This window comes from Acanthopagrus latus, chromosome 22 (assembly GCF_904848185.1).
Source record: "Acanthopagrus latus isolate v.2019 chromosome 22, fAcaLat1.1, whole genome shotgun sequence".
Classification (NCBI taxonomy): domain Eukaryota; kingdom Metazoa; phylum Chordata; class Actinopteri; order Spariformes; family Sparidae; genus Acanthopagrus; species Acanthopagrus latus.
Genome location: NC_051060.1, coordinates 2,040,609 through 2,328,966, shown reverse-complemented (window position 1 = coordinate 2,328,966; position 288,358 = coordinate 2,040,609). Strand labels below are relative to the sequence as shown.

Here is a 288,358-nt window from a genome sequence, read left to right as displayed (position 1 = left end):
AGATTTAAAACAAAATGACTGAAATCAAATTAACATGTACACATGCAATGAATAAACTAATTATCAGGCAAACATCGAATTTCTCATAATCAGATAACTGCCTTTTTCCAGATGAAAGATATCAGATTATGCTATTCTCTCTGTCTCTGTCTGTGACTATCGCTATCCTCTGTGCTAAATCTTTAAAAGGTCCCATATTATACTGTTTCACACAGCTGTCAGAGGTCCAACAGCTCTGTATTCGAGATGCATTGCCCCAAACCCATCCGTGGTCCTGAACTTCAGCTGTCCAAATGTCGGTCCACATAGCTCTATTCAGAGCAGTCTGTTTCTGTGCCTGTACCTTTAAATAATAATAATACATTCTATTTATACAGCGCTTTTACAGCTCTCAAAGACGCTTTTCACAAAACCAGATACAGAGGAAAAATACATAGTGCTCAGTGAAAAGAGGAAGAAAGAGAAATAAATGAAAAGTACATAGAAGGACAAACAAACAATGTGCAAATAACTATGTGTGTTTGTGATTTCAAAAACTGATGGAGGGCACAGAGGAAGACAGCTATTGTTGCAGGTTCAAAGCCGATTTAAAAAGGTGGGTACTGAGTAATGATTTGAAGGTGGATGGGTTAGAAAAGTCACAGATGTGTTTGGGAGGGCGTTCCAGAGGGAGGGGGCAGCTATGGAGAAGGCTCTGTTGCCCCAGGTGCTGTGCTTGGTCCTGAGCGGGTGTGAGAGGAGGTTTGCATCGGATTATCAGAGGGGGCGGGAGGGAGTGTGGTGGTGGAGCAAGTCTGTGAGGTAGGAAGGGGCCTGGTTATGGAGGGCTTTGTAGGTGAGAAGGAGGAGCTTGAAGTTGTTTTGATGTGGGACAGGGAGCCAGTGCAAGTTTTGCAGAACGGGGCTGATGTGTTCGTTGGAGCAGGTGTGGGTGAGGACACGGGCAGCCGAGTTTTGAATGTACTGAAGTTTGTTGAGAACCTTGGATGATGAGCCATAGACGATACTATTGCAGTAGTCGAGTCGCCAGGTGATGAATACATGGATGAGAGTTTCGGCGACAGTGAAGGGGAGTAATGGACGAAGGCGAGTGATGTTCTTGAGGTGAAAGAAAGCAGTTTGGGTGAGGTGGCTGATGTGATGTTCAAAAGAGAGGTTATTGTTGAAGATGATACCAAGGTTACAGATGAACGGGGAAGGTGACAGGGTGTAGTGAGGGAGTAGTTCTGGGTAGATGTGGTGAGGGATTTTCCTACGATACCAAATCAAACTTGTATTCAAGCTCCACTGTGCTTTAACAATGAAGTAAAAACAGAGTTAAAATGGTAAATATGCCTCAACTCAAACGAAAAGTCATGTAATCATTACTCTTATCTTCCAGTAGTGAAATGATAGAACTGTTGTTCTCATTCATTCACTTTTAGGTTGCTTCCACAGACTGAAGCAAAACTAATCATTGTTTCATTTTTCAGCTCTATTTTGTGTTTACACACATTTTTTCTCTGCTCCAAACCATGGATGCATTTTGGTCTAAACGCGCACCACCGCTGTGGCACGCACCGAGCAGCTGGAGCTGCTCGAGGATCGGCAACGTTCACATAAACGGACTGCAAGCTTGACTGTAGCCGCACCGAGACCCAGAGCGTGCTTTGGCCCACAAGTAACGTCCGCATCGGTCCCAACAGGACTCGACATGTTGTACGCTGAGAACAAAGTTTCACAGTACACGGCACACTGCAGTTGCTTGCAGGTGATGTGCTGACATCCCAGGGCACAGCGCTTGCTGCGCACAGAAAGTAGATGTCTCTGTCTTGGATCAGGTCGGGATCTCGTAACACTATTAGGGGTAATTAGCTACCGAGACGATTTCACAGAAATCACTTCAAACCACAGGGAATTAACATGAAATTAGATTTATTACATTTTTTACTTGTTATCTTTTTTCAAGGCATTATTTTTCACTGGTCCCACCGGGCCAGTGCTTGGAGCATTCTGGTGGCTCCGACAGTTTTACATCCGGGCCACCAGGCCATTTACATTGTCGACCCCTGATGGCTCTGGGCAGTGGCGAGCAATGGCGGGGAGGAGGGCTCCACACTATCCTCGGGGGCCGGGCCGCTAGGGCGGCGAGCCGCAGGGACCACCACGATGATCCTGGACACAGAGCAGCCCGAGCAGGGAGAGGACGTGCCAGCAGCCACAAAGGCACCCGGGACAACAGGGGCATCGGAGCTGGAAGCCGCGGGGTAGTCCCAAGCTTCAGTAGTGGGATCAGCTACCCCAGACGTGGAGCCGCTCGAGCCCGTGGCCGGAGCACCAGTGGTCGCAGGCGGGGAGGGGCCAGCAGCCTCGCCAGGTGTGGAGGTACCAGAGCCAGGAGCCGCATGATCACCAGCTCATAAATGCTAATGAGCTCCATCTGTTAACGCCTACTTGGAGACCCCTTCCTGCTACGTCACTCTCAGGGAGAGGATGCCCCTTGCATTAGCAGTAGCATGCGCTAATCTTTGCGGTGGATATATATTAGGGCTGTCACTTTTTTTCGAAATTCGGATATTCGTTCGAAAGTGGGGGGAAAAGTTTGTATTCAAATGTAATGACCCATTCGAAATCAAAATGTACAGTGTAAGCGCAACAGACTGTTTGAGGTAGTTTGCCTTATGATCCAGCAGAGGGCGCTCTAAATCAGCTTGACCTTTTGCACGCCCTATTGACTCTTGACCTGTCAATTCCGCTAGTAATATTAAGTTGTTTGCTATGAAAATGGGGGACACTAGCGAGCAGAGCCGTCCTGCACAGACAATCGCGACACCAAAGCATCTGAGAAGTAGTATATGGAAATATGTACTGTTCTACACCGTAGATGGAAAAGTAACTAACAAAGCTGTTTGTCGACTTTGTACAAAGCAGCTGTCTTACTCCACAACGACAACAAAGACCCAGAAGGAGAGGCTCCTGAAGAAGTACAGACTCTGTGGTTAACCCGTTTCAGAATGGTTAGTGTGTCTGTATAGTTTGTTTGTATGTGTTGTTACATTTACTACCATTAAGCTAATGGCTAACAGCTAGCGAAAGCTGTGTTTGTCTCCAACACAGTCTCCAAACTCTTGGACACTGTTCACATCATCTCTGTCTCCAGTCTGCACGTTTCCAGACTTTTTACTGTAATATCATTACCCTTGTAATATCACCCTTGTAATATCATTAACATTAAACTCGCTTCAAACGCCATTTCATAGCGGACCGAAGCGGAGCTAACTAGTTAGCTGATTTCCAGCTGAATTCACCATACTCGTAGACAACTATATATACTTTTAAACCGCGTCGACACTTTTCGGTGGCTAGGGTGCAGTTGCTGGGTCCGGTATGGTTGGGACTGATCCTTTTACGAAGGTCAGTGTCGAGGCAAAGCCAGCTTTGTACTGACCCTCATTACTGAAGCAGTCCGATGTGAGGTGATTAGCACACACACACAAGCTAACACGAACCATAGCCGGCATGTTTTGTTCTAAAATATGAAACACAACCACTGTCTCTTCTGTTCTATAGCTGGGAGAGAATATAGGCACTGATGTTGATTTTTAGAACCAACAACAGAGCTATTTGCATGTCTAGCTTTGAGCACTGACATTGTGAAACACTGCTGTCTCACTGCTGGACACACCGAACTTCACCTTAGGGATGGACGCCCCCCTCTCAGATATCTCCTATCTCCATGCAGAGGAGGAGTGTAGGAGTGCCATGTTACCAGTGGGTGGGCTGCAGAGACCATGCAGGAATCGTTTGTTTTCCTCATTCTGGGAGTTGGCAGGCTCAGGGAGGACCAGCTTATATATGTAGAGACCAGAGAAAATGTGTTTTTTTATGATATGGGACCTTTAAATACGTAAATGGCACATTATTGTGTGATTATAATGAGTGCCACTTACATTGTGCTTTCAATAAATGCTACTGCGTTGTTCAAAAGTTATTAATTGTCTCTCAAATTATTCTAGGGGGGACAGCTTTACTGGGGGGGACATGTCCCCCCTGTCCCCCCCGGGATTTCCGCCTATGGATAACATGTTAAGGTTTTGGAAGATGGTTAACAAAACTGCACATTTCTATTAATTAGAGAACAAAGAACACAATGAATACAGGATGACCCAGGACACAGTCTGTATAACTGAATGCTCCATTTGTTGGTCACTGTTCACTTCAATACTAAGTTTGTCATTAATCTGATAATTACCTACAGAGAAATTAGGGGTAGAAATTAATAACAGGCATGACTTGCTTCAGTATTGTGTGCTGTCATGTTTAGTACATCATGTCACCATATCATCATCCACACCAACAGACGCTGTCACTCGCCACTCAGGAGTTATTGGTGTTTAACAATATTAGAGAGAAATATGACTCAGGAAATCGGTAGTGGGTCGACAGAGCATGACAATCAAAATCCACTTCCCTTTACTGTGGCCTTGTATACCAAGCAGCCACACCAATGCCTGGGCCCAGTCATGACCTTGTGAAAAATGACAACAGGAGCCTTGTGTGGTCCATCGCTCTTCCTCTCCAACACTCAAAGTGATGTATACACATCCATTCAAAGAAGCAGTCCAAAAAAGCATCACTGTGATTCATAACGGATGACTCATAGGCTGTCTGACCTCTGAAATTAGTTTAAATGCCAACAACTGATAACAAGGGTAACGTTGTTGGTAGGCACAAAGTTAACTGAAAACTATAACTGTAAGAGTTAAATAAAGAAAAACACAGTGCTTCTCATTGAAGGCATTCAAAAATAGGAACCATTTACATTGTGAAATTATAATGCAAACATATTAAAGTGATGGTTGATTGTCAAATTTAGAATTTCTTTTATCCATAGGAATGATTATTAAATGAGATGACAAGGGGGTTGCCAAGTGTGAAGATTACAGTAAATCACATTATGTAACTTTTGCTGAAATCAAAACTTTACGACTTTGACAATCACATGCTAACTGTAAATGTTAAAACCTACAGGTATATCTCAAAAAATTAGAATATCATGAAAAAGTTCAATATTTTTTGTCACTCATTTCAGAAAGTGAAACCCATATCTCTCTATAAAAGCAAGAAATCTGCGTGTGTGTGTGTGTGTGCCTCAAATATTTCTGCAGACCAGGATCAGACTGACTTGAGATTTCCAACATGGCTGCTGCATGGTTGAAGGGTGGGTAACCTCAGATTTATTTGGACTACAGTGATACTGTTAATGAATTATTTCATAAATGCTTTCCACTAGCAGTGTCAAACATAGCCACCATAGCCACATGTGCACCAGAACTGCACCATCACTGCAGAGTCCACCCCCACGACACACCTTAAGAAACAAGCAGATTTATACCTACGGTGGCACGAGCTGGGTCGGGATTTTGCCAGCGGTTCGGTCCCGTTCTGTGCATCTAAAGTGATTGTTGTGGAGATGACGTAGCAGCAAGATGCAGCCTCTGTGACTCTCAGTCCAGATGTGTTGGTGCGGCCTTCAAACTATGTTGATAGGCCAACTGAAACCGGACTTATGAATAATGTCCCCCACTCTGTCGTGACTATTCTCTGTTGTGGCACCTCAGTGGTGGAAAGAACCCCCGACCAATGTCAGGACAGTGGAATCACTCTCCATCTTCCGCAAAAGACTCAAGACTCATTTGTTCAGACTTCACCTTGACCCTGCTTAGCATCCACCCCCCCCCAAAAAAAATGTTGTATGCGCTTGTACATTTGTATCGTTAGCACTTCTATCATAGCACTTTTGTACTTAAAGAATCTTTGACAAAGAGCAGTTATGATCCTCAGATGAGGGCTTGACAATTGTTTCTATATTTCTTTTACTCCATCGACAGTGATATGTCGTGGTTTCTCTCTTGTGGCAAATGTATTTAAGTTTCAGCTTTACACCAGATTTGAATGGGCTGAGATATAGTCAGGCCAAAGCAAAGCTAACATTGCTTATTGTACATATCAAAGAAAAGAACATCTTGCAGGGAAAATGGTCTTAATATTTTCTTCTAGATTACACCAGGAGAAAGAAGCATGGGGATCACACCACACAAGCAGTGGGCAAAGCACAAATGACCCAAAGTAAAACCCAAAAGGCCACCATCCCTTCCCTCCCTCTGTAAAGTTAACATCTTTTAACGTGAATGTGTCTAGTTCCACCTGAGTTGTGAGATAGCTGAATGGATCTTGTTCCAATAGTCAGCAGAGCAGAGAGGGGGATCATGGAGCTTGGGAAGTTAATCCATGTTAGTACATTTATTTTGACTAAAGAAATACAGGCTGGAGGAGAAATTGGAACACCACTCCATCTGTCCAGTTCTGCCTTGATTTTGTTCCACATACATATACTAAGGGTGTGCATCTCTTCCTTCTAAGATGATCCAATATGTATCTAAACTAAGAACAAAAAGTAGGGAAATTTGTGTTTGATATATTATATCTTTGTTGTAACAGTGCTTCTTGGCAATAAATCTTATACCATCGGAAAGCCTGTTTATTTCCATTTCATATGGTGCAACATTTGTAAGGAACATGCATTTGTGGGATGAGCAGCAGCGCTGAGTATGTGGGTTGTGCCCAAGAAAAAATTTCCAAATCTTCTCTGCCAGTTCCAAACAGCTTATTCTGCTGTTGCTATTGACCCTCGCTTTGAACTTCTGGCACCCTCAGGTAGTAACCGCAACTGTGAGCATGGGCCCTGCTATACTGGTCAGTTGGTGTCTGCTCCTAAAATTGGCATGCCACGTTTGACTGATCAATGAGTGGTAGTCTGCTTTGTGACATGTTTGGTGGCATATTGAATCCGAAACTTAAGTCCAGCAGTGAAGATTGCTGTACTTAGTACCAGTCCTCAGTGCAGGCCAGAAGGGAATGGAACATGGTTGTTAATGGCAGCCTATAAAACACCTGCTAGTGGTCAAGTAATGAAGCAGTGTTCATTTTTATTTGATGACCTAATTGGTAGTGGGAAGTTGTAAATGAACTGGGAGCATCCATCCTTATCCATCAGATAAATGGTAAATGGCACTGTGATAATACTAGGGTTGCCACTATAACACCAAGGAATTCACCACTGCTGAAAACAGTGTATTAGAAATGTCACATCGCACTTCTTTACATATGAGGGTCTGGAAGGGTTGTACCATTTCATAGTGGGAGATCACAACCATTACCCCTTGTTACTCTGTTCTGAGGAGTAAGGAGGCACCCTAATCAAGGGGTGGGGTAAAGATTGACAGTGGGGATAAGTTGTTTGAACTAATATCCTATTTCCTTGAATAATTCCAGTTTCCCAAGCAACTGGCTACATTTATACAGAGTGATACACATGCACACAAAGACACACCTCAGATTTTTCATAAAATGGTTAAACCCGCCCAGTGCTGTAGACACTATTTTGACATTGGCAGAACAGTCACTTTCCAAGTAACACTGCATCTGCTCAGTATTTCTTTCAAGTGTTGTCCAGTTAATCCATTTCCATGATTCATGAGTTTATAAAAATTAGCAAATTTACTGAGATATGACAGGCTTTAGTTGCTAATGGGGCTGAAAGGTCAGTTCAGTCAAGAGCTTATGACAGTGTGTAACAGCCAACGAGCAGACATGGAAAAAAAAAATGTGTGTGAAAATAACTGTGGGTCTGAATGGCCTCACACTGAGCTGCTGTCATCCAGAGGAACATTTACCAGGACTGAGCAGAGAGGTGTGTTATTTGGGTAAAAATTGTCCTCATTTTGCTTGTTTTTGCGTTACGCATACAAAAAAAATAATAGAAATTTCAATGTATTTAAGTTTTTTTTTTCTGTTTAGTGACTATCTAGTATTCATGTAACTGTATCACTGCCAACACAATCAGCAAAATCAAATTACTGAAAACATGAGAAGATTGAAAGCACAATCTTAAAAAGGACAAGAAAGTGGATTTGAATCCACACTATTTTCAATACGAGCGTAAAAAGGTTGAAAAAAATAAAATGTTAAAGCTTGGCTGTGGATAATGACAGCTGTTCATTGTAGAGAAATCTAGAGCAGTTATCCCAGTTTATGTGGCAAATATTGTCTTTTAATGTTTGTTTCATTTCAACATATGCCTTATCTGATTGATTCTGTTTACTTAATCCATACAGCATTGTTACAAGTTTCAAGCAACATAATGGCCAGAGTGAAACAAGAAAAGGACTACTTATTTGCGATAGCCTGCATTGTCACAACAAGAAACCAAACAAAAGTGATCACTTGTCACTTCTTGACCCAAACTTTTCACGATAATGCACTGCATGGCAGTACTGTAGAATGTCCTTCACCCACAGGCTGTAAAGGACTGTGAGGGCTGTCAAGGACACAAATGCAGTCTTTGGCCTTGTTATGTTGCAGTCAGAAAATGGCTGTGATCCCTCCAATGGCTAGATGAGAGCTGGAATATCCACTTAAGGCTAAGCCAATGTCTTCCTTTTGCATATCGCTGAAACATCACTTAACATTTCACCTCAACACTTCAACTTCACAGTGTTATAAAAGTGACACATATTGCCTACTAAAGGAAATGGGTTCATGAATTGGCCCATAAATCCTAACAAGCACCGCTCTCTCCGGAAACATGCTGATGAGTTCTCCAACTTGGGTCTAAATATTATGACTCTGAGGATGTGTGTTAGCTGCCAGCAATCAACCAAAGTGCAGATTGTCAACTATTTTACCAACCAGATAATATCATGTTGGGATCAGGGAACCTCTGATATTTTATCATCTTGAAAAGGGTTCGGATCAGGGCCAGGGTTACGCCTAGTTTCAACAAACGCATGTCTAAGGAGTCGAGTCAGTTGGAAGCCCATTCATTCCAATGGGAATCTCTTTGATATCCGAAGTTCCTGCAAAAGTCCAGCCTTCTGTAATGTTTTGGTCCAGAATTTGCGGTGAGAATGTTCAAAATATTGAACTTTTGCAGTGGATTTCAGAGACAGTTATGACAGTGTGCTAGCTTAGCTAACAGGTTGCTAACTAGCTAACTGGTTATTTCTGTCACACTGCGGTGAGGGATGTCCTGACTTGGGGTTTTGTCTGGTGAATTTCCTGTTTTATGTTGAAAAGTAACTCTCCTCTCGTTTCAGGTTACTCGCTCTTCCTCCTGTGTCACCGGCCTGACGTCTCCCCTGATTCCCTGATTGTTTCCACCTGTGTCACCCTCCCTTGTGTGTATATAGTCCTCGTCTTCCCCTGTCTTGTTGCCAGAGTATTTCGTCGTGTCGAGTACCTCCAGGCTTATTCACAGCCTTTGTCAAGAACCTTGTTACCATTGCCAAGTTTGTATTTTCATGTTTTCATAATTCGTCTGAAGAAGAGTGACCTTATTTTGTTAAGCTTTTTGGTTAGTGTTGAAGAAGTTTTGTTTGCAGTTGTTTTGTTCCTCCTTTTGGAGCATTTTGTGTTCTTGTAATATTTCCTCAGCTCAGTGTAGCACAGTTCTGAGTATCTGAGCATCTGAGTCCTCCATTTCACCCAGGTCTGACAATTTCCTTCAATTCAGTTGCTCGTGTTGATTAAGTGAGTTTGTATGATTAAAAAAAACACATGTTTATAAAAACACATGTTTATAAAGTTCTAACATATTGTGAATGTTATTCTGCTAAAATACAGTCAGACATTATATACAGTATATATACAGTATGTATACAGTCGTTGCCAGTTTGATTTAAAATTGTCAGGTTGATCAGTTTGATATGAAATACAATCAGACAGTCTTGATGGTTCAACGTGAAGTTTCTTTGGGTTACAGTGAGAGTGAAGTGCTAGGGTCAAATGTTTTTTAACCATCATCAACATTTTAGAGAGGACAGAAAGACAGACAGAAGAGTGGCCGAAGACAATCAATCTACTGGTTTAGGAGGCATGAAACAGGACACATTAAACTTGTAGGATACAGCAGAAGAAATTAACCTTGGCAGGTCAAAATGTCACCTATCTAGAATCAGCATTTGAGAATACAATGTTCCACCATAGACTTTTATGATTAGTAATTTCTAAAAGCAAATTATATAAATAGATAAATAGATAGATAAATATATAAATTTTACAAATTAGAATGTTCTATAATGAGTGTTGCATTCTGATAAAAAATCTGTTCTAGATTGTTAAACATAGTAGAACATCAAGCCCTATTTTAAAAATGTTCAACAACAGATTTTTTTTTATTCAGAAAAGAATAATAAGGACTAATCTAGAATGTCTTTTTTTTCAAATAGAATATTCTATTAAAGAACAAGAAATTAACTAGAGCATGTACAGTATGTTGTACAGATCCAAATTAAAATGTGCTAGAATGAGTGTCACTTTCTAATAAATGATTCAGTTTTATATTTTTGAAGTATGATATAATATGTAGATCCTATTCCAAAATACAAAATGAATGATTACAGTGTTCCAACTGAAAGATCTATTTTGTCATGGAGTGTTCTGGAATGACATACATTTTCTCATACAGCATTCTGCTCTAGAACACTGAAATAGTATTTAGTATTTAGATTCAATTCAGAAATATAACATTCTACAATGGAATGTCCTGAAATGCAATGTTGTATTTCAAAATCTAAATTATATATTCTACAGTGACTGTTATTTTCCATTTGAACATTCTATTATAGAATTTTAAAATAGAAAATAATATATTGGTACTATTCCAAAATCATTCTTGAAAACAATGTTCTACAATAGATTTTTATGATTCAGAAATGAATGCTCTGGTCCAGAATGTCTTATTTTTAAATAGAAGATTCTATTCAAGGACAAGAAATCAATGAATTATATAGACGGTAGATCCTATTCCTATGTTGGTGTCTTGGCTGACACATCTCTGCAGCATCGCGTGGCAGTTGGGGACAGTGCCTCTGGACTGGCAGACTGGGGTGGTGGTCCCCCTATTCAAAAAGGGTGTTTTAACTATCGGGGGATCACACTCCTCAGCCTCCCTGGGAAAGTCTATTCCAGGGTACTGGAGAGGAGAATTCGGCCGATAGTCGAACCTCGGATCCTGGAGGAACAATGCAGTTTTCATCCAGGCAGGGTGCTTGAGGGTTCATGAGAGTTTGCCCAACCAGTCCACATGTGTTTTGTGGACTTGGAGAAGGCATTCGACCGTGTCCCTCGTGGCATTCTGTGGGTGGTGCTCCGGGAGTACGGGGTCGGAGGCCCTCTGTTATGGGCCGTACGGTCCCTGTACGAGCGTTCACATTGCAAGCAGTAAGTCAGACCTGTTCCCGGTGCATGTTGGACTCCAGCAGGGCTGCCCTTTGTCACCGGTTCTGTTCATTATTTTTATGGACAGAATTTCTAGGTGCAGCCAGGGGCCGGAGGGGGTCTGGGGAGCCACAGGATTTCATCTCTGCTTTTCACAGATGATGTTGTCTTGTTGGCTCCGTCAAGCCAGGACTTCCAGCATGTCCTGGGGCGGTCTGCAGCTGAGTGTGAAGCGTCTGGGATGACAGTCAGCACATCCAATCCGAGGCCTTGGTTCTCGACCGGAAAAAGGTGGCTTGCTCCCTCCGGGTTGGGGGAGAGTTCTTGCCTCAAGTGAAGCTGTTTAAGTATCTTGGGGTCTTGTTAACAGGTGAGGGAAGGCTGGAGCGTGAGATTGACAGGTGGATCGGTGCAGCGGCTGCAGTAATGTGGTCGTTGTATCGGTCTGTCTTGGTGAAGAGAGCGCTGAGTCAAAAGGTGAACCTCTCGATTTACCGGTCAATCTACGTTCCTACCCTCATCTATGGTCATGAACTTTGGGTCATGACCTAAAGAATAAGATCCCGGATACAAGCGGCTGAAATGACTTTCCTCCTCAGGGTGGCGGGGCGCTCCCTTAAAGATAGGGTGAGGAGCTCTGTCACCCGGGAGGAGCTCGGAGTAGAGCCGCTGCTCCTCCACATTGAGAGGAGCCAGCTGAGGTGGCTCGGGCATCTGTTTTGGATGCCCCCGGGACGCCTCCCTCGGGAGGTGTTCCTGGCATGTCCTCCCGGGAGGAGACCCCGAGGAAGACCCAGGACACGCTGGAGTGACTAAGTGATTTTTTTTTATATATATATAGTTTTGCATTCTTAAAAATATAGCTTTTTTTACATGGCCATAATTGTTGAACAACGCAGAACCATTTATTGAAAGCACAATGTAAGCAGTGCTCATTAGAAGTGCACAATAATGTGTTATTTACATCTTTAAAGATTTAATCCCCCCCTCCCATTCCTAGAAATGGTTGAGTCCACCCCACACTCTTTCCAATGGGCAGCGCTAGCAGCTGCAGCAGCCTGGACAGAGCCTGCTACTCACACCATGCTGCGGGGTAAGAGGTGTGGATACCACACAGACATAGTTACAGAAGTTACAACAACACACATCCCATTTACAAAAAGCACCAGGTCCAGGCTGTCTGCAACATTCATCCTGCATTGTTCAAAAGCCTACTCAATAACAAGTGCTGTTAAGCTAAGATAATACCATTGTTTTGTATTGCTGGGTGAATAAACAAGAACTTATATACAGGTAGGGTAAGGACTAATACAGTATAATGCAATTATTGTAATTATCATTACTTTTGATAACTTTTTCAAACATTTGATTTGAACATGCTGACAGTGCAAGAGTGCAACAGAGAGAGAGACAGAGAGGTCAAGAGACAGAGAGGTCAACACTGGACTTTCCCTCCAGAGACGGGGAGTAATGTGATCAAGAGTCGAGACTGATTTGTTTTTAAGTTATGTTACATTAATTTATACATGTAAAATGATACAACATAGATTACATAAATGATGCTAATGAACATAGTCACTAAAACCCAAGTATTATTTTTTCTTATTGTCCTACCATGCATAAACCATGCCAGTCTGTGATGTTTCCAGTCAGAATGCTTTCTTTTGCTCCTCAGGATGACATAATCTGCCTATGCCACCCAAAACTTTTACAAATCAGTGTTGGAAAACATCATACAATGTGTGTTTACAATGTGACAATACCAAGGTTAAGGTTTATCTCGGTTTACATACAAGCATATTTACAGCGTGTCTAGACACAACATAGTACCCATTTTTCTTCCATTTAACCCATGTTATTACAGTGACTGCATAATGAGCTCTGAGCATACCTGCCAACATACTTTTCATAGGAGTCTACCTATTGAACCCTTTCCCCTACTGGGCTCCAGGTTGGCAATGTATGCTGTTAATCTCCTGGTTTCATAGTGATAATAGGCGTTTCTTAGTTACTGTGGAATATGTTTTTTTTCAATGCTTAATGTTGGTAAGTATGGCTCTGAGTGCTGACAAAACATCTGAGAACTACGCTAAAATACTGTGCCTCAATGCATCCCTTGTAGATGCTGCTCTGTTTCACTACTGCTCAGGCTAATGCTAATGCCTCCTATATGGACACCATTTGGGAAAGATTATGGTTTGGGTTTATATTAGGAGTTAATGTTAATGTTAGTAGATCAGCCATCACTTTGTCATCTCTTGATCATCTCTAATTGCGTGATTCAGACACCTCTAATTTCTAAAGATGCAGTATTAAGGGATGAGCAATACCCACTATTATACAGACACAAGCACATCATTTGTAATAGCAAATCTTTATGTTTCCAACAGCAATAGTTCTTTATTAAGACTATGTAAAATCACTGGCTAAGTCAATATGACTGTAGCTAGCTAAACAGACAAGGAACTCCCCCAACTATCAAATGTCATCAATTGATAAGTCAAAGGAATAAGATGTTCCAGCAAAAGAATACTCTGTTTGACTAATCTTGGGAGGTCGAGTGCAGAAACACCACAGTGGGTGCATCAGAACAAGAAGAATATAAAGATTTCAACTTCTGCTCTTTTCAGATACAGCTAGTGTTTTATCACTATTAGTTAAGTCTGATGTATACATGTAATATTGTGCAGCTTCTTAAAATGTCAGCATTAAACAAAGAGGTGACTCTGATGGCATGATATAAACCTCTGGGGTCAGTGGCTCACCACAGAGACAGCCGCTCTGTCTGCCCTGCTGCTGTGTAAACTCCAGTGGCTGCAAGAAGAGATGTATCCACACGGCTGCGGTCTCTGAGGAAGCCCTCATTGCCATGGAGCTCAGCCTCTCTGAGACACCTGATCTGAATCCAATCACGGCAGCCGTCTGTGTGTGCTCCATACAAACACCAGCTGCCCAGGAGACTGACTGCTGCTGGCTTCTCTGTCCACATGAATGTAATGCGGATCCATCCCAGCCTTCTGCTGCCGCCTCCTCCCAAAGCTGACACAAAGTGACACACAGCCAGTTTGCTATAATATCATGGTAGACCTCATAGTGCTGGTGCATGTGGTTCTTGGCATTACAATGATTTTAATTCTGTTCCTTTTATTTTAAAGAATATTAAATTGTATTTTATAATATCTACCTGTACAGCAGAAGATGCTCAGTCGCTGTTGTTCAAGTATGTGTTCTCTTTGTGGCATGTGAGAACACGTTGTAGTGGGCGCTTTTCAAAAGAGTGCTCTGCAAATTGACCTACCACATGACGGTTAAAGTTAAAGTATCAAAATTATAAATAAAATGAAAAATGTACTTGTTTTAGACCTTACAAAATAAAAATAATGTATTTCCATTCCATTGTTCTTATTCCTTGCATTGCCCACATTAATTTCAATGCAAATTAACTGCAAACTGCATGTTATGCTAGTAGCGGCTAATGTAGCCTCAGGAACAGGTTTAAATTCTGTCAGTTGTAAATATAATAATCCTAAACAATACAGGGATCTCAGCTCACTTATTCTGCTGTCGTGTGTTTATTTGCATGTTATCTCCAGGTGTGTGTATGGCATGGTAACCATTTGTACAAAGCAATATTTGGGCTTTTTACAGTTTTTTTCAGTGACTAACAAGCGTTTGTCCAATCAGTTAACACATTTTCGAAGCTCTAAACACAATTAGCACAGCATCGGACTTCTGTGGCCATACCATTCACACATTTCATGTCGTTTTCACACAATATGCAGTCAGTGAACACATTTCCACAATGCTTACATTTTCTTAAGAGACACGCGATACCTCCCAACAAAATTATGGATTGTTTTTGTATTATTTACAAATGTTAACACACAACATGCCACAATAGCAAAAACAATACTCCAAACCTTAGATACAGTATAAAATCCTCTACTTCTGCACTGATATAAGTTCAAAAACAATATATCTCAGCTGATAATGAACTAGCAATTGAATAATTGACACACAGCTGATTTATGTGGGGTAAATTGGGCCAACTACAGCTGATTCCAATGATTTCAGCTGCATTGATAACTATAAAAGGAGGACTTTGAGGAGTGATTTCTCTTGGAAGCAGTAAAAAGAAAAACATTGTAATGTCTGGACGAGGAAGAGTACGAAGGAGAGGTGCAGGTGTAGTGAGAGGTGTAGTGAGGGGGGCAGGTGCAGTGAGAGGTGTAGTGAGGGGGGCAGGTGTAGGAGCAGGCCCAAGGAGAGGGCAAGGTAGGGGTATAAGAATGCGTGGTGGTGGCATTCCAAGGGCTACAAGAACGGTAGTCAGTGATGAAATTCGTGCCACTATCATTGACCATGTCATCAACCATGGTCTTTCACTAAGAGAGGCTGGTGAAAGAGTGCAGCCCAATGTGAGGCGGTCAACAGTTGCCTCCATTGTACGCATTTTTCGACAAACCAACAGGTATGTATTGCATTTTACATGGATTATTTGTATTCTCACTTGACATGTCAATACAGTAAGGCCATACAGAAACGCTAACATAGAATTTTTTGTCCCTCTAAAGGATGCAACGTCTTCCTCCCTCTGGGGGAAGAGGAAAGCTCCTCAATAATGATCAAGAGCTTGCCATTGTGGAAATGGTAGTTGCAAATAATGCAATAAAACTCCATGAACTGCAAACTCGGATTGTAGAAGACAATGACATGTTTGAAAATGTTGACAGTATCAGCCTCACAACAATTGCACGGACATTATCCAAACACAGAGTGCGGATGAAGCAGCTCTACACTGTTCCCTTTGAGAGGAATAGTGAAAGAGTCAAAGAGCTACGGCAACAATACATCCAGGTATAGTGAATATTCAATTCAATCTTCAATTCTAAAAGCTTTGCACTTTGCAAGCAGGTAACCTAGACAGTACAGCACTGTAATTGGTTACAGCATAGTATGGTGTACAGTAATGACATGATTTGCATTTGAAACTTTGTTTCAGAGAGTTATGGAATTGGAGGCCAACCAGGCACCTCATGAGTTCATCTACCTTGATGAGGTGGGATTCAATCTGGCCAAAAGGCGTCGTCGTGGACGAAATGTTATTGGACAAAGGGCCACAGCTGATGTGCCAGGACAGAGAGGGGCAAACATAACAATGTGTGCGGCGATTTCAAACGCAGGATTGCTGCTTCACAGATGTCAGGTTGGACCCTACAATACAGAGCGCCTCCTTGCCTTTCTTGATGATCTCCACCATCACCTCATCCTACAGCAGAATCAAGAAGGTGAAAACATGAGGACCTTTGTGATCATCTGGGACAATGTGGCATTCCATCATTCCCAAGCAATTACAGCATGGTTTGAAGCCCACCCAAGACTAGTGCGTCTGTTCCTTCCACCCTATTCACCTTTCCTCAACCCCATAGAGGAGTTCTTTTCTGCTTGGAGGTGGAAGGTTTATGACCATCAGCCACATGACCAGATGTCCCTCCTTGAAGCCATGGATGCTGGCTGCAGGGAAATCACAGCTGATAACTGCCAAGGGTGGATCCGTCATACTAAACGCTTTTATCCCAGGTGCATTGCCTTGGATAATATCAGATGCGATGTTGATGAAAACATGTGGCCTAACCCTGAAGACCGCAGAGATTAGATAATTACTTTAGAAATGTTGTGCTTTTATTATTTTGAGCTTTTTGCATTTTTTTTCTTTTTCAGAATGTTCTTTTGTGTTTCATGGATATTTTGTTCACTTTACTGTAAGCAGTACTGTAAAAGTGTTCTGTTCTATCCCACTGTAAACAGTACCTATATCTACTGTACCTCTTGTAGTAAACAGTAAATGAATAAAAAAATGATTTGGTTTTTAGTGGAATGCTTTTACATACAGTTCCCAACCAGGAAATTTAGTGTAGAAATGTTGTATTGCATGTTTTACATGCAAATATCTGTAAAACTGAAACAAACACAAGTCTATGCAGTAATATCAACAATAGCCAGTGTTTTGAAGCCTGGTGTACTTTGACTGACTGCATGTACCTTCTGAAGTGAAAACAAGTGTTATTCTTTGACAACATAATGTCATTGTGGGTCAGATTTCCAGTGTTTTGGTAAAGTTAGTTTGTACAGAGAAAGGTGTGTTCTATTTTGAAATGAAGAGTTAGTATATATTTAACAATATGTGTTTTTGAGAAGAAAATTATCCATTTGGCCAATTGTGCTTTGTAGGTGTGAGTCTGTGTTAAGAGTTTAGAAAAAGTATCAGAAGTATGGGTGAGTGCTTGTTAGCGACTGAAAAAAACTGTAATCTTGCTGAATTCATTGTCACTGTGAATGTGCTGTTATTGCCTCTATTAAGGAGATGAATGGAAAAGGAAAACAGGCCTGAGGGAAACTTATCGGGCCTCAGTTGTTTATGTCTCTGTCGGAGACTAGATGAGATGCACCAAATGAAAACCAAGCCCAATATTTCTCTTTGATCTCTAGACTAATATGTCTGTCATCATTATCATTAACTGTGTTCGATGGAATGGGATTGTTGGCTGAGGAGTGGTTCATCTTTTTCTGCACATTAGGTAGAGTTTTTTTTTTTCTTTCCTCAATACGATGATAAAACGTGTGAGTCTGACTGTGTGCTAACAGCAGGGAGTTCTAAGCAGTGATAGTGACGTTTGCAGAGATGACAATAAATACAATTTGTCTCTGTAGCTGCAGGTAAAAAAAAAAGAACAGCTTAAAGGCAATGGGGCTCATCGGAACACACACAAACACAGACAAAAACCACAAACACAACGACCACAAACATGAACCATTTTTGAATCCAAATGTCATCAAGTAGAGTTATTATAGATGTATTTTATGCTGCAAATATGAAGAAACCTGATCATTGTATAGTACTGTGTCTGTTTCTTTGCACATCACAGGAGAACATTGTTAAGGCGATTAATGCAGCCTGTGACTCCCTCCTGCTTATACTGGAGCAGGGGAATAAAAGCACATTTCTGAATCCAGCTTGTCTTGGGCCAGGGAGACATAGTGATGGATTGCTTTGCTGTTTGAATGCAAGGTGGCACACATTAACATTTGTACTGTTTCTAAAAACATGCAGTGTTATTTCCATAAAGGCAATCACACCACAGGCTGCTGGAGTCAGCAGTCACATGTCATCACATTCTGGTGTCTTTCACACTTGGTCTGGAGGAAAGGCTGCGATATCTGGTGGTGTGCTTGCAAAAGCAAGCACAGTGGTTACCGCTGTTGTTTTAATAGGTATATTCTTCATGCTCTTGGTTAGTGTGTTACAATCACTTTAAAGCTAGGGTTGGTAACTTATTCTTAAATCAATTGTTCTTATATTTGTAGTAACATTTTTAATGTGAAAAGGTATGACAGGCTACCTGTCTGTCTGTCTGCCTACATTCCTGCTTGCCAGCAAACATTCTGCCTGTGCACTCATTGTGCATGACTCGATTGTTCCACAAAGCCAAAGAGCAGAGTTGCTACAGCAGCAAAACATTTGTTCAGCTAAGTTAGCACAAACGCACAATAGCAGTTAAAAGTCACTACCGTGCCGAGTAGCCTTTTCAGACTGAGGTATGTAAGATTAAAATTGTAGCTCAAAATATTAGTATTACAGTTTTTCTCCGCTGGTTTGGCTCATTTCTTGAAATTCTCAAAACGCTAAGATAATTTAGCAAAACAGTCTTACAGTTCAGCACAACACCATAGTTCACTTGCAAAAGCTAATATCTCTCCCAAAATTGTTCACTCATGCTTCAAAAGTAAATTCTTTTCCCATATAAATAGTCAGTGCCACCAAAAGGCAAAAGATCCTTCTCAATTGCTTTGGCTCATTTCTCAAAACAGACTGGACGTTCTCAACGCTCTTGGTGCTTTTGCTGAAATAACCTGGATGGTTCAGCACAACACCATGGTTCACCTGCAAAAGCTCATATCTCTCCCAAAACAGTTTACTAATGTGTCAAAACTAAATTCCTTTCTCATATAAATAGTCAGTGCCCCAAAAATGCATTGTGCCTTTAGCATTGTGTAAGCACTTCAAGTCAAAATGTTTAAATGTTTTGTCACTACGGCAGAGAACTATTGAAATATCCCTCATGTCCTCCTCCCAGTCCTTCATTGACAATGGTGACTGCACTAGTTTTTTTGTTTTTTGTTTTATGTTTTTGTTTTTTGTTTTGTTTTTTTTTTGTCTAGCTAACAGAATACAATTGTGTAGAAAACTAAAAAAAAAAAAAAAAAAAAAGGATTTTGCGGTAAGAGTACCCTCCAATGTTTGACATCATATATATTGCACTCATACTGCCAAGGACATTGTAACCATTTTTATTCACATGCACAAAGTAACTTCCATAAATCAGAGTTAAAATAATGTATAAAAAATGTATACAGCAGAATATACTGTAATATAAACACATAAAAAAACAAGGAAAATTGTATGTAGCCCACAGTTCTGTAAATAAAGCTGGAGATTCAAAACCAACAATTCTTCACTGGTCGCTATGTTCATCCTCCCTCTCCTGGCCACCATCATTAGTGTCATAACATCCCACTGAGGTAAGATATTACTGTAGGCTTGTAAAACACACACACACACACACACACACACACACACACACACACACACACACACACACACACTAAATGAATAGGTAAATGAGTAAATAAATACATAGCTTGCTTTATGCACAGTGTTCTGTCCTATTCAACTTACAATATTCCATCATTGACCGAGTACGTACCTGTTTTCCCTGGTTTGGATGATGGAGGAGACTGTAGAGTGGGGCACATTACACACACTCGGCAACCGCCTCCGCCATTGTGAGGTTTGGTTGATAACATGGTCTATAAGTGTGGCCTGAATTTCATCCGGGACAGCATGGTGTCTTTGTGCTCCTTGGCCTCTTCCCCCTATTCTACCACCACGCATCCTGACTCCTCCTCCTCTTCTTCCTCTTCCTTGAGCAGGCAGTTGCACTTGTTCATTTACTTGGCCAGGTGCCTCCATGTTCAGAAATTGTACTGGTCCTGGTCAAGCTCTATATGTGGCAGCATTCACAATCATGGACAGCACCTGTCAGGTAACCAAACATATTGTTTGACATTCATCTGAGATGTGTGAAACTCCTCCTTTGTTAGTCAAGTTCTATTTTCACCTGACTGTCAATAAATCAATTTATCAAATGTTCCAAGACATTCATATATGGTATTCATGGTATTAGGTTCTTGACTATTTTTGACAGTTGAACAGACTTTTGTGCATGTGATAATTTATACAATGAAATGATGCTGACATGTTTTGGAGAGAACAACCATTAGACTGAGAATCAACAATCAGTTTAGTTCAACAAGATCGATTCACTTGGAAATTGTGCTAAATGTAGGCTAACTGTGCTAACTGTAGGCTACCTGTACTTAATCATTTGCAAACATGTACTAAGACATTTGCAATTTGATGAAATGAATGAGAAATTCACTTCTGTTGTGAACAATTGCCAGGTGGTTTGGAGGTTTGTCCATGTTATTTTGAGAATGTAATTTCTGTTTCAAGAAATGAGCCAAACCAATAGAGAAAAACTGTAATATGCCATGAATAAAGGTTATCATGCAGACGATTGTTAGTCTCTCGACCAGCCAGATTGATTGATTTGAATGTTTTATTTGAAAACAGGCAATTCTAATGACATGTTCGAAAAAGAGCAGTAAGAAGTGTATATAATTCCTCCCTTCATCCTCATTTTGAATAATCCTAATGTTCCATATCCTTTTAACATCATTTTTGTTATGATCTATTATTTTACTGCAGTAGTCGTCCTTACATGTCCTTATGATGAGTTAACATATCATGATTATAATCATAATATATTTGTTGTATTTATTTTCTGCCTCTTTAGTTCTCTGTCTTATGAAATCTTTGTACAGTGTATTTTTCTTGTTGCAGGCATTTTGTAGTCCCCTGGTGATCCATGGACGATCTCTGTATTTCTGTTTACTGGATTATTGTTTTATGGGACAATTTTTAGCATATACTAATCTAAACATCCTTAAGAATGTTTTGCATATAAGGTCAATACAATTTCCAATTTTGTGCCAGTAAATGTGCCAATGTGTTCGTGGTTCCTATGTCTTTATCCGTCTGTGTTCTGGTTGTTGCTTGGACGATATTTTGTGTGTTTAATGTCATAAACTGTAAAAACTGGTAGATTGTCACTGATATCATTGATTAATAGTCCTCTCTCTGTATTGTTTTCTATGTCATTAGTGAATATGTTATCTATTAAAGTAGCACAGTGGGATGTTACTCTACTGGGTCTGGTAATTTCTGGAAATAGGCTCATATTGTACATTATGTTGATTAATTCACAGTCATTTTGGTTTATTTGGATTCAACAGATCAATATTGAAATCCCAACAAATAAAAAATGTCAGCATCACAGGCAGTTTTCTCTGCAGATTGTGTTGAGGAGTAATTGGCGACCTTGATGTCACTATATCTTTCCCTAACATGGAACACATTCAGGTATGGATCAAATACAGAGGACTGATTAGCTCTGTGATGTGCATGTGGAAGGTGCAAGGCTATGAGGTAAGTGGTTTGGAAAGAAAGCTTCAGCTTCAGCTTTGGGATGTGAAGATGCAATGTTGTAAACAATGTTGAGCTTTAAGCTGAGGAGTGTGTGTTTAATGAGGATGCTTCCTTTGCAGTGACACAGTCTAGTGGTGTATTTCTCTTTATATGTTGCTCTGACTGTCATCCACTGACTGCTGGAAGTGATGACATTATTATTTTCTGCCAGCTTGCACTGTGTTATTTTTCCTGCTAGAAAGCTGTGCTTTCACTCTGCTGTCCTAGGTATATGTGCTGTATATAACTTGACAGTCAGATAAACTCATTCCTAACATCGAAGACTCTGATGACTCTTTTGCTTCATCCACAGGTTTATTGATGTTGCATTGAAAGTATATTGACTCCACTGTGAATAAAATTCCCTGATTTTAATAATAATAATAACAATAGATTTTATTCACTCTATGTAATCATGAACTGAATGTAATACATGGCCCCATATTTTACCATGTCTGTTCATCTTTTATATCTTTCTACGAACTCTCAATCGAAGTAACTTAGGTAGGAGATTTTGATCTTCAAACCTCACAGAATGTAATATTGCTCTAAAAATAATGAACCCAGATAAGTGGGAAAACAATCAAGACATAGCCATGATGCTAGGGTCAAGATGATTCAAGATCATTCAGGGGAAATAATGAATTATAATTTCTGTAAAGCATTAGCGAAATTGAAATGTGTTCAGTGACTGATTTGTAAATATAAAGGTACTACAAATGGCAACTTTATAGTCAAACACTTATTTACTACAAGACTATGGCAACAAGACATTACACAAAGAGGTTTGGGGGCTGGACAATGTGTAAATGGACACAGCAACACAACAGAATGTGAACAGAGTAACTTTCAAACAGATGCACTTTTTATAGTAGATATAATAACATTTTGTCAAGAATGCAGATGAATAAAATAACACAACTGTCCATCCTCATCCCATCCAACCATCCATAACTTAAATGCTATATGTCGATCAGAATAAAATAGCTTTACTTGCTAGAATTGTCATATTCAATGGAATACAGTAGCTTGCAAAAGTATTCATCCCCCTTGAACTTTTCCACATTTTGTCATGTTTTAACCACAAATGTAAATGTATTTTATTTGGATTTTATATGATAGACCAACACAAAGTGGTGCATAATTGTGGAGTGGAAGGAAAATGATACATTTTTCCCAAATAAGAAACAGAAAAGTGTGGTGTGAAAGTATTCACCCCCCTTTACTCTGATACCCTTAAATAAAACCCAGTGCAACCAGTTGCCTTCAGAAGTCACCTAGTTAGCGAATGGAGTCCACCTGTGTGTAATCTGATCTCAGTGTAAATGCAGCTGTTCTGTGAAGGCCTCAGAGGTTTGTTAGAGAACATTAGTGAACAAACAGCATCATGAAGCCCAAAGAACACACCAGACAGGTCAGGGATAAAGTTGTGGAGAAGTTTAACGCCTGGTTAGGATATGAAAAAAATATCCCAAACTTTGAACATCTCATGGAGCACTGCATCACCTGAAAACTGAAAGAGTATTGCACCACTGCAAACTTACCAAGACATGGTCTTTCACCTAAACTGACAGGCCGGTCAGGGAGAGCACTGATCAGAGAAACAGCCAAGAGGCCCATGGTAACTCTGGAGGAGCTGCAGAGATCCACAGCTCAGGTGGGAGAATCTGTCCACAGGACAACTGTTAGTCAAGCACTCCACAAATGGGGCCTTGATGGAAGAGTGGCATGAAGAGAGCCATTGTTGAAACAAAGCCATGCAGTTTGTCACACAAACATGTGGAGGAAGGTGCTCTGGTCAGATGAGACCAAAATTGATGTTTTTGGCCTAAATGCAAAACACTATGTGTGGCAGAAAACTAACACTGCACATGACCCTGAACACACCCACCCCACTGTGAAACATGGTGGTGGCAGCATCATGCTGTGGGGATGCTTTTCTTCAGCAGGGACAGGGAAGCTGGTCTGAGTGGATGGGAAGATGGATGGAGCCAAATACAGGACAATCTTGGAAGAAAACCTGTTAGAGTCTGCGAAAGACTTGAGACTGGAGCAGAGGTTCACCTTCCAGCAGGACAACGAGCCTAAACATACAGCCAGAGCTACAATGGAACGGTTTAGATCAAAGCATATTCATTTTACAATGGCCCAGTCAAAGTCCAGACCTAAATCCACTTGAGAATCTCTGGCAAGACTTGAAAATTTCTGTTCACAGACACTCTCCATCCAATCACACTGAGCTTGAGCTTCAGTCTCTATATGTGCATCGCTGGTAGAGACTTACACTGAAAGACTTGCAGCTGTCATTGCAGCAAAAGGTGGTTCTACATAGTATTGACTCAGGGGGGTGAAGACTTTTCTACTTTTTATTTTTGAAAATAGAATTAAAACAACTCACAATTATGTGCCACTTTGTGTTGGTCTATCACATAAAATCCCAATAAAATAAATACGTTTGTGGTTGTAACGTGACAAAATGTGTAAAAGTTCAAGTGGGCTGGATACTTTTGCAAGCCATCGTATTTTCTATTAATAAACATAAGCCAGAAACAAGGATACACATGAAGCCACGATCCACAGACCAGTCCACATCTGCATAACGCCATAACCATTACAGGCATCCAGACATCTGAGGCCACCAGTGGGACACATTATTGAATTTTCTCATGTGACACCTTTTCACGCATCTAAATGAGATTTCTTTAATTCAAAAGTGACCTTCTCTACATGGACCTGTAAATTCATCATCATTGTAATTTAAGGTAAATGTCCTACTGTGATTTATTTAAACCTCAATTACCTGCCTCACTGTAGGCTACAGCAGGCTGAGCAGCCATCTGATGCCTGCCTGGTCTGCTCCCTGAGTTCTGCTGCTAATCTGGACTGAAGCAGCTACAGAGAGGGATTAGTAAACTGGGAAAAGAGAGGAAATAGGAAAGAGGGTAGAGAGCTGCTAATGTTTAGTAGTGTGACTTGCCTGTAATGCAGAGTCTGCTTTCTTAGGCCTACTGACATTATGAAATGGATTGACATTTCAAATATTTGCAGTGCTCAGCGGCTCCGAATGTGGTATAAGTGAACCATGGTTCTCCTCCTCACCACCCAGCAAGCCATGCATGGCCATTTCATCACAAGCACCGAAATGAGATCTAACAACCTCTGCTTCCCAGACCTTTACAGTGCAGACAATGCAATCTGAAGAGCAGGTACTTTCCTCTAAACGGCCCATTGGCGCGCAGTAGCAATAGTTTAGGTGCAAGAGGTGCATTTTGAAGCACAGGCACTGAATGATTCATTTAGGTCAGAGTGTTACAACAGTGTGCACACTATCTCCTTTAAGCTACAGCAGATATTCCTCATGTGCGCCACTACATCTGCACCCTCTTTGAGCTGACAATGGAGCACTAGTCCACATCCCAGAATGAGGCTGCAGTAGTAACAGCAAATCCTGTGGTGTGTTTCCCATATTAAAATTCATACCACAGCTAAAAAAAAAAAAGAAAGAAAGAAATACTGTCAGAACCACCTTAGAAACTGTGAGTGTTGTGAAACTAATCTTGCCAAAACAGATTAAATGCCATGAGTAAATATGCCCAAATTCATCTGCATGAAAAGACATCTTGTTGTGGCATAGATATTAAAAGAAATCTAGCAATTCAGATCAGAGCAAGACATCTGACTTATCTCGCTTGTGTACCACTCAAACAGAACACAAGCGTGCTACTGATTGAGGCATCTAAAATGAAAATGTCTCTGTTCTAAACTTAGCTCAACGCTGCGTCTGCTGTCAGATAATATGAGAATAAAACATCGTTGTGACTGCTGCTGCTGTCACTCTCATGAGTTTTACATGCTGTTTTCATACCGTGACTTCACTTCTTAATTTGTCTCAGAGGCTTTAACAGACCATGTCATTATTGTTCTATATTCTATAGTCTCTCACTTTCCTTACTTCTTACAGGATGAAAAAACTAGGTACCTCTATGACAAAAAGATGTCTTGACAGGACTGATGCATGTTTTTGAGGAGCATGCACTGTATTCACCAAAACATGTCGTCAAATGGTCTTCATTAGGGTTTTAGGGACGGGTTTCACAGTCGGTTGAAATACAACACTCAAACGCCATGTATAAATTGAAAAACATATTGGTAGCTGTATTCATTTCTCCTCTCTGGCTTTGAGGTGTTAGAGAGGTTGGGTGGCCCCAAGTTCCCCTGGTGTGTCAGACATCTGCTGTCATATTAGCTGTGACTGTCCCATCTTAATTGTGGCTTTGAAGCCAATTTGACATGATGGCTTGACGTGATGCACTCATGCCCAAAAATACTTTTTTCTCTTATGCTTACATAGTGAAAGAAGTGGCTGTAAAATAACTTGCTTCACTATCATTATTTGAACCCTTCGGTCTGATAATATTTGGAAAGTCCAGAAGAACTGCTTGATTATATAAGTTTATCCCCATTCAAGTTAGCTGAACTTAAATCCAGCCAAGCAGAAGTCTCTAATGTGCATGCTCGATGGGGCACACAGTGTCGAAGAATCAGTTAATTGTACACCACGATATGAATGTGAACAAGCAAGCAGCTGTTACCTCTTCTTTAGTGGGGTTCCAGCCATTTTAATGCCAGGCATTGACACCTCACCCCAAGAAGTTCCCCAAAATACTAATTTGCAGCGGCACTGTCACTGCTCCCTGGGCTTTGTGCCGCCCAAGACAAATATGACTAGTTTTAAGAAACGCCAACAAATCCAACCATAGCGGAGTGATAATGGGTGCAGCAAGACCTGGTCCAGAGCTGGAAAAAGGTCTTGCTTTGCTAGTACAGTTAGAACTGCTTTAAGCATTAATGTGTACAGTGGGTTTATGCATTTTGCCCTTGTCATCAAATATTGTGGTGTGGACAGACTCAGCTAATAGAGCCACAAAGATCCACAGCTGAGCTACTTGCTAACAGCAGCTACAGCAAACAATATATTGAGGAGTAGTAGGAGACTAGGCTGTCTCCTGTAGTTTTTGTCCTACCTTTAAATTTTGGCCATTTCTTATAAATTATATCTTTCATCTAAAACTGTTGATCAGTGCAGCTTTAAATTATGGTTACAACTGAATTATCTGTTTCATTTATTAGAAGGTTGCTTGTGTTTATACATTTGAACTTGAATGTTATCTCATTTCTGTACAGTTATTAAGACTATGACCACAGACCAGCTTGTCACTGCAAAGAGATCAAACAGATCCCACTGCTGTGTGCCTGATTAATTCATATTCATGTGAGTTAAGAGGAGCCACTTTGCCTGCCACGATTTCATCTTGCCTCCACCTTTTGCTGTTTGGCCTTGTAGTTGATTTAATGCACCTGTAATCCTCACTGGAGTGCAGACTGAAGAAGAGAGAGGAGGACTGAAACAGAGAGAGAAAGTGTGTGTGTGTGCGTGTGTGAATGTAAGTGAAATAGCACTCAAGTCATTGGGAAAGTGACTCACACACATTATTACACTATGTTCCAATGAATAAATCAAGACATAGCCTAGTCCAAAAACAACAGAGTGCAGAGAAATTCCTCTTTATTCGTCCTTCACATCAGCCTTCACTCCTTCAGCTCTGTGAGAACCAGTCTTACACAATTAATGCAATAATGTGAAATTAAACACCTTTACCCTGAGTGCTCATCTTTGACTAATGCATAAATTGGCATTTTGGTGCTGAATGAGACCCGGGGGTGTAATGGGTTGGATAGGGTTGATGATAGAGATTAGTCTTAACAGCAGGCAAGCATGGTCGGATCAGGCCTGGTCAAGGAGAAGCTCATCGTTAAATGCCGCCTCCGGTTTTCAAATGTCCTGCATTGTACATTTAAATGCTCCTAATGAGCATCCTTAAAGAGTGAGACGGCATTATCTCCTCCCTCAGAGGCCCCACTGTCTCATTGTTCACAATGCCTGGCATGAGAGAAATCCATCAAATCTGTAGGCCCCAGACTGTGGTGTACAATTAAAATACTTCAAGACTGTGTGTGATTTATTCAGGAAATAAATGAGCCGTGCCGAGGAACACCTGAAAACAATTACAGCCAAGACTCAGAGCATAGTGATAATGATATCTGTACAGTGGCAAGGTGGGGCTCCCAGTTCAGCCTGGAGCATTCTTTCTTGTATTAATTTTCCCTTTTATTTGGCTGCTTTCGGGTCATATGACACATGATTAAAGTATCACAGAAGCCAACAAACTGGAAGGAAGCCAGGCTGCTGTTTCCGCCTGCATACATCTTTAAACAGAAAAAGAGGAGAGTACAAGGAGAATGTTTGAATGTCGTAGACAGATTTCCTCACTGTAATGGAGATGTATAATAATATAGTTAAGAGGGTCATTAGAGACATCAAGGAGAAAAGGCCAGAGGTCAGCACACACTTGAAGGAGCAAATAAGTTTCCAAGTTTTGTTAAAATGATCATATCAACCACTAATACTGTGCTTCATTTTGTATTGAGAAGACATCAAGTCTAGAAGATGGAGGCTTTTGATCCTTCTAGTGAAGTGAAACGCAGCAATGAGCTACAAGAGGCAAAAGCAATTATAATGCTGTCCTTGGAAATTTAACCGGTTAAAGGGATAGTTTGTGTTTTTTTGAAGTGGGGTCATATAAAGTACATATCTATAGTGGATCAGACCGGCCTTTCTTTTGGCACTACATTTTCTCAACCGTAGAACCTCCGTATTCCTACGCATTAGCAAACTGGGCAACCGCTGATCTGCGAGCGGTGGAATACAGTGTGAGGCCCAGCTGCTGGACGAGAGGTTTACTTTTGATAAAATTGAAACTGTATTCTCTGTATCACTACACATTAGCCCAACTGTGTAGGGATACAGAGGTTCTACGGTTGAGAAAATGTAGTGCCAAAGCTGAGCGTCTGGGCTGGAGCGGCTCTCTACTTCTCCGAACGGAGGCTGTGCTGATCGTGATTACAGTGGGAACAGATCGACTATAGATATGTACTTTATATGACCCCACTTCAAAAAACACAAACTATCCCTTTAAGTTGCCAGGGGCACAGACAACATGGATGAAGAGGCTTGGAACCACAGGTATATTTCGGGCTTATGAGAAGAGTTTCTTTGGCAGTGGTTTGTTTAACAATAAAGACAACAACTCGCTACTTTTCAGTCATTAAACACCATCTTTTGATTGGTGGCAGAAAGTGCATACTTGCAAAACTTTTCTTAAAATTTGGGGAAAGAAAAAAAGAATTCTAGGTAATGTCTCCTATACAGTGCCTATAAAACGTATTCACCCACTTTGATTTTTTCTCCTTGTATTGTTTTTATAAATCATATCATGGTTAATATAAAATAAATGTACAAAACAAAAAATGTACAATTAAACAAAAAATATATAGTAAAATGAGGGGTTTAACGGAACTCTCCAGGATGTTCAGTGACTTGGACATATTTTGTATCCATCCCCTACTGATTCTTGTCAACAAACGTATGACAGAGTAGCTTGGAGTGTTCCTTTGTCTTCAGGGTGTAATTGTAGCCAGGACTCAGGATCAACCAGTGACTGCACCTTCCACACACAGGTGACTTTATACTACAATCACTTGACACACATTAGCTGTGTGTGAGACTAGCAGCACCAGTTGGCTGGACCTCTGTTGAATAAATCAAAGCATGTGAATACTTATCCAATCACATATTAAGAAATGGAAGGAATATGGTACATGTGTCTATCTGCCTAGAGCAGACTGCCCCCACAAACTGAGTGACCATGCAAGAAAAAGCCTAGTGAGGGAGACCACCAAGACACCTATGGCTACGCTGAAGACTCGCTGAGTGGACGAGAGAAAACCACTGTGCATGTGACAATAAACACTATGTTTGGTGAATCACCACAAACACACCATCCCCAACATGAATCATGGGGGTGGCAGCATCACGCTGTGTGGATGCTTCTCGCCGCAGGCAGGTGGAGGGTAAATGAGTGCAGCAGAATAAAACTCTGGAGAAAATTTATTTTCGAGCAAGACAATGACCCGTAGCAAATAGCAAAAGCTACACAGAAATGGTCTAAAGACAACAAGGTAAATGTTCCGGAGTGGCGCAGTCAAAGCCAGACCTCAATCCAAGAGAGAATTTGTGGCTGGATTTGAATAGGTCTATTCATGCTTGATCCACGTGCAACCTGACATTAAGTACATTTTTTTTGGTAAATTAGTTTTGTATATTTTTGGTATATTGACCATGATTCCATTTATGAAAGCAATAAAAGGGGAAACATCTGAGGGGGTGTTTCCATTTTATAGGCATGTTATATATCCAATGATGATGATGCTGGCAATGTTCATGTTTCTGCAACCCACAGAGTTGTTGAAACTCCTTTTCTTCTGTTTTTAAGGTTAGGTTTTCAATTTTCTTTGGAAAGTTTAAAGAATTATAGAGAACGTGCTTACCTGCTTTGGTAGCCTCAGCTGTTTCAACGCTCCCCCAACACGACAGGAGCAGAATCTGAACAGCCTGTAGGAGCGTCGTGTTACCAGTGGGTGGGCTGCAGAGACCATGCAGGAATCGCTTGTTTTCCTCATTCTGGGAGTTGGCAGGCTCAGGAAGGACCAGCTTATATATGTAGAGACCAGAGAAAATGTGTTTTTAATAACATGGGATCTTTAAAGTGAATCTTTGAATGATTATATAAACAGTTTTTTATTAACTGTCCATTCACTTTAAACAACTAGAAGCCACAAAGATGACTTATTTAGCCCCATGAACCTCTCACTGATCTCTGTCACCCATTTCTACTGTAAATTTGTGTGCAGCAGCAGGCCCGGCAGTGGCACTTGTGTAATCACAGAGGGTCCAGCAGGCAACTCTTCAGACACCCATTTGTTAGCTGACTCAGCTGCAGCTAGGACAGGAAGCTGGCAGATTGGCTGGTTGATCTGGGGGTAAGCGATGAGGTGGCTGAAAGAAAAGTAGGAGAGTGTCTCCTCTGTGATTAAAGGCTGGAGCCCCTGGGATGCATGATAGCCCTATGACTCTGTGACCCCGGCCCAGGAGAGATAAAGTGATGGCTCTCCTTCTTCTCTGCCACGTTCTCGGCTGCGGTCGTAATTCAACAAGCTCTGGTGAAAGCTTCTAACAACTCTCCTACAGCCTCTGCACCCCATCCCAACTGCATCAGTCACAGGCTGGAGAGGTGTGCAGGATGCAACATGGACAGAAAAAAGAGAGAAACAAAAGACACACAGATTTTTCTATGGACTGCAGTAGATACTGTAGACTTGCAGCAAAGATAATATAAATACAAAGTTCTGCTGATGAAAATGGATACTTATAGTGGTGATACACTAAAGGAATAAAAAAAATGACCCATGATCAGATGATGATTTAGTATCATTTGCCAGACTACAGGATGCGTGACAGGTTTATACCCTCAAATCTGTTGCACAAGAGGATTTACTATGCATGGAGTAATACTGCATGGATATCTGTCAGTTTTTGTCATTAATTCAGAAGCTCTGGAAATAAACTGTACTGTAAATGTTGACCAACACAGGGATTAAAAGTGTACTTACTGTAGTCTGCTACAGTATATATGATGTCATGCAGCATGATATGTAAGAAAGATATAACCATGTAAGATACCTACTGTTAAATTAGGTTTGATATGACTCAGCTGTGTGGAGCCATTATTACATCCCCATTTACTTCAGTTGTTTAGGATAATGCTGAAACACTTTTTTACTGTGAAGCTCAAGAAAAATATTGTGAACGACAGAATGTGTCTTCATCTGACTTTCCGTGTGGGTTGAGCAGATAACTGCATTTTCATTTTTGGTTGAATTGCCTTTAACATGGTAAATATATTAGCAAACAATAACTTTAAACCTAATATATACTCTCCTTCTGTCAGGCTCGGCAAAAAGAGAGGACTCAGATGCAGATTTGCAACAGTAATGACAGGTTTTATTTTCAGATATTGTATCCCTTCAAACAGAATGATAAATGAATGGGCTAAGGAAATCTCTGGGTCCAGAGGACAAGACTAAACAACAAGAACACAGAATGAACAAAAAACGCTCCTGAAGGAGGAAAGAAGAAAACTACACTGTACTCAGGACTAGTGCTATGAAAAATTAAATAAATCAAAATCACTCCAAATGAGGAAAACAACGCTATCAAAATACTATCTGCAAACAAAAGGTCTAACCAAAAAATTACAACTCAAAATCACTCTTCTTCAGAAGTATACAACACAGAAAATAAAGCGTGATAATACTTAACTTGGATCAAGGATATGAACAAGGCTGGAGGTATCTGACAGGACAAACGAAATACTCTGGCAACACAGAAGCAGACAGGGGAAGACAAAGACTTTATTCACATGAAGGAGGGGAGCACAGGTGGAAACAATCAAGGATTAGGGATGATGTCAGACCGGTGACACAAGAGGAAGGGCAAGTGACCTGAAACGAGAGGAGAGTTACCTTTCAAAATAAAACATGAAATTCATAAGACAAAAAACCCAAGACAGGACGTCCCTCACCACGGTGTGACACCTTCTAGCTCTCTTTTGTTCTCCACCAACTCCAGAAATATCTGTCTCTTTAGCAGATAAATGCTCCAGACTGTTCATCAGCTAGTCTCCAACTGGTTGCTGGGCAGGTTGTGTACAGTGTGTTTATGTAGCACGTACGCTACCCTGTTAAAGCACAGTTTAGGTACCACAGATAGCTACAACGTTATTATCTGGGCGAGGTTCAAAAGACTAGGTTTGACTCTAGGAGTGGAGAGTGAGACACTGAACACAGTTTAAGTTTTAGGTGCTGGGAAGTGAGTGTGTGTAGTGTGTGTATGGGCCGTGAGTTGCGAGGGCCAAAAATTAGGAAAAGGAGCAGCTGCACAAAAGAGCCTCCTACCAGCCCGACCAGAGCAGTGGAGGTTCAGTTTGGTTTGTTCCCAGCAGTCTTCAGGCTTTGTACCCAGGCTAGACTCTTAGCTCGCCATCAACCTGGCCTGTATGGACAACAGGTCCAATTAAATATCTAGTGTGCGCACAAACATTCAAAAATACTACAGCCAAATAACTGCATTAAATAAATAGCAGTATATCAATTTCAACAATTCCAATGTTGTACAATATAATCAAAGGATAATATATAAATCAATGAGAATAAATAAAATATTTGTTATATTAAAACCTTTATCACAGTAACTTCAGTATCACCAAGATAAGCATGCAGGACCAAAGTGCATAGCAGTACCAGCAACTACCTGGCCTGCATGTAAGAGCATTGGATGCAAAGCACCATCAACAAGAAGACTAGCTTTAAAGTGCTTCAGTTACATTACATTTTTGCCAAAAAGGTGATACACACAATCATAAAATCACGTCACAATCCTAATGTTTCATGTGGCAGGACACATTCAGAGAAGCTAGGCATATGAGATACTATTGACCACACCAACAACCAACAGGTAGCGGCTAGGCTAAGCCAGCGTCATTCAAATGAATGGCGTTAACGCGACTCACCAATTCTGTGATTCAATCGGCATACGGCTCTGATTCAGACACTAAGCAGCTCCGATGTTTCGACAGTTGTTGCATTTAGTTTTGAAATGTCTGATGTTAAATTAAGCGAGCGATGATACAAAGCACCTGCAGCAAACATTTCCCCAGCATGCCTCTGTCGCTACTGCTGGCAGCAAGCCACAGCTGGGTTATGTTACCGTGATTGGTCGTGCTTTGTCACATGACAGCATAACAGCCCGATGTGATGATGTACGGCGCAATCAGGTAATATTTTACATCATGAGGGAAAGGATGATAAATTAATAAGGGTTTTTCCACACAGGTTACATTTATCAATATAGGGAAACCAAAGGCATGCTAATGTCTGTTGCAAGACAAATGTGCAGTTTGCTAAAACAAACAAAAAAAAAAAAAAACATCTTCAGGGACAGAGGGGGCTGCTCAGTTGAATATGTTAGTCTAGTCTGCCTGACTCATTGATCATTTATCTGACTGAGGTTTGTGCAAGCTACACAGAATATAAATAAATGTTGTAACCTGATAGCCCATTTTTTATCATGATCCCAGCACTCACCCAAGGAAGGTACAGGTGGCACCACGACAAGGTGCTCATGTCACTTGCTAACACCTTAGAGCAGGAAAGAAAAAAGAGACGCCAACCACTTCGCAAAACAACATCAACCCAGTTTGTAAGGGAGGGGAAAAGCCACCAACCACAGCACCAACAAGAACCAGTCTGCTACAAGAGGCCCAATCGTGGCAAATGAAGGTCAACGTGGGAGGAAGGCTGAAGCTCCCCCAGATTGTCCAGACAACCCTGAGGCAAAAATGATCATCCTCGTAGAACTTACAGTCCCATGGGAAGAGGGGTGTGAACAGGCCTTTGAAAGGAGGAGTGCCAAGACCAAGACCTTCTGCATGACTGCAGGGAGAAAGGATGGCAGGCATGGCTGTTCCCGGTCGAGGTCGGCTGAAAAGGATTCCCTGCTCAGTCAGTGTGGAGAATGCTCACAGCCACTGGAATGACAGGGAAGGAGAGAAAGACAGCAGCTCGCAGGATGGGGGAGGCAGCAGGAAGAGCCTCTTGCTGGTTATGGAGCAGGAGAGAGGAGTAAAGGTTGAAGTCAGGAGGAGTAGATGGGCAGTGACTTGGCCACCACTGCCAACCCACCATCGGGAGGGTGTCATGGATGAGGGTCGAGACACCCAATGAACAATGGGTACCGATGACATGAAGTCCTCCTGGCCAAGCCTATATTCACTTAAGGTGAATGAAGGCGAGAAGCATCGTAGGATGTATTTGTAACCGTAAGGATGAAGAGTTGCTCAGGTCAGACATCCAAAATGAATTCCTCCTCCATTATGTTCCTGTGCTAACTATGCTCTCTTGTCAGTGCCACAATGTCAGGTCAGTTATTCTGGCCATCTGAGATGGATTTTGATTCATTTGAAAAATCAGGGCAGTGCATGCAGCTCTGGCACTATCAGCTGCTCTGGAGAGCTCAGCCCCACCTTCCATTGAAAATAATGGCCTTGATTTATTTGCAGTGTATGGTTGAGTTTTTTTTTTGTTGTTGTTTGTTTTTTTCCCTTCCCTTGGCTAGTAAGTCATAAAAAAAACACCCCTGCACAAAGTAATCATTCCTGTACTTGTAGCAAGAGGCCAGTACATGTGTGTTTATGACATTGCCCCTGTCAGGAAGACAGACTTTAGTTCACTGGAGAACAGTAGTATACAGACATTTAAATGCATGAAAAATAAGTTAAATCTTGCAAAATAAATAAAGACAGAGGGCAGATGAAGGCTTCCTGCTGCACTGTATCAGTGCTGAAACTTGATGGAATACTTATGGCTGTAATATTGCAGTTCACTTCTTGCTGATGGAATAATGCTTTATATTTTGGACAGAGGAGTGGACAGGTCTGCATACACGGACAAGTAGAATGTATGAAGAGGTACATTAGAGGGAAGTGAGAGTGGAATACAGAGGAGGCTGAAGCTTTAGTTTCAGTTCACTCTCCCCAGGGTCCTACCAAGGCCCATAATTCCCCTGGAAATCAAGGCTGGGGCTTGTGGAAATGGACCACATCACTGCTGTTTGCTCATTACACCGAGAGGAATTCAGCCCAATGTTAACAACCAAATCACCTTGCTCCTGTGGGGGTTTTTTTGTTGTTTTTTTTAATTTGTTTACGCAGCAGACATTTATTTTGGGGGCATAGTGAAGGGAGGATGATCCATCACAGGCTGCAGTTAATAAAATTACAGCTCACACTGGTCTGTACATCCCCTTGATTCATCACCTGCTGCCAGCAGCCACACCCTATCAGTCTTGACTACTGAAAACATCCAGCCCGGGAGACTTTGGGGAAATCAAAGGCAAAAAACTGTAATGGGATTTTGATCAGCAAACGCTTTGCAGTGGTGATGCTTCCCCATGATGTGTGACTGTTGTAAATGAGCATGCGTCTCCTGCCCGAGGCAAGGGGTGAATGTGGGAGCAACTGACCGGGAGGGCCGAGCTGGTTTGGCTAGCGTTCAGTGACACTATCGTGGGCTGACAGGGGAAGGTGGGTGAGGTGCAGATGGAGGCAGCTGCTGCAGCCTAGGGGTGACCTACAGGAGAGGGCAGCACATCTGTAACAGCTGACAGGCCAATAAGGTGCCGACATCCCATTATCATCAGCAGCAGGATGCATCGCGGCAGGACCTCTGCACAGAATCACACTCAGGCTGAACTGAGTTTCATCTGCCAGAAGCAGCAGAGCAACTGCCATGCAGCTGGTAATTATTTCACCCACTGATTCTCTCAAAACTTCCTTTAACTGTGCACATAAATATAACATGAACATTATCATATCTGGCCAGTTTTATTTGTCAGTGTAATCAGGAGCAAAGAGCAGCAATTAGAACAAAATACAGCAGAATAAAATTGCTATTAGTTTCTCACTGAATGATGATGTATCATTAACAGTTTGAACATAATGGGCAGGAATGGGGAGGTTAAAAGCATTATAATGACAACGGCAGCATTTTTTATGAGCCATAATGGCAACAAATGTCTCATCCAAAAACTAAGTGTAAACAACAAAATGACTGAAAGGAAGAAAACAATGCAGCTCCACTGAACATAATGATCAGCACTTCTCTGATCGTATCTGTACACATTTCAGAACCTCCCTTCTGTGTTTAGTTTAAGAACTGAATCTGGTAATCTGTTTCTACCACACCTGTTGCAAAAAGGTTGGGATGCTCCATGAAACATTTATAGGACAGAATGTGATAACTTGCTTATCCTTTTGGAGCCAATATATGTATTGTTCGACCTCGTCAACTACATCAATTTTTGTAAATATATGCTTATTTTGAATTTGATGACACCAACATGTTTCAGACAAGTCAGGACAGGGGTGACAAGAGACTGGGAGGAAGTTGTGGAATGCTGGTGAACAGGTCTATTGGTAACAGATGCTAGTATCATGACTGGGTGTGAGAGGGGCATCCTTGAAAGGCTCCGTCAGTCATAAGCAAGAATCCAGCCAGGTTCACCACCTTTTACACACGATTTTATCATTACTACATGGGCTCAGGAATTCTTTATGAAATGTTGTCAATAAACTGTTCATTTGTAAATGGTTGCATTTGCATTTTTTTGGAGTTAGGACTATACACTATGTAACTTAGATCAGGGGGTACAATCTCCCTCAGGAAGTGCATAATGCTTCATAGCTCTATGTAACATGAATGACACGAGGTTAGACACCACCAGCTATGTTTTATTATGGATCCAACTGCTTTTTATTGCAAGACCTACTCTACTCTGCCTCTGACTGACTTTTGTCTTTCATTTTTATATGCCGTGGTCTGTACTAATACATACATCAAGATGGAAGAAGGTGAATAAAGTAGTGAAGTTCAGCTGATCAAATCTTTTTTTCAAAAATCTGAGAGAGATTTTCGTAGCTCTGGTAGCCTACTGGACAAGAGGGTGGGAGGCTGGTCGGGTTCGTGCCCATGACCGGGTTCCTGTTCTTGGCTGTCCTCTTGTGTCCACACACCCCTGGGTACCCTTGAATTCTGATGGATAACCAGAGAAAGGGAGGAAGGTCTGTGGGCTCCAATGAATTGACTGTTAAATCTCACCACAAATGAGACACGTATGTAAGGTAGTGTGCTATTTCCTTAGTGGTTGTCTGGTGTGAATGGATTGTGTCTCTGTTTTCCTTGCAGTTGGTTTGTAAAACAAGCAGCCAGTGGAGGAGCTGATACAGCAGAATGTGAGCTGTAGTTCCCCCGTTAACCACATCAACATCTTCAGCAGCCCGTAAGGCTGCTTTCTGCTTTTTGTGATTGAGCCTCCAGCAAAAAAATGTACTATCTACATTTGTTTCTGACCTGTAGTCTACAACTTACTGAGGATTTTGTATGATGAAGGGGTTAAGCCCTCTAACTCTAACTCTGCAGTTCCACTGGATGCATGTCTGCTGTGTTTCAGCTCCAGTCGGGTTTTGCTCGGCCATCTGCTGTCCAGCAAACCCCCACTGGTTGCATTTTTAGTTGGGCATGGTGCAGCACTGCCAGACAGCTGGAGTTACAAGACCGAAGAGTTCCCACAATAATTACATAATCACACATGACTACAGTTATAGGTAGGTAAATATATGACACAAAGTGTTCCCAACTGAAGGATTAGAAGAAGAGGTTGTGTTTGCCCCTCTTGAGGAGATTTTTGTGCTGGCGCCAATACAGAGTGTTTTATTCTGAAAGTTAACCAAATGTCATGTTGTTGTTTCGTGAATTCCTGTATGAATTGGAGATGAATTGCTGTAGTGGCTCTGGTATTCGCCTAAATAGAAGTCATGTGTATCTGCTCCACAGGGCTCTGGACTGTCAGATCTGGGATGGAGCACATATGGAGGTGGAAGTTAACACATAGACTAGAGTGAATCCTATCAGCTCTGCTGCCTTGGCTAAGCCCTGATGGAGTGGACCCAGGACAGACACATGTTTGGTGGAATTGAGGTGTACGGTTTATAAGAGAAATAATAACCAATATTGTTGGGGGAGATAATGTCATGCGATGCCACCTTACCTATCAGTAAACACATCAGTTGAAAAAGCAAAGTGTTTTCACTGCATCAGCCCCTGATAGAGACTTTAATACTGTACAGCTGGTCGATAGCAGAGTGCTACTGTTATCATCCCTTGATGTTACAGAAAGAACTGTGTTTAAGAGGAGGTGAATGAAGTGGGGAAGAGAGGCAAGGCAGCCCCATTTATAGTCTCATTACTGAGAGTGATTCTCAGTTACGCTCCCAGAGATGGCTGAAAATGGCTCCCAGTCTCTCTACACTCTGTGCATTGAAGCGTGGTGGAGCAGCCGACTGCCAGCATCAAGATGGGTTGACTCAGACAAATGACATCGCTTTCTTCTCTCCCTGTGTGAAGTTTCGTCGCCACACGAGTGGAGAAATGCAGGCATTTTATGAGAGTTAAAGGGGCTTACAGAGCACTGCTGAGGCATGCCAGGTTACATCCTGTACTCTTACTGATCAGTAACAGAATTCTACTGCTGAAAGAGAAGACGAGATGACAGCCACTACAGATCAATATGAGAAAAGCAGATGAATAGATTTCCAATGCAAACAGTCCTGCACTAGCCCTGCTAATTACCCAGAGGGCTGTAATCCAAGGTGTTGGACAAGGGAATGCACTCACAGTGATCAGATCATAGCCCAGATGTCCTCCTCTCTCACTCCACTCACATCCTTCAGAAACAGCCATTTATTTTCATTTCCACGACTGACTTACCATGTCTTCTTTACTCTCACTGTGGGAGGTGATAGCAGACTGCAATACCTGCCCTTGTTTTACCAAAAAACAACATGGGTTTATTCTTTATATAAGATCCATTAAAAGAACACTTCTTTTTGTTTTGAGAAAGCTCCAGCCTGGCTTTAACATCCAGCAGATAGAGGGAAGTATTTAGTTTGGATTTGTGTTTAAAGTTTCCATGAAACAAATGGCAGAATGGCAGGGGGGGTGCGCGCCTGAGGGGAGCCTTGAATTCGATAAAAACAACTTTTCCAAAATCTCTACAACTCATTTCAACACTCAGATGTGTTCAGGAAGATCAGTGAGCATGTTGCATTCTCTGTCAGAAAGACAACAAGTTTGTCTTCAAAATAAGAGTTTTATATTGCTATATATTAGAACTGGGTTCTTAGCAGGGGCTTTTAATTTGAAAGTAGTGAAGTTCGTAGCTTGCTGCTACAACAACAAGCAGACAACAAAGTCAGCTATGGAGACAGAGGAGCATCTCCTGGATCTCTGCAGCTGTCCAGTTGCTCATCTTGACGTCCACAGATGAGGTGACTGACTGCTGTGATCAGCTGTTTCCTGGTTTTAAAACTGCTCGGCTGTGAGTCGCACAACAGTGCAGGTCATTGACACCTCCGGCCATCTCACACAGTGGCCGGCACATTGACAGCTCAGATTTAGATGACGTTAGCAGTGGAGGTGGAAAAAAGCGTACCCTCCAAGACGGCAAACTGGCGATCCAAAACGGACCCCCAAATACACCGTCCACTGTCTAAATCCGCGGACCTAGTTACAAAAAGGACGGCCAAATTGGCAGCTTGTTGCCCAGTTTAAAAACTGCTATTAACTATGCAAACAAGGGCAGCCATGCACTGCAGGCACACTGTCAAACAGAAGTGCACAAGAAGAAGGTGCAGGTCATAGCATCAACACACTGTGGCCAGCACCTTTCTTCCACGCAGAGAGACAGCAACTTCTTCAAAACCCATATTCATCTTGTCAACACACTCTTTAAGGGTTTGCTTTTTTCATTCTGCGGCAGATTGCACTGTTAAAGTTGTGCATTTCATGAGAGAAGCAGTCAGTCTCATTTCTCATATAACATAAGCATTTCTCTCTCAACATGCATCAGATTGATGCTTTTTAAATATGAAATATTCAAAATTTTCTTCCAGGGGAGCATGCCCCCGGACCAACCCAGAGGGGTCGTATCATTCTCACCCGTTTTCATGCCTGGGTACGTCTGGTAGGGATAGATAAGTCACTTAACAAGGATTTTGAGTGGTGTTTATAGTAGCCAATATCATTAGTTTATAATGAGAGTTAGACCCCTTGCAATGCAGCTAGATGTCAAAGTAGCTGACTCTGCTTAACCATTAGCTCAGAGTATATGTGATTAAGCAGTAAGAGAGGTCTATAAACAAAGCCTGAGCGGGCCTATACACAGCAGCTGAGGCCGATGGATGCCACTGACAACAGGGAACAGTATCAAGGTGGTTTGAGCTACAGCAGCTAAACTCTGTTAACCACCTCAAAATGGACTCTCCATTGTCAGACTGACTGCAGAGGGTGTGTTCTGTCTCTGCACCATTCACCGAGGCCGTACAGTTAGCTGCCATTAGCATAAGATGACCAGATTTCTGAAATAGAAAAACAGGGGACATCTCCAGTTCAGCAGTTGAAATATTTTATGTAATGATAAATGAAAGAAAAACAGGTGCTGTGTTCCGATATTCAGACTTCCATGAGTACACTTGAACGTAGTACACTATCCACACTTACTAAGAACGCAGATTTCAGCCTGAGTGTTGTTCCAAATCTAATCCTCCGTGGTGCTCTTACCGGAAATTACGAAAATAAACTTCACGAAACTCTACGAAATTAAAGTGTACATCGTTGCACACTCAACGTTTTTGCCGTCACGAGGGCACCATCCGGGTCCTTCAGGCACACTTCTTTTCTCCACGATCGATATCGGAACACCCCAAGTACTCAAACTATAGTAAGTACGGGAAGGATGGATATCGGAACACGGCAAGGGACAATTCATGATAACTGCTGTGCTAAAACTATGGTGCAGGTCATCATATCTGACTTCTTTTGTTACTATTACTGCTGCATTAATGTGTCTGTGTATTTTTACTGCTGTAGATGTTTAAGGTAATTTTAAATACTTTATATACTGTTGGCTAGCTTAATCTACAGCTATGCATAACATTCCATAAGCCCATCATATGTTTGTAGCATCGCTGTCCGGTGAGAGCCGCGTATCTCTAAAAAGAGAGAAACACAGCCTGTTGTCAGCTTTGTGACAGTGCATTTTCCTGCTAACCCAAGAGGGTTTTTTAAAATAGTTTATTTATCTTAAGAAAGAGAACTCAACACATAACATGAATACTTCATCTTTTAGTTTATCACAAACATTCATCATCAGCACATCTGTAGATGTATGGTTTTCAATGGACAGGAAGGGAAGGAAAAACAAAGACAGTTAAGTAGAGCAATACAAAAGTACAGTTTTGCATCTGAGACGCCCCTCACAAGTGGCCCCTAAAAACTGACACCATTCCCACTTACTGCAGAAAAAGCTGCCCCCCTCTGACTGATGTCATGTTTCATGTCAAGAATGCAATTGAAACAGTTGTAACAGAAGAGAAAGAAGCGTACACTGTAAAACTTTTCACTATAAATTTACAGTCATTTATTGGCAGCAGCCTCACTGTACTGTGCTTTGTTTGACAAAGAAATACATGTACAGTTAATTACTGTATTCTTATAAATGTACAGCACAATGCTGTTTCCAGCTTTGTCAATAAAGTTTGTCAGTTTAAGCTGTATTTTAATCTACAGTGTATATTTTGTATTTATGTTACTGTAATACTACAAAGACTACTGCTACTACTAATAACAAAAATAATGATAAAATAATAGCCTAATAGTAATAATGATAATAATAATGATATTAGATAGTAATAATATAAATAATGAAACAAATGACAAAGGTACAATAGTAAATATACAGTTAATTTTCAGGTATTTCTTACCGAAAATAAAAATAAAAACATTTTACCGGTGCAACAAATGACCATAACTCTCTGCCTGTTTTTTTCTTCATTCTCATTCAGAATACTGATATTTTTTTAATTTCAGTGAAAGGCAGACCATATTTAGTTACTCAATGTGACAATGTGCTTTTTGTTTTCTCACAAAAAGTGCTGTTTGCAGCAGTCTAGTTTGCTTGAGTGAACTCAAATCAAGTGTACAAGTATGCCATTTTCTGAACAACATAAAACAGTTTGAGTGCGTGTGTGTGTGTGTGTGTGTGTGTGTGTGTGTGTGTGTGTGTGTGTGTGTGTGTGTGTGTGTGTGTGATCTGACAAAGTCCCACTTGAGGTCACTGAGCTTCTTGATCAATGTGCAGACATGGAGATTAATTGATGTTGCCACTCCTCTCGCTGTGCACCTTCTCATGGCTTGCTTTTGTGCAATTCTCGGGATTAATGTCAATGCAGGCTCTGAAAAACAATGCAAAACGACAAATATCTCTCTTATAGACATAATTATATGAAAGAGACCTATCAAGAGCCTGTTCAGTGTAATTCACACCAACAATCAAGTTTAAAAGATGAATTTGATGGAAAGAAAAGTTGTTTTTCTTAGGTTGATACTGAAGGTTGAAGTTGCAGTAGGAGGCAAAGAATACTGCAAGCCCAAGCACAAAGGACGGCCCTTCACACAACATCTCTTCATATGCACAGCATCCAGTGTTGGTTTGTGGTGTCATTGGACGTGAAAATAGATTACAAATTAGAAATTAGTTAAAAGCAAGGGGGAAAAATGATATAATCAGTCTCTTCTGATTTTGTTTGTATGTCGTAAGTCAGTTACTTCAAATTTAAGTCTTACAATATGAAAAAGAACATGATCGTTTGATCATAATATTGCCTCAATAAGACAATACAATAGTTACTTTAAAACTTTACTATATACTCACTTGCTTTATACTGTATATAAGAGTCAAAGACATCAGATTGCTCTCCCTCTACATCAACATCATCCAGAACATTCCTTTGTATGGTACTCAAGTTCTCTGCCTGTCCTCCAAAATACTCTGCCTGTGAACCTGCTCCATTATCTGCAGTCAAAGAGCTAGAAATATCTCTCACAGAACATTTTAAGTTCTTGATACATGGGATGAAAATGTAGCCACCACAAGGAATGCCTTGTCACAGTTTCCAAAAGGACAAGAAACTGTCCTGCCCTCCCTAATGTGTTTTTTTGTGTCGTTTTGAAAACATTACATTTTCTAAATATGCAGTTACAATCAGGTAAAGCACAACTGAAGATCAAGTTTTGGACTTTCTTATGAATTTTCGTTTGCCTCATGAATGCAGATTTTGTTTGAATGTTATGACAACATATTGCGCAATGGAGGATGAAAATCCAGCATTTAAGTGAGAGACAATTTGACAAAAATAAAATGCTAAATAAATTGTAATTTAATTAAATTTTTCTTCTTTTAAACGTAAGATATTATTTGGTCAAGAAGCCTGACTTGGTGACAACTATAACATAATTAAGTACAAAATTTACATTAGATAACTATACAACAGTTTGGCACAATCAACTGAAAAAACTGTGAATTTAGACCAAGATTATAGAAGGTTCTCAGGGGAAAAAACTGTACACTGTGGCTCTGTTTGCCCATGTAGAAAACACAAAGCACTAGTTTTTATGTACTACCCCACTACATGTGTCAGTATAATTTGTCAGTGTGAGACAAAATGCTAACATGTACATATTTTAGCTAACTACAATTACTAGCTAACATAGGGAAAATTCCCATAGCCTTGTTATAACACTGTGGGCAGAAATGGCAGAAAATTCAAATGTACTAAGCCTCACAATTATGTATTTTTTAATTTACTTGATAGGGATAACGTTTCGCCATAACATAACATTATTATAGTTTAAGGCAGAATAAAAATGGTGACTTACCTGATGGAGGTGGCTTATAAATGCAGGTTCAACTGTGGCCATGTCTTTGTGGTGACAGACTTGCTGGCAGATGTGCTTCAAAGCTGAAAAATAAAATGCAAGCTGCAAAAACAACTTTTGTCAGAAATAAAAAGCTCCTGTCATGTCAGTTGATTTCCCGCACTTTTTTCACCTTCCTAAGATGCTCAGTTGTTTACAGTAAAATTACAGTAAATTCCTGTAAATAATGGTACATTATTGTGTAAAGTTCTGTAATCAAGATTTTTTTTTTTTTTTTTTTTGTCACAGATTGGCATGCAGTTTACTGTATGATACTGTTAGGCATTAATACAGCATAATACTGTAAATTTTACTGTACTGATTACTGATCTTACTGTAAATTTACATCAAAGTCTTAGGTGCATGTAAAACGGTGGATACATTCTTTAGAGCGTCACTCCCATGAAATGACTCGTTTCACTGTCCTTATTTGAGCCATTCAGTCCAATAACATTTGTAAAGTCTTGAAGACAATTAAATTATTTGATCCCCATTTAAGTTAGCAGGGCACTAAAGCGGAAGTTAGTCAGCTCAGTCGGTGATCCAGGTATTTTCACAGCCGGGATGTTAAATTATTTCAGTATGTTCAGGCCTCCAAACCTGTGATCAATGTGCAGAATTAAAAGAAAAATCCCTACAGATTCAATAGGTCCTCACACTGGTCAGTGCTGAGATCCTAACAATAATAATAATCCTAAAGATTACAAAAGGTCTTCACACTGGTCAGTGCTCAGGCCCTAATAAAAATGTACTGAAAATGAACCAATGAAAAACAGACACTGCTTTTGAATTGAGGTTCAACAGAATCATTAAAAAAAAAATAAAATAAAATAAAATAAAATGAAACTGGCCTGGCCAACATAATGGTACCCTTAACTTAATATTTAGTTGCACAACCTCTTGAGGCAATTACTGCAGTCAAGCCATTTCTGTAACTCTCAATGAGACTTCTGCACCCACCTGTTGACAGGTATTTTGGCCCACTCCTCGTGAGCAGACTGCATGTGTCAGCTCCTTCCACAGATGTTCAATAAGATTTAGATCAGGACTCATAGAAGGCCACTTCAGAGTAGTCCAGCGTTTTGTTCTTAGCCATTCTTGGGTGTTCTTAGCTGTGTGTTTTGGGTCATTATCCCGTTGGAGGACCCATGACCTGCGACTGAGACCAAGCTTTCTGACACTGGGCAGCACATTTTGTTCCAAAATGCCTTCATAGTTTTGAGATTTCATTGTACCATGCACAGATTCAAGACACCCTGTGCCAGATGCAGCAAAGCAGCCCTAGAGCATAACTGAGCCTCCTCCATGTTTCACAGTAGGTAAAGTTTTCTTTTCTTTGTATGCTTCAATTTGGAGTCTATAAACACAGAGCTGATGTGACTTGCCAAAAAGCTCAAGTTCTGGCTCATCTGTTCAAAGTAAATTCTCCCAGAAGCTTTGTGACTTGTCTATATACGTTTTGGCAAATTCCAGTCTTGCTTTTTCATGATTTGCTTTCAACAGTGGAGTCTTCCTTGGTCATCTTCCATGAAGTCCTTGGTTCAAACAGTGACATATGGTGCGATCTGACACTGATGTACCTTGATCTTGGAGTTCACCTCTAATATATTTGTAAGTTGTTCTGGGCTCCTTTCTTACCATTTGTAATAACTATCTCTTCAATTTGTCATTAATTTTCCTCTTGCAGCCACATCCAGGGAGGTCGGCTACAGTCCTGCGGTCCTTAAACTTCTGATTAACATGTGCAACTGTAGTCACAGGAACATCTAGCTGCTTGGAGATGGTCTGATAGCCTTTACCTTTAACATGCTTGTCAATAATTTTCTGTCTAATCTCCTGAGACAACTCTGTCCTTAGCTTTCTGTGGTCCATGTTCAATGTCATACACACCATGACACCAACCAGCACAGGGACTACTTTTCACCTTTTAAATAGGCAGACTGACTGATTACAAGTTTGAAGACACCTGTGATACCAATTACAGGACACACCTTAATTAGACATGTCCCTATGGTCAAATTTTGTTCAAACATTTCTATGGGTGCCATCATTTTTGTCCAGGCCATTTTTGTATTTATTGTCATTTTTGTCAGTTCCAGGTTATTTCAGTGAACATTGTGGGTTTTTTTTTTTTCTTTTTTTAATGGTACCAACAAATTTGTCCACATGTGCATCTACTCAATTTCATATGTTGTGATTTGTTTTACTCTTAATTAATTCATCCATTTTTTATATAATTTTTCCATCATTGTTATGAGTAACATTAACATTGCACTCACCACGTTAATTGCTGAAGTCAGTCAAATGTATTTGGTAGAATGGAAAATTATAACCTAGAATGTCCACTGTAAACATGCACCACACTTGCATCAAAGTCCTATTACATGCTTGACTTCATGATATAACGTATATAAATGATGGCCTGATTTATGAAAATAGGACCCAAAATTTTTATAAACTGGAATTATCATTTTTGTTTCACAGCCTCCTAAAGCTGCCATCATCACTGCAGGTTGCTAGTCTAGTTTCTACAGTCTATAGTTACACTGTGGGGAGTGGTGTTGTGTGTAGTGTATACCTTACCATCAGCTTAAATATTGTCAAGATTGCCTGTGTTGATACGGATTCTAGGTGACTGTAACAGAGTGAACTCCGGTTTCTTTTTTATGTGAAACAACCATTGTTTGCAATTCCACTGTGGGTGGAGATGGCTCTCTGTTCAGAATGAGAGCCACTTGAATTTCCTCTCTGCTGAGACGCCTTTTCAGAGAAAAGATGCTGAGGAGAAGAAAGCTATGGCAGACACTTTCTCTGTCTCACAACATGATACCATCAAGCTAAGATTTCTTCTTTCCTTTTCTCTTCCTCTTCTTCCTTCCCTCATCATATCCTCTCTCCTCTGACTTTACACTATTTGTCTGCTTCACTCCTGGCCAGGCTACACTTGACACTTCTACCTGTTTATTTCTGCTCTCCATACCATTAGGTTTTGCAAAAACAAGCAGGGAGAAAGAAGCTCCAGATGTGTGTGCTGTGACAGGTTGATCTACAGTCTGTCGCCTCTGCATGCATATAGTTTATTAATGAAGATGAAACACACAAAGATGAGATTTTGTTGACATTGAAATAGCGTCTCTTTCTGAGCAGTTGTTTTCACATGGTTTACTGTAAATGTTCGGCCTTAATTAGTTTGACTTTTAAAATATATCATATTCTCAGTTGCTGCATGTACTCTTCATCATCGAAAAAGTCCATCGACTTCATCGAATGCTAAATGGTTAAAAAAGTTAATCTCTCAAAAATAGCTAGAATTCAAAGGTTGCTCCAAAAAGATAGAAGCTGCATAACCTCTGACTACGGGCCACTATACTCTTTGCTGTAGCTAACTTTGGCTGCAGTGACTTGCTGCAGATAACACATTTAGTTCAGCAATCAGTGGAGTGAAGTGGGCCATAGATTTAGAATGTAATCAAATGATGGTGAATAATAACAATAAATTAAATCACAGATTTATAAAGTAGCATTGTCAGTTGCCACGGTCCATGACCTCGGATCATGGGGTGACTCACTGTGAGCAATGGGGCTCAGCTCAACCAGGCTCATATATTGTGAACAAGGCCTCTGAAAGACTGTATTTGTCTATCCTTTATAGCAAGTGGTAAAAGTCAGTTAATGTTTCACATTGCATAAATATTGGGGTGGAGTTAGTGACAAGGCTGCCTAGCCAGTGATCTCATCACAAGATTGCATTTCAACATTTGTTGAATGTGTTTGGCAACAAAACAATATATCTTTGAGGAGAGGCAAGAAATCTTCCCTGTTCATGCCAATAAAACCTGGTGTTTTTAATGTGACCACGGGACATATCCTGCCATTTTTGCGATGACCAAAACAGGTATTTTAAGCTGAAGCATGATGTTTTCCTAACCCTAACTAAGTGTTTGAGCCTGAACCTAACCAGACCATAAACACAGTGTTGTCACAACACAAACTTGTAAACTTATAATAAGGAAATGTATATTTGCAACAAAAAAATTAAAGTTTAAAGATTCTTGTTTGCACAAATGTATGAGTTCATAGGGATTTTAATGTTATACTGTGATGGAACAAAAAATAAAAAATAAAGGACATGACACATGTTTATTTTAATTTAGCCTAATTAGAACTTCATAGTAGTGAGAAGGTTTATTGATATGTGCTATGACAAAGTTTGGCAGTTGGAAAAACATTTAAGGACCTAAATTTGACAGATTTCATTCAGATTTAAGAATGATATATAGTCCAAGCTTGATGATGCACAGGAAATGCTAATCATGGAGCTACAGCTTTCAATCACGATGGGTTAATGTGTCCTATTCCTGGCAAGCAAAGGTTTGCTGTTGATTTAGCACACCTGTATATAGTTTGACATTTACTATTTATGCAGAACACAATCACTCCTTGCCAAGTCAAGTCCCTTGAATAATATTAAATAGGACCTGGGTAGCGTGGCATATTTATTCCCTTGCATACTGTGAGGGCTGTCACAGGAAGGGTTATTTAGGTTATGATTTAGCGGCATTCCAGGCATCTTTGACAGCACCGAATGTGTGAGGTCCCACCACTGAAGGAAAAACATGAGGGAAACAAAGCAGCAGAAAGGTGAGCGTCCTGCTTCATTTCAGTGAGGATGAACACCAGAGCAAAAGCAACCTTGACCTTTCAGTCGATATCCTCTAATTTGGCCTGAGAGGTAAATAGGTGGATAATGGATGTCTTGCTCTTTTATTATGTTGATTCACCCACCAGATCTCAAACTGTCTGTCAACATTTCTTTTTATAATGCTCCATCACAGACAGTTTGATAACTAATGATTATTATCCACAGGTTCTCCTACTTTGGTATGGGGGAAAAGCAGTAAACATACACCTGTATTTATTTATGATAGAATGACACGATAACCTACCATATACAGACCAGGACAATGTTCCTAGGCTGTGTCTCTTAAGTACGGAAACTGAGAACAGCCATGGATTTTTCTTTTTTTTATGCACTGTTATCTCGTGATAACGACTTATTATCTGGTTAGCTCGATATAACAAAGGTTGTTTTCTCGTGATAAATTAATTAATGATGTGTTCCATAATATCAGATTAATTAATAAATGTTGTGAGGTTTCACATTACATTGCTAAGTTAACATTGGCCTACATTTATGTTACCTCACCTGTAGCAGCAGATAGATGGGAGTTTGTCAGCCTCTCATCTGCCAACTGGTAGCCCCTAAACAAACCCAGTCAGGTAAACAAACTAACATGAAGTGTAACTTACCGGTAGATTACAGTCAGTGGCTATGGAAGTGGCAGTGCTTGTAGGTTGAAATTAAGACAAACACATTATTAATTAATTCGTTGTCACCAGAAAACAATCTTTGTTATATGGAGATAACAAAATAAATTAAGTCGTTACCACGAGAAAACAGCCTTTGTTATATCAAGATAACAACATAATAAGTCGTTATCACGACATAAGAGTGTATAAAAAAAAAAGAAAAATCCATGGCCGTTCTCGGCTTCCGTACTTAAGTGTGATCACAAAATGTAATGAAGTATTTTTTTGAATTACATTATTTGCTTGTTGTCCCTTAGGTGATAGGAGATATCTGAGAGGGGGGCGTCCATCCCTGAGGTGAAGTTCGGTGTGTCCAGCAGTGAGACAGCAGTGTTTCACAATGTCGTAGCTCAAAGCTAGACACGCAAACAGCTCTGTTGTTGGTTGTAAAAATCAACATCAGTGCCTATATTCTGTCCCAGCTACAAAACAACAGAAGAGACAGTAGTTGCGGTTCATTTTTTAATGACAACCTGCCAGCTGCAGTTTGTGTTAGCTTGTATGCGTGTGCTAATCGCTTCACATCGGACTGCTTCAGTAACGAGGGTCAGTACAAAGCTGGCTTTGCCTCAACACTGACCCTCCTAAAAGTATCAGTCCCAACCATACCGGACCCAGCAACTGCACCCGAGCCAACGAAAAGTGTCGACGCGGTTTGATAGTATTTACAGTTGCCTATGAGTCTGGTGAAGTCAGCTGGAAATTGGCTAACTAGTTAGCGGTCTGCTATGCAATGGAGTTTGAAGTGAGTTTAATGTTAATGATATTACGATGGAGCTTGGTTGTTACAGTGAAAAGTCTGGAAACATGCAGACTGGAGACAGAGACAATGTGAACAGTGTCCAAGAGTTTGGAGACTGAGTTGGAGACAAACACAGCTTTCGCTAGCTGTTAGCCATTAGCTACGTGGTAGTAAGTGTAACAATATGAACAAACTAAGTAACATATTCAGCAAATTTGCGTCTGGACTTGAAGAGACTGTTTTCCCACAAGCCACATTCAACCTGAAAGTAGCAGTTCTGCACAGAAGAATGGGGTATACGGTAATTGAAGGAACTGTCTATCTGAGGTCCAGCACCCTACTGCATTTAAAGGAAGACAGTGATTAGTAACCTGGTGTCCCTCTCTCCTGCAGCCACACCTCAACCAGGCTCACCTCCACACAATTACTTTGTATTTCTAATTAATGTCGATCGCATTATAGAGATGCATATGCTATAAACATGAACATTTCCAAGGGGCTGGAATCAGTAGTTGTATATGAACTGTAGACCTATCTTCCCCTCCAACAACACTGGGAATAGAAACGGATAGATGAGGGCTTTCATTTGCTAACAGCCCATCCTCAGGTGTGACTCACTGGACCATCACAGATCACTGTAATCCTGTTCATAACAGAAAGCACTGCATTCAATTTCCCATACAGAGATTGGCTCTGCAGCCCAGAAACTCAATAACAGATGACAGTGTCCACTTTCCAGTAGTGTGGAAAATGAAGGCTGCCTGTGGAAGTGAGAAAAATACTCTGGCTGTCCCCTGAGCGCACTGAGCAGGGCAGGGCGGGAAGTGTCACTGTGGCGCCTGATCGCTGCATTAGCATAGCGACAGGTTCCTCTGTGGGTCTGCCTCTCTGTCTGTCTCCACTCTGTCTGTCAGTCTGTGTCTGCCCTCTGGAACAGCAGGTCGAAGCCTCCCCCAAGGTTGGACAAGAAAAAGATGGAACTGACAGACCTGACCCCGTAGCTCTGGGACGGGATTTTTTTTTTTTTTTTTTTTCACAGATTTCTGAAGTGTCGCTGAGATGCAAGGTCCTGCCAGCTGCTATGATTGAGAGTAAAACCTATCTATGCCTTTCTGTGTAAATGAGCTGAATTTATTTTGTTTCCGGCCTGACTTATTTCAAAGCATGAATTGAATAAACTCAGAAAAGGAGAGCGAACGGTTTCCCTGAGGGGATGGCTGGAGCAGTCAAATGCTCTCCTCCATCTTGTCTGGCAGAGTTCATAGTTCGTCTGCATTATGTCCTTTTTGCACAGTGGGCTCAAAAACTCTCATGTGAGCATGCGGAGGACTAACAGGTGACTGTTTGTTGTAAGTACAGTGACATAACTTGCCATACAATTCTCCTCCTTCCTGACATTTAACTCATCAGGACATACAGACCGATGGTTGGCAGATAGAAACAATGATGGATGGATTACTGAAAAGGCCCTCTGGCCACAGGCCCAGGGAACCAGAGGGTCAAGGGATTCCTGGGCCAGAGCTTCTGTTTGAAGTGACTAAACATTTATTTTCAAGTCAGTGAGCTAAGTTAAACGTAAAGATTTCCTGATTGACCACAAAAAGAAGAAAAACAACCAAATACTTACAATGACCACAAAGAGACAATATTACAACAAAGAGGGGAAAAGATACAGAGATACAAAGAGAAAAAATCTACATAAAGACAAAACAGACTCAAAATGCGATGCAGAATGACTACAAAGACAAGATTCAACCACTGTCATAACGGCCACGAGCAGTGCCGCTGCTAGCCATTTTGGTGCCCTAAGCATAATTCCTTCATGATGCCCCACCCCGTTTAACTTGTTTATTACCAAACAATACTCTCTACATTGTCACCTGCTGATGGACTCTCAATGACAGGACCGGTGCTTTCAGAGGTGGTGGTTCTCTGTTGTGTATCTGTCCCTGAACTGCTGGTTGAGGGTGGTTGATCAGGGCTTGGTACTGTTGTGGAGTCTACAGACCTGCTGGCCAGCTGGGGCTGATGTGTGCCTGAACTGCCTGTAGATGGTTGCTCAACATCTGTATCTTCCTTTTGGCCCCGTGCTTCTTCTTGTACGTATCTCAGCATTAACCCTGCATTGATTTAGAAATACAAAGAACAAGGATCAGCATAGAAAGAGACAAAATATGTCTTCTCAAATGACACTATGCTAGGTAAACTTTACTAAATGCCTGACTAAAGACTATTAACTGCACGCCACACCGTGATAAATAGTCTGAAGCAAGATTAATTAAAGACCTTGTGCACTGACTGCTAACTGTTAGTGAGAAAGTATTGACCACCGTCACGTCAAAATAAACCATAAACTACTGCTCAATATCTCAAAGTAACTGCTAGCTGGCGTCACTTGTAAAATGCATAGATAATGTTTAACAGTAAAATCTCAAGTTAGCTTGCACCTAAAGTATAACATATTTGAGTTTGCTAACATTAGCAATAACATCAGCTAGTTCAAGGTGTATGCTGGGCTAACCATTACATTAGCAGTACATTTCCCATATTTAAGGATTAAACATGGACTTACCTACAAGTGATGAGCGGGCATCATCTCTCACTTTCTTTTTCTTTCTTTACTCTGCTTGGCCATTTCCAAAAAAGTTGACAGCCTGCTGTCAAACTTTGTTAGGCACAATCCAACAGACCACTGAGACAGGGAGTGCACCCACCTGGAGCTTGGGAAGTTGAGCGTGTGTCTGTTTTGTGATATATGTGGCCAGGTCTTAAATGAGGAGACCAGACACAGTATAATAAATATTTGTGGGTCTTTTATTCCCCAACTGCAACTTATAAAGGAAACAGCATTAACACCGCAATTTTGAGGATTTGAGATAATCAGCATAAAACAAACAAAACACTTTCCCTCACTGTATGTCACACTGACAGTAAACCTCTGTTAGCTTATGAACTTCAAACACTTATCTCTGTTTCCTGGACGTCTGTCCTAGTTACAGGTCACTCCAGACTCAACTAAACAACTTTTTAAACAAACTAGTCGATCTGGACACTCTAGACAACAGTAGTGGCTCTTTCTGTACAAAAGAAAATAAAAACAGAAACACAAATAAATACATTTTCCCAGCCACATTACTCGTAGTCACATTACAGCTTATTCTTTAGTTCACATAAAACATACTGTAAATTACTCTCATGAACAAAATACATTGTTAAGTAAACATTCTTGCATGAGCTTAAAATGCATTTTGTGAAAAGTCTTAAACTCACTCTCACTCCAGTGTGCAGCTTGCGCGGCCCGTCACACACCTTGACCGCGATGCGCTCTATCTCCCCTCTAAATTCATCAGACACATAAGAATAGGAGCAGTTTGTCAAAACTGTCATGTAAACAACATACAGTGATGATATTGGTTATAAATGTGTTTAATTGCCACTCGCGCTCACCCCGCCATAGACATATAAAGAGTAGACGCCGCACCGGCTGCCGGGCAGGGAGAAATGCGGCGGCCATCTTGGGGCGGTCATTCTACTCCGAGTTACTAAGAAGTTCTAAGAAGAACAAAGAAAGAAAAGAGAATAATAAATGAGTCTGAGTTGAGAAGCAGGGAGAAAAGATGCCGCAGCATTGCGCAGCTTATTCCTGCTCTAATCGCCGGACTTTATTGAACAGGAGTCGGGGGATTACTTTTCACAAGTAAGAGTTAACATTACTATTTGTTGTCTTTTGTAACGATTTTCCGCCATACGTATCAATTTTTACAAATCAGTTTTCTACCACCCCAGTTAGTTTAGAAACTTTTTTTTAAGGTCGAAATGCTACGTTGCGTTACTTTAATAATACATACAACAGATCATCTGATTGTAGAATAGTTTGCAAACATGCTTATTCACAATTTAAGCAGCTTTGGTTCATTATCAACAGAAATGCATCAAAATTGATGTTTTGTTGAAGACATGTTGTAAAAAGTAAGCTTGACCTCCTTTGTAAAAAAAAGTGTTGACCAGATCTCCTTCTTTCATTTTGAAGGTTTCCCAAAGACAAAGTGTGAGGAATGTGTGAGGAAGAAGTGGGAAGTGGCACTGAGGAGGGAAGGATTCACTGCAAGTGATAAATCCGTGCTTTGCTCTGAACATTTTAAGCAGGGGGATTTTGATAGGACAGGTCAGATTGTCCAACTCAGAAATGGTGTTATTCCATCCATCTTCAACTTTCCTGTTCACCTCCAAATAGTAGGTGTATCATCATAAGGCTATTAGCATTCATAAAAGTAAATATTCTATAATCAATCACAGGGCAGGGTGAGATACTTATCCCTGTATATTCTTTTCAAGTATTATGCTTCTTCATTTTAGCCGGAAAAGTTTGCTGCTACTCATATTAAACACACTCACAAATAAACCCATACACACACAATTGAAGAATGTTGAACATGCATTCCTGACGCACACACACACACAGTCCTGGCAGTGGTTTTGACATGTGATGACTATATGAAAGGCCATACACTAGTGGTGTCAAAGTGATGTGATGTGTCATGTTCATCCCCTCTCTCTACTAGGATCATGGCTATGCCTTGCCTGCCTCTCCTACCTCTCTTAAGGCTCTTGTGTTCATGGTGGTTGGCCTACAAGGACATTGGAAGGCTTCCATTGCATACTACCTGACTAAGTCTCTGTCTCCAGAAACACAAAGGGTCCTTCTCAGTCATGCTTTGGAGGAGCTGCATGCACGGGGCATTCGGGTGGTATGTGTAACAATGGATGGGCATGCCTCCAATGTCACCATGTGCAACCAACTTGGGTGTGAGCTGAAGGGAGACCCTCAAGTGCCACTTCAAACCAGTTTCCCGCATCCGGGGACTGGTGAGAAAGTATTTATAATGATGGACGCTTGCCACATGCTCAAGTTGGCACGTAATATGTTGCAGGTAAATGATGATTGTTGTAGCTCTTTAGATTATGCCTCTGCTAATAATGGTTATATTTATCCATCTATTGTTGTAATTAATCTGCACAGTAATGGCTGGACGTGATGATCAATGTTTTGCTGTTTGTACTTGTTTGAGCAGTGACTGATTCTTACTCTGCAGGCATACAGTCCAATTGCAACAACCACCGGACAGATCAATTGGAGGTACATCCGTCATCTCAATGATGTGCAAATCAAAGATGGACTGCATGCTGCCAATAAAATTACAGACAAACATGTCTATTTTGAGAACCAAAAGATGAGGGTGAGCTTGGCTGCGCAGACACTGAGTCGCTCTGTGGCAGTGGCCCTCCACCTTGGGTACTCTCAGTTTAAAGACTGTGAGGCAACGGCAGAATTCATTGAGGTAATATTGGTAATTATAAAACCAAGTGTTTTTTTTTTTTTTTTTCATAATTCATCAAAAATTGATTTGAGCATCAGGATAGTTAATTCTAGATAATTCTGACTGACTCTAAATTCAACATGCAAATATTGTCATAAAGTGATAATGCATATTCTTTATAAATACAAAGGTTTGTACATATCCTTATACATACCTTCAAAAATTTTAGAGCTATAAAGCTCTGAAATTCATTGCAGTACAAAGTGCTCTGTTCTCTGTATAATATGTCTTCATAGATGATTGACAGGCTGTTTGATATGATAAATGGACGCAATCCTCGTGCCAAAGGATCCAAAGCTCCCTTGGGTGCTTTGAATTGGACGGAGAGGAAAGAATTTTTGTCACGAGCCAGGGAGTACTTGCTCACGTTGGTGACAAAAGACGGAACACCCCTTCACCGATCTAAGAGGTCTATTAAAATAGTGCTTGTTATTCATGCATGGAAAGTTCATGTTAAGAGTTCAACGATACTGGGTTCTGTTATGCATCAAGTTCCTATGATGCTCTGTTGTTCTGTAATGCATCAAGTTCCTAAGATGCTCTGTTCTCTACATCAGGTTGATATGAAGCTCACAATGTTACAATGTATTTTCTTTAGTTTTGTCTCTGTTCAAATTGTTTTGTACTTAGTACCACAGTCTCATAATAGTATGTATGCTAACATGATTGTATTCATGACGTGTTCAGTGTGTTCCAGGTCGTAGATTCTTCTAAATGTTATGTATTACACAAGAGGTCTTCAACAGAGGGTCCGTCTGCAGCAGAGGTGCCGCAGAGGAGCCATGAAACCTTTGGTTGAATATACTTTTTTTGTGTGTGTGTCTCCACGTTTATGCTTAGAATAAAAACTTCAATTTGAATAGCTTGTATGCACAATTATCATTCAATTAAAAGACTTTGTTGATATTGGTATTGGCATCACATAACAAGGTATGTTTAGAAATGGCAGTGGCATGGCCATGAATATATACAAACCTGTGTAATAATTGAATAGCTGAGTTGAAAACCTGTGTATTACACAACATCGAGTACATGTAAGTGTCAAAATGGTAGGTATTGCATGTGTTCTTGTTCTCAAGTTCTCCCAGTTCTGCAATTACATTGTTCCAAGTGTCCTAAAAGTATATTGTGTAAGTTAAACACTGCCCTGGTAACTGTTAACATTTTCATTCTCTGTGAGTTTGCACCCCTGTGATAGGCACTCAAGAATCGGTTATTACACATTATGGATGGATCTGATGGAAAATTCACTTTACTGCTTTGAAAACTTTTTTTATTTTTTAGGTACTTGTCTGTCATTGGGCTGGTCATCAACATCGACACCCTGATGCTGATGATCCCTGAGCTGCTCCAAGTTCAGCAGTATGTGCTGACATACCGGTTCAGCCAGGATCACTTGGAGCTCCTCTTTAACTCAATAAGAGCATCAGGTAGGGTTGATGATCCTTTAATTCCAATACATTCTGAGAAAATATATTTAATGAATATCTGTTATGTCTTGTATTGAATGTATGTAATGTGTGCCTGTTTTCCATACAAGGTGGCTGGAATAACAACCCAACAGCTTGCCAGTTCCAGGCCATCTTCCGCCGTCTGATGGTCCGGTGTGGTGTCTCACCGAGTAAGAATGGCAATGTGGCAGCCCAAGACAGCACTGTGTCGCTGTCAGCTGTGGAGATGTCTTCAGTCGCAACTGCCGAAGAACACCCATCTCCATTCGCCAACATTTTGGCCGTGTTGAGTGACCACAGCTATCTGCCAACTCGGTTTGGTGGTCTGGTAGAAAATGCGCTGGTGTACATAGCAGGATTTGTTGTCCGGCAGATTCTTAAGAGGCTATCCTGCAATGTGTGCCGTGGAAGCTTGGTTAGGAAGGCAGTACCAGCATCCTTTGACATGACCTACCACCTTCTAGCCCTAAAAAACAACGGTGGCCTAGTAATTCCATCACTAGGCACAGTGAAGGTTTGATATTATTATCTTGTTTTATTACCTTTGTATATTAAAGTTGCTTTGTTCTTTGTTCTGTAAAGTGTCTTTGAGCACTGTGCAAAGTGCTATATATATATATATATATATATATATATATATATATATATATATATATATATATATATATATAATTATAATAATAACAATAATAATTATTATTATTATAAGGTGCTGAGAGCTGCAGAGAGGGTGATCCGCCAATCCACAACGTACCAACGTACCAATGTTCAAAAAGTCACCCACATCGTCCAGGAAGAGTTGGGAACACAAGACGTTTTTCAGCTGGGGGATCACATTGAGGAGACACAGTATGGCATCAACAACCACTATTCGGACATGTTGTCGATGGTAGTGTCTGTGTTCCTTAAAATCAGGTTCCACCACATCTCAAAACTAGCCACTATTGAACTGCAGAAAGGGAGTACAAGGAAAAAGCTCAACAAGACAGTTCTCTTTCAGGGTTTTTAACTTGTATGAAACTCTGGTGAGTTTTGTAAATGTGTAAATATGGTTTGGGGTGGGGATGTGTTATGTTCTGTTAAATTGAGAATGTATCTTTACATCACGTTTTCATTACATGTTATTCTCTCTATATAAACGTATCTATAATATATGTGTGTGTGTGTGTGTGTGTGTGTGTGTAAATATATATATAGAGAGAAAGAGAGAGAGAGCCTATATGATTTCTGTTGTGTTTATAGTGTTTGCAAAATACCTATCATACATAACATATATCATACATCAGAATATTCTATTACTGTTAATCCATTTATAATGAATACGCCGGCCCATGTGTCCTGTGTCATAGCTATAATGTATGACGTTTACAGCAAAAAAAACCCGCGTGAAAATCAGTTTCTATATCAGAGTTACGATTGATTAAATGCGCTGACACCTAATCGCGCCTGCTGAACAGATTACACTGAGTGGAACGGGTGACCGCCCCAAGATGGCCGCCCCAATTCTCATCAGCGCCAACAGGCAGCAGCGTTCGACGCGGCGTCTACTCTTTATATGTCTATGGACCCCGCTGTTCAGTTTTGTCCACAGCGTGTCAGAGCTATAGCACACATTACTCGTGTTATTGATCTACAGGACTCGGCAAAAATACATAAGCACTCTTTATGAACCTTAGTCAGTTAGCTTGATCATCATCATGTCATTTACTGGTACTAGCAACCATTCTTGTGCTTTATCAATATTGATATGGATATTTATCACACACGACACCAAAAGACACACCTCAGTAGTCCGGCTCTCGCTCCCACTACTGCTACTTCCGTGTCGCTAACTCTGCCCGGGAACTCCTTGACCTCCCATGATCCCCCGCGATCTCACGCAACTTACTGCTGCGCAGCTCTTAAAGTGACAGTGGCACCTCAACAAAAAGAAACTGCTATCGGCATTATAGTGGTTATGACTATGATGATTTTTCATTAGGCACAGCGTGTGATGCGCGTGGTGGGAGCGGCGGCACTGACCACAAGGAAATGTTAACTTGATGCACAGAGTTGATTGCCTGCAGTTTTGCCAGCATCCTGTCCTCCCTGACAAGTTTAGAGCTAACAACAGACCCTGCCTTCTTTTTGAGTTTGTTCAGTCTGTTGGTGTCCTTCGCTTTGATTCCTGCACCCTAGGACCACTGATGGGCAGTAACGCGTTAGAAGTAACGCGGTTACTGTAATCTGATCACATTTTTTCAAGTAACGAGTGAAGTAAGGGATTACAATTGCAAAAACAGTTATTAGATTACTGTTACTTTCCACAAGCAGGCTGCGTTACTGCGTTACTTAACCATGATTTTGTTTTGTGAGACTGTCTTACGAATGACAATGACGTATGAGCGGTGTGACGTCAGTGGTAAGCACTGACCTGTGTAGTGATCAACAAGAGACATCATGGAGCGTGGGAGAGAGCAGGACCATGCAGCGTTTAATGCTTGGAAGTACCGAAGTACCACATCCAATTCCACCAGGCGAACCTTCCAGGGCCCCTCTCCTGCTTTATAGAGTATTCAGGTTGCGCATCATGTTTTTGAAAAATAACTTAGTAAAGTAACTAGTAAAGTAACTAATTACTTTTGAAACAAAGTAGTAAAGTAACTGGATTACTTTCTTGGAGAAGTAATCAGTAACTAATTACTATTTCCGAGTAACTTGACCAACACTGCCTAGGACACCACAGCGAAGAGGATGGTGCTCACAACAACAGACTGATAAAACATCAGTTTAAACATTGAAGGACCTGAGCCTCCTCAAGAAGTAAAGATCAGGTCTTTCCTGTAGATTCCCTCTGTGTTTGTACACCAGTCCAGTTTGTTGTCCAGCACCAAACCCAGGTATTTGTATGATTCCACAATGTCAACATCTGTCGCACCGATGCAGACTGGAAAGAGAAAACTAATTCAAATTGCTGCAAATTACTACAGAGTGACCAAACAAACACAAAGACATGCTACTCTAACGGCCTTATATGTCTGTGTCCAGCAGTCCATTGTCTCACAGTAAGACCATGGGATTAATTAGTTCAGCAAGAATCCTCATCATGGTCTAAGCATGGCCGATGGAGTCCCCTTTCCTAGCATGGGGTACATGGGAAAACAAAAAAATATGATTAGGCTTTGTCGTCATGTCTGGACTGTTATATAATCAGGTGCAATGAACCGAACAGGAACATTCCAGTGGATACACGCTCTACCCATCTGCTACTTCCACTTACCCAGCTCAGCAGTAGTCTCTAATGGTTCCAGTGTGTCAATCAAACCAAACTTTTAAGGCAGGGAACCTTACTTTCAGTACACTGACAATGCCACCCTGCCCCCCAGTGGCCTAATTACAGCAGTTATCATTAACATATGGCGGTGTCAGGATGGATTTTCCACACATCTGCTCTCCACAGGTAGTAGATTACAGTGTTTCCCTAGCAGAAAGGAAATCCACATTGCAACAACGTGACCAAAAATGAAGAGAAGAAACATCTTTATTGGTTGGAAGCTCCGCACTGTAAGGTAAAAAGCTCAGTCAGATGTGTCACTTACTCAGTCGCCGGCATGTACAAGAAGTTGTCAACAAGTTCGTGGCTCTGATCCTCAGTAAGTCCTGAAGTAGGTTCTAGAGACCAAAGTGCCAGTGTTCTTCCCTGACATGATACAGATAACAGTGTGAACATAACATGGCACAATCTGAGGCTACAGTGTGATAATATTTAGCGTTCTTCTTCTTTGTCTTCCAACCCGGTCTTTTCCCGCAGCCATGTGAAATGTGAAGGCCGGGTTTGAAAGTTCTGGGCTAATTTAGAAACATGGTGGTGCAAACTGACGACCTCCGTGGATGGGGACCTGCTTCCTATGTTATTTTGAAGACAAATTTGACCTGCTTCCTGTTAGCTGTCTTTTGCTTGAGGCAGCTAATGCGAGGTGCTCCGCTGCACGCTTCCTTGAATAGCGGGGGTTTAACATCAGCATGTGTTTTACTGAGGAGGTGAGAATATGGGCCACAGGTCTATTATTAAGTAAATATATTAAGTGTTGCCACGTTACTTCCAATACATATGTAGTATGTCACTGTTCACGCCCAACTTCTTGCGTCACATCATGTCACATGTCTACGCCGACCTCAGTGGCGCTTTTTGGAAAGAAGGAATGGAAAGAGAAAGATTACACCTCCCTTATACCTTTACCTTGCAGCAAATGTGCCGCCTTATCTATCTAAAAGGGGCTAGTAATTCCTCTCTCAGCCAGTAGAAAATGCTGTGAACACCTGATTATGCATGGAAAAGAAATACTGTCATATACCATGAAACTGTAGGAATTTTGAAAAATACCGTGATATACATTTTTGGTCATATTGCCCAGCATTATATGAATGCATGGCCCTTTAGGGCTTCCATAGAATGTGCACCCTGGACCAGAACTACATGACATATCACTAACTTCAGATGTCTGAAGTATGTAGTATTTAACTTGCTTATATAGATAAAATATATATCACATCATTTCTTAGTCTTATTCAGTGTCATTCTTCCTGTACTGGCCAGCTGCCATGGCCATAACATGCATCTAAGTTTATCATGTTAAGAGCACTGATTTTGAAATTGAAAAGCAGATACTGAAAGTGCAAACAGACTATTGTATTGACTTGGGATTCTTTGTCTGAGCACAATATACATCCAACAGTTCTTCAAACATTTTGCCTAAAACCAGTAATAGTATTCACATGATGGCACTCATGAAAAGTCAGGGGATAACCAAATTCAGTAGACTCTTCTGAACATGAGTGTCTGTTCAAAATTTCATGGCAATTCATCCATCTGATCCATTGACCACATGTTGGCAACATACGTTTCTGCAAACCATGGATGTGTTGATGAAAATATACGTTGATTCTTGTTGCAACTTTAACATTCTTTAGGCTAAGTCTGCAGTTATATCAGGGGTTTGCAATAACCAATGCTGACTTGAACCACAAAATGTACTTAAAATCCTGCTGTCCCACTCCCACACATCAACCAAGTGTGCAGTCAGTTTTCATAGCAGACATTTTGACATGTTAAAGCATTAAAACGCATAACACTAAGGATGGCTTTATTCCCTTTGGGTGAGTAACTTGCTGAGCTCTGTTTTTTAGCATTCTCTCTCACTGACATGTCTCAGCTTGTCCAGTAGTAGGCTTGTCCACTTCCGTGTAGAATTCAATGAAGGAGACATTCTAATTGTATCTAATCGTCCATCCATCCATCTTCTTCCGCTTATCCAGTACCGGATCGCGGGGGCAGCTGTCTGAGCAGGGACACCCAGACTTCCCTCACCCCGGACACTTCCTCCAGCTCTTCTGGGAGGATCCCAAGGCGTTCCCAGACCAGCTGGGCGACATAGACACTCCAGCGTGTCCTGGGTCTTCCCCGGGGTCTCCTCCCAGCAGGACATGCCAGGAACACCTCCCGAGGAAGGCGTCCCTGTATCTAATCGATCTTACCTAATTACATCAAAAAAAAATTTGTGCTTTGCACATACATTTTTGAGTGGAAAATACATCACCACACCACCTACAGTACTAATCAGGGACAGAGACAGGGTTTGAATTACACAGTGGCTTTCCAGGGAGCCCTATTTACCGATCCTCCCGCCTGACGCTTTTATCTCTGTGTCATAGCGCTTTTGGTGTGTGTTCGGCCATTTAAAACAATAGGTTTACTTCAAAACGCAAGCGTCAAAACAGCAGTAAACAACACTGTCCGTGGTTCTGAATCAACCGCTCATACATCATGCAAATCATGATGAAAACAGAAATTGAGTTGAATCAGTTGCATTGTGGTTAGGTAAGAGACTCACATAACAATCATAAAAAAATACATCAATAGTAAATAGGATTAGGGCCAGTCCTCACAAAACACAGGTCAAGTACTTCCATGATTCTTACCTTAAATCAGAAGCGACCACAGAGGCCTGGGGTCTTCTGTCTGTGCTTTCCGCCCTGTAACCAAGGATGTTGAGGGTCGGTGACGGCTTTAATCCAAGATGATACAAAAGGCAGAGGGTCAAATTGATCCAAAGGGGGTCCATTCAGATCCACGAAGAGAAGCGAGGAGAGGCTTTATTCACGCAACTTGTCGCAATACTTGCTGTCAGTTGAATTCACGGCAGAAAATCCCCTCTCACACTCAGCTGAGGTGCCAGCAAAGATTTGCTGAGTGTGGGACAGGAGGTTGTCTGATATTTGATATTTGGTTATGTGTTACAGTTTGTTTGTTTATTTTCAAAGACTATGAGCTTCCAAAAAGAGTTGCTAAGAATGTGCTGTATTCAGCAGTTTTCTCACATTTAAATGTCCACTTTGTTCCACTCAAATTATTCTTGCTAAGCATTGTTGTTATATTTATAGAAAATCTCTTGACATCCTAATGTCACATCGCGGTGAGGTTGTCTTGTCTTGGGATCTGTCTCGTGAATTTCATGTTTTATTTTGAAAGTAACTCTCCTCTCGTTTCAGGTCACTTGCCCTTCCTCTTGTGTCCCCGGTCTGACGTCATCCCTGATTCCTGATTGTTTTCACCTGTGTTCTCCTCCCCCATGTATAAAGTCTTTGTCTTCCCCTGTCTGTGTCGCCAAAGTATTTCGTCTTCCATGTCGGGTACCGAAGCCCTGATCGACAGTCTTGTTCCTAGTCCTGATAAGTATTGTTCTTGTTTTATCTATCTGAATTTTGTCCTCTTGAGAAGAGTGATTTTGAGTTTGTATTTTTCTGGTTAGGTTTTGTGTTTTACATTTTGAGATTTCATAGCTTTTCTTTTCTCCTCCTTGTGAGCGATTTTTGTGTTAAGTTTGATAAGAAAGAGTAGATATTTTTCATAGCCTTACGCTTCCTCTTCAGAGTGATTTTGTTTTGTAATTTTGATACTTTACTACATTTTGAGAATAGAGTAGGTTTTCCTCCTGCGGGAGCGTTTTGAGTTATTCTGTGTTTCATGTTGTTTGTCTTGTACGTCTTCCAGATTTGTCATAGCCATTCTGTTATTCATTTCGAAGAGTTGCAAAAACAGATTAATAAAACTTGACATTACTTCTGCCAATACTGCATCTGAGTTCTCTTTCCTGTCCAAGTCTGACACCTAACAGCAGTCAGTAACTTAAATGCTCTGACAAATCAAAGAAAACAAACAGTATCTGTGACCAGATGAACTGGCAAACTGAACTTAACTGTCTGCAACTAATGAACAGGAACTTAAGCTTTTTTTTTTACTCCAGCACCAGTTATCTACAAGTTTGACTAGGCATTTTAAAAATGGAGGATAGTACTGTTTCATATTGAAAAGCAATAAAGCTCAAGCTCACTGCAGTTTATTTCAAATGCAGCAGTAGGCTCTCAGGAGACCCATCTCTGACTGGTCACCAATGCATCATGGGACTGTCAGTGGACAGCAAATCTTACTAACACCACAACAACTGTTATGAACAGTAACAGTAAAATTGTAAATAATCACAGAAGAAAGAATCACATTCAGTGTGGGATTCCTCATTATATATTTTAAAAAGACACCAAAAAAAAACACTGCAGTTCAAGTCTGGATTACAAAGCTAGTGCCAATGCTTAAACTTCAGTTCTAGGCTGTAAGCTAGGCATACAGTCACACCGAAGGCCTCATTAGCACACAGATGTGGGAAAAAGTAAGTCACTAACATGGAGCCTTCCAGAGATGTCGTATATGACATTGTCAACATGGAGACTGGTAGCCACATGTTTCTATAAAAGCAAATGAAGTAATTTCTCTAAAGTCCTCTCAGTAATGCCTAAATATTGAGCTACTTTTCCTCACTGCTTAAAGTGATACATTGCTGTTATGTGTAACTGTGACAGTGCAGATTGGTAGGAGGTTTAATTCTATCTAAAAAGAATAGCTAGGAGCAACTCATTTACAAGGTGAGCATAACAGAAGAAATACATGTGAACTAATTAATTTTAATCTGTGTTAACTGAACTTCGAACTTGTCCTTGTGAAGTGTGGACAGTCAGGTGGTGTAGTCAGACGATGCACATTTGTGTGTTTTTGAAACATGTCAGCAAACATTACCTATAGAATTTAAATCAGTTCTGTGCTCATATGTAGGTGACATTCATCTGGTTAAAATAGAAAATGTATAGCAAATTTAAGAAGGTCTGTTTAATTTAAATTGAACCCAGCTCCATACAAAGAGTCATCTGACCATGTCTAAATTCCAGTGTTCCCTACACCTGGCTAATTTCTTTGCAAAGTGGGCGAAGTTTTGTGCTTGTCAGTTTCAGAAATGCATAAAACATGAAAGCTGTGGGGAGAGGAGCTTTCAGACACTTTTTGATGACCGTACAAGTATTTTATTTGAAGCATACAGATGCTACAAAATTGCTGCTGCTATCTGCACAACGCAAATCCAAGTTGTGCAATAACCTTATTTCTCCATATACATTTTATTGTCTCTCTCAGGTGAAGGCTTGACAAGGCATGAGGACTGCAAAAAAGATTATAAAGGACTGCAATCTTAATATTTGGATCCCTTTCTCTATGCCTCTCCTTAAACATGGTATCAGTGTCTGCAAAGCCTCCCTCTTCCTCTCCCATGCACTAGTGGCATTAACTAAAGGGTGTCCGCTGCCATTTGGACAGCTTTATTCCTCAGACAATCAACACTTGACCAAATGGACGTGAGGAGCTCCATCACTACGGATTCGATGCACAATGGACCACGAAAAACAGTTGAATTTCAAGGAGGACATTGTCACCCTATGTTGGTATTCGTATTCAGACATGGTAGCTGCTTTTTATACCATCTCTGTGATTTAGCTTCTATGACACATACAGATCGGAGACATCTTGTGCAGCTTGGGATCATTACTCTTACTGATGTATAAAGAAGGACAAGGTGGAAAGAATCCAGCTTGCAAGTACTTACTTTTCACTTCACTGTATAAGTAAATAAGAGTGCCTCGCAGACAATCTGCATTCCGCTCTTCTAGTAATAAATCATACCCTGAAAGACTCTATTTTTTTATCGTCAGCAGCCGATGAGATATGACTATGGGGTATGAGACTGTTATTTATTCCTGTGGCATTGTCAGTGTCTTTCCCCTCTACCAATCTCCAGCTGAAAAAGCTTTTCTTACAAGCCCTATTCAGACAGAACAAAGCGGGGCACTAATCATTCAGAAATTGCTCACGCTGTCCTCAGGGACCCGGTGAGGTTCAATGCAAAATCTGTTCAAATAAATAGTTTTGGAGACTCTGCCAAAGGTCAAGTAGATGGATTAAGTGATAAAAGTCTGATGAGATAGAAGTCAACTGCACAGAGCATTATACCTGGGATGGAGGCCTTGTCACCTTGTAACCTTTTTGGAATCTCTTGAGAGAACAGACAGGCGCACAAATAAGCGCAATATAGTGTGACCTTATATTCTGCTACTCTGAGTTTATTAGTGGCCAACCATATAATCTCATAGGTCAGCTCATAAGACCTTTAATTTTACGAGTGGCGTCGGAGTGCCAATTAGAGTATGTATTTACATGATGGTTTGCTGCACCTAAATGCAGCACAAACTGTTCAGCATATCATGCAAAGATCATCCTAGTTGGGTCAGAAACATTCACTTTGCTCCAAACAGCTTACCAACTACAAGGTCTGACTGCAGGTCAGGTAAGATGAATGTCCAGCTTTACCCAATAATCAAACAGAGTGAAATAAATCCATTCTAAAGGAGGCAAAGTTTTATGAAGTACATTTTTATGACTTGTTGCCAAACTGTCACAAGGAATAAAGTGATAAAAGGGACGAATATCACTTATTACGGTGCCTATAAAGTATTCACCCCACTGGATCTTTTTCCCTGTTATTGCTTTTATAAATGTAATCATAGTCAATATACAAAAAATATACAAAGCATTTTTTGAAGTTAAGTGAAGTGAAAACAGGTTTCTATAAAGTAATGTCAGTATTTCAGAAATATATAACTGAAAATAAAAGGAGGTCCAGCCAGCTGGTGCTAGTAGTCTCACATTTAGAGAGACGGAGGTTATCTGACTGCAGTGAATGTTTGTTAAGAGACTGTAGTATAAAGTCACCTGTGTGTGGAAGGTGCAGTCACTGGTTGATCCTGAGTCCTGGCTACAATTACACCCTGAAGACAAAGGAACACTCCAAGCTACTCTGTCATACGTTTGTTGACAAGAATCAGTAGGGGATGGATACAAAATATGTCCAAGTCACTGAACATCCTGGAGAGTTCAGTTAAATCCATCATTAAGAAATGGAAGGAATATTGCACATGTGTATGTCTGCCTAGAGCAGACTATCCTCACAAACTGAGTGACCACAGATGAGGGAGTCCAGTGAGAGAGGCCACCAGGACTTATGACTACTCTGAGTTAAAAGCTTCAGAAGCTTCAGAAGAAGATGGGAGGGACTCTGCATACAACAGTTGTGAGACAGAACACCACTGCTGAAGAAAGCTCATTAGATAAGATAATGAAGATGTTCCTTTATTGATCCCCCTTGGGAAATGCACAGGTAACACAGCAGTACAGAGGGAAATAAGTAGCAAATAATAAGATAACAATTTGAATAAAAATGTATTAAAAACTATTAGAATAGTAAAATGAACATACCATATACAAAAAAACTGTCCTTGTGTGTACATGATGTGTGCAATATATAATAAATGTAAAATAAAATGTGCAGGGTTCCTGAGATAATGAATAAGACTTCACGTGACAGTGAAGTGCACGGTTGTGTCATGTCTCCTGTTTGTATCTGGTTTTTGGTTTTGGGTTTTGATTTCATGTCCTTTTTTTCTATGTCTTGTTGTGTTATGTGTTTTGTTTTTTCCTTGTCTTGTGTCTCATGTTTTGATTTTCCATGCCCTCATGTGTCCTTTAAGTTCTCCTGTGTTCTCCCCTCTGGCTCCCTCTGTCTGTTGTCTTGTTCCCTCCTGGTCTGTTCCTCTGTGCTCCTCCCCCTCATTATCACACCTGGCTTCCTTCCTCCTCTCTCCTCACCTGTTCCTCGTCATGTCACTAGTGTCTGTGTATTTAGTCTCTGTGTTCCCCTCACTCCTTGTTCGGTCATTGTTTTCTGTTCTCTGTTCTCTGTTCTCTGTTCTCTGTTCTCTGTTCTCTGTTCTCTGTTTTCTGTTTTCTGTATGCTCCTGGTCCACGCTCCTGTCCAGGCTCCTGTCCCGTTTGGTATGTTTTTGGTTTTGAGTTTTCCATGTTTTGAGTTGAACTTTGATTTTTGATTTGTACTTTGTCTCGTTCTTGTTTTCTACTTTGTCTTTTGCCCTGTTTTGTCTGCTTTTGGTTTTTGTATCAGCTTTCATTAAAGCTCGCCTTTTGTTCCTCCTTATTTTGCCTCCTGTGTGTAACTGCATTTGGGTCCACCTTCCCCTTCCATAGTTTTCCCCTTTAAACCCCAACCTGACAGGTTGAGTCCTTAATCAGTGGGGAAAGGAGGTGCTGGGAGCTGTGGTGGTATTGCTGTGTAGTCTGATCACAGTTGGTATGAAAAATTCTTAATTACTTCCCTGTATTTCTCATCTTTATTGTCTGTGATACATCCAACAATGGAGGAGTTGTAAGAGAACTTCTGCAAGTGGCATGTCCTCAACTAGAATTCACCAGAATCCATCTATATGGGATGATTATTGGATTGAGCAAGAATACATGTTGCACATTGAGCACATGTCACTTTTCTTGATTTAAAAATCATGTTCTGCTTCTGGTGGCACCATTTCACCATTGACCTAGCAGATCTAATTCACAACTGAATGCAACAAGTTGGGGCACGTTATCTGAGAAAAAATACAGTAGCACGTGAACCAACCAGTTACCTGAACAGTATGTTTCCCTGCCTGTCAGCCATTATAGCCACCAGGAATCCTTTCTTCTGTCTCCATCTCTGATTATTATAGCAGAACACCGATTTGAACTCCACACTATGCTCCCGGACAGTTTGGAGGGTGCATGTGTGCCTCCCCTGTTTCCCACTCTTGTCTGTTAATGAATACTGCTGGAATGAGAAGCTCTAATGGAATTACACTTTAATGATGTTTGCTGTTTTTACGATGGTAATTAATTAGATCAGTGTAATCTCCTTCTCCCAAAAATGTTTCCACACGACAACTGTAAGCAGTGAACAGTGTGGCCCCCCGGCCCCCCAGCACATCATAAACAGCAGTAATGGCGTACTCCCTGGATGAAGCTCTCTCCCTAAATGAAGGCAGAGCAGACACAGAGTATTCTCAACTGCTGTAGATGAGCACAGACCAATTATCTGATGTCTCCATATGCATTTTAATTTAAATTCTCTACTCAGACTGCCAGACTCAGTCTGTTTACTGCATCCCAAAGCACCCTCTTGAGTTTGAGTACTGCACACAAATCCATGTACAAATGAGATCTCAGCAAGCTTTAATGTAGCTTCATGTTGTACATTATTAACTACCAAAACATTGTATGAAAAACAGGTATTGATAGCAATGAGAAAAGAACCGATAGTTGTTTTTGTTGAGATTTGCAGTTAAAAAGAAAGAGATGACAGGCAAAAAGGATTTGTGAGGCTGGGCCCATGTTTATCCAGTGTCTCAGGATAGAAATCAGTCCTAAGTTGACAAAAATTCTCAGTGACGCATACTTTTACCAACAGGCCATGTCCTATAAGCCTTTTTGACAGAAAATGCAGCTTTCTTAAAATCATAATTACAGATTTTAAGAATTTTGTTAGTAAAAAAAATAAATATCTTATCTGTTACAGTACCTGAGATAATTGGCTGATTAATCTTTTTTTTTTTTTTTTTCATTTGTCCTCTCCTCAGTGTGAAGTTATCAAAAACAAAAAGCTGCTAAAACACAGATCATTATTTTAGCCTTGCCAGTGGCTTGGCTCAAGGGATGGCAATATTTGTATTTGCTCTTACATCCAATTTGGTCCAGACTGAAATATATCTGGTGGGTGGATTGCCATTAAATTTGGTATGGACTGGCTCCCAAGGGGATAAACCCTGAGGATTTGAATAATTCCTGGCTTTCTCCAAATAATGACATTCCTATACTCAGATTTACTTTGTGTTTGGTGCTAGTACATATTTTACCTGCTTTCGTCATATTAGCATAGTCTCTCTGAGCATGTTAGCATGCAGACAGTATTTAGCTTCAAGTACTACAGTGCTCTAGTGCAGTCACACAGAGCAGCTAGCATGGGTGTAGTCTGTGTTTGCCAATGTGAGAGAATAATATTGGAAAGTACAGTATGTTTATATTGCATAATACATGATCAACATATTCCAGGGTCATGACCGTCACTGGTGTCAAGTTTATTGGATTTTGCGATACCGTCACTGTCATCATAAATGTTTGAAAGGTCCCATATTATGCTGTTTTTCATCAATTTCACACAGCTGTCAGAGGTCCAGCAGCACTGTATTCGATATGCATTGCCCCAAACCCATTTGTGGTCCTGAATTCAGCTGTCTAAAAGTCGCTCTACAGAGCTCTATTCAGAGCAGTCTGTTTCTGTGCCTGCACCTTTAAATACTAATGAGCTCCGTCTGTCATCACCTACTTGGAGATCCCTGCCTGCTACATCACTCTCAGGGAGGGGAAGCCCCTTACGTTAGCAGTAGCATGCGCTAATGTTTGGATATATACATGTATCACTATGGCTCGCAGAGATTTTTTCATTCAACCGAACCAGTTTGACCCAGAATGGGACCCAGAAGGAGAGGCTGCTGAAGAAGTACAGACTCTGTGGCTGCAGCAGGACCTTTCACAATGGTTAGTGTGTCTGAATAATATTAGTTTGTTCGTATGTGTTGTTATATTTACCACCATGTAGCTAATGGCTAACAGCTAGCGAAAGCTGTGTTTTTCTCCAACACAGTCTCCAAACTCTTGGACACTGTTCGCATCGTCTCTGTCTCCAGTCTGCATGTTTCCAGACTTTTTACTGTAACAACCAAGCTCCATCGTAATATCATTAACATTAAAGTCACTTCAAACTCCATTGCATAGTGGACTGAAGCGGAGCTAACTAGTTAGCCGATTTCCAGCTGACTTCACCAGACTCATAGGCAACTGTAAATACTATCAAACCGTGGCAACACTTTTCGGTGGCTCGGGTGCAGTTGCTGGGTCCGGTATGGTTGGGACTGATCCTTTTACGAGGGTCAGTGTCGAGGCAAAGCCAGCTTTGTACTGACCCTTGTTACTGAAGCAGTCCCATGTGAGGTGATTAGCACACACACAAGCTAACACAAACCATAGCCGGCACGTTGTCCTAAAATATTAAACGCAGCCACTGTCTCTTCTGTTGTTCTGTAGCTTTGAACGACAACATTGTGAAACACTGCTGTCTTACTGCTGGACACACCGAACTTCACCTCTGGGATGAACACCCCCCTCTAGGATATCTCCTATCACCGCTCAGAGGAAGTCGGTCTATGATAATGACTCCTTTAGATACGTAACAAAAGGAGTTAAATCTGAACAGCCTCTAGGAGCTCCGTGTTACCAGTGGGTGGGCTGCAGAGACCATGCAGGAATCGCTTGTTTTCCTCATTCTAGGTGTTGGCAGGCTCAGGGAGGACCAGCTTATATATGTAGAGACCAGAGAAAATGTGTTTTTAATAATATGGGACCTTTAACATATTCAAATATTATGCTTCACTGTGGCTGTGATAGCAAACAGTGTAAGGGCTAAACACATACTCATATAATTAAAGTTACAATACCAAAGTACTCTTTTCCTCGTGACTGCAGACTTTGGTGACATTTTTTTAATTAAAGGGATGGTTTGTGTTTTTTTAAGTGGGGTCATATAAAGTAGATATCTATAGTCGATCTACCGTAATCACTGATCACCCTCATACTGTATTTCGCCACTTACAGATCACCTGCGCTAATGTGTAGGGATACGGAGGTTCTACGGTTGAGAAAATGTAGTGCCAAAAGAAAGGCCGGTCTGACGGCGATGTAAAGCGGTGTGAATTTTCCCTATACAACGTCCACTTGAACTGTTATAGATTTTTTAAGGTGAGCCTTGTTTTAGGTGGTTTATTTCTCTTTTTCTCTGGACTCTGTTCACTGCAGTACAAAGCTGAGCGTCTGGGCTGGAGCGGCTCTCTACTTCTCCAAACTGAGGCTGTGCTGATCGGTGATTACTGTAGGGAACAGATCAACTATAGATATGTACTTTATATGACCCCACTTCAAAAAACACGAACTATCCCTTTAAATTTAGCTATCAATAATTATCAGTGATTACCAGGGATTAATTATTGATTATCATAGATAATAACATTCAATTGAAATTAGACTGCTCTGTAGCACCGATCTTGAAATAGGGAAATCATAGCCAATTCAATACTTCAGTCTCATAAAAGGTACTAAGCTGTCAATTTGTAACTGTGACGAATAATTAACTTGATAAATACAAACAAAATTACTGTAACTGCCAATAAGTTTTTTTTCAACGCAACATGAAAACACAATCTAACTAACATGTACTAAACAAGTGGCTCTCCCCTCCACCTCCTGATGTTAAAGTCAAGTCATCAACATGTAATGTGAACATGACACTAAACGAATTGGTGAAACATCAATATGGTACATATGACACGTACAAATGCAAATCAAAGTTGTGTGTTCTAAGCTACAACCTTTCGTAACAAGCGCAAGTTCTGATCCTATTTTTAGGTCTATGACTACTGATTTGCTCACTGGCCAATTTCATTAGAGGAAGCATTCTGCTATTGAGATTTTCATCCCAAGTTTTTTGAGAGGAGACCACATCCACTTCTGTATGAAAGCCTCAACAGAATATAACATCTCCAGAAGCTTGGAAGATATCTAAATTGGTCTTAGTACTAATATAAGTAACTGTATGGATAAAAATGACAAGGTATATGGCTTCATTGTCAGAGACAACTGCTAGGATGTCTTATCAACAAAAGTAAGAACAAATAATGCAAGTGGATAAAAATACATTTGACTTGTTTGAATGGTTTGGTCATCAGATAGCACAGAATAAATGTGATAAAAGGATTGACATGGCAGCTTTCTTGGCACTGACACGGATAGTGACTGCAGCCATCCATGCAGCATGAATATATATGCATAATGATTCATGCTCTCCTGTTTTCAATTTGCATTTACAATGCAGCCTTCACATAGATGGTCACACAGGAAAGTGAAATATCTGGCCCTCTTTCATGCAATTGACATTGTGAGCACCGCGCCAAGGCAAGTGGAAACAAACACTGCAAATGAGTCAGTCACATGGTAGGAACGACCTTGCTTTATGACTTAAGTGCTTCCCGCCTCTCCTGTCTGATCTGCCACTTCCATCTATCAATCTAATGATGTGGCAAAAGGCCAGGTTAATCAGGCTCAATTACTTTTGCTCTCATTTGAGACTGACAGTGATGCACTATTGTCCCTATTGCAGCTGGTGTAGGACTGGACAGCCTTCAGTGTCAGGATACTGGGCAACTGAAATTCATTTAATATTATTATATGGTTTCATCATATCTACAAAGAACTTCTTTTGCCCCAGCAAAACAAACAACTAATGTACTGTTAGAACCCTCACATGGTTCTAACAATACAACGGCCTGCATGTAGCCCAAAGCTGAAATGCAGCCTCCTTGGACTAACAAAGCCTAATAAGCAAGTAAGAAAAGTGCCCAACCCTAATGTCCGGTAGGTGGTGCCTGACTGTCTGCCTGAAAACTCTCATCTCCCATTGTCTGAGAGCGCACCTGAACACATTTGAGCTAAAACTGCCAGAAAGGAGCAACCAGCCTCTCCCATGTAGGCAGAAGTAGGATTTCCCCTCAGAAAACACTGCTTTGCCCATTTTCTATGCCAACATCGACTCAGCTGTTTGGACAGCCACTGCAGGAAGCTGCAGCACCTTTAATAGTGATGAAGCGAGCTGGATCAAAGAGGACACACACTAGTTTTCTGTGATTATTTTGTGCATATGCTTTGTGGTAACTACTGGCTGCGACGGTCAGTGCTCAGGTTTATTTCCTTCACTGTTCCTTTAATTTTAAATATGTTACAAATATTTGCATTTAAAATGAACCCTTTTGATACTGTTTTTGGTCTGGTTTTTGGGCCCAGGTTCCAGCGTGCTGGTCCGTATTAATTATATTTTAATTTAATAATTACCATCAGTAATGAATACGTTCTAATAACCACACACATGCCCTACCATCCCAACAGTACCTACAAATATTTGAAAAGATTGTGTCCTGTTTTTGGAAGTATTAAGAAAAAATGTGACTAGCAAACACCACAAAGCATTTCTTTTTTTAAGGGAGCAGCTTTTCATTATGCTTATAATTTATTTCTCAGCCATGTGAAAAGTGAAAATGCTGATCAGAATTTCCCAAAGACCAGAGAAAACCCAATTTGACTTTTTTGTCTGACCAAATGATGTTGAATGTATAGTGATATCACAGAGAAAACAGCAAATCCTTGCATACAACAAGCTGGAGCAGGACTGTTCTGCGTTTTTAATTTACTAGTACAGTGCCCATAGGAAGCATGTATTCCTATAGAAAAGTGGGAGGTTGAGTAGCTTTTTCATGGAGGCCAAATGAGGCTGTGTTTGAAGGTGGGACATCAGGGATATTTAGGTTTGTTGTGAAATTCGATATTCCAGGGTATAATTAGATATATAATCTCTCAACTCTCAATATCGCTGGCTGTCTCTACACCAACCGTTGTTGCCTGTCATTCATCTGCCTCCGTCCCTCCCACAACTTCCTGTTCCTGCTTGGACACTTTCGTGACAAAAGCTAACGTGACAGCAATGTTCATGAAAAAGCATGGCGGTGCAGGTGCTTGTTTCTTATGGTGGGGGGTGGCAGTGAGCTCTGCAGTGATTGGTTCTGGTGCACATGTGAATGTGGTGGCTATGGTTAGCAATGCCAGTGGAATTGGTAAAGTATTTATCAAATAATTCATTAACAGTATCATTGTAGTCCAAACCAAGCAGCAGCCATGTTGAAACTGTCAGTTCAGCCTGATCCTGATCTGCAGAGATATTTGAGGAACACACACACACACACACACACACACACACACACACACATATGTGTCTATTTGTGTTTGTGTGTTTGTGTGTATATATATCTGTATATATATATATATATATATATATATATATATATATATATATATATATATATATTCTGCAGTAGAAACAAATCATTTTAACACAAACAAATCAGTTACATTTTGTCATGTTTCCTGTGTCTGATGTACAGCGTTAAAGCGCAATGCAATATTTATTGAATCTTATGCTTCCCTTGTCTCGCCTTCCTCAAGGACAGAGGCGGAGATGTTTTGATGTGCACGGGCAGGAAGGCAGGAGCTTCTCACTAATGATCTGGCCAGCTGCAAGGGGCCTCAGGGTGCTCTTTGCTTGCAGACTGTAGCAGCAAAACACAAATTAGGAGGGTCACTAGTTAACTAATGAGGCCATATTGTCCAGGGACAATGGAAGGAGAACAAAAGAGAGACTTCGGATGAGGAGGTGAAGGTAGAAGATTTTTGAGTGTTGGGTGGTTTAGAAAATTAGAAGAGTAGAAAAACCGAGGCAACCAATCAATCATACTATCCCTTCTGTATTAAAATTCATCTGAAACTCAGCTTCCTCCTCTCTGTCAGTTTGTTGCTGTGTGACCACCCTGTGTTTCTCACCTGTTAGTTCCAGTGTCTTCTAGTGTCTCCCTGTCGTATGTTTTCTGCTTTTTGTTCCTGGCTTTATGTTTCTGCTTAGCTCTTAATATTAAGGGTTTGAATTTTGCTTTTGATTTGTACTTTGTTCTTGGTTTATTGTTTTGCACCTTTTGGTTTTCTTGTTTTGTTTTGTTTTGTTTCACCTTTGGTTAATAAGCTCACCTTTTGTTTCTTAATCCTGCCTCCCACATGTTTCTGCATTTCACAAAGTGTAACAGAACAAACTGGCCAACAATGGACCCAGCAGACGAAGTACTAGAGTTTGATCAGAATTGTGTATGGTTTAAGGGTTTGGGTTGGGGTGAGTGTGGGTGAGTCCCACTTATACAGGTATTAAAGAGTCTGTCGGCCTGAAGCCTCAGCCATCAGCTCCAGTGTTTGCTAGCGGTCAGCTGGTTAGATTCCTGTCAGCTCCAGATGGGCTGGACAACAGCTATGCATGTTACTCAAAGCATTACTTGATGTCATTAATCAATCAGCACACCTTGAATGTCAACATGACATATTTGACCACTCTATTGATGCTTTTTTTTGCTCTCTTGCATGATAGATACTTTATTGATGGATTTTTTCAAAAACCTAACATGCACAATGATTTTCAACCAGATTATGCAAAATGTGAACATTTAATTGTCATGTCATTGGCCATAATCACTTGTCCCTTTCCATGGGGTTGCGGGGTGTTGCTGCTGGAGCCAATCCCAGCCTTGTCTCAGGGCGAGGGCAGGGTTCTCCCTGGACGAGTCACCAGCTCATCACAGGGCCCTCACTGAGTGGGGACAATGTGCGGTTCAGTATCTCGTTCAAGGACACTTCGACACGCAGCTCAGCCTTGCCCGGATTTGAACCAGCGACCTTCCGATCATAAATTGACCTGCTCTACCCGCTGAGCTACAGTGGGTGTACTCATCATTTGCTCCAGCTAAGTGATATGGGCCAGAGAAAAACAGGTGTGCTTGTCATCAGATTATGAAGCAGGATAAAAGGCATGAAGAGGCCAAGAAAGAAGCTACAATATTCCAAAAGTCAAATAATTCATCCAATCCAGCTAGAGCCATTTGTCTGTGTCAGAGTTTATGCAGTGCTCCCAAACACTTTGCCTAGCCCCCAAACTTTCCTGTCACCCATCCTTGAAAGCCAAATCAATCAAGCTTTCCCATGCAGGAAAGTGGTGAAATAAAGAGACAATGAAGTGGAATGAGTAAAAGCAGGATTGATAGCATTAAGAAGATTTGGGACAGCTTGAGAAGAATTTTCTGGGCTGCAGTTTTCTCAGGGTGGAGTAGCACACTCCAGTCCACACTGCTGAATAGTAGGTATGCAGATAAAATAAATCAAAGCAATGTAATCATATATTCAGGCCCTGGGAAGCAGTCACTGGCACTGGGCTGATGGACGATTGCTGATCTTCATTCTTAGGAGCTAGAAAGACAAAGGTCCACTGCATAAGGTAATCCATCATTTTTCTCTCTGCACTTTTTTTTCTCACATTTGGGGCGATGATTACTTCAACTGACTTGTTCAGTCTTTTCATATGCAGACAGACAAATATAAAATGGTTTATTGTCATAAACAAGCTTTCATTTTGGAAATACTGTGTTATATCTCACTCAAAATCCAAACAAGTAATAAAGCTGCAATATTTGATTTGATTTTATCCTTGATCGGGTGTGCTTTTGTCCCCACGGCGCATGCTGATGCAAAAATCTCCACTCCTTCTGATAAACAGACTGCCACTGGTTTATTAATTTTACATCAAAGCACAACCAGATGATATGAAATAGTAGCAAGTCTGTTAACAGCATCCACCCCTGCTTCTGACAATGTCATGTTCTAAAGGAAAAGAAGAAGAGAACATACAAGTTGAAGGGCAAGCTCTATAAATTCAAAGTCACAAAGACCCATGGCAGATGAGAAAATCCGAGTGCTTTCTTGGCCAGCTTTGCCAGTGGTCGTGGCAGTCCTCGAACACCATTTGATAGACTTGGACATCTGGACCAATGTCAAAGAGTACTTGGCAAGGCAGATTCTTTACTGTCCAGAGGTGAGAAGGGACATTTCTGGCTGTTGTTCAGGCATTTCAAAACACAAGCATCTGTTGTCAAGCTCATTTTTCAAATCAGTCGAATGAGCTTCGACCGATTAGCACTTTATAGAGAGCTGGAGCCGTCGAAGCTTCATGGGGATGCAGGGATGCTCTGTCAAGATTTTGGCCAAGATTTTTTTCAGTAATGTTAATCATTACTTTGATGTTAATCAGACAGAAGAGAGAGAACACTGACTTTGAAGTAGAAGGTGGGTAGGAAATAGAATTGTTTCACATAATTTTCTCCACTTTGTGCACAATCTGGGTTTCTGACAAATCAAAGCACAGCCATCATCTGTCTCTTTCTCTTCACTAATCGACTTTTATCTGCAGGACGTTTGCCTTTGATCTCGCACAGTTAGACTTCTCAAAATGAGCCTCTGACAAACTGGGTGAAGCATATGGTAACACTGTTGAATTCTGGGTAATTTAGCTCCTTCCACAGCGATCGCTTTCCCTGAGAATGAATCAAAAGCAGAATTCCTTTATTTGTCCTACAAATGAAGACATTTCTTTGCCACAGCAGCCAAAGGACAGTAATACTGCAATAAACAATAATAACAGTCAAAAATAAACAAACTAATAAAAAGGTAAGACATAGAAATAGACTCATTGTATATCCATAATATTTAATAGTGTGAACAGTGTAATTGTAAGCAGTGTGGCAGTCTGTTGTTAATAAATAATAAATATGGGTATGAAAATTGAAAATAATGCAAAAAAAGAGAAATGGGTTATGTGTTGAATTGTTATGGTATAGTACATATGGTAGGTCTATTGGGAGCAGTGCTGGTTGTACAGTCTGACAGCAGCAGGAAGGAAGGACCTGGGATACCTCTCCTTCACACACTTAGGGTGTATCAGTCTGTTGCTGAAGGAGCTGCCCAGTGCTGTGATAGTGTCCTGCAGGGGGCGGGACTCCTGCACCAGCAGCGATGACAGCTTGTCCATCATCCTGCTCTCTCCCACCACCTGCACTGAGTCAAGAGGGCATCCCAGGATGCAGCTGGCCTTCTTGATAAGTTTATCAAGTCTCCTCCTGTCTGCTGCTGCAATGCTTCAGCTCCAGCAGGCTTCTCCACAGAAAATAGCTGATGCCACCACAGAGTCATAGAAAGAGGTCAGGAGTGCCCCCTGCACCCCAAAGGACCTGAGCTTCCTCAGCAGATACAGTCTGTTCTGTCCTTTCTTGTATGTCGCTGCAGTGTGATCAGTCCAGTCCATTTTATTGTAGAGGTGAACTCCCAGGTACTTGTAAGATGTCACCATCTCAATGTCTGTTCCCAGGATGTTCCCAGGATGTAAACTGGAGTCAGTCCATAAAAGGACCCAACAGAGGGTGGAGGTGGACAAGGACCAGCGCTCCAGGGTCTTCATCAGGTGTGAAGTGAGAGCAACTGGTCTGTAGCTGTTCAAGTCTTCAGGGTGAGGGATCTTTGGTACAGGTACCACGCAGGAGGTTTTCCACAGCAGTGGCACTTTTTCCAGTTGGAGGCTCTTGTTGAAGATATATTCCACAATCCTGCACAGCTGGACTGCACAGGACTTGGAGAAGCCTGGAGCTGATCCCATCTGGACCTGTAGCCTTCTTCACATTCATCTTCCTCAACACATTTCTCACCTGGATAGCAGAGAAGGACAGATTAGTGCAGGGGGGCTGAGTGTCGGGTGGGGGTGGTGGGTGACTGCAACCTGAAAGCCGTGGAAAGAGAAGTAGAGGTGAGAATGGGGCAGTAAACGGGGGACCAAAGGGGTGGGGGGCAGCAGAGATGACTGGGTCGGGCAAGGAGTGGGTGTCTGGTCAAACCTACTGAAGAACAGGTTCATGTTGTTCACCCACGTCTGATCCTCCGCAGCCTAAGTGTCTGGTTCACTCTGCCCTGAGATGGTTTTAAGGTCTTTTCCAGACTCAACTGACATTACTCCGCTGCAGCTGGTCCTCCATCGTATTCCTGTAGCTGTTCTTCCCCTCTCTGATCTTCCTCATCAGCTCCTTCTGCACAGCCTTCAGCTCCTCCTCGTTGCTTTTCCTCCTTAAGAAGTGCCTTTATGTCTGTATTAATCCAGGGTTTGTTGTTTGCAAAACACCGTACAGTCCAGGTGGGTATGGTGTTATCCACGTAGAAGTTTATGCAGTCCATTATGCAGCCTGTTAAACTGTCAATGTTCTCCCTATGAGAAACACACAGTTCTTCCCACACAGTTGAGTCAAAGGCAGAGGGCCTGTGGGTGCTGTGTCTGCAGTGAGCTTGTGACCGAGTGGAGAACATCACAAGCTGCATCAGCATTAGAGAAGGGGGGAATATGCACAGTGAATACAATCACATGTGTAAATTCCCTCAGGAGGTAGTAAGGTCTCATGCTGACCAGTAAAAATTCATTGTCCATACTGCAGACTTGTTCTTTAACAGTGATGTGCCCAGAGTTACACCATCTGTCATTAACAAACACAGCCAGCGTTTGTTCCACTTACCACTCTCTGCCGTCCTGTCTGCATGCCACAGTTGAAAACCATCAAGATTAGCTTCTGTGTCTGGTCTCAGCACCATTATCCACCTTCCGTGAGCACCGTGTTGCTGCACTCACGGTAGTTCCTCTGATGCCGGGTCAGCACCTTTAGCTCGTCCATCTTGTTGGGGAGAGATTCCCTGTGATGTCAGACGGGGGGACAGGTCTGTAGCATCTCCTCCTGCCATGGCAAGCATCTCTGGAACAGCACCCGCACCTCCCCCTCTTCAGCTCGGCCATTCGTTCAAGTAAGTTCACTAAGTTTGTTGTATAATAATAATAATTATTATTATTATTATTATTATTTCTCTTATTTGAACAGGGACAGTGCACAGTAAAACATTAACCCTGTCTATAACTATTTTCCACCCGTAGTCCCTGGGCAGGTAGATGGAACATACAAAAAATCAAAAACATTTTGTGTGACTTTTTAATGGAACTGTGTTCATAGGTGCTCAAATGGATTTAGGTCAGGGGGGCGCAAGGGCCAGTCAGTGGCATCAATGCCTTCGTTATCCAGGGACTGCTTACCTACTTTGACCACAAGAGGCCAGACATTGTCCTGCAGCAGGAAGAACGCAGGGCCTCCCTGAAACAATCACTGACCCACCACCAAACCGTTCATGCTGGGTGTTACAGGCACCATAAAGTTCACCACAGCATCTCTAGACTCTTTCATGTCCGTCACACGTGCTCAGTGTGAACCTGCTCATCTGTGAAGAGAACGGGGATGCCATTCGAGCTGCACAGTGCTGGGCTGTGAGCACAGGTCCCATTGGAGGATGTCGGGCTCTGGTGACACCCTCGTTGAGTCTGTTTCTGACAGTTTGGTCAGAAACATTCACACCAATAGCCTGCTGGGGGTCATTTTGTAGGGCTTCGGCAGTACTCCTCTTGTTACTCCTCACACAGGAAAATAGATCCCTTTCTTGACATTTCTTGGCTAGCTGGTTAGCATGCTAACTTCAGTAGATATCTTTGCAACACAATACATAGACTTCAACACCATTTCATCATGTAGATTTCTTCGATCATACAACATTTACATCACATGGGCCAGCAACAATAATAGCAACTAATTAGCCCACAGTGTGCAGTTCAATAGTATATCTGAACACATAATCATCTGCCATTATAGTTCCATGATTGAGTTTATTCAATCACAGACACACACACAGATAGAAACAATTAAAGAGAGAGCTCTACAGCTACTGCTATTGCTCGTTAATTTAAACGATTTTATTTTATGAAAATAATGTTTTGTGTCTAAGTGACTAGAGTAATGTCTCTCCTCGAGTGAGGGAGTCAGACAGCTTACTGATGTTGATTATATAATTATGTAATTTAGAGCAGGACTTAACTTTGACACTTTCCAGGATGCGTGGTGGATTAGTATCTTAATCACAACCCATTATAACAGCATTCATATGATTATAAACCGTACATGTTTAGATTGACAGGAGGACACCAGTGAAACACCTTGAAAATAAAACACACAGACATCATCATCTCGACGTGTCGCGTCACACCTCTTTAGGATTGGCAGCATCGGCTTTCTGTGTAAATTACATAGTGGTTCATCTTAACGGCGGAGCTGCTTAGCTCTGTCTGAGCAAACAGCGGCAGAGAATCGGTTTACCGCCGCTGCTGTGATAATGCAGCATATTTGTTTGAAAAGGGCTACTGGTAGCTACAGCCCTGCATCTGTATCTACATTCATGGAGCATGAATCTTTAAAGCTGTGCTTAAATTACAAAGCATGGCAGAGGGAGAAAGTGTCATAGTGTTCAGAAGTGGAAAGTACATGAGTACATTTACTTCAGTTCTATATGTATGTACACTTTTCACATAAGAAATCAGAGGCCAGCAACAGGTGAGCAGAAAGCAGCTAGGCAGAGAAATCAAAAAGAATGGCAGGAAAAACCCAGAATAAAAACAGACAGACAAACAACAGCTGCTGCTGCACTGCTATGGCTGTGACAGGCAGATGATGTGAGAATGGAGGTGACTTTTCTTTTTAATTATTTATTTGAATTTGTACACATAGCACTTCCATGCATGAATTATTAAATAATAAAATATTACTTTAATGTCTGGATTTACTTTTAAACAGGGGAAAATATCATGCCAATAACTTTCATTCAGTATGTTACTTTGAAGGAGTAAGTGTCTACAGCAGTGGACACAGTATCGAAAATAATTCAGGAATAACAGTTCAATCTTTTCATAATTAGTGAACCAGAATGGGAAATATGCCTTTTGGTGCTATACAAGGATTTAGCTGTTATTCCTGACATATGTGATGCATCTCCTCATCCCTCCACCATTTTTAATTTATAATGACATTTCTGAAAATACACACAAAAAAAAACACTATATTAATAATCTACTGTAGTTGTGGCTAATAACAAATGTTGTTATTGGTGATTAAATGAATCAATAATAATAATAATAATAATAATAACACAATATTTGCATACATATATGCAATAGTAGGCCATACCATTCTGCATAATGGTAGAGCTCAAGTTTAGTTCTTCCTCCACCACTGACTTCATGTGTCATTTACTACAAGTGTTCAGTCCAGGACATCAGACCACAGACCAGCAGCATTCTTCATTTATGCCGTTTGATCATACGGGCTCTGGCTGGTCCTGTGTTTCTGGTTTTACAATAACAAAATGCAGCACATAATTTAGCTAATTCTGCACCCCAACAAAGCAGAGATAATTAACTAGAGAGAAACGTATGTCGGGTCAGAGCAGGTCCCTGCTAGAGAGGAGCCTGTTCTGTTTCAGCCAGCCGCCGCATCATGCCATTTATTGCCACTGTCAATAATACATGATGAAGATGGGATAGTCCAGGCCTGGAAAGAGAGGGCTCAGGACTCCAGCTGCAGGTCATTCATCTCTGAGAAGATGCTCCTATACTGACACCACAAATATAATTACTGTCTGTTTCAGCCTCCTTACACTAAACTGACCATAAGGACATCCTCATCTCCCAGGCAGCAGGGCTCAGAGCATGTTCACAGGTTCAAGACACAAGGACAAAAGAAGGAGAACTGAAGGCTTGAAAAGAGTTCTGCATACAGTTGACTGTACTCAATGGTCATCTTCAATCTGTAAAAAGTTATTTCAGATCTGTGGTTCCTCAGCTTCTCAGTCTGATATAGAAGCTGGATGGTTCAATCATGCATCCACTGCTTTAAGCTATCAGTTCAACACATGCACACATCTAAACAACTGGATAGATGGATTGCCAGTGACTCCCAAAACAACAGATATCACTGTTTCCAGAACAATATAACTGTAACCAGACCTTCATCATACACTCACAGTTTGGGTGGGTTTAGGCATGACAACTGTATGTTACCTATCATAGGTAACATATGTAGGTAACCTATGTAATTTCAGTTGCAAACACACCTAGGTATCAAACATAACTTCAATTACATTATGCACATGACATCGTTCTACTTAGTTAGTAAGTTCAAATAACTCACTGTAGACTTTAAACGAGACACAAACAGCAGTCTCCTGGCTGAAAGGCCTGTCAACCGTCCAACATGTCCTCCTACTTATGCAGAGTTGGTCTCTATTTTTACTACTTAGCCTGACTTCCTCCTTTGCAGTTGTTTCTTGTCTCTTGGAATTATTACAAGAAACAAGAAATGTAAATATGTGTTATAATAAGCTGGTTTCACTATTGACCTTTATGATTGTTTTTCTGATGAGGACAGACTGATCTAAATCAATTTTTCATCTGATAAGTTCCTTTTTGCTCTCTATATGAATCATTTACCTGCTAGTTTCTGTTTGTTTGTTTAATATTTTTATTAAAGAATACGGCACAAGAAAGACAACACATTGTTCATTCAGCACTGAGAACACCAACTAAATTAGAGAATAATACTGTTATCGGAGCACTGTGGGTCTCAATGGCTCAATAAAAAATGGCCATACTTTTTTGGTTGAAGGGAATAACATTTAAATGAATTGAAGAACAAGAAGAAGAAGAAGAAGAACCAAGGAGTTGGTTTTGGTGGATTGAAGACAAAGAAGGATAAAAAGGACTGCCACTCGTAGAATTTATTAGTTAGTGTTCAATCTTTTCCAGCCTCAACAAGAAATGATGTCACTGAACCATTGCGTGCCTGATGGAGCTTTAGTTGACATTAAGTCGAGAAGAAGATGGGGACTTGAAAGTAAGGAAGTAAAAGCTAGAATTTCTAATTGCATGGAGGTATATATTTTATAGTTTTCTGGACACCAAAAAATGGCATTATGGGGGAGAGATATTTACATTTATTGAGAGCATTTCTGACATAGTGTCAAGGTAGGTTTACCAAAAGTATGACAGTGATGGACAAGAATATAACAGATGTGTTAGGTGGCAAATTGAAGCCTTACATTTATCACAGCTATCAGTGATTGAGGGCTAAAGCTGTGACAAGTGTGCCATGGAGAAAATCACCCTAAACAATACTTTGAACTGTGTAAGTATCAGATGAGCACTAGCACAAGTTGTGAATTTTATTGAGGCCAACATCCCACCAGTTATCCCCCAAGCTCAACCCAGGCTCACTCTCCCAGGCAGCCTTGACTTTGATGGTTGGCGAACTATCATAGGTCAGGAGCTTGTTATAAACTTTTGAGATGAGAGACTTTTGAAAGTAGTGTGAACTGGGAATCTCATCCCACAAATGATTTGGAGGTGAAGAGAGAAAAGTTGGGAACAAGGATTTAATTCAGTGTCTAGCTAGAAATGACCAAAAAAGGATGAGCAGGTGAGAGCTGAACTTTTTTTGAAAGATCAGCAAAACTACAGAAAAGTTTGTAGGCCTTTGTCATGCCATTGAGAAAACACTGAATCTGATAAGGCAGGTTAAAATAAGGGATTTCTCAATAAAGACGCCAAGATAGCTCCTGAAATAAATTTAGAATGCCTTCTGAATTGTTACCAGATTGGTTTAGGAGAGTTAAGTAGAGCTGATCATGAAGATGAGACACTTGAATGCAGCTCCAGCTTACACAGGATTTACCTGTTACTTTTAACTTGTTACTTTTAACTAACTCTTTCAGCTAGTTATTACTTTTAGTTATTCTATGAGTTTAGCCACTACTATTGTTTTATCCTTTACCAACATTCAACTTCCAACAAGCTACTTTCCACTTATCAATATTAACCATTTACCTATTACTTTCAAACCTTTAATGTACTACCTTTCATAGGGGCCATCTATCACTACTAATATCTAATATCATATAGGCTACATTATGACAGATGACGGAACTTTATTGCATTGAACAACTAGCCCTATGTGTGACTGGCCGAACCTTCTCCCTGTGACACTTGGGTAACTTGTGCAGAGACGCCTAGCACATTGATTGTGGAAAGTGATGGAGCGAGTGTTTGTGAGAGAAGTGAAAGCACATTGCCGCAGCCACAGAAAAGTTCTGTTATGGGTAGTTAGGTAATGTTTCTCTTTGAAATGTCTGGATAAACTCAGGTTGCAGCATCACTGAAAGGCTGTGTTTGTGTGTTTGTGGTCAGAAGAGACATAAAAAGTCCATGTTCATGAAATGTTTAATATGCGATGTCTTCCTGCATTCTTCACAGGGTTTGTTTTTCCAGAATGTGAAAATCTAGTTACTAGCTACAAGCCAGGCTAAAGTGAATTAAAATAGCCTAAAATCATTTCTACCTATTACGCTGTGGAGCCACAGGGCAACGATGTGCCAAAAGTTGTTTGGATGCAGAGAGTGTTTTTTACAGCACTTCATCTTACATTACCTACATTTCTTTGCCCCCTTTCAGTGTTTAACCCAAGTTGATGCAAATGTAACATTTACCAATATATTAGCAATAGATATTTCAACTAATATTCCATGAGTTCTAGCTAGCTATTTCAATCAATGTAACTTTTACTTAATAACTTTGTGTTTTTTTGGTTTTTTGGGTTTTTTTTCCCCACGCTAGTCCAGAGACCAGAGTATGTCATGTAATGTGCCAGATTTAGCCATACAGGCTAATGTTCAACTGCAGTCCCTGGCAGATTGATGGCATCAAAACATTTTTTTTTTTTTTAAAACACACAAGCCCAAATGAGTAAAATAACACAAGACTACTCCAAAACATGACAGCTGTCTCTGGCAGGTTCATGGCATATGAAAATATGACACATACAAGAGCAATTTTTCACAAGGCATTGATAAAATCCATAAGCACATAAACACAAACTAAGCACATCAGCATATAAGCACATTAAAATACATAATTTGAACACAGACAAAACAGCAGAAGGTGTAGAAATAAGCATGTGGACACAGGACATTAGTAACAGTGTCTGGACTGATCGTAATGTGGTACTGACTGTCTGTCTCCAGCTGGTCAGACAATAGTTCATGTGTGAGAGAACTGATGTATAACTTTGACGCTTCTGTTGTTGAGTTATTCCTGACGTGTCTGAAATTTTCCTACTGGAATTTTTTTTCTACTGAACTTGTGTTTTGAATGTCAATCTGTTATTATTCCCAAATATTTAAACCCGTGCACCACTGAGTCTTGTCCCTTCAACCTAACATCTGGGTTTGGATCTCTATTTGCAGACTTTGAGAGAGAGAGTATGTCAGCGCCACCTGTGATTTCCAACAGAATGCTAGGAATGATGGAATGATAAGAGAACACGAGACACATACAAACACATGTCCTTCCTGTGTGTCAGTAGGCTGTCACATCACTCAGAGCACATCAGAGCAATAGTGAACGACGTCATAGGGAGACTGTTAAATTGCTTGTCACATCAGTTCCTTTTGACATGCAACAGTTGCTTTCAGGTGTGCATTGTTGACAAAGAGCATGAAGAAACAGCCTCTCAGTCACAGAATCATTGTTTCTCTTCCTGTGACTGATTAATTGAGTGTGATTTGAAAGATTAAGTTGGCTTCAGGTTGGTTTCGTCCTTCTGTCTGACAGTCCCATTTGACTGCACAGGTGTCCGTCTATAGTTTATGAGCACTGCCAACTATAGACAATTTGATCATTCTAAGCAATAATGCTGGAGTTTAAAGACCCTGTATATGTGAGGGAGGCCCACAGTGATACTAGAATGAGAAGCCACAGATGCAGGGAGCGGCCCATAGAGAAAGCCTGTGTGCAGGGTTCAGAATTTGCGCTATCTAGTAATATATGGAGAGGTAATCAAAGAATCTGTCTATAAATAGTATACAATATGTGCCATTAAAGGGAATCTTTTCTTCAGCGCAGTTATATTGTCTCTGAAATAGCTTGTGTGATATAAAAGTGTCATAACGCTCACCCACAACATGTAAATCACAGCGTTTGAATTAAACAGTGTTTTCAAGAGGGATCCAAACACACTCTACATTCTCCATAAACACTGGAATTTATCACAGTCAATCACACATAGATGCCTGCAGACATGAGAGAGGAAGAGAAGCACATCCAGAGTTTTTAACATGTCTCTGTGAATAAGGGAATTAACTCTGTGCTCATAAATATGTTAGCTGCAGAAAGAATTACCCATCTTATTCTAGACAGACCATCTTTTCACAATCCCCCTTTCTCTATGCAAACAAGACCAATTCATTTGAATAATTCGCACTAAACCTGTCTCATCCACTTGTTTCCCTTTGAGAGGCAATCACCCGTTGTCTGCTTGTAATTTAAGGCCACGTCAAATCTGCTGGGGTTTTACAGGGGAGCATTAGAGCACATTCTTGTTATTGTGAATCATTACGGTAAATAGGAAAAAATATGCTTTTTAATGGAAAAGGACAGGTGTATTCCAATGTAGATCTTTGTTCTTATGTGTTCCTGGGACACTTAGCAGATGATGAATTATTTTTGCACTTCTACTTAGTCATTATCCAAATTATGCAAATAGTTTATCACTGTGAAATGTTTTTAAAAAGCTCTTGAACATTCCAGCAGAGCCTGTCCAATGAATTAAGCATGAAGGATCAGGTTTGTTGTACCATGGCTCCCTGAACAACTTAATTATCAAGTTAGTGAGCTGATAGTGCTACCTGTGCTTAGCCTTGCAAAATAAAAAAGGCCTATAACAATCACTTTTAACATGCTTGAGTGAGAGCTTGTCCTTTATTTTAGTTGTAGTTATCTGCTCTCTCAGCCAGTGACTGGAGACACTTGTAAGTGCTCAATAATAATAAAGTCCATTTTATCTCAGGGGAACATTTTCTTGCAGCTTTGTTTGTTTGTGTGTTTTTCTTTAACAGGTGCCCATTGAAAGCTTTCAGAAATGAATTTTCAGACATCTAGGTGAAGAACTCACCATTTATTTTCATTACTGAAAGAACTAGTTCACCCTTAAAGAACAGATGCATGAGCCTTAGATCTTAGCCAAGTTGACAATATCCAAGCCGTAGTGTTTGGGTGGTGGAGGGAGTTGGCATAAACATATCAGTAGAGATTTCATTGCTGAAATGTAGAATTCATTGTCATACCTCTTATGATGTTTTAAAAGCACATAATGTAATTTCTCTGGTTTAATTGAGATAATGTAAGTACCAGTTCAATATAATATAACAAAGGTCTGATCATTTCTTACACATTATATCTTAAATTCATAAGGTCTTGCTGTCTTGTTTACAGACAGTTCTTCATACCACCTACGAAGTGGGCAAAAATGATTTCCATATGATGATGACAAAGATATGGTATTTGAAATGCTGTGCGCCTCAGATTTCTTGGAAAATGCAAGTATAGTATTACAATAAGTAAGGCAAATCATCCCTCCATCCATTATCAAGGGCTGTGTCTTGGTTGCAGCAGGCCGAGCAAGATAGGGTAGTCCAGACGTTCTCTCTTAGCAACGTGCTCCAGTTCCTTCTGGGGGATCCCAAAGCACCCCCCAGGAGGGATGAGATATAGCATGTTGTGTGCCTACTACAGGGTTTCATGCCAAATCAAATCTTCTGGCTCCTTTGACACAAACTAGCTGCCTCTGGATGTCCGGGCTTCTTTCTCTATCTTTAAGGCTGCTTCCGAGTAACCTACAGAGGAAGCTCATTTCAGCTGCTAGTATGCACATTCTCATTCAAGGGTCTGGTGAATCCCTGCAATACTGCTGAGGCCTGTCAATTCACATTCCGTTGGACCCTCTTGAATGACACCCCAAGGTACTATGATATACTTGACCTAACACAACTCCTTCACTTGGTGCAGCAACTCAATCCCAGAGAGAGTCCAACATTTTCTGTCAGGCAACCATGGCCTCGGACTTGCTGGTGCCAAACGGAAACTCTACCTCCAGCTCCGCCTAGAGATCCTGTCCATGAATATCAGGATCTGTTACAACTCTGATACCCAATCAAAAGGACTAAAAGTTGTGCATGTAGATAATCATAATAATACATGGGAATATTTTAATTGGTGTGTAAGTGCAGTGACTGCTTTGGGTGACTGATTGTGTTGTTTGGATGTAGATGCATTTTTCTCACATCTTTCTTGTAAAGTGAGATCTTGATCTAAGTGAGTTATTTTGGTTAAATTAAACTTAGCTAACTTACTGAAGTCTTAAACCAAGTTTTGTTTGGTTGACAAAGACAAGGCCCCTATCAAATGAACAGGGAGAGAGCCAGAACTTCTCTTTCAGTGGTCACCGGGACATAACATCTGCGTCTATAGAGTCAAATCAAATAAAAAGAAAAGAAAAAAAAAAAAAAAAAAAAAAAGGAAAAATAGCTTTAACAGCTTGGTGCCTTTGCCTGAAAATAAGGTTTAGAACATGTTATACTACTACTGTGCATGCTTGATCCAGACTGCTGTGACGTGAACTTTGTGAACTTTGTGATATTTACTTCTCTTGTAAAAATATAATATCAATGTTAAATCTAAATATTAATGTTAAATATTAAATGTAAATGTTAAGTGTTAAATCTAAATGTTAAATCTAAACCAAATGTTAAATCTAGATGCTAAATGTTATATTCAAATGTTAAATCTAAATGCTAAATGTTATATCTAAATGTTAAATCTAAATCTAAATGTTAAATCTAAAAGCTCAATGTAATATTTAAATGATAAATCTAAATGCTAAATGTTATATCAAAGTGTTAAATCTAAATCTAAATCTTGAATCTAAATGCTAAATGTTAAAGCCACATGTCATTGGTGAAACTAAATATTTAGCTAATATGCAAATGCAAATTTACACTGCCTTTTCACTACCAAAATAAAAGCTTAGCGAGTGCTGTGGTGACTCTACTGTGGTGGCAAGGGTGTAGGTTTGATTTTGACATTTGACACAATACCTGGAACTACCTCACATTAAGCTTGGACAACACCTGAAACTACCTCACACTAAGCTCACCCCAGTTGCTCAACTGGTAAAGAGGTCTATCGTCACTGCAATGGACCAGGGTTCTAATCTGACCTGTGGCCCTGTACTGCATATCATACCCCTCTCAATCCAAGAAGAAAAAAGAATAGTGATGCCCTTTTTTTAAATTTGCATACATTTTTTGTTTTTGACGTTTTGATGTGTAGGCTTTTAGGTGTTCGATTACTTTGTGTGAACCAACTCTATTTTTATCGCATAAAAATTCTGAGAAAAGGGGTTCTTTTTTTTATTTCCATGTTTTAGGCCAGATATTAATAGTGCAAAATCCTGGGAATACAATGCCGTTCTGTGCTTGATGAGCGGCTTTTGCTCCTTCACTCAACTGCTTAAATTTCAGACACGTTTCAGCATATGTCCATCAGCCCAGTCACCAGAAAATAATGTTATTTTCTATTACTGAAAACCCCATACATGATTTTATTTATATGACACATACAAATATAAACATATATGTAGTTTTCAGTGTGTTCACTGTACGTTTTATATCAACATTTCTATAAAACGTCTCATATCATGTTCCATAACACATTCATGTGTAGGACCTGACTTTCATCTTCTGAGGTAAAGAGATCGCAGCAGTGTTACAGCCAGATGAACAGCTGCCAAGCCAGAGACTAGTGTTGGAGACGACTTTTCAACACTTGTAAGCATGTAACCACTGGATATTATATGTGATGTTGGAACATTTTCTAGTCACGTTTCTGGTGGCACACCAGGTGTTTTAAGCCAAAACATGAATCTAACCATAACCAAATGGTTGCCAAAACCTAACCAGACCATAACCACAGCATTGTCACAACACAGAGGTGAAAATGAAACCTAAAGAAATGTTAAGTTACAACAAAAAGAAATGTAATGTTCCAAAATATCTGTGGTTTGCACTAACATACATTGCTAACATTTATTCTGCTGATTTGGTTGAATTTAGACATGCCATACTTGAGTGCTACACAAACACTTGGCATTTCAGTTTTGCACCTCAAAGGTCCAATTTGTAAGAGAGTTGGTTAATGAGTCTAACTCCAATAACCAGCTCTCTTACAAATTGGATCTTTGAATGAATTAAAAATATGCTCTCACTGTTTCTATATAAATAAAATATCATGTCTGTTACGGCCCAGTGCTGTGGGTGTGTTTTTATGTTGAGTTTTCTTTCACCCATTCAGGTGACACCCTCCTCCCCGTGAGTGTATGGATCACACACCTGAGTCTACTTGCCACTTAGGCTGTGTGGTACAAAGGTGCTGTGGATGCCAGTGGACTGGCAGCTGTGATATGCAGGAGCCTGAGTTACAGTGTTCAGTGTTTTTCCTCATGACTATAACCGTGTTAGCTAATGAGTGTTTTTCATAGGCAATAAAGCCGTTTTGAGTTACTGTTAGCTACAGTTTCCTTTTGCCTCCTTTACACCCGGTTTATTATTTAACTAAGTCACTCCCTTCATCCCCTAGCCATTTGGGGACATAACAATGTCTTAACTCTCAATGTAATCAAGACCCAAATATTTCAAATGAACAAAAGATGTCTACAGATGGGCTGGGCTCCCACTGAAAGTTATCAACCGAAATATTCATATGAAATATTCCTAAGGTCACAAGAGTCACAACCTTCTGTGATTTGTGTACTCACACAGTCCTCTCTGACAGACATGGGGAGACGGAAACATATCTTTAGTGCAGACACTAAAAAAAAAATGCAAGAGTGAGGCTGTCACGGAAGACAGGAGGTTAAAGTGTCTCACGGGACTGGTGTTTCTTAAAGGAGAGCTGACTGAATGTGCTGGCTGCAGTGAGATTTTAGAGGACATCAAGCATGAGTGTGAGCAGGAGGGTGTCAGCACCACTGTGTGGCCATATCAGGAAATTACATAAAAACTATTTTACAGACTACAACTTTTTTAAGAAAGCCAGCATACATGTTAATAAAACTAATGGTATCTTATCAAATATCAAAATGTTTGAAGTCAAACTTAGAAATGCAAACAAATTCAAACTTTGCATCATATTATAAAACATCTCTAAGCTGCTCTGGAATGTATCTGAAATGGGGGTTGAAATAATAAAATAAATTAAAATGATGATGAGTATGATGTTTGAATGACTCATCAGATGGATATCAGCAGTGACACAGTGCATTTAAAAGGAACACAATTTGAGAAAGCTCTGCAGCCTGCTGGCTTATTCAACATATTAGAATGAATTTACGTGCATTTATGTTTGAATACAATTTGTATCATCTCTTCTAATGTATTAACCCTGTACACTCGCTTTCTCTGTTTCCTGATTGACCTTGATGTCGACCTGTTGATCTTAATTCAAGCTGTTTTAAAATTGCAGTTAACCTCCAGATCAGAAGCAATAACCCAACCAACATCTGAGTAAATATAAGTCCTTTAATTAGGTTATTCATAAAATGAATTTATATTAAAATACAGAATGATTACATATATAAACACTGCCATGGCTATAATGTACATTATTAAGGATTTGTTCATGACAATAAAAACAGCTACAAAAATCATAAGCGCATGAGATGATCCAATGGGGTTAACCACTTATTCATTTGTGTCAAGCATGCGACTAGGCGTGTCATGTCTTTAATATTGTGGCCACTCATGATTACAAAGAATGTGGCCACTGATCTGAGAGCAGCTCTGCATTAAAAAGGAGGAAGTGAGTTCAGTGTCACATTTTTCAGTCATTGAACCATTATACTCCAAGTCCCACATGACAGCTTTCAATCTATATTTTGCATTACGTTACCACTGGCTACAAAGTGATGTGGGTGCAACTTAATGCTAAAATGACACACAATAAAATATTGAGAGCACGAGGAGACACGATTAATATGAAGGAATTCATTTGTTTTTTGTAGGCACCTTATAGCAAAACACACCTGCCAACATGTTGGTACCCCTGCTGCCTGTGCTGCTCCCTACCCAACTGGAGAAGACGTCTGTCTGATATTGCCGTGTTGGTGTTATATCTAAAATATCATAATTAATGTTTCGCCAGGACAATAACTCTGAGGTTTACCTTTTTCCATTCTTATTAGTTTTCTGTGTCTGTTAGATTAGGTTTGGGAACGAAAACATAAAATATCCATTTAGGTTTAGGAGAACAAAAACATTTGGTCAGGTTTAGGCATAGAAAGTACTTGGTGAGGTTAAGGGAAAAAAATTGGTGTGAGTGTGGTGGTGAGTGTAGGGAACAAGAATACTTTGTTAGGTTTGGGGAACAAAAATCCTTGTTCAATTAGACTCATTCACAATATTATGCACCCGGTTGAAATAAAAATTCTACCGTGTGCATATTTTCTAACATTTTTTACAGAAGGCATAAATCTATGGCATTACAAAAAAAAACATGATTGGTCAGTTGCTATGATGGCAACACTAATAATGTTCCAGGAGCAACGTCATCGGTGGATATCAGATTGTGTGGAGAAGACACAGCCAGGAGACACAAAAGAATATTTTAAAAAAGAAAAATATTTTCTAACATGTCAGTGTTATGCTCAGATCACTTGTGTGAACAAATTCTTCATTTTCAACAACAGATTTTAGTTTTAAAATCTGTGTGCATGATTTTTTTCCCCTTCATGGCACCTATAGGATGCTGGTCAAATCTGACCACGCTCCTGTCTTTTAAGCTTCCTTGTAGCAGTTTTGCATCAATGGCAGAAGAGAATGTACTTCAGTGGAGGGCGTGGACTTCACCTTAAAATGAAATTAATTTAATTTTGATGCAGATAAAGCAGTTGTAGCTTGTATAATAAGGAGGCAATTGTATTGTGCTTTCATTTAGTATGCTCCTCTAGATGTGGGGGCAAAAGACAGTCACCTACCTTTAAATAATATTAAGTCACTTCTGGTCACTACATATGCCATCAATAGTAAGCTTAGATGGTTCAATCTCTCAGTCGACACAAAGCCAAACAGACTGAGCTTGCACGTAAACATGACTCATAAATAGCTTGGTAGCAAGTGGAAAAAATCTGTGCTATGCTAAGTTCAAGAAGAACTGGTTAATCAAGATGCACAGATAGCAGCTTTCTGTCTTTCTCCGAGTCAAGTACGCTCAAAGAGTTTAGTTAGACAAGTACACAACCTGTCTAAAAGTGCAGTCCGTTGTCAAACAAAGCGCGCCCCGATGTGTTGCAACCAACTGTCGCTATAGTAAAAGCTTCCTCACTGCATGTCAGTTCAAACATTTCAGTTCCTTCATTGGGCTGCATTGTACGGTACTTGAAATTACAATTTAATCTTACTTCATAAAAAACATCAATGTGTGTTCATGGTTGGATTCAGCTAATTCTGATTTTGTGTCACTGCCGGGAGAAAATATTTATTTGTTCCTGTCTTCCATGTGTCACAGCCTGGACAGTGTGTTAATAACGGCCTGCGTCGTCGTAGGAGGTCACATCCAGATCAAAGTAGTCCTCCAGCTTCCACTGCAGGGTCTCGAATGTGGGCCGATCCTGTTCGCTCTCCTTCCAGCAGTCCATCATGATGTCATACATGACTTTGGGGCAGCTTGGGGGGCGTGGCATCCTGTAGCCCTGGGGAACCCTCTGAACCACTTGGTAGTTGGTCATGGCTGGAAGAATCATTCAAAAGACATTACACAAAAACTGAGTTTGCAACAGACAGTAATTTTGCATTAAATGTTTACCCGGAAGGTGTTGAGACTTTCAATTACCAAAAAAGAATGGCACTTTGACTTTTCATAAAACTCTTAATACATCACATCCATTTTGGGAAATTTCTCTGTCTGAGAAACATTAATTCATGATTTATAACAAAGTTGATGAAAGGCTTACCTTGGTATGGCATCTGTCCAAATGTCATGATCTCATACAACAAAATTCCAAAGGACCAAACATCAGATTTGATACTGAACTTGTTGTCGTGTATGGCCTCTGGAGCAGTCCACTTCACTGGGAACTTAGTTCCTTCTTTAGCCTCATACACATTTTCACTCTCTTTCTAGAAACAAAATGACATACACAAGACAGACTTTAGTTTAAGAATTCAGACTTTTGCAACATGGCCAGACAAAACTGGCAAAGACTCAGCCAGTGTCTGTGTTTGTGAATTCAGTTGAGCCTCTCACTGAACTCAGCAGTCAACAGAGACTCTCGTTCTCTCTCTTCTTTTTCCTCTCTCTGCTGTACATTCATAACATACAGTGCATTTCCCTTCAAGCTACAGCCAGCAGACACTGAAGGAAATAAATATACGACAGTGGAGCTCAACTCTGTAGATTGCTGCTGCAGTTTGGTTGATAATTGACAGTGAAGATAATCCACTTTTAATTTCCAAAAATTACAAAGTCATCTATTTTCCCATTTATGGACAGCTATGAATCAGAAGTGAATATGATTGACTCTGGGTGTTTATTCCTCTAGGTGTAGCTTTGCACCTGACTCTCTCCACCCTTCCACACAACAATTAGCAAAGCTGCACAACACATACATTTCAAGCAGAATTGATTATTTTTACCTTTCACAGAGTTGGCAAACCCATTGATTCATGACTATTGAATTTGTATGTATATTCAAAACATTTGCTTTGCTTTCTGTGAGAACTAAACATGAGGCTCTATAATGTATCACAACCTAGCTCTTCAAGTCATAATCAGATAAGAGACAACATTTAAGATGAAACCATGGAACAGGAATAACTAAGTTATGCACAAACAGAACAACAAATGACAAAATATGTGTACATCAGTGGTGTCAGTAGTATAGGGTCTGTGTTGGGGGTGAGAAGGGTGTGAACACTGTCAAGTGCATAAAATGAAGAAAAGAGAACAGAGGAGGAACTAACACTGCCATCTAACCAGATGAGTGCCTGCAGGAATGGAAAGAGTTTTTAGAGTAGTTTACATTTATTACAATACTACTTTAAATGTCAAACCCACCATGAAGACCCTGGCAAGGCCAAAGTCAGCCACCTTGCAGATGTTGTTCTCACCCACCAGGACATTCCTGGCTGCCAGGTCTCTGTGGATATAGTTCTGTAGCTCCAGGAAAGCCATTCCTGATGCCACCTGGGCAGCCATCTCAATCTGGTCGGAAATCTGTAGCGTGCTACCCTTATCCTCTGTCAACAAGGTAGAAAGGCATAGCATTAGTCGCAGTCACACCATGTTTGAGGTATTATCAGTGGCAGAGAATGAAAGCCTATCAATTTAATTTGAAAAATTTGTAATTGTTTTGTTTGTGCTTCTAACTCTACAGATTTATTAACACTCCTAATGTGATGGCTCAGCGCTCTGTAGAAGAAAGTGTTTGTGTTATTACACCACCACACTATTGGCATACATACTTCATTTAAAAAAAAAAAATGCAGATCCATGAGCACAAAGATCATTTTCTCAACATTGTCTTATAAACATATACATTTTTTTTTTAAATGAAAAACTTCTCTGTATCCATTGAGATAGTGAGATTGAATGGTTACAGTAATCATAGTAAGTCATCTTATACCAGAACGAATAATCTGTCATTTTCCAAAATCTTTAGTAGTGGTAGTAGTTTTCACTTTCTTGGAACCAAATGTTGGTTCTGTGTAGTACTACAGCAGTTCTAACATGTCCAGAAGTTATCTGGACCTGAACAAAAAAATGAGCACAATATGACTAGGACTATGAAACCAGTGACCCTATTCTCTTCCTCAACATGGTCTTTACCTGTCATGTCAGGCTTGGTGCCAACAGATAAACTGGGTAAACATTAGCAAGTGTCCTTGTCTTTTGACAACAGAACAGAATGAGCAAATTCTGGACTCTTTCAACCAGTAAATTAGCCAGGAAGCCAAACTGAATGTCTGAAAAATAAAACATTACTCGGGCCTCTCCTTTCTCAGCATTCTATCTTTTCACTCAACGTATCCTTTATAAAGTATTCCATCCAATCTGAAAAAATACAAAAACTTTCAGTGGAACTCAAAGGGGAAGTGAACAGACCCTGGAAACTGTGAGGAAATGTATGTATAAGAAATTGATTTATAAGCCTGTTCTGGAAAGTTGCAACCATCAGGAAGAAGCATTGGACTCTGACCCTGTCATAAAGTAGCAGTAGATCCTAACATGTTCAGGTGAGGCTGTCTTACTCTGGAGATATTCCAGCAGGCTGCCGTTTGTCATCAGCTCTGTGATAATGTAGATGGGCTCCTCCATGGTGCACACAGCGTACAGCTGGATCAGCTTGGCATGCCGGAGCCTCTTCATGATCTGAGCCTCTCTCAGGAAGTCCTCAGCGTCCATGGAACCTGCCAGAGGTGTTCAATGATGGTATATTGACTCTTGACATGGCATTGTTTTGATGTGTGATGTCTTTAGTGATTCGCTATCGTCGGACGGGGGGGTGGGGAAGATGACACTCCTCGCCGTCAGGCGGGGGACGGACAGACACTCGCTCGTCACCCTCACCCGCTACAAAGCAGCTAACATTGAAAATGAGTATAGTGGCGCAGTGCCACCGTTTGGGGGGAACCCTGAATAGGGATGCATGATATGGATTTTATTCCAGCCAATACGATAACCGATAATTACTCGACTCTCATGACAGAGACTGATAAAATAACCAATAATAGAAACAAACATTTTCGTATTTTTAAAATAAATTGCTATCCTTTAGTATATGCACACCTGAGTGTGAGGCTTAACACAGGTGAAGCAGTTCAGCATTATGAGCACAACAGCAACATGTTTGGTTGTTCTTCTTCTCTGTTTTAATTGGCTGCTCACAAAACACCTTTAAAAGATGCATACCACCACCTATTGTGTGTAGATGCTGCACAAAAGCAATTAAGCTTTGCATTAGTGGCTGCATTCATCAGATATAATTTCTTATCTGCCAATAACCAATAATTTAGGTTTTCTATTATTGTACATCAACATTGGGACAAATGACGGCATAAAACAACATCAGAGTCACCTGATGATTGAGAAATATTTTCAGACTGACACAGAAGTTACCTGCTTTCTGCTGGACAGGTGAGACTTAAAGAATGCAACCAACCTTAATAAATATTTATCCCCAGTGCTAATGGTACAAAGCCTGAAGTATATGAATGTGTACAGTGTTTATCAGCAATACATTAGTTTGACTGAAAGCAAATGCTTCCACATAAAACGTTAAATATTAACACACTACCTTCTCAGTTTATGCCTCCCAGAGAGCTGCTGGTAAAGTAGTGTTAGCAATATATTCCAATTACTTCCTCTCTGTCTGTTGCAGTAAGACGACACATGGAGCAATAACTAACTTAGATATCTAGGGCTAGGAGTGTGCCAAAGACAGTCAAGGTATATGCTGCTAAATACTCCTAAATAATAATAATAATAATAATAATAATAATAAATAATAAATATATCTATCTATCTATCTATCTATATAATAGATACATATAGATATTGATAGATTGTGATTAGATTACACTGAAAATTGTCTAGAGGGATGACAACAACTATCCTTGTTTTTTATTTTTCTACATTGTTTCTGGTTTAACAACTTCAGTGAGAAAAGAAGGTGGCATTAGTGTACCAGGTTTTAGGGTCTTCACTGCGACTGCTGTGGTATCATTCCACAGGCCCTCGAACACCTCTCCAAACTGACCAGCTCCCAGCTTCCTCAGCAGCTTGATGGATTTGCGGTCAATCTCCCATTGGTCCACAGTGTTGTATGACAGTCCATGAGTCTGTGGAGCCTCCATCTACACAAACAGGGAGAGTCACTATTTATAATGATATGTTTGTCACTGATAGGACAATGGAACTTTATGTTTTATAGAAGGGTGAACCTACTTTCTGAAAACAAGACAACAATGGGGTGTTGAAAACAAACAGGATGTGTTGAGTTGCTAAATCCAACTGTTTTACCTTTTTGCATGGTTCAATCAGACGCACACAGAGCCCATCAGACTGTTTGGAGTAATGTTCCACCAACTCATTCAGTGTTTGAAAGGCTCTTGTCCTTGACACGAAGTAGTGACCATTCTCTTGTTTTCTCAGCTTGTAATGCTTCACCCTCCCATTGTCCAGCACTGAAAGACAAGTCAGTAATCAGTGACTGACTCAGTCAAGAACTGTATAAGTGTGGTTTCTCCATCATCTTCTATGCCCAGCATTATTTATTTGAAATGTATCCATTTCCATAGTTAAAAAAATAAAATGTGTATTTGTATTATTCCTTTGACTTCTTGATTTCATGATAGAAATATGCTTTTATTGAGAGTATTAACTGTGGTTTAAAGCAGCACTGATTGATTTTTTGGTCATTTTGGCACAATGCAACACAAGGTAAACAAAACACTGTTCCACTATGTTCACAAGCTAGTTGCTAACTTTGGCTCAGTCTCACTTCTAATGTTATCCCTTCTCTTTGAGTGCTCACTTGTCCCTCTAGGATGGTGGTTGAAAACCCCCTTATTAAATGGGGAAACCCTTTAAGACCCTCACGCGTCATCAGTAGCCATTCATTTCGTTACTGGTATTATCACAATGACATCTGACATTTATTTGATGGTTTAAGTGCATGGATGCTTGTAATTCATTCACAACTTCACGCTATCTATCAAGTCATCAAATAAAAAATAACACTGCTTCATAACTGGGCCCCTACCAGTGCTACATAGATTAATATTAGCAACACATGGGAGTGGGCCCTTGTCTGCTGCATGGCTCTAGGCAGGTAGTCTCAAAGTCCGTTGGTTAATTGAATGGGTATTCAGTTACATCGAAATAAGGTCTGTGGTTAACACAAGCTAACAAGCTGAACACTGAATTAAAAAAGTGTTTACACATCTTAAAAAAGTAATTTGCTAACAAGTGGCTAAATGATATTACAGAGGTCCTAACTTAGAGTTAACTTTTAGACTTATCAGTTCATAGTAAAGTGTGTATGGTATAGATAGTAGGAAACTTAGCGGTGTATGTTTTTTTTGCCACTGTTTCAGGCAGAATTATTTTAAGGTCATAAAATTGCCAAATTTGGGGGGCATCATGCCTGTACCCCAAATGTTTCAACAACAGCTTAGAATTTACTTTGACCTGAGGTTAGAGGCAAATGGTGAAATGAATATGTCATCAACAAGGTTTAAAGACTGACAATGGAAAGAATTTAGTTATAATGGAAAGAGCTAAGCCAGAGTGGAAAGACTAGATTAGAGGAGAGAGAGGGATAAAGTTATCTCACCAGCTTTATAGTAGTAGAGTCCTTTATCTATCTAACTTGATGACCTTGAATCCATTCATCAGTAGAGTCAATTGAGGGAATGAGTGACTCACTGAACAATGCAGGGGTGTTATTGGAAATGTGTGTTTTGTGGCAGTGAACTACACAGGTAACAGAATGCTATCCAGCTGCCTAGCTTGACTTCATATGACAAAATAATACCGATCAAGTGAAATAATACACTAGAAAAAGTTAAATATAATGTTAGTCTCACCACTTTTGTAACATTATCAAGGCATTATAGCACCAAACAGGTTCTTTAATCATTTTTGGTTTTCTAATTATTCTGTAAAAACGAGCTGGTTAGCAAACATGGGGTTAATTACTATATTTAAATCGCATTAATGTTTAATCAAGTTTATGCAGCTGACCTTTGATAAACAGTGGCCAAAAGCCAAGCCACAGTTCTGCAATTCTGTGCTAATTTATAGTCAAACAGTATCGCAGGTAGAGAAGAGTCAAAGTCAGGGAACTGACTCATTCAAAATATAAAAAGAACGTCATTTGCTCTACAAAAGTTACATAGCTGTAGTTTAATGATAAAAGCATGGATGTCTGTCTGGATGTAAGGAATGTTACCTCAAACACATAATTTCCATTACTTTGTGATGTACCATTTCAAGCCTCAACTGGCACTGTGGCCTGGGGAGGATATCAGAGCAATCGACATTACCCAAATGTTTCTAAAGAGGCAGTGCAAAGTAGGTGGTGCTGACCATAGTCATCTTGGCAATGCCTGACTCTGCCTGAATCCTGGCTAATCAAATGATCATATGAAACCTAGTTACCGGTATTTAAAAAGGCCCAGCTAGCTGGGAGCTACCAAGCTAGCTATGGCAAACAAGCTAGTTTTGGTCATATGTAAAGAGAAGCAATTTCCTCCTGAGTTTGATTGCATCGTGATTTGTGTATATAGCAGTTTATAGCAGTTTATCCATTAGAGACAGACAAGACCTTACTCTACATTAGCTACAAGATAGTACAGACGCTTGTATTCCGCCTCAAGTGGACATTTGAGGAACTGCACTTTTTGGCACTTCTGCATGCCAAACGCAGAACTGCCTTTGGCACACATTGCTGCGGCTATAGTAATGCTGTGGTAGCAACTTTTCAGTCACAAGCTAGCCATGGCCTAAGGTACATCTTCGTCATTGTCTGTTTTCCTTTACATTAGCCAACAATTTGCAAAAAACAAAATCAAACAGAAAAAACATCATACTGTATTGAATGAGACTTGGAAACTAGTGATTGAGACCATAAAACAACATGAATTTGTTATTAATATGTTATTTTCCCGTCAGCTTACATACAGTCAGATCTTTTGGGAACCGAGGAAGTCAATCACTGCTAGCCATTAGAAAGGATGCAGGTTTAAAGCAGTTATGTCCATATTTTTATAGTCAGTGGTCGAAACCTGAACCCATTTTGAGATATCTCTAATGATACACATTTATTTTAAATGTATAGTTTTATGGGAGGCATACCCCATTCCAACACACCTCCAGTAAGTAAACTGAATCAGTTATACCACTTATGGTCAATCCTGACCATCAAAACCCTAAGATTAGCAGCTGAATTTAACAAGCATATATTTTATGGCTTCAGAATTCAACTACTTGGAAAAATATTTTCTTTTGTTTCCAACCATACATAATTCCACTTGCCAATATTAATGTGTACTTCTCTTTCTAAGTAAATAAACAAGCAAAAAATACAAAATTCACATGAATGAGTGTTTGGTTTCAGAGGACAGCTTATTCATTTCATATTAAGTTGCCACTGTAAATTCTTAGCTTAGCTTACCTGAAAGGGAGAGCTCCCCTTTCTGACTTTCACAGTTTCTGATGAGGAAGGAGCCATGCTGGTTCCCTCCTGCCATCAGCATCTTCTCTGCATCCAGCCTCTTGGTGTCAGGAAAATACCATCTGCAGATCAGAATTAAAGCAAAGGAAGACGAGCTGGTCAAACATTACAAAAATATCTGGATATAAACAGCAATCTAAAAAACAGCAATTGCAAAAGAGGTCCACTGTGTTAACTGCTAATGTGATTGAACACAGAATGTTTTACTCCATCAAACATTTTTATCAACACCTAATTTTAAAGACAGAAACTGGTGATAGCTAACAAGTATTTTAGCTGTTGTTCTCATCCTCCTGTTTCAAGAAGATTTTTGTTAAAACTACAAAACACAGCTGCACAAATTAAATCCATGACCCTTTTAAAAGATACGTCTGTTAGGAACCAGTGGGCCTGGGGCTGTAAGAAAGAAACTAGGCAGGTGGGAAAGTGAAAGGTGGATGAAATATTGTTGGTTTGGTCTTTTCATGACATTTACTTGACATTAACAAAGATACAGAACTACATCTGTATTATAGGTCTTTACTATTTCAGCTCATATTGATCATATTAATCAATATGAGCTGAAATAGTAAAATTACCATAAACTTACAATTAATTAACAGAGACATTAGGAGGTGCTTAATAGTGTTGGGCAGTATCACATTAGTCAATAATATGTTAGTGACATTATTACTTTACCTAGTAAAGAGCAGTGTAAGGCATTACAACTACACAATCAGCAATCATATAACAGTTACTATATTAAGTTACACAGCATTACTGTGTTCCAAGAATGTGTTTTGTTTTTTGTCCTAGGTAGACTGTCCTACAGTTGTGTGTCTGCGCAACACACTTTGTAACATGTGACACGGCAACATGAAAGTTTTGTAAGAAACATAAAACAAAAAAAAAACACTGCTGGAAATGACTTCACAACACAAGCTGGATTTCAGAGGCGAACACAGTCGTGGAGAGACAGTAAGTGGACGAGATCTAAGGTCGTTGATAGGTAAATTTTATTGTGGAAACATAACTTATGTAAAAATAGTATATCATAAATAATGTGCAACTTTATTAGTGGGTTAGGCTGTATTAGCATAGCTTTTGTCCACAAAATATCTCTGGAGCTTCACAGCATAGCAGATTTGCAGCATTCTCCCAAACAAGTAGATGAAGACATAAAATGGGTCCCTACAGCTTACAGCATTATCCTTGAAAGCCCCTCAATCCCAAATTCATTTGAAAAGACATTATTTACAACCCTTTTTGAAATTAAATATTCATTGTTGCTGCTAATCTAAAAGCATTCGCACACACCTCGTCTGCAGTAGGTAATCAAGCTCAGCCTCCTGTCAAGGGTGTACAGAGCATCTTTTAAAAATCGATTTGTGATCCTGGGAGTTTCTGGAGATTTAGATTAAGCCAGACAGAAGTCCCCATCTACTTCAGTCATTTAGGAGGATGCTGTTTCTTCTGAAATGTTCTGTGGACTATAAAATTCTGCCTGACTTCTCATTGATATAATGCACCAATGCTTAAGGAATTGGTCAGTGTTACACTTATAAGAACAGGTAAATATAGAAAGGTAAAAAAAAAAAAAAAAACCTTTAACCTGACCTTTAAACAATTAGAGTCCCATGCTCTACTTTAGAGTGGCAACATTTGGTGCAACAAACTAGTCTGACATCATGTCTAGCAGGTTTGTCATTTACTGAAACTATGTCATAAGGGAATCAAGCTATTGTCATGTCCGGAGACTAAACAGGAAAAACCAGAGAACAGCTGTTTGGAAACTGGTTGCACTGTGATATCACGTCTAGTAGGTTATTTTTTCTTTTTCGTTATATTTTTAGTGAAAACAAAATCTGCATGGGTTACACATAGTCTAGTGTGTGAACAAGTCAAGACCTTTCCTGGTGTATTGAAGTGGCTATCTGAAACAAAACGACTTTCTAGCCATCCAGGATGACGTCAAGTTAAACAGTAGCCTACATGCGACTGTCCATGAAATACCAGCAAAGGCATTTTAATGCACTGTTGATGTTCTTTTTGTTTTCGAGCCTTTCCTTCGTGGAAATCATTAACCTGTAAGTTTATATTTCCTGGTCACAGACAATCATTAACTAGTTTAACTCAAGACTTGACTCTGCGGATATTCTTAAACACCAGTGTGAAACCTGCTGGCACACGTTTCTCCACACCAATATCAGATCGGTGGTCTTTACAGGATCGTATAAGCTTTGTCATTAGACATTCTAGAAGAGTTAAAGAGTTAGAGACCTCAGACAATATCATCAGAAACAACGTCACAGACGGATATTTGAAAAGGGAATTGTTACTCGCTTCATAAAAATGAGCAGGGATGATGGTCAAAGTTTACTTACGGTTCTGCATCAATACTCTCCACTGGTGCCACATAGTTGGCGGGGATGTATCCCTTTTTGGAGGCCGAGACCCCGGTGAGGGCTTTCGCGAGCCACCAATCACCAGCACTCTTATCTAGAGCCTCTAAAGTATCCCCGGCGTTAAAGCTCAGGTCCTCCCCAGTGCGCGCCGAGTAATCATACTGGGCGATGTAGAGCCCGGCTTTCGCCCCCTGCTGCGTCGGTCCAGCTCGTTTGGAAGGAAAGTCTGGCTCTGCGCTTTTAGCTCCGGGATTTTCAAGAACAGTGGCAGCTTTCTCCTCACGCCTCGTCGCATCCCCGCGTTCGTTCGGCTTTTTAAAAAATGCCAGAAAAGTCTGCCAACACGATGACAACCTCTCTTGGATCTCCATGATACAGTTGTCAATCACAGCAACATGTTGTGCCACGAATACAGACGGAAATGTGATTTGAGGAAATCCCCTCTCCTCGCTCAGTATCCGCGCTCAATTAAGTCAGGAGTCATAATAACAATCCGGACTCACACACGCAGCAGTGGTCCTTGAACTCAGCACACACCTAGCTAACACAGCACACCGAGGGAAGCGACTGACTGCAACGTCAACGTGAAGTGTCCTCGGAGACATTTGGTCGGGAGTCCACGGTCCATGTCCCCGCGTGCCAACCTCCTCCACCTGCTGAGGAATGGGGAGCGGCCCGGCCCGTGACGTCATGTGCCCTCAGGCGGCCATATTGAAGGAAAGCACCTGTGTGCAGCTGAGCGAGGTCTGGAAGAACGAGTCATGATTTTCCCCTGACATACATTTGTCAGTGATTTACTATAGATGCCGGTTTCTGCAAGACATATTAAAAGTATCGTAGGACTGACCATAAAAAAATGAATAAATAAATAAATAAATAAAACGAGCTGGTGTGTAAAATACGTGTGCCAACTAAGTAAAAGTTATGGGATAGTAAGAGGGAACACAACTCTCAAAGCTATTATTATTATTATTATTATTATTATTATTATTATTATTAAAAAATGAAATAATAATAATGATCAGAATCAGAATAAGTAAATCAAATAGAGAATGAAAGAAGCAGGTCTCATCAAATTAATTTGTGCAGAATGAACAAATAGAATGCTTTGACATATATATTTTATCATTCACAATCAACAGAAATTTAATTTGCAGGGTTAAGCTTTGAAGTATCTGAATTTGTGTATAAAGAATGTACTTAATGACAGTTAAATATTGATTGAAAAAAATCAAATTTCTGAATTTTTGCAGAAATTCTAAATAATCCTCTTGGACTGTGGCCAGTCCTGCATGTCAGTCCAGTTGCACTGATTCACAATGAAACAACATATGTTCCAGACTTTCAATTGCACTTTCAAAAAACAGTTATTCACATCAAAGTTAAACCTCAGTCTCAATGATCGTTTGTTGGATAAATCTCATTTAAGATTTTGACGCTGACCTATTTCACCTTAGGAGGGAAAGGGAATAAAATGTATCTCCATATAATCTTAACCTCATCAGCTTCGAATTTCTTGAGAACATAATGTATTTCGATTGGGTTAGGGAAACATTCTTGTACCAGAATATTTCTAATTACTTGTTAGTGCATTTACTGTCACACAAATTGATTCCCTCTTAAAGGGATATTCCGGTGTAAGTTTAATCCATGGTCTAACACACCTTGACACCGAGTACGACCCCCCCCTCGAGAGATAAAGTTTGCAGACCGCACAACAACAATACACTGCTGTAAATGGATCCAAGTATAAATCACCATCAAAAAGCCACAAATAATGCTCAGAACAGCACCAAACTTCAGCAACATTAGAAACAGGGTCTCAGCACATATTTCGAGGCATCAAACATTTGATATCATTGCTGGCTTTGTCGTATATACTTTCAATTTTAAAGAACGTTCAGCAGTACATTCTAAAATATTCTGTGTAGTGAAAAACAAACACAGCTTTTATAGCATGATTTACTTTTACCAGAAGCAGAAGGAGCATGCAAATCATTTAAGACAGAAATATTTCATTTATTATCATGTAGCCTATGTATTGTCTAAAAGAACTGTACAATACAAATTGAGCACTGCACTAACAAAGTTCAGGGTCACTTAAGAGGATCATGGATGGCCTGTGGTAAGTTACACTAATAAAGCTGGATGAATGTCACCTTTTTTCACAACAAGATGGTAATGATGACTTTCTGCTGACATCTGCCTCAACTGTAGCAAAGGAATTGGGACACAGGCATAGTGTTCACAGACTAGTCACTTGGTGACAGCAAAATCATCTTTACCTTCAGTATTCTTTTAACAAATGGTTGAGTCCTCGCAGAGAGAACATAAGGAATAATTCCATTTTTCATTCTGATCTGTTGATTTTCAGACCAGATACTATACGTACACCCTGAAAATGACAAGATATATTACTTCATTATTCAATTACTGTATATCCAGTATGGTGATACATTACTTCCTTTCTACATACATTTTGTTTTGCTACCCTGACCTCTTTGCTGAAATAATCATAAGCGCCTGTTCCTCTGGTGTCTCTTGTCTCTAACAGCAGGCATTATTCATGGGGTGATGGAATCGTTGGCTAGCTTACAGGCGAGTTGTACCCTTCTCTCTTCAGACGAAAAGGAGAAACTTAGTCACAAACTAATATTGTTTTCCATTCGTTTTCAGTGTTGTTTTGTCTGCTTCATATGAGAGAAATACATGCCACACATGTATCATGACCAGTGGCGGTCCTTCCCATTGACATGGTCCTTCCTACAGGCGACATAGGCGCTTGCCTAGGGCGCCACCTAGTGAGGGGCGCCAAATATGCAACGAGAAAAAAATATTATTAAAATTATGTTTTGTGGTGGCATTTTTACGTCACCTGCAAGGACTCGTTTATGGCACTGGTCGTTCGAGAGTTAATAGAGGCAAAGCAGCATGGCGGAGACGAAGGAGAGCGCAATGGAAGATGAAAATAATGTAACTAGTAAGGTTACATCAGATGCGGGTACAGAAGCAGAACCCTAAGAAGTTTTGGTGCCGAAAAGGGGGCAACAGAATTCCATCATTTTGCCCTCTAGATGCAGCAAACACTGGCAATTCACCTTCAGCTGATCCTGCTGACTGGCCTCTTCATGTAACAGACCTAATGAGAACAGAGTTGGTTTGGAGATTGCTGTATCATCTACCAGCTGATTTCATTTTTCTTTTTTGTGTATTTATTATTGAACAGGTTTATTCATTTGCACATGTTGATATATTGATTGGATTATCACTGTTTAAATAAATCAGCATTTCTTTGGACATGGTCTTTGGTCTTTTCTCGTGGGGTTGGGGCACTATCATTATTATTTATTATTTTTTGGGGCTCACCTAGGGCACCAAATAGTCTAGGGCCGCCCCTGGTCATGACCTGTGCATCTCCTCCAGGCTTCCACTAATTGTTAGTAACTGTACATGCATTTTAAAACTTGTGCATTGTATTACATTCAAATTCTACACTTTGAATGTTCTGTTGTTTTGGTGCAATATTTGAAGTGGCCGTGGGTTGTAACCAGCGGTTTCTCTCACAGGTTTTGTGATCTCCCAGCCTTGCATATTTGAATGCACTTTCCTAATTCACTTGACGCACATACAAGAGGTATTACGGTTTCGTTTCACACCCGGAAGCACTGCACGCTCCCGCACTCGCCTCTCTGCTGCCTTCCTCTGGCACACGGGAGTTTAACTTCTCCCTCCACATGGGTAACTTACTGTTAACCGTTCGGTAATAATTGATTTGGGTGGACGCCAGGCTCGGTGAATTCTTTTTACGGTGCCGTTAGTGAAGACTGAGCAGCGCGTGTGCAGACAGCAGTCCCATCCTCGCCGTCACACAGTGACATTGACATATCTGTAGTGTTGTGCTGCCGTACACAAGTTAATGTGTGGACAGTAAAACGGTCTGCTCCGGCGCGCTTCTCTTGCTGTTCCCCCTGGCTTCAGTCACAATGAGCGAATACTTCAGCCTGTCCGACAGTGATGTTATCGGCTTCGACCTGGACCACACGCTCTGCCGCTACCATCTGAAGGAGACCTCCAGGGTGAGTATGTGTAGCGCGTGCAGCTAGCTCCAATACATAATCATACGGTGGCCGCGACGCTTCGATCCGCAACACATCTGGATTAAAAATAGCACCGAGCCGTCGATAACGCTCCACGATCCCTCGTCAGCCGGGTCTCGTTTGTGTCATTAAATGCTGGTGAAAAAGCCTAACAGAGTGGGTATTGCTGACATGAGAGATGTGTGTGAGATGATGCGATGCTCCTGATGCTGCAGTCACTTTGCGTGACTCACAGGTTGAACGTCGGCGGCGATCGTCATACATGTCTGTAAATGCTCTTCGAGGCCAATTGGCAACAGCATGTTCTCACATCAGGATGCATTTGTTTTATTAGGAGCAAGATTCACCGCAGACTCTGGGTGTCTAGCTGGATTATGTGACACTGGCTCAGAGCCGGCCCTGACCAATTTGATGCCCTAGGCAAGATTTTTTTTTTAGCTGGCTCCCCATCATGTTGAACCAATTACGTTCATACACTTAAAGACACCGCATTGCTTTATTTCACTTTTCTGTATTTTAGAAATAACACAGTACTAAAGAAACGCTTGCTTGTAGTGCAATGTACACTATAAATGAGGTATTAAACAACAATATAAAATCAAAGGACTCGGTAGAATAATTCACAAAAAACTGTATTACAGAATCCTCACAGCAACATGCATAATGTAGACATCTGTTGTGAGACCACCGGATTTACTGTAAGGATGGAAAGCCCACTGAGATGTTCTTACCCTATAGAAGAAGGTAGGTAGGTTTTAATGAGCCCTGCTGTGCTGACAGGGAAGGGACAGGAGCACTCGGTGTCAAGCAGGTGCCCGAGGATGTGCATGCGTGGGAACAAAACATTTCCTAAAGTGCATCTGAAGAGAATAAAGGAGTATATGTGACCACTGTGTGTTACATTATATTAATAAATAAAGTTGCTGATGGGGAAACCCAGCCAGTTATAGCACCTAAGCCACATTATAGCCCAGGGGGGAAGAGATATTCAGATCCTTTTGATTAAGTAAAAGCACCTACATATCAGAAGCAACATTTAGTTAAAGTATGTACTTTACCTCTGACTGGCATATGATTATAAATGACATTATAAAATTATAAATACTGAAGTATCAGTGTATAAACAGCATTACACTGCTGTTGTTTTTGGAATAAGTACCTGTAAATTATGCTTTCTTCCACCACTGATTATAACTTTTATTTTCACCTCCATCTTGAACAAACTTGTATTCAATGAACAATTGTAAGACTTTGAAGCTATTAACTATAAAACAGGATGGAAGATGGAGAGCATTTTAATTGACTAACGCATTACAAGCAGGCTAACATTGGCTAACGTAACTGAGATGTCAGTTAAAATGTACGCCTGATTTCTTGAGGCAGACAGTGAATGGTTAGTGCACGTCAAAGTGTGTTTCTCAAATGTATTTTGTGGGTTATTCCCCAAATACCTCAAGAGTCTTTTCACAGTGTTTCACAGCTAGAAACTCTGTCCACAAACAGTAACTACATGCAGTTCATCCTATCATATATCATTTATCATCATATATATTTTTCCTCCTCTTCTCTTCTTCTTTTTCTTCCCTCGCACCAGGGGGATCTGGTCTGTTGTCACGTTTCAGTCACAGGTAACTCCAGTGTGTTGACGGCACGGGACAAGTCTAATTAAGAGGAGGTTGATGCGCTGTTTGATTCTTCGGGAAAGTTAGAAAATAGGGTGTATTTAAGGGGTTACGTAGTTATGTTGTTGTGGACTTTTTTGGCAAGTTTTTTTTATAAATAATTGTATTACTGTAGTGTTAGTAAAAAAATAGTAAAACTTGATCATTGGATGTTTCTCTTTCTTCCTTAATTTGTGCTGCCCCTATGGATGGATAGCATTTGCCTATACTGCCTATGCCAGGGGCTGTCGCTGCACTGAGTGATAAAAAAAGATTGACTTTGAATCCCAGCAAATCATTATGGCACTGTCAGGCCTGGAGTTTATTTATTCTCTCTCGTCCCATGCATGTCACATGTATGTCTACTAATCTAGTCAGTACTTAGCCTTGAACGGGGAACCACAAAACAGTTGCCCTGTAAACCTGTTAAAACCTTCCCCAATGTTGATGTGTACATGCAAATGATTTCTTTTACAAGCCAGTTTGTGTTTAAGATCTAGATAGAAGATTTGATTACCTTAATTGCTCTGTATTTAATCTCAGCTCTATGGAACTCCTAACTTTTAGCTAAGTGTTCATACATTCTCAAAATGTTAAAGGAAAGTTCACTCAAAAATGAAAATTCAGTCAGTATCAACTCACCCCTATTCTGATGGGAAATCAAGATCACTTAACCACAAAATATTTTGGGAGATTCAGCAAAACAGCATTGCAGCATTCTCCTAAACAACTGAAGTAGATGTGGACCAGTTTTTCACAGACAAAAACAATTGGGGAAACAAATGTCTCCATACAACTCATCTGGCGTAATCAAAGTCTCCGGAAGTCCCGAGATCCCAAATTGATTTGAAAAGACATTAATTACAACCCTCGTGATGGTCGAGCTCACGCACCCTCTCATGTACTTGGTCTGTGACGTTAACTATTTCAGCTGATTTTATCTTAAAATAGGGTGTTAACAATGTCTTTTCAAATCAATTTGGCATCTGGGGGCTTCGAGAGGCTTGCATTATGCCGGCTGACCTATAAGGAGACATTCCCAGCTACTTCAGTTGTTTAGGAGAATGCAACACTGCTATGCTGTGAAGATCTTTTCATTGCCATGGCGGCGAGTAGATCATGACTGAATTTTCATTTTGTGTAAACTGTTGTCAATACTTGTTCTGCTGCCTCCAAATATCAAAATGTCACTGATCATCACACATCAAGAAAAACCTGTATTCTTGGCTTTCTATGCCACATGGTGTTTGCCCTTTGCATCATGATTTTGCTGTTCATTGTAGTAAGTGATGTTATGTCTATTGTTTTGCAGCTGATCTATGAGAGCTTTGCAAGGTACCTGGTGGAGCATAAAGGCTATGACAAGGACCTACTGAACCTAACCCCTGCTACTTGGGATTTCTGGTGAGTCAGCAGCAGGAGTTGCCCCAGGCTAGAGGTCAAATAAATACCTAATTATCCTTCAGTGATATTAACACTATGTTCCTCCAGTACTTACGGTTTAAAACACAGCCTTGGAATCACAGTGTACAAACCTGCACTGTCACGATAAAAATGCCTACTTTCCTGTGTTGACTATTGCAATTGGACATTTTTACCCGACCTGAATACAAATGCTTGACAGCTGTAATAGTCAAAAAGAGTTGCTGAAAAGACAATGAACACAATAAAAAAACATAGACATTACACTGCAACCTCACTCTATCAGGGTCTGAAAGAAAGCAAGCATTAATTAACTCTGTCTTAGTCAGTTTACTATCCCTTTATATTATATATTTAAGCCAATCCTAATTTAACTGAAACATAAGACTTACGTTTTCAGACCCCGTGAAGTGCTGCATGTATCCAAGTGTGGATGTATTCATGTCTGCACACAGCTTAAATCACCCGGCAAAGGAAAAGAAAAATGTTTTCATATAGCTCTGGAGTTGTTTGAAAGGCTTATTTATTTACTTCTATTGGAGCTAGGGTAGGTTACTAGTTTTTCTTCTCCTTACAGTCTTTGTGTGAGTGAAAACAAAATAAAACATATCCCTGACCCATTTTATAGTATATCTCAACCGAACACACTGTCATACAATTGAAATACTCTAATTTAACTGGATTTTGGTTCGGTGGCAAGTTAATGCATTGCCAAAAATGTGTTTTTCTGAATTTAACATTTTATGTTAGCTAAAATATGTGTGTTTGTAATATTCTGTGTCCAGCTTTAAAGGGCTAGTGGTGGATCTGGAAGATGGAAACCTTGTGAAGCTGGCTGAAGATGGAACTGTGTTGCGGTATGCTCTTGCTGCATGAAATGTATTTGAACTGTGTCCCAAACATGTCTTCAGTTCCATGTCATCGTTTACACAGAACTTCCTTACTGGTATTATCAAGATTTTTTTCTTGCTTGATTAGAGCGACCCATGGAACCAATGACCTCAGCACAGAGGAAATCATCAAACATTATGGTCCAAAAAGGGAGTGGAAACATTTCAACAGCCTCAATACCTCCTTCACAAGATCTGGTATATATATGTATATGTGTGTGTGTGTGTGTGTGTGTGTGTGTGTGTGTGTGTGTGTGTGTATAAATGTGTGTGTATATATATATATATATATATATATATATGTGTGTGTGTATATATAATATATACACACATACACACACGCACACACACACATCTTTGTCACCTATGCTATTTTCTCTCATGTAGACTAATGATGTGTATTATCTTGGATTCTTCTGGTCTTTGCAGCAAAATACTATTTCTATGACAACTACTTTGACCTCCCTGGGGCTCTCCTCTGTGGAAGAGTTGTGGACATGTTGCATAAGGTAATATTTGAAAAGGTATGGTATCATATTAGTGGTTGAGATTCTAAAAATCACATAGTAAAATGTAACTTTTATGTTTTTGTGAATAGCGAGGAAATGAGGTGAATTCCGATTTTTGGAAAGACATGGTTGCTGCCATCGACCACAATTACAACACATCTGCATTCAAAGGTAGGCCTTTTAATCCAAAGCAGAACGCACTCTAGCTTATATCTTATTTTCAGTCTTTTGTCAAGGGTCCATACTTTTAAAAAGAACAAAATGCACACACAGTACACATACGATATTTTCCTTTTCAAACTCGAACTTTTATTCTGTGTTTTGGTCAGAAAGTGGTACATAACTTAACATAATCAATGGGACATTGTTGTTTTAAAAAAATGCAGTTTGAATTTCTCATTCTGTGTTTTACTGATCACAGTGCTTGTGAGAACGTGCAGATTCCTAATAACAGTACAACAGTTTTGTGTGTCTTTTGTATGTATATTACAGGAAAATGTTAAACAACAGACATTAATAAAAACAAACACAAATAAAAGACATGCTGTAAATGTTACAGGCAGTTGTAAAGCACCACTTTAAATATCTTCCAATATAGTTTCATGTTTCTTAATATTGCAAAGGCACACACATGGTGAACTGGGGGAGGGGACAGGTTTGAACCATCAATTTTAAAATTGTGCGACATATTAAGTCACATAATTTGTTGGTAAATTGAAAGCTTTCTTGTTGTAAAGATTAGAATGAGGCAGTTAAACTTACAAAAAATACAACCATTCTTTATTTCATCTACAATCTCAATTTGGAGTTTTCATTAATTGATCTATTTCTCTGAGTAGTTCAATGTTTTGTAAGGTTTTGAGGTTAATTTGGATTTGTGAAATCACGTTGAGGCAATCAAGAACCCAGAGAAAGAGCAGTGAACATTATCTGCTGCAAATATACCATTACTCTCCTCATCAGGGACCTGGACATAGACTCTGTCACCAGCGTGCAGCATAAGAACAGTGCTGCCTGACATTTGATCCAGGAAGCCCTTGTTGTACTCATCATAGGTGAAAATAACTGGTTCCTCGTTTCTGTAGAGGGCGACCAGTGCATTGGCTCCATTGACATGCATATGATAGCTGAAATAGTAGAGGCCTGGAATCTGGCAGGTAAACACACCAGTGTGTTCATCGTAATGGTGCTCTCCATTGTACAGAACCTGGTTGAACTGAATAGGGGTTGCAGCTGGAGGGTAGGCCGTGGTCAGCACAGCACTGAAGGCGGACATGGGAGCCTTCATCATCTCATGAGACATCACAACCTCGTGGGACTTGATTGGCATACTCTTCTCATGGTGGTAAATCACCTCTCCTGGTGGGCCAGGTGGACCAGGAGGACCTGCTGCACCTGGAAGACCATCATGACCTCTGGCACCTGGAATTCCAGGAGGACCCTGAGGACCAGAAATTCCCTTAGCTGTCATGCCAGCAGGGCCAGGTGGGCCTGGAAGCCCTGGATGGCCCTTAAATCCTTGGGGACCTGCTGGACCAGGGGGACCACTTGGTCCCATGGGTCCTGGCCTTCCACTCTCACCAGATTTTCCAGGTGCTCCTGGGGGGCCGGTGTGACCTTTTAATCCTGGGGCGCCGTTTGAACCTGGGATTCCTGGGGGACCAGCATGGCCCTGTGCACCCTTTGGACCCTGAGCACCATTATGACCAGGTATTCCTGATGGACCTACTGCGCCAGGGGTACCTGGTTTTCCAGTGAAACCCTGAGCTCCCTGCTCACCTTTGGATCCCCTTGGGCCTGGTGCACCTACCATACCAATGTCACCTTTGGGTCCTTGTGGTCCTGCTTCACCCTGGAATCCTCTTGCTCCCTGTGGACCAGCTGGTCCAATAGGACCAGGAGCACCTGGCTGACCAGTAAAACCAGTTGGTCCTGGCTCTCCTTTCTGACCAGTGGTTCCAGGAGTACCAGGGGATCCTCTACTCCCTGGAATTCCAGGCTCACCTGTTTTGCCAACACCTGGCATGCCAGGGGACCCTGGCTGACCTGCAGGGCCCTGTGGACCTTTAGCCCCCATGGGTCCAGGCATACCTGGGGTACCATTCTGGCCTGGTTTCCCTGGTGCTCCTGTGCCTGGAGCCCCTGTATGACCCTTTGGCCCTGGCAAACCCGTTGGCCCGGGACTACCATCTCTTCCTGGCATGCCAGACTTGCCTGGTTCTCCAGGATAGCCAGTGGCACCTGGTTTACCAACTCCAGGTTTGCCAGGCATACCAGATGGGCCCATTGGTCCAACTTGGCCTGGTGGTCCTTGAACCCCAGGAACTCCAATACCTCTCTCTCCTTTGGCACCTGGAATACCAGGAACACCAGGATGGCCCTTCAAACCAGGTTCTCCTCTTGGTCCCATTGCCCCAGGTATGCCAGCTGGTCCAGATTTTCCAACAGAAGAAATTCCAGCAGGTCCAGGTGATCCGTTTAGACCAGGTGCACCTCTGGGACCCATAGGTCCAGTTGCACCAGGTGCACCTCTCTCACCTGGGAGACCAGGGCTACCTGGTTTCCCAGGGCCACCTGGGGAACCAGGTTTACCTGCTTGAGAGTAGCCGGGGGAGCCGGGAGGTCCTGGTGGGCCCTTTGGTCCAGGATGTCCTGTACCACTCTTTCCAGGAGGTCCAGGAGGTCCCATTGGTCCTGCCTGACCTGGCTCACCTGGAGGACCTGGAGGACCGTCTTGGCCTCTAACAGCTAGGAAATACATACATGAAAACACAGGCGTTGAGGTCTTTTTTAGGTAATCTGAAGCACATATCACAATGTCACAGGTGTTTTTCCTCAAATCAGATTAATTCAGTTAAATGTTTATAGTTGCTCTAAGTTAACTTTCTGATGTACTGAGGTGTTTAATCTAAAGGGTACTGCACAGTATTCCACATGATATTGTACCTGGATGCAGAAAATATCCATACAAGTATAAAATTGATACAGATACAGAGTATTGTTAGTTCTCCCTTAGGAAATGACAAACAGAAATGTGTAACCAAGAAATTCCATCAATTTGAAAAATGTTGTTCCATATTCTTGAACTCCTTGTGCCTTCTCATTTGTCCTTGAGTAACCCACGTTTTGGTATTCTCTATAAGACCACAACCTAACTTAAAGTTACTCCCTATGATTGTAGAGTGGGTTGCGGGGACAGCACTCCTTTTTCCTCAGGATAGTCTTCACAGCACAACTGGTCTGAGGTGATGTTCTCACCAAGCTTATGTCTGTTGGCATTAGACCAACACACCAGTTCTGGTGCATTTCAATGTCATTTGCCCACACTATAGTGCACCCTTCAATTTCCTGCATTGGACATGGCCCTAGATGTATAGTTGGTGGTTTGCATGTTGTCAACATCCCCTCATTGCTTTTCCTGCCACATATCATAGAGTTCTATGGGTTATATTATTGCATACAAATGCACTAAACTGGTGTATAAAGTCATATTATTTTAGAGGAGATAATTCTACCCTATAAAGCCAACATATGCCAATGAATACAATGTTTTTTTCTCTAGATTTATATTTTCATTTTTTTTAAATGCCTTTATTGATATTTTGCATTAGATAGGTGACAGGATATGAGGGTAATAAAAAACAACATTTATGCCAGCATCCAAGGATCTCAGTGCTTAGCCTTGGCCAGAAGTTAAATCTGATTTGCATAGTGCAAATGTGACATTAATTGTGTCTATTTCTGTGTAGAGATGGATATGTTGGATATTATATTTTCAAATCGACCTATATATGATAAATCAGTAATGGTCTAAGAATAAAGGAATAGTGAAAAATAATATATAAAAACTAAAAGAATAAATGGTAACAAAAAGAAAAGATCTTCCAGGGCTTCAACATTAAAAAGCAGTAAGTTCAGAAATTATAGTAGTCTTTGAACTGTTAGGGCTATGTGATGGCAATCTTTGATAAGATTGCTATCACATTGCTTTCCTTTGCACTCTATAATTCTGGATGCATCATTGCCAAAAGAGAAGTATGACCTGTCAAAGAATCAAATCCGATAGTGTTGGCCTCTCTTTTCAAATACTTGTATTTTGAGGACAAAATGTTTTGACAGGGCTGTCATTTTCAAGCCACATGAAGCCATGCCTGAAACCCCACAAGGGATGTTTGTGCCAGAACTGGAGTCTTTGGCTGCCAGAAACACCACAAAGTGGAGGTGATGATACTGGCCACAGTAGCTGACCCAGGATCAGAACCACATGTGACGTGTTAACATTGCAAAGTAGTATTCTGCGTATATTCTGTGCAGTACCTTTATTCATTTTATTTCTCTAGTCTCAACTCGCCTTCAATAAACTTACTCTCAGCTACAGTCTTTATACGTAATTCTTCTCTTAATCATGGTCCTCTATCATGACAAATACAGACTTCATTATCTTAGCTACAGAGTTAAAATCCAATAAATTGAGTTGTTTGATAAATTTACTGTTTGAACTCCTGAGATTGTTTCTGTGTCATCCTTGTTTTGTTTTCTGTTTAATTCTAATCGTATGGTAGACTTTTAATCCCACAATGCAGTTTGCGTGCCTGCTATGTGGTAACATCTGTTTTGGAGATTTGTCAAATTTGTAGACTTTCTCTTATATTTTTATGTGGCGGCACACAGTCAGACCACATTAGAACCACTTCAAAAACAATTGTCAAACAAAAAATTTATTTGAATCATTATTTTGTTAGTATATAAATAAAGTGTTTACATCACTGCAGTGACATGATGACTGCTGTGAAGGGTTATTCTATGACACATGGAAAAGTGATTTTTGATTTAGTTTGATTCTCTCTCTAACCTATAAATATCCAGAGCAAAAGTGCTGTTTTACAGCTAAACCCCACTTCATAGTTATATACAGCTATACACATTCACAGCAGTTCTGCCGGTTTGACTGCACCTTCTTCACTAAGCCAATGGATTGTGAGATTGTGCACCTTGATGGCAGTTGATACCAGAGGACTGTGTTTTGGCAGCCTTATTTATGGTTGTGGTTGATTCTGCCACTTTGCGATTATGATTGGAGGATTATCACTCATATCTGCAGGTGATTACCAAATGTGAATTTTTGTCAGGGGCTTTAAATGATGCTGTCATATTTTGCAAGATTCACAGGAGATCATGATTTCTAGATTGGTATATAAAAGTTAAGATCTTAATATTATTTGACATTCCAGGAGCATTGTGTCATATGACTCAGTTATATGACATTTTAGGCTGTGAGTCTAGTTCGTTGATGGCTTAATGTTGATGCATCTTTGGTGTGTGCTTGCTCCTTTCCATGTGTTCTAATTAAAAATCTGGAAGCATATGACCAGTAAATTTCACCAGAAGTGCAACGTGGTGCGTCATCTGGTGCTGTTTTTCAGTTTAATTTCTCAAAATTTGTTTCAATTGTTCAACTAAAGTAGATGGTTTATGGCACTGATATAGTATGAGAGCATTTTGCTGGCTGCAGTGATTTAAACTGAACAATGGGCTTGGTTGTAGTTGAATTATTATACCAAACAAATTGATGCAGGAATCTTTGCCATTCCTAGTTATTTGCTCCAAATGATTTAGAACCATCTGTATTTGAGTTAATCGCTGCTTATGCCCTTATCACTAGAATTGTCATGATTGTTTTTTGTGACTCACCATGACTCTTGACAGGGTAGGGTGTCTTGCTCACTTTTGGCACATGGTAGTACCTCTCAGGGGTGGCCTCAGCCAAAGCGAGGAGGACAAGGAGCACACTTGTTACCCTCAGGTCCATCTTGTGAAGCTAAACCTGCAGAGACAGAATCAGTTCATTAGTATTTTTCTCCAGTGACAATCAGCAACCACAAGACCAAGTAAGATAATCTCATGGCACCTGTGCTGTTGCACTTCACTTAGGAATGAAAGTGAAGTCAGCAAGGTAATACTAAAAATTAGATTAAAAAAAATCAGTCAGTTTTGGTCTCTTGAAGTGAGCAATGCTGTGAGAAAATGATTCACCTGTAACACATCTGACTGAGGATTGTTATTACTATGAAATTTAAAAACTTGTTGCATTTCCCCCCACCACAATTTATACAAGCCTCTTCTCTCTCTACATCTTAAAAACTTAAAAACAGTCAAAGGCACAAAGTCCCTCCTAGTGTAAACCTAGTCAAAGTAGACATGGCTCATTACACATGTAATGCCAGCAGCCATCAGTGCTCCACCAGCAGTCCTCCCATCAGTGATTCCTGCAGCAGGGAATCCTCTGTGCACTATCCTGAAATCTGAAAACATGACATCTTACCGGGAAGGTTTACGCTCCAAGAAACAGTGGGTGGGGGGGTTGGGAGGCTGCTGTCCTGGCGCTGTACTGTAATATCCTTAGTCGTGGAGTCTGCCTGTCTGAGTGGCAGCTGCTGCTTCCCAGGGCACTGGGCTCAAGGTATTTATACCCAGAATGGCTCCAGCATCGTGGAGGATCTACCTCACGTGGAAGGCCCTCCCTGCTCTGATGTCATCTTTAATGATGGGTGCCATGTCCTCAGGAGGGCTGTCACTTCAGGGTGACTGTCCTCCCTGTCTCCTCTCTCTTCATCTGGTTCTCTCTGTCTGTGTGGAGCAGCAGTGAGAAGATTCCTGTCAATTCCCACTTTGTGACTTTTTTATTAGATACTTTCTTGAATGATTTTGTTTTGGCTACATTTTTAGCACGTGGTACAGCAAGTTAACATCCTCATGGAGTGTGTTTGCATTTTCTGACAGATGACTCAGGATTGTAACAGTCTGCCCTGGTGCCCATTTTTAGCCTGGATTTGCATTAGTAACTGCACAAACACAGCTAAAAACATGAAGTTATTGACTAAGTGGCCAGTGACAGGATGTTTTTTTCTGGAAAATTAAAGACTGTGTAAGCCTGACAATATTTACTACTGTCTGAAGACTCTGTACTGGTGAGACTGTGATACAGTACATGTACCAGAGAGCTATTTTATGACAGCTTCCATTCAAAATGAAATACTACAAAGTTTGTAATGGATGCTGGAAGGTCATAGGTGGAAAGAGAGCAGATAGTGGTCATTAATTTAGGTCTAAACTTGATAACTACCACCTTGATTCATGTTCAGATTGAAATTTCACACAATAAAGCCTCTCATGGCGTTGGCAGGTTTATGTCCCTGTATTGTCTCTGTGATTTTTACAAACTGGTGTGTAGTGTGCCACAGTGATCCACAGTGCAGTTTTAAGACACCAGGAGGCAGGAGTGAGGTTTGGTTCGAAGTTTCTACCTGATCATTCTCTGAGTCTGCAGCTGAGAATCACTCACTGAGATGCAGTAGTAGAGGAACTTGGAATAAAGCTATAGTTGGACTGAAGGGCTTACAGTTGTAAATGTGTGCATACATGTCATCCTCTCATCTAGGGGTTTTATACACTCGAATAATGAAAGTAGCTCTAATGTAAAAGGCAATCTATTACTGTGTTAAAATTTGACATAAACATTACTCTGTGGCATTCGGAGGAGTTTTCACTAAAACATGTCATACTAAAATAATGATTTTGATTGATTGTTATTATTGATTTGTATTAATATCACAATTAAGTTGCTCTTGTATTGCTGCACATGCACTGTGCATCTTTCATCTGAAATGGTAAAATAAGTACAAATAAATAAAATATGGGCAGTGTTGGGGCAGTCACTCAAAAGAGATTAGACATTAGTCGTTACTTTTATAAAAAGAAATGCATTTCTTATGTACTTTCTATCAAATGTATCTTGTTACACTACTCGTTAATTTACTTGCCACATACTTGCGTTACTCTACATCAGTAAGAATATAATGTTAAACCTTACATATGCATACATATCAGCCCTATCCAGATAAGGACATACACATGATCTTTAATGCTCTTTAATAACTGATAAAAATGTTGTGCACAGTAACGGCCTCAAAACAAAACTATATCAATATATAAAACATCCTGACAGAGGGTGGCTTCCTAACAGCCCTGGACAAATTGGCTTACTCGAATAGCTCACTCACCAAACCATGACTTTAGAGTTGATCAGTCCATCTTATTTGACATGTTTATCACTAGAATAGTGGTTATCTCATGAAGAGTCTCTTAAATCATCTGATCCTTCTGGAGTCAGCACTGGCCAGGCTGAAGAGCGTCTCTATGGGTGCACTGTCAGCATTACTGTTGCTGGAAATCAGGAAAGGTCAGGCATTCATTGCACGTTTAATGATTTTTATTTTTTTTTGGCATCTGCCCGATATGCTGAGATACATGATACTTACTATGCAAATGTGTCTCCAGACACTGGAGATATTTTTATGTATAATGGGTCATAAGAAATCTATTTTTATGATGAGACTACTGCTTTTAATGTGGATAAACGTCTCAAATTGGATGACACCGTAGTGATCTACAGAAGAGACATCCACATTACAGCAACAAAAGAAACAGGCTAGGGGCAAGAGGCATAAAACAACTGTTTAACAAGAATGATATCAACAAAACAGAATAATATATGAAAGCAACGAAGTTTGAAAGTATTCTTGAGCCTAAGTCTTGACGTCTGAATGTGGGGATCACATGTTTACATCAAAACATTGTGATTGTCACCAACCTCACATCACCAGTATCAGTTCTGATTGGCCAAGCCACTGTATAATATATCTCTGGTTTTGCAAAAGCTTTTCCTTCCTTCTCCCATATCATTTAAACTGTCAGCGTCACAGTGGCCACAGCTGAGTGTTCAGAGCGCCATGGGCATCTTTGGTAAACTCTTTGAATGAAATGACAGAGTAGTGTGTGGGTGGAGTTGGTATTTAACAACTTTGTAAGCTGCAGAGATGCCACTGCATCTCACCATGAAAGTGGCTGTGACCACAGAGAGGCTGAATGCTTTTCAATTCATTTGGATTTTTTTTTTTAGTTTTGTCTTGGCGTGTCAGAATTAATGCCTTCCATCTAAATCAGTCCACTGTGAGGTTTAATGTAAAGGGCTACTTAGATTCTGGGTAAGCTCTGTGTGGAAAGAAGTACTCACAGAGCATAACATGTTATTGGGATGCGAGATGTACAGGATGGAATGCAGTACAGATAGAGCTTGATATTGAGCTCTGCTCAGAATTTGGCGAGGTGGGTGGTATTTCTGGGAAGGGTCTGCTGTAACCATTGTTTTGCCCCTCCAAACATCTTAACTTGCTGCTGCTGCACTCCAGACGTGACTTAATGCTCCTGCAGTGGCTTTAATTAACTCTGTAATTGAGAGGGATTGTCCCCCTATACACACACCCTCTGTTTTCCTCATTATCTTGAAACAAAGTGCTTACGTCACATTTGTGTGTATTTTGTACGCTGGAGATGAAATCAAACATGATCTTTATTTTTCTGAACTGAGCTCTATTTTGAACTTGATTAATGTTGTTAATTTTGTTTTTCTTTTACTTAGGTTAGTAGTTTGATAGTTTACATGTGCATTTAGGGCATTTAGCAGATGCTTTTGTCCAAAGCGACTGACAGACCTTCCGAAAGGAATGATTTAATACCAGTGATTGTTTCTAACATTTTGGAACAAATGCCAAAACAATAGTTTTACATAACCTCCATTTACTACTTTTATACAAGAAAAAAGAATACACTAAAGGTCCTGATGTACCAGTATAACATCAGAGAACTAGCTGCAATGAAGGTCAACCGCTGCATTGCCTCACTTCTCCTGTTCCACATTCAAAAAGCTGCACTTGAACACCAAACGTGTATGTTTTGCACCTGTGTGAAAGGAAATACCCCTGTGCGGACATACAAACCATTGTATGATTTACCAGCATTTCTTGACACCATTCTCGCTAAGCTGCATCTCATTAAGAATATGTCAGTTTTAAAGTTGCAGTTGGTGCTGGTGAAGAGGCAGGGAAGAAATGTAAAGAGAAACCACATTAAATTTGGTGAAATCACGACTACTACAGTGACAGGCTTAAGGGGCTTTCTTCCTTTTTTCCGTCACTCTTTTCATGCACTGATCCTCTTACCTGAACACACAATCAGAATGATATCACTCACTGACAAACCACAGTTGATTTTACATGCTGAAATGGCCCAAAAGCCTCTGACAAGGACTTTGTAGTCCCATGATGGCACCAACTAGAGCCACAGACGCTCACTGATGGCCCTGAAAGATGCTCAACAGCTGACAGTTTTCCTTGTGTGTTGGCGCCTTTACCAATTACATCTGAATTCTTTCTTTAATGTAAATGTGTACAATCGGCATTCACTCCCACACCAAATGGTCCTGCAGAATTCATGGGCTGATGATGGGTGATGGAAACACAACACCCAGGTGGCTACCCTAAGGACATTGTTTACATAGTTTTCCACTTGGTTAGGATCCCTTAAACCTGCAGTAATTTATTTTGGGCCACTTGGAAGCAACGTAGCAAGCTGTAAATACAAAACTGTAATACTGTTAGCATAATATAACGTTGCTATTGTTAGTGTTTTAGCAAACAAGTGCTCAGTTTTGCTCTAGCCAATAAGGAGAAACATTAGTATTAATTTGGAGTTGCATTTGTGTTTGTCTGATGAATATACACCCCATAATCTAGCAAACAAAATGCACTTGGGATAATGACCATTTTACTCCTGTCCTGTAAGGTCATTCAGAGATTACACAAAAACACAGGGGATCAGTCTCAACTGAACAGGTTTGTCAATAATAATAACATGCACATCGGTAAAAATGTCTTGTCCATTCCATAGCCGTGTCTGTGATCTTGTTCTGATTTTACCAATCTTTAATCTGACCCGCCTGAATGTACCTCCTGCTGTTTGGCAGTAACGTCAGGTACAGGAATCCATGTGTGAATTGTTTCTGTGTGTGTCTTGATGACCACATAATGCCAATGCTTGTTTCTGGTTTGGATTTACAATACAGATTTTATTCTCTGTATTCGTTACACCTTGCTCTCTGTTTTTCTGTTGTTTGACTGTCTTGTCTCCATTTGGTCCCTGATATTTAAGGGCTGTGGTGCTTGAGAGAAAAGAGGAAATAACTGCAGTCTGATGTGCCTCCGCCAGCATGCAAGAGTGGAAAGCAGGAGTTAAAGATAGAGTGTTTAAGCTGGGAAGTGACGGTGGCTCAGATTTAAAGTTTTAATAAACCAAATGTGCCACTAAGAGGCACCTAGAGCTTTATGAATGGAAGGACTGAAGCTGGACCTCCTGGCTGAGTGTTAGCTGCAATTACAGAGACCTAAAGACAAAAATCATGGTTGGAGGCTAGCTGTAATTCAGAATAACAACCAAAAGACTTCACTACTTCCCTCTGGATTTTCTTTTCTTTTTTAATCTTAACAAAATCTTGCCAACATCATTATGGAATTATGGAAAGGTAGATCTCATGTCAAAGAGGAATTAAAGCCAGAGACGGTATATTTCTTGGTTACCAAATCAGATTGTACTCTCATTTTAGGATTTATTTTAGGAGCAGGTAATGGGTTACTGTAAAACCAACTATTTTAATCCAAGCTGAGTAAGTGCTATAATGACCTGTACTTTCTTTTTCTACTGTACCTTGCAGACCAGCTCCTAATCAGCAGCTTTTACAGGGATGATGTTGCAATCTGTCTATCCCAGCACCTGAGGAAGGAAGATTTTTAACACTATTACACAATTGCATATTTTAGTCTTTGAAACATTATGATATATTGCATATATGTTCTACGTCAACTGTGGGGGATAGAAAGGCCATGGCAAAAAAAAGTGGTTAAGTATATATCCTAAATCTTACTGTAGATTTTATTATTCATTTATTTCCTAGAAAAAATTAATTACTGTACTAAGACACAACTTGATGACTTAATTCACTGATTTGGATGAAACTGGATCATATATTATGTAGAAATGTTTTCTGGTTATTCCTCATCTGGCTGCTCCAGCTGCTCTGCATCAAATCTGGACAAATAGCTTTACTTTGCAAAAGTAACTGCTAACTACAACACAGGAAACAGGGCAATATGTATCCTCAAAGAACAACAGAGGCCATATATGGCCAAGGAACTTAATGAATCACCTACTGTAGGTGATTCAATAAGTTTCCTGGTCAATAAATACTAGTAGCTTTGTTACTAAAGTAACCACTAACTAACTACTGCTACATGTAAAGTTGGGGTGTTAGCTTGTTCAGCCATGTTGCCAAGTTCATCCTACTGACTCAGCCTCAAGGTGCTCCTTAACTGCCTGTTATAACAGGAAACATGAAACTATGCTGAATTAAATGGCACTCCATAAGTTTTTTTTTGTGGGAACTTTAAAAAACAAAATATTTCAAATGTCAGAACTGTACTACCAAGAAAACTGTTGAGTTTACATTATACTGCATATAGAGTAGTGAATGTGAACAAAGAAGGGATTGCTGACAGTCATGGTGTCAGTGAAGTTTTAATTAGGGTTGGATCGCTAACATTGCATTTGTTAGCCTGCTGGCTAAAATGTATATCAGTGATTACAAATACCTTCTCATTGTCATGTAGTTTTATTAATGATGAGCAAATTCAATAAATGAATGTGATGAGGAAAATGAAATGCAAAAGAGAACAGAAAAAGGATGAAGTGTGTGCTGTAAGACCAACAAATACACCTGTTTCTACATTTGGCAATTTCGGAGCTCCGCAATGTTGTACATTTGCTAGTGTATTCCAAGATGTTTTGCACATGTTTCATATAATATTCTTGCAGTATTACCATGAGACATGACATGCTTGTAAACAGAAGTGTGGCTGACTGCTGCATCCTGTTGTCCTGCTCCCGGATTGTTAACAAATCTGTGTGACATTGCATTCTAGATGTATTATATTCTAGATTCTAGATCCCACTCCTTTCATAAACATTTGACATACACCCTTTACCATCTACTTCTTTGGTTTTCACACAAAACTTTACACTCAACAACTCCTGTTGTGTCTGTTGCATCAGACATTGTTGTTGACAGTGTGTCCCCCCCTGCGATCCTTCATGTAGTCATCCAGTGTCTCACAGAGGACTCAGTCCTGCCTATTGACTGAGACTGTGGAGATGGTGTTAGTGGTGAAAAAAAAGGTGCTAAAGGCCAAACCCAATGTCTTAAAACAGCTCCGATGCCATTATGTTTATGTTTTTCTGAAAGTCTCACCAGTGTTTACCAAATTGCGGAGAGTTCAAAATAATGATGGTGCTAAAATCCAAAAATGGAGAGAACCGCTCCTGCAGACACCATAGGAAAACAGAATCAAAAGCCATTTTCTTTTTTTTTTCAAATCACCTCCACCAAGAAGTTAAAGTTTTCAGTTTGGTTTGTCTTTCTTTTTGTCAACAGGATTACAGAATATATACTGGCCCAATTTTCACCCGAATCAGAGTCAATCCGAATAACGGGGGCAGATACACATGTAATTTTAAACTCATTAATATTGTGTATAGGATATTTGGCCTTGGGAGCTGCTCGGTGACAGACTTGTTCAGCTACTTCACTAAGTAGCACAGTACACACCCAGTGAGCTGAGGAGCAAGAGAAAGTGCTGGCAGCAATGGCTGAGAGGCAGCTGGGAATAACAGGATGTAGAGCCAGAACATTCGCACATCTTACTGTTGAAATGTTTATTTTGACCATACCAGAGTTGTTGATTATTGGAACAGTGGAAAGACTTAAGTTTTGGTAGGATTTATATTGTTCAGCACACTCACACGGGTGAATACATCCTATGGGGTATCCAACATATGCAGTTGTTTGAACTTGATATAGAAAACAATTGTTATGGAACACTCAGGGACAGCATTTTCATTAGATAACTGGTGCAGTTATAACATCACAAGGTATGGCTGTGAAAACATAAATACACATGTATCATGTAACTTATTAACCCTCCCAAAGTCCCGCCCATTTTCACTCTGTGATCCAATAACAGTTAAGCAAGCTTGGTACCCAGATGAACCTCAACTTTCCTGTTTCCTGGTAAACTTACATACACTATGTGCCAAGTTTGTCTAAGAAAAACAAAACAAGTTAACATAGTTAAAAGATGTTGCTGTAACCATGCAGAAGGCACTGTTTATCTGGTTCCCAATACTAAAGACAACCTGGTTTAATAAACCTAACATTGTAAATATACAGCATCTCACAAAAGTGAGTACACCCCTCACATTTCTGCAAATATATCATATCTTTTCGTGGGACAACACTGAAGAAATGACACTTTAGTGAGTGTACAGCTTGTATAACAGTGTAAATTTACTGTCCCCTCAAAATAACTCAACACACAGCCATTAATGTCTGAACCGCTGGCAACAAGAGTACACCCTTAAGTGTCAATATTTTGTGTGGCCACCATTATTTTCCAGCACTGCCTTAACCCTCTTTGGCATAGAGTTCACCAGAGCTTCACAGGTTTCCACTGGAATCCTCTTCCACTCCTCCATGACAACATCACGGAGCTGGTGGATGTTAGAGAACTTGCACTCCTCCACCCTCCGTTTGAGGATTCTTTTTTATAGATCCTCAGAGAGTTCTTTTCCATGAGGTGCCATGTTGAACTTCCAGTGACCAGTGTGAGAGTGATACCACCAAATTTAACACACCTGCTCCCCATTCACACCTGAGACCTTGTAACACTACCGAGTCACATGACACCGGGGAGGGAAAATGGCTAATTGGGCACCATTTGGACATTTTCACTTAGGGGTGTACTCACTTTTTTGCCTGATGCCCAGAAACTGTCTAATAAACGCTGTGCCACCCTGCTCAGTGGGACCAGTGTTGCCATGTTACTGTCAATCTCATCTGACATGGCAACAGTAACTAAGCAGGACAGGACAATTATACTTATACATTCAGATATTAAGGAGAAATGTTCGAACTTTGATTAAATGATGAGGAACACATTCTTATTTTGCCAATGCTTTACTTGAATTACGATTAACTGAAACTATGAGGTCATATTGGTGGCCGAGCGATGTACAGTACAGTACAGTCTGTATGATAACTTTTATTAACACCATGTCAAAACTCATGGTTTTGAGATATAATTATAATCTTACATTTAGACTCCTTGATTCTGTCAAATAAATCTGAGATGAGACACATTCACGGTATTCTGAGTTTATGGGAGAGCAGATGGATCTGTTAAAACTAAATGTAAACTGACATCTACAGTTCAGAAAGCTCATGGCAAAGTTGTATTAATTAAAGCAATATTTAACAGATTAGGAAGAATTAAGTTCAAAATTGACTTGAATTACCGCTAGCTTTTTTTTTTTTAAATTCATCATCAACTGAAATCGAAACTGACAGCGAAAGTTCTGACAGTTTTTTGTGTGGCAGTTGACCTGAATATTTCCCTACAACTTATCTGTGCATCTAGTGTGTTCAGGCACAGAATACATTGTGATTGCGTGGCCAAAGACTAAAACAAGCAATCACAAGCCACTGCTGTGTGTGTCCTGTAATGGTACTATCATAAACCTCTTCAAAAAGAATTGCCAGTAAATGTTTGTTGATTTTGTAGCGGAAGCATTTATCATGATGGAAAGATTAGGAACTGATCATTTAAGGCACAAACATTTTAATGAAAGCAGAATAAACAGACAGGGATATCTTGTTCTTTATCGGTTTCCAACAGTATCACTCGCCAAATTCATGGTTAAGATATAAACTTTAAAACTTCTTATCCTTTTGTTGTTTAATGGCAGTTGGAAAACCATTTTTAGATGCATTCCTGCCTCTTACTTACATACTCACATACTTTGTGTTACATTCAGAGGTATGGTGCCTATAAAAGATATTCACTCCCTTGGATGTTTTCCCCTTTAATTCTTTTGTAAATGGTAAAAAAAAATTTAAAAAAAGGCTTTTTTGACAAGAATTTACATAAACAAAATTCCTTAATGTCAAAGTGAAAACAGATTTCTACAAAGTCATGTCAATTCATGATTGCATAAATATTCACCTCCCTTTAAAGTGACTGACATAATTCAACAGATGTCCAGCCAATTTGTGCTATTAGTCTCACAATTAGTGAAATGGTGATCACCCAAGTACAGTGAATTTATATCAGATGATTCTAGTAGAAAGACACCTATGTATGGAAGGTCCAGTCTGGTTGGCTGGTTGATCATTACTCCTGGCTACAATTAACCCCATGAAGACAAGGCAACTCTGTGAAAAGGTTGTTAAAAAAAGTATAAGTCAGGGGATGGATACAAAAACATTTCCATTTGTCACTGATCATCCCCAAGAGTTCAGTTAAATCCCTCATCAAAAAATGGGAGGAATATTGCATGTGTGTAAATCTACCTAGAGCAGGCTGAGCAAACTGAGTGACCATGCAAGAAAAAGACTAGTGAGGGAGACTACAAGGAAACCTACGACTACTGAAGGGGTTAAAAGCTTAAGCAGCTGAGATGGGAGAGACTCTGCATACGATAACTTTTGCCTTGGTTCTTCACCAGTCAAAGCTTTATGGGAGAGTGAACAAGAGAAAGCAACTGTTCAAGAAAGCTCATTAAATCTCCACTCGAGTTCACCAAGAGACTTGTGGGAAACTACAAGATCAAGTGGAAGAAGATTCTTTGGTCTGATGAGATCAAAATGGAGCGGAAGGGGGTGAATACTTATGCAGTCAGTTCTTTTATATTACATATTTTTTATTGATTACTTTCTTTTTTGTAAATTCTTGTCAAAAAAGCTAAATTATATTGACTTTGATTCCATTTATAAAATCAATAAAAGAGGAAAACATTCAAGGGGACGTATACTTTTTATGGGCACTGTATCCTTTACATGACTGCATGCTCCAAACCGTGACATCCATACCATGATGTTGACAGTGTTCATTGTGAAACAACCTGATGGACGATGATAATCTTGTTACTTGCTGTTGCCATGCTGTCAAAATTGCTCCAAAATGACGTTTGAATATTCACTTTAAAAAAACACATAGGTTCAAACTATTCGAATATCCATATTTGTGCATTATGTCAGTAACAGGAGGACAAACTAATACAAGACATAACAGGTATTTTACAGGTGTTTTAAGGATACGGTAGCTCGGTTCCAATTCTTGACAAAACTCTCTGAAGCTCTCTGAAACTCTCTGATATGAACGAAGCAAGTTTCCCTGCACGCCTCTTGTTGTGCTGCAGACAAAGTAGTGTCCGACTGATAGGGATTTTTTGGCCCGATAACGATAGCCGATATTAGAGGGGGTGCAATCACCGATAGCTGATATGCAACTGATATAGTGAGTTTTTGAGCTGGAATAAAAACAGGCCTTGGATTGACAGTAGTACAGACAGATGCTTTCTTAAACCAATGTCTTTTTTCAAGACTTTTAACATTTAACAGACTTTTTTTAAATGACATTTAACATTTGAACTTGTTCAAATCAAGGTGAGAAAAAGTGCAGATTGGCACACAAACAAAAATAAAATAAATAATGTAGCAGAACCCTAACCCTTTCAATAAATAAATAAAAATAAATAAACAAATCTAAATGAACAACATGCTGTCAGTCAGTGTCTACTAATACGTCCAGTCAGTGAGTGGCAGGTTGTAATACAGGAAGCATAGCTTCTCTGCATTTGCACCCAACAGGTTGCTTCTGTGAGCCGAGCCAAAGTCTCTGGCTGAGCTCAGCGTGCCCCACTGGACAAAATAAATCAGTACACCAGCACATGCTTTTGTCATTGTCACACCTTTTTTCTATTGGCGCAACATTTCACCATATGATAGAACCCCCTGATAGTAATTGGGCCATTCTATCGGGCCCAATGTATCGGTGGCCAATAATCGGTCGGTCACTAAGACAAAGAGCTTGTGGCGAGTGGTGAAAAATATGAGTTGAGACGTGGCTGTTCAGTTGCAGTTCCAGACATCACGGCATGCTCATTTGGGTGCACAGTTTCAAGATGTGTCCTCATGTTGCTAGTGGTGGAATGGTAAGCTAACTGTAGCTTACACAGCGTGCATACAACTTTATCTGGAGGCTCCGCATTTTTGCCGTCCACTGACCAAAATCGAACAGGTCTTATTAGGTTGCTTAGAGTCCAAACCACTCTCTCTGCTGCCGTGCTGGGCCCTGAACTTTGTGTCATTTTATTTTTCTCTCTGCCATCAGCATCTGCCACAGTTTTTGTCACATCTCACTTTAAGCAGTGAGTGACGCTGTGCAAGTGTGGCTCCTGTGACATTTCCCTGACCCATCATGCAGTGCGCCCACTCGCAAAGCAGCCGCACATGTGTTTTTTTCCACAGTCGAATATACATTTTCACAATCAAATCTATGTTGTTTTTTTTTCTAAATATTGGAAAATATATTCAAATGTTCAATATTCATTGACAGCCCTAATACACTATGTCAAATTGTGTCACCGAGCTGAGAAAACTGCCTCCCATCACCACCAACATACAGTACATCCCTGTGTCAGGTTAAAAGGCTCTCCACCACATGTCTGTAACTTTGCTTGATTCAGCCTTAGACACTTAAATCAAAGATGATCCAATACCTACGCTGTGGAAAAGAGCAGATAAAGCACATATAACAATGACACAATTGAGAGAAACAACGGCCTCAGTGGCCCAAAGAAAAGACAAAAACAATGTAACCAAGCATCTTGGGCTCTCTTAACTGGCAGTTCTAATAAGAAAAAAAATAGGACACATGGGAGTCATAATATGCATTATACAACAACAAACTAGTTTTCATTTTCTCTCTCCCACATGTCACAAACAACAACAACAACAACAACAGCCTTATGGCATCTCTGAGGGGACACACTACTTTATTCTGCTCTCTGTTGGGACACCTTATAAATCACCACATCACGATCATACAGGGCTCAAAAGTCAGTGATTGTCAAACATCATCAACCAAGGGCTTAACCCTAGTTCAGCTGAGACCAGACAATGGCTTATGTTCATACCTGCCAGTCTCTTTTTTATCAACTTTTATGCATAGAACCACAGCTGCTGCAGTTGGGTTCCTAATGTGCTGACTGTTTTGCAAAGGGGTATGAAGAAGCATCATCAGATAAAATCTGGGCTTGACAGGATTACTGTGTGAAAGTCCCTCCTGACCTGAATCAAGGTTCCAAGGGTCAATAGGACATTTATTTGACAGTTTATAATGCCCACTGATTTGACACATTTATGATTTTTGGCAATATAAAATCGATCTGACATTGCAGCAAAGATTTCTTTTTTAAAATATAGGACTGAACCTTTTCATAGCCATAAATAGTCTTGCTCGAGCCCTTAACTTGTTGTCTGTCTGTTTTTGGCCTGCGTCCTAACTACACTGGAATCTCTGTGGATTTTCTTCACCAGGCTTCTCCTCTTGCTCAGGTCTGTTGTTGTTTTTGTCGGTCTAGATTTTATTTTAGGTGTTGGGCTGGGAAGGATCCCCAAGAACCATTCTTAGTATGGTGGGAAGAATGTGTAAGAAAGCTCAGTAGCCCTTTGCTCTTTTTTCCCCTCCAATCCAAAGAAAACCCAGCATCCCTCAGTGGAAATGAATAAGGAGCAAGTCACGAACAGCATTTATGTCCCAAGCAGTATAAATATCTCTCGTTTGATTTTTACCACAGCTGATGAATAGATACTACAAATGGACATGCATTTGGATGTAGTAAAAGCTATTAAATCCATTAAGGTGGCTGAAATTAACCTTAATATGTACTCAGAGGGTAAATATGCAACATTTGCTGAGTAGTGTTTGTCTTGTTATTTAAGACCTGCATCACAAAAAAGGCAACATCTAAATCTTTTTATCAGAGCTGTTGTGAACTGTTTAAAATCCTTCCACACTCCCTATGTAGCCTTTGGCATCAGTCAGTTAAACTATAAAAAAAAAAGTGAGGCTGTGAAAGAATGATAGAAAGCTCAGGCACTGCAGTCTTTTAGCTGGGCTGTGACATGTAAACACAGTCTGAAGGTTCCTGTGCTTCCCAAAATGGGGGCTTCCAAAAGTTACTGCTGGACAGCTTTATGGCCTTGAGAATTGATGCTGTTGACACCAACACTTAATTTGCATGGAACTGTGCCTAAATTCTCCTCTGTGTGCTGCACTTTTGTGGAAAACAGTGGAAATGGAACAAAGATCAAACAGGCAAGACTTGGTTGATTAAGAAAAAAGGCAAAAAAAAAAAAGTTTGCACTCACTTTTCAAGCTCTCGAGCTAAGACAAAATCTAAAGACTAAGGCTTAGAATGTTTGAGATGAATTAGCTTGTATGAGGTGATGTCTGACCACGTCTAAGGGTAAGGGTATACCAATCCTGAATTGCCACATTTATAGGCAGGGTGAAAAGCTTGTCATTATAGCTTTCTCCTGATTCTGATCTTTTTTCCAAGAAAACTCTGTGTTTCACATCTGGGTAGGCTCAATGAAATTACGTTTATAGATATAGATATAGGCGCACACTTGTCAAACAGTTACTCTTCAAAGGCATTCACAGTTTTGTACAAGGTTTTTGTTGACTTGAAAAGTGACTGAAATAGTGACTAAAAGTAAAAAGTTCAAATCCTGGCTTAGATTCTAACCTCCATACACCCTGTGGGCATGTATAGACACACTCCATTTTAAAGATGGGGTTGTTAAGATTGTAGAAAATAGCAAGAGCTACACCTCCCCTCTTCAGGCCTCCCTCCAGAGCCACCCCTCACCCCTAAATGCACACAACCTGACTACACTCACACTGACTGCCGTGCAGCTCTCACTGGCCAGCTGACATGTGGTAGTGGCTATTGTCTACACTCTTGTTGCTTTTTTAATTTAATGAATATATAGATCAACATCTCTGTACCACAGTCATGTTAATTCTCAGGGGTTGTGTACTATGAGTGCAACAGGATTGGCTCGTTAGAGACCTGCAACAGTGCAAATACTGTATTTTTTCATCATCTTTCTTGTTGTTGTCAGAGCATTTCACTACACAAATACAAATATATACATACACTATATTACCAAAAGTATTCGCTCACCTGCCTTTACTCATTCTATGAACTGAAGTGCCATCCCATTCCTAACTCATAGAATTCAATATGATGTCGGTCCACCTTTTGCAGCTATTACAGCTTCAACTCTTCTGGGAAGACTGTCCACAAGGTTGAGGAGAGTGTTTATAGGAATTTTTGACCATTCTTCCAAAAGCGCATTGGTGAGGTCACACACTGATGTTGGTCGAGAAGGCCTGGCTCTCAGTCTCCGCTCTAATTCATCCCAAAGGTGTTCTATCGGGTTCAGGTCAGGACTCTGTGCAGGCCAGTCAAGTTCATCCACACCAGACTCTGTCATCCACGTCTTTATGGACCTTGCTTTGTGCACTGGTGCACAGTCATGTTGGAAGAGGAAGGGGCCCGCTCCAAACTGTTCCCACAAGGTTGGGAGCATGGAATTGTCCAAAATGTTTTGGTATCCTGAAGCATTCAATGTTCCTTTCACTGGAACTAAGGGGCCAAGCCCAGCTCCTGAAAAACAACCCCATACCATAATTCCTCCTCCACCAAATTTCACAGTTGGCACAATGCAATCTGAAATGTACCGTTCTCCTGGCAACCTCCAAACCCAGACTCGTCCATCAGATTGCCAGATGGAAAAGCGTGATTCATCACTCCAGAGAACGCGTCTCCACTGCTCTAGAGGCCAGTGACGGCGTGCTTTACACCATTGCATCCGACGCCTTGCATTGCACTTGGTGATGTGTGGCTTGGCTGCAGCTGCTCGGCCATGGAAACCCATTCCATGAAGCTCTCTGCGTACTGTACTTGGGCTAATCTGAAGGTCACATGAAGTTTGTAGCTCTCTAGCAATTGACTGTGCAGAAAGTCGGCGACCTCTTTGCACTATGCGCTTCAGCATCCGCTGACCCCTCTCCGTCACTTTACGTGGCCTACCACTTCGTGGCTGAGTTGCTGTTGTTCCCAAACGCTTCCATTTTGTTATAATAGAGCTGACAGTTGACTGTGGAATATTTAGGAGCGAGGAAATTTCACGACTGGATTTGTTGCACAAGTGGCATCCTATGACAGTTCCACGCTGGAATTCACTGAGCTCCTGAGAGCGGCCCATTCTTTCACAAATGTCTTGTTTCACAGTCTGCATGCCTGAGTGCTTGAATTTATACACCTGGGGCCAGGCCAAGTGATTAGAACACCTGATTCTGATCATTTGAATGGGTGAGCGAATACTTTTGGTAATATAGTGTATATGAAAACGTTTTTCTGGCATAACTTACTAATTAACCAACACTAGCCAGTTACACAAGCATTTATAAAAACTAAATATCACTGTGGTCTGTGGATTCATCCGCTAAGGTGAAATAAATCAGCCCAAATCCTTCAGGTAGAGTCACATTTTGGTGAAATTTACATAGCTTAAAAATGGCAAGCCATCTTAAAAGTGCTGACCTTTGAGAAGAAGTGCAAAATGGAGGAAGCCATTATTTTGGCTCATTAGCTGTGTTGCAGCAATTTGGTTTTGTACTGAAACTGGCTAACATCTATTTAGTATAGCATCTTTTAGGTTTTTCAGTTATCTGAGTTAATGCTCGTTGCATTATTTCAATTAAAGTCATTTGTTTTATTTGGACCTGCATACATTGTAATCAACTGTAGCAACACTTCTTACTTTGTATATATGTATATGTTCTAGCAGAATGAACATTTCTTGTATGTATGTTTTGTTGTACTTGCTTATGTATAGTTTGTGTTATCATTATTATTATTATTATTATTATTATTATTATTATTATTGTTGTTGTTATTTTTCTGCCCTCTGGGATAATAAAGTATTTCTGATTCTGATTAATTCTATTCTATTAATGTTTTTTTAATGAGGTACCTATACACTGCATATAAAGGTGTATGAGTTGCCAGTACCACTAGCAGTATGTGGGTGTTACATATTCTGGGCATTCCAACGCCGCCAATGATCATTAAAGTCATAGCGTTCCACTGGTGTGCCCTGTGATGAGGAGGGTGGAGTCACTCCCTGATATTGTAACATTGGACTATAATGTTAGCACATTGAATGTTAGTCCAAACGATTGTCTTTCAAATGATTAATCTAGCGATTATTTTTTTGATTAGTCAACTAATCTAACAAATAATTTAGCGTTACATGACCAAACAAAAGTAACTTAGTAACTGTAACTGTCGTTGGTAACATATGAGGAAAAAAATAGCACAGTTGTAGGTGGAGCAGCATCCTACTGACCCTTCGTCACATTTCTGCCCAAAAACAGCGTCTATCATTAGCAAAAACCTTTAACTCACTCAAGTGGTTGTGTGGATAGAAATCACTGCGATGGTCAGCCCTCCTGACTGACACTTCAGTGAACTTTCTCCCAGAAAACAGCCGACGTCCCCGCAAGTGACGCAGTCACTCAGCAGTGTCACGCACAGACTTACTGTTTACTGATGGTGATTATGTAATAATGTAATTTAGCACGAAAAACGTAACTCTTCCACTTTCCAGGATGTTCAGGGGGCCGGGTTCTCAATCACTACACATAATAAACGGTCCGCGGGCTTAGATTTACAGGGGGGACACCTGGGAAACACACTGACATCATCATCATGACGTGTGACATCGCGCCTCTTTAGGAGCCACTGCGCAGCTTTCTGTGTAAATTACACGGCGGTGTCTCTTTACTCCCGCGGTGCTTCGCTCAGTGTGAATGACCAATGGCGGAAAATTGATGCATTGATTAATGCAGCGTCTCTGTGTGAGGGGGCTATTCTCAGCCTCTGCAGGTACTACCACTTGCTGTTTGGGATGACGCGTCAACACAAATTATTCATGTTGACAAATTTATGTCGTCAATTACGTCGATGCCTCATCCCAGCCCTAGACAAAAGCATCTCATTTTGTATGTGTTTGGACCAGAGACATCATACCAGAGACAGAAAAGTCCATTCATTGGAGCAGATTGGCTGGACACTGAATGTTGCTCGTTGTCTTTATCACCTTACAAGTACACCTTGTAAGTTACTGCAGTAAGCTGAAAAGTCAAAAATGTGTTAAGATAGCATTACTTTAGCCACCTAACTAATGTTAACTAAAACTAATTTCAAGCTTTCTGTTTCAGGTTTTTTGTTTTTTGTTTTTTTTTACATTTTTTTGTCTTGCTGCACAAGACTAAAAAAAGTTCCCTAGCTCACTACCTTTTCTTTTCAAATAAAACACTATGGATATGAGCCCAAAGCAGAGCACGGTTCACCCATGTTAGCCCTCACATTTATAAGAAAAATACATATTAGAAAAGTAATTTTCCAAATTGAATATTGTGAGTATGATATTACACTTCAAGCTAAACCTGTTTAGCTTGAACCATGTTGGTTTGTGACGAGGACATGATACATTTGTTGTCAGTCTTAAGTTGATGTGAAGATCGTTCAACTGACACCTATACAAGAATCAGGGGGAGTATCAGAACTCCATTACTACCACCATTAGTGCATTGGTGTTTTCACACGATATCTGCACATTCAAATGCAAGCTGTCATTAGAAGGGAACAATTTCCAACTTTACCCTTGCCTTCTTTGTAACCTTATTGCTGATACTGATATCAAGAATATGAGGAAGAACTTGTGCAATTCTCAGCTGGTCCAGAATTCAACTCTAGAAAAACTGAGCATAAAATACCCCAAGGTTTTACTTCATGAAGAGCGCCCCTGTCTGAGACCATACACTCCTGCACTATTTCTCAAATAGCCAGTCAGTCCCATGAAAGATTTGACTCAGTTCCCTGTATCATACAGGTGGCTGCCTACTGAAATGCCATGGCCATTGGTAAGGTGACCTGAACCAGCTCTACTCTAATCTGTTATTATTACTATTACTCAGAGGACATTAAGGTCACATTCACTGAAAGACTAAGTAGCTTCTACTTAATGGGAGTAGTGAAATTAATTTTGAACAACTGGATTTGGTGTTGCATGACTTCAAAAGTATATGAGGGTTGCATTTGCAATATGCACGTGTGATTCAGATGTTAGGTCGAAGCCAGTGAATGTCTCCAAGCATAGGTGGAGCAACTAAGGAAAAATAACGGCTAATTTTCTCAGTAAACTAGGGGAGAGCCTTGCTGAAGGGATATGTGCACTGGTTTTTATGGTAATCCAGCAAATCCAAAATAAGATGGCTTTAAAGTCAGCACTTTCATTTCAAACATGGTATTAAGCTGCAAAAATACCAAGATGCTCTCATCAAATCCACCACGTCTCCGACCACTCATTCACCTCAGCGTCCACTGCTAAACTGACTGCCGAATTTGTGTAGCTCCACATGTACTGAACTGTCTGATAGCTTACTGCTTTCTGAATGCAGCAAGGCTCCTTTAACCATAAAGTTGTGGTCTGACGTTTGATTCTCCTCCTACTCAACAAAATCCCTTTGCAGTTTTGTATCAACTTCCCCAAATCCCTGTCTTAAAGGCAGCACACTTTTCTCAAGACACCTTATCAACCAGCAGTCTGCATTTTATCGTGACTCAAGGTTGTTACTTTACATGTGGCACTAGTGTGTTGACATAGCAACTGTTTCCATGTTTTTACAGCTTCATAAAGAGTTAAGTAAGACGATGAAGTCACTCATGCCACAAGCCCTTCAGCTTAAATTAGCGTGGAAAGTTGCAAGTTGAGTTAATTTGATTTCTTTGTTTGCATTTAAATGTGCCCACACCAGTGGCTTTGAAATAAGAAAAACATTCTCTTCATGAGGTATGAATGATTGCCATGTGTTATATGCTATATATACTATATGTGCAGTGTTTAGAATGTACTTGTGGTGGTGGGCAGCGGGCTGTTTGACATCACGCGGTTTGACATAGTGGTGTGTGATATGGAACTTATGATGGAGGAGTTCATAGTGAACTAGTCAAACAAAGGTTTGTGAATAACTCTTTTTGGCCTATGAGGTGCTGGCCTTGTTCAGTTTGTTTTTTCTTTCTTTTTTTTTATATTATTTCAGTATTAAACAGTCCAGAAGCTTAAGCACTTGACTGTACAAGTCAAGTTTTTCTGTTCATTTCAGTTGAGTGGTCGAAGGGCTTTACTTAAACCTAGCTCTAATCAACAGTTGGCTGAGTGCACTGTTAATCACACAATAGCTTTAGAGTAGCACCTGGTGTTGCATCATTTATATATTTATTTTCACCACGACTTAACAAATCAGGAGTTCGGCTAAGTAGAGGCTATTTACAGTCTGGTTTGACAATGTTTATATCATGTTTTCAGTGTTTCTTCTGCGTTACATTTTTACCGTTAGCAGCAGCAGGTCCTCCCACCACAGAGTTACCCAGCATTTGACAAAACACACATAATTTCCATGTATATAGATAGCTGTGAACTGCAACAGTCGGTTCCATTCATACCACAATTAGCTCACCCAGAGAGTATGTCAAGGAAACACTGCGTTAGTTAATGTGAGTGAGTAGAAATGATCATTGGCTCTTTTTATCTAAAACAGTTAACAAAAGAAATTTACTCAAATTCCAAAAATGACGTGGGTACAGATATCTGTCCTTGCAGATTTTTTTATTTTAATTGTTCAGGTTTTGAGATGCAGTGTCAGTCTCTGAGGTTTCTCCAATGATGCTCACAGCATTTTATCAACAAGTCAGTAAAATAATGTCATCTCAAGGCTGATTCAGAAGCTGTTCTGGAGTTGTCAGATTGAACAGTTGTCATGGAATCTTAGATGTTTAAATACTGTTTTGTTATGAACCTTCCAAGGACTTTTGGCTGTAGGGCTGAAACTAATGATTATTACCACCAATGAGTTTATGTTCTAACTGGCGTCCATTGGTTGGTGGGTTGGTTTGTTGTAAGGATAACACAAAATCTACAGAACATGAAAGTTATAGAGGGTGGGTCTTAGCCTGGATTAGACCCAATTAAGTTTTGGTGCATAGCCGGACAAAGGGATGGATCCAGAAAGTTTTTCTCTTTTTCGTCTATATTACTATACATTTGAGGATACGCTTGCCATTTATTGTAGCCAATAGCCTTAGTGCTGAAGGAATTATGACCATTATTTATTTTTTTTTTCCGATTAAAATACGAGGAGATCAATGTAGAAAAAATGTGTTGTCACATATTGATCAGTAGATTGACAGCGTAATATGTGGCTATTGAAATTTGACTAGGCTTAATTGAATTAACAGGGACTGGTGGGCATTGTTGGAGGTACGTGCTCTGTTGAGTATCATTCTAGTTTTCATTATAGATAATTTTGATGATTGTTTGCTTAATTAACTAATCAATTTTGCTCTAGAAAATTGGGGAAAAATGTCCATCCAAAATGTTTTGAAGATCAAGGTTATGCTGCAAATATACTAGCATATTTGTGAAGATTTGCTGACTTCTTTTTGTGTTTTCTTGACAAATAAATGGCGCCTGTTTTAAAAAAAAAACCATTCCTCATCAAAATAGTTGCCAATGATATCTGTCAGTCAACTAAATGACTAAAGGCAGGAACACACCGGCCCAACCGTTGGACTTTGCAGCGTTGGGGGAGACTCGGACAAGGTCGGGAACAAATATGTTTGGTGTCTTCAGCTCCGATTCAACAAGTGAAGTCTGCGGAGGTTGGCTTTTGGCCGTCTGAGACACTGGATTCTCTGATTGGCAGTGTGCTAGCGAATCAGTGCGGTGTGTGGGAGGGGCAAATACTGTGTGCGCTTTGTTTTTCTATGCACTCCATTCCATCATTCCCTGTTTTGACGTTTTGCAGTCCTTGCACGAGACTAGCTGTTATGTCCATTCAGGACGAATTAATCTGTGTTTGTTTGGTAATGCCTCACTGCATGTTTAGTATGCAGCTGTTTTTGTCTTAAATAGTTAAGTTTCGTTTTGATCGAAAGTAAAGAGAGTTGCATGCACTTCTAGTCCAGCGTGTGTTCAATGCCAGTTCTCTGCCCAGCGGGTCAGACAAGAGGCAACAGAGTGGTCGGAGAAAGGCAGTTGGCGGTTGGTTTCAGTCTGGGCGGTGTGTGGGGGCCTTAATGGACTATTTGTGTCAGCCCTCGTTGGCTTATAAACCAATGTTCAAAGTTTATTGTTGACTTGTAAAATCTCTTGCCGGGGCCCTTTTACCCCTGTCTCTCTTGTTTCCTCTCACTCTTCAGCTGTACTATCTAATAGACACAAAAGCCCAAATAGGTAAGTCAGAGCTGGCTGCATGGGATAAGAAGCTGTCCTGCCATTGATATCTAAGGCATAGATTTTGACTGTTAGGTTAGCAACAGATTTCACCCACTGTGAGCACCACAGCAACACAAGACAAACAGATAGCAGATTTAAGAATATACCCTACAGTTTATGTGCTTTTATTCCTTTAGTTACATTTCAAAGCACTTTGTGTGACTGCTAAACAACATTGCTCTGTCTTTTTTTCTAATTCATTGCGACAGTGTCTTCACAATAGCTAAAAAAAGGAGGTTACAGAACATCTGCAAAAACTGGAAAATGACATAGCCACTGACAGACCACTATTACAGACTGTACCCTGGGGAAGCCACCCCATGTATCTAAGTACTCCCCAAGACACAGAAGAAAGGAGCACCACTCAGACCCATCATCATCAGCATTAACTCAAGACATTTTTAGTCAGGGCACCAAGCCGCCAATTTGCCCGTCCTTTTGGCGGCTCGGTCCGCAGTTTTAGACAGAGGGCGGCAAATTGGGGGTCTGTTTTGGTCCGCCGATTTTCCACCTCAGAGGGAACACTTATTTCTGCCTCACCTGCTATCTAAAAATGAGGTGGAAATGTGCCGGCCTCTGTGTGAGGTGGGCGGAGATGTCAGTGACCTGCACTGTTGTACGACCCACAGCCGGGGAGTTTTAAAACTAAGAAACAGCTGATCACAGCAGTCAGTCCATCACTTCATCTGTGGACATTAATATGAGCAGCTGGACAGCTGCAGAGATCCAGGAGATGCAGCGTCTCCTCGGTCTCTGTAGCTGTTTGGTTGTGTTAGCTTGTTGTTGTGTCGGCAAGCTAAGAACAGTTGGTATTTTCAAATTAAAAGCCCCCCGCTAAGAACCCAGTTCTAAACTCCAATGGGCTGCAATGTAAAGCTCTCATTTTGAAGACAAATTCCCTGTCACCGTTTACTGCCCAACTTCAAGCTTCATGTCACGTCACATGTTTACGCCCACCTGAGAGGTGGCTTTTAGAAAAGGAGGAATATTACGCCTTCACTTTAGAAAGACAGGCCGGCACGTTGCCTCCCATACCTTGGAGCAAATGTGCCGCTTTTTCTATCTAAAAAGGGCTTCAGTTACATATATCCACGTAGTGCTCCTCAGTCTCTGTAGTTCTGAGGCACTCCGCTGCACGCTTCCTTTAATAGCGGGGGTTTAACATCAGTGTGTGTTTGACTGAGGAGGTGAGAATATGGGCCACAGGTCTGTAATTAAGTAAATCTATCAAGTGTCGCCACGTTACTTCCGATACATATGTTGTACGTCACTGTTCACACCCAACTTCATGCTTCATGTCACATCACATGTATATGCCTACAGCGGAGGAGGCTTTTTGGGAAAGAAGGAATATTAAACCTCCCTTTTAGATAGACAGAGCGGCAGAGTGCAGCCTTTACCTTGCAGCAAATGTGCCGCCTTTTCTATCTAAAAAGGGCTAGTAACTCCTCTCTCCGCCAGTAGAAAATGCTGTGAACACCTGATTATGCATGAAATAAAAATACCGTCATATACCGTGAAACCGTAGGAATTTTGAAAAATACCGTCATATACATTTTTGGTCATACCGCCCAACACTATATCCAAGCACTTAGCCAGTAGCCTAGCTCCTGTAGTCAATAACACACAACACCACATCAAAAACTCACAGCATTTTGCTAGTAAGGTGAGAGAGGTAATACTGGACCCAGATGAAACAATGGTTTCTTATGATGTCACATAACTGTTTACATGCATTCCCACTCAAGAAGTGGTTAGGATGGTGAAGAAATGCCAGCTACAAGACAGCACTCTGTTCAGCGGAACAAACTTTTCCCCAGACTACATTTATGCCTTACTTGACCTCTGTCTGATGACCACCTACTTCCAATAGTGACAGTTTCTACAGACAGAATCACAGCTGTGCCATGGGCTCACCGGTCTCCCCAAAAGTGGCCAACCTCTACATGGAAGAAGTTGAGAGCAGATAACCTTAACAGGAACTGCTCCAGGCCACTGGTTCAGGTGTTTGGATGAAACCTGGGTCAAAATCAGAGCAAGGGAACAGAGAGCCTTCACATAACACATGAATGCTCTGGACAATAAAAAGAGACAGTCTGCCCTTCTTGGACTGCACAGTACACACTGAAGAGGAAAGAAGCCTCAACAATGAGGTGAACAGAAAACCTATACACACAGACAAGTACTGTTCTGACTCTCATCACCCATGGGAGCACAAGCGGGGGAACCTCAAACCATCACCTGCCCACTAAGTCAGAGGGGAAGGAGAAGGAACAGAAACACATCAGGGGAACACTTAAAACCTGTGGCTACCCAAATTGGACCTTTGTCAAAACTGCTAAAAGATCCAGAGCAGACAGAGATGAGGAGATGACAAAACACAACATTGTCATTCCTTATGGTCCAGGAACAATTGAGAAACTTAGGAGGATTTCAGTAAACAAGAATCATACACCGATCAGGCATAACATTATGACCACCTGCCTAATATTGTGATGGTCCCCCATGCTGCCAAAACAGAGCTGACCCGTCGAGGCATGGACTCCACTAGACCCCTGAAGGTGTGCTGTTGTATCTGGAACCAAGATGTTCGCAGCAGATCCTTTAAGTCCTGTAAGTTGCAAGGTGGGGCCTCCATGGATCAGACTTGTTTGTCCAGCACATTTCAGAGATGCTCGGTTGGATTGAGATCTGAGGAATTTGGAGGCCAAGTCATCACCTGAAACTTGTTTTTGTGTTCCTCAAACCATTCCTGAACCATTTTTTGCTTTATGACACAATGCATTATCCTGCTGAAAGAGGTCACAGTAATCAGGGAATACCGTTTCCATGAAAGTGTGCACACGGTCTGCAACAATGCTTAGGTAGGTGGTACGAGTCAGAGTAACATCCACATGGATGGCAGGACCCAAGGTTTCCCAGCAGAACATTGCTCAAAGCATCACACGGCCTCCACCAGACTGCTTTCTTCCCATAGTGCATCCTGGTACCATGTGTTCCCCAGGTGATGTAAAAGAAAATATGATTCAATTATACCAGGCTAACTTCTTCAATTGCCCAGTGGTCCAGTTCTGATGCTCATGTGCCCATTGTTGGCACTTTCAGCAGTGGACAGGGGTCAGCATGGGCACCCTGACCTGGTCTGCAGCTATGCAGCCCCATACTCAACAAACTGATGCACTGTGTATTCTGACACCTTTCTATAAGAACCAGCATTAATTCTAGCAGTTTGAGCAACAGTAGCTTGTCTGTTGGATTGGACCACACGGGCCAGCCTTCATTACCCACATGCATCAATGAGCCTAGGCTGCTCATGACCCTATCGCTGGTTCACCACTGTGAAGTTCAGGGAAAAAAATATTTACCTCAGTCATTCCTCCCTCTGCCTTCTGTCTCTGAGAACAGGGCAACATGTAAACACCACAAATCCACAAGTGAGATTTAAATGGCAGTAGTCTTCTGTTAGGATCAGTGGCAACCTATTTTCATGTATCAAATTTGAGTCCTTCTGTGACAGTTGTCTACATATGTTCCATGATGTCACAGTTCAGGGTGGGGATGTATACACTGTTCTGTCTGACTTGCTAAATGATATCTTAGCAATGCCTTTGCTTTGATCTGGCCCATGTTTGCTTCCAGATAAGAGCAATTTCTGTTTTGCATGCAACAATAACAGTTGGAGCACATTCTGACAAACATCAAGTATCCAATAAACAATACATCTTATGAACTGGTCTGCCAGGTTTTATCATGTTAATCCTCTGGAGGATCGATGGTGTGGGGCAAAAAAATTATTCTGCCTGGTTACTCTGTCTCCTTACAGCAGAAGGTCATACATATCTTGTACATATTAATGTCTGTTTAAGGATAGTGATGATTGCTCTGTGAGCAATCTTCTCATGGTCTCTGGGTACCTAGGTACTCAACGCCACTGTAGATGTGTCTACACAACAGATGTCTGACAAACCAAGCCAAGGCAAATCTTTTTGCATAACCTCGTATGGCTTTTGATTTGTCTATGTTTACAGAATGAGTGTCTCTGACCTATTTTACCTCTTAGTCCTCTGGTTAGTGGGGAGAGACTCTGCATTACCCCCTTGCTATGTTGTTATACAGATAACCATGGAACTACTGCTGCAGCTTAAAGCTAAAATAAGCTGTAAAATATAATTTGGGCATTTTGGAAGACTTGTTAGGATTATCATGGCAGCACTCTGTGCAGACAGACATGATGTTATGTTGCTTCTCCAAATTCTTGTTTCCCTTAAGGTGAGCCATTGGTGTCTCTTAGTCCTCTTGATCTCTCCTGAATAGTTAAGCGAGCCAAATTCCACAACAGATGGTAGTGGTGTATTGCTTAATGATATGTAAGCATAATTAATTGTGTAGTTGGATGTTAGTGATTGATTGTAGAATTCAGTCCTCAGGAGTCAATGACATTAAAATTTACAGTATTTGAAATACTGTAACGTGCCTGTTTTTTGTTGCCAAATCAGACCTTGCCGCTATGATTTTCATTTGCATTATTACACCCACTATATTTGACTGTCAAATTGTGTTTTCATTTTGTGAGTCGTGTTTAAGTTACTGCTAATGAAAAGTCGACAATTCCTGATTTTATTGCTTAATATTAAAAGCTATCAAATAACGTAGGACTTATATTAGGAAGAATTTACAGGAAATCACATGTGTTTATAGTCCAATTAGCAAATCTTTGTTAGCAGTATACTTATAATGTGGTGAGAAAGAGTATTAACAGCCGCTACTCTGACTGCTATTCAAACACACAAACTCAAGCAGGTAACCAGGCTGGGCTGATGTGCCAATTCAATTTGAGTCGAACCATGTATGGAGAGCCCTACTGATGGGAAAACTAACCTAATCCTTTACACTTTATAATGTTGTCTTGGGGAAACAACAGCGTGAATCCCTGTAAGGGAGTCATGAAAACAGCCATTGACACAACTACAGCTAAACTCTGCAGAAACTTTTTGAGTCTGTTGAAAGCTGGTTGCAACAAAGACCTTATTTAATGTGCTTATTTCTGAGTAGACAATAGTTGCAGTCAGTTTGATTAGCCTTTAATAGACTGCCTCACTGTTTTTGTGGTTTTGAACAACACAATAAATTTGTGGAGTAGCTGCCATGTTGAACTAGGTCATGGCAACATAAAAAAAAACTGTCACTGTAAGGATGCACATGAATTCAATCTAACAAGTCAAGTAAATAAGTGAACATTCTCAAGCAATTCAAAGCATTGGCTTGTGGCCCCTGATCCAGATTGTTCCTGTCTTTTTTTTCCTTTCTCCACTTTTGAATGGACCAACTAATGGCTATCACACCAGCATTTATACAGTCAAGAAATATCAAGACAAAATAAATTCATTACTTCTGCCAAGGAGGTTATGTTTTTGTCCAAACCCATTTTTTGTGGGTTTGTCAGCAGGATTACACTAACATAACTGAGCAGATTTCCACTAAACTTGGATGGCGGATAAGTGATGGCCAAGATTAGACCTCATTAACTTGTGCGTCAGATTCAGATAAGGGGACTGATCCATCCAAGATGATGTTTTTTTTAAAATTGCACTAGTGCATTGCCAGTAGGAAGCATGTATTCCTTTACAAAAGTGGGAGGTTAAGCAGCTTTTTCATGGATGGCCAAATGAGGCTGTGTTTGAAGGTGGGACATCAGGGATATAATTGGCTGTTTTTGACTACTTTTGATTTTATCATTATATTTCACCTTAAAAACTATTTACCTTGCCTTGTTTGGTGTCAGTATTTTCAGCACAACCTCACATGTGTGACTTTACAGTTATTTTTTTCATTTTGACATACTGTATTAACACTATGGACTTAAAATCAGAAAATAACATAAAATCAGAGTAGGAAAAAGTTTGATTTTTTACTGTGAAAACCACAAATATGTTTAATGAACCAATTGCATTAGTTATAATGCAAATATAAATTGTTGTTTGCTAAATCTGTACATAAGTTTTTGAAATGTACAAAGTTATATGTAACTATTTACATTTAAATGCAGGCAGTGCCTCAGGCTCAGGGCTCCTCAGCTCATTCCTGCCTGTTCCACATTCAGCAGTCTCCTCCTTGTTTTGACTCACAACACAAAATACGACTTCACTACACACTAAACACACTACACTTAACACTATATAACACACTAACTATACACTCCAAACACGCTACATGTCACAAATCTTTCAGCTCTCAAAACTCGCCATCACTGTCACTGTCTGTATCACCGCCGGTGTCCCTCACACAACAAAAGCCAGTTTTTACCGTTTCTTCCTGCACCAGACACTAAGTCCGGTTTTGGACGTGCCGGTGCATCCAGTTTGTCGACTCGGGAGGTGGGCCGTGTGGGTTAGCGGCTAGCAGCTAGCTACACACGAACATCCACAGATTCCGATTCCACTTAGTTGTCCTTGCGTATCTGGATCTCCTCAGACCAGAACAGACTCGGTCCGGACTCGTTTAGTCTCATTAATCCACAACAGTCAGTTTAGATGCACAGAACAGAACAGGACCAAACCGCCGGCAAAATCCTGGTCCAGCTCGCTGCTGCAGGTATAAATCTGCTTGTTTCTTAAGGTATGTGGTGGAAGTGAGCTTATGATACTGAATCCAGCTTGAGTGAGTTAAAGGGGTCTGTTGGGCCCTGGTGGAGGTATGTGCTCTACTGAGTATCATCAGTGAGATCAATTAATTGCTTGCAAAGAGTTCAACTTTGACTTCAACATACTATCTTGTGTGGTTGATCAATTCTAATTTGTCATCAGAGGGAACTTCAGTGGGAACAGACAGTTAAATATTAGTATTGCATCAACTCTGTATAGACTAGTGGTGTCCTGAATTTGATTCTAGATCCAAAACTAAAGAAAATGAGATTTCAGTTTCAATCATAAAACTCAAAAGCAGGATTAATGATTTTCCCTTTTTTTCTCTCACCTACTTGCATGCAACGAAATAACAAACAAAACAGCACTTCAAAGATGACACAGCTTGCTCACTATATTTTCTATCTTTTTCTTCTGTTTAGAAAACATAAATAACTGTTGTTGATGCTTAAAACCAATTACCACAATTGTGATCTTAAAAATCTTTTAGAAATCTGATTCAATATTAAAGGATTCAGAATTGGGACAATAATATTGTTTCTTATTTATGTTTGGTTTAGACATATGAGCTGAAAGATCACCAATACCATTCGATAGCATCACTGAGGCTCTCCAGGGTAATTATAAGTCACTCCATGAGTGAGAGCGCTCCCTCCACCCTCATCCTAGTCTGCAGGAGCAGACTATGTCACACAAAGACACGTGGTCACGGTGACCATAAGAGGTCTAAAAACTGTACATCTGGACTTGATATGGTGCATTTGTTGGGATATTTTGAAGTGGGTATCCGAAAGCCATTTCTCCCTTAATTATTTTGACCTACACAACTTAGAGACTCAGAGTTTAGTATTTTTTTAAATAACACATCTAAATGATGAAAATTATAACAGTTAACAAGATCATATTGTGAAATGTATTGGATAAAATTAGATTATTTGATTGGTATGGAGGTGAGATTACATATTAATGAGGCCACATACATGGCTTCACTAAAATAACAGCACTGTCAGGACGTAGAAATATGAAATTCCTTGCTTCCTGCATTGTCTCCCAAGAGTCCTCAATGAAGATGACTCCCAGCATGCTTTTTGTGGCCCCATCGTAAGCTATTGTTTATGGAGATTGCACCCTGAGATGGGAGGATCATTCATCACTGAAATGCCATAAAGCCCCTATGATTAAAAGGAACCTGGCCTGACTTGCTCAGAATTTTTACACAGTTTGCTCTCTCTGCTTTCTTCATAGTTTTTCATTGAATCAGCAATATTCCGTCAAGGTGGATACTCATAAATACATTTAAGCTGACAGTTAGTTTAACTTCTGTACCAAACTCTTGTTTAAATTTGCAGTGAAACTTTTGAATCAGTGCTTGTTTTGTGTGTTTTGGATGTTTTTCCAACTTTTTAAGGTGCAGAAGTGAATATTCAATGTTATGTAAGGCTTTATACACAAAGATATGATCTTCCTGAGATCAAACCTTGATGTATGAATCCTCACAGATTTCTTAAGATAGCTCCAGCTAAATATAGCTCTGGTTTGGTATAATGACAGATTGCAGTATCCCTCACGTTTGAGTAACTGTGCAACTGGCGTCACTGTCCCCCACAGTGATCTGCACACGGGTGTCTAAAAACCACCATCCCCTTCTTTTCTCAGCTGCCATTGTTCTTTGTGTCGCCTCTTTTCTCTGCTTCAGTAGCATTTCTTCACGTGGTGGGAAACCTTTGGAATAAAAAAATTATTTTTTGAAAACCATGCTTAAAGTCACTTATCAAGAGTCCCAATCATATATCATGATAGGACACCAAACACTTTACAACAGCACACCCACACTGATTGAGTTGCTTTGGTGAACAATGGCTCAATCCCATTTCCAATTTTTACTTTCAGCCCTTGTTTTCGAATGCCCCCTTTCCCCTGAAGAAGAGTTACAAGGTGCAGTGGTTTAAATTGCCCCCTATGAAGTGGGACAACCCTTCATATCATATCAAAATGATTAAACGTCATCACATCTCAATGCAAAAACGCTATCTAATCTTCGAGTCCCAAGTAGTAAATGGGCAGAGTGTATGTGGGCAGGCAGGTAAATATACAAACAGGTGGCCTGTCCCACGTTTTCTTATTAGCTGAATAAAATGATTGGATGGGCTTGTTAGAGGCTTGTGAGAACATTTGATTTATAGAATGCTGTCAGGATGTTAAGAGAATTTGTACACATATAACTTATAATGCCTCTTGAATAACTTACTAGCTTTAAAGAGAGAAATAAAGTGACATTTTTTACACATTTAGAACATAAATGTAATAGATTGTACATATTCTGATATCATAGGGTGACATTTTATATGAATTTGGAACTGTCCAGTTGCCTGTGGCCAAGGGTTTATTTTTATTTTTATTGCATTTTTTGTTATCATTTCCAGATTCTTCTCCTCTGTCACAGACCAAAGGCGTAAAAAGAAAAAAAAAAAAATGTGTGCACCATGAAGGACATGATGCAGCAATTTGCGGTCACTCTGCTAAAAATGGAAAGTCCACAGACAAAATGACCCGGCCAGTGTTTTCCACGTGGTTCCAACAGGTGCCGGAAAAGACTGTTTGTCTGGAAGCTTTTTGAAGAGAAAATACTTGAGATTATAGCTTCTCTTTAGAGGTCCTCTCCATGTGTCTTTCATATACACTGAGCTTGATGCTCAATACGTATAGTGAGAAAATAGGTACATGTATCTTTCATGGGTGTTTTGATAGCCTGTGTCTTCCCTGCTCATTAACTGGGTGATAAAAACAAATACACTTATAGATTTTGTCCACTCATCAGAGTTGGTATGGTTGTTTGTGAAACACTCCTGTGCTTGGCTCTAATTTACACTGCAACAGTTGATTTGTGTATCCTGTCAGGTCTCTTTGATGTGTGTGAGAGACTAAGCTGCTGCCGGTCACGGTTCTTCCTCTGGCACTGGGCAGCTCGCCAGCTGTCCAGGCCCGGCGCCCGGCCTGCATGGCACGGTGCCTAGCCACTGGCCTGCAGGCCCTCAGGGCTCTTCAGTCCTACATTCACAGCCAAAGCAAAAGCGGAAGCAAATTTTACTTGACCGCACACACACTGTATTAAACTGGCCCTGGTGGTGGCCCGCGCAGAGTTTAAATAGATGTCATCCTGAGGCTATGTCAAAGCTGGAGTTACCCAAACTATAAGAAATGATAATTTCAACAAGAGTAAAACATGGTTCACACCAGGTTTATGATCACAAGCAAGAAAATCCTAGTGGATGCATCTTTCATAGATGATGGACAATTATGCAGGAAGGAATTTATTATACAGAGCAGGCCAGACCCTAGTATCAACAGACTAGAGTTTCCTCACTAAGGACTCACTGGATCCAGAAAATCTGAATTGAAGCCATCGAGAGCAAAAGTCCTGACTTCCTGTCTGTTGCTGTTGCACTAGTTTCTATACCTCAGTACAAGCAGTCATTGGGGGTTTCATACATTAATCTTATTCCCACAGCTTTCTACCTGAACTAGTATGTGTGGTAACATGACGTACTGAAAACTTTTTTAACAAAGGTCAACTGATGCATGGGAGGCAAAATAGCTGCTCGCAGCCAATGTGGTTTGTTAGCTCCGCACCGGTTTCACATATTACCTTTTAGTTCCATTCTTGCAACTTTTGTCTAGCTTGGTTTGTGTGTTGGTGAGTGTCTCTTATGTCGACTCAAGGGAAAACTTAAATCATCCATTCAACTATCATGGAAAAAGCCTCAGGCAGAGGGCAAAAGGGCCATGTCTGCTTATGGCTGCTTTGTTTTTTGCTCTTGTTTACTACACCAGGAAGAACACCAAATACCTCTGCTAAAATGCCACTCTTGGTGGATAGAGTACAATTGAACTTTTTTGGCCACAGAGACCTTGCACTTTACCCCACATATTGGCACAGAAAAGCAGCAAGGGACATGGTGTGGAGGCAGCATAACAGATGAGATTAATATTTTTACTTCTACTTCAGTTGTTCTCTGACCAATCACAATGTTCGACTGTGGAGGTGGAAAACTCTGTTTTCTGTGGATGTCCTCTGAACATCAGCCTTTGAGCACCCTGTAGAGATGCAAGGCAGATATTGATTTTTCTGCACGCAAACATAAGGAACTTAGGTATTTCCAAACTGTAAACCATGCAAAGATGGTTTGTAACTTAAAGTCTAAATTGAAAAGAAAATTTTGGCTCAACATAGTCACTCCAGCATGTCCTGGGTCTTCCAGGGGACATCCAGTACAGATGCCTGAGCCACGTCAGCTTGGTTAGGGTTGCCCTGAGCTGGTATAAGTCATACCTGAAATCTCATGAGCAATGCATTGAAATTAATACTTCAGTGTCATCCCTTCAAAATAGTAATTTGCATGCACCACAGGGCTTCATCAATGGACTGCTGCTATTTTGCCTATACAATAACGACCTACCAGACAGCTATAAAGACAGTTTTTGCCAGATGTATGCTGATGGTGCAATCTTCTACGCATCGTCAAAACCCCGCAACAGGCTGCAGGGTTAATGAATCGGCAGGTGGTCAGTGTGTCTCACAGTGGCTACAAGATAACCTCATAACTCATAACTCTGCAAAACCTTTTGTAAAGTAAAAGTAAATCAGTTCAGATATCCAGGCGTTGTCATGGACTACCAGTTAAAATTCACAACAAATCTCAGGAAAGTGTCCAAGACAATGTTGATTGCTAATGCTAATTCATGCTAATTCTAAGTGCTATATCGTAGGCAACTGGACTTCTTCAGTTCAAACCAATTGGAGGGGAGTTGCAGGCTATTAAACTCTGTGGGAGAGTCCCTACAGAGTTGCCAAGGACAGGTGTGAGCTCTGAGGTTAGGTGAGCCCAGGTATGAATGGTTATCACACTGTCTGGGGAGGAAACCCCTGTTCAAAGATGATTGTTCAAGTTTGGCATAGATGGATTCCTTTACTCCTTTTTCAAACCGTCAGTCTTCCTTGACCAATATGTTAACATTGTTCTCCTCAAAGGAAGGATTTTTCTCCCTCAGATGTAAGTGGGCTGCAGAGTCTTGGTCTGAGGAGTTGGCCATCCTGTGTTGTGTCATTTGTTTATGGAGAGGTTGTTTTGTCTCCCCAAAAGACCATCAAGAGTAATCTGAATTGATTTTTACTTATAAAATTGTGTTTACCAATTAAGGCTGTCATACAATTTATGCACACCATGATTTAATCACACTTTGTGGAGCCAGGGCACCTGATCAACAACGAAAATTATAGGTGTCATTACACAAACAGGTCCTGGAAATTTTGAATCAGAAGCCAATGAAATGGCACCATGGCAAAATTCAACAGAAGTGCAATATATAATGCTTTAACATACAATAAATCTCACATTTGTAAAACTGATTTTTGTGTGTGAGTGACCTTGCCCCAGAACTAGTCAGTCAAATAATCTCTAAAATACTCACAAGGGGTGCAGTGAGTAGAGACTGTAAACCAGCAAAGCTCAAGACAGCCTTTGACCAGTACTCTTTAAAGTTAAAGGCTCACGTATTTGGAATACCCTACAATCAGAAATAAAAACATTAACTAATAGTAAAGCTTTCAAACATACAGCAAAAATATGGCTTAAACAAGGCAAATCTGTTGACACTAAATTGCATGTTTTATATGGCGTAGCATTTCACCCTTTTTCTCTTTGTTTTCGTTTGTTCTTTGTTGTTTCTTTCAGTAATTATTCTTAGTTGTTCCTACACATTACAATCTGCTCTGTCTTTTTTATTGTTAGCTTTTAAATATCTGTGTGGGTGCTTGTCTATGGCTGCTTAATTGTTTGTTTTTATGTCTATTTTAGAGTGTTGTATCACGTGCTTAATACTGCAAAAGTCTATCTAGGGGCAAAGGACAGCAAATTAGCCATGGCTAAAAGTCCAGCCGTTGCTTTTTAATTAGATGGAACAATGCCTGCATGTATTGTCCCTCTCAAATGAACAAATAAATGCATTATGTGTTAGGGCTGGATGATATTGCCATGTAATAGTACTGCAATACCTTTAAGCTGTATCCGATTCACACTGTATGTCAATTTTTTGGAATCTCTTCAAAAGCGCTTCATAAATGCTAGGACTGTTTGACAAAATCAAATGTCACAGTATTTTTTGAGAGAATAGTGTTGCAGAAACGATTATTGGTGCCTTAACAATGAGATTGCTGTACGTTTCCTGGTCCATGTTTCAGCTGTGTTCTTGGGTGGCATATTTTAGCATCTGATCTCTTCAGCATCAAACATAACAAAAAGGATGGAAGTGAGGTCAGTTGTTGTTTATGCTTTCACACACATAAGCACGACATGGGATTTTGCTAAACCCCCCCTCACTGACCTCCCTGGCTGTGAGTAATGAGGCAAGGCAGGCACTCTGCTGCAGGCTCCCAGAGGAGGACCTGGCACACAAACTGAGGGTCATATGTTGATGTGCCAAACTGCTGCTTTTGTTTGACTGAAAGTGAAATGGTCTGTGGGTACAATTAAAACTTCTGAAGAGTATTTTGAAAGTCAGAACCAGATGTTTACATCTGGGACATTTTCAAAGGTGTGAATTTTGGGTTCTCCATATTGGGATCTTAGCTTTTGCTTGTTTGTGTTTGCCGTCATCTTCTGGTTAGGGTTAGGGTTACCTTCTCCTGCCTTTTCAGAACTGAAAATCTTTTTCCTTTTACAAGCTAGTCCTGTGTTTCACCACAGGAGGGCAGCATGGCCAAATGTTTCTAACTCACGGTGCAGGAATTTCAGGAAGTGTTTGAATCGATCATCCACATTTTAAGTCCAAGCACATGAACCAAAATGTCTTTTTTTGTTTCAAATTCTAAAATGAAATAGGGCATGCCCTAAGTTTCAAGTTCTCCTGTGGATTTGAAGGCATTGTGCTTAGCTCTAGAAAGTAGAAAACACAGTGTGTGCAATGATTAATTGATTTAAATTAACTGCCAACTATCTCTTGATTTCAACCAATTCCCTGATTCCAGCTAGTTAAATATGAATATGAATATACTCTATAACAGTAAACTGAATTTCTTTGGGTTGTGGACAAACCAAGACTTCTGAGGACATCATCTTGTGCTTCGAGAAACCCTGATTGACATTTTTCACCACTTCTTACATTTTATAAACCAAACAACAAATCTCAATTAATCAAGAAAACAAAGACAGATTAATTGTCTATGAAAACAGTTTCTAGTTGCAGCCCCTCCAATGCTTTGTTAACACCTCAGGCCTTTTTATTTACTTCAGGATCAATAAGCCACAACAACAACAACTGAGACTTAAAGTACAGTAGAGGTGACATAAGTTACAATCCCACGAATGGACAAACACCAAAAAACCAAATACCGCTAAATCTGAAGTGTTGACCAAATGTGGTGCATCAAAAATCATGTTCAGTGAGTTTTGTCCTTCACTATGTTGTTCTCAGATCTGTATTCTCGCTTTGCCACAAAAATGCAACTCAGTAGAGCTTTTTGCTGTTCACACTCATAGGCAACCATCAGAACCGTGTTTTGTGCCAGGCAAAAAAATCCACTAAAACATTAAGTAGAAACAGAGTCTTTGAAGGTGTTGTCACCCCGATAACACAGCCTGTTTGAGGCAGGACTGTTGCACTATTATCTGCCTCTCTGTTCCCTATATAAGGTACAACTGTAGAATAGGGGTTGATACTGTTTTACCTCTGAGCCAGCAGCAGAAATATGAGTATCACCAAATCAATGTCTGTGTCCAAAGAGTGCGCTGTTGTGCTGGCAGGGCAGGACAGGGGCCTCAGGAGCTCCTCAACTGAATGCTGGCATGCTACCCAAATCACTCAGTGCGTTTACATGACACTCGAGAAAACCTAATTACTGTGTTAGTCCGACTATGATCGGATTTGTAAGATGCACATATACACCTTAGTCTGACTAAAATCGGACTGGATCGGATTTCTCGTTGCCAGATTAAAACACCTAGATTATTCCATTGATAGTAGCATTACTCCTGCATGTATACATTCTGTCAGATTGGATTCGGATTTTACGTTCTGTGCAGGCTCAAGATTTTCTTTCCCAGGGCCATGAGCTAGAAGTAGAAGGACAGCGGCGGCGGCGGCTTTCCTCCGAAATAACCGCCAGCAAGAGTAGTTCATGTAATTATCATTTACACCATATATGAAATGTACAAGATGTAGCTTTGTCTTGCTCTTCATACGCCATCCCTCTTTCATCGTTGTGTCGTAGCCAGAGGTGGCTCTATTACCACCAGTTGAAATGGGAACAGCGCCACCCATCGTACCAGAGTATGACATGCTTCGGCCAATAATTAGATTTTCTCACTGGCATGTATACTCGGACAATTGCTATGGCTGTAATCTGACTAAGCTGTGCATGTAAACATACTGACTGGGGTGGCATTATGTCACCACTGTTTTGTACATGTTGCCAATCAGAATCAAGTGCTTCCATTCGTAATACATAATGTTTTATTCATGTTTTCTTTATTACTATTCATGAGGCTTTTCTGAGAATCAGAGGTCTAGAGTTATATTCTGTGATGAGCTGGGATCGTGTAACACAGATCATAGGACTGCCATATTTAGCTCTGTACAGTATGCTGACAGGATGTACTGAGGGGCAGCTGGTGGGTTTCAAAGTGAGGAAAGCCTGATGATGGTGCCTCAGAAGTTAAGAACATGAAACTGAGCTCTTCTTTTTCCTCTGTGAATACAAATGTAGAAGATTAACACTACAGATTAGCTGTACAAAATAAGAAAAAAAGTAAGCATTCGCTATACTCTTTATCCTAGCTTGTAGAGACACAAGACTAGGAACTGGTTCAGCACATGAACACCCCCCCCCCAAAAAAAAAAAAAAAAGCCTTTAGACATTTGCCTCAGTCTACAAATGTTTAGTTTTTTGTTGAAAGAAAAATATACATACTTTGATGACTGACCGCTAAAAAGAAAAGTTGAGTCATTGTTTAGTCTGTTGAGATTTGTGGGGTTCTCTGTAGAAGAAAATCCATTGTTATGGGGTTTATCTTGCGCCTGTCTTAAAACTCATCTCAAGTTCCGAAATATGCATTTGTTAAAGATATCAGAATGTTTGTTGTTTTTAACCATGTATCACTGTGTTGATTTTGTGGTCTGATGTGTTTCCTGTTACAGACACAAAGGTTGTCTTTATTTGACAAATATATGTTATTTTAAATGTAACTTATTACTGTGTGAAGCAACCTTGTCTCAGTAATTATTTTAAAATGTACTCATTTGGTGTTTTGATGATAGAGGTGTAGAGTGCTGTAACATATGTACAGAATATTCTGTAGTACATCAGGGTTGAGATCCCATGACTGACATACATGTTACAGAGCATGATAGTCCCATATTGTGACTTTGAGATCCATGTCTAACTGCGTTTGTGTCTTTGTACAGAGGATGCAGGGACGTACTTCCCCAGTGTGAAGAGGGACCCAACCCGCTACCTGCAGCCCTGCTCTGACTCCGTCAAGACCTGGCTGCGCAGCATGAAGAGTGCTGGGAAGGTCCTCCTCCTCATCACCAGCTCCCACAGTGACTACTGCAGGCTTATCTGTGAACACATCCTGGGGTAAGACTGCCCACACAGCACTGCACCGCTCCTTAACAAGACCAGGACCTGGTCTACAGCGCTTACCATAATATCCCCCAAAGGATTTATAACCTGAACGTCTCCGCTCAGTCCAAGCTCGCAGTTTATGGTTTTCCCTCAACTCACAACATTCCTTACTGCTCTCACATGCCATTAGTCATTCCTTAAACCAATACTGGCTCACATGTTTGCCTTGGGTTAACAGCGTCATCACATACTGTACATATGCTGCACTTATATACAACTGACTTGCCATCGGCATGGGGTGAATATATACTTGATGTGAATTTTCACTTGTGAAATGTTTTCCTTTAATACTATGCCTGTGTTCATTGAACTTAAATGTAGAACCCACTTTGTCCTGATGTCACCCCTAACCTTGCTAATGAGGTTAACAAGGCCCTGATTAAAGATATGTCTCTTGTCCTTCTCTGTTATTCTTTTTCACTTAAAATGCCTTTCTAAAGTCTTTCTAAATTGGAGTCCCACATTAAAATGCTAACACATATACTTACTGTATGTACACACATAGTTATTCAGTGTTCACATACATACTAAAAACCATATTGCAATCAAGTAATCATGTAACATTAGTACTCAATGTTTTATTTATAGTGCAGAGAAAGAGCTTATTGTCTTTGCACGCTTGCTGAAGCCTAACACTGGCTTTGTGCATTACTGACCATCCTCTGTTTGCACTGTGCTTATTTTTGCAGTCTAAGCCCTGTTTTACACTCGATCAAGCAGCAAGAGAGCTTTGAAAAAGCACAATGTTCTTGTTGCTGCTGTGTTTTTTCTCACATAAGCCTGTCTTGTTCTTTGCAAGGTGTTGTTATCTTACACAGCTCTTGCTGGTTAGGAGGTCTTTTTTTATTTTCATACTCAGAGATGATTGTTGTCTGTGGTCCAGCAGAGGCAAAAAGCAGGTCAGGGTAAAACTGTTTTGCTGTGGATGCCAGCATGGGGCCTCTGTGGCCCAGCGCTCGCCCCACCCCACCCCAACCCCTCTCACCATTTCCTGTGAAGTAGCACGCAGCCCGGTCATTCCTGTTGTTCCTCACCCCTTTCCACTGCTTCCCTGCTGTAACACTGGCTCCCCCCCTCCCCCTCCCCGTGTCTTTGACCTCCAGAACCACAGCTTGTGTCACCTCCCAAGGAGAGCAGCTAGAGCCCCAGCTGCGTGTCAATGTGTGCGTTCAAAATTGGGTTCAGGTCAATGCTTTACAAGGTCAGGAGCTGCTGATTTACGTTGTGATAGCTATTAAAGGAAGTTAGGCCAGCTTCATCTTACCAGAGGTTTTATTAGGAGAACTTTGCTTTTGACTGTTTCTGCTTTTCAGCTGCTCTGTTTGAGTACCTCCCCGTTTCTTTATGGAGACACTTTGATTTAAGTCAGCACAGGACCAACGAGATCGTGTCAGCACTTCAGTGTTGAGAAAGCACTTTGTTGTGAAAGACAGCTCTGGTGCGTCACTCCACAGTAGTCTTTTTTTCCAGAGAAGACTGTCACTTGCCTCCAGGTGCTTCAGTGGAATTGCACCGGCTTGAGGCCAGTGACAGTCAGCTGTCAGAAGTAGCACAACAAGGCCAGAGTTGTCCAACGGGAAGTACTGGCCGAAACCCAACAAGCTGTCCAGAGAAGCTGCTGTTACTTTTTGGCACAGCTAACTACATAGTTTATTGATTTGTTAGTTGGTGTTAGATCTTCTGATCTGTTGAACTTCTATTCTGGCCTAAATGAAGTGATAACAGTCCAGACAGAGCCATGGATCTCCTCTGATGGTGTACAGTTATCGTCAATGTCAGTTCCAATTGGCTCAGTAAGACTGATGATTCAAGATATGGATTAACACATTTTTACTAGTCAAAATACCTTTTAATCTATAGTATAATTATGTTACAAATGTTGTCTTGGATCTATTTATATCCAAAGATCTAACTAGTAAGGTCCTTTCAACCAGTCCTTTTAAGACATGAATTGTTTAAATTGACTTTTGACTTTGACTAACAACTCAGTTTCAGCATATGTGAGCTTTAGTTGTGACTCATCATCCCTCCACTTCAAGATATCTTGTGTATGTGTAATATCTTCATAATTTCATTGCAACAAGGATCTCCATCTCGATGTGAATCAGGGGTCATAATTGGTTCTTTAACACTGAAGCACCTGGAGCCGTTTGGGCTCCTAGCATAACGTTAGCTTAGCAAGGTTCCAGCATCCACAGGAGAGCGGCAGAGATTTAGAATAACAGAAAATGGCATTCGGATAAGCAACTGGGATTTTTGCCCCAAGCACTGAAACACCAGGGATTTAAAGCACTGACCATGTAACAATAATGTTTCTGGTTTGAGTTCAGTTTCTGGTAGTCTGACTTTATTAAATGGGCAAAATGTGAACTATGGCAAGAGTTTTGGTTTAAAGGTCCCATATTATGAAAAACACAGTTTCTCTGGTTTCTACATGTATAAACCGGTCCTCCCTGATCCTGCCAATTCCCAGAATGAGGAGAACAAACATTTCCTGCACATGGTCTTCGCCTTTTTCACAATTTCACCTTTTTTTTCCCAGAAATTGCTGTTGAATAGGTAATTCTGTGGACAACATATAAGTTATTCTAAAATATTCTAGTCATACAAGTTCTAACATAATAACTGAGCACACATGAATCAACTGTAAGATCAGTCTCTTTTAGGTAGACTGAGTAAGTATGGAAGGCTGTTCTGTATATACAATGTGGATGCACAGACACACTTTTATGTATCATGTTTTGTTACTTATGAGTTCCATGTGAGAGCTCCTTCTTGTAGCTATGTGGGAGGGTATACTGCCCTCTCAAAGTGTTTACTTTAACAGTCTAAGTATTCCCCCACAAGCACTGTAGGTGTACACTGTTTATTGCTCTGTGTTTTCCATCATCTGTACAGACTGTTTAGCTTCACTGAGCTACGGTGTTTGTGTTTGTTTAACCCACTGTATTGGATGCTGTCCATGCATTGTGCTTGACATACTTGCCAGAGGCCTATCTCAGAGGCTTATGTTGTTTCTCTGGCTGCTAAAGGAAGGATTTTGAAGAGCTGTTTGATGTCATCATCACGAATGCCCTGAAGCCTGGTTTCTTTTCCTTGGTGCCCCAGCAGAGGCCCTTTAGGACCCTTGGTGAGTACTGGCCCACTGCTCTCATGCTCCGTAGTACTTCATCTGCCATGTGCTAAATCATTCAGTCTTTCAATTGTCAATACAGGTTTAGAGCTTTTAGCAGCTTAGAGCTTTCAATATATATTTTGACTGTTTATTTCCAAGAATGATCATTTGAATTTCCTTGAAAACTTTCTTTGTATGATGTGTGTTAATATTCATTGCATATATATATGTGTTTTTTTACTTTATCATTTAATGTTTTTCAAAATACATAATTGTACATTTACTGGTTTTATTTTGTAGGTACATATTTGTTCCATGTAGACTTCAAAGTTTTATATCTTTGTGTGATACCTATTAAGTACGTGGAGGCCAGCTATAGGATTTTGCAATGGCCCATACATTTAATAGTAGACCCATTTGCAGTAACTACATACATACACATCTTGTTTCGAATATGAGTATATCATAGGGAACAATAGAACAGTCCAGCTGTAAACTCCTTCAACTCACAATTTGAAATTAAGATTTCAAACATCTGTTAGTTATGTCAGTAAGATTTATATTAGCTGCCAGCATTCCATTGGCTCAGATTCTTGTGATCACCAGTTCACAGGACAGTTCACAAGTCCAGTTCCCCTCCTGGGCTGTCTTCCATCTCATATTATCCCAGGAATCTGATCCTGGTTGCTCATGTTGAAGGTGTGCGCTGGCAGGGGCAGCTTGCTGGAATGCTTCCCTCATCTGGATTGTCTTCCTGCCAGCAATAACACTGGGGATGCATTATGTGTGAAGACGGCATGATCCACTCTCTGAAATATTCTTTTCTCCCTCCCCCTCACTCTTCCTGAATTTTGCCACGTTGGCAGAAAAAAGCATCAGAACTTGCTCTTCCTCTGGCCTCCACACATACTGACCATTTCTGTTTAAGTTGGAAACATCATGTGTTAGATTGTATTTAAACATTTTCTTTTTAATTTATTAGCTAATAAAGTTTAGTTGTAAGAATTTGACAATGAGAGTCACAATAAGAAAACAATTAAGTAAGTAAGCAGTATACAGTCAATTATTAGCTAATACATTAGTAAGGAGTCCTATAGTCCAAAGACATGATGAGTCACATGACACATGTGTTAGCTCAGTGATACACTGGGAACCTGTCTGAGTGTAGCCTGCCTCATGGTTAGTGCATGCTGGGATAGACCTGCAGACTTACTTGTAGAAAAGTTTAAAAAAAAATGCATGGATGCAAATGGCACTTGTAATGTCACCCAGGTGTTGAGGCTGTCATTGCCAGATTTAGTTTGGGCTTCAGAAGCCCACCAAGAATGGTGAACATAGGCTTTTCACAAAACATTTAACACAGGACTCTGTGTTTCCCTGGAACATTCTTTACAGCTCCATAAGGTTCTTATACAAAGGACATGTTGTTCACTGCTCTACTAAGTAGGATACAACTTAGCAAACCTGTCCAATCTGTTAATTGAACCCTTTGACTCAGCTGTTAGCCAGACAGGCTAACATTATGCAGGCACGATTCAAAGTCAATAACTTAGCATTTGGTTGACAAAGGAAATATAATGTGATGTTATGCTACCTCTCACAGCTTGCAGGACAGGATGATACACTGAAGAACTACATTCTGTGTTAAGACACTATATTCTTTTTAATGAATGTATCCCTAACATTGAGGTGTCTCCAGTTAGCTGATGCCAATGCCACTCATGTTAGTTATGTAGAGACAAGCCCTTGTCCACAATATCACAGCAATGAAGGCTCTCCTTTCTGCCGCTTTCTTTGTTCACACTGAATTGTAAAGCTGGTCCAGTGCGTCATTTCATACAGCATGCCAACCTTGTGAAACCAGAAGGTGTGACAGTACACATCACAACATAGAGACATGCATCTTTTTAAATGTGTTACTACCGATTTAATATAATGTCCTTGGTGTTCACCCGGTTTCCACCTGTATGTTGTTTATATGTATAATCACATGGATGCAGTTCTAATGTGTTGTGATTGAGATCCTGACCTGCTATGCATTGTGGAACGTGACAAAGACACGTTTTTTCTCTGTTACATGGCATAATCGCCATCAGTAAACAGCAGACGCTGTCCGACTCTCTCACTCAGGAGGGGGGTTGTTTTCTGGGGGAAAGTTCACTGAAGTCTCGGTCAGGAGGGCTGACCATTGCAGTGATTTTTTTCGAGACAGTAACTACGTCAACAGTTGGTGAGAAAATGTTTTTTTTTTGCCAGGGACAGACGCTGGTTTTCAGGCAGAAATGTGACAAATAGTCTGTAGGACAGACAGGATGACAGATGCTTCTCCACGTATAACTGCAGTATTTTTTTTTTTCTCATATAAGTTGCCAAAGACACTACCAGCTATTGTGTTACTGTTGTTTGGTCCTTTAACATTGGTGTAAGTGTTAATTAATGCAAATGTGAAACAAGGTTAAACTACCCTTGGGCATTTCTTTTTTGGTAAGCCTAAGGCTAAAAGTATAGCTGTGCACACCCTTGAAGACTGTGTCTGTAATCCGCAAATAATAAGTCAGAGACAGGTGTTACAAAAATCACTCCATAAACTCAGGCTCTATGAGATATCGCACATCATCATCTATTTATTTCAGGAAAAATGCCACAGACTGTCATCAAAGCTGCTGCTCATCTGGGCTGCATATTTGGCACTTTGACCTCCAGACCACATACCACTCATTCTTCTGTTTCTCAAGTCCAGTGTTCTCACAGCTGTTACCATAAGTGTGTGTGTGCATGTGTGTGTACACATCAACATGTGCAGGTGCTCATCCCTGCTCTTTCTCTCTCCCCTGTCATAATATTTATAGCATATTTGACCTCAGTTTGAACCTGTGGTGACCTGTACTCTATAGCACCATGGTTTTGTCAGTGAGAGTGACTTCCTTTAACCTGGTGCTGTTAAATACCAGTCAGTCAAAATAAATACCACCATCTGTCCAGAAGATCACTTGGGTGCTCTAATGACCCTGATCATAGATTACTGCATAAATACATTTTAAACACTAATCATAGGTCAGTTAACTATGCTTCACAACTCGTGAACTTGGTGATGACCAAGATTGAACTACACATTTTTGCAAGTCATACTTCAGCACTCACATCCAAAATTCTGCTTACACTTTGCCTGGTAATTGCAGTAATTACATGTGTAATTGCATTACATATGTTACTGTATCTGTGTCACATTTTTGTCTTATCTTAGGTTCTTTGACTTGCCCTTTGAAGTAAGTTATAGTTAAAGCTTGTAAGGCTATGGGTGGTGGAGTTGGTTCTGCTCCCCAGGAGAAAATCTTGCACAATTTAAAAGTTAAATGCGTCAATTTTGGGCACTTTGAGTGAATATTAAGACGCTATATCATAAATAACATGAATGTAAATCAGAAATTGTAGAAAATATAAGATCATCAAAAAAATTGGTGATTAGTCCAATCATCAAGATTCACTGTACTATACAACTGGCTATATAATGTTAACACACGCCTATAGGCTATAGTCAACCTCATAGACCCCTATAGACAACATCACTCCACTGCTTTCAGTCTTGTATTAGTCCAGAGTCGTAACTAAGCCTTGACTCGATCATCATTGCTTTGTATTGAAAAGATGTATGTCTACACCTGTGAGCTCTCTATCTTATTGCTATATTGTTTGGTCCGTCTGGTTGAGGTTGCTGCTGGAAAATGTGAGTTTCGTTTCATGAACAAGCGTGTACATGAACAACGCGGTTATCGTGCTGCAAGTCTTGAAAAGTCACACTTCCACTCGAAAAACAGCATCTGTCCCGGCAGCAGAGCCAGGTGGCTCCTGCACTTGAATGGAGGTAATTATGTGACGTGATTTAGAGCAAAAAACTTGGACTCACCATGTCTTTGGCACTTTCCAGGATGCATCGTGGGTCAAGAGTCCACTTGTACCATGACAATCTGATGAGATTATTAGCGAAAAATGTGCCTATATAGATTTTGATATTTTGTCATCATTTGACAGAATATTAGAGTATTGAAACAGCCTGATAGTTTTCTGTGCTAACAAATAATGCATTACTAGTTGTGTTCTATAGAGATCATGAGAATCCACAGCTCAGATCTCTGTATAGAGTTTTGAGAATTTAAGAAGGCCATATAGAGTCATGGTTCTGCACAGCCTGACTGTATAACTCCAGTCTGGAGCTGTAATAGGTCCTGTTAAGTGTCCTGCCATGGAATGGTAAACATTTTTTAATGTTACTGCAAGTCACCCGGCAAAAAAAGCAGCTTCTCTGTTTGCTCATGGTGAGGGATAGAATCAGCACAACACTAACTGCTGTCATTCAACAATGAACTTGATAATTTACACTAAACAGTTGTTCATGTAATCCATCCTTAGAATGTATGCAGCACTATGACTTCTGTGCTTTCTAGTATTGCTACTTTAAGTCATGAGTATAATTATCCAAAATGATAAACAGAAATCATTTAGTTTAAAGCTGCACTCCTTGCTTCTACAGCAACAGTAATTCAAATGATATGCAATATAAATATGGTCAGTTGTAGTGACAAACCAAACCCCCAGCTCTACAGAGCTTATTTCTAGCAACTTTCACATCATTGTTCAACCTCCCACAACTGCACTGCTTTGTTCAAACTCACAACCTGCATCAGCCTCTTTTCAATTCACAGCACACAGCTGTTTTCAGCTGTGAGTGCATCCTAACTTAGCTGTTGGAATTTGTATAGACAGCCCTCTGTTCAGGCTCCAACTTAGTTTTCATTCCCACAAAAGAGAGCTCTTCTAAAAGAGCCTCCTGGGAGTACACTTGAAAATGCCTTCTTGGTGACTTGGTCTGTATGACAAAACCAAGGTCTTCCAAAAGAACTGAAACCATTGTAGTAAGGGTTTGGTCACAGTGAAATTAGAAAGACAGCAAGTCCCACTAACTTTTTCTCTGCTTGTTCACTTTACATATCAGTATAGACCTATACAGCAGAGCTAATTTTTTGTTAATTTTGTCACACAATGTTGTGATTAGAAATAACGATTTTTATCAGCTTCACAATGTAGGAATGTGTTTATATAAGTTGTTTCTTCCTGGTTTTGGTATTGTGCAGAATCAATCTGAAAAAAACATTTTAACGTGGAACAACTGTATCATGAATTCAGCTGAACTTAACCCAGTTTAAGTGACCACAGAGCGCAAGAAGAGACTAAACCAAGCGGTTAGGAGAGTCACCTTCTGTATAACTTTATGTTGTCACTTTATTGTGTTCAGTCAATGCTAGATAGTAGCCGTTGATTTTCAAATCTCTTTGTGAATGCATTGTTTCTTAATTGTACATGTTGTACAAAAACAATGTCTTATAACGGGATTGTTCCATTGTTAGGATCTGGTTAGGATTAGGCATATAAACAAGTGGTTAGGATAAGGAAAAGATCAATGTATGGGTTACACATATCACTCTTTGTGACCCCTCGTGCAAGTCTTGCAGTTTTGATTTTTACCAAGCAAAGGTAAACATTTTCCATCCACAGGCAGGCTTAATGGATCATTGGTTTGAAATTTGGTCCAGATATTTAAGGTCTGCAAAAGAAGACCTTAGGGTCCATGTACGCTTCGTATTTTTTTCTGACTGCCAGTATCTTCTTTTTAATAGTTCCCGTTGTCTGAGGCAGCAGGTGGCCACCCAGAGAAAAGGCACAGCACCACATGTCTCTGTTCCAACTCACCTTTTTGTGCGTCCACTCCTAGTGCTTCAAGTTTAAAATCTCAACTTTTCTGAAAGGCGCTGGTGACGTCACCATCACTCTTTTTCTTTTTCCTGGTGTAGGCAGTAGTATTCAACGTGTTGTTTTCTCCTCCACATCATGTCAAGCAACCACATCCTCCTTGCTCTGATGTCCCAATCTCAAATAAAAAACAGACAGCAAACTGCAAAGAGGCAGTGTCATGTTGTCAAGATATTGTTGTCATGGAGACAAGATGCATGTGCAGCATTTTTTTATCTTGGCACACAAGTGCTTGACTTCAGTGCTCCTGCCCCCCCCAAAAAACGGCCTGTGAACACAGGCCCTTAATGATGTTGGTAATCAACTGACTTTTCATCTTTCGCCACCAGCAACTCACATTTTCACTTTGGCCAATATTTTGTTTATGTTGAAATACCTGTAAAACTAATGACATTGTTATCAGCCTCGGCTGCACTTACTGTACTTGTACTTGTACAGTACTTGCTGTTTAGTGCCAATTAGCAAAGCTGGCAACAGCTTTCAGATCTGCGACAAAAACAGGTGGGGTTAGGGAGCCATGCAATGAGCTACAGCCAGTAAGAGCAGACACAAGCAAAACTACTTTACTGATAGTGTTGAGAATGAGTCACAACCTCTCTATAGTCTGATGGTCCAGAAGCTTATACTTCTGTTTTTTTGTTGTTGTTTTTTTTTTGCTAGATGATACCTTTGTGTGTGTGTGTGTGTGTGTGTGTGTGTGTGTGTGTGTGTGTGTGTGTGTGTGTGTGTGTCTTCCACTAGAACAGCTTGTTGTTTGTTAATTCCATAAACATAACAAAACAAAACAAAAAAACAGAGGAAACTTTAATCCTATCATTAGTTGGACTTTAGTTGGAGAAACATGTAACTTGCAGCCAACAAGGTAAAATCCTCAGTAATCATTCATGAGTTTAGGAAGGCAGTGTTTTTCATGGCTGAAAGCATGGCTATGACATTTTTGGAAGGTAAAATTAGGCTTTGGAAGTGTTCCTTGCTTACATGTGATTCATGATGGAGTTGTACTGAGACAAGACCAGTCACAAGCACTCACACCTGCTTTCACTCACAACCTGGTTCCCCCCAACTGCTTAGCTGAGGTGGTAGCTGCTGGAATAGAGAATGCATCAAGAACAGTCTAGTGGCCTGTTTTCATATATATGAATTTTGCTTGAAATGAGCAGTTTAAAACCCAGTTCATACATTTTCATGTATCCTTGGGTTTCTTGGATATTAAGTACAAACTTTAATCAAGTCCACTGAAAATAGGCAAAAAAAGACATTACTTTGTGTTGCTAATCATGACAACCTTTGGACAGTTCTCTTTGGAGCCCCAGGTAGGAACCTCTGAATTAGTGGGTTCGTTGGAAGCAGTCTTTGTCCACATAATTTACATTCTGCCTTTGCTTTTGTGTTTCCTTATTGCCTTCTGGTGTGTGCTGTGGTGAGGTTGAGCTGACGAGGTTTGGCGCTGGATGACTCGAGGCTTTGTGGTCATGTAACAGGTTGCTGTTTGGTCAAACTGTGGTGTCTGATTCTCTCTCCTCTCATTCAGTCAGTGACGTGGAGGAGAGCGAGGGGCTGCCATCGCTGGACAAACCTGGCTGGTACTCACAGGGAAACTGGCCTCACCTCCATGAGCTGCTCAAGACCATGACAGGAAAACCAGAGCCCAAGGTCAGCCAGCCACCTTGTACTGTGTGTTCTTGGTGCAAGCAGTCAGACCTCTGGCTGAAAGACGTCTCAGGCTCACTTTGATGTTGACTCCAACTTTTTTGGCAGAGGCTGACAGAGATGAGGGTTTCATGATAAATCAGCTCAGAGAGATTCACAGTGGTGTGATGAGAGAGGGAACGTGGCCCTTGGCATGACGTTTGGACAGGGCTGCCGTGTGCCAGCATGCTGGGCAGCCGCAGATAAAATGTGCTGCCAGATCCCCTCATACTTCATGCTGTGCATACAATGCAGCCTATTCTTAAGGACGCTTTCTGCTCAAATCAAAGACCTCTTTTTACCTCTCAGGCATGGTAGAGTACCTTGCTTGATAAAAGCAAGATTTACCTTCTCCGTTCTACAGACCCTTGTTTACATGCCACAGTGCTTCTGGACTGAAAATAAATGAAATGAAACACTGGTGTCCTGATTAGGGTTTTTAGAGCCAACCACCAACTGTCACCAATCAAAATCTTGTTTCTTTACTTTATTATCATATATTGGCCAGAAAATCCAAGAATATATATATGTTTTGCAAGCCATTGATAGTTACTATGGTGAGAGCAATTTTGCAAAAATTGATTGACCTAATTTCATTTTAGTATGCTACATTTAAACACCAAACCTACAGTAGCCTCTGGCTACCTGCAGAACATTGTGTAACATTATGTTATATATATATATATATATATATATATATATATATATATATATATATATATATATATATATATTAGAGGTAGAAAATTAAGGGTAATGCAATGAATTTAGCTAAGAAGTTGCTAGTGAATGTAACTTCACTGTCAACCATTTAAAGGTTTGTAGCAGGGCCCGGTCACAGTGACATTTCAAAGCATTGTAGAGCTTGTAGGTATTATAGTCCACAGTGCTAACCAAAGACAGAAACATAACACTTATAACCCCCGATTGTTCAGGTCAGGCTCAGGCACAGCTGAGGCAGCCCAGCCTCAGGGTCCACCCAGCAGTACCCGTTATCACACATCCCTCGCTCCTTCACCCCTCCTCCCAACCCTCTGCTCAATGCCTCCTCTGTTTCCAAGCCACGTGGAGAAAGCGCTACTGGAATTCAATGTCAACCTGCACTTATTGCTGCTTTAAACACTTCTCTGGGGTGACCTGAGGCACTAAGTGTTTTCACTTCTCTCCACTCTCACCTGACAGGACTTAATACAGGTGAGCTGAATAGAGGCATTCAGGGAAGATTTCAATTCCCTCTTGGCACAGAGCTAAACAGGATGTGGTCAGGTGGAGCTGATGAGTTATGATCATAGACGTTCAGGCCCGGGTACAGGGTACATTCTATTCTGTGAACAGAGTTAGGATTCAGGGCTGTGACAGTTGATGACTGAATTGTGATATTCCTTTTGCAAGCCAGCATATATGGCTTTGTTCAACAGGTTGATGATTTAGTACTACCTTGGGAGCCCAGGATCACACTGAGTCATACCCTTTATTAAAAAAAAAAAACTGTAATGATCCAATTCTGTTTCCAGAATGTTTTACGACTTATAGAAGTATAATATTTGGTCCTAAATGAGACTAAATGACAACAGGGGTTTTGCCCTGCTGTCTTGCTGACCTGCTATGCTTGTGCTCCAGGCCCCACACAGTGTGCAGCACAAATAATGGACTTGTTAAGGCAGCGTTCAGCCCAAATCTGTCGTAGTGTTGAAACACTGTAGGGTGGTGCAGCGATGCGGGAGTGTCAGTCCAGTATGTGGGAAGTGTTCGGAACCCCTGCTGATCAGTTTGCTGAAAGGCAAAGCTGCCATGTTGTTATGCTTTTGTCCACACTGATGGATAAAAAATAAGATTGAACAATCGAGATAGGAGGCATATCATTGCGGTATGTTTTAAACCGGGGCAGAAGACCAAACCGAGTGATCGTAAGTGAAACTTATCGCTCCACAGTGAAATGTCAGATGAGTTCCCTCTGTAGCATTCAGCCATGCTAAGAAGCATGCCTGCTACTGACCAGTTCTACTCTGCCTCTGCAGGTCCTACAGTGATTGTCGACTTCCACAGATAACAAAAAAGGTGTTTTTAAACCAGTGCACTGAGTGAATTACACATTACCTTTACACTCCACTGTGGTTTGATCGCCAGCAATGTGACTGGCCACAGCAACGTGACGTTGGGCTGCGTTTCGCCAACTTGTGTGTCCAAGTTACATGCCTGGTCAATATACTGTGCAAACACAAATGGTTAAAAGTTGTGTTTATTAGAAAAAAAGCACAAGTAATGTTCTACTTTAGAAACCTGCTTGTGTGCAATCCTTTGAGCTTGAAGATCTCCTACTCGACAGATGAACATCTGCTCCCTGACCTGTCGCTCTCCCATGTTCACGGCCTCTGCCTCCACTTCCTCCCTGACCTGATGATGTGCTTCACTCTGGTGTGTACATGTCATCAGAGTCAGCGATGCTCTCATCAGTGAAGCTCTACCATGCAATACATCGTATTATGAGTCAAATACGATATTCACTTTTGACTGTGAGTCACTGAGGGTAACAGAATAAACATGCAGCAGGCCCACCACTAATCTTGTTGTTTTATCTTTGTCCTATCTAATGTTTCCATAGCCAGCTGCTTCTAGCTAACCAACAGTTACAGCATCAGTATCATTTTTCAAAACGTGTTTTGAATGCTAACAAAGCTAGCTAGACAGCTATCAATACTAGTAATGGCTATGTTTGTTGTTAGCATACAATATGGTAATATTAGGTGTTAACTTACATGTGAATGAGACATGATGAAAATGATGCACCAATACACACACTGTATGGCAGTCATCGGACAGTGCGTCTTCATGGGGTGCTGGGAGTGGCTTTGGCGAGGGGCCCCGGTGCAGGGGGTGTTGTAGTAAATGTTTACAAAATGTAATCATGCAGCCAAAACTCTGAGAAGAATCGACACAGAGACCGGGCTGCAAAAAGTGACCGAGCATTTCTACCTTAGCTGTTTACACAGTTTCTTAGTGATGATCTGGACCACCAACACAATGTCACCATGTTCTTTGCCTCATTGTTCCCTCTTTCCTCAATGTCATGGAACTTCCAATAATTGTTTCAATGTTTGTGTGTGTGAGCGTGTGTGCGTGTCTTACACCTGCATGTATATGTGTGTGCTGTTCTGTCTGCTGGGTGATCTGGTGTGTAGGTTTCCTGTTTTCTCATTGTTCTAAGAAAGTTCTGGCAACTCCATGTGGTCATATGCGTGTGTGTTCATTGAGCATGATGTTATCGGTATTTTCCAATCCCTGTTTGTCTCAGACTCCAGTACAGGATAACACATGATTATTTATAGGTCAACACCAGTCACATAGTCCGGTCAGATTTGTCAGTAGGGGTGGGATTTACTGGCTGGATACTTTAAAATCTAGTCTGGACTTGAGGGTTTTTCCATTTTGCCAATGCTTTAAATCCAAAGTACATCACATTTAGACATCTAAAGAAGGATAATGACTCTAATACAGGAGACATAATATCAACTTCAGATCAAATCAGCTTTGTTTATAGAGCACTTTTCATACACGGACGTGCAGCACAAAGTGCTTTACACAAGAAAAACAGAAACATAATAAAGAATAAAGAAAGCCCCTCCCTCCCACCCCCCATACTACATACATGCACATACACACACACACACACACACACACACACACACACACACACACACCTGCACACTCTTATTAATGGCAATAGGGAGACATGGCAAGGCACTGAGGATTGAGGAAGCGCCACCTTTGGGGCCATCCACACTGGGAGGAGTCACAGGCTGTGCCACAGGGGGCACCAGTGCCCGGGCCCCCCGACCCTGACAGACAACAGCTGGCCGGGCCAAAGGGACCCAAGGACAGCACCCCCAGCAGCAGCAGCCCAGACACAGCTCCCAGTGTGGAGGGCCACCCTGGGGAAACACTGGAGTTAAACCTTAAAAACTAAAAACACAAGATAGGATAAAAACCCTGACCAAAGATAAGTACATGGAGTGAACAGTTCAAAGGCTAAAAAGATAAAAGATAATAAATAAACTAAAATAGTACCGAGTACAGAGAAAATTATTTAAGATTAAAATCATTTTAAAAAAACAAGATAGAAGCAACAACATAAAATACCACATAAGAACGGAATAAGAATTTAAAATATTAGTTAAAAGCCTGATTAAAAAGGTGCGTCTTTAACCTTCCCTTAAAGATATCAACAGTCTCTGCAGACCTGAGGCTCTCCGGCAGGCTGTTCCACAAGTGGGGTCCATAGTGGCTAAATGCCGTCTCACCATGGGTTTTAGTTTTTGGTTTTGGTATGAATAAAAGGCCAGTGCCGGAGGACCTCAGGGTCCGCGAGGGTTGATATGGTAAAAGCAGGTCAGATAAGTAGGAGGGCGCAAGGCCATTAAGACATTTAAAAACCAGTAAAAGAACCTTAAAATCGATCCTGAAGCGGACGTGGAGCCAATGCAGTGACTCTAAAACTGGTGTAATGTGCACCCGCCCTCTGGTCCTGGTCAGCACGCGTGCAACTGAGTTTTGTAATAATTGGAGATTTAGAATACTCTTTTTGGGAAGACCAGAGAGCAGGGCATTACAATAATGTAAGTGACAGGAAATAAAAGCATGCATTAGCACTGCCGTTCTGGCCTGGGAGAGAAACGGGCGGACTCTGGCTATGTTCTTAAGATGATAAAAAGCTATTCTCGTCATATTTCTCATATGTGGAATAAAATTCAGCTCAGAATCAAAAATCACGCTGAGATTTTTTACTGATATTGTTGGTTTAAGATCTTGTAGTTTTGGTAAAAGTTTCTCTCTCTGGCCTTCAGGACCCATAAAGACCTTGGTTTTGTCCTGGTTGAGCTGTAGGAGATTCACTGCCATCCATGACTTGATGTCTATGATGCAATTAAAAAGGGCATCAATAGGCCCTGTGTCATCAGGAGACACGGCAATGTACAGTTGGGTATCATCAGCATAACTATGGAAGCTGATGCTGCATCTCCTGATGACATCCCCAAGAGGAAGCATGTAAAGATTAAAAAGAAGTGGACCTAAAACTGACCCTTGGGGAACCCCACATCCAATTTCACGGTTCCTGAGGAACATGTATCCATACTTACATAAAAACGTCGGTCTGTGAGGTAGGAACAAAACCAGGTGAGGACAGTACTAGAGAGGCCAACCAGATGGCTGAGTCTGTTTAATAATATGTGATGGTCTACTGTATCAAAAGCTGCGCTTAGATCCAGTAGAACCAACACTGTGAGCTTTTTGTTATCTAAATTCCATCTGATGTCGTTTAAAATCTTTAAAAGTGCTGTCTCAGTACTGTGGTTTCTCCTAAAACCAGACTGATGTTTTTCTAAGATGTTTTTTCTGTTTAAAAAATCATTTACTTGGTTAAAAAACAGCTTTTCTAAAATTTTACTTAAAAACGGTAACTTGGACACGGATCGGTAGTTATTAAAAACAGTGGGGTCTAAGTTGCTCTTCTTGTCAAAGGCAGTGGGAAAGACACCCGTCTGAAGAGAGCAGTTCATGATGTTTAAAAACTGATGTCCTTGATTTTGGTTCTGAAGTGGTCTGCAAAGTTCTCGAAAAGATCATCTGTGGGTGTCTTAAAAACTTTATTAGAGTTAGAACCTGGTAAAATATCAAAGGTAGAGAGGAGGAACCGGGGGTTGTTTTTATGGTTGGTGATGAGTTGTGAGAAATGGGAAATTCGTGCCTTTTTGATTGCATTACTGTAGTTTTTGAGTTGTTGACGTAAAATCTCATAGTGAACTGTCAATTTACTTTTTCTCCATCTTCTCTCGGCACTCCTGCATTTTCTTTTCAGATCATTGATTTCATCGTTTTTTTTCTCCATGGGGGTGTAGGTTTTCTTTTTATTCTTTTTGTTAAAAGTGGAGCTACTGAGTCCAGAGTTGACTTCAGTCTACTGTTAAAATTATCTTATGATAACATTACAAGGTGCAGGTAAAATTCAGCAGGAGTGCTCTGTAAAATCCTCATGAAATTTGCAGCCACTTCAGAAGTTAGACAGCGCCTCCTCACTGTTCTCACCGGGGCCTCCTTTTGGTTAAAACTGGTGATGTTAAAAAATACACAGTAGTGGTCAGACACAGCCAGGTCAGCAACAGAGGACGCACCGATGGACAGGCCATGGGTTCTGACCAGGTCCAGAGTGTGTCCTCTGTTGTGAGTCGGCTGCATGACGTGCTGCTTAAAATCAAGACAGTTCAAAAGATTTAAAAACTCTCTGGATATCAGATCCGAGGTAACATCAACGTGTAGATTAAAATCACCAGTTATTAAAATCCTGCTATAAGAGGTGTGGATAATTGATAACAGTTCAGAAAATTCATTGATAAATGAAGCAGAGTGATGGGGTGGTCTGTATACATTAATGCAGAGAATCGGAGGGCTGCTAAAAGTACAGGCATGATGCTCAAATGACATGTAACTGTTAAAAAACACTCCATTTGAGGTTAGGGAGTTATGGGTAATGGCTGCCGTCCGCCCCCTCGTCTACCCTCTCTAGTAGAAAATGAAAAATTAAAATTTGGTGGGGAAGCATCGGTGAGAGCAGCGGGTGCGTCAGCGCCAAGCCATGTCTCAGTTAGAGGAAGACAGTCTAACTTACTGTCTAAAATCACATCATTCATTAATAAAGTTCTATTTAAAAGAGAGCGAACATTAAAAAGTGCCATGTTGATGGTGACAGGTGGCCTGTTGACTGGAGAGGTCGATTGTTCTGTGAGCGGTCTGAGGTTAACAAAGTTCACAGAGTGGGTATGGCAGTGTCTGATATGCTGATGGAGTGTAATGATTATGGGGATGGGTGTAGTGTTGTTTAGACTATGAGGTCCAGGTCCAGTGTTGTGGATATGGTGGTCAGAGGTGGAACTGAATGAATAGGAGCAAGGACCTGGGGGACATCAATCAGTTGGGTACACAGCAGCTGGTGCTGATAATAGTATCAATAAAAATCTATAGAACGGCAAATTGATATTGAGCAGAAATAGAATTGACTAACTCCCACTCCCCACTCTGTAAATGTCAATGCATACCACGCTTTGTGTTGGTTAGTCCTACCATGAGGCTGTTCAGCAAAGGTTATATAACTTGACACCACACCAAAATAAGTTGGACGGTAGAAATCAAGTCATGTTCAGGGTTAGGCATAAAAGATAACTAAAGTCTGCTTTTACAAATAGTGAAGAGTGTCATCAGCATCTGTCCAGCTAATTTAACTGAAGCCTGCAGTCTGATTCCATTAATGGGGCTTTCCCTCGTGCAGAGCTCAGTCTTGTTCAGGCTAGTGTGACTGTATTCATCCACAATGAATCTCTTCTATGATATGTTGCCTCCATGCTGGAATCCTTGACCTCTGTAAATATTTATCATGGTGATCCCATGACTCTGGCTGCAGCACCGCTGAGAATTAAGAGGTGCAGGGTATGAACACCAGCTGTGGGCACTTCTGGGAAAGTCTGGTGGAAATGGGATTCCTGCAGCCCCCCCCTCACAGGCCTGGCCCGCAGCACCCTGATTAGCCCATCTGTTTGTTTACATGTGGAGGGCTGGCCTGAGACACAGCACAATTCTGTGAGGGGGAGGGATGAGACACAGCTACTGAAATGCTTTACATCCTCTTTATAGCTGTCTTACTCCTGTAGAGAGCTCAATTTATTAAGCCATTCACACACATAAACAGGCATGTGTGTCATCCCTGTTTGTGATGTCCACAGTTTACATTTTCCCCTGTTATCATGTTCACTTGTAAAGATTTCCGATGATGATAAAGAACTCGATTTTTACTAGACAGCTCTTCCACATAGATACATTTTACTCAGATTACTGTGGCTAAATGAAAAGTTCAGGTCTTCAGATTTCATTGAGGTTGGATATTGGCTTGGGTTGGGGAAAAACAGACAAAAATATTTAAAAAAAAAAAATAGCCAAGACTATATCATGAACAAATTGATTATATAGTCTGCCATTGTGTTATTAATGGATTGAATTACAGTGAAAACAATTATTCCACTCTTTGCTGGGGACTTCCCTGGAACCCCCCGAGGATCCCTGAATCCTGAATCTTATTCACATCAAGATTGGTATAAAGATCTATAACCAAAAAAATTCTTCTTTGCTATGAAGTTTTACTATAAAGCCCTTTCCCTGTGTTCAGAGTGTCAGCAGACTTCTGTTTCTTGTCATTTTAATCTTCCGCATTCTCCACTCCTCACTCCATTTCCTCTGCCTCTGGGAAGGGAATAGAAATAAGAAGTCATGGAAATGGGTTTCAAAGCTTTGAGCAATGTGCACCTGCACTTCAGTTTTGGAATGTGCTTCAGTAAATCCTGCCCCAGCCTGCTATTTTTCCAGACGTAGAGGACAAAAGAGATGTGATGGTCAAAGAAGTTGTAATGACTTTTGCAGACTTGTCATGTCTGGTCTTGTTCACCCGGGGGGCCATAACACATGCCATTTTACCTTGACTCTTGCTTAAAGAAGAATTCAAGTTAAGCGTTTGAAGTTTGTCACCTCGTTTGCTAACCCTGCAGGTAGTGTACTTTGGAGATAGCATGAGGTCGGACATGTTCCCTGCAAGTACCTTTGGGAAGTGGGAGACAGTGATGATCGTGGAGGAAATGGAGGGGGAGGGTGTTCCGAAGAGCGACGCCGCAATGTCCAATGAGGCCCAAGTAGAGCCGTCGGAGAAAAAGGGAAAGTTTGAGGTAAGTTCACTGAAGCAGCTGTTTCCATTTAGCAGCAGTTCCTGCACGCTAACCTCTAGCCTTCAATCCACAGCCCCCACCCCCAACTCTGTGAGCTTCTTCCTCTTCCTCTGGCCACCATGGAGAGCCACCATATTCAATTTGTGTCAGCTGATGCGTCCCTATTGGGTTCTTTGAATCATTGTTTTTATGTGTATTGGCTCCGTTAAAGGTGTGATTTGTAAAACTGGACAGAATAAGAAGATCACAAGTGTAGGGGGCAACATTATTGCTGCCTGCTGCTCCTGCTATAGCCACCTTTAGCTGAAATGACTAGTTGCCTTTAGCAAGTAGCTCAGTTAGCCATGCAGCATATTGGCCCTGTTAGTTGGCACAGTCTGCCTGGATCACAACCTTGGATGACAGGCAGACTGACCTTGGAATGCCTTGATGTTGCTGGAGATGGAGCATCTTGCTTGTCCTGCTGGCCATGCCCTGGACAGATAGTGTAAAATGGACAGATTGATGATCAAACACAAATACTGTAGTTCATACTGTATTTCAATGGTGCAGATTCCATATCAAATTCACAAATAAACAAATGATCAAAATCAAATGATATGCAGTTAACATGGGGCTTCTAGCTCGGCCATTAAACAGATCTTCTTTGCCCATATTACCTAGTTGGTAATCCACACTTGAATATGATATTTCTACAGTCATGTCAGGTGGGGCAAATCAGATTGGATTGTCCTGTCTTTATCTGCTATATTGGAAATAAGATAAATAAAAGCAAAAGGAAATTCTCCTCGCTGAATCACATTCTTGGTTTTTGGGCAAAGTACATCTGCCAGATGGCTGTACTGAACTTATCAGGAATTCAAGAACAACAGCTCATGTTTAAACAAAGCTCCGTGGATGGAACAGAGGTGCCGGGGTCAGAGGAAGAGGCCTTGAGTTGACAATGAAAGTAAAGTCTGATAGCACAATTTAACAAAGCTGGCATAAGAGGATATAAGCCCATGTAAGCTGACAGGGAAGAACTCACGTGAGTCTGTGGGTGGTGCACTGTGTATTTTCGGAGATAATAAATGAACACATTTCCAAATATACCACCCCAACTATGAACTCTTTTCTGTCTCTATCTGCTTTCTCATTTCCTGAGTGACTTGGCCAGATTTTTCAGGCTAATCTGTTATTCCTGGGACAGATAATAATCAGTAACAAAACAAGTCAACAGACATTTATATTAATGTACTCATTACCAACTAACAGTCATTCTTGGGCAATCATACCAATTACTTCTAGTGACAATGTGAATGAACTGATGGATGTCATCACATATGGCATAATACATTGTGAACCTAACTATGATCAAAATATTTTTTTTTATAATAACTCATTCTTTTGGCAAATGTAACACATCTCGAACAAGATTGTCTGGAGTTGCTAGAAAGTATAAACTTCAGCAAAGAACAAAGTTAATGATGTGCTTCTTGGCCTTGGAAATAAGTTAGTACTGTAGGCAGTTGTGCAGTGCTGCTAATGCTGCAGCTTTCATTAGAGCAGATAAACAGAGTGATTCATCCATTCCTTAGCCCTTTGCTCTTGTGTTAAGGTTATTGAACTTGCGGGTTGGGTGGTTTGGTCAGCTTACAAGAAAATAATCAGGGGTTTGGGCGGGTGGACAATAGATGGCAAAGCAGCGTTACCTGCAGTCCCTGTCGATGAGTGCCAGGAGGATGTCCTTGTCTTTTGGAGAGATGGCTGTTAAACAGATCCTCTCCTCTCTATGCTGCCTCAAGCAGTGCTGTGCACAAGACACCTTTGATGATAGGAATTACGCATTTTTCTTCTTTTGTTTTGGAAAAAGACAGGCAAAGTTTGTGTTCAAAATTCTTCTTTCACTGCCATTCAACAATAAATACTGCCATTTGGAACAATTCATGTGTTTGTTTGATTCACCCGATTTATTTAGCCAAGATTTTCCCACTCCTTTGAGTGGGGGGAGAAAGGAAAAAGAGAAAAGAGAGAGAGTGTCTATTCTGGATTCTTCTGCCCCCGGTTGTGGGATAAGCTCCTCAGTAAGCACAACAGCATGGAGTGTTGCTCTTGGTCTTATCCTCAGTCTTAATAATTGTGCTTATATGATGCTTGGAGATTTTTGCAGGTCAGACTAGGTATGGGTGGGTAATTAATGCAGGTTGGGTGGCTCAGATATGCTGTCATACCCTGACCAGCGTACCACTAGTGAGAATCTTTCTAAGTAGCAAGTACAACCCTGGCACTGCGACAACACGTTGAGATACCCAAATGTTTAAATGCCTACTCACAGCCAGACAGCGGACAGAGAGTTGGGTGCAAAGCAAAACTTCTGGAAGAATAAACACAACGGATTCTGCTCAACATAACAAAATACATAGTTATACTAGTTATTTTTAAACATTTCGGTGTCGAAATCTTACATATTATATCGTTAACGATGATTAGATTATCAGTGTTTGGGGAAGAGGTTAATTTGGTGAGTGGAGTGCCTGTATTAAAGAGGAGTTATCTTAAAAGTAGGTTTGTTGATTTAGTTTTATTTAGATAAGCACAGAGGATCATTTCCACCAGGTGGCTGAGCATTAAAATTTCTAAAAATTCTGTTTAATAATATTTCTGTTTGAGTTTAACACAGACGTTGTTGATCGAAAAATTGAAAGAAGGTAGAAATATGCTTGTATCTGCTCCTGATAGCCATCTTACAGATCAGCTCCTTTCAATCGAGCCGGATGAGAACATTACTGACACTGTTGCAGTCATGATGTTTATGAGAAAGATGACTTCCTTTTCCCTTGGCTTGGCGTATTTTCATTTATCAGCATTATCTAGAACACCCAATCTGATGGCAGTGACAAGGCAGTGGTCTAATTCGCATGCGTGCACTTAATAGTGCAGGCGAGAGATTGTAGGTTGTAGGCAGACAAATAAGCAGTATACTGTGATGAGTTCCAGCCCTGTCATCTGTGTTGAATTAGGTGAGAGTTCTGCATCAGCATGCTGAAGTGTATTAATAGCCCATCTTTATAGATACCTCAGGCAATCCTGTTTTTTTGGTTCCTTCAGACTGTTATTTTTAAAAATGTATTGGGTACAATTCACCATAAAAACTTGATGATCACAGATATTTGTATCCTCTCTCTGAGTAGTTCAAGCTCACATTACTAACATGAAACATTAGCAAAGCACACATGTATCAGTTTGGTTTGGGAGGTTTCTGTCTTGCTAGACCACATCCTGTTGTCACAACAACCGCTGCTCATCACATCTCTATATTGATATTGATGTTCTAAGAGTGATTATGAGTAACACGGTGGGGAATTTCTTGGAAATAATGATTCAAGCTGTAGTCACACTAACCCTCAAAGCAGCTTGGGTTAAAGCCAGTTTAAAGTCTTGCTCTACTCCCCGTGCTCAGGGTAGAATTTCCTTCTCCTCTTATCAGGTCTGTACATGTTTGAAATGAAACTTAACACAGTTACATAGTTGTGTTTCTACTGTCTCAACAGGATCAGGGCATGAAGGCCCCCTCTGACGTGTCCAATCAGTGGGGCTCCTACTTTGTGGACGTACATAAAAGCGGAGGAGGGGACGAGGAGAGCCAGAAACTGACCTGGTGCTGCCATTGCATTCATAAATACAGCACCATGGCCATCCCTAGTGTGGAGCACATAGCAGGTATGTGGAGGGAGACAAAACAGTGTTGCACACAGTGTTAGAGCACAGTGTTAAAACAGTACTTCAATAATAAATGTGAGTGTGGCTGACACAAACAAATAAGTCAACAGAGTCAAGTCCTATTCACCAGTCCTGTTCTAGCTTTTCAACAGCTGTACAATCACTTCAACTTAAAAGCAAGGTTCACCCCATTTGTGCCAGGGACGTAGCCATGATGCAGAAATACATAATTCCTTAAGCACAGCCCACCAAATAATTATACAATTTGAAAATTATAAATGTATACATTAAATAAGCCATATAAAGGAACAGTCATCCAAATCTTTGGAGGCTCCATGATCCTAAACTCATTTGAAAAGATTTTATTTGCAGTCTTTCTTTGAGCCAGAATCCTCACTGTAGCTGACTGAGATAATGATTACTATTGTATTCTGGGTTGAACTGATATTTTAAACTACCATTTGATATACTATACCATTTTTAATTTGATCTTTTGGTGAAAACAAACACTTATTACAAATATTACAAATCAAAAGTATGTATGGAATATGGAGGTTTGAAATGTAAGCTGCTGTAAAGTTTCAGTGTGAAACATCAATGCAGGAAGGTTTTGCTTTATTTCTTTGTCAAGTTACAGGCAATGAAAGTCAAAGCAACCTGAGTGACAGCTGAAATAGAATTGTTACTTGACTGTACTGATGGAAAGAAATACTATACAAATACACAAGTACATATATATTATCAATTTTGAGGAAAGGTTGAATTTGCATTATCAGAAAACTGCATTAAAAGCAGGGTAAACCAGGAGCAACTCATAAAAGATGATGGCGTCTTACTAAGAGACTAAAACTGGAAATAGGAAATAAAGGTTTTACTCTCACATTGGCACTATATTTCTTAAGCTTATAAACACGGTGACAAAAGCAGAACAGTTTCTAAAACCAAGCAATGTGAATGTTTTCCAGTGTATCTGACTAAATGCATCCATATGTTTCCCAAAACACGACCAAGAGTCACAATTATGATGGAGAAACAGGAACAAACAATCTGGTGTTAAAATTTTAGTGGTTAAAAAAAAAATCATTTCCACATCAAAAACCTTCTCACCATCATTTCGACACAGAAACATTCACAAGAATCAAGTCAGAAACTGAACCAGATGCAGATGTGCAGCCAAATTTAGAATAATCTCCAACCACCACTGCTGCTGCAGAGCAGTGGTGCCAGTCTCCTGTAGAACGATGAGCTTAAGTCTATTTATTTCACACGGATCACTTGTTTGACAGCTTTAGCACAGTACAGAGCAGTCAAACAAACTGGACTTTGGGGGTCAAATGTCATTGGGCGTGATACGGATTGCCGAGCGTGAGTGCAACTCGGTCTGAGTGTAAATAAAGTGTTCACACCTGTTCTGAATAGCACACTCACAGGTGGGCAACAAACACTGCTATTATAACCTCCTTCTGGCTGCGTATCACTGCCCCCAGATTTCTTTTCAAGAGCACTTTTCCATGTCTGTATAGTACTGACATGATCAACTGTGTGCAACTTTCCTTGAAGAAATTCATGGTGTTGAGCTCAATCAGATAAAAGTTGATTGTATGAGGAATGAGAAAATACAACTTGAGAAGGAATTGCAAATCCAGGCTGGTTGCTGCTTAAAGTGAGTTCTGATCAAAGTTTTATTGCTGAGCTACGTCCCGTTTTGGGACTGCAATCCTAGTGTGAACGCAGTCAAAGTGATGAGATACTTCTAGACCCCTCTTTCCTTTTCCTTTATCATCACGGTATCGAGGACGAAACATTTCAGGCTCGATTTCCTCATTTTTGGAAGGTTAGGGTTTAACACACCTGTTGTAACTTTAAGGATAAAAGAATGTGAGTAATCAGCTACTCAGACATTTCAGACTCCACTTTGTCAATTGCATGTAATAGTTCACATGGTTGCATAGCAGGTTTCTATTCAAAATATAGAAATACTATCAAATCACTGAGAGAATTTCATGGAGTGATGCTTTGCAACTTCAAGCGTACAGGAAGTCCATGATCATCAATCAGGTTTTGTCAGGATGGAGACCCTCTACACGTTGTAGTCAGGACATTGTAGCGAGCTGCGTTTGATCTACTTCAAGACAGTCACACATTTCAAACCCACACATCTGTAGCTTCTTGACATTGTGAGCTCTCCATAAAAAAGTACAACCTTTGCTTCCTGGATCCGCCCATCCTGAAACTGCATCTAGCCATTTTTCTCTGTCTCTATGAAACTAACTGGTAGTCACTTTGTCATCCCACTTGTGTCAGCAGGGCTGTCATTTGTTGTTTTTCTCTTTGGAGGCAAATGGAGGCAAATGCATGAACAAAAGCAAGTCCAACATTTTCTGGCCTGAGAGATTACTACCTGCCGTTTAGAACAGAGTGTGCCTTTCCACTGAATAATGAATTATTATTCTAGAACATCTGTGTTACTTTTTCAGCAGCAGCGGTGAATTAAACATACACGTGGCCTGCACGTGCAGTGGATAACTTGCAATTGACATTTCTGTTTGATTTGACTCTTTGTAGATCTCCCTCTGGATTACAAGTTCCTCAGGTTTTCTCCTGACAAGCCCTGCACCACCGGCTACTACCCAAGGCCTCCAGATTCTTTGCTAAAGAGGTGCGAGAGTTTGTTGTAAAAAAAAAAAAAAAAAAATCTTCAAAAAAAAAGGAAAAAGTAGAAAAAAAAATCCTCCCTTACCCCTCTGCCTCAGGAGAGGAATGTGCCTCCATTTTTGCCTGTAGTTTCCCACCTGACCCCGCCACCATCTGTGGAGCACAGGAAGCATACACTCCTCACCCATCCAGAGAAACCATGTGAATGTAAACCACAGTATCTCTCTGTAATAATGCCTACATTTGAATGTTGTTTTGTGGTTTATTGTACTGTACATGTGGAAATATGACATAATAAGTGCGTGTGTGCGTGCGTGTGTGTGTCTGCACACAGTAATAATAGGAAATATAGTGTTTTTTTATTGTTTCATGTGTCATTTCCATGGTAACTCTGACTTCTTCTAACTTTTTCATTCTACCGTCCCCTTACCCCAGAAGTGATTAGCCACAAGAACGTATCCACGGTAAGCATTACCCAGATGGTTCCAGCAGGGTTTCTGTCAGATCAGTTTGGTGTGGTTCCATGAGTTTTGAAAGTTCATTGTCATGCACAAATGGGAGATGTTCTGGTGAAATATTATTTCCATTTACTGGGCATTGAAACTATTCATGGAAACAACTGATACCTAGAGCATTGATATGTGATGACCTGGGAATGAGACTCACGTGCTTTCTCTAGAATTGCTTCCACCACCTTCAACACCAGTTCAGATTGTGCTTTGAGAGTATGACTGGAGAGATTTAAATATGTCGTACTTGTGGTGATTTTATTGGTAAAAGCACAGTATTTACTGGATAGCAGAAACCATGGGTCTGTTTGTCCCCAAAACTCTTCTGAATCATTGTGTCAGTTTTGCTGTATAACACAGCTATTGTGATTTCTTTTTAAAAATAGTTTTATTGTATGCCTTTTAGTAACGTTAACATGAGGTTAAAGGTCTAATGTTTCTTCTGTGTGATTTTCGTAGAGGCTGTTAATCTTCAGGTCATTGTTGCTAATGAACTGGCACAATGCTGTCCTTTGTGTTGGCTGTTCAAAAAACACAACTTTGGGAAACAGTAATAATAATAATAATAATAATAATGATAATAATAATAATAATAATTAATGATGAAGACTATGCTAGATGTTCTCTGTATAATTTTTGGTGCAACAGTGACCTGTGCTTTTTGAGTGATTGTGTAAAAATGTGGACTACTTGTGCTTCATTCATATGCAGTACCAGATTGAGATCTGCTTTAGCCGACTTCTGAATGGTTATTTTGTCGGTGTGCATAGACAAATTGTGTATTTGTTTGTTGCTGTCAAGTCGCAGAAGATTGATTTCTCGTTCATCTCTGGTGTTTAGCCTTGTGTCGAATTAAGACCAGGCCACAGTCAAACTGTTTTATCTTGATAGCCAGCAAATGTGTCACAAAGCAAAACCTCCAAAAAGTAACTGTACAAACTAGAGGTCCTCCATCCTCACCTTGGTCTACAGGAACTGAGAACCAAGCTTGGAGCCCAGCCATGCCAGTTCCAAATTATTATCAGTCTAATTGGGTCCAGCTTAGTCGCCATCCCACTCATAAGTTATGGATCTGCATGTCAGTACATCTAATGTCTAACTAGAGCCAAGCATAATATGTATGGATGGGGCCTCATCTTTTGGTGAAGATTCTGATGTACAAATTTAAGATTGTGACTCAACACAGCAACAGGACATTTGAGATGCTACATGGTCACCTCATTCATGTCAGACTCAAGCAAAGGTTAGCTAACAAGCATTTAGTCTGAACTAATATAAAGAAAGACAGCTAACTCCTTTACCCTTGTTCCATATCTGATTAGCACAGTTAGCTGATTTAAGGGCAGGGCAGCAGTGGCCTAGTTTGTTAAGGGGCAGGCACAGGATACAAATATAAATGCCTTTCATTGGAGTACGCGGTAGGTAGCTTGTACTTACACACCTTGAATTCCAGTTTGATAGAAATCATGACATACATACATGTTGATTTTATTTTAAAGTTTTACATTAACAAGATACAACATGTAAATTAAACTAGTTTCAAGTTTTTGGGAAGTTTTGATTGAGTGGGACTAGTTTCTTGGCTAGCTGCTAGCTAGTTTGCTAGCAAGTATATGTTAGGCCTTGTGTTAAGCGGCGCGAAACAAGCCGGATCTGTCTCAATGCTATCCACACAAAGATGATACTGGTTTCAATCTTCTGAACTGACTCTGAGGAAGTCATCAACTAAATTTCCCAAGTGTTAAAGTGTTCCTTTAAGATGACCACCATCTCACAAATGAAGTGAGAATATTAAAACAATAAGCAGCATATACAACTTGCTGCTATTAGCATGTATGTGAGATTGGTCATCATAAGTGAATTATTTCTTGTACTGTGTGTGCAAGTGTTTTATGCATACGGCTGTTGTGATTGTACTCTTCTTTTTTCATCTGACCTGGAAAATTTGACATGCACATTTGCCTTATGTTGGATTCATTTGTGGTCTTAAGTTCTTAAAAAACACAGGGACAGATTAATTCTGTGTTACAGTGTTCAAGTAATGTCAATTAAATAAAATGTTGTACAATTTTCTTATATATGGCTTTCTCTTTTTTTCATTTTGTGTGTTTCGTGTGTGTGTGAAGGAATTACATACAAAAAAATTACACACACACACACACACACACACATTGCTTGGAATTGTGAAGCACATGGACAGTGACATGGACAAGACATGGACAGTGCAGGTGAGTGGGTGAGTCAGTGTTAGGCAGCAGACTCTGGACAGTAGACCCGGTGTGTCCCTCGGTCCCGGGCGGCTCGCGGGGCTCGCGGGGCGGCTCGCGGGGCGGGAGGAGGGAGGAGGGCACACATTAGTTCATTAGTTCTCCTTTAAGCCTCTCTCCTCTCCCCGCCGCCCCTCCTCGTCCGCCAGCATGACGCTCCCTCCTCTCGCACACATTCTTTCCCTCCGCTCTCTGACTCCGTTCCGTCCCTAGAACAAACTTTTCAACCCTATTGATAATCTTTCTAAATCCTTCTGCTGTGTTGGGAAGAAATGACGGTGTGGACGACGGCAGCACGGCTTTGTGAGCGTCGCTTCTGACAGGTAACGTAACGGCTTTTTCCTTCACTGCTCCCGAGAGTTGTAGTGGTGGTCAGGAACAAGGCGCCTTCTGTGCGCACATTCGGTTCATCAATAACAGCGATGACCGACCATACTGTCAGAATCCGCCTCAGTGTTTGGCTGAGAGGAATGTCTACCTCTGAAACAGACGCTGTCTTATAATATGACAGTCTGACACCGCTGAAAGACTCAACACACCAAAAGTTAGCAAAGAATTAGAAGAAAGTTAATGTTCCAAATTCCGAGTGAGCAGAAGAGACATCAGTGTCTGAGGAGGGAGGAAACCATTCTATTAACCTCTGCTGTTAGGACATAATGTGGGCTGACAGACGTGAGTCAGTCTGTTAACTCTTAACAGGAATTAAATAGCGCATACGTGTGTATTAGTATTTTTACAGTGACAGCATAATTCATTTAGTTGTGTGTTTGACAGAATAGTATTCCCTGCAGAAATGTGACAAGCAGCCAGAGGCCTGCTGCCTCTACTGACTCAACTAACACAACTGGAGTGTCAGTGAGTAACACAGACTCACTTTAGTAGCTTCTCTACAGCCAGCATGAAGGAGCCTGAGCTCATGTCCTGTATTTCTGAAGAGAGTTTGGGGCTTTTAACAAGTGACACGTTTTCACTTACAAACACACCTCAGGTATTCCCCTGCCTGACTCAGGTGGGCAGAGAATAGGATTAACATTGAATCCTTTACAACACCTAACAAAGTAAACACGATTCTGACAAGCTACTGGATACAGACAAGCCTGTGGTAGCTTTCAGGTTGTGACGCTCTACACATACAGACCGTGCTCTGGTTTGGTACTCTGCCCTAACTTGCCGTTTCATTTCTGCTGTAGTGGAGACACCTTTAAACTCACATTTACACCTTCGTCACTTATAGGCTGGGATTAACAGTGAATTTCATTTTCCATTAATGTATTAGTTGTTCTTTTAAGCGATCACAGAAACGGGGCGGGGGTTGGGGGAGTTGGTATTTCTAACTCCTGCTACCACCTGGTTCTAAGTCACCCATAAAAAAAAAACGTCACAGTGATACTATTGCAGATTTTAAAAGGTGCCATGAGGTTTCTTCAAAATCAAAATGAGTAGCTCATCGTCCATTGAATGCCCTGACTTTTATATAAATATATGTTTGATATCTGCTAATATGACAACTTTTATTCTCTAATATCATTATTGCCAGTCAACCCTAAAAATCCAGTATTGGTCCGGCTCTAGTTGAATATAGTGAGGAGGAGTGTGAAGAGTGTGATACATTAGTCCTGAGCTGTCTTGATGTCTTGGCCAACAGTTTCATGTCCACCACAGAGAAATGTAACCCCTCAACAGGGCAGATGTCAGTCTTCTTCTCATTCTGTCAGCTTACTTCACTAAGTAAAGTGCTATATGAATACAGTTCATTGTTAAGATGAACGTCAGGACAGGCAGTACTTGTATGTCCCAACCTGAGCTTTTTTTGTTTGTCGTACACAAGACGAAAACACATGAGCACCCAGAGGACAGCTCACTGCGTTAGAGCGGACTCCAGTCTAGACGCTGTTTAAATCACTACCGAAGGCTTTTCCACCGGGCCTGTGCCAAGAGCTCCACTAAGGTCATGGAATTTACTCTCATGTTCAGAGCAGAGCCGGACGGCCAACTCCTGCTGTTCTGTGGAGTAAAGCAGTTTGGTTTAGAGGTTGTTTGGCTTGACCAGAGTAATGTTACTGCAGTAATGGGCCATAAATGACCTGCAGGCCTGCTCGTCTGGCCATCTGGGTGTGCGTGGCTAGACTCGCCTGACAACAGCAACTCAGAAATAAATCTTGAGTAGTGAATGTTAGTTAACACAGCGTGCAGAGGTGTAGTACAGCCTTCTCGTGTGGCTGTTAGTGTCGCTTATCGGACGTAACTGTGCCGTTCAACAGTGCCCTACAACAGTATGGAAAGCCTGCATCATCAGGACTGCAGCTGTATCTAATTATTCAAGGAATGCAGGGCTTTTGTAAGAAAAGGCTGTGCAGAATATGGGCTGGCTTTCTCAAATCCTTTTCTTCCCTCCATTTCCCCCTCTCAGCTGAGCTCCTTCGGCTATGTCACAGTCCCCTCTTTGATGAGACCATGAGAACCCACACCCGCGGGGCCCCCACAGTCTTCTTCTTAAGTCTGCTGTGGCCCCTGCTCTCTTTGGTGGTGGTGGTGGCAGCAGCAGCGGTGGAAGTGGACCCCAGCAGAGGAATCCCCTTCATGGGAGGCAACTACAATGGTCATCCCATGCTGTACTTCAGTCCGGGGGATGTGGAGGAGATGCAGTACGCAGCCACGGGGACTCACCGGGACATGGCGAGGAGGATCCGTGAGGCTGGTGAAACCATGCTGGAGCACCCTGAGGAGTACCTGCCCCCCTGGAGCCCCGCAGAGTTCAGCGCCCGCTGGAACGAGGTGTATGGAAACAACCTGGGTGTGCTGTCCATGTTCTGCCTGCTGTACCCACACAGGGCCGGGGCTGTCGACCTCGCCAAGGATTATATGGAGAGAATGGCAGCTCAGCCTAGTTGGTACATTTTCTGTCTTTTTATTACTGCATCTATTTTGACACAATGAGATTTAAAGGTCAGTAAAATTAAGTAATTTTCTACAAAAGGTCAACCGATTAATTGGTTTGGCCTCTTAATTTCCTTCTCCCTCCTAACTTAAAGTAAACAACTTGACACAGACAGGTAACTGCTGCACATTGATATTAGATATGCAGCAGCCATACATGAGCAACATGCTTTAACTAATGTCACATTTTTCAGTGTAGACTAAGAGACTAAAGTTTCATCAGAAGTATTTTTCTTTTTGTACAGAAATTCTCCACTCCATGACATTCCTTCCATGCTTTACTCGGGCGATAGTGTTAGAAAATATGAAAACTTTAGAAAATAATGTCAAATCTTTGTGGTCCCAGGGTAACATTACACAGCACCATCACCTTGTCCATGATGGGGACAGTGCACTGAAGAAACATTCTGTTAACGTTACCTTACTTAATACTGTACTTACCAATCCAGCCAAGTAACTGTCCATCCATTCATGAAATTAAATCACACACTTACCTTGGGATTTTTTTGGAAGTGTGGCATTTAACAAAGTAACGGGACGCACAACAAAAGTAATCCTGGCCAGTTCAGCCACAGAACAGCTCAGCGTCCATTGTAAATAGAAAAGATTCCAACAACGTAATCCACTAAATCACATGCTTCCAGATCTTGTTGGCTGAAATCAAACAGACAACTGCTGCTAGCTTTTCAACTCAAATGAAATACTGTGTTCTGCACATCTCTAAAGTTACTCAACTATTTTACTAACCTTTCACAGTAACTTTTCATCGAGAGGATGGGAAGGACTACAGGGACAGAGAGAGAGGGCCCTAATGTTCAGTTCAACAGTTCTGATAAAGTTAATACCAAAGATTGTTCAATTTCGAGATCCCAGATTGATTTGAAAAGACCATATTTTCCCGTCTGTGACTTGGATTAGATTAGACAAACTGTATGGAGCCGTTTTATGTTTAGTTACATTTTATTTTTTCCAGTTGTTTTTGTACAAGTCCCCATTCTCCTCAGTTGTTTAAGCAAATGCTGAAACTCTGGTTTGTTGTGAAGCTCCAGAAATTTTGTGGACTACAAATTTTCACCCGACTTCCCATCAGCATGGGGGTGAGTAGATACTTTTTTTGTGAACTGTTCCTTTAAGGCAATAGTCTGCTTATAGTGCAATTATCTACACAAGAAAGGTTTAGGATTGGATATTTGATTAAGAAAAATAACCTAAATAGAAATAATTTCAGTTTAAAGACGTTGTGCATCACCAAGGCATTAATGTTAAATCCTGAAATCTTCAGGCTCAGGAGTGTTCTGATTGTTCTCTGTGGGCGGAACTCTGGTAAAAATGCATCAAAGTCTGATAAGTCAGTGGTCCAGGAAATATGTTTAGCAGCTGTTTGCTGCCCTTCCCCCCGATGAAAGGAAATGAAATGTTCACATGTGAGCTGAACAGCCTCCTACAGTGGCCTGGACTGAGACTGAGGCTCAGGGTCTTGGTGATCACACAGGAACTGACTCCGCTCGGCCCTCATTTTCAAATGTGTCTGGATTTTACAGGTATACATGACACAGATGTTTTTCAGCTGATCCAGATAACCGTGGCTGACACCGATAGGACAAAAGATAGATTTCGCATTTTTGCGTTTTAAAATGAAGTTCATAAGTTAATCTGAATTTTAGAAAGGCTTGGATATAGTGAGCAGAGATGGTTGAGTCAGTGTTCTGTAGGTCTAATCAGATATGTATATATATATATATATATATATATATATATATATATATATATTCCCTCCTCTCTGAGCTCAGCGGTGACATGATGAAACAGGGTTATCATCAAGTACCAAAACATAACTGTCAGAAACTGAAGTGATGAGAAAGCTTGAGAATGAATCAGGAAAGTGATGAAATGTGTTTGATTTGAAAAACAGTAATAAACTGAATTGATTTGATAAAACTTGATGACATTCTATTTAAGAGAGTTGCTCTGATAATCATCTGGGCTGTGTTAATGTTTACCATTCATCATTCTCAACACCCAACTGACATTTATCGTTTACAGCGTGCAATTTGTGGTACTTCAGCCCAAAAACCAGATCCCGGCCACTCGGTAAACCGCTCGAGGCTCATCTTTTCTGTCTACGCTGTGCCATGTGATGGACTTGTAGTGCAGTTTCTGTGTTTGTGGGATCAATTCTTTCACTTTCACCTCTTGACTTGCTGCTGGTATTTCAAGAAAGCTCACAAACAGTCCAGACCTGCAGGATATGAGCCAAAAAATTGGAAATACTGACAGAAATTGCAATAATAAATACCAAGTGGGAGGGATTTATCACATCAGTTGACAGTTTATCACCTCGTTTTTTGTACATCTAATCACTTTGTCTACATTTTCATCACTTTCATTTTTGCCAGTAATGCTTTGTTACTTCCAGCCTTGAGGCCATTTTCCTTAACTGATAAACAACATGTTTGTGTTTTGAATGGTGAATGAAAAATGAAAGATGGAGGAAATTAGGCTCATTCTGTTTTTGCCCTGTACTTTATGTGTCAGTACTCAATAATGCTTTTTCATTGCCTTCATTTACTTACTTACTCAATACTGTAGGATTAAATGCAGCTATCTGCTGACTACATACATCCTTTGTAGTGCAATTTTGCGTCCTTAGTTCTTTTCCAGTATGGCCAGCCTTTTTCTTCTTTGGTGATGGCAACAGGTTTCAACAGATTTTGTAAGATTTGATCATTTCGGCGTCACATAGAAATTCTGCAAGTGTATTCTCCTATCTGAAAATAGTATGAGAGAAATTGAATATAAAGAATGAATTGGTCCACTTCTACTCAAGTGTTACTTTGCATATAGTATGAACAACTAACTAGTCATCAAACAGATTCTTCATAGTTATAGTGCGGATAAGTGTGTTAATCTATAGAATCAAAAATGTACACTTTTCTTTGACTGAACTCTGGGGACTTATCCCTCTGTCTTACAGGTAGCCCACCCCCCCTTCTCCATCTTCCATGTGGAGGGAGTACAGGGGGGGTCAAGCAGCTTAATCCCTCTCATTTTGTTGCATGGCTGCTGTGTTGCCTCCAGCCATTGAACAGGAGGAAGGGGATTTTCCAGCAGCTAATTTCAAGGGGGTTTAGTCTGTGTGGTATTAGTGTAATTTCAGGACATTTTTCACAATATCAGTATGTGAGCCACAGTGCAGAAATGTGAAGCCACTGAGCATGTGTTTTCACATCTAAAGAACACACGGCAAGTTTTCTCCTTGGCCACACTTTTATTGTGGTCACTGAACCTCAGAGGGTTTGTGCATAGTGGCTCCAGGAACCAGTCAGCTGCAGTATTCATGACCTTCAATTATGTCTCCGACAATTCCAGGAACCTTGTTCCGATGGAGCACTGCTGCTGTTCTGCTGTGCACACTGGTGCCTGAGTCTTCTTTTTACACACTGGGTGAAAACATACAGTAGTGAGATGTAGTGTGCTTTGCCATCGTTCAATGTTCAGCCAACAGTGACTCAGAATTACTTTCATTACAGTCTTCCTTTTTGCAGTATGACAAACTACAACATAAAGAAGTGTCTTAATCCAGCTGGTGCTCATTTGCAGGACCAGACAGGAAGTGATTTTAAAATAAACCTCAACTGCCACTTTACATGTGGAAACCATGTATTACCAGCATCAAGTAGATGAATCTGTCCAAATGTTTTAGTTTGATTTCATTTTTAGTCAGTCGGCTTGGAATCTGTTCTGTATTATTACAAGATGCCCCTCCTTCCCTCCCCACCCATCCATGTGTCGTTGATTGACCGACTGGATGAAGCAGCTCAGGAGCTAAGATCTATAGAGCTGAAGTGAAACCAAACCACGTGTCAGAAAGTAACCTCCTTTTAATATCACAATGGCATTTAGAAGATTACACAAATTACAAGATTTGGCCATGTAACACAACCATCCTCTATAGTTGTTTTTGTTTATACTATTCATCAAGTGTCATGGAGAAAAGAAAAAAATAATTATCAATTTTGAAATGTTAACTTGTGCTGTTGAACTGATAGAACATGAAGTGAAATGGCACTGATTAAGTGTTTGAAGGATGTCAAAGAAAAACACAGCATTATCCATCAGTCCCATTCAAAAAACTAAAACGCCATTAATGAACTTCATGATACATTCAGGTGCGTCACGTAAAAGCTTAAATCTGCATCACTTGGCACAGCAAAGCATGTGAGCACCGACAGAGACTTAATGGTGAAGTTAAATGTAATTTGTGAAGAGAAGTATATTGAATGGCCACAAAGGTTTTTAACACAGGACATTTTCTATTTTTTATTATTTTGCTTTGTACGCAGGCCTACATCTGTCATTGCTGTCTTCTTCTGTTCATTCTCCACAGAATTTTTAGTAATTAGATTTCCCATTTATTTCTCCATAGGCAGATTTTTACCACAAATCTCTGAAACTACTTAGTTCATATCCCAATAGAAACTTTTGAGAAATCAGTCACTATTTCATGGACAATTTCAGTAAACAATGTAATACATTTGATCATTTAATATTTCTGTTTTTAGCAGCTTTTAATGACACCATTCCCCATGAGCCTCAGACTGTTGCAAGTTAAAAGTAACCAGATACACAAACTGTCATGTAGTGAGCTAGATGCATTGACAGGGTTGTCTGAATGGTGATTCTTTTAGCAGAGCTTACAGCCAAGAAGTTATGAAGAGCAGGGTGGATATTGTAGTTCTGGGCTGCATAAATGCACCTGTGTGTAAATGTCAGCAGTGAGGGAACCAGTAGTTTCATTGCCACATCTGCAGCTTGTTTCTCTTTCATTAAAGTGAGCAGAATATTTACAGAACACCTTTCACTTTCCTACAACACAAACACTTCGTCCTCCTTAACAAAGACATCAGCATCCTTAGTGCCTGTAAATCAGCAAAGAATTTGCACACACAACACTTTTAATGTCTCCCTGCAAGTTGAAGTTTATTGGTAAGCAATGCTGTGGTTGTAATTGTGGTGTAAAAGGCTGCTTAATGTATTTATTTTGCTTTCAAAGTGAACAAATGTTTTATAGCTGTGTTAATGATGATTAAAAGGCAAGGCAAAAGGCTTCTTGTTATGACAAACCATTTGCCAGGACTTGAATCAAAGAGTGAGAATGTCACACCTGCTTACCATTGAATGTTAGTTTCCATGTACCCCACATATGTTCGATTCCTTGCCTTAAACTTTGTGTTGTTGTTTGAATTGCAGGTTGGTCAAAGATGCACCCTGGGATGAAGTCCCTTTGGCACACTCTTTAGTTGGGTTTGCCACCGCATATGACTTCCTGTATGAGTACTTGAACAAGGGCCAGCAGGAGCGTTTCATCCAGGTGATCGGCAATGCGTCACGGCTCATGTATGAGAAGTCCTACGTCCGAGGCTGGGGGTTCCAGTACCTGCACAACCACCAGCCCACCAACTGTGTCGCTCTGCTCACAGGAAGCCTTGTTTACATGACCCAAGGTTAGTGAACAAGGACTCAAGTCTTTGTAATGTGTTCGTGTTTTTGGCCTTGAGGTGATGAAGAGAATGTTGCTCAATATTTATGTCCAGCCCACTACAGCCTGTGATTGTCATGTAAGTTGATAAGATATTGGTGGTGCCCAGAGGGTGTTTTACTCTTAATGCAAAGTAATTTACACGATGCATCACTCGCATCAGTTTATTGCTGCACTGAATTCTTTGTGATTGTTCTCCAGATGAAGTCCTTAAGCTGCAATATCCTGTGCTAAATAATGTATGTAGCAGCAGGAGAAAGGCCATCAGAAGTTGAAAAACCTGCAATACAGCTTGTTCCTTTTTGGATTGGGATTTGATTTTTAGTACAAAAGATCCAGTCCTGATGTGAATTAAATGGCAGCTGGCTGACAGACACCAAAGTAGTCACAGTGGTTTTATTTGAGGTTTTTTTTTTTTTTTTTGGTAGTAGGCAACAACAGACACGAACTCTGAACATTCTGCAGAGTTATAGCCTGACCTATTTTTGCTTTGTTTCATTTTGCTTTGATCCAAGGGAAAAGTGAGTTTCTTCCAGCTGTGTGGTGCCTTGGTACCACTTCTTGGTTGCTTTGTTTATGACAGATTGTGTTTGTTGAAAGTGTGCTTTACAGCCAACCTCATGCAAGATAATAGTCCATACCTTGCTGGGGTGAGAAAATGGCCTCTTGAAAGACTGCCAACACATGATGTATTTGCAATGATAAACAAAAAAAAACACTCTCATTTTAGCTGCAGCCTCTCTCAGGTGTCACGTGTTACACTGTGCAGAAGCCTGACTGCATTCCATTTTCATATATGCATCATTCATTCCCTGTGCAAAGGGATAACATTGATACATTATTCTGTCAAGGTGGCTGTGACCAATGGAACGTTTCCAATAAGCACAGCCAGAAATGAAGTAGAAACACTGTCTTCTTCATTTAACATCTGACACAAACATGAAGCCCAGTGATTACATTTTCAATAAAGTAGTAGTTTGTCTTTCATTACTTTGTGCCCAATAATAACATGATCTGAAAGGGAACAATTCATGTGACACTCGCAGGAATAATAAGTATGCATACTATCTATATGTTTGGCTCTTGGGACATTCTGACAGACATGGTGTAGATGGCCAGATAAGAAGGCAGCAGCAGCTTAGAGAAGTGAATTCCAGATACGTGTGTTTGCTTGTCAGTGCCTTGGGGCTACAAGTTTGATTGGACAGAACTGTGCACAGTTTATCTTTAGTGAACATCTGTCATTTCCCCTGTCTGTCACATATCCCTCCCACTGGCCACACACACTATGATGTCTGCCAGAGTGATGCACGACATAATGTGAATGTCAGTGTCAATGCTGTGGGCTCAGGTGCTTGTCATGAAACAGCTCGCCATCCTGTTTAGAAAATTGGAAAGTCAAGTAATGATGCTGTAAGTCCCACCGTTTTTTTTTTTTTTTTTTTTCAATTCTGTTTGTATTGTGATTTTCATGGTTCACATGTTCATTCACATATTAATTCACCAATCTCATCCATTCATCTGTAAATTGCCACTGAAATGCACAGTGAAAAATACATCCACGATTCCACTGACAGTACAGATAGGGATGATTGGTCCTCCCTCAATCAAAAAAAAATTGAATTAATAAAACACAAAAAATGAGAACTTAACTCCTTAGGCTTAGAACAAGAATGCTGGGGTGCACATCTGTTATACTAGAGAATTAAAATACTGATGCATAAGGGTTGAAAAGGAAAAACATAGATGAAAAAAGGAAATGGATATAAGACCTGGTACTAGACAAACGATGGACAAACCGGAGTGACATCTAATCCATCTTTCCCATCTTTTCAAAAACCAACCCTGTTTTAGTCTTATAGCTAAAAAATGTTATAAATGATGTCAAACCACTTGTCCACTGTAGATTTTTCTAGTTTTAGCCACTTCCTTGTTATAGCTTTTCTAGAAGCGGCACTTAGAATCTGAAATAAGTATATGTCACTAGAGGAGACATTTTCTGATGGTACAACTCCTAAATACAGTGATTCAAACTTTTTGCAAAATGTTGTAGACCTCCTGCCAGAAAGGCAACAATGTTGAACAAGACCAAAATATGTGAGAATGATTTGCCTCGAGGCATCCACATTGTCTCCAACATATAGATGAACTGGAATAGCGTCTTTTTTGAGCTGGAGTGATAAAAAATCTACCCCCTACTTGATTCTTGGTCGATGCCCCTGTCAAATGTACCTGGAGATGAGTTTATCCCACTCCTGGAACTGTTGATTAGATATTTCTAGTGGAAGGGATTGAAAGAGATTGTGTGTTTTTGAAACATTTAACTTATATCCAGAGAAAGATCCATAATGATCCAAAAGTGAAAACAAATGTGTTAGAGATTGTTCTGGACTGGATAACTGTATCAGTATGTCATCCGCAAACAAGGAAATCTTTTGTTCTCCTCCTTTCACATGTATATGTGTATATGTGTTTCTATAAGTATATGTGTTTCTGCTCTCTCTAATACTGCGTCTAAATCCTGTTCTATTATATGACTTATTACATGTAGAGTCCATCTGATATTATCTTGGGGTTGTCTTGTCGTAGTAAATGTTTTCAAAATGTAATCATGCAGCCAAAACTCTGAGAAGAATCGACACAGAGACCGGGCTGCAAAAAGTGACCAAGCATTTCTACCTTAGCTGTTTACACAGTTTCTTAGTGATGATCTGGACCACCAACAAAATGTCACCATGTTCTTTGCTTCATTGTTCCCTCTTTCCTCAATGTCATGTAACTTCCAATAATTGTTTCAATGTTTGTGTGTGTGAGCGTCTGTCTGCTGGGTGATCTGGTGTGTAGGTTTCCTGTTTTCTCATTGTTCTAAGAAAGTTCTGGCAACTCCATGTGGTCATATGCGTGTGTGTTCATTGAGCATGATGTTATCGGTATTTTCCAATCCCTGTTTGTCTCAGACTCCAGTACAGGATAACACATTATTATTTATAGGTCACCAGTCACCAGTCACATAGTCCGGTCAGATTTGTCAATATATTCCCCCCTCTGTGGGTTTACAAGTCCCACGCAAAACTTTAACAATGTGCATGAGGGGGAAAAAACCTTAAAAACTCTTAAAAAATTCCCCTACGGCCCCCAGATTTGCTTTTACTTTAAATGATCTGGACAACCACCTCACACTGTTTACAGGAGGTAATCATACATTGCATATATACATTTCTTTGTTATAAATGTTATGTAAGCATGGCCAAACATTACTGTTAGCTTTTGCCTGCGGTGTGCAGTAATATGTAACTTAGATGATTATAAAATGGAATGATACAATTCAAAATGTAATATTAAACCTTAAATGACAAATATAGTATAAACTTGACAATTATTTAGTCACCTTGGCACAGTTGACTAAATATATGGCTTAAGCACATCACAGCCTGGCTTATAGCAGATTGTCAGCAGAATATGGTCCATTACATTGTCCCACAAAAATAAGAACAAATTTCAATTATAATTTGTTGATCAAACTTCAGAATATACATAATACATTTTGTTTATATTACTGTCGTCCTTTTATACTTTCTGCTTAGTCCATTCGATGGCAACTACTACAATGTCTTCGTCCTAGGTGTCCAGAGGCACAGGCACACGTTGAAATCTATTAATTCTTGACAGTCTTCAAAGTTCAGTCCTTGCTCACGTTTGTAGAACAATTATACCTTTGATTCACCGTCTGAGTCCTTGTAGTAATCAGGTATTGGGAACAAATCTAGATGTTCGATCACCATTTGTGTCAGCTGAGTCTCTGCCACCTTCATAGTTGCCATCATGGACATCTGTCGGGCAAAAGCTTTTGTAAGTACATTTCTCAGAATGGGTATGATGCAACAAACCACCAAAATGATTATAACCACAACTATCAGGACTGTTGTTCCTATTTTAGCAAACACTGCACCCCACTGCCCAAATGTTGAAGCGAACCAATCCCATGATTTTCCACTTCTTCCTGCATTTTCTGTTACTTCCTGTCTTGGCTTTTTAAGTTTAGACATTGCAGTGGTGAATGATGGTGGTAGGTGCAACATTGTTTTCCAAATATGTGACAGACTCCACCTTTCTCGGCCAGAATCCAGTCTAATGCTTGTCGGTTCTGCCAAGCAAGCCTACTGGTTTCATGCAACTGGTCTCCAAGAGCTTTGAAAGCTTCATTAGTGTAGTTTATGATCCGCTGTTGATTGTAATAGACATAGTTAATCCCTTCAGCATTTTTGTTTGGTGTGATCCAAAGAAATATGGATTCTAAGCCTGTTCGAATTTCATGTCTTGCCTTGAATTCCTCTGGGAATCCTCTGGGTTGACCGATTGCATCTAAATAAATGTATGGATCAGCTAAATAATCTCTTTTGACCCTACTTAACTCGTCATCATCCTTGGTGTTAAGTAGCTCTTTTACACCTTTAAACACAACTTGTACAGGCATTTTCATTCTTACCAGTGAACAGAGGCCAATCCAGCGATCTGGGAGAGTGTTTAGCAATGTGTCATTGCCACACATCCAGTAACAATCTGCCACGGCAGTTAATTGTACATCTACACATTGATTGTTGGGCGCAGTCATGGTTATATTGTTACAAGTTTGATCTATTGGACTGGGATTTTCAAACCATGTGGAAACCAGGACAATACCCAAGTCACGTTACAATTAACAGTGGTATTACCCACGTGAACTCCATGCCAATCTCTACTGGTCTCTGAAAATCCTCCACTCATAAAACATTCATACTTAGCCATTCGATCAATTTTATAATCGGTGGGAGGTTCTTTTTGAGCTGTTGCGAGTTGGAATTCAGTGCACACATTATTGGCCCTGGCAGGTAATACCAAATTATGTCTATAAACCATAAATTAGCCTACATTGTATACTGTATATTGGTAATGAGAGAGGACAGACAATCCCTTGTGGTGGCACAAGTCTTCCTTCCCTACATTCTTTATGTTGCGTTCTGGCACATCCTTCAAAAGTATATTTTTCAGGGATAACTGTTGGAAGTGTTGTTGGAGCTTTGGCACAAACCAAACATTCATTTGGAGTCATGACTTTCACTGTATACCAAACCCACTTAGACCACCCGTTATGTACCACCTGTTCCCGTTTTCTATTCGCTATTGGTTTGAAACCCCTCTGGATTGCCTTCAGTTGGTGTTTCTGGTCGACATCGTCATCACTGTCACGGTCATAATTGTCATACTCACCGTTTTGGTCTAGTCATCAGCATCAATTCAGCAGTCAAAGTCGGCTTTGTAGTTATAGTTGGTTTTGTGGCCACAACTGATTTAATTATTACAACTGTTTTAGTAATTACAACTGGTTTCGTATTCACAGCTGATGTAGTGTTTACAACTGGTTTAATAGTTGTAGTCAGTTTTTATCATCAATTAAATGATGAGTTGTATTTAGTGCAAGGTCAAAGTCACTGTCACTTTCGTTGTCTAAGGAGTTCCAATTCATCACAACCTTTCCACTTTCACCTAGTCTGCTCGTGTGGATAATCTCTAAAGTATATTCCCTGTTCGGGGCTATAACCACTTTATTTACCTCAAAGATCCTTTTTTCTGCTCTGTTGTACACTTTTACATCACAGATATCATCTATCTAAGTAATGTTACCTCCAGTTTTGGGCAGGTATGTACTTTCTCACCTTCCCAGCCTGCTCATCCACATTGATATTTGGCATTCTTGGCATTAGCATCATATCAACAAATTCTGGAACTGTCACGTCTTTGGATGTGGCAGTTGGAATAACTGTAGGATTATGTAATTATTCCTACATGATTATGACATTTATTAGCCCTTCGATGGTTTTGCTTATGCCCTGTTCTGCTTCAGGTTTCAGTGGATATTGAGCATGCTGCGGTAGCTTCACGTTTGGTTTTAACTCTTAATTTAATTGGGTTAACTGATTTTACTAGCCCAACGTCAGTTTTGTGTTTTGACCACAGTTGGTCTAACATTTTGTATACATTTACTACGACAGTCTCTGACGAGTAAAACCCATCTGGTCAAGGCTAATGATTTGTGGTAACAGTCCTTCTATTTGTTTGGCCAGTATATGTGTGTAAGTCCCACATTCCACATCTATAATTGAATTTAAGTGAATAAGTGATAAAAAAGTGAAGCTCCCATTTGCTCATGCAGTGCTACGTATAGCACCAGTAGTTTAGCTATCCTTCCATTAGCATTGAAGCATTGCCACTTCAAAAATTATGTAATTATGTTTCCAGTAGCAAGCTGTATTTACTTTGTTGATGCATAGCATGAGTAAACGTTTTACATTTTTGTCAGACTCACACATCTTTCAATTAAATCCTTGATTTGATAAGCCATTTAAAGGAGCTACAGTGGAACCCCGACTTACGAAGTGAATTTGTTCCAGAGGGTCTTTCGTAAGTCAAAATTTTCGTAAGTCGAAGCACCTTTTTCCCTATAAATAGCCTAATTCGTTCCAGGCCCCCTACCAGTCGTGTATTTCTTCGACAAATATGACTTAATATTTGAAAAAAACACTAAGAATATTCCAAAATACAATCTGAAATGAAGAAAATAATTTATAAATGATAAATGTATTAATAAATATCAATAAAATAAATTATGTATGTACCTTTTGAGTGAGGCGATGCTGGCTGAAGACGAAGTTCTTGGTGGAGGAGGAGGTGGCGGAGGCTGAAGAAAGCATACGTATGCATGCATACATACGTACGTGTACATGTACATAACATTATGGAAGTTAATTCTAAACATTAAAACTAAAACTTACATTTACGTTAATAAATGTACGTACGTACACTGTGCAATGATATTTTTTTAAACATTTTTTAAAACGTATAATTTTTTTTAAAATTTTCTATTTTATAATTTTTTTTTATTTCGGTCGCAGCAAATTTCAAATTAACGTGAATGTTCCTGTATTTGTGGGAATTCGTTACACGGGCATTTTGCCGTACCACGGGCAGAAATATTGCCGTTAAGTGCCTTCGTAACTTGAATTTTTCGTTAAATGGGGTAAGCCGGGGTTCCACTGTACTTGTAATTCCACCGGCTTCAAACAAATAGGGGGCAGTATTTCTTCCTATTCTCAGTGTTTAGGTGATTTTTTGTATGTATATATATTTTGATATTCATTATTGCAAGTGTTTAAAATGATACAGACTGAAATAATTACTATGATGTATGTATATATTTACCTACATATTCACCAATCCTCAGTTGCATTGTTGCTTTTTGTTTTGCTACACGGTAAATGCTAAATAAAACATTTAGGGGTAAACATTGATACTACATTCTGAGGACCGCTCATGCTATTAGTGTAACAAACACAGGTCTGTGCAAGCAGGCACACTCAGCAACCCTTGTAACCCACATTTGAGTAAAGCTGGCACAAAAGCCTTCCCAGCAGGATGGAATGTTTCATTTAGTTATTGTCAACACAAAAAAAATAGTTTGATTCATTGTTATGTTGTTTGGTGCATAAATTACTGAAACAGTCATGAACATGAATACAGAATATAACATTTACAATAAAAACATTAGGGAATAGTATAACAAATATTATAGCAATTATGTATATAATAGACTCACAAAGTTTTGTGCAAACTCTTCATCATGGGATGTGCAAAAGTTCACAGTGTAAAGAATATATGTCGTGGGATGATGGTCAAAGATGTCAGCTGATGTAATGTATGGTGACAGATGCCCACTGGGGAGTTTGGGGGGCTTGTTGCTGAGACCAGGTGCAGATGGGTATAAAGGGCAGGGTGGTAATTCATTGCTGGGGGTGGCTGGACTAGAATATGAGTCCTAAAAAGAAAAAGATGTGGCAGGACAGTTTAGTTCTGATAATTTGTTTTGATTATAACATGTTAGAACTGTGTTTATTATATAGCATTAGCAGTGATATGATCATTTACAGTTCCACTTTACAGTTTGGAATATTTTCACCACAGTGACCTGGAAACTCAAACTGGCCAGACAAACAATAATTAAACATGGAGACTGTAAAAAGGTTCATAAGAATGTAGTGATGGTAATTTCATTATTTAAATGTAATAGTATGTATGACAGCAGTTTGGTGATCCTCTTATAATTAGATAAATTAGAAAAATAATTAGCAGCTGCACGGTCAGTTATGTTTAAGATCCATTCAATTGAATTTTGCCAACTATGTGTGATGGGTGAGTCAAATAGCGTAACTGGACAAAAACTCAGTCCTCTGAGCTGCAGGGTGATTGTGCTGTAATGATTATGACAGGCTTACTTCCCAACTCTTTAAGTGTTGATGGAAGAATCTGGATGTTCAGACCCAAAACCCTGGCTGGGGAAAAGATGAGCCTAAGGCCTCAGCCTGCAAGCCATTATGCAAACGCAAACTAGCCACATTATCAGACTCAGCTGAAACGAGAGAGTTACTGTACATTTCATGCATGTGATGTAGCTGGTCTGGTATATGTTCCTTTTGACATGGCTCAACGTGATGATTCTCTCTTGAGTTTTGGTGACATCGGTCTTTTTTTTGTTTGTTCAGTGACAGAACGGTTCTTTTTTGTTGATAACTAGCAGCAGAATAAATTGATTTAGTTATGAGTACTAATGAGTGCAATTATTCTTAGTGTGAATTATATTGCTGTGTTAAGCCACTTTTTCTATGTGTATTATAGTGTAGCTTCATCATTAGAATGAAGGCATATCTTAAAATTAATAGAGCAGTTTGTAGCTTCACTAGCTAGCGTTATTAGCTTCCTACAAACTGCTTTCTTCTAGTGTTACCCAGAAACAAAGAGAGAATAAAATGCCATATGTTGTCATTTAGATCTGTTTGTATGTGGCCAACAACTTATATATTTAAATATGTTTATGATTTATATATTTATATAAATAAATGCAGCTGTAAATCAATGGTTTAACTTACTTGGCCAACTTGTTGAGCATCTCTTAGGCTTTGGTAGTCAAAGCTTTACTTCTTTCATATAAAAGTTAATAAAAATGTTTCTTAATAAAAATGTTTTTTTGAGGAAAATGACTGAAGAGTCTCAAGGCCTGTACTGCTCCGAAGTGTACTGGACTGAGTGAGAGCTGGTGAAGCTCTGTTTGTGTAAATATGGTCTTTGTGTATGCTGAGAGTTCCTGTTTGATGGTAAATACCTGCTCTGTATAAGCCAGTGGTCCCCCGAGCCCAAACCAAACACTGCTGGGGACCGCTCCAGTGGGTGGACTCCGTAAGCTGGGTGGGTGCTGGCCAGTTACCACTGATGGTCCCGGGATTCCTCAAAGAACTGTGGCTGCAGTGTTTATGTGGTCACATGTTCACATAGTAAACTCTATGTGTGTGATCCAGTGTGTGTGTGTTAGAGTGAGTGTATGGTGCAGTGTGCCACAGCGGTGTCATGCGTTTCGTGGTTATAGCTAAATGTTGCGTGCAAGGTGTCTTAAGGTAACAGGCTCAGAGGACTTTGCTTGCTGTGATGTTATTTTTCATTCATTCCATTAGTGACATTACAAATGCACAAAAAGGAGTCAGGATATATTTCTGTTATCTGGCTTCACTAATCCTCACAATTGCAATCGCACCAAGTGGTCACACAAAGCTGGATATTCTCTCGATAATTCAACACAGGTTTTCCGTATATAGCTAAGAGCATGTTCACATGAAAGGGGAGGTGTTTGCAGCATATTACCAATCGCAAACATGGACAAGTCTACTGCCAGCAGAGTGAAATATGTCATAAAACAGGGGCAAACTAATAATTACACAAAAAGAGGATGACATTCAAAGAGATAATCCAAGCTAAATTCTAACGGTATGTATGACATGTTTAGCGTTATTTTCTAGCTGCAACACAAATGACCTGCTTCTTAGCACAGACCTACTGCTCCCCCATGTTGTGCAAAACAGAAACAAGAAAAACAGTATGTTGTATACAACTTTATGTCTGCAAGTTTCCTGATTTTCACATTGTCGCTGGCATAAATGGCAAAAATGTTTTTCTCCTCTCTTGCATGGGCTTTTTCTGCAGCTTGAACAGAGTAAATAACTATTAAATGTCAGGCATAACATACCGAGAGTTTGTCCACCTTGTTACGTAGTTACGCTGCTATAATTGGGGCTATGGCAGGGTCATCATCTTATATGAATATATGCCTAAGTCTGATGTAGTGCTGGGTGGTATACCGGTTCACACCGAATACCGGTGTATATTTTTGCTATGATATTAATTTTTAATGTACCGCCATACCAGTGAATTTGATTAGACAACATTGGGAACACTGCGCCACACGACACTGTTTCAGACCGGACCCTTTTCAATGTTGCGCTTCTAAACAGGCACAGGCAATGTGATGCTCTTATTTTGAAGACAAATTTGACCTGCTTCCTGTTAGCTGTCTGTTGCTTGAGGCAGCTAACGTGAGGCGCTCCGCTGTACGCTTCCTTTAATAGCGGGGGTTTAACATCAGTGTGTGTTCGACTGAGGAGGTGAGAATATGGGCCACGGGTCTGTAATTAAGTAAATCTATCAAGTGTCGCCACATTTCTTCTGATGCATATGTTGTACGTCACTATTCACGCACAACTTCATGTTTCACATCACATCACATGTATATGCGTACAGCGGAGGAGGCTTTTTGGGAAAGAAGCTCCTCTGTAGTCTGGTGGTACGGCAGCAGATGTCTCTGTATGTGTTGCCGTGGCATCCTTGGGCTGTGTGCAGTCATCTCACCGATATCACTGATGCTCTGTAGATAGTACCACTGATGTTCTGGGCCGTGTTAATCGTGTACTATAGAGCCTTCCAGACCTGGAACTAACCATGCCAGTTTGCAATGTTAACAGTCAGAATGCTTTCTATTGCTCCACTGTAAAAGTTGACAAGAACTTGGCATCTGATATTCTCAGACTGTATTCAATCTGAAACCATTTCAACTTCATGTGTTGCAGGTTATCTCCAGGAGGCCTACCTGTGGACCAAGCAGGTCTTGTCCATCATGGAGAAGTCCATGGTCCTTCTGCAGGATGTGACTGATGGCTCGCTGTATGAAGGAGTGGCCTACGGGACTTACACCACCCGCTCTCTGTTTCAGTATATGTTCCTGGTGCAGCGCCACTTCGCTATCAGCCACTTTGACCATCCCTGGCTCCTTAAACACTTTGCTTTCCTTTACCGGACCATCCTGCCTGGTAACTATCATGTCACCTGCTGTGGCCTACTCACATGTTCACGCTGATGTTTATGTGATCAGTTTCTCTCTGCATGGATATACAGTATTTAGGCAGCCAAATATAGAGGTCAATTGTCTGTACATAAATGTTTACTTTGTTATGAATGGCTGACTCATTCAGTTAGTCCCAGAAGTTGGATACATTAGATTAGATGTGAAAATAACCTTAGGCGGCCACATTGGCACTGATATGGGGTATGCATGCGTGTAGTCATTACCTTCCTGGATGCCTTTCAAAGCTGAGCTGAGACCTGCATGGGGTGGAGATCAGGGGGAGAGCAGCAGTGGAGGAAGGGCCCTAGGTCAGGCTTGGACATTTCACAGCCCCCTGCCAGCAGTTCTGAATTGTGGCTGGGCAGCACTGCTGCACTCAGAAAACACCTCTAATTACATCATGCAGGAGAGCCATGATTCTGCAGACAGTTGACAGAAAGCAAATGGTGATCATAGAGTAAGCCACACTGGAAAAAGATTACAATTTCTTTAGAAAAATAATGTGTGCTAAAACATTGCAGTTAAAACACTTGAAACAACTTTGAAGGTTTAAATGTGTCTGTGAGTAACAAGTGTTATGTTAAAGTGTTAAGAGGGTCGGAAGTGTGAATGCTGAAAGAAGTTGCTGTTAGAGCCAATGTCAGTTCACTGTCGTTAAGATTAAAACAATGAAAATGCTTTGGCTCTGATGATGCATGCAATCTGCAAAGTTACAGTAATTACAACTAACTTATACCTTGATGGTCAAAAGTTTTCATCAACTTGTAAAGAATGTGTATATCCTGGCAGTCTTGACTTCCAATGATTTCTGTAACTCTCATTTTTCTGTGATGGATTGAGTGGAACACACACTACTTTGGCTGAACAATGAAAATGTGACCAAATCTGCACAGTCAAAACTGTACATACAATAATTCTGATATTTAGTTAAATGTCCCCTGGCAGTTTTCACCTCAGGTGCTTTTGATAGCCGTCCACAAGCTTCTGGTTGTCATCTGGATGAATTTTTAACTGCTCCTCTTGGCAGAATTGTTGAAGTTCAACTAAATCTGTTGGCTTCCAGGCATAGACTTGTTTCTTCAGCACAGTCCACATGGTCTTGATGGGGTTCAAGTCAGGACTTTGGAAAGCTCATTCCGAAAGCTCAATTGTAGCCTGACTGATCCGTTCCTTTACCATTTCTGATGTGTGCAGTTAACCTTTGCTGAACCTGCTATAGCATTACCTTATTTTCTGTAATACATTTATCAGAGAGTTTGTTCATTGTTTAGCCAGTGTGTCTGTTGTCAGTGTGAATGTTGACCAGTGTGTGAATGTGATTGCATACTGTAGTATCTAAGAACTCTCACACCACCTGAGCGTAATGTTTTCCTACATAATTACAGACGAGAGTGAATAGTGTGAACAATTTGCGAATGGTTTGGGACTCAGAATGGTCACAGCAGGGGGGACTGAGGTTTATGTAGCTGGGGGCCAAGTTTTTTGGCATGCGATATTGTGTGGAACCTAACAAAGAATTCACATATTTGTTAAATACAAGAGCACATGAGCCTTTTGTTTGTGTGACCATTAGTTACGATATTCAGATATTTCTGGATGACAGTTGATCACTACTGAAGTTGTGCTCTGTCTTTCCACTGTCTCACCAGGATTTCAGCGCACTGTGGCCATTGCAGATTCCAACTACAACTGGTTCTATGGGCCAGAGAGCCAGCTGGTCTTTTTGGACCGTTATGTGTTGCGTAATGGCAGTGGAAACTGGCTAGCAGACCAGATTCATCAAAACAGGGTGATGGAAGGGCCAGGGCAGGCTGGAAAAGGCCAGCGATGGTGTACTCTCCACACAGAGTTCATCTGGTGAGCTTCTCAATTTGGTTTCATAATGTTTCATAAAAAAATGGCAGACAACTGTTTTTTTCTTCTGTTTAGAGCTGTTATTAAAATGGAAATCAATCAAAAGCTTTTCTGTCTCACAAATATTGTATGGATGATTTTTGGTACTTTCAGAAAATATTAACACAATGATATTTTTGATCAGTAATCATCAGTAATGTGGCTATAATGACTAAGTGGGTAAAGGCAAGTATTAGAACAACTAGAGCAGTTCAATAAGTTCAAAAATAACACCACTTAACTGTGATGCAGCCTTTAAAACCAGGAAAAGACAACACTTCAAGATAGATAGATTTATATCAAGATATCACTCAGCTCTATCCTCTCACATACGTAGCCACTTCTAATCAAGAAGATGTCTGATAAAAACTTGCAAATGGCTCTGGTGAAGAGGTTAAGGTGGAAAAACACCAAACTCATTACTTATACACAATCATGGACACTACAGTGACAGGTTCAAGTGGCTTTCCTTCGTTTGTTCCTATTTTTGTGCACTGATTTTATTAGCTGAACAGCTAATCAGAGGGACTCACTGATGGCCCCTACATTGGGCACCAGCCAGGAGTCTCAGGTTCTCTAGGTTCAGTTACACCAATTTACCTTGTACTGCAGACATAAGAGAAATATTGATCTTAACCTGTACTACTGAAACTTCTAATCTATCTGATGCCTGTTCTCTGATGGTATTCTGCAGGTATGACCCAAGCCTGTTTCCCAAGCCTCCATCAGATTTTGGGACATCCCAACTCCACTACTTTGAGGACTGGGGTGTGGTGACATATGGCAGTGCATTACCTACAGGCACCAATCACAGCTTTCTCTCCTTCAAGTCCGGGAAGCTGGGGGGTCGCGCCATCTTCAACATCGTTCACAGGAACAAGTACAAAGAGTGGATCAAAGGATGGAGGAACTTCAATGCTGGGCATGAGCACCCTGATCAGAACACTTTCACTTTTGCACCCAATGGTGTCCCATTTATTACTGAGGCATTGTACGGACCCAAGTACACTTTGTTGAATAATGCAGTTTTGTTTAGCCCGGCCATGTCAGGGAGTTGCTTTAAACCATGGGCTGGACAAGTTACTGAAGCTTGTGATTCCAAGTGGCTGAAATACAAGGTGGGGCTGGCTGCTGATACCCAGGGCAGAGTAGAAGCTGCTATGGAGAGACAGGGAATGGTCTTCATACGTGGTGAGGGACATTCGGCTTATAATCCAGAGCTGAAGATCAGGAACTTTCAAAGAAACTTACTCCTTCTTCATCCACAGCTCCTGCTCCTCGTGGATCACATCCACCTGGATCCAGACAGCCCAACAAGGGCAATGAGTGCCTTCTTTCACAACACAGAACTTCCATTTCAGGGTACAAAGATAGATGGTGTTCATGGAGCATTTGTATCACACAGGGAGGATAAGTATAAAATGTTCTGGATGGATGACACAGGCTACAGTAACAAGGGATTGGTAGGTTACTGGAATTACCCTCGAGGGTACCCGTACAATGGCTCAAACTATGTGAACGTCACAATGCCATTGAGGTACCCTCACACAAGGGTGGCCTACATCTTTTTTGGACCAGGTGTGGATATACAGAGCTTCAGCTTGCGTGGCGATGACACGAGAGTGGATATTTATCTGGCCACCAAGGATCACACCTACACCATCTACCTGCTGACCGGGGAGGCCACCAGCAAGCCTCTGTTTGCCATGGTGCTGCTGGACAACAAGAAGATTGTGTTTGAGAAGGCGTCGGCTGTGATGGACAGCTCGCCTGAGGAGGTAGAGGAATACGTCAATGTGATGGAGGATAACCTCCAACACGTCAAGCCTGTCTTCCAGCAGATGGAGAGACACATCCTCGGGCGAGTTCTCAACAATGCCAGCTTCCGTAAGACTGCAGAGCGCCTCCTTCAGTTCTCTGACAAAAAGAAGACGGAGGAGGTCATTGAGAAGATGTTTGCTATGTCCAAGAAACAGGGCAAGAGTAAAGGGGGGAGGAAAGTAAACCTTGGAGAGAAGCTTTCTGAGAGTCTACCTGACATTTTTGCACAGATTGAGTTGAATGAGAAAAAGGAGAGACAGAGGACTTCAAAGCGTACTTATGAGGACAGTCCAGAGGAGGGAGATGCAGAGTCAAGGGCCTTCATGGATTACACAGATGGCCGCAAAAACAGAAAGGGGGCATTTGTGAAGGGCCGCAAATTCAAAGAGGTTCACATGGTGGCAACAGCGGGGAGCGAGGGTCTCTCTAGCACAGCCTCCTACATTAGGCTGTTTCTCCTCCTCAACACTGCCACTTTCTTTCTGCTGCTGGCTGTGATACTGACTCGCTTTCAGAGGGGTCGCAGCCTGCATACACAGAGGTGCTTCTACACCATCCTTCTGATCGACTGCTTCATCTTACTGTACCTCTACTCCTCCTGCTCTCACACACAGTGTTAACATCATGAGCTGTCCTTCTAAAGATCAAATGAGCTGTTGTTAATGTTGTAAATGCACCCCACACCTCAGTCTGAGCCAGATCTTATGACCGTATATTTGGGTTGCTTTTAGGAAAAAGAAAATCTGAGATTTTGAAAAAGGTGTCACAAGGAATTTAAAAAATAAATTGTACATTTTCCAGAAAGAAGTTTAAATGCTTAAATGATTAAGTCATAATCGTACAAGAAAAAACTCACAATAATTGTGATAGTCTTGATGTTAGAGATGCTTCTTCAAATGTTTAATTCTTTGCTGCCTGTGCACTCTTCTTTTAAAATTGTTATCTCTTAAAATATTTATATTGTTAAAACTTTATCCTGTAACATTGTGACTTTTCCCTGAAATTATTACCTTTTACTGATAATAGTTAATGATTGTATTTCAGAATATGAATTTGTCTTTACATTCTCAATTTTTAAGTTTTGAGTTTTTATTGTAAAATTCTGACTTTTTCTTGAAAGTACAGTATGACTAAATACTCACAATAGTGTGTCTTTCATCAAGGCGAAGTCTTTTGCCCTTTGGTGGATTGCCATGGGACCTTACTTCAGAAAAAATGTGTATAATTGAATTGTTCAAGGAATTACAGATGTGTTTTTCTATGTAAAAGATTGTTTTTCAACTTCAGAAAGTCGCAGTTTGTCTTAAAACTAAACAAGTTTAAGACTGAAAATACCGAATTATAAAGACTACACAATGAACAGTCATGTATGAGACATAATCTCATTTGACACTCACAAAACAAAAGATCATAACTAAACATTGTAGATTCAGTCCTGTACATTAGCTAGCTCACAGAACTGACTGCCTCTCCTTTTGAACAACTGTAAAGCCAGACTTTTTCAGATTTTCACCTTTTTCAATACTTTTTCTGTTCTGAGATGATGGCCATGTTCTTGTTCTTATTACTGTATATTACAGATTTTTATAGAGCACGACAGTGTGGTTCACTGACAGGTTTTACACTAAACTAAATTGTATTTTACTGACTCAATGACAGCGACTTTCATGACTTGCAACGTTATCTTTAAATTGGCAATTCACACAGTTTACAGTAGTCAGTGTCTCCATCCATTGACTACTGTACTTTTTTTTCCATAATAAGGTCCCATTGGGCACAGTAGAAGGGGATGGACGTGCCTCTCTAATTTCATATTATGACTTTTTCCACAAAAAATGATGACTTCATCTTTAGATATCAGATTATTTTTCTAACAGTGACCCTAATACTCATAATATCTATTAAGATCCTAATGGGTGTTCAGGAAAAACAACTGATTCCAAATAGGAATTGATGACTTGCAGAGATGAAACCAGACCTCCTCTGATGTAAGAAGCTTCTGTGGAGCTTGAGAACCGAGTCTGTGTGAAGTTCGTTCTTTGTAGTTTTCAGATGTCATGCCTTGTATCAAAGATCTCAAGGTTAGCCACTATTATACAGTCGCCTCATCTGTACTTGAGATTTGTCCTTTCTACATAGTTCTTAGAAATACATTTAAATGTATATATGTGAAAGCAAGATATATTTTTATGGTCATTTTTTTTACCATTTGCAAATAAATTTACTACATGCATAGATATGTATCCGCTGTGTGATGTGTCAAGTGAATGTGAGAACTGAAAAAATAAAGGAAAATATATGTATAATGCAATGGCCAAGACAAATCTACACACTGCAACTTAAACTAAAACAAACACATTAAGAGGACATCATCACCACTTTGACAAGTAGGGCTGGACCGGTTCACAAAATCCACGGTTCGGTTCATATCACGGTTTTGTGATCATGGTTTTTGGTTTGGTATACGCTGACTGTAGGAAAATCAACTATGTCTTGTATAGTCAGGTTAAAACTGAAAGAATGAGGCAGTCTGACATTTGCTACATCATTGTGACAGTCTTAAGTTAAAAGTAGGTAGACTGGTACTGCAAGAGATGTGATATTGCTAGTTCCAACATGCTTTTAATGTATTTGGCATAGAAAGTTATCTTTAACAAATGCTAAGAACAAATAGTTATTCACTGTCACTAATGTAATGTAATGGGCAGTCACAGTCAGGAAACTTTCAGTAGCCCTGGAGTAGAGCTGGTAAATACAGTTCCTTTAAAGGATTTGATTCATACCGAACGGGACAGATTTTTTTGATGAACCGCTCCACCCCTACTGACAAGACATACACTTCATTTGGTATTTAGGTTATACACAAGGCTTACAATTTTGGGGGGGTTTCTGACAAATACTGTGAATTTATGGACCTTTTTCACACAAGACCTTTTCAAGCCGGTCAGGACCAAAAGCTAGGTGTTAATATTCGGATTGATGGCCGTATTCCATTTACCTGCTTCTGTCCCAGGGTCCTGATGTTGTTTGTACTGGCTCACTGTCACAGCTTGAATGGGAAAGAGCCTCCCTGTCACACCAGTGCTTTCCTATTAATAGTCAAAATGCCTGCTGTAAAAAAGCATCTAGCACTAACCTTTACTATTGATACTAGCAAGCTCATCTGTCCCCCTTCATGTGGCAATAACTTTAGCTCCAACATTTAAAAAAATGTACTTACACTAGCAACAGAGTGTGAGGAAAACACCAATGTCAATGTTATATAAAAACCGTCCATCTGCTGTGTTGCAGTCATGTCGACAGAAGTTTGCATGCTAACCAGTAAACCCTGGCCTGTTATGTCCCATAATATTACTTTGTACCTCAGAGTTTCTCTCTTACTACCAAACTGAGCAGATTGCTGCATTAACTCATCGTAAAACACACAATTCAAACGTAAATGAGGTCAAATTTTTACTTAAAACAGTCCCAGTTTGTCTTTTCACAATCCCCTCTGGTGTGGTTGAAAAAACGCTGCTGATGCCAGACTCACACTCACACTTCATGCCCCTCTTTTCTCCACCAGGTGTGTCTTCTCATCTCTGGAGTCACAGTCGTGATCAGAGCTGCTATAAATCACCTCTCTACTGTATTCCCCGTCTTCAAACTGGCATCTGTTAGTCTCAGAGGCTGTGTCCTGCCATGTCTATTGGAAGGTAGTTGAGCCCAGTTGACACTGACCCTGTTGCCCGTGTGAGTCCCTCTCCCATTCATCTGAGGTTGCTGTATGACAGACTCCCCTCAGCTTGTAGAGACACTTGGCACCACAGCTAACTGAGCTAGATGCTAACAGCAGCCACAGCAAAAAAAAAATAGCAACAGCGAAGACTACAGTGAACAAAATGTAAATGGTGCTTGTCAGTTTGGGGATCCTGCCACTTCAGAATTACTGAGCAGGTCAGAGGACCTCAAGGAAAAGCCTTTCATATCTCATGGAATCTGAACAACAGTTAAAATGTGCATGCTTTTCAGCCATTGAGGCCGTCATCAGGGCAGGTTGCAAAATGGTTGCCTTTGGCCTGTTGTTCTGAACTCAAATGTTTACAGATGTTGTCAAGAGGATGGTGTATGTGGGGTTAGGTCAAAATAAGCTGCAGTATGCGCGTGTTAATGGGAAAGAAAGAAAATGTCACCTAGTGCAATGGTGTGTCTCATTAATGTGTTTTAATGGTTTTGGACAACAATGGAGGTCTGTGGCACAGATGAAGAAGAATATCTGTTAGTAGGTGCATTCATTGTTGGTTGTTGAAAATGATAGACTATCGCTGTCTTTTGCAGTGTGTGGAGCTCTTGTAGCTACCACACTTTTTAACGTAGCCATGAGCTAATATGTTTTTGAAAGACAGCTAAGAGGTCCCGTCAAGTCATACAAGTACACATACAAGGCTTTCAAGCATTGTTGCATCCTCTATGAACACACCCCTAATTTTGTGTGTCAACACTTACACAACTTACTGGTGGAACCAGTGCTGCATTAAACAGATTTTCTTGGGAAATTCATGAGGCCTGTCTGAACAGTGATGGATTCCTGAACAGAACTCTTTTTTTATTTTATTTTATTTTTTTTTTTAATTTAATGACAATGTTGATACACATCTGTTGTAACTCTGCAAGTCAACACAGTCTAGACAGTGGACTCGCCCTTCAAGCCTCACATGCAGAAGAGTGTGTTGGAGCAGTCTTATTTAAGTGTTTCGCCAGGCAGTAAATAACATTGGATTGAAATCATAAACAGTAATCAAAAACACTCCCATGCAAACAACCAATCAGGGATCTGTATTTTATCACCAGTAGAATAAACTCATTTTCACAGCAATTTGGTGTTTTCTGTTTCTTCACTTTTTCTTTTGATTTGAAAGTAACATAATTCATGTCTACCACTGTTTGGTCTTGTTGGGATTTTGTTTTTTTCTTTTTCACTGAGGGAGCCCTACTGGGTCCAAAGTTCTGGTGTAACTGAGAGGCATCATTGGCTGAGAATCTTTGGCCTTTTGTTGACTCTGTGACTTTCATCAGCTCCTCACTCCAGAGTCAGTGCACCAAGGAGTGAGTGAAATAAGCAGAATATCTTTCCATTCCTTTCCTCACAAAAATGCTGTGGCTTGTTTCGTTATGATTGAGCAGATAATCACTTCCAGATGTGCTCCATATGGCTTCCCTTATATTAGAAGTGACCTGCTGTCTGGCCTGGTCAGAACACTTGAGGATGGATGGAAGTGTTATCAAATTCATGGAGGTTGTCTCATAAAGAATCCTTACTGTGACAGACAGATGTTCAGTTTGCGCTTGTGTTTGAGACCAACACTGATAAAGCATGAACCTCAGAAAGAGGCCAACTTTTTTAATGAGGCTTTTTTGAATTTGATATAAAATGCTGCCCTCTGCTGGCTGGCCACGAGACTGTTCATAAGGTGAACATTGTAACAATGTATGTGTTTCACTTGTCATCTATCACTATAGAAAAGTACAAATATTACCATGTGAACCTGTGAGATTTTAGTTTATTAGATCATTGTTCTTCTTTTGTTATTTTTGATAAGCACAAAGGGCCTTTCTCACTGTCAAATCCTGGCTAGACACACGGCTTTGGTGTTACGGTTTGTGTATGCTGTTAAGGAAATATAGCCAAATTGTTAAACTGATAAATCATTTGTAATGACAATATTATCATTATTATAACATTAATAATACATGCAAAATAAAACAGAAAATACAGCAACTCAAAAAGACACTCAGTGTTTTTTTGGCCTATTCAGTTAGCAGCCCACAGGCCACATGCGACCCAGAACCAACAACCCCCGGGTGGCCCTGTCTGTGGTCCAGCCCGCCTGAATTGAAGAAATGGAGACTGCAACTCATTTCGCAAGACGTTTCAAGTGTTTCAGGCCGTGAATGCAGCACTCAGGGTAGCCCAGAAACAGCCTACCCACAATGCAGCGCGTTGTTTTGAAGCGTGGCTAGCGGTGCTGTCAGAAGTAGCGCCAAGATACCCGGTCTAACACGCGTCCTTTTCAACTGTCAAACATAACATCGACAGTGAAAACTTAACCCTGTCTGGACTGATTAATAATTGCTCATTTTACCATCAAGTTCGAACGCCAAACCCATGTGTTTAATTTGCCATGCTCAAAGATTACAATGTCCGAGGGCAGCGCATCGAGAAACACCCGACTCTCCGGACAAACTTCCCAGAGGATCTCAGGAGAGAGCTGCAGCTGCTGCGTGGATTTTGACGAGGAAGAAAAGGCCATCCAAGACTCTGGAGCTGTGAAAGGTTGTATGCTGGCCACCGTGGATGAAGTGATAAATGACGACAAAATGAAACTGAGTGTGACATCTGCTAATAAAAATGTGTCCCTGTCAGACACGTCAAACATTCGCAGGGTTGAACTTCAGGCTACAGATGTATTTGAAATGCTGGTGGATGAAGTGAAGAAAGTCGACGTCATGTCTATAGCAGTAGATTTTATTTTTATGTAATTTGTATGCCTGGGTAAGATGTGACTTAGATATTAAGATACTAAAAAAATATTTCTACTACCACCTCTGTTAGATTCCAGCTCTGTTATTGTGTTTTATTGACTTTTTCATGTGCCTTTTAGTCAGTTTACCAAATTTAAAAGGAAGACTGTGAATAAAAAGTGCATATTTTTCATCACATTGATCTGTATCGGGTTGAAATGTGTCATTACCAGCTGCTTACTGGGCACCTAACATGTCTGGCCCAGTTACATTTCTTGATTTTAAAATTTGGCCCAACTAAATGTGTAATTGAATAACCCTGACCTACTGTGTAAAGTAGGCCCCACTGTGAGATAAGTGAAACAAGTTATTCATTTAGTTTTATGGTATACAATATAATGCCCATAAAAGGTGTGACACTTCTCATACAAGACCTAATTCATAGTAACTAGTTTCCGCATGATTTGTTTCCATAAATGAAATGTGTTTCCATCAGAGACAAACAAAAATTGATTGTTCTCTAATCTTGTAAAGCAAAGAACTGACGAATGTTCTTTCATTCTTCCAACCACATGGTGTCGCTGCTCATTTTATATTCGCCTTTTTATTATGGAATGGACCTGCTCGCTCACCGTCGACACTTTGAACAAACTTTATTGTCAGTGTCTGTGTTTGGCATCGTTTCGAACATGGGGGCACGCGTAGCTCGTCTGTTCAGAAATTTCAACCTAGAAAACAGAGTACACCGAGAAATCTCCAAGGAAAAGCCGCGAGCAGCACCCCGACACGAGCACCCCGGCCTGCCCTCCGCCGGCAGCTCTGAAGGTGAGTGACTGTAAACCCCGACAACTTGTGTAACTGTCTCCTCGAGGGTCATGGCAGGCCGATTCATTTTCCTCAGGGGTACGAATGAAGTTTTGGGTGGAACGCTGGACACAGTTTCCCTGTTAACGAGCCCGTTGTGTGTTTCAGAAGTGGACCCAGTGAACCAGAAGAGCGACCCTCTGCTGGCAAACCTCCAGTCTGTGTTCGTGCAGTCTACAGACCCAGCAGCAGCAGCAGCAGCAGAGGTCAGACTGGGACACGGACCGTGTCCATCTGCATGAATGCGTCTGATGATGGATGCAACTTTTTTGACTCCCATTAGAGATTAATCGCGTTATGTGGTTGCTTATTAGGCTGTAGTCCCACTGTGACGCCTGTTAGTCGATAATCGTTCACTTTTTCATAAAAGCATGAACTGCGGACAGCTGTACAGTTACAGGGCCTGGACATCTTCAGAGATGGAGCCATCGCCATATCATACATCATATATCATACATCATATATCACATCACATATTATATCTCTTGAACCAAACATAACACAGACAAGGTGATGTCTTCATCTGTGTTCTGATGGTCAAGGATAACAGTGATGACCTACATCATAAACTGTTCAGGTGAAGAGTTAAAGCCCAACTCTAGCAATAGGAACAACCAGCCACGATGCCCATTAACGTTACTACGTATTTATCATCATGGAATCATGATTACATGAGAACACACACACACACACACACACACACACACACTTCCAAGGTGAAAACATAACCAGCCATGCTGTCATGTAATCACAGTATCAGAGAAACTCGGCCAGACTTTTTAATAACACTGGGAATGAACCCTGATGATACACTGACTTAAAATATATACATTTCAATATTCAATATGAACTTGACGATGCAACTGATAGCAGCTACAAAGAACTTTTAGTTTCTGTTGATTCTGGCCCCTGTGGACAAATGGCTTTGAGCACGCCCTCCTTGTGTCCTATAGATCTTGGTCTGATCCTGGTCTTGACATCTTTCGGAGGCTCAACAGTAGAACCAGCACCCTGGTTCTACCCCCACTGTCCTCCACTCAGTGATGGTGTTGATGTGATGCTAGTAATACAAATATCAAACTGTGTCCAGGGTGGCTGCTCAGTCACATCATCCAGAGATTCAGTCTTGTCTATTACTACCACAACACGCGCAGAATCGACCTGGAAACGACCTGTAGACTGTCATATCTACATCATACCAGCGTTTTACTACACTGTTGATGTCTGTATATTGGGATATGTCACAGACATGAACAGGTGAGGAAGACTTTGTCTCACTCCCTCTCGTTCCCCCTCTGTCTGAACCCTGACTGCTCCAGAGGTCAAATCCAAACACCTGTACTCACAACTCCTCTGCTAGCCAATACTACAGCAGAGCTAAACAGGGCTAAACTGCTCTCGCTCTATGGGCACAATACAAAGCCACGTGGAAGATCTTGGTCATTATATACCCGGGAGGTCAAACTTTTTTGTCCTTCATGCACCACTGAGCAGCAGTAAATGGGGCTTTTCCTCTGATGCTGTGTCCCGATTTTCCCTAAAAAGTTTCATGCATTTGACATTTTATGGCCTTATTAAATTGGTATAGCTTGCATGCTAACAGTTGCCTATTCAGATGTACAGCAGACAGGAAGGAATGGTAGCAGTCACTTGAAGTCCCATTTCTGTCCACCAGATGAATGAAAGTTCAGTATTCTTTTAGCTCTTTTGGGGCTCCACCAACCCCATGGAAAATATGTGTCTCCTCAGCTAATAAATGCTCCTCTGTTCACCAGTCACTTACTGTAGCCAGCTGCTATTTGGTGCTGAGTAGGGTGTGTGCAGAGCTTTCTTTGCTGGAAGTAGTCTACTCCAGATAGAAACCAGGTTTATTAGTGCAGTTAGAATGAACAAAACCAGTGAAGTTGTGGGCCAGAACACCAAAAGAAAGTGCTGCAACAGGGCTGCACATCACTTGAAATTAGGATTGGACAACACATCACTATTATATCATTATTGTGATAGGAGACTACATGTGGTCCTTTTTGAATATTGTTATTTTTGATATAAGTTTGTTCTAATACACTTATAATACTCCTTTGAAGCTCTACTTGCAACCTGGTTACGATCCATCACCATGAAATGCAAATACTTGTAATTTTCCTCTGTCTTAAGATTTTGTTCAAGAGTACTTCCCTTTATCCATTTAATAAAGACACATAGTCAAGTGTGAATATTACAAAACAGTAGGGTTTTCTCAGCCTTTATTCCTTCTGCTTAATCTTCCAACAGGCATCAAAAACAGAGGCGGTGAGCAAAGAAATGGTGCGACGGCCATTGAAATATAGTTTACCAGTGCACGGGTATGGCCTGGTGGAGCTCACAGACGTTCCTAAAGGCAAACTGACCATCACTGAGGCTCTGAAGGCCCTGGGCAGTCACCAGCAGCAGCCTCAGACATGGACGCCAGAAAAGATTGCTCAGGATTATTCTCTGGACTTGAAAGACACAAAAGCTCTTCTGGAGTTCTTCATCCCGTTCCAGATTCAGGTCATACCACCCAAGACGGACAGTGCCAAGCAGATCAAGGCTTCTTAAGACTGAACTGTTGGAAAGTGATAGATGATAGACAAAATTTGACCTGATATATTTATGTATGTCAATAAAATGCATTTGGAGTGTGACCAGATGGAACTAAGAAGGCAAAGTTTTCAAGCCTGGGGTTTGAACCTTATGTGGGGCTGTTTTATGTAGATGGAGTCAGGGGATATCATTAAGCTTAATGTATTGATACTCATTAGGAAAAATGAATATAACAAAATGAATAAATCAGTTGAAATATTAATCTTAACATGTGTGCTGTTATTTAAAGCTAAAAGTTGAATTAAGTTGCTTCAAATTAAGAGTTGAACTTTTGGGAAAGCTAGTAGCTGTGAGACTGAGATGGAAAGATGGATATCGATTTTGTGTACTCATGTATGTTACATCAAGGATATGGTTAGCCTAGCTTAGCATAAAGACTTAAAGGAAGAAATAGTCCAGCACTTAACTTCCTCTAAAACAACAAATGATTTACCCTACAGTCCTGTTCTGTATACAGATTAAATGAATGAGTGCTGTTAGTTAGTGAGCTTCAGTGTTGGCTGGTGTACTCATTAACTTTGGACAGAACCAGGCCTTGGTTTCAGTCAACTGAGCAGACTTTTTATGTGTGGTAGAGGTTTGTCATATTCCGACTCCATTTAATATAGTTGTTTGACATCTGTGTGTGTATGGCTGTTAGCTTAAAAACCGAGCATGTCTCGCTCACAAGGCAAATATTAGCATTCAGCAGAGAGAGATATTTCACTAAGGTAGCTGTTTGTCCTTCACACAGCAGTCTAGCAGTGACATATTTTGGAGGCTAACAAGATGTTGTTGCCACACTCAGGGTTCCAGTGGCAGATTTCTGATTGATATCCTATGCTGGGTTTTGGATAAAGAAAGAGTGAAAAGTCTGTAGCTAACAAAGACTTGATTGCTTTTCTGTTATCGATGGCACTGTGCTGAGGGAATGGCAAATAGTGGTCTTTGAGTAAAATCGAGACTGCCAGGAAAGTGATTGGGCTACTTGACTTAGATCATTAGTCATAAAACTACCAAAGCTAACAGTGAAGCAGAAAGCAAGCTCACAACAAACATTTTGACTTGGAAAATCACAGGTGTTGCTTAAAACATTAACAATGACTCAGTTCTATTTACTCCAAGGCAGGACATGTTTAGTTATATAGCACCATTCAGACGTGAGGCAAATCAAAATGCTTTACTGGGGCATAGAATCAAGTGACCCAGTAAACCGGACAGTGAGCCTGCATGAACAATTTCAGGAGCCTGAAACTGAAGCAGCTAACAGAATTCTGCCATCTTTATTTATTTATACCTTAGCTTTTCATAATGTGATGTATCAAAATGTTATCTGGGGAAAAGTCTGTTGCATAGTTTTTCTCACAGAGAGCACCAGCAAGTAGAGCTGGGTATTTTTCAAGAAAATATAGATATTGATACCTTCCTTAACAATCCTTTTTTTCAATACCAATTCTGTTTGAGCAAAAGATTACGTGACAGATTCACATGGTGAACCCTGTCTCAATATTTTACCTTCATGCTTTGAGACAGCCAGTCACCAGCACCTTTAGTTCTTGGCAAGCTTATTGGCTCATTGCTGTGATGAGATTTACTCCTTTCAGGTGCTGACATTTGGTATCAAATGACAAGACATTTTTTTGATACTTGGTAGTATCAATGCAAGCTGGTTGTGTGCCATAAAAGTACCAAAGTTTGATACCAAGCCCTACAGACAACTGTACAATGTCCTACCCAGCACATCTTGGTCACGACAAATTTAAAGGGTCCTCATCAACTGGACATACATATGGAAAAGCATGAGGGCCACTGTAAAAAAGAATTTCTGAACTTTCTCTGGAGATTTTAAGAATTATTCATAGTGGCTCAGAATCTTACTTTTTCAATACGTATTTCTTTAAATCAATTTTTTAAAAACTCCAATATTAATATCTATATCAGCCTCAAGGCTGTAATGCACAGTCATTGTAATTTATATTGAACAAATGTGAAACACATTATTTTCTGCATGAATTGACAAGCCTGGCGAAAAAGCCTTATGAATCATGGTGCATACAGTTTACAAAGGAGGAATACAGTAACCTTTAGTCTCTTCAGTTTAAGATCAACCCATGATCAGTCTGTCTTCATTCTTTCTTAAAAGCTAAATATAATTTTCTTTTTGTAGCATTACATTTGTACATTTTGTAGTCTCTGAAGTAGCCTGTATGAGTGGAGCTCTGTCTGGATTTCATGTATTTATTCATGTGCTTTCAAAAAGCTGGAATAGCTGGAGCTTGAAGAAAACTTGAATTAAACATGAAGATATACTTGTGGGTGATAATTATGATCTTCAAGGAACATATGCACACAAATGAAATACTTTTGTTATTTTGGGCGTAACGTTCCTTAATTTAAAGTACTTTGCTTAGGTAATTTTCTTGAGTCAACCAGGAGTCCCGCATCAAAGTATTTCAGTATTGTAACCAGTCAACATCAACATTGTCTTGAAATTTGATTGATTCAATTTTCGTTCATTTCTGTAGCCAAAGCAGTACACACAGTAATTAATGTTGTGATAACTTCTGCATTAACATCATCATAATAATAATCATTTCCCCACACGTCCACACGTGCCCATAAGCAGCACTTCCTCCAGTTAAACCACGCCCATTTACCTAGCGTTGTCGTTTCTACTGGACGGTGGTGAAAATGGGGCGTACCAAACGAAAACTCCACTTTTTCTCATACAACTGGCTTCTGTAGGTGTCAGTTATCACTGAGGACAAAGCTGCGTCAAGGTAACTTCAGAGAGCACGCATGCTGTCTGAAGCTGTGCTGCTTTGCCTTCAAATTAAGACAGCCATTTTATAGAGGGAGGTTCAGATATCTAAAGTAATATTAATGAAAAAAAATGTTAAAATGAAATATGTTTTCATTACTTAGCCCTATCTGACACATGAATTCTGCAGTATTCAATCGTCTTAACTTACACGATTAACAGTCAAAAGTAGCATCTTGCTCCTTTCACCGCCAAGTAGAGCTTTTTGCGCAGCATTACGGCCCCTGCCTCAGTAGCTATGGCCCTGTTTCACCCTTATGTTTTTTTAAATATCCATTTAGCTTAACGTAGTGTAGAACGTTTTTTGAAAGAGAAATTTCACACATAAATGCACTTCTTCTTCCGCCCGCTCAATATATTTTATTTTGAAAGGCAGGATAGGAAGTGGTATTTGTTCAGTATCGGTGCCTTGCGGCAGCCAGCCCACACTGAGTGTAGTTTGTAATAGTGCAGTGTTAATTTGGGCCACATACATACAGTCCGTGTGTAGGTAGACAGGGTGCTGGATGACGGGCCGCTCACAGCTCACATCTGTGTGAAGGACGGGGATGAAGACAAGCCTCGCGCTCACACGAGCCGCTCGCTGCCCGGCCTCGCTCGGCTCCTCTGGGAACACAACGAGACGTACAAAATGCGGATTTTACTTCACCCACGGGTCCAGTTGTGTGGGTACTGGCATCACCGGATGTCGCACTGTTGAATAAAATAACCGTGTACAGGGCCTGGAAAGCTTTCTGAAAAAGCATCACTGGCCGACTTGTTTGGTGGAAGAACTGTTCCGACCACACCGAGGACGAGAGAGCGTTCTGGGCGGCGAGATGCACCATTTGGAGGACTGAGCCTCAGCAGTTCAGCCGCCCCTGAGCTCCAACATGGGAGAATGAAGCAGGTAATATCAATCTAAACCGTCTGAACGCGGCAGTTCATATATTGTTTTCCACAAATGTTGGCCAAATTCCGAAACGAAGGTGTAAACGTAGGCTCTCTCCTACAAACACCCACTGCTCTCGTCGTCTACAGAGATGCAACTCTCCATGGACTCTCCATGAATCATTGTGTTTGTCGTCTCAACCATTTTGGTGACATATTAGCGCTGCAGTCCTGGATGTATAATCAGGGCAATTGTTTCAGAATAATCTAGTTCACATTCATACCAAATGACAGCCAGTGATCTGCTGAGATTGGCCTGAATTGCCCTTATTTGAGGGTGATGAAGTGAAAGCATGAATGAGGTGTAATTCTATTAGCCATTGATTTTATTTGCATGTGGGTCAATTTTCAGGACACCCCAAAGCTCATCTCACAGATGGGTCCATCTCTTGTTGAGGAGCTCTGATGTGCAACTGGAAATCTAATTAAATCTCTGAATGCTAAATGCTGAGATTGAATTGCCACAGAATCCATAGCACTGAAATGTTCTCATGTGAAAGAGCAAATTCTTGGCCTGTGTGGTTTGGATTCTTTGAAATTTCCAAAAGGTAATTTGCAATTTCAAAAACAGGATTTCAAGTACTTGAAGCAGGCCCACAATTCATGGGTCAGTTAATGAAAACAACTTTATGGATCTAAAAATTCACATAGTGCATAAAGGTGTTATTTGTAAGAAAAGCTGATTTTTACCTCATTCCCAGCTTGTCAAAAACTGATGTTTGGGGTGGCGGCCCATCTGTCCTTCATCCCAGAGCGTCACTTTTTCTCAGCTGGGAAATGCAGAACATCATTATTTGTAATATGTCGGGTAGTGAATGCAACAGACACATACTGACTAACTAACAATGCATTAACACTGACTAACTCTCCTTTCACATAACTGCAGTTGTCAATATGGTCAGACTTGATATTACCCCTTTTTAAAAAGGAGATCTATTATTGTTATTATTTCTTTTTCTTTCTTTCCTTCAGTGTGCTATATAGTTTTTGTGCATTTTAAAGGTCTTGAATGTTGATTAGGCTAAAAACAGGAGCTCCTCTAACCCACAAAAACACTGTGCCTGAAATGCCTTATCGGTAGTCCCACCTTTCATTCTGTGACTGATGGAAATATGACAGAGCTGACCAGAGTCAGGGTGGATGGTGCTGACTCAGACATGTTTGAGCTGACCAATCGGGAGATGGGAGTGTGTACACAGATTATTTCACAATTTCAAGCTCTCTGAGCTAATTTCTGACATTAACAAAATCTCCATTGGCTGTATATATATATATATATATATATATATATATATATATATATATATATATATATATATATATATATATATATATATATATATATATATATATATATTCATTTTGGTTAAAAGAGGAAAAAAAAGACTTCCTGTTATAAATTTGATAACTGTAACCATTCAGCAAGAACCATTGTAATTTATACACGTTGTCAAGTTTCCTCAGGGTCTCTTGGATCTTCAGGACTAAGTTCAATCCAATCCAGTGAAAAATTAGCAATTGGTGAGGTTTAGAATACACATGCATATCTAAAATGTAGAAATTTATCTTGGAGGGCCAAATAAAAAAAAAAAAATCCCTTTTCAAAGACTCACCAGAGTTAGCATTATTTGCTCAGCGCAGCTTTGAGATTTGTTCATTTTGCATTAGCAAACAATAATAAGCTAGTGTACTGATAAGGTAACAGGGACATCTCTGAATGGATAAACAACCCACCTCATGTTGCTATTGTAAACTGTGAATTTCACTATTAGAAGGTGTTTTTTAAAAACATTTTGAACAGTACTCCAAACTTTAAACACAAAGAGACATTTTTAGGTTCACAAGGTTGTTCAGTTTCAGACTTAACCTAATCTAGTTCCCCACCTTCCATGTGTTACATTTTACAAATGCATTCATTTCCACAGATGCTGTATTATAGAATCTCCTGTAACTACTGTATCTCCATCAACTCTTTACGTTACCTAATATGTGAGATGTTTCTCTCAGACACATCACAAGTGTTTACCTGAAATGAATAAGGTACGCTCTGACAGGTTGTTACTGCCATAAACTAGTAAATCTCATCATTGTGGAGGTTCTTGGCAGGTTTCCAGCACACCTTTTGTCTCTTAAGTATATTTCCTAATGATTCAAGGTTATGACATTTGGTTCAGAAGCTCTTTGCATTTTATCTGTCGCATAATTGTGTTGTGACAAAGAGTATTTGAACAATTCCGTCTTTTAAAACACTAGTACCCGGTCATCCGTTTTCACTGCAGATTTATTTGGAGGCTAAAGTGGCTATTTTAACATTTGAGGTCACACCACCCCTAAAGGAAGGAAAATAGATGTGGCATTACTTTCCCTGTCAAGGTGCACTGCTGCAGAGTAGGTTCAGTTTTGTGATCCATGAAGCCCATGTCCTTAGAAAATGTAGTGTATGAGTGTAATGTGAATGGAGCCGTAAGTAGGCCAAGATTAATCCAGTTTCTTATTTGCTCTCATTCAGCAGGTCTCCATTGTGATGAAGCAGTGGGTAATCGCAGCAGACAATACGCTTGTCATCATGATAGGAATAAAGCAAAGTCTTCCCAGCTTCACTGCAGCCAGCCTGTTTATCTCCTTACAACAGCCTTTACTCGCTTGCCTGTCTCAGTGACATGTGATAACACTATCTGTCGAATGGTTACATACTGTATGCAGTTATCAAAGCAGCATCCAACCTGTGTTTTAACATGGACACATAAAAGGCTTACATGCACCGGTTTGCACAATAATTGCCTATAATTATATTTGCTTGATGTTTACACCCACACCCGACAAAAAATGATGAAATGGCTTCATTTATGTGAAAATTAATCATTTTAAGTACTTACAAATGGACTCTTTTCAAAGCACATTTATTATTTGACCTTTGCTGCTTAGCCATTGTAAAGGATACCAGGCAGTCTAAAATAACAGTGTCCAGTGTTTACATGCGTGATAAGGGTTTTTATTGCTGTATTTGACTTGTCCCCAGTTGAACACTGGCTGGTGGTTACTGGCTGTGATTAGGAAAAACACTTTACCAGGATTTCTTATCACATTATAAGGCAAACAGAAGACATTTTTATATCTTTCTCTCTCTGACAAATGTTTTCCAGTTGCAGGCACGGTTGTATTCTTTCATTTATATTGTAAACTTAGAGTTTTGAGAAGTACGCTTATTCCTTTTATTCCTGAGCTGACATAAAAAGATCTGCGTAATAAGTACTGAGCTGTTGCCAGGGTAAAGGTCACACACACCACCCAGACGTCCAACTGCCTTATCCGACCATTCTCTGTTGCCTCTTGTCTGACCCGTGAGACAGAAAAGTTGCATTGTACACACCGCTTCAACGTGCTGCCTACTCCACAGCAGCGTGTACGTTCTGCGCTTGCTTGAGATGCAATAAGCGGATGGCACTAGTGTTAAAGACGCTGGACTAGAGGTTTATGCATGCAACTCTCTTTACTTTCGGTCAAAACAAAACTTGGCTATTTCAAACAAAAACAGCTGCATACTGAACATGCAGCGAGGCATTACCAAACGAACACAGATCAATTCGCCCTGAACTGACATAATAACAGCTAGTGTCATGCCAGGACTGCAAAACATGAAAACAAGAAATGACACAACGGAGTGTGTAGAAAACCAATGCGCACACAGTAACCCTCCCACACACCACACTGATTTGCTAGCACACCGCCAGTCAGAGTATCCAGTGGCTCAGACGGTCGACAGCCCTCCTCCTCAGACTTCACATGTTGAATCGGAGCAGACAACGTCCGAGCGGCTCCGAAAGCTTCCAACGCAGCTGAACACACCAAACATATTTGTTCCCGACCTCGTCCAAGTCTTTCCAAATGCTTCAAAAGTCCAACAGTTGGGCCGGTGTGTTCCTGCCTTAGGACTAGCCTAGCTTTGCACAAAGACTGGAGGAAGGCCCGTCTCTGTCCAGAGTTCAAAGTATGTCCACCAACAAAACCCCAAAGCTCACTAAGAAACCTGTTTGTTAAATCCTTACATGAATTAGACTGTAAAAATGTCAACATGTTCAAGTGTAATCTTACTCATCTGGTGCATGATGTGTGCGGCCACAGATGATGACATCTATAATAGCGTTTTACAACTAAACCACTGAGAAATTAGCACGCTTAAAGTGTTAATATTTTCATGTAGTACAAAACAAAACAAAACTTACTATAACTTACCGCTAAATTTCTGAATTTCTAGTCCACAAATTAATTTTGATTAAATCCGCTGTTTTCCATTGCGGCACTGGGAAGGCTACTCTGCCACTGCAGCCGACGCCGAGCTAACATCCATGCTACATCCATGCTAGCTGCCTCGTCGACCTGTGGCTCAGCCAACGCCGCGCTGCTGCTCTCCTGGTCAACAGGTGAACTAGCAGGTTCAACGTCTCTGCCTTTGTTCATCAGACTTTGGAAGAAAAAAACATTTCTGGCCTTTCCTCTGTGACACCCTGTTATGTTCAATCACAAGTAGCCTAGTTTGCGTGCAGTGACATTTGCCGTGGCTTGTGGGGTGTTAAGTGATGAAAAAGACAACTGACCTCAGACCCACTATGTGTTCATGTGTTGACTATAAGATGTCACCATTTCACTTTCAGCATTGTTACTGATGTATACAAACCTATTTAGAATAAATACATGAACGATGCCTAGCCTGGCGGTGGGAAATTTAAGCCTGGTGGACCTCCAGACTTATAATACACTGAGGGAAACCCTGTAACTATGCAGCGTTATAACCAGATCGAATGGCATGCAGCAGATGATAAAATGCACTTTAGTCTCGAGACTTGACAAAAAAAAAAAATCACTTGTCTCTGGTGCCTGGTACCAAAAGGGGGTCAAGTCAAGAGGAAACAGGCCATACCATGCAATGGAATCACGGCTAGATTGAAAATCAGATTCAATACAAATTTGTATCAGTTTACATTATTACTTCTTGCCATATGGGAGCAGATTGTAACATTCCCTGTCTATAAAGCCTGTGGATGATTGGTTGAAGTTGTTAAATGCTGCTGTACTTTGGATTTCCTTATAAACGACTTGCGTTGGATTTTCCGGGTCAAGCCTGTGATGTTCCTGCTCTTGCCACGTCAAAGTGCCTCCCTCAGCTCTGCTAACAGTTGAGTTGTAGGAAACGCTAAACAAAGAAGGAATTACTGTAAAGTGCCGCTTCCACAGTTAATTTGTATCTGTAATTAGAGACCACCCTGCAGTGGGATTACAACAGCCACCATGCCCTTCAACTCAGAAGTCATTAAACCACAACCTTATTTGAACATGGCCTCCTTTGATACTCAGAACTGCTTCTCTCGTAGTTCCCCCTGCAAATCTGTCTCCAGGAGCACATTTTATCACAGTGACACAAACACACCCACATGATGAAAACATTGCCAGCTCAAATTATGATAAGAGTCTGCTAAAGGAGAGAAAGTATTTTGAATGTTTAATGAATTTGAAATGTCTGTAGTGCATGTTCACATGCTTCGAAACCATTTTAACATCTAAAGACTGACCAAAGACTTTTTTGTTTCGGCACTAATAATTAGTCACATTGAGAGCGATAATGGAGGTGTGAATTAACTGGAGAAATGCAGGCACATCCCTAGGTGTGTTTCAGACCCACTGTCACTGTCTAGTAACTCCACAGCTCCACGGGGAAATTTGATGGAAATGATGCTTGTTTAATCTGGTTTTATGATGCTCTTTCACATGCCTCTTTTGATTTACTTGGCACTCACAACTTTTTTTATGTACGTTTTAGGATCTTGCAGCCATGAAGACGCAGCTATATTGCATTGAAGTGGGAATATCTTAATGTACAGCGCCTTGTTAAATGTGAGCTTACCAGCAACGATGCCTGCTCACCCTGGGGAAGAATGGTTCACTCAACTACTGTTCCCCTTTCAAAGGCAGGGGACATTAACACCAGTCTCTGCTGCCTCGTTACGGTGCTGCTGAACCTTTCCAAGAGGCAGTCGATGGAGGACATCTCCATGGCGAACGTTTCCCTGGGCTCCCGGGTGCCTCCAGAGCCAGTCACACCAACGGCGGAGGCATTGGAGAGCTTGCCAGGCATCAGCCTACCTCTGCAGGTCTTCTTCTGCTTCATCATGGTCGCCATCCTGCTTTTGGCTCTGTTGGGAAACGTAGTTGTGTGCCTGATGGTGTACCAGAGATCTGCCATGCGCTCGGCCATCAACATCCTCTTGGCGAGCCTGGCATTTGCAGACATGATGCTGGCCATCCTGAACATGCCCTTCGCTCTGGTTACTGTCGTGACCACCAAGTGGATTTTCGGAGATGTTTTCTGTCGAGTTTCAGCCATGCTGTTTTGGTTCTTTGTGATGGAAGGTGTGGCTATACTGCTTATAATAAGCATAGATCGTTTTCTTATTATTGTCCAGAAGCAAGATAAGCTGAGCCCACAGAGAGCTAAAGTGCTCATAGTGGTCACATGGGGACTCAGTTTAATTTTCTCTTTCCCCCTAGCTGTTGGCTCCCCTCCCCTACAGATCCCTCCAAGAGCCCCGCAATGTGTATTTGGCTACAGCGTAAAGCCTGGTTACCATGCCTATGTATTGATACTAATGCTCGTCTTCTTCTTCATACCTTTCATGGTCATGCTCTACACATTTATGGGGATCCTGAACACTATCCGTCACAATGCCATCCGCATCCACAGCCACCCAGACAGCATCTGTCTGAGCCAGGCCAGCAAACTGGGCCTGCTTAGTCTGCAGAGGCCCTTCCAAATGAACATAGACATGAGCTTCAAGACCCGTGCCTTCACAACCATCCTCATCCTCTTCTCTGTGTTTACAGTGTGCTGGGCACCATTCACTGCCTATAGTTTGATATCCACCTTCAGTGATGGCTTCTATCATAAAGACAGCTTTTTTCAAATCAGCACATGGTTCCTGTGGTTGTGCTACCTCAAGTCAGCCCTCAACCCTCTTATTTACTACTGGCGGATCAAGAAGTTCCGCGACGCCTGCCTTGATCTGATGCCCAAGTACTTCAAGTTTCTTCCTCAGCTGCCAGGCAACACCAAGCGGCGCATACAGCCGAGCGCAGTGTATGTGTGCGGTGAGCATCGCTCTGTGGTATAAAGGAATATCCCACCTCTAAAACTTTAACAACACTGACCAGAAAAACGTCTTTATATAATGTATCCTGCAGTTCCAGGCCTGTTTTGCTGTTCAGTGGTATACTACTCTTAGCAGATGTTGAAAATAAAACAGCACTGCATTATAAAGGCTGGAGGCTGCATTTGTGGGGGTATGTTGCTGCAGATACCAGTGAGAAAATGAAATACAATCCAGAAAGTTCAATTTCTGTCGAACATGGATGAATTCTAAGGCTGCATACCATGGGTTATAAAACCATTTACCAGGATTTTCAACTTTGGAATGGAGCTGGGTATCGTCTGAAAGTTTTTGATACTAGTTCAGTTTAATTCAGTTTAATTAAGTTTAATGGCAAAAAAGTAGTAGTATTTTCAACAAAGTCTTTGTTTGATTTCAAAAAGAAGCCAAACTTACAATCCAGAATTCAAGAACTTTGCCTAAATAAAATGCATCAAAAATTATTTATAACATATTTTCATATAAAACGAATACTTTATATCAGTGATAAAATACTCTAAATTCAAAGTCCACGTGCTAGATTTCTTTTGGGGTTTTTGACAGTATGCCTAGGTCTTCTTTAAGAATGGAACTTGCTCAGGTGTGAGCTATACATGAAACTTGCGTCATATAAGAAGTGGTTGTATATAGTGAGATTGGTACCCCTGTTACTGTCCAGGCTTTAGAATACAAGTGAAAGATCCAGTAAGGGCTGGTAAGGTAACCTTGAGTTTAGAATGCTGTATCACAATATGTAATCTTCCATACTGATGCTACTATTTGATCAATGAAAATAGTAAACAACACTACGGATCTGACCAGACCTTTGAGGTCAGCTTCTGGTGCTTGACACATTTAAATGATGGTGCTACAGAAACACCTAAGGGAACTGATGCCCAGCTCTGCTCTTGAAAGTTCTAACAGCAGTCATCTTCTCCTCTGTGTTGACCATTGCAATGTACACAGTAAAACTGAGTGGTTTTTCATTACAGAATAATCCACCAGCGTGTGCTTCATATTTGATTGGCCAGTCCTTTGCTTGATGGTGCTGCATTGTTATGAGCAGGCCAACTGTGCATTTCCTTGCTGAAGCCCTCTGCCGTGAAAACCCTTAACAAGTGTGCAAAGATAATTTCAGTCAGGTCATGGTTTATTAAGAAGTTGCCAGAATAGCAGACAAAACAACAAGTACATCTCTACGTCTCTGATTTAGTTGTGTATATAAACAACCATACCAGGGATAATCCTTTATAGAAGAAGTGAAGACACTCCACTAGCAGCAGTTTCAGTAGAGGAACTGAGTTTTGTTTAAAAATTGTTGATACCAGTGCTGATACATTACCTGAGTCTTGGTACCTGTACCAGAATCTTTTTCCCCCAGTACCAAAGTTCACAGGATATGTTGTCTAAGCTCAAGCAGCTTATACAACATTTTTACATAAATACAGTGAAGTTGGCAGAATTATTGTTAAAGTCACCTTTATGAAAAGTTCACATGTAGAATTTGCCTTTTCTCATGTAGGAAGCAGACATGAGTAAAACATGATTAACATTTGGAGAAAAGTGTGTGTATGTATGTATGTATGTATGCATGTATGTATGTATACATACATACATACACACACTTAAGAGTAGGGCTAGGGCAATGTCTACTGAATTGTCACATGATGATGTCCACAGTGAAACGATGCACTGGATTATGAATTGGGGATAGTTTGTTTTTCAGAGCTGCCATATGGATGGAGTTGCTCATTTGCACAACACTGTTTTCCACTGTCAGTTCGACTGCAACCTCCAACTGTCTCACTCAGTAGAAAAGAAACTGTTCCCCCTTGACAGTGAAGACACTCAGATCAACTTTCACATCCCTGCTTGACAAGTGTCCAACATGCATCCCTGTGCCAGAGACTTTGTATCTGCACCTCATGTCCGTAACTTAGCTTGAAACAAAGTAAGCTGGCTAGCTATACTGAGGAAACCAAGCAAAGAAAAGGCAAATAACAAAGGCATGATTCTGAGAAACGCTAACAGTGGTAAGGTAACTAAAGTGTCTTAGGTTCTGCTAACTTTGCAGGTTTAATAAGAAAATGATAAATGGGACATGGAGATGCAACCTTACTGCATTGAGCCACCACAAACTTTCTTTTTCTCTCCCACATGTCACAAACATCCACTGCCTTGCAGCAACTCTGAGGTAACATATTCATTTGTTGTGCTCTCTGCTGGGGGGCCATATAAATTCCGATTTTGTGGTGGTACAGGGCTCAGTAGTCAATTGACTGTCAGCCAAAGGCCATAAACGTTGGCATCAACCTCTGGCTCAACCCTACTTTACAGTTTGTAATACTTTCAACACATTGATTTTAGAACAAGTTTTTAAATTTGATACCTAGCTCTAATCTGTATACCAGAATGCAGTGCAGCAGAGACATTTCCTGCGGAGAGTAAAACCATTGAATAAAAGTGCAGTCCGTAGTTCTCTGAAGGTGATACAGTGTCATTTTGGGTAATATAAACCTTTAAGTGAAGTAGTTGGCTGAAGGAAAATATAAAATAAAATCAAAACACTTTATAACTCTTGGAATGCACTGAATGGCACATGTTGTGTGAAAGCATATAACGGGTCAATTTTTCCTTCTATATTGTACTAAGAAGGCGCTGCTGGGTTTGACTTGACCATACATCTTTTCTTGCCACTGGAATCACAAGTCGTGGGGAAAGGATAGTGTGTTTTAGCTGCGTAGAATTTGTTTCATGAGGCATGTAAATTAACAGCTTAAATGGAATTTGAATGTGGTCAGAAACTGGCCACAACATTTGAAGGTGTGTATTTCTAAATGTTTTGGATGTGCCTATTGATTAGTCTATTTGCCAGTCAGAATGCTGCTATATCTGGTGAAAATGTGCAATTTCAGTGTATTGTACTGTTGAGTATAATAAAGAGATAGGCATTTCTTACCTTGTTAAACTATGTTTAATGGAGTTTTTTTTTTTGTTTGTGTACAAATCCTAATGTTTCCTCTGGGGTAACTGCTGTTCCACTGGCTACATGAATTTAAATTCTCATCCAGTGGTTTCATTGATCACATTTTCCTGTGGTTTACTATCCGTATTGTTACAAGCTGGCTCATGGGTTGCAACAAAAAGGGTCACAATATTCTAAAATAAATTAAGATCTACAGTAGCACCACACACCATGTTCACACAGAAAAACAAGACTTGGTCAAAACCTAGTACATGTTTATTTAAGGGGGGAAACATGGCCAGTCAAGTACATTACATACAGTGGCTTGCAAAAGTATTCTTCCCCTTGAACCTTTTGTCAAGTTTTAACCACAAATGTAAATGTATTTTATTGGGATTTTATGTGATAGACCAACACAAAGTGGTGCATAATTGTGAACTATAAGGTAAATGATACATGGTTTTAAATTTATTTTACAAATAGAAAACAAAGTGTGGTATGAAAAAGTCTTCACCCCCCTGAGTCAATACTTTGTAGAACCACCTTTTGCTGCAATGACAGCTGCAAGTCTTTCAGTGTAAGTCTCTACCAGCGATGCACATATAGAGACTGAAGCTCAAGCTTAGTGTGATTGGATGGAGAGTGTCTGTGAACAGCAATTTTCAAGTCTTGCCAGAGATTCTCAAGTGGATTTAGGTCTGGACTTTGACTGGGCCATTGTAACATGAATATGCTTTGATCTAAACCGTTCCATTGTAGCTCTGGCTGTATGTTTAGGCTCGTTGTCCTGCTGGAAGGTGAACCTCTGCTCCAGTCTCAAGTCTTTCGCAGACTCTAACAGGTTTTCTTCCAAGATTGTCCTGTATTCGGCTCCATCCATCTTCCCATCCACTCAGACCAGCTTCCCTGTCCCTGCTGAAGAAAAGCTGGGAAAAGATGGTGTGTTCAGGGTCATGTGCAGTGTTAGTTTTCTGCCACACATAGTGTTTTGCATTTAGGCCAAAAACATCAATTTTGGTCTCATCTGACCAGAGCACCTTCCTCCACATGTTTGTGTGACAAACTGCATGGCTTTGTTTCAACAATGGCTCTCTTCATGCCACTCTTCCATCAAGGCCTCATTTGTGGAGTGCATGACTAACAGTTGTCCTGTGGACAGATTCTCCCACCTGAGCTGTGGATCTCTGCAGCTCCTCCAGAGTTACCATGGGCCTCTTGGCTGCTTCTCTGATCAGTGCTCTCCCTGCCCGGCCTGTCAGTTTAGGTGAAAGACCATGTCTTGGTAAGTTTGCAGTGGTGCAATACTCTTTCAGTTTTCAGGTGATGCAGTGCTCCATGAGATGTTCAAAGTTTGGGATATTTTTTTCATATCCTAACCAGGCTTTAAACTTCTCCACAACTTTATCCCTGACCTGTCTGGTGTGTTCTTTGGGCTTCATGATGCTGTTCACTAATGTTCTCTAACAAACCTCTGAGGCCTTCACAGAACAGCTGCATTTACACTGAGCTCAGATTACACACAGGTGGACTCCATTTACTAACTAGGTGACTTCTGAAGGTGCAACTGGTTGCACTGGGTTTTATTTAAGGGTATCAGAGTAAAGGGGGGTGAATACTTTCACACCACACTTTTCTGTTTCTTATTTGGAAAAAATGTATCATTTTCCTTCCACTCCACAATTATGCACCACTTTGTGTTGGTCTATGCCATAAAATCCCCATAAAATACATTTACGTTTGTGGTTGAAACGTGACAAAATGTGGAAAAGTTCAAGGGGGATGAATACCACTGTACAATACAATGTGAATTCCAAGATATGAAATGCTAGTGCAAAATAACGGCAGAATGTTCAGTTGTTAGAATGATTACCATTACCGTTTACAATTTTCAGCCTTTGCATTTAAAGATTTATTTATTATTATCCTTTTATTAATTTAAAACAAACAAAAAATGTTTTTTTCTGATCTTATTCTAATTGGACTTTGGACAATGTAAGCACTGTGACACAATCAGAACATCATGTTTTATTTCTCTAATAACTGCTTCCGTGTGATACTGCTGCTCGCTCAGTCTTCATTCACTCTGAAGGCAGGGTAAGTGAAAAGAAGCAGCTAAATGGGATTCAGCCATCATTCATTTGATCATTTGTTATATTATTTGTGTATTAGTTAAAAGGTGCATTTCCAGAAAAATATGATATTATGTATGCAATTATATATACTGATGGTTTTACTCCCCTAGTTTATGTTATTAAAGAGGCCTTTTGTTTTTATTATGAAAGCTTACAAGAGTGAAGTGTTGGCTGTTTGGGTGAATTCTTTAGCTAATTCTTAAGTCGGGACAAAGAATGTCCTATAAGAACCTGTACACCCATGCTACTGGAAAATGGCAACATGTTTACCTGAATGTGAAGATCTCATTCTCAGGATACTGAAATATGAGGGTAAACTCATGCTCCTATAAACTGGAATACTAAAGCATGTAAACGTTTCATCCTGTTCATGATTCAGAATTGTGTTACAACTCAAACTTAAGGCAATTGTATGTAAGTATAGCAGACAAAAGGCTGTTTAACATACATGTATGATGAGTTTAAGTTACCAAGTACTCCTGTATGCAGTGTAATTCTTTAATCAAATGTGTGATTTATTTAGTTTTGCAGTATAATAGCAAATAGGCCTCATGTTTGGCAGCCCAGTGTTTTAATGTGATGCCTCCCTGCTAGCTCTGTGTTAATTATCCTACTCCCAATGCATCACCTGTGTCTCCTCTTTCCACCCAGGGACTCCACTTCCTGTCATCGTCTCTGCTGAGTGCTTTTGCGAGGGCAACATATACCCTCTGTGCATTCATGCATCACTCCTCCACACAATGATTTTCCCCTAAGCCTGCTTTGACTTTGACCAGACCTGCTTGTCATATGCTTCACAGTTGAGTCGACTGCGCGTTGTGCAATGCAGCTGATAACAGAGGTGCCAGGGAGCTGTATTAGCTGCCGTGCCTGACAACCAGCCTCAAGTCTGTTTGCAGCCTCACAGCTCTGTTTGTTGTCAAGAAAGCGTTAGCTGGGATTTCTCCTTACACCACAGATGTCAAGTTAGCATTTGATCAGAGTGAATGCATAATTTGTTTTTTCCTGCAGAAAATGCAACAAGAGGAGAAAGGTGTTGTTATTATTATTTGGGCTTTGTGCATGGCTCACTTCAACAATAGCACTGATGCTGGAGAGATGGGTCCCAGTGATGTTCCTGGCGGTTCTAATCAGTCGGTGCAGAGCGTCCTGTCCTGGGATGTGCACAAACCATACCAGTTTGTGATGTTTCCAGTCAGTATGCTTTTTAACGCTCCTCTGTAAAAGTTGATGAGAACTTGGCCCCAGAATGAAACCTCCTTAAGTTTGCTTAAGTAGTATATCATAGGTGATAGATGATCCGTGTAATAAATGGGCTAGTGTATATTGGGCAAGTAAGCAGATGTACTGTCTAATTTTTGATTATATGAAAATGCTCATATGTTACAGCAGCCTCAGACTGTCTGCACTGTATTTAAATGGTTCAGATTGAGTTAGATCACACAAAATAAAATGAAATAAAACTGAAGTAACATAATTCAAATATTGCTTGTGGAACTCAGTCGGTTTCATCATCTGGGCGTCATTTCAAAAATGTTCTTAGACTAATATCTGAACTTAGTTTTAAGATAATTTCCAACAGTGTGCTTATATTCAATTTGATTCATTAAAGATACTGACATAAAATACTTGCTTAAGCAACCTGTGATCTGAAAATCTCAGAACAACTTTAACTGAAGACACCTGCCTTGTGATGTCCCCTTATACAATGCCTAAGTAAATAGGTAAGAGCCCTTACTTATTGGATAATAACTGCAGTGAATAGTGTGTTTCAGCTGGTTAAATGATGCAGTGATAAGCTCCTAATTTGTTAAACAACATACCCTGTGGTTGTGGAAAATATGCTACTTACTCTGAGTCAATTTATTGGCCAGAAACAAGAAAAGAAAACATCTAAGGAGGCAGCTGAAACTATCAAAACTGGGTTAAGAACTGTCCAAAGCATTATTGAAACATGGAAGGATAGTGGTAAACCTTCATCTTCAAGGTCGGAAAAATCACCTGAATGTTTGGTGAAATCAAATCATAAGAAATAAGAAACAGTAGAACTCACATCTATATTCAATATAGAAAGCAAGAGCACACAATGGGAAGAGAGCTCAAGGGATTGGGACTTGTACCTGTGTAGCGTTAACAAAACCACTTATCAGGAAAAAAAAATGTTTACGTTTGTGAGGGAGCATACAGAATGGACTCTGGACAATGGATGTTTTCTTCCCAGGTGCATGTTCCAGGATGACAATGCCACAATTTGTTGGGCTCAAATTGTGAAAAAATGGTTCAAGGAACATGAGACATCATTTTCACACATGGTTTGCCACCACTGAGTCCAGATCTTAACCCCATTTAGAATCTTTGGGATGTGCTGGAGAAAACTGTATGCAGTGGCCCAATTCTCCCATCATAAATACAAGATCGTGGTGAAAAATTAATGCAACGCTGGGTGGAAATCAATGTTGTGACATTTTATAGACTCATCAAAATGATGCCAGGGCAAATGTGTCCTGTATTCAAAGCTGAAGGTGGTACAACAAAATCAACTTTTTGATACAGTGTACAGTGCCAGCACCAATGAGGGTTAAGTCAGGAATAGCCATGGACCAAAAGAGAAAATCAAACCTTTGAGAAGATTGTTCAACATTCTATATCTATATATTCTTTGTACAACATGTTTCAGTAGAATAAATAGTGGCTTGACAAACCAAGCCAAACATGCAGCTTTATTGATTTATTATCAGTTTTATAAATGAGTCCCCAGTTCTTCAAAATCAATTCAGCAAGATTTAAAGGGGAATTCCCCATAATCATGGACAATAAAACAGTCACCTACCCCTCTTGTTATCAACCAGTGCAGATGGTTTATTTGAGCAGGTTGTGATGAATCATCTGCCTGTAAGATTTCTGCCTCCACCTCAGCAACATTTGTTTTTCCAGCAACATTGTGCCTCTTAGTTTGTGGACTGTTTAGAACATTGAGTGCATTGAGTTGGCTGCAAGTGTATTATACACTTTCTCTGCCAGGGATGAATTAAATGCAATTCAACCAAAACTTCAATTCAGCTATGACAGTCCATAACTGCAACATATGTGGGAATAAAACATCCATGCATTTGCAGCTTAATCATGACAAATGCCAACACAATGTACCTATCCAGTGGTCATGACTACTGTTGACACCACACTCAACATGGTGCAACATTTTTTTTCCCAACTTGGCAGGTACCTAGTTCAAAAGTGGACTTGAGCACTTGTCTCAGTAGCCAGTAAGCAATGTGATACATGAGATGAGTTGCCATTTGATCTCAAGAATAGGCTGACAGATTGGAAGTTCAATCTGCCTGTGTTTTTCCTGGGAAATTCACATAATTTGCATGGCCGTCACGTTATTACAAATGTTAAAAAAAATTACCACCAGCCACAGAACCCAGACTTAATTGAATCACTAAACAAAACTTAAGCTATTGATGACAGTTGTTGAGCCAGATTTAAGAATCAGGCAAGCAATAAGAATTCTCAAATGACTATTAACACTTCACCCAATTTTCAGTCAGCATGGAGGGCAGGGAATGGACTGAATTTACACTGAAGTGAACTGCTCCTTTAACCGCTAAATTTAAACTATGGGAGCACAACTACCTGCCCAGTTCCTGTTGCTTGCGTAATGAAAACGATTGTAAGTCAATATTTAATTTGAAACAGAATGCCTTTCAATGCTGCCCACCTTTAATGTCAGTCCAAGAGACACATCAAAGAGAAGTTAATCTGTGTGGACTGAGACATGAAAGCGCAGCAAATGAGGTTGCTGGCAGCTCGTAGCTGTGGAAAACACCGCCCGCCCTCAAAAGGTCTGCAGGTTGTTTTTCAAGCAGATATGAGACCAGAGAGACCTCCAGTGACCTCTGTGACCCTTTGCAGCTGGTCAGTTACAGATCCTTCCAATGAGCACTGAGACAACATGAGTTTGATTCACTCCAGACTTGCGATTATAAAAGATGGCATTCTTAATCAGCCTCCTCCCTGGGATTCATTATGCAGCCAGCAGTGAGTAATGAGCATGCCTAGAGCTTTGAAGCTCACTTTAATCATAGCACTGAAGACTATTACTAAGCAACGGGAACTTGCAGATATCTCAGGAGGATGCATGGTGACGGTGGATGGAGTGATGTTCTCATGAGGACAGAAGATAAACCTATAGAGGCACTTGTGTGTGCACCACTCTGCTATGTTTCACTTGACGAGTATATGTCAGTTTTACAGTCCATGATCGTTGATTTGGAGCGTGAACAAATATGGGGAGGGGGAACTCCTTTACTACATCACGATCAACCACTTCTCTGGTCATTTTGACGGTATCTTAATACTTACTTATCAAATATATCAAAATAAAATATAAAATGCTGGAATAGAAACTGTATGTAATCAACATACAAGTGATTTGTAGTTTAGAATTGCACTCAGTAGAGTGCATACCTCCACCAAAGCCCAACAGTCTTCTTTTATTCAGTTCATATAAATGGATAGCTCCAGATTTTTATTTGGATCAACATCAAATTGTACTCACTCAGAGACACCAGCCACCTTAATACCTTGTATAAATAAATTAATAAATACCACCCAAGTATGCCTGATTGCTTTCTTCAAGATCTGTGCATTATACTCTATAAATTAATGAAAATGTCAAATAGCACACTTTCTCGCAATGTGAAGGAAAGAAAAAAATCATGAATCCCTCCTTTTTTGTGGATCCACACCAGAAGTTAATGGAGTCTGTTCTGGGCCAAGACCCATCCTAGATCCAAGTTTCATGGAAGTATGTTGTGTATTTTCTGTGTTACACTGCTGGTCAGCTGGACTTGGCCCTGCATCCTTTGACTTGTGTCAGGCTACCCTGCTCGCTTCCAGCAAGTTTCTCCAGGCCTTGAGACTCAGCTTACTCTGGCTGGTCACCTGGAGCTCCCCCTGCTTCAGCGGATCTCTCTTCACTGGCGATTGGGCAGAAGACCTCTCTAAGCTTGCCTTTCTCAGGTAGTCTCACACAAACAGGCTGGCTCTGTGCAGGGGTTCTTGTGGGCTCAAGGACTCCTGCCGCCACGCCCACTGTTGGGCGGCAATTGTTAGATCCTGAGTATACCCCTGTTCAGGAGTTACTGTACCAGCTCTCTGTTACAAAGGGTTAGATCCCGAAACCTATGAGGTGTTACTTTAAAATGGGATTTAAATAAGGACTTGCTTAACCTCTCATTGCCTAATTCTGAGAGCCTACCCTGCTTTGGCTGGCTGAACAGCCCTTGTGTCAGATACCAGAACACCAGTTAACGTCAGCTCTCCTCTAAATGATCTGTGCACTTGGTATGGTGCTAGGCTGGATTTAAGGGGCTTTTGATAAACTCTAAGGGACTGTTTCAATTTGTTGGCCAGAGTAACCCTTTAGATCTTTTGCACACTTATCACCTACTGTTTACTTCCAACAAAGAATCATAAAATATATGCCCAAAACAACACCTTCAAACACAGCCTCATTTGGCCATCCATGAAAAAGCTACTTAACCTCTCACTTTTCTATAGGAATACATACTTCCTATGGGCACTGCACTAGTAGTTGTAATCACAGCCTGCCTCACTCACCTCTGAGGCTGTTGGTCCAAGCTGTAAGTCCCGGCTCACTTTGCGGCCACTGGTTCTATAAGTAAATGAGCCATGAACTAATTAGCTAAATGTGCTAGCCCACTTTTTTAAATGGCAAAAAAACATTATGTAACATTAACTGACATATTAGCTTCACATGTCTTAATATTTTGAGGATCTATTAAGATACAGATGTCTGTGATTAAGTACAGATTATAACACTTTTCACACCACTGCATGCACTATGTATGCATATGCTACTTTGTAAAAGTAAAATGGCAATATGTATGGTATCCATGAGTGTATTTTTCTGTAGTCTAAGAGTGGGGTTTGACTTTGACATCGTGTTTTCTATGGTATGGTTTGGTGTGAATCATATTCTGAGAGTAGGAGGTTCTGTTTTTAATCTGTCCTTTTAGAATGAAATTCCTCATTTGATATCTCTAACTTGCCAAAGACCTCGGTAGAAAACAGAAAGCAAAAAAAAAAAAAAAAGAAAAATCCAACTCTCTGCAAGGAGATGCTTGTTTCCATGGCAATGCGGAGCATGTGCTTGTGTGTATGATGACCTCATGCATGCATTTTCTCCTCGGCAGCCTCTTCTTCTGCCAGGATGCAGACAGTGTGTCTGCCTCCACAGAGCACATGGTGCAGTCACATGTCAGGCTCCTGATTATATTAAAAAACGGGAGAAATCCACCAGCTCAAATTTACCTGCCAGGATATTGATCATTCTAACACATAGTTCAGGTTCAGATATCTTTAAACATGGTTCCCAGTGCTGGTCTCAGAATTTCATATAATTTCAGGTGTTTCATTCATTAACCATTATATTATAAAACGCTTTAGTTATTTTGTCTGCTGGAACCAGACCGTTCCCTCTTTTCTGATTTTGCTGAGGGGCAAAACATTGATGAACCAGTAAGAAGTGAGAATATCAGGACAAAGAAGCACTAAATGTTTTATGAAAGCCACAGATGTGTATGTTACTGCCACACTAGCCTACTTTTTCATTATAGTACTTTTATCCAAACAGTGGATATAATATTGTTATCTGACCATCAGTCAAGCACAACTAACATGGCAAGTTGATTCATAAGCGATAAGACTAAGCCTTGCTGAGCCTTCAGTACAATGAGGTCTTTTGCCTCAGTCTTAGGGCCGCCGTGAAACCAAGTTTCCTTTCTTGGTCTAGTAGCTCATCATAGCTGATGTTAGCTAGTGATAACCAACATAATACACCATGGTAAACAAAAAAAAACAAACAAAAAATACAAATACATACACATATCATCAAACCAGTCCAGCGAAAATAGTTATATATACATATACCCCCATACAAATTAGATCAACACACTCATTTGAAGCAGTTACAAGCAGTTGATGGACAGTTACTGAGGATCTAAAGTGTCTGATATGTGGAACGATTGTCAGTTTTTTTATAATTTTACAAGTGATTCCACGAGACAGCTGCACTAAGACTAAAACCAATTTTGGGGCTTGAAGAACCAGCCAGTCACTCCACGAGTTCAAGTCAACCTGGGGTCCAATGCAACATGGATGGGATTCATGATGGTAGTTTTCTATCCACTGCTGCCAACTCCTCAGTAAGGAAAGTCGCTATTGGCTGTCCTAAAATTTGCTAGAAGTTGCTAAATGATGTCATCACCTAATTTGCATAACTGGTCAAGTGTATTTAATTGTAATGGGAGAGATGGATAATGCTGTGGGAGAGACAAAAAGTGAGTAAAAAAACACCCTGATAATGTACTTATAATTTTAGCAGAGTGATTTGTTTAAGACAAAGAACATTTACATTTACATCAGCAAGCGGCTGACAACTACAAAGTCAGCCTACTATCACCTTAAGATGCAGGCTAAAAGGACTTATGTCTCAACAGGATTTTGAAAAACTCGTCCATGCATTTATCTTCAGTAAGCTTGACTACTGTAACGCTGTCTTTACAGGACTCTAATAAATCAGCTGCAGCAGATTCATAACACTGCTGCAATAATCAAAAAATGGTACCACATCACTCTGGTTCTCAGATCTTTACACAGAATACATTTCAAAATCCTGCTGTTGGTTTATAAAGCACTGAATAGCTTTGGGCCAAAATACATTTCTGATCAGTACGTTATGAACCATCCAGACCTCTCAGGTCGTCTGGATGGTTCAGTTCTGCCTTCAGTCCCTAAAGTCAGCGCTAAACATGCAGGAGCAACGTTCAGTTATTACACACCAAATATCTGGAACGAACTCTCTGAAAGCTGTAAGTCTGCTCCAACTCTCACCTCTTTTAAATCAAAACTGAAGACCTTCCTGTTTGCCACTGCTTTTCACTTAAGAAACTGTAATGCTTTGAACTGCACTGTGACTTTTGTTATATATTATTGTCTCTTTTAAGCCTTGTTTAAAATTTTACTTGTTTCTAATGTACAGTATTGTAATGTAACTTGCATGCCCCTGTTTGAAAGCACTTTGAGTTGCCTTGTGTCTGAATTGTGCTATGAAAATAACCTCACCTTGCCTTGCCTTACCAGTGCGTTATAGATACACAGGCAGATACAGTGGTGAATGTTGTAGCTCCAGTGCTAAACCTCAGGGCTGTGTAATAAATGGAATCTGAGGGCCGAAGTGTAGTGGCAGCACCTGGAAATGACATCCCCATTGTCTAAAACTGATAAAAGTTGATTCACCAATACTCTTTGTACAAATCAATGGAAATGTGGTAGTATTTCTGTATAAAAAGAATAAGTGCTGTTGCAGTTTTGCTTGCCAGCAAGGTTCCAGATATTATGTTTAAATGTGACTTGTTGTCAAGCCATAAACCATAATCTTTGCAATATTTAAACTGGGATGAGGCATCGACGTAATTGACTACATAAATTCGTTGACATGAATAATTTGCGTTGACGCGTCGTCCCAAACAGGAAGTGGTAGTACCTGCAGAGGCTGAGAATAGCCTTTCTCACACAGAGACGCTGCATTAATGCCGCAGCGGCAGTTCGTCAATTCTCCACCGAGTAAAGTCAAACCGCCGTGTGATTCACACAGAAAGCTGTGCTGTGGATCCTCAAGAGACGTGACGGTACGCGTCATGATGATGATGTCAGTGCTGTGTTCTGATATTCAGACTTCCATGAGTACACTTAAATGTAGTACAGTATCCACACTTACTAAGTACGCAGATTTCAGCTGGTGAGTGTTGTTCCAGATGTAATACTCCGTGGTGCTCTTACCAGAAATTACGATGGCGACAGCCGCCGCAGCTCGTCACCTGCCAAAAACATCCCGCTTTGAACAGTGAACAAAAGACATCTACGACTTTATGTTATAACAATTACAATCCTACAATCCTGTGATATGGCTCCACTGCAGGTGCTGTCATCTCGGTAGCCATTTGAAAAAAAATTTCGAGCTGAGCTCCTCTGCCTGGCTCCGCTGTCTATGTAGACAAGATGGCGGCCGTTGTGTGCGTAAAGTGTACATTGTTGCACACTCAACGTCTTTGCTGTTATGAGGGCACCATCCGGGTCCTTTAGGTACACTTCTTTTCGCCTCAGTCGATATCGGAACACCCTGAGTACTCAAACAAAGTATAGCAAGTACGGACAGTATGGATATCATAACATGGCACAGGTGTCCCCCCTGTAAATCTAAACCCACAGACCGTTTATTATGTGTAGTGATTGAGAACCCGGCCCCCTGAACATCCTGGAAAGTGGAAGAGTTATGTTTTTCGTGCTAAATTACATTATTACATAATCACCATCAGTAAACAGGTCTGTGCGTGACACTGCTGAGTGACTGCGTCACTTGCGGGGACGGAGGCTGTTTTCTGGGAGAAAGTTCACTGAAGTGTCAGTCAGGAGGGCTGACCATCGCAGTGATTTCTATCCACACAACCACTTGAGTGAGTTAAAGGTTTTTGCCGATGACAGACACTGTTTTTCGGGCAGAAATGTGACGAAGGGCCGGTAGGACACTGCTCCACCTACAACTGTGCTATTTTTTTCCTCATGTAAGTAACTGTAACTGTTATGGTTACTAAGTTACTTTTGTTTGGTCATGTAACGCTAAATTAATCGTTAGATTAGTCAACTAATCGAAAAAAATAATCGCTAGATTAATCGTTTGGGACAGCTTTCTAGCTTCAGATTAATAAGCAATATATTTGCTGATATTCATAGGCTGACAGAAGAGAGTCAGCAAAACAGTATCATAGTATCACCCACATACGGATGAATTTGGCCACCATGTAAGGAAGAGGCTGTTTCACTGATTGTAACACAGGTCAGCTGCTGATGGGGACGAGGCTGACACAAGCTGTAAGGCTGAACCAATAAGTGGACAGTAAACCAAAGCTAATAAGCTCAAGAGGCTAACAGCTCTAGCACTGATGAAATGCAAAGTCCAGTAAAAACTAAAGTATAGTTGATCACTACCAGTAAACCCCTCTACACAGTCATTTGATATTTTCTCAAGATGAAAATACTGATAGGAGCAGCTTTAAAATAAAAAATAAAAAGCTTGCGTGACGTAATTAACACATACATTTATTTCTTCAGCCAAAATCTTCTCTGTAGTTGCTGAACTGAAAGCATTAGCTCGCACCCAACAATGTTGAGAGAGTAAATAACATTCAAATCAGTTTGGGATCTTGCGGCTTCAAGAGACACAGTATATATCATCAAGCTGTATTGTGGACTACAAAACATCACCTGACTTTCCATCAGCACTGGTCTAAGGTGATAATGACTGAATGATAGTTTTAATTTCTGGGTGAATGTCCCCTTGACTCCTCTGTACTTTTGCTACTATTTTTTTTGTTTTGTTTTAATTTCCCATTGCCCTGTTATTGTCACTTGTGGTCACAGTTGTTGCTTATCTGTAAAAGTTACATCACCTAAATATGAATGCAACATAAGAGTTTGCATTGAATGAAAATCATCCCTGCCCCCATCCCATACCCGCACCACAGACATAAACTGCAGTCAGAGGCAAATCCCTGAGGTGATGGTCCGAAATCTGCCAGACCTTCCCAGAAGGCTGGAATGTGTATATGTGTGTAATGTTAGTGTATTCACACACTTTTTTAAAACATATTTCATGTGTATCTTTACTGTTGTCACTATCTTTGTGGTATGATCCACATTTATTAAATAGCCTTCTAAAAGTTGATCAGTATCCGTCACTAGGTTACTGTGATATTGAGTGTGTAGTGCCCCCAAGTGCTACAAAGGAGAATTACACATAATACCCACTGTGTAACACTTACGAGCAGTTTCACAATGTGCCACAAGAGGGAGATAATATGTCACATTTTGATCTTATTCTGATGTGTAAATGGGATGTCCACAATCTTTGGAGTTCCTCACAGCTGTGAAGATCAGTGAAATTCACCAATATTCCTAACATTCAGTATGTATGCATTAGAATTAGGGCCATTATGAAAAGTGTATTTCATTTTCTCAGAATTCTGACTTCTTTCATGGCAACTGAGCAAATTGATGCAACTCCTGGTCCAAGCGCTGGTCATCTCCTCCCCTGACTACTGTAACTCTCTCTTGCCTGGACTCCCAGCCTCTGTGACTAAACCGTTACAGCGTATCCAGAGTGCTGCAGTGTGCCTCATTTACAGTCTTCCCAAATTCTCCCGCGTGAGCTCGTTGCTCTTCAGTGGAGGAACAAACTCCCGACCAGAGTCAGGACAGCAGAGTCACTCTCCATCTTCCACAAAAGACTCAAGACTTGACGTCGACCCTGCGTCGCATGACTCCCTCCCACCAAAAATATATGCACTTGTGTGCTCGTATCGTCGCACTTTAATCACAGCACCAGCGCACTGCAGGTGATCTTGATAAGGAGTTAGTTACCTCAGATGTTTGACAGATGTTTCTATTTTTGTTTTAACTCTGTTGACGGTGATATGTCAGGGTTTCTTTCTTGTGACAAATGTACTTATCACACACTGGGTTAGACAATAGTTAAAACCTGTACAACAACTGAGTAAGGGGACCTTGACTTAAGGCTGACTACTGTTTCCATTAACTGATTACATTTTCCTAGTTGGCATGGAACTGTACAAGCCTTAATGATATGATCATTATGATCACCTCATGATAGTTAGCACCAGCAGCACTTCTTTTCAAAGCTGAATTGGAAAATGAATTTGAAGGTTCAGTTCCACCTGTAGTTCTTCACCTGCTTGTGCTGGTGCTCATGGCTCTCATTAGAAGATCAGTTGTCAGCTGTACTTGACAAAAGAATAAAACATCCAGCACAACTTTCCAGGTCTGCGTAGGAGCGTGACTGAGCAGGGACTCATGCACTCGAGGCAGAGGGGTGCTTTATTGAATGCATGAAAATCAGAACCTCATTGAAGATTTTCATATTAACTGGGTTTACGTGGAGAAATCCGACACAGGAATTTCACTTCAAAATTTAGAATTAGATACTCACAAAAATCCAGTGTTAACAGCTGATCTAGTAGAATTATACGTATTCATCTGAAAATTTGAGACCATAAAAAAATTTAACGTGGATCAGTCCAGACAATCATTTCTCGAATGTTTGAAATGTTCATTCCTCTGTGCCAGACGTCTTCCTCTGAGACAGCACGACATCTTTGACCTGAGGTGTCAGAGCCATGAGCTGAGAGCGAACGCTCCCGGCCTCCTCGTCCTGCTCCTCTGTCCTGTCGGCCTCGCCCTCAGCCTCCTCCTGCTTCCTGCTCTGACTCTGGCTCACCAGCTGCTTCACCACCAGGCTCTGGTAGGACGACAACAGCTGCTGCTGCTCCTGCATCGACACACACAAACATTTCAGCAGTTTAACTCACCAAACAAATGCTCTGTTACACTGACGGCAGCAGACGGAGATCACCCCCAGCTGCTGTGTCTGAAAACTGGATGTAAACAATCCAGAAATGAAGCAGTGTGTAGCCAACACTTGCTCAAGCACTTAGGCCACAATGTACAAATAAACATGTCTATTATGTCTGAGTTAAAGCTGCACTGTTGTACACACCCATCTCTAGTTCTCAAACTGGGGCGGCTACACAGAAAATTAGAGGCTGTTCAGACCTGCTGTAACCATCCATCCTCAGTGATCCAGACACATTAGGACACCTTAAAGTCCATCACTTCACATTTGGCAATAAAAATGCATCTCTCACTTCCCTGCTCTATATGCAAATAAACACATACATCACTTGGGCAAACAGACTCGACTTCCTTGAACACAAAGACAGAAAGAACTTCATGTGTATCTTGCAAAATTAACAAGACAGGTGAAATAGTTGTGGACAGCATTTCAGAAGGTTTATGAAGTCTCTCCTCAACTCACAAGATTGAGCAATTTTTTAAGGGAGTCTGGAGATTTTCTCAAAGGGCAACCAAGAAGAAGCCCATACTAGTTATAGTTTACTGCACCAGTAAATAAGCACAGTGTGCAATCCACTCTGCCTATTGTTGTGGCTGAACAGCCTCTATGTTTCAGGCGTTTGGCCTTTGTTACTGTTCTCTATCATCAGTGTTGTAGTGTTGAAGTGGATCAAACTGAAATAACTGGCTGTCCTTGAGCACAAAATGACAATTTTTTAAATTCTGTTTTTGTGAACAGCCTCCATGTTTGCCACAGGTGACAAGCTCGCCACTTGATTTTCCTAACAGACAGGTAACGCCACATATCAACTTCAGTTTAGAATGGATTTTGTGCTTTTGTACTTCACAGCCAGAAAAAAAAGGAGAACAAAACTCTTTGACTATACCGCTATCTCTATACTAGAGATATATGACACCTTTTTGTTTTCTTTTGGACCATGTTCATTATCACAAACATGCAAAGAGAATAAAAGGGACTGGTAGGAAGCAGCAGATCATAAAACTCATCAGACAACAGCCAGACGACATTTAACTTGTTATAAAAGTCTTTCTGCATCGTTTTCCCCAGCGGTGATGATGGAAGTGAAAGTGAAGGAGTGAAATAATCCCACTTGAACATCTCTGTTGAGAGCTGTACAAACACAGTACAGATCAGGTGGCTGACTAGGCTCTGCTAGTGACATGGAAGCCACAGTTAATGTAATTGTGGCTACTTTTTTTTTATTGTATTTTACTTACATCCTCTCTTTTTAACTTGAATAGGCCAGAAGGAAAACTCTTAACAAGCCAACAGCTTTGATACACGCGTCATAGCAAAATGAGTGTGTTCACGCAGGTGTTGAGTACCAGTCACAGCCAACCAGAGTGAACACCCAGGATGACTGCAGAATCATTTGACACTGGAGTGAATGCTGATGGTGCCCAAATGCATTAAAGACGGATGTTCTTATGTGTTTTGTCCAGAGTGAAAGAGGCAACAGTGAGTGTTGACATACTGCGGGTATTCGGCCTGTGAGGGTGCCGATGATCTGTGGAACGCAGCGTCCAGGAGCATGCAGCATGCACTGGGTGCTGGCCTGGAACAGCAGCACACTGGTCAGATGGAGGACCAGGGCTGGATCTTCTGTCTCCTTCAGCTGCTCAGTGAGAGCCTGGCGGTGCACGAACAGGGCCTGTCTAAATGACACACATTCCCAAAACCTCAAAACTCAATTCAAATGCATTATTTTCTGGATATATACTTTTATTATTAGTAGTATTAGTATTGTCATTACCTTTCCTTTTTCTTGTCCCCCTTCTTCAACATGAAGCCACACACCTCAGCACACGTCTCTATGTTGGTCAGGAAGTCTTCAATAGTCTGTGAAGCACCAACAGTGAGGAAGTTACATCCCTGTAGGTCAAGTTAAAGCCACTAGCTTATGATGTAACCACCTGGAAACCAACTCACTTTGCCGTTCAGGCAGTTGTGTAGCTTCATCAGAGGTCCTTTGGTTTCCTCTGACAATTTGCCCAGAATCTTCACTCTGACCTGAGGCGACACACCAGAGATATTCATGATGAAGTCCAAGGCCTAACAAGTCCCGCAGTGCATTTCCAACAATGACACAGTCCTAATTATCTCCAACTTGATTTAAATGTGTTCTCAGCCTCTGAGGTTGGTTGTCTTTTCCTGGAGTACAGACGTTATTTAAGACTACTGAGAGCAGGAGCTTCTCTAACCTCGGTGCTGATGTTGCTTGGATTCTCCACAGACATCATCAGGTCAGCCGCCAGGAAGTTGACCAGGATGTTGGTGACATCTGTGCACAGGGTCTTCAGGACGTGCTTAGCAATGTTGGCCTGGGTTTCATCTGTACCATCAAAGAATTTCCATTAAGTGTGTTTTTTAACTCACACACTTATTCCAATGGACAGATTACAATGTGATGCAGATCCCCGCCCTAAAAATCCAGATCAAGCTAACATGTTTTATCTGAAATTGGATTAAGCTTGACTGAATTAAAGAGGGTTGTTGGGCCTTGGCAGAGGTGTGCACTCTACTGAGTCCATTCTAGTTTATTTTGTGGTGATTTTATCCTGATCGTTTGTATTGTTTTCATCTTTAAATCTCTTTGTAACCGTGTTTTAAACAGCGCTACACAAATAAAGTTTATTATTCTCTGATTCCAGCTTCTAAAATGTGAAAATGTTCTGGTTTCTTTCCTCCTCTATGACAGTTAACTAATATCTTTGGGTTCATTAGTTACAGTTATTTAACTCCAATTAACTTTCATACTTGTGATGACTGGGAGGCAAGATCTCAGTTAGCAGGAACTTGGTATAAGCAGTATTTACCAGAGAAGAACTTGGTGCCTTTTTCAAAGAGTCGGATGTTGTTGTATAGGTTAGTGATCTCCTCCTGCAGATCTTTCATGCTCTTCTTCTTGTTGGCCCCTGATGGAGAGCTGGTGGAGGACATGAACACCGCCCGCAGCACCTCCTGATAGGCTTTACTCAGAGGCCTGCAGAGATATGAACTGTGTGAGTGCTGACTTAATGTTCTCTAAGTATTAGCAGAGAAAACTAACTTCTGACAGAAACCTGTGTATTACCTTACTAAATGTTCTGCCAGCTCAGAGAGGATTTCTTCAGGGCAGTCGCTCAATTTCTCCTCTAAAACAGCGACGATCTCCTCCTGGGTCATAAAGACGGCTGCAGTCTGTTTGCTGCGATCTTGGCAAAGGTAAAACAGAAGTTAATTAGTCTCACAGGGATGCTAGTGTTACCTTTGTCTTTGATGAAAAAAAAAACCCCTAAACAACAACCCAGAGGATGGATTTCTATCCAACCAGCCATTACACTCTTGTAACAGTAAAATGCCTCACTGAACAGGTTTATTGTGCATCTAGAGACACGATGTCCCTGTGAACAGAAAACCACTTTGTGGCCGTGACTCTACTTTGCTGTGGAGGTCCGGTTTCCTCATCGCTGTCCTCGTCTTTCCTCCCTTTCTTCTTGGTTTTACGGATCCGGATCTCTCTGGCGTTGCCTCCACCACCTGCTTTCACACTGCCACTGCCTTCTAAAAGACAAACAGTTAACAGAAAAAACACCAATTAAACACCTTTTTTAGACTGCCTGTCCAAATTTGTTTTTTGGTCCATCTAGATTGATTTTAAGAAAGTCTGGACAGCAAAACAATTACAGCATGATTGTTTCTAAGGCAGGATGATGCCATGTTGGAAAGCTGTGAAACCAGCACAGTTAGTTACTGATGCGTATGTTATTAACACAGCAACCCATGCAAAAAGGTTGTTGATGTCCAGAAACAAAAAGTGGTTAGGATCACTTGCAAGTAATAGTGCTGCAACACTCAAGGAAAGAAAAAACAAAAAAGACAATAAAAGCCACACACACATAAAATGGTTCCCTGCAGCCAGAGATCACAAATAGATCTGAAAAGATGTTAATTACCCTTTGTGAAGCTGAAATCTTGGCTGCTATGCTAAAAGTGCTAGCATGCCCCCCCCCCCCCCCCCCCCCCCCCCCCTCTGAAGTTGGTACACAAATTGGAGCATGCATCGAGGGTGTAAATACTGTCTCTTCAAATCAATTTGTTTTTCAACAGGCTCCATACATCAGGTGTAATCCAGTGCTGCACTGCTGTTTACTGTGAAGCTCCAGAAATGTTTCGTGGCTCTGAAAGTTCATCTGACTTTCAAGGTAATAAGGTAAAGGTGGAGAAAAGTTTGCATTTTCTAAATTCTAAAATGACATTTACTCCTACGTTCTCGTGTTCATCCTGAATCAAAGAACATGTGGATGTAAAATCACCGACCTCCCCATCTCCAGTTTTTCGTGCCATGTAATCGGATACTTCTGTTCCATACTCATGTTCAAGGTTCCCCAACAACCAGCACATCCTGCATTTGGCTACATGTCAATCAACTGAAGAAGCACACAGACGTGCTCACAACAAGATCCAGACACGCCTCCAAATGCTGCAAATACAGCAGCAATCATGACAGGCACCTGGGGCTTCTGTGCCGATTTGAGGGTTCTTAGCTCAGTTGCAAAATATTTGTCTGGAACAGGCCAAGTCTTGTAGTCTGCACTAGATTTTACGATTTCTGTGTGTGTGTGTGAATGAGTGAGTGAGAGTGAGTGAGTGAGTGAGTGAGAGAGAGAGAAAGAGAGAGAGAGAGTGAGAGAGAGAGAGAGAAAGTGAGTGTGTTTGGTCTCAGGGTTAACTGGGGAGTATGGAACCTACCTGTAGCCTTCTTTCTGCGCTCTGCTTCTCTCTTTTCCTTCTTAGATAGTGCTGAGCTCTCAGTCAACATCGACACTTGCTTCAGATCATCTTCAGATATTAAAAACACTGGATTGTTCTTGACCTCCTAAGTGATGCATCACAAAAACAAACAAAAAAAAAAACAAAAAAAACAGGTATTGCAGCGTTTTGAACTTCATTTGTACATGTTCCTGTCTGCCTGTGCTCTAGACTAAGGTTACTGTGATGATTTTTTTCCACTGGCTAACACACTCCTGACAACACTGGTCACACCTGGTACACTGGCTTTATACAAGAGATGCTCACACTTGTTAGATCATTGTGTTAAGGTACTGCTTTTCAGTACATTTTCAAATGCTTCAGCTTCACATTAAAAACATTTGAAGCCGACTTTTATTATGAAGTAGAACAGTCGGAGGCTATAGTTCCACAAAAATGCATGTACAGAGCAAACAATATGCAGGGTTTCATCAAAATATAAACAGCAGTGCCTCAAGTGAGCATCTTACAGTAACATCACAGCAAATACAGTCATTTGTGGGGAATACCCCAATACTGATCTGTAAAACAGACAGTATGTATTCCACATAATGTGAATGTTTTCTTCATCTTAGCTTTACTGGGCACGAGGGGCATCGTGACACACAACAGCTGTCAATCAAAGACGATCGACGGCTTCCCTCAGAGGTATTAATAGAGGATAGCCATGAATTGAGCCTCCCATCCTGTGAAAAATATGATTTGTCTCCACAGTACATCACTGTACACACAACTAGCAGTGTTTTCTTATCTGGAAGGGTGTCAGAAGGTTTGACACCACTGCATTTGGTGTCGTCTTCAATTTGCTCTTGAAAAAATTTCTTGTAGTCGTCAAAAGTGATATTATATTTATGCCTGTGCAGATTTTCAGACATTTCAAATGAGTTGAAAAGACTGGCCTATCACACCTCTGCTGTCAGCAAACACATAGAAACCTCTCGGTCTGCGGACTTTTCAACCGTACAAAACATTTTTTGTGCATGTGTGACACCTCTGCTGCTACAACTTCATCTGGCGGGAAACACTGACATGCATAAGATTTGACATTTGTTGAGGATGGATTTGAAATATGTCAGGGAGTAGTTTTATACAGTCTGTGGGAGTAATGGCACAAGCCCTTTGTAAACTCTGACTAGCATGGCAAGCTTACTCAGTAGTTTTCAATGGAGATGTCTGACAGGAGGCCTTACCTTCTGAGCTTTCTGCTGCATGACTTCATCAAACACAGAGAGACAGTTGCTGATGAACTTTTCACTGACGACCACTGTCCCTCCCAGCACTCTGGCAGAGGACTGGATGTTAGTGTTTCTCATGGCCTGGTTGATCAACATCCCGACGTCCTCCATCGACAGGCAGCTGGGCAAAATTGGCTGAAACAGAGTGAGAGCAAAAATGAAGAGCAGAGGAAATAAGTATGTGTACCATAAATAATCATGTGTGTAATGACCAGAGCAGACAGCTGTGTAGGCACCTGTATGTCCGTCCATGTGGCAGAGTTGACAGCTTCCTCAACTGAAGCCTCCACCTGGTCCACCAGAGCCTGACCCACACAGGCTGCTCTGAGGAACAGCAGCTTGTTGGACTTGAAGCGCTTCTTAATATAGCTGAGGGGGTCGGGGATCCCCAGTCTGACCAACGCATCAAACTCTGCAGTTACAACAAACATATGGTTAAAAATAAAAATAAAAAAAAAAATAAAATAAATAAAAACTATCTGTGTAAGTTCAGGACGGTGACAGCACAAACACAAAGGTGGGTTGAGTGATTACAGGAGGAGGACTGAATTTGCTGGAAAACAGCAATGTCATAGTTGACCATCTGGTTTTATTCTAAAGTTTGTAGCAACAGTTTACATTGTACAAGCTTCCCAGCTTATCTCAGAGAAGCAGGGAAGAGGATTAGGGCCACTGTGGAAAAAGATACTGGAGTTCTGACTTTTTTCTTAAGTAAGGACAGAAATCAAATATAATATTCACAGTAGCCTGTATCCACTTCTATGGATAGAAAGGTTCAAAGCTGACAAAAGAAAAAAGGATGTAACAGAAATATTGATATGGACCCTCTGTGAGAGTGAAATTAAGTTTGAATTTAATTTAATCATAATGACAATAATATTATTTCGAAAGGGCTTACCTAAATATCCATTCTGCTGGAGGAAAGAGTCAACCCAAGTGTTCTGTGTTTTGGAGTAGATATCAGGGATGTACACAGCTTTGTCCTGCCGACCTCCCACCACACTTCCTTTTAGGCGTCCAGTGTCCACCAGCTCCTCCAGGACAGCTGGCAATGGGGGAATATAATTCAATACATTTTAAAGTACTATACCTACATATTATTTTGAATTATTTGTATTTAATTGGCATATCTCCATTTTGCTCTACACTTTTACTTCACAATATATCAGAAATACTATACTTTTCAGGTCATTTTTATTGACACCCTTTGACATAAACAATATAAAGGCTTATAAAACACAGCATATGGTGAAGTCTAAACCAGTGGTCCCCAATCTTTTTAGTTTGTTACCTCAAAACAACAATGTCTAGAGAAATTGTGTCACACATAGTGTTGTTCCTATCATGTCTCTCACTTGTCTTGTGTTGTGTTGCATCACCTGCTGAAAAAATGAATAAGAAAAAGTGTCTCCTTACAGTACAGAAGATGCTCCTGAAATCCAAACGCTCCGATCATGCTGCTGACAGGTGTTGGCCTACAGGATAAGTTCAACAGGAGGTCATCATCTGGTCTCATGCGACAACACTTTCATGCTCTTATCCTAAATCTCTTAAAAACTCTCTCCCCAATTGTTTTTTGGGTCAAATGTGTTTGTACTAATGTTCCAACTGAGATTCACCAAACTTAATGACACAAACTTGTCATACCTCACTTGGTTCATCTGAACAGTGTTTACCTTGTGATGGCGCTGAAGAGCCCTCGTATCCTGGCTTTGTGACGGGCAACAAAAGCTGGAGTAAATATGACCCCCCTGTTGTACTGGTCCATCTCTCCTTGGATAAGTTTCCCAAGACGCTTTGACAGCTCCTGAGATACACAGAGAACATAAACTTACACTCACATATTCTAATCAACGGTCAAGTCAGCAAAGAACTGTGGACTGAATCATCTGAACACAAATATTACCTACAAGTATATTATGTACCATGTAGTTTCTTGGGAGATTTCCTATATGGTGAACATATGCAGGTGTGACTCACCTCAGACAGGACATCTCCTGGGAGGTCATAGTTTTTACACAGCTCTGCAATACTGATCAAACCGGCCTCCTGCAGTTTGTCATTCACCTCCTCAGCCAAACGGTCCAGGTACGTGCTACATACACCACGACACAGCAGCATGTTTAACGACAGGTGTTAACTGTCAACTGTATTAGTCCCTATCTGAGAAACAGACCAAATGTCTTTTGATAGCAAGGTTCAACACATGCTGAGCTATCACACACACAACTGACTTGGGCATTTTTTTTTGTTATATGGACAGACTGATTATCATTGCCTTATAATACAGCATCACTCATAATACTCACTCATCAATGAGCTGTCCCAGTACAAGTTGAACGCCTTTATCTGATTTAGCAATGTCACTGGCTCTGTTTTCAACATGGACCCAATCCACGTTGAGGATCTGAAAGGGAGAAGATTGGGATATAAGACGAAAAGGACGTTTTGACACATAACTCTAACATGGAAAGTCATGAGTGTGACTGTCACTTGCAAAGACGCACCTGCTGCAGCTCCACGATGTTGATTCGCCCTGATAAACAGAATGGCAGGATTTATTTACTGTTCAGCTGAAAATACGCCATCTGCCAATGATTTAATACTTTGGGACTGACATGGTCATTCCAAGAACATCAACAGCTTCCACTGACTAACAAACTGACCTCCATGAACATAGAGTTCATCTCGGATCTCCTTGCTGATCTGTGCTGGAGTGATGTACTCCTTCCCGTCAAGTGTGTGCACCACATCTAACTTCTTGTCTTGGACAAGTTTTGAAATAATTTCGATGCAGTTCCTCTCCGATAACCTGTGCAAAGACAAGTTAGCAAAAGTGTCGCGCGGGGAATTCTTCTAGTTACAAAGATGCGTTTCTTTTTTCTCCCTTATATTTTATAGCAACCAGCAGCTGTAAACAGAAAGAAGGCATTGTCCATCTGACACCGTTACTTCTGAATGAAAGTCTAAAGTTAGCTAACATTAGCGTCGCTGCTAACAGCTGCTTGGAGTGAACGGAGCGGTTACCTTTGCACTGTGTCCGCAAACTGCGCTCTCTGAAAGTCCGCAGCCAGCCGTCGAATCTCTTCCCAGTCAGCTGCCATTATTAAACGTGCGTGTTTGCAAAAGCAATTGACCGTCAATGCTTTCGTTAACTATAAGCTGTCAAGAGGCGACTGTTCAGCTAGCTGGTTACTGATCCGGCAGCTCTCTGTCTAGCCACACGTCAACATGAAGTGACGTGGCACCGTGAGCCGTGAGGACCAAATCTCCTCCGAGAACGTTTCGCGCACCGAGTTACCAAATAGTGCGTCGTCATGGCTCAGAATGTTAAGACTCCTTCATGTCTGAGTCAGCATTTAAACAGGTCATTAAATACACTACATGTTTCATCATATCAGCTACATGCTACAGGCTTCGAATCCCTTTTAACACTGTACAGGAAATAATAGCAGCAGAAACAATCAATCCATTGAAATGCAACCATATTTTAATGTACTGCCTATTTATTGACTTTCTTGGATAATTAAATAAGGGACTTATTATTGATGTTATTGATTAGTTTATTGACAGCCACGCTGTGATACAAGAGCAAACCAATGTCAGACAGGAATAATGGGGACATAGTGATGTGCTCTACAGAACTGAACTTTAACCCTCTGCACTCATTTCAGCAGTGGAACGGTTCAAACAGATCGCCTAAAGAAATAAGGTTTAAATAGGACAATATATGGTTCCACCAACAAAGAGATAAATTAAGAAGAAAGGACACCACCACATCTAAATCTGATGTGTATTCTTTCATTTTAAATTTGTCTGTCTGCTTGCTCCATGTCTACATCTTCCATGTTCAAATGTTCATATTTGCACTTGTTCTCACTTTGATTTAACCAGGTGCTGACTACTTTGCTGTTGTCAGTAGCACTGCCCTATCCATGCTTTCTGTTCTCTCATGGTATTACTCTGTTCTTTTTGAACAGTGAAATCATTTTAAGTAGGAAATGCATTATACAAATAAAAGTATTACTGTTGCTGTAATTATTAACATACCACAAAAAGATACAAATGGGCAAAGATAAATGGATGTTCACTCAACAATCAGTGAAAGAAGTAAAAGTGATGGTGGCCCGTTTGATGTCCGGTCCATTCTGTTGTGGTAATATCTGCGAGGAAAGCCACAGCAAACTTATCGAAGTAAAAAAAAAAAAAAAACTGAAATCATAAGCTAATCCAACTTGCGTGAATTTATCATCTAATATTGGGACTCACTAGTGTGTATGGCCCCCGCAAGCCTGTGTGCACTCCCAACAACATCTTTGCATGCCCTTGATAAGTTGGGGGAACTCCTCCCAGGCCTAGATCAGGGCATCGGTGAGCTCCCTGACAGTCTGTGGTGGTACCTGGCTGCATCAGATGCACCGTTACTGAACGTCCCATACGTACTCAATTGGATTTAAGTCATGGAAGCAAGAGGGCCAGTCAATGGCATCAATGGCGTCTTCATCCAGGAACTGCCCACACACTCTGGCCTCCCCAGGAGGAACCCAGGCCCCACTGCACTAACGTCAGGTGGGCTATGACAGGAGGTCTGTGTGACCCTCCAAGGACATGCCTCTCGAGACCATCACTGATCCAATGCCAAACCGGTCATGCTAAATGATGTTACAGGCAGCATAACATTCACTATGGCATGTCCAGGCTCTTTCATGCCTGTCACATGTGCTCAGTGTGGACCTGTTCTCGTCTGTGGCGAGAAAGGGCTGCCAATGGTGGAACTTGCCAATTCTGGTGTTCTTTCGGAACATGGAGCTGAGCTGTGAGCACAGAACCCACTAGAGGACATTGGGCACTCATGACAGCCTCATAGAGTCTGTTTCTGACAGTTTAGTCAGCAACATTCACACCAGTAGCCTGATGGAGGTTATTTTGTAGGGCTCATTAAGAAGCAGATACCAGATCTGGTGCTGGGTTGATGCCCTTCTATTGCCCTTTCCAGCTCTGCAAAATGGCAGTAGAACTGGGAAATTTCAGGTACCGCCACATGCTACCAGTGGTGACAGGGATGCTAGCAGAACTCAAAAATAGAGAAGAATCAGTCAGGAAGGATAAGGAGAGACTAATTGTCTGTGGCCACCACAATTAAAACCGTTCTCTTTATGTTGGTTGTCTTGCTTTTGCCTCTCCTTCGCACCTGTTGACACTTTCACTTGTGCTCGTGTGAACAAGCAAATGTGGACATCCTGATCTGATTCTCTGGTTAGTTCATATGTTAAATTGACATATTTGAGGCGGAGTCAGGGATGCAGAGAGCACACAGCATGTATGAATTAATGATGACAGGTGCGTAGTGTTACTAGGTTGGTGCGGGCCTGACATTTGGCTGTCAGGGGATGGATCTGACCCTCGAGCCACCAACTGGGGTTGGCTACTGCACTGCCTCAGGAGATCTCAGCCACTATTGTTTTCACTTTTTACACTCCACCGTCTGCAATGGCATGGCGGGCCTGTGACGTCATTCACTGCACCATTGCAGACATGCACACACAATATACCTCATAATAAAAGGAGACTTTAGCCATGTTGACATCTCAAAGACACTGAGCAGCTTTTATCTCTACCCCAGTGATCAGTGACCAGCCAGGTAAGATGGCAGCCCACCAGGACCAGGACCAAAAAAGTCAGAGGACCTGACAACATTAACCCGAAGGTGTGTGCATAGCAGCTGGCAGAAGTGTTCTCACACCTTTTGACCTCCCCCTAAGGCAGAAAAACGTACCCAAGATCTAGAAGACATCCTGCATACTGTACTCCCTGTGCACAAGAGGGGACGTCCCTGTACCCTCAACCACTTCAGGCCTGAGGCTTTAAAGTTACATGTCATTAATACCATATGAGAGGCAGGGCCTCAGGACCCTGGTATGCGACTGCCTGGACCTGCTACAGATTGTGTATCAGGGTGACGTTGGTGTAGTGCAGGGCTATTCAGTTACATTTTCAGTTGGGCCAAGTTTTAAAATCAAGAAATGTAACTGGGCCAGACATGTTAGGTGCCCAGTAAGCAGCTGGTAATGACACATTTCAACCCAATACAGATCAATGTGATGAAAAATATGCACTTTTTATTCACAGTCTCCCTTTTAAATTTGGTAAACTGACTAAAAGGTACATGAAAAAGTCCATAAAACACAATAACAGAGCTGGAATCTAACAGAGGTGGTAGTAGAAATATTTTTAATATCTTAATATCTAAGTCACATCTTACCCAGGCATACAAATTACATAAAAATAAAATCTACTGCTATAGACATGACGTCGACTTTCTTCACTTCATCCACCAGCATTTCAAATACATCTGTAGCCTGAAGTTCAACCCTGCGAATGTTTGACGTGTCTGACAGGGACACATTTTTATTAGCAGATGTCACACTCAGTTTCATTTTGTCGTCATTTATCACTTCATCCACGATGGCCAGCATACAACCTTTCACAGCTCCAGAGTCTTGGATGGCCTTTTCTTCCTCGCCAAAATCCACGCAGCAGCTGCAGCTCTCTCCTGAGATCCTCTGGGAAGTTTGTCCGGAGAGTCGGGTGTTTCTTGATGCGTTGCCCTCGGACATTGTAATCTTTGAGCATGGCAAATTAAACACATGGGTTTGGCGTTCGAACTTGATGGTAAACTGAGCAATTATTAATCAGTCCAGCCACAGTTCAAAACAACGCGCTGCATTGTGGGTAGGCTCTTGCTAGGCTACGCTGAGTGCTGCATTAATGGCGTTTTATATATATATATATATATATATATATATATATATATATATATATATAAAAAAACACAGATATACACACATACATATAGATATCTCGTTTTCTCTCGACATTGTTGATCTGTATGAAACTACGGTGATTTGGTTGGTTTCCTCTCTTTTAATTAGTGCTGGCAAAACCCTCTCCCAAGGATGTCTCATTTCATTGGTCTGCTTAAATTATTAATTAAGCACCGAAATGTGTTTCACCTGAGCCTGTTGCCTGCTTGAATTTACCAATGCAGCCGGAGCTTCACTTAGTTTTGCACATGCATTAATCAATGTTTCATGTGGCTTTTGGTCTACTTAAACAGTCCCACTAAACAAGTACATGCAATTGATGAACATAAATCTGACATTTCATAAAACTGGTGTTGATAAAATAAGCAAATCATGGTAAAACAACAGAAACATCCAAACTGTTCAAGAGGTTCACATACTTTCAAGAAGCACTGTATAGTGTATACAAACTGTCTATATGATTGTACACTCATTTTATACACATTTTATTTCCATTGGACACTTACATGAACGTGCAGGACATATGCACACAGATCCATCTAGAATATATACCATTGGTCTTCTATTGTACTATATCTAATTGAGTATAATTCAATTTGATTCTCATTTACATTCTTTTCATCAACTGATACCTCTTGTTGCTACTTTTTCTGTTGTATTGTTTGGTCCATTTTGCTGCTGTGCCAAATTTAATTTCTCCTGTGCCGGCTGAAAAGAGGTACATCTTATCTTATCTTGTTCTAATCAGAGCTGATGATACACACAAAAAAACAACAGATTTAAATCTGACTTTTAGATTATTGTGATTAACAGCTGTTGTTTGTTGTCAGAGGCATTTCCATTGAAAACCCTGACATGAAAACATTTGGAAATTTCCTACTTAAGTCATCTGGTCTTTGCCTTACGCTGTAACATGATGTCAGAGGCAATGGAACAAGCTGCAATGCTAATCTGTAAACTCTAGGGAGCAGTAGACTACAAGTCATTAAAGTCCTTCCACAGAGCTTAACAGATGGCACTGTGTTGTATAAAGCACTCCATCATGCCAGCAAAGACCTGGTAGGAGTGAAATAATGTAATTATATGTCATATGCATATTCACTGCAGGCCTATATGTAATTAATAGTAAGTTAATTAAAAAAAAAATCTTAAATCTCAATGAGGAAACTGTCCCTCTGTGTCTGTCAAAAGTGCATTATGTCTCACAGCCATGTATGCTTTCATAACCTGCTGCTTAGGAACTCTTTCAGTACCCTCTTCATAACCAGCCTCCATATCAGTACACAGTGTGGCTGCAGCCCCGTCTACTGCTTTGATGAAATATACACTTTCTAGAGTAAAGAAGAAACCAGTCGCCCCGAGCTACGTTTTTAGAATCAAGAGAAAAGTTGTAAGTAGATTTGTTCAAACTTTAGGATATATCATATAATTCTCTTGCTATAATTTCTGCCTTCAAGCTCAGATTTAAATGACCAGTCAAGGTAAAGGGAAATGATGAGATTAAAGTAAGTTGTGGAGGAGTTTTGTCTGTTTCGAGAGGAGTGTGTGGGTTGGATACACCTTCTCTGGAAATGGAGCTGAGGCATGTTCTGGTCTGACCATTCCAATATTAGATCATTTGTAAAAATCCAAAAGGTGGGCTGATGAAAATCTCCCTGTTCAGGCCTTAAAATTGAATTTTCCACACAAGTTTGAGTGTGCTGGAGCCAGTGTTTTCCACCAATGATTAAGCACCCCATTCCAGTGCCAAAGTGCAGCCAACAAACATAACATTAAACATAATATTTTATGATTAAATGTTCCCCTCAGTAACATATACAAAACCTAATAACAGACTAATTAATAAATAACAATCAGGTCAGAATAATAAACTGTTCATGGTGGAGTGATGATGATGACTTCAGGAGACTCACAGCTTTAAGAAAGAGGCTTCTCCATAGTCTAGCGGTATAGCAGCAGATAGTTCTTTTGTCAGATGGCAGCAGGGTGAACAGACTGTGGTTGGGCGGGAGTCTTTTATTATCCTTTGGGCTCTGTGGAGACACCTCACTTCACCGACATCACTGATGCTCTGTAGATGTACCGCTGATGTTCTGGACAGCTAGAAAGATGAAAGTGTTAACCAACACATTGCTTGTGTATAAAGGGATTTATTCCTGGTTCAAAATGATATGTTTGTTGTTGTGTGGATGTATTAACCTTTCACAGGTTAGTGTCAAGACAGTTTATGAGGACCACAATGGAAAAGAGATTTTGGCATCATTTTTTTGCTTGATAATTTTAATACCAAGATGGGTAGTTAGTTCTAGTGTTTCCTTTTTTATTACTGGCCAATAAATACGCATCTTACACAGCTTGTCAACAGATTTAAATGTAACTTTGCTCAAGGATCAGTCATGTCAAACATGATCAAGTGCTTTTTGTTATTTCTTTCTACTGTAACAGTGTTTGTATTTTGTATTTATTTTCTTGCTCCTTGAGCATGGTTGGACAACATATGAATATGAAATCATGATATTCAATCATGATGAATATGAAATGAGGCAGCAACTCGGCCAGCTCAGTCGTCCTCCTGATCTAAACTCTTCACATACATTTCACATTTCTAAGACCTCACAAAATCCTTTGTTCAGCCTGTGTGTCATGGTTTTAGCAATATTAAGAGAGAGAGTGTGAGAAAGAGAGAGAGAAAGGGTCATGGAGATGTACAGAAGTCACAACAATAATAATAACTACAACAACAACAACAGCAAAACAACAACAACAATAATAATAACAACAGCAATAATAACAATAATAATAATAATAATAATAATAATAATAATAATAATAATAATAATAATAATAATAATAATAATAATAATAATTAGTTTTTGAAAATTAGTTTCATGAAAAAGGAGTGATTAAAGCCCACTCTTAAAGGTACTATTTGTACGATTTTTTTTTCTTTCTCAAATACTGACTCTTTGGATTGTAGGACAGGTCAGCCACCATCCCAATATGTCAGTATTTGATGACTTGGGAATGAGACTCAAAAACAAACTTTTCTTACCTGATAGGACCTTTAAACATACAGTGGATGTCTGCTTCCCTAACTGACACTGTAAAATAGTTCCACAGGAGAAGAGCTTGATAGGTTAAGGCTCTGCCTTTCATTTTACTCTCGTAGACTCTAGGAACCACAGGTAATCCAGCATGGTGGGAGTGGAGTGTTCTTGTGGGGTAATAGGGGACCATGAGCTCCTTAAGATGGAAGCTGTGCTTGGCTAGTAAGGGCATTGTATTTGAGGAGGAGGATTTTAAATTCTATTCTGTATTTAACTGGAAGCCAGTGCAGAGTCTAATATGGGAAAAATCATTTAAATAATGTTTGTTCTTATCAGTACAAGCACATCAGCATTCCGGATCAACTGAAGAGACTGAAGAGACTTGGGGGCAGCCTGATAAAAGGAATTACCTGATAGTAATCAAGCCTTGAAGCCACACATGTGTAGACACATTTTTCTGCATCTTTGGGGGATAGGATGTTCCTCATATTTGCAATGTTCCATAGCTGAAATTAGGCAGTCCTTGAAATGTGTTTTATGTTGGAGTTAAAGGACAAATCCTGATCAAAGATAATCTGTAGATTCCTGACTGCAGTGTTGGAGGCCAGCAAAATGCCGCCCACAGTGGGTATGTTGTTAGATAATGTAAACTAAGATATCTATATCCAAATGAATAATTTCTCCTTTGTATGAGTTCAGTAGCAGGTCATTCAGTTTTTTATGTCATTAACATATGACTGAAGTTTAACCAACTAATACATGTTATCTGGTATATGGATAAGTATAATTGTGCATCATCTGCATAACAATGAAAATGAATGCAGTTAATTTTTAAAAATGATTTTCTATAAAGGAAGCATTAACATGGAATAGTACCTGTCTTACCACAGAACCTCGTGGAACACTGTGACACATTTTGTTACGATATTAGGATTCATTGTAAACTTGTACAAACTGAGATCAGTCTGTGAACAGGACTTAAACCAGCTCAGCACAGCGCCTTTGATACCAACTGAATGTTTCAGTCTAGTCTGGTCTTCAGTTAAGTGCAGGGGCAAGAATCCCATTTCAGAGTTGGGGAACGATAAACAATAATATTTTAGAGAATAATTCCAGGGGGGGACAAGGAATAAAAGTTGTAGCCAGTCTTTTATACAGCATCTTTAACCACAGTTTGACGCTTTAGTTTCTCTATCTCTCCAACAGGCAGGCAGAAGACCTTTCTTAGCACTGGCTCAGTCCACCTGCACATGTCTAGATTTAAAACAAAATGACTGAAATCAAATTAACATGTACACATGCAATGAATAAACTAATTATCAGGCAAACATCGAAGTTTGTTTATCAGATATCTCATAATCAGATAACTGCCTTTTTCCAGATGAAAGATATCAGATTATGCTATTCTCTCTCTCTCTCTCTCTCTCTCTCTCTCTCTCTCTCTCTCTCTCTCTCTCTCGCTCTCTCCTTGTTCTTGTTTATTCGTATGTATTAGGTGGAAGGTGGCAATAATACACTTTATGTGAACACATCTGTCCTCTCCCTCTCCTCTCTGTCTGTGACTATCACTATCTGTGGCTTTTAACTTAGTTGAACCCTTTAAGCCCCAAGCCAATTTTCTAATGTTAGGGTTATGGTTAGACACACATGCAAAGGAAAATGTCTTTATTTATTGATATAAATACCTGAATAATCACTGACTTTCAATAAACTGACAATAAATAAGGTAAAAGTGAAAGTCTGTCCACAACTACAAGTAAAAGTAAAATATATGGAAGGGCTAACGCAGAAATCCATGTCCAGCTCATGGTGACCTTGGTGGCAGCAACTATGGTAAGCCTAAACACAACTGTTCATTACTTTTCAATATGGTCCCTATTTTAGTACTGTCTGCTTATTTAGTCCCTATGATTCTTTGATTTAGTAAATAAAACTAATAATGTAACTCTCCACATCATGCTGTCTTACAGCAGTGTAACCAGAGTACACTCCTTAACAGATTGTAATCAGATTGGATTCATACACCTAAATCCACACATACCCAACAACCAGCTCCTCCATGGTTCATGGCGGGAAATGAATGATGTCACTGAGAGAGCTTTAACTCTTTAGAACACCCACTCCATCCTTATACATCCTATGAAATGGTGGCCAGAAACAACTCTAACAGCTAGTTTATTCCACCCACCATCTACCATTCTGCTCTATATGCTCCTAAATCTAACTCTGAAGTGGCTTGATGACAAGACCAGAGATGTTGCTAATTGAGTCTTCAAAAGCTTGCATATTAAGAATTAAATAAAAAAAAAAAGTGTTTGATAAGCTGCCTTCTTCTAAAAGGAGGAATAAAAGTTACCCAGTTAATTTCAAACTTCAAAGCATGGCTTCCCTGACAAAATGTGGGTCAAATTTCCACAGTGAATAAGCATTGTGAGACTGCCTCTTTGAATTGTAATCAAGCTGCGGTCTGTAAGCAAACACGTTTGTCTCAGCAGCGGCGAACACTTCCCTCCTGTGACTTCAAACAACTGAACTTAAGATGCAGTGATGTTGATTGTGTGAAAAAATGCTTTGAAGATACTGCTGGAAAAAAGCAAGATGCGTGTCAATATTAATTAAAAAAATAATCTTAAATACATGAAAGTGTCACATTCCCTGGGTTTACACTTACAAAAGAAACCACTTGCAACATTCAGGTTATACTGATAATGGGACATGTTTGTACGTGCTGTACAACACATTATTACTCCCAACTCAAACAGAAGGAAACATAAAGAGACTCTTACCCATCCAACCACCTCCTCCATCACCCAACTTGGACTTTTCTCACTCTTTACACAGCAAAAAAAGGGGACGCCTCTATCAGTGATAGGTAACAGCAAAGCCAGACATTAAAGTGAAGGGCCACTGACCAGGTTGCTGTATCTGATGTGTTGGGAGTGCAAATGGATTTGCCCTGTAATGACATGGTTACAGTACAAATGCATACATGCAGCAGATCAGTAACACTTTTCTACCCTACCCCTGACTGTATTTTGAAACTATGGGTAACTTATTTCAAGAGTTAAAGGAGAAAGTAAAAGACACTGCGTCCTTGTCTGATGGCAGAAGTGTTTATACCTGTTCTGAATGGCCACACTCAGGGCCTGCTGTCACAGACAAGGGAAAGACTTGATGTTATGTACAAATGGGATAACAGCATGCACTTTCAGACAGTCGCTCCTTGAAGGCATTTGCAGTGTTGCACTTGTTCAAACACAGACAGAAGTCGTTGTGTGCAGAATGATAAAAAAAGCTTGAGAGAAAAGTTGAATTCCTGCCTACGTTTTCACCTCTGAACACCTGGACAATCGCTCAAGTGGACATGATGGTTGCTTTCAAAAACTTATGAGAAACAATTCTGTTGTCAGGATGCTGGGATGGGAGGGATTTTCAGACACTGGATGATAATCACACAGTGTTTCAGTATTAGTCAGAGTTTGAATTAAATGATTTCCAATCCCAGGATACATTGCTAATAATCTTTCTTTTCATCCTGCCATATTGCTGTCACTTAGACACATTCCTGTCCTAAGTATTTGTTGTCCACATGCACACACATTCAAATTAGAGGCCTGGCTATGCATAAACATGGCCAAGAATTTGGCATTTTCTTAGAGAAATGTATTTTTTTCATTAGAGGGTAATTCCCTCCTTCAACATGGAAACCAGGCATTCATATAAATGACATACTTTAAACTAGATACACAAGCCATTTATATTTGTATTAACAATGTATCAAATAACTGCGGTAATACGAACAGTGTAGTGCTATAGCGATTTTTTTGGTGCCCTTTAGCTCTTTGTTCTATTTTTGCAGCCATCAGCTTTATTGTGTCTTCTCTTTGCTGTCCCACCATTCTCATCACTGTCTTTTCCAGGAGCAACACACAGCGATAAATCCACTACAAATTACCTATCTAGTCAGCTTACTTCTCAGCAGTTGGTAGATCAAAACAACTCAGAAGCTAGTGAATATCGGACTAACAACATTTGTCAGAGGGCTAATGTTGCTCTGTGTATAATAGAGTAAGTAGAAGAAGTGAAAATGTTCATAGGAAGTCAGGCTGGTGGATGTTTACTGAGGAGAGTTTTGTTGAAAATGTAACCATACACTTGGTTTTTTCTGTTTCAAACTCTCTTAAATCCTACAATGTGGCTACAATGTGTAAAAAACATGTTTCTATGGCCCAAACACAGCCCAAACACTACTCAAATAAACAACTAAATATCAAACTTCATGAATCACCCTAACCCTAACCTCTAACCCTAGAAACTTGCCTTGGGCCTTAAAGGGTTAACCTCTGTTTCAAAATTGTACTCAATGTACAATTTGTCTGATCATTTGACTGCTCGTGTTGCCATGAATTGCCTATTTTGAGTTCAAGACTGCTAACCAATGGAGATTAAAAAAAAAAAAAAAATCAAACATAGGTTGTAATAAAGTAATTTTCCTCCGAGTGCATGTCAACACAAAGATTTCCACGATAGTGTTGTTGTTTATTCAAGACATGGAAGTTCAGCCATCTCAAATCTGACTCATCTTGCACCCCATCCAGCAGGTACTGAAGCAGAGCTAGCATGAGGCCTGATACTGACACCAGACAGCTGCAGGTGGATTCTTTGACCTCTGCTGCCTTCCAGTGGTGTGACACCTCCGTTGTTATCTCTCTCTGATTTCTCCAGGTGGAAGTGGGTAGTGGGAGCTCTCTGACAGAATGTATTTATTCAGGCCAAACAGTCAGTCGGTCTCAGAATAGATATAAACTGCATCCATTTCTGTCCAATAAAACACATACTTTTGAGTGTTTCTTTCAAATGATATTTTCATGAAAGACTGAGTTCTTACCAATGTTAAATTTAGGCGCTTTCATTCTCACTTCAAAAGACAGAAATGTAAAATGTTTGCTGCCCTGTGGGTAAGAGCAGCAGTGAGGGCAGAGTTTTTTTAAAAAAAGCTTTGGAGTGCCTTTAGCCCTGGGCTAATTTCACTGATTGCAATTCAACAAGTTGTGTTGAAGTCACAGCAAATACAATGAGAGCTTTCTTAGGAGAGACTTTCTACTATATACTTGGCTAATTTAACAGTATTTTAATCTATGTAGCTTATCTGCAGAATCAGACAGAGCAACGGCAGTGGCTGGCAAGAGGAAGCAAGTGGGAATCTGAGAGAGTCAGCTGACGAAGTGATGCTAAAGCTTCAGAGGTTATGGGTGCGTACACTCCTGCCAAGTGTAATGAGGCTGCAACACAATGACCACCAGTCCACAGACACACATTTCACTCAACTTCCCCCAGTTTGGGAACACACTCCGACCTAATAACACAAAGCACAAGTGCTTCTTAAAGATATTTTCATATGACTGATGTCATCTCAGCTGAAAAATGACACAAGTCCTACAAGTCCTAGAGGCAGTGTAATATTTCTGGGGGAGATTTGGGGGATCTATGCTGCATTTTAGACAAAACACTCTGAAGACACAGTGAAGGTGTGATTTCATTTCTCATTCCAGTTCCTGACATTTTAGAGCCATGTTGGTTTTTTACAATCTTCCATTCTTGCATCTGAAGCTATTTAGATATGAACACATTTTTATTTGTTTCCTTGCACAAATACTGTTTTATAGTGAATCATGGGGACGGGAAAGAAAAAGAAGGGATGGAAAGGAAAGGAATAAGAAAATAGAAGATATGGAGTGAAAAGACAGAATTGGACAGTCGATAGGAAGGTGACTGAAGAAAAGGAGAGGAAAGGAAAGATGTTCTATGCAAAGAAAGAAAAAGTCAGCCAATGGGAAGAGACTGATGGAAAGGAAGGGAAAGGGAATGAAAGAAAAATGAAGGTAAGGAGACTTGTGGATAGGAAAACAATGCAAAAGGACAGACGGAGGTAGGGAAGGAAAGAGAGGGCAAATGAATGGGAAAAAAAGGCACCGTGGATCAAAAGAAAGAGAGCGTTAGCCATTTTTTGGTTTATGTGTGTATTTGTGTTTATTTTTTATGTAATACCTGGATGCCGCAGTAGGTGGCGCTCTGTATTGTGGGCTGCAGGAAATTGTTAAATAGAGCAGCAGGTAATTACACAGCATGTGTGCTGCTGACTGGGTAAGCACACAGATTTTGACTGTCGTCATCTTATTATTATTGCGTAGTGGCAAACGTGAGCCTTTTGTTTTTGATTTTGCATTCAAGTTACAGAGTTAATGTAAGTGTGTGCACAGTTCAGTTGAGGTTGCTTATTTGTTAAGAGCACAAAAGCATGAAAAAACGTTTGGTGACTGCATACGACGCTCACGTGTTTCATTCAGTCATTGGCCTCAGTGGCTCAGGCTGGTTTGTTGTTTTATTTTGATAAGAACAAGCCATTACAGAGAAAGAAAAGGAAAGTAGTGGATGTAAAGAAATGAATGGACGGGCAAAGGTAAGGCAGCTGAAGGAAAAAGTAATGAAAGAAAAGAATAAGAAAAGATGTGAAAAGGAAAGTAAAGAAAAAAGAAGAGCAAAGAAAGAAAGAAAGAAAGAAAGAAAGAAAGAAAGAAAGAAAAAGGAGGGAAATAGGAGGAGAGATATGATTAGCAGTTTCAGTCCTAGTTCATGAGAGGACAAATCTATCATCTTCCTTTGGCAAGGTCTATGTCATTATATGTCCTTGGGCTCAAGATTGCTTGGATCTGTCACACTGGGCAAGAGACGAAGTTCATCTGCAGATGTCAGGGCACTGTTATGGGTATGAGACCTTGGATGATGGGTACATATTATTGTGCTGCACATACTGCCCACTATAAACCAAGCCAACAGTGAACCAATTGCTTGAGGAAAGCAGGAATAACAGCTAATTGAATGTCTAAACAATCTACTACAAATCAATTGTGCTAAAGTACCCAAGCAGGAGCATGCCATGAACTGACCATCAGGTTGGAATATTAGATCGCATTCAATATCAATATAATGCCTGAGCTGAATGGGAGTTGATCAATAAATCCTTAAGAAATAAAATAGGCTGTTTTTACTGATAACAGTTGTTATACATCCCTTCTTAACCTCTCAGATCCCCAAAGGATAAATGTTCTTCTTTTTGATACAGATTTAGCTGCATGTCCTTTATCAGAGAAAAGTAAGTCATTTAGGACCTGACTAGTAGCTCTGGGACGAGAGGCTCTCACACAAGTTCATTAAGTAGAAACAAACACCTCATACGCAAATGACTGAATAGGTTGATTGTCAGCTCTTCTCACACCGAGACTCCACTTTATCTCCCCCTTGGATTCTCACCAATTCTCCACCTTTGTTTGTTCACGCAGCAAAATTTTTCCCCTTATCGCATCTGTAAATTTCACACAGAGGACAATGCAGAGAATCGGCTCATGATTCACACACTCAAAGGGCTGTGTGAACGGGGCTAGCGGCTCCTAAAATGACACTGATTGGTTAGGCTTAGACAAGAAAAGTACTTGGTTAGGTTTAGGATAACATTGTGATTTGAGTTACAATACCTACATTACTTATGTAACTTCAGTTATATAGTTTAAACTATGTTATGTACATGAAATAAATACATTAGGAAGTTAAAATAAATCTCTTTCGATTTTTGGATTGACACTGCATATAAACCCAACCGTCCACCCTGACCTTTCCACCATGCAGACTTTGTCTTGTCCTTACTGGACAGTAAATAAAACACATTTATGATTAGCTGTTGATGTTAATATGCCTGTTTCCTTCTGCTGATGAGAATCTGGTATTACAGCTGAAAGCTATCTGGATCTACCTCTTCTTGCCTGTTCCCTATGCTGCTGTAACAATTGATCTCCCCCCAAGGATCAATTAACTCTTACCTCAGAGAACTGATCAGCCTTTCTCATTATTTGGAGAAACTCTATGTTTATATTGCTTGAATAAGACCAGGTTAACAAAGGTTGGTTTGATTAATTAAACATCCATTGGAAACCACTAACTTTAGCACCTTCATTGACTTTCTTCTGTAGAAAGTGTAGAAAATTTAAAGGGAATACACAGTCCCATATGATTCAAGATTCAGGACCTGTGGCAAGGTTTTCAGCAGTAAATCCTCATGTCATCTTCCTCTAGAGACACACATAATGTAGACTATCATGCCAATACTTAAAATATACAGAAACAATACAGGGCAGGTATGGGTGCCAAACTGTCTTTCCTAATACTAGCTAGTTAACATTAGCAATGTAGGAATATAATCTTTATTGTGTTACCACATTCATCATTATACAGGGCCACAAGAATGAGTGCCATAACCCAGGAATGAGGGCTCTCGATTCGAAATAAGGTCTGTGGTTAACACAAACTAAAGAGATGTTCATGCTTTGTTCTACAACATGAAATATATCAGTACATACCCAGTGTTTGAATTTAGTGTTCATGTGTCTTCAAAAAGATGGTGACGAACAAGTGGGTAGCAAGTGCTTCAGCAAGCTGAACAGCTCTTCAAGTGCAACTTGTTTCAAAATGTGACAAACTAGCTGTGCATGAACAATACTGTCCTTTTATTCTCCATGTAATGCATGTAAGCCTTACAGCACAGGAACATGAGCAGCATCTGCATTTAGGTCCCAAGCCAACAAACTATTAATATATATAAAATTTAAAAATGACATTTTCAGGCTTTGTATACAGTTAATATTTACAGTGGAAGAATCAATATGACAAGAATTACAGTGCACGGCAACAGCTTTGAATAAACAAAAAATATACTCGTGGTAAATCATAATCATGAGACCAAAAGCCTTAATCATTAGATAAGAGGTGGAAATTATTAAAGGTCCCATATTATACTGTTTTTCATCAATTTCACCCAGCTGTCAGAGGTCCAACAACACTGTATTTGATATGTATTGCCCCAAACCCATCCATGGTCCTGAATTTCAACTGTCTAAAAGTTACTCTACTGAGAGCAGTCTGTTTCTGTGCCTGCACCTTTAAATGCTAATGAGCTCCGTCTGTCAACGCCAACTTGCCTGCTACATGCCCCGCCCAGGGAGAGGATGCCTCTTACGCTAGTGGTAGCACGCGCTAATGTTTTACAGTGGATGTATATATATGTAACGCTATGTCTCGCGGAGATGCTCTCATTCAACCATAACAGTTTGACCCAGAATGGGACCCAGGGTGTGACTGATCCTTTTATGGGGGTCAATGTCGAGGCAAAGCCAGCTTTGTACTGACCCTCGTTACTGAAGCAGTCTGATGTGTAGTGGTTAGCACACACACAAACTTATACTTTGTCGTTAAAATTTGAAACACAACCACTGTCTATTCTGTTGTTCTGTAGCTGGGACAGAATATAGGCACTGATGTTGATTTTTACAACCAACAACAGAGCTATTTGCATGTCTAGCTCTGAGCGACGACATTGACAAATACTGCTGTCTCACTGCTGGACACACCGAACTTCACCTCGGGGATGAGCACCCCCCTCTAGGATATCTCCTATCACCGCTCAGAGGAGGCCGGACTATGATAATGACTCCTTTAGTTACGTAACGACAGGAGCAGAATCTGAACAGCCTCTAGGAGCGCCGTGTTACCAGTGGGTGGGCTGCAGAGACCATGCAGGAATCATTTGTTTTCCTCATTCTGGGACTGGCGGGCTCAGGGAGGACCAGCTTATATATGTAGAGACCAGAGAAAATGTGTTTTTCATAATATGGGACCTTTAAATGAAAAAGTCTGTACTATGATATATAAAAAACAATTGAAATTATGAGATATAAAAACACAAGTATGACATTAAAAGTTGAAATTATGAAATTGAAAAGTTGGAATTAAGATACAAAATGTAATCACTTTGGACTTTTTATGTCATATTAATTACTTTTAACCTCGTAACATCACATCACACTTATCAGCATCAGTTGATAAAGCAATCAGGTCAGTAAATGTAGAAGTTTATTATAAATTCAGGGTTAAGTGAAACTTTAATAGATAGTAATATACAGAGGGATTTTCAATGGGTTAGGTTAATGGCAGAGTTAAAAATGACTTAAAATGTAAAAAAGTGAGGGATTCAGTGATGCATCCTGAGCAGCGTTTTTACTACCAACAGAAAATAAATCCACCGGGCAATCATTTTATTAATGGCCTGCCTTGGTTTGCTGATGAGCTCTCCACTGTTTCGGTAGCTGTCTAGTAGGACATCACACTTTGAGTTTTCACTGATACAAACTCTTGAGTGTCTGGAGGGCAGCGTCAGGCACTGTGACACCCACCTCTTATTGGTGCACAACTAACTTTCGGGCTGAGAATGAATTGGCATGCAGACGCAAAAGCTGCACTCCTGCTCCTTGTAACCTTGTGTAAAGTCCCCTTATTGTTTATACTGTTCATTTTATCTAACCTTTATCAAACAAGGTAGCCCTCCAGAGATTTTCCCTTTTTTACGCTGCCTTGAAAGTACCATCATATTTGGAATTCCAAGAACAGTGCACACTAATCAAGACCAGAGTATTTCTTACAAGATACAACATACTGGCCTTGTGCCTCAAGGTTTTAGGATTTCATCATGCTTGGTGTAGTGTACTTGGGTAGATGCACCAGGGACCACAGCCACAGGAATCCAGCTTTTGTGGCACTGTATTGACAACAAGTCTTTTCACATGTTCCACTGGCATACCTGCTGACACCACTATTGCCTCTGTCTCGGCATGTCACTGCTGTTCTTCAGCTACCTGCTGAAGGATTCTCTTGACTGGCCATGTGAACAGCTAGAAAGACTCCGTTCACATCTACTTCTTTGACAGACATCCCTATTTTTTCACCTGTTCAGTTGACAGTGAATGATGTTGACTTTTTTAATGTATAAGTCATATAGCTCCCCGGCTTGTCTTTTGGCTGGGTGTTAAAAAGCAAGATTCAACCCTCTTCTCACAAATGAGAAAAACAAATGGCTGCTCATGGTACATGATTACTTTATGAGTCATTTACATTTTGCAGTTGAAAACAAAAAACTGAGGGAATTAATGGAAAACTAGCATAGTCTGCATGGGTCAAACTGTCCTTGTGTAATTGGAGCTGTGAATCAATAACTATAATTACATTCACTATGCTGCTTTGACACTTAGCCCTGCAGTTAGAAGGGGAGCTTTTGTTGTGGACCCTGTTGGACTGGTAATGAAATACAGACTAGAATATGTAGCATTTCAGAGTCCTAAATTAGTGAAGGTCAAACTCTAATTTTAGGATTATTTTGAAATGGCTGTTATTTAATTTTCCCTGTGAAGTTCTGATATCTGAACTTAAACTAACTTATGCATATGTGAATCTGAACTCACAATGTTCATAATTTTCCCTTAAGGTCCAGGAAAAAAAGGCACCCTCACGTCAGGCTCTGTCCATGCTAGCTTGCAGTGTATCTGACACGTGGAGCTGCAGGCTAACTATCACAAATGAAAGGGGGCAGCTCTCAGAAGCACTTTGTTTCTCCACAACCCTTGTATCAATACATAAAAATGTGGCAATACTTTCATGCTTCATGTTTATGCATGACCGTGCCTTAGCTAAGATCTTTTTTGCATGGTGAGAAAAGCTTGTGGTTCAAGGTTCCGTAAATAGACTCTTGGCCGTCCTGTGTGGGAGGACTGGTGGAAGTCACTGAACCCAAAAAGCATGTCGGGCTAAATGAAATGTCTTGTGCCAGTCCACCTGATTCACATTTAAACCATTATCTTTGGTCATCCACTCAGCCTGGATCTATTATTCATAGCTGTTACATCTGAGGATAGACTGGCTATGGATCTGCTATCTACTGTGAAACAGAGGAGCTTTAATGTCAGGATTATGTCAGGTAGGCAATTATGGAAATCAATTGGATAGTATTTAAAGGATTAAACATTAGTTTTCAGAGTAATTGAGTTTAACTAGTTGCTAAATATATTTTTTTGTGCCCATTTAAAATTAGCAAAGAGCTCCAAACACAATTACAAATCTGTATCCTTCCCATCTCAAAGGAGAAAGTATTTTGGGCATAAATGCATTTCATGAGATTAAAACCTCATGAAATGCATTTATGCCCAAAATACTTTCTTTTCTCCACAAACGTTCATGGTGAAAGAAGTGACTATAAAATGGTAGATAAATGTTTTTGAGTGCCATGACCCATGCAAAAAATAATAATTTCACTATCATTATTTGAGTCATTTGGTCTGGAATTGTCTAGAAGTACCACAAAATTAAATTTTCAAATTAGCTGGGGGCTAAACTGTAAGTTAGCTGGCCTGGTCGATGGAAGTCTCCAGTGCACACATGCTATGAGCTCCAGAATGCAGAAGATACAGGTATTTTTACACACAGGAAGTAGAGTTGCCACCTGTCCCAGTTTTCCCAGAATGACTTCTCTTTTTTCATCAGTTGTCCTGGGAAAATATTAATCTCTCCCGGGACAAAATTTGACCCGTTTTTTGGGGGAAAATGTAAAACCTTAATTTGGTACCTGTGAAAAATGTCTCTGTTTTCTTCCTGTTTATGGTCTACGTCTACATCACACATCCGATCACACGATGAGGTGCATCATGCTCGCACCTCCGGCCAATGCTCAAAGAAGTTTTAACGTCTCCATCCAGAGAGGATGGATGAGGAAATGGAGATGGAGCAAATACATGCAAACCACCAGCACGTAAAAAAAACAATTGACTGTTTACAATCCTGACTGGGCCAGACTTTCGGAGTTTGAATGGGTATGGCCGATCCACGGGGGCAAATTTTCCTCTACGTGGTTTGTGCCTGGCACAAATCTCTGTAAAGTATGAATGAATAATCACAATGAAAATTTACGCAAAAACAAAAACAAAAAAACATCAAGGTGTCATATCAAAAAAATATAAAAACATGCAGCCATCGCAACTTTTATGCAGTCAGCATCAGGGGTGTGTGTGTGTGCGTGTGTGTGTGTGCGTGCGCGTGTGTGTGCCTCATCTCATCCCAAAAGTTCACGAGTTCAGAGTAATTCGAATCAGATTGCAAAACGTATGTTTTTCTAGTTGTGTTAACACAAACTACAACAAATTGTTTGTTAATCACTTTATGAATAAACGTGTGATTAATATTACTGTGTGTCTATTATCATAATAGACATGTGTGTCTTATTATAATATTACAGGATGAGAGAGGGGAGGATGTCGGGCAGCAGGGGCCACAGGTTGGCACTTGAGCCCTGGGCCGCTGCAGCGAGGACACCGGCCCTGTACATGTGATGTGTGCTAATCAAGACTGAAGGTCTTCGCTTTTTGCTCTTACAAAAGAGCTGAGAATAATGTTGCCTCCAGAGCAGTTGTCTCCGAGAAATGTTTGCTGAAGTAACAGTCAGCCTGCTCTACGTACAATCACTTTACTGTACTACCAACCCTGAAATTACGTGTAACTTGAGCCTAATTCCACTGCTAACCCTCAGACAACATGCACACGTGCTGAAGCTCACACAGTCATATATACTGTATGTAGGAGGCAAAGGAGATTGACTCCCTACTCTGCAGTTCAGGGAGGATCTCAAGGGGAGTGTGAAGAGTTCATTTCAATTCATTAGAACAAAAAAAGAAGATCTGGTGTGAAGAATAAAGAGATGCATACCTGCCAGGACTTGTATCTTCAACTTGATTTCCATAAAAGGTCTGCACATCAAAAGGCATGGATGCCCTCTCTAAAATATTCAAATGCAGCTTTGCACAAGCTCCATTGCAACTTCAATCAAAGGCAGATGGAGGCAGGGAGAGAGCCACAGAGTTCTTTTTTGCCCACCGGTCAGCTCCACTGTTCTCCTGTCTGCAGGCCTGAAAGACTGTCATTCTAAAGGAAATACCTCCCTTATCTCCCAGGAGAATATCATGCTGACAAGCAATAGCTGAAGTGAGCATGACAGTGGACGTGTTGAGGAAGATGTTTGTCTGTGAAAGAAGAGGTGCACAGTCCACGCTGAGGAGGAAAACTGCTGCTGTGGCACTTCAGCCTGTGTGAGAATGTAGGAACAGATGAACTGGCTCCTTGCTCTCCCATAGTGTACACAACATGGGCTTTCTCTGCTGCAGCTAGCATGTCAAAATATTTAAAGCAAATCAAGGGAAATGAATGACATTGTTTGACTACCACATGAGGCATGAAACATAATCATGCTAGTTTTATTCACTAGTTTATTCATACATCTTTGTGTGTGCGTGCGTGTGTGTGTGTGTGTGTGTGTGTGTGTGTGTGTGTGTGTGTGTGTGCGTGTGCGCCAGGTGCTTGTCTGTGAGGGTGTGGACTCTTTTAGCCCTCACATATGCTCAGACTAAAACGCAATAAATCAAATTAAAAAGTAATACTTCTGCTGTGTTTGTAGGCAAAGCAATCTCTAGCATGTATCATTACCACAGATTGCTCATTCATCATGCACTGTTGTAGGTTTAACAGTACTGTCAAATCGACAAATATCAGGTAAGGAGTGAAGTTAGACTGAAGCGTTTACTAATGAACATACATTTAGAAAAATAGATAGGCCTTGGATGACTCTCCAGAATATTATTACAGCCAGAATGGCTATTTGGTCATTAATCATGCTGATTAATCAGCTGTAATTAACTTTAAAGAGCGAGCTGTATTCTTTATGGGATGCCTAATCATTTCCTTATTGCTGTGAATGTTAATGATAAATTCATTGCTATTTGTATCTTATTGCTTCTGTGTCTCACAGGGTTTAACTTTAAATGTCATCATGAAGTTTAAAAAAGGTAGAAGGTTAGCCAATACACCAGGTTGTTTTAGCTCAGTACGTCAGTGGAAATATTGTTGTATATTATCTTAAAATTCTCACTCTGTTGAAAACACAAATTACAGAAAAGGTTGTGTGAGGTGCTTAAAGGGCCACTTAACCAAAAAACAATCAATCAATCAATCAATCAATCAAACAAACAAACAAACAAACAAACAAACAAACAAACAAACAAACAAACAATCAATCAATCAATCAATCAATCAATCAATCAATCAATCAATCAAACAAACAAACAAACTTTTTATAGATCAACAAAGTGTAATCAAAAATTACTAGGTATTTTAAACTTATGTGTTGCCTCAACAGAAAGCTGATTTATCAAAAACAGGTGGAAAATAAACAATAACCAGCACTGTCTTTATACCAATTAGTAAGCACACCAACATGGTGGAAATATACAAACCATGCCCCCTGCCTGTATAATACCAACTAACACATCACGTCACATCACATCATACTAGTACCGTTGACAGATTGAGTTCATAATTTGCATTTCATTAGTGTACAGAGAAAAAACAATATGGGTATAAGCACACAGCCTTGGGGTGCTCCTGTTTCATGGACAACTGTGTTGGAAGCAACAGCACACACTATCTGTGTACTATCTGGAACGCTTTTATACACGGTATAAAGTGACCCATCAGGATTACCATAGCAATTGCTAAACATTTACCAGTCTGTGTAATCCAAGCAATCCTGCAGCATCTCTTCACTCCTTACATCCAACAGCTTAATGTCCTTAATTATAGGTTTCTCTTGCTTTACTTCAGCTCTGTATTTTCGGAGTAGGTGGGTAAGATTGTGATTGAACCTTTCCAGTGGCACAACATACATGTCCTGTGTGTCTTGTCAGACATTCAATGTACTGATGAAGCATGGTGGTTGGTTAGATAACAGTTATTAAAGTCCTTGACAATGATCACTGGCTGATCCTGTGAGCTTTTTTTGTTCTCAGTGTTTTGTTCTTGGTCTTTACAGTCCACGGGAATATGGTGTTTGAAACTCCTGACACAAGCTTGAAGCATCAGCTGATCTCTCGAATAAGTTTGAAGGACGTCATGGCCTTGTGCTGAGACACCACTAAAAAGCAGGAGCGGTGGGATGTAAATTACAATCCAAACATTGTGAAGTTCAGTGCTCAGAAACCGATTTCTCAGTAAATCTCAAGAGGTTAGACACATAGTTTAAACAAGATTAAAAGTGACATGAAAAAATGGCGAATGTGAAGCACTGGGTCAGTGCTCACACTGCGAGCCCTGAAGCTGAATCTAGCAGTCCATACTTTCCAGAAATGTTCGATATGATAATAATAATAAGTGCGTGAAAATACATAAAGTGGATTTTCATTGGACTGAAACACTTTTATTCAGTTTGCCCTGTTTTTAGAAGGAAGGAAATTGCCACAAATAATAAATGGATTTGATTGTCAAAATTAACGAGTTATGCGATCCACAGTTAGAATCTAATAATCAACTGATCAGTCATACATTTTCTTTCCAATCAGGGGGCGTTTTATTTCATCTACCTCTGCTTATCTGGTAGAGGTCTGATGCTCAGTGCTAAAGTTAACAATGTATTTAATCTCTCAGACTTCACAGATTTTTTCAATGTCCTGTTTAGGTCTATGTTCACCTTGGGCCCAGAGCTCTGCACCTCATGATTTGCACCTTGAGCAGGGGGGGCCGCAGTTATGCAAGTTTAATTGAGGTAATATAGTATCGATTCCTGTTCCCTTTTTTTCACAGCTGCTTGGCTTTGGGTGTTCAAGTGCCTGGCCAGATGGTAACACTCACAGGCTTTAATGCACCAAGAACTGAGTATGACTTAGCTCATTATCTGCACAGTAAACACTTTCTGGTCATTGTTCACCTTGTGCAAACCTAACGGACATTGACAACTATTGCTATCTAAAGTTGTTAAGGAGGCAGTGTGAGACAACATGCTCATACACTGCATAGCTCTAAAATGATTTTCTCTTAACGCATTCATTTCATATACTGTTGTCATGACTTGAACCAACTTGGACCAAGTTTTAATATCCAGGATGACGATGGTTGCTCTCCCTCTTTTATGTGTGTGTCAAACAAAATGATCAAGGCTTTAATTTATGCCTATAATATCATAGAAAATAATTGACCTTCAGTGTAAAATGAGAAGTGCTGGGAGCAGCCATTCATCAAATCCAAGTGAAGGACATTTTCCTCCAAGTCTCTTTAGTCTGGGGGGTCTGTAGCTTAATTGACTTCTTCCTGTGATGTTTGATGGAGTAAAAATAGCTTCTGTGAGAGTTATGGCTCAATGTTATTAGTAAAAAAAAATCAGTAAGAGACCATAGTAACTTAAATTTAGGTTATATTCCAAATGTATACGTAATTAGAAAATAAACACTGATAAAACAAGAACTGCACAGACAGTTTCGACAGTGTACAAACAGATTTCATGCTTTCTAAACGGTGCATTTCATAATCTTTAAAACATTCTGGGTGAGAGTTCAAGGAGGCAGTTTTGTTGGAATCTTAATTCTTGAAGTCCATGCGAGGATGACTGCAGATGGATGCAGCGTTGATAACACTCTAGAATTCAGTGACCTCCATTGTATTTTAAAATATATTTTGATGGCAAAATAATGCCAAGAGGTCATACCACACGGAGTTTAACTGAGAATATTTAATACTGATTTATTCACATTTTCATTTTTCTTCATGTCTGTGTTTGCTTATTGTGTGTCTGCTGGATTTGATTCTCCCACAGCAGCTTGTCAATAGAATGCTGTTCAGCAGCCAGCTCCCATGATTCTCACATTTCAGAGCCTCATACCAGCACACGAACGCAGCATAGGTCAGAAGTGCACTTTCAAATGAATCTGCACTTGTGAATCCACCACAGTAGGGTTCATTTTGATGAATATATAAATGCATTTATTGTAATGGATTACCAAGGTCAAGTAAGGTTTAATTCTCTGGAATGTGAAACAAAACTGAAATAAATGGAAACCAATGGAACACATTCATCAGTCTACTAGACAGTAGAATAAACAGTCATATCCTTGCAAATAGAAACCTTTTCAATCCTCTTCCCTGTGGTACTGCTGTTGTCTTCTGCAGCATGGTTACTGCTAAAAGTCTGACTACTGACAGAGGGACAAACAATAGGTAACGTCTATGATGTTATGATGTAACTGTTTGTGTAGAGTAAAAGATTACTCATTACACTACTTTTAGTTACTCTCTTCAACAACTTGCCCAAATAACATCTCTAGAAAAATGAAATAGCCTAGATCTTATTAAATAAAGGAATATCATTGGACACAGTGATGAGCAGGCAGACAAAGGATCACAGAGATAGGAACAAATAGTTTTAATTGTAGGCTTAGACATAATAAATATAATAGACCTATACCTTCTTTAATGCAGCCCATAAAGACATCACAGGACAAAAATCTTTATACATATTTATATATTATATAAAGGTTTTATGGTCCACAGAACAAGGAATGTACGAGCATATGTGATTCAGGAATGTAAATTAAAGTGTGCTAAGAGGATTAGACTTTGTCATTAGGCCTACAAAATGCAGCTTATTTCAGCCACACAGCCACACAGATTGTAGATTGAAACGCGCTACGTGACATTACTGTAATAATAGATTACCGAAATATTATATTACTGAAACACATTTTGTCATGCCAGCTAGATCTATGGGGCAGTTGGTGCTGGTTTGTCTATGTGTTTTGGAGGAGTGGCTCTGGAGGGAGGCCTTTAGTTCGCTCTTGCAGATTTTTTTCTTATTATACCCATATCTTTGTAGGTATAGAATCTGAAAAAAAAAAAACAATGACTGAAATCTACTTAAATATCACAAGCTGTGAGTGGTGATATTGTCTATAAATGTGGTTGAAATCTTGTATGGTCTTAATAAGGTATACAGATGATTAACTGTGATCTTCATGGACAACAAATAATGATGATTTCCAAAACTCTTTGTTATGATGTAATAACAACCACTGTGTTTTGCAGCTTTTCCTGAAAACATTCAAATGTAGCATTTAGGTTTAGTCCAAATAAAGTGTACAGCATTAAAAGCTGGTGTTTGAAGTAAAAGGTTTTTTGAGTTACAGAAAATAGTCATCCTTTTTCTTGATCAATAATAATAGTAATAAAAAATGTGCAGTCACATAGTAATTATCTTTTAATCAGTAAGGTTTATCAGAGCTTTGGAAAGCTCCCTCGAGTCTCTGCCTGCATGCCCATGGCATGGGCAGGCCTTTGAGCTGCTACAATTACAAGCAGATTGAGACTTCTATTCCTACATCCAAAGGGGATAGGCTGGCTCCAAGAAGCACTGAAAACCAGAGAGCCTTGTTGGCCAAATGCGGTCTACATCTGAAGCTATTCCACTGGGAACCATAATCATAGCTGCACACTCAGAAATCAGGGTCAGGAAATGTGAAAAATTCAGAGGGGGGCTTGGATTGAAGGCACTGAAGTATAAACTGGAGATCTCTCAATCCAAGATGCCTCATAGGAGACCTTTCTCTGAGGGATGTCAGAGATGGTTAACACAGAAGTTACCACAAATTAAAAAAGCACAACTTATTTGCATAAAAGTTATTAATGTCTGTCTTGTCCTAAATTTAGAAGCTAGTTGTAAGATCATCTTACTTTACTTACATGATTAAATATATCTTATATTGAACTCTTTGATTTACCCTGCTTATGTTGGCTTTGACATTTATCTTAGTAGATACAGTAACTACTGATGTGGAATATCCAATTTTATGGAGACCCTTACATCTCTTTGTAAGAGAGAGGTTTCACTAGACTGTAAATCCCCATATTTCTTTGAATCATTTAGAAACACAGAAAGGGGATTCAATTAACTCAAGCCTGTCTGTACAATACAATTTTTTACCCAGAGACATGTACAGCAATCAGGCATAACATTATGACCACCTGCCTAATATTGTGTTGGTCCACCTTTTGGTTGCAAAACAGCCCTGACCCACTGAGGCATCAACTCCACTAGACCCCTGAAGGTGTGCTGTGGTAACTGGAACCAAGATGTTTGCAGCAGATCCTTGTACGTGATCTGCAACAACACCCAAGAAGTTGGTATGTGTCAGGTTAACATCCACATGGATGGCAGGACCCAAGGTTTCCCAGCAGAACATTGCTCAAAGTATCACACGGCCTCCACCAGCCTGCTTTCTTCTCATAGTGCATCCTGGTACCATGTGTTCCCCAGGTAAGTGACGCATACGCACCCGTAAACTCTGTTTTTTGCGACAGTACCCGGAGCTCTTTCACCAGAGAAGAGCTCATGAACATCAGGGCAACAACTCCAGAGGATCTTTTTCCCAGTTTTCTCCTCCCAACTTTGGAAATTTTGGACATCCTGGTCAAAGGTGCGCTCACCTTTGCTCAAGCAGCGAAACGCCGGAGGAGAGGGAAACGGGCCGGTGCACTCGTGCGTCTTCGCCAGCGCGGACTACGCACAGCGTTACCGGGAATATTTCTCTCTAACGTGCGCTCACTGCCCAACAAAACGGAGGAACTGCAACTGCTGTTGGGCAAAAACAGGGACTTTCATTCATCTGCGGTTTTGTGCTTCACGGAGACGTGGCTGTGCGGACTAATTCCGGACTCTGCGCTGCAGCTGGCAGGCTTCAAACTCTACCGCGCGGACAGAGACACGGAACTTTCCGGCAAAACTAAAGGTGGAGGAATCTGTTTTTACATCAACGGTGGCTGGTGCAACAACATAACAACTCTGGCAGGGCTGCCCTTTGTCACCGGTTCTGTTCATAATTTCTGGGCGCAGCCAGGGGCCAGAGGGGGTCTAGTTTTGGGAGCCACTGGATTTCATCTCTGCTTTTCGCAGATGATGTTGTCTTGTTGACTCCTTCGAGCAAGGACAGCCAAGTTTAAGTATCTTGCGGTCTTGTTCACAAGTGAGGGAAGGATGGAGCGCAAGATTGACAGGTGGATTGGGGCAGCAGCCACAGTAATATGGTCGAATATGGTCGTTGTATCGGTCTGTCATGGTGAAGATTTACCGGTCAATCTATTGTTCTACTCTCACCTATGGTCATGAACTTTCTTTTCTTGTGACCGAAAGAATAAGATACAAGTGGCCAAAATGAGTTTCCTCCGCAGGATGGCGAAGCGCTCCCTTGGAGATAGGGTGAGGAGCTCTGTCACCCGGGAGGAGTCCGGAGTAGAGCCGCTGCTCCTCCACATTGAGAGGAGCCAGTTGAGGTGGCTCGGGCATCTGTTTCGCAAGTCCCCCAGGATGCTTTCCTCATGTCCCTGGCATGTCCCGCTGGGAGGAGACCCGGAAAAAGACCAAGGACACGTTGGGGTGACTATGTCACTCGGCTGGCCTGGGAACGCCTTGGGGTCCTCCCTGAAAAGCTGCTCTGCTCAGACAGCTGCCCTTGCGACCCAGCCCCAGATAAGCGGAAGAAGAAGGATGGATGGATGGTATAGCCAGTTGTTCAGTGATCGATACTGTCCTTGAACAAGATACTGAGCCCCAAATTGCTGCTGATGAGTAGGTCAGTACCTTGCATGGCAGCCACAGCCATCAGTGTATGAACGTGTGTGAATTTATTTAATACACTGCTGATTTTGCAGGTTTTCCCACTTAAAAGTATGTAGAAGTCTGTCATTTTTATCATAGGTACACTGCAACTGTGAGAGATGGAATCTAAAACGAAAATCCAGAAAATCACATTGTATGATTTTTAAATAATTAATTTGCATTTTATTGCATGACATAAGTATTCGATCACCTACCAACCAATAAGAATTTCAGCTCTCACAGACCTGTTAGTTTTTCTTTAAGAAGCCCTCCTGTTCTCCACTCATTACCTGTATTAACTGCACCTGTTTGAATTTGTTACCTGTATAAAAGACACCTGTCAACACACTCAATCAAACAGACTCCAACTTCTCCACACTGGCCAAGACCAGAGAGCTGTATAAGTACATCAAGGACAAAATTGGATCATCACCCCCCCCCGGTCACTGCATGGTGCCAGCTGGTGCAGGTTAATTGTTGGGCAGCGATTAAAACCAGGTGTGTTGGTCACTGCTCTCCCTCTCTGCTTCTGCTGTGCGGTGCGTCTGGTGTTTGATGTACACGTCCCCGTCTCATTGTTGTGTCATTAAGGTAGGTAAGCATCCTATACTGTCTGCTATTGCGCTTTTTTTATTCAGCTCTGGGGCTTCATTATCCTGTTCCGTTGCAGCGCTGGGAGCGACATGAGCCGGAGGGGAGCGAGCGGTTCTGGTGGGCGTGTGTTGGGTGCAGTAGAGCTCAGAGGTATGCTGCTCATATTTGTCTGCTGCTGCAGTTTTCCATCTATTTCGCTAGTTGTGACACTTTCCCTTTTGCTGTGCAGTGGGTTAGAGTTAATAATTTGTTAATGAAGTATAAACCACATCTTCTGGCCCTCCTGTGAGTTTCGAACCTGTGTTGGCCTTGTATGGCTAATTCCTGGGTTAATATCCCAGGTGGCGTTGTCGACAAACACACACTACACACACACACACACATACATACCCGCTCACACCACAGTGAGAAGGCAACAACTGGTGCAATTATTAGAAAATGGAAGAAGTTCAAGATGACAGTCAATATCCCTCAGTCTGGGGCTCCATGCAAGATCTCACCTTGTGGGGCATCAATCATAAGGAAGGGAAAGTGAGGGATCAGCCCAGAACTGCATGGCAGGACCTGAAGAGAGCTGGGACCACAGTCTCAAAGAAAACTCATGGCCGTCATGGATTAAAATCCTGCAGCGGGTCCCCTTGCTCAAGCCAGTGCATGTCCAGGCCCGTCTGAAGTTTGCAAGTGACCATCTGGATGATCCAGAGGAGGAATGGGAGAAGGTCATGTGGTCTGATGAGACAAAAATAGAGCTTTTTGGTCTAAACTCCACTTGCCGTGTTTGGAGGAAGAAGAAGGATGAGTACAACCCCAAGACCACCATCCCAACCCTGAAGCATGGAGGTGGAAACATCAGTCTTTGTGGATGCTTTTCTGCAAAGAGGACAGGACGACTGCACCGTAGGCAATAATGTTTTCAGAAGAAAAACACGCAACTGTTTTTTTAATTTTCATTAAAAATCAGACCTGGGTTTTATCCACTGTTCTTATAAAAAATAAATACAAATAAGCTAGTCAGGCTAAGTACTGAAAAGACAAAATAAATAAAGGTAGGCCCTATTCGGTGGACCCATTCAAAACAAGCACAATCCTACCAACTATTAGCATTTGAAAGCAATTACCGAGAACAATGTAAATGAAATGTAAATTGAACACTCAGGATGCATTCCCCTCCCCAATCCCCATCAATCAAGTAGATTAGAACACTTTGAGATGCAGCTATATCCCCAACAATCAAACATGTAGACCTAGCCTAGGCTAAATTAGAACTTGCCATTATGGGCTATCTGGCTGGCAGCAGTTTTTCTGGCTGCAGAATTTTTTAGTTTATTT

The 288,358-nt window shown here is 40.6% G+C and overlaps 7 protein-coding genes across 16 annotated transcripts; 4 read left to right on the top strand and 3 right to left on the bottom strand.

The window, feature by feature from the left end:
• Positions 1 to 93,397: 93,397 nt before the first annotated feature.
• On the bottom strand, positions 93,398 to 106,324 carry frk (fyn-related Src family tyrosine kinase). Its single transcript, XM_037086465.1, has 8 exons — positions 105,492 to 106,324; positions 103,069 to 103,190; positions 99,912 to 100,075; positions 99,577 to 99,745; positions 98,141 to 98,299; positions 96,948 to 97,129; positions 95,845 to 96,010; positions 93,398 to 95,621 (listed from the first exon to the last, which is right to left on the bottom strand). The coding sequence occupies exons 1-8, from the start codon at positions 105,881 to 105,883 to the stop codon at positions 95,413 to 95,415; spliced, it is 1,563 nt and encodes a 520-aa protein (XP_036942360.1). The 5' UTR covers positions 105,884 to 106,324; the 3' UTR covers positions 93,398 to 95,412.
• A 2,837-nt stretch (positions 106,325 to 109,161) lies between these two features.
• On the top strand, positions 109,162 to 186,984 carry nt5dc1 (5'-nucleotidase domain containing 1). Of its 2 annotated transcripts, XM_037085500.1 has the most exons (12): positions 109,162 to 109,588; positions 112,583 to 112,674; positions 113,478 to 113,549; positions 113,671 to 113,780; positions 114,012 to 114,091; positions 114,181 to 114,262; positions 158,453 to 158,627; positions 161,708 to 161,805; positions 169,127 to 169,248; positions 177,870 to 178,043; positions 181,574 to 181,742; positions 184,308 to 186,984. In XM_037085500.1, exons 1-12 carry the CDS (start codon positions 109,496 to 109,498, stop codon positions 184,418 to 184,420), a joined length of 1,380 nt encoding a protein of 459 aa, XP_036941395.1. In that variant the 5' UTR covers positions 109,162 to 109,495; the 3' UTR covers positions 184,421 to 186,984. The 2 variants fall into 2 exon arrangements, with proteins under 2 accessions (XP_036941395.1, XP_036941396.1); XM_037085501.1 differs by lacking the exons at positions 181,574 to 181,742; positions 184,308 to 186,984 and adding an exon at positions 178,117 to 179,967.
• On the bottom strand, positions 114,378 to 122,494 carry col10a1b (collagen, type X, alpha 1b). The gene is made up of 5 exons (XM_037085499.1): positions 122,410 to 122,494; positions 122,152 to 122,314; positions 120,414 to 120,718; positions 119,783 to 119,915; positions 114,378 to 116,839 (listed from the first exon to the last, which is right to left on the bottom strand). Exons 4-5 carry the CDS (start codon positions 119,898 to 119,900, stop codon positions 114,975 to 114,977), a joined length of 1,983 nt encoding a protein of 660 aa, XP_036941394.1. The 5' UTR covers positions 119,901 to 119,915; positions 120,414 to 120,718; positions 122,152 to 122,314; positions 122,410 to 122,494; the 3' UTR covers positions 114,378 to 114,974.
• Positions 186,985 to 187,189: 205 nt separating the features above from the next.
• Positions 187,190 to 212,861, top strand: dse (dermatan sulfate epimerase). Of its 3 annotated transcripts, XM_037085496.1 has the most exons (6): positions 187,190 to 187,496; positions 189,584 to 190,064; positions 195,361 to 195,614; positions 206,632 to 206,871; positions 208,556 to 208,763; positions 209,494 to 212,861. In XM_037085496.1, the coding sequence occupies exons 2-6, from the start codon at positions 189,628 to 189,630 to the stop codon at positions 211,238 to 211,240; spliced, it is 2,886 nt and encodes a 961-aa protein (XP_036941391.1). In that variant the 5' UTR covers positions 187,190 to 187,496; positions 189,584 to 189,627; the 3' UTR covers positions 211,241 to 212,861. The 3 variants fall into 3 exon arrangements, with proteins under 3 accessions (XP_036941391.1, XP_036941392.1, XP_036941393.1); XM_037085497.1 differs by lacking the exon at positions 187,190 to 187,496 and having other exon boundaries at positions 189,929 to 190,060; XM_037085498.1 differs by lacking the exons at positions 187,190 to 187,496; positions 189,584 to 190,064; positions 195,361 to 195,614 and adding an exon at positions 206,109 to 206,169.
• Positions 212,862 to 217,532: 4,671 nt separating this feature from the next.
• On the top strand, positions 217,533 to 220,815 carry ndufaf4 (NADH:ubiquinone oxidoreductase complex assembly factor 4). 3 transcript variants are annotated; one of them, XM_037085503.1, is made up of 3 exons: positions 217,533 to 217,946; positions 218,094 to 218,186; positions 220,255 to 220,815. In XM_037085503.1, the coding sequence occupies exons 1-3, from the start codon at positions 217,670 to 217,672 to the stop codon at positions 220,560 to 220,562; spliced, it is 678 nt and encodes a 225-aa protein (XP_036941398.1). In that variant the 5' UTR covers positions 217,533 to 217,669; the 3' UTR covers positions 220,563 to 220,815. The 3 variants fall into 3 exon arrangements, with proteins under 3 accessions (XP_036941398.1, XP_036941397.1, XP_036941399.1); XM_037085502.1 differs by having other exon boundaries at positions 217,539 to 217,946; positions 218,094 to 218,191; positions 220,257 to 220,815; XM_037085504.1 differs by having other exon boundaries at positions 217,591 to 217,946; positions 218,094 to 218,183.
• A 2,982-nt stretch (positions 220,816 to 223,797) lies between these two features.
• gpr63 (G protein-coupled receptor 63) lies at positions 223,798 to 238,219 on the top strand. 5 transcript variants are annotated; one of them, XR_005072542.1, is made up of 2 exons: positions 223,798 to 224,296; positions 237,264 to 238,219. XR_005072542.1 is itself a non-coding variant. In XM_037086627.1 (2 exons), exons 1-2 carry the CDS (start codon positions 224,288 to 224,290, stop codon positions 231,498 to 231,500), a joined length of 1,209 nt encoding a protein of 402 aa, XP_036942522.1. In that variant the 5' UTR covers positions 223,798 to 224,287; the 3' UTR covers positions 231,501 to 234,483. The 5 variants fall into 5 exon arrangements, 2 of the variants coding, with proteins under 2 accessions (XP_036942522.1, XP_036942521.1); XR_005072541.1 differs by lacking the exon at positions 237,264 to 238,219 and adding an exon at positions 226,850 to 230,146; XR_005072540.1 differs by lacking the exon at positions 237,264 to 238,219 and adding an exon at positions 226,847 to 226,933.
• Positions 238,220 to 248,572: 10,353 nt separating this feature from the next.
• ufl1 (UFM1-specific ligase 1) lies at positions 248,573 to 258,277 on the bottom strand. The gene is made up of 19 exons (XM_037087307.1): positions 258,201 to 258,277; positions 257,840 to 257,985; positions 257,681 to 257,709; positions 257,483 to 257,580; positions 257,154 to 257,268; positions 256,850 to 256,980; positions 256,590 to 256,648; positions 256,072 to 256,218; positions 255,410 to 255,585; positions 255,129 to 255,308; positions 253,879 to 254,005; positions 252,568 to 252,690; positions 252,221 to 252,341; positions 251,964 to 252,130; positions 251,349 to 251,479; positions 251,077 to 251,157; positions 250,901 to 250,986; positions 250,622 to 250,802; positions 248,573 to 249,042 (listed from the first exon to the last, which is right to left on the bottom strand). Exons 1-19 carry the CDS (start codon positions 258,275 to 258,277, stop codon positions 248,824 to 248,826), a joined length of 2,394 nt encoding a protein of 797 aa, XP_036943202.1. The 3' UTR covers positions 248,573 to 248,823.
• Positions 258,278 to 288,358: the final 30,081 nt, after the last annotated feature.

What these genes read in the sequence shown, in the direction of transcription:
- frk (XM_037086465.1), bottom strand. Translation starts at nt 105,883, where the DNA reads ATGGAGATCCAAGAGAGGTTGTCATCGTGTTGGCAGACTTTTCTGGCA. An exon ending in GCCTTGCCAGGGTCTTCATG is followed by an intron (nt 96,011 to 96,947) that starts GTGGGTTTGACA and finishes TTTTGTTTCTAG; the next exon opens with AAAGAGAGTGAAAATGTGTA. An exon ending in TGGACAGATGCCATACCAAG is followed by an intron (nt 95,622 to 95,844) that starts GTAAGCCTTTCA and finishes TGATTCTTCCAG; the next exon opens with CCATGACCAACTACCAAGTG.
- nt5dc1 (XM_037085500.1), top strand. Translation starts at nt 109,496, where the DNA reads ATGAGCGAATACTTCAGCCTGTCCGACAGTGATGTTATCGGCTTCGAC. An exon ending in GAAGATGGAACTGTGTTGCG is followed by an intron (nt 113,550 to 113,670) that starts GTATGCTCTTGC and finishes TTGCTTGATTAG; the next exon opens with AGCGACCCATGGAACCAATG. An exon ending in CAACACATCTGCATTCAAAG is followed by an intron (nt 114,263 to 158,452) that starts GTAGGCCTTTTA and finishes GTCTTTGTACAG; the next exon opens with AGGATGCAGGGACGTACTTC.
- col10a1b (XM_037085499.1), bottom strand. Translation starts at nt 119,900, where the DNA reads ATGGACCTGAGGGTAACAAGTGTGCTCCTTGTCCTCCTCGCTTTGGCT. An exon ending in CTACCCTGTCAAGAGTCATG is followed by an intron (nt 116,840 to 119,782) that starts GTGAGTCACAAA and finishes TGTATTTCCTAG; the next exon opens with CTGTTAGAGGCCAAGACGGT.
- dse (XM_037085496.1), top strand. Translation starts at nt 189,628, where the DNA reads ATGAGAACCCACACCCGCGGGGCCCCCACAGTCTTCTTCTTAAGTCTG. An exon ending in ATGGCAGCTCAGCCTAGTTG is followed by an intron (nt 190,065 to 195,360) that starts GTACATTTTCTG and finishes TTTGAATTGCAG; the next exon opens with GTTGGTCAAAGATGCACCCT. An exon ending in CCTTGTTTACATGACCCAAG is followed by an intron (nt 195,615 to 206,631) that starts GTTAGTGAACAA and finishes CATGTGTTGCAG; the next exon opens with GTTATCTCCAGGAGGCCTAC.
- ndufaf4 (XM_037085502.1), top strand. Translation starts at nt 217,670, where the DNA reads ATGTTCTTTCATTCTTCCAACCACATGGTGTCGCTGCTCATTTTATAT. An exon ending in CTCCGCCGGCAGCTCTGAAG is followed by an intron (nt 217,947 to 218,093) that starts GTGAGTGACTGT and finishes TGTGTGTTTCAG; the next exon opens with AAGTGGACCCAGTGAACCAG. An exon ending in CAGCAGCAGCAGCAGCAGAG is followed by an intron (nt 218,192 to 220,256) that starts GTCAGACTGGGA and finishes ATCTTCCAACAG; the next exon opens with GCATCAAAAACAGAGGCGGT.
- gpr63 (XM_037086626.1), top strand. Translation starts at nt 230,268, where the DNA reads ATGGTTCACTCAACTACTGTTCCCCTTTCAAAGGCAGGGGACATTAAC.
- ufl1 (XM_037087307.1), bottom strand. Translation starts at nt 258,277, where the DNA reads ATGGCAGCTGACTGGGAAGAGATTCGACGGCTGGCTGCGGACTTTCAG. An exon ending in ACATCGTGGAGCTGCAGCAG is followed by an intron (nt 257,581 to 257,680) that starts GTGCGTCTTTGC and finishes TCTCCCTTTCAG; the next exon opens with ATCCTCAACGTGGATTGGGT. An exon ending in TCACAGGCCGAATACCCGCA is followed by an intron (nt 249,043 to 250,621) that starts GTATGTCAACAC and finishes GTGTCGATGCAG; the next exon opens with GAGCAGCAGCAGCTGTTGTC.